Raw genomic sequence first — 287763 nt, forward strand, 5'->3', positions numbered from 1 at the left:
GGCAATAGGAAGGGAAGAAGGGAGCTGGGAGTTTGGCCTAGTGGTTGAGTGCTTACCTAGCATGCACGAAGTTCCGAGTTCAATTCATCAGTACCACATACATAGGAAAAGCCAGAAGTGGTGCTCAAGTGGTAGAGCTCTAGCCTTGAGAAAGCCCAAGGACAGTACCAGACCCTGAGTTCAAGCCCCAGGACAGCCTAGCAGCTGTGTGGCAGTGAACATCATAGGCTAGTAATGAAGGAAGGAAAAGTTAGTAGTAGGAGTATAAATGCAGCAAGAAAGCAGTTGAGTCACCATTTGGGGAAGCACTAGAGAAAGGAGCAACCTGCCTTCAGTTGAGGGTGACAAGATAAACCAAGCTCTAGAGTTGCTTTGAATCATGAACCATTTTTAAGTTCCTGTTCTTCCAGGAAGCTGCCTGGGTGCAACCATTCCTGTCTTATTTCCTCTTTTTTTTCTGATGTTTCGGGGGCTTGAACTCTGGGCCTGGGTTCTGTCCCTGAGCTCTTCAGCTCAAGGCTAGTTAGCACTCTACCACTTTGAGCCACAGCACCATTTACGGTTTTCTGGTGGTTAATTGGGGATGAGAGTTTCATGGATTTCATTGCCTGGGCTGGCTTTGAATCTTAATCCTCAGATCTCAACCTCCTAAGTAGCTACAATTACAGGCATGAGCCACCAGCATCCAGCTCTTATTTCTTTTTGAGTATGTTAATAAATCACCAACCTTAGTGTATCTTTGTTTCTTATAATCTGAAAGAGATTAGTACTGGTGTGTTATTCCAGTAAGGTAGGAATTTATTTTTTTTTCTCTCATGACTTCACTGGCACTTGTACCTTACATATAATTACTGGTTTATTTTCTTCATTTATCTAATCATTTATTCATGTACTAACTCATAACTCAGCGACTTGTTCACTTACACATTAATATCATCATTTACTTGATTGTTCATTTGTTCTTTCCTGTATTCACTGACATCATTTTTCCATCCATTTGTTCTACAAGCATATGTTGAATTCGTTCTGCATGTCAGTCCTCTTACTGGATTCCCAGGGAAAACACAGTCCCTGCCCTCAAAGAATTCAGTTTAATTAGGGACTCAAGTGCACTAAATGTGACAGCTGATAAAATAGAAGCCTAGATAAGGCAAAGTCAGCATTTGTGAGTTCTCCCTGGGATTGGGTGGGGTGGAGGAATTAGGAAAACCTTTACAGAAGAGGGAGTCCTTAAACAGAGTCTTGAAAAGAGTTGATGTTTACCACGTATTAAGGAAGGGAAGAATATATTTTTTGTCATTCCTAGGCCTGAGCACTCTCCTTGAGCTTTCACAAGGCTAGAACTCTACCACTTGAGCCACAGTACCACTTCTGGCTTTTTCTATGTGTGTGGTACCGAGGAATTGAACCCAGGTCTTCATGCATGCTAGGCAAGCACTCTACCACTAGGCCAAACTCCCGGCCTGGAAGGGAAGAACATTTTAGGAAAAGGAGCTACCTAAGCAAAGTTAAATTAAGAATGTGGAAGTATAAGGATTTCAGAGGGGATTTAGTATTAGTAAAGTACAACCAAGCCTATAGGAAGTTGTAGGAGGGTTTAAAGCAGGGGAATTGCAGGTTTATTAGCAATCTCACTTTGGTAATTAGTACAGAAGAAAGTTGGAGGCATTAAATATTGGCCTAAATATTTTTTTTTGTTGTTGGCCGTGGGGCTTTAACTCGGCCTGAGCTCTATCCCTGTCCCTGAGCTCTTCAGCTCTCTACCACATGGGCCACACCATCACTTCCAGTTTTGTGGTGGTTAATTGGAGTTAATAGTCTCAGGGGGGTTGGGGCAGGAGTTTGACCTAGTGGCTTGCCTAGCATGCACAAAGTCTGGGATTCGATTCCTTGGTACCACATATGTAGACAAAAGGCCAAAGTGTTGCTGTGGCTCAAGTGGTATAACTCTAGCATTGAGAAAGTCCAAGGACAGTGCTCAGGTCCTGAGTTCAAGACCCAGGACTGGCAAAGAGAAAAGTGTCTCAGGGACTTTTTAGCACCCAGGCTGGCTTTGAACTGTGAGCCTCAGATTTCAGCCTCCTGAGCAGCTAGGATTGCAGGTGTGAACCACCAGTGATCCCTGTGGGACAAGATATTTTTAAATTTAATTAATTAATTAATTAATTAATTAATTGCCATTCCTGGGTTTGAACTCAAGGCCTGAGCCCTGCCCTTGGACTTTACTCAAGGCTAGAGCTCTAGCTACCACTTGAGGCATAGCACCGCTTGCGGGAAAAGATTTTTGAACAGGTAGAATTACAACTAAGATAGGAAGATTAGAGAGGATTCAACTATGGAGAAGGGTTTTCCAAGCTTGGGAAACAATAAGAAGGTGGGAGTAAATATACTCTATTTGGATTCATGAGTATTTCAGTTTTTAGCAGGGAATACAATTAAAGGATTAGCAGGCTTGTAAGTCTCCCTAAAAGCTGTATTCTGATGACAGGTCTGGGCAAGGTGAGTTAGGGAGAAAAATGGCATAGGCATAAGTGTGCTTTTTAAATATTTTCTCAAATGTTCTTTTACAAAGAGAATGCATAGATATTATTAAAGAGACTCAGCATTACAGAAGTATTATGAAAACAGTTTATCATCCCTCACATCTACACTTCCACTCACTTTTGGCTTCCACATTCAGTTATGTCTTATAATTGTTAACCTCCATACTTATTATGTTATGTTATGTGGCCTCTTTTTTGTTGGCCAATCCTGAGGCTTGAACTCAGGGCCTGAACACTGCCCTTGAACTTTCTCAAGGCTAGTGCTCTACCACTTGAGCCACAGCACCACATAGCATCTAATTAGTGCTCCAGAATTACATTTCTTACAGTTTTATTTTGCTTGGAATTTCTAATTGCTTTTCTCCCCTCCCCCCCTTCACCTCACATTGTCTGACTTTAACCACTTAAATTATTCCAAATTCTCCTGGAAAGTATAAAATCTTTTGCATCCCCTTTCCCCTCCCCCCATAGCTTCCTCCTGGAGTACTCACATCTTCCTGCTCCAATTTGGGCTGATTGCTATATCATCCTGAAATATCCCTTCATTATTTTTCTGGGTTGGGCCCAATCTCTCTGATCCTACATCTTCTTTCTTAGTTTACTCTCTTGTGGTTGGTCTCCAACATCCATTCCACTACTTCTCTATTGTAATAACAACTTCAATGTGAGTGGGATTGACCTCATCGACAGCTCTCAGTTGTAGGCTTTTCTTGTGAACACATAGAAGGCTTACCTGAAGATGGCACTGACAACTGAAAGAGGCAGAGACAAGACAGTCACGGAAAGATGGAATCATATTCCAGATCATACCGTGCATGAAGTCTCCCTGAATATGGACTCCTCAGTTAAGTGAGCCAATAAATTGCTTTTACTATTTGTGCCAGTTTGAGGTGTTTTTTTTATTGTTTACACATGAAAGCATTATAATTTGTTTTTGCTTGTCTCTCTTTGGAAAGGAAGATGAGTGCATGCTTGGTGATAAGAAGTGTATTTTCACTTTGTTAAGTGTGGGTGCTTTTTTCCCCCAATATGTAAGTATGGGAGGATAAATATATGTGGAAATTGGATAACCAAAAACAATGAACTCTAGTGTCTGTCTAGCACCTCAGTCCCATATTGTTTTGAGGGATTCTCTACTAGTGGATGTGGTAGTTGAAACAGACACACACTTGATAATGTGGAAACTAATGGTGAATAGATTCCTCTCCCTATTCACCAGGCTGAATATTCTCTATGGCTTTGAAATTGGGAGTCAGCAACAAAACAATGCTAGGCATATTCACATTAGCAGAATAAGGCTGGACATCAGTGGCTCATGCCTGTAATCCTAGCTACTCAGAAGCTGAGATCTGAGGATTCAGGTTTGAAGCCAGCCCAGGCAGACAAATTTAAGAGACTCTTATTTCCACTTAACCATCAAAAAGCCACAAGTGGTGGCATAGTGCAAGGGGACACCAGCCTTGAGCCAAAAACCAAGTGAGACTATGAAGTTCTAAGTTCAAGCCCCAGTACTGGTATACAAAAAGGATACTACAATGGGGCCGGGAGTTTGGCCTAGTGGTTAAAGTGCTTGCCTAGCATGCATGAAGACCCGGGTTCGATTCCTCGGTACCACATATATAGAAAAAAGCCGGAAGTGGTGCTGAGGCTCAAGTGGTAGAGCTCTAGCCTTGAGAAAGTCCAAGGACAGTGCTCAAGCCCTGAGCTCAAGCCCAGGACTGGCAAAAAAAAAGGATACTACATTGGAAGACAGTAAACCCAATAGAAAATTGGCATATGATATGAAGTGTAATTTACATGAGGGGAAACTTGATTATATTAAGAGATCTTCAATTCGGCTAGCAATTAGATAAATGAAAACAGAAGCCACTACAAGAGTGGCACCATGTAAAAAGTTAAATGTCAAGTACTTACAAGGATATGATTTAAAAAATACACCCTGTAAACTGGTACAGATATTCTAGACTTCGGTGTATCAGTTCTTCATGAAATTAAGTATATATATATTCTATAACCTACCAACACTATTTTAATAACATTCCACAGAAATTCTCACACAGATGCTAAGGAAATGGAGATGATGTTGATTGTTTTGATCTTGTTTGTTGCAGTGAGGAATTGGAAGAAACTTTGGTGTCTCAGTAGGCAAATGAGTAAATTCATAGGATGGAAAGCTAAAAGCAATTTTAAAGCAATAAACTAGATTTACATATAGCCACATGAATAAATCCCACAAAACAGGCATCTAATGAAAAACTAACAAACAGAATGGGATTTGTATCACAATACCCCTGTTCTTTTTGTTTTTGATTTTGTTTGTCATGGGACTTGAACTCTGAGCCTGGGTACTGTCCCTGAGCTCTTCAGCTTAAGGCTACTGCCCTACCCCTAAAGCCACAGCACTACTTCCAGTTTTCTGGTGATTGATTGGAAATAAAGAGTCTCAGGCTGGAGATAAGAGTCTCACGCCTGCAATCCTAGCTACTCAGGAGGCTGAGATCTGAGAATCAAGGTTCAAAGCCAGTCCCAGCACAAAGAGACCTGAGACTCTTATCTCCAATTAACGTCTAGAAAACCCTGGAAGTGGGGCTAGGCTCAAGAGTAGGGCAGTAGCTTTGAGCTGAAGGGCTCAGGGACAGCCCCAGAGTTTAAGCCCCATGACCCACAAAAAACTGTCTCACAGACTCTTTAGTGCCCAGGCTGGCTTTGAACCATGATCCTCAGATCTCAGCCTCCTGAGTAGCTAGGATTACAGGCAAGAGCCCGACACCAGGTTACAATACCTCTTACGTAAATGTAAATTTCCTGAAGTATACATATATACAGCTACACAAAGGGAAGATGAAACCAAAGGATACGCATATTATTTTTGTTGTTGTTTTTGCCAATCCTGGGGACTGAACTCAGGGCCTGAAACTGTCCTTGGGCTTTCCTCAAGGCTAGAGCTCTACCACTTGAGCCACAGCACCACTTCAGGCTTTTCTATGCATGTGGTTCCGAGGAATCAAAGCTGGGTCTTCATGCATGCTAGGCAAGCACTCTACCACTAGACCAATCTCCCAGTCCATAGGCTATGCATGTTAATGAAAGTAAAGAAGTGTAAGGATAGGAACTAATGGAAGAAAATAATAAAGAATAATTTTTCAATGGATACTCTTATTATCAATGATAATAATGTACCATTCATTAAAGGTTGTAATTAAGTAAACGCTTAAATCCACAGCAAATAAGTCAAAGCCGCAGACAGAATGTAGAATTCATTTGCAAAAGTGCATGATTGTAGCATCATATACAATGGAAACAACTATGAGAAGCAGTATTAATGACTGCCTTGTAACCAGGCTGTTTTGCAGTGGGAGTTAATTCTGGGTTTTTTTTTTTTTACTATTCCTGGGGCTTGAACTCAGGGCCTGAGCACTGTGCTTGGGCTTTCGCAAAGCTAAAACTCTACCACTTGAGCCATAGCACCATTATTTCAGCCTTTTCTATGGATGTGGCACTAAGCAATCAAACCCGGGTCTTCGTGCATGCTAGGCAAACATTACCACTAGGCCACGCTCCTGACTCAGTTTTTGGTCTTTCTTGAGCTACTTGATAACCTCATAATAATTTTTTTTCTGCTTAAGTTTCCTAGAGGGTGTTTCTATTACTTGCTTTACAGAATCCTGACACACCATGTATTTTAGCATCCTCTTCTCTAGCATCCTCAAGTAACTTCTTAAGAAAGGTAATGCATGTCTGAAAATGTACATTTTTTGTCTTCATATTTTGGTGGTAATTGGGCTTTAGAATTCTGTTGGAGCCAGGTACTGTGGTTTAGACATACAATCCTACTACTTGGGAAGATTGAGGGAATTAAAGTTCAAGGCCAGCCTAGGAACAAATGTTTATGAGCCTCCATCTCAACTAATGTTAGGCTTCACAATATATGCCTGTCTTTCCAGTAACAAAGGGAAGCACAAATAGGAGGAATGCAGTCCTGGCTGGCCCAGGGTTGGACCAATATAGCCAGTACAGGACTGTGAATGTGGCTTAATGGTAAAGTGATTGCCTAAGCATAACGTGAAGCCCTGGGTTCACTTCCTCAGTACTACATACACAGAAAAAGCCAGAAGTGTTGCTGTGGTTCAAGTGGTAGAACACTAGCCTTGAGCCAAAGAAGTTCAGGGACAGTGCCCAGGCCCTGAGTTTATGTCCCAGGTCTGGCAGAAAAAAAAATACCCAATACAAAAAGGATCTGGCAGACTGGCTTGGCAAGTGAGGCCCTGAGAATTCTGTTAGAAATGTTTTTCCTCTGAAGTTTGAAGGTATTGTTTCTAACTTATAGTATTACTGATTGGCAGGCAGGTGCTAATATTATTCTCCTTCCTTTGCTAGTGACCTGTTTTTCTGACTTCTGGAAGGTTACGTGTTTTTTTTCCTCACTTTCGGTGTTTTGAAATGTCACAGTAATATACTCAGATGTTGGTTTCTTCATTCAGGCTAAAGACTCATGTCCCTCTGCTCTGAGAAATCACTGCTTTATTTCTGTGCTAATTTTCTCTTTTTTATTTTCTCTGTTCTTTCTAGAATTCCTATTAGTTGGTTGTCAGATCTTCTAGATGATTGCTTGACTTCATCTCTTTTTATCTTACACTATCTTCGCTACTTATCTGTCTAGATCTCTCTTATCTCGGGGTGAGCATGTATGTGTTTATTAGCATTCATTAGCTGTGCTAGAAGAGATTTCACTGTGATGTTTCCACGCATGTATAGAATGCATTCCAATCCTTCTTCCCCAATCACTCTCCCTTTTCACTTCTACCTTCCGAATAGAATTTTGAGAGGTTGTCATTAATTTGATTTTCATACTTGCCAATAATATATTTTGACAATATCAATCCTCTTTTTCCCTTCATTAGCACAACTTCCTCTTGCTAGCACCTCCTCCCAATGTATATGTGTGGAGATTTTTGTTGTTGTTGTTTTGTCAGGTGTGAAACTTGAACTCAGAACCTTGTTCTGTCACTGAGATCTTTTTGCAGACGGCTAGTGGCTCTACCATTATGAGCTGAAGTGCTGCTTCCAGTTTTCTGTTGGTTAATTGGAGATAAGAATCTTAAGGACTTGCCTGCCTGGGCTGTCTTTGAACCACCATCTTCAGATCTCAGCCTCTTGAATAGGATTATAAGTGGAAAACCACTAGTGCCCCACATATGTGTGGTTTTGTTTGTCCATTTCTTTCATAATGTCTTTTTATTCGATTGTGGCTTCTTTTTCATTTTATCTTCTATTGGACTTTTTGTGTGTAGTACTGGAAAATGAACTCAAGACCTTGAACATGCTATGCAGGGCTCTATCACTTTAACCATACAGTAAGTTCTGACTTTTAAATGTTTTGTCTTTTTAAAATTATTGTTATTAAGTAGTGGTAGACAATTGTATAAATTGGGTTATGAGTACAATGTTTCTTGGTCACTGTCATTCTTTCCTTCATTTGCCCTCATTTTCTCCCTTCCTGTCTTCAAGTGATATAGTTCATTTTTTAATATAATTGGAATTTTACATTTTAAGCAGGTTTTTTAGGCTGTGGTGTGAAATTTGACCTCAGGATCTCATGCTTGCTAGGCAGGCACTCTACTGCATGATCCATTCCTTCAGCCATTAACAGTCACTTTAAATTTCTAAGTACTCTTTCAAAGTTGCCTTAAAATTTATTTTGAGAGGGGGCCTCTCACTGTGTGTCCCAGGCAGCTCTACCTGCTGATCTGCCTGCCTTAGCCTCTCAGCTTCTGGAACTGCAGGTATATACCATCACATTCCAGCCTAAAACTTATTTGGAATTAACATATAATTATACAAATGCATTAAGTAAAGCATGACATTTAATAAATGTGTACAGTGTGTAATGATCAGAGCAGGGTAGTTGGCATATCTGTTCTCTCAAACATTCATCATTTCTTTGGGTTGGGAACATTCAAAATCCTTTCTACTAGCTATTTTTAAATATACAATTACGTATTGATCAGCAAAAGTTTTCCCTTGCATGTCCCCGTGTTCCTGTACCTGGTAACCATCCTTTCTGTGTACTTCCTTCACTTCCCTGCCTCTGGTAAGCAAAAGGTACCTTTGGGAGAATCATGGACTTTCCCGTCTGAGCTGGCTTTGAACCGGTCATCAGATCTCAGCCTACTGAGTTGCTAGGGTTACAGGTATGAGCCACTGGAGGCTGGCTCCTTTTCTTCTTTTTGCCAGTCCTGGGGCTTGAACTCAGGGCCTGAGCACTTTTCTTGGGCTTTTTCAAGGCTAAAGCTCTACCACTTGAGCTTCAGCACCACTTCTGGCTTTTTCTATGTATGTGGTACTGAGGAATTAAATCCCCGTTTTCGTGCATGTTAGGCAAGCACTCTACCACTAGGCCAAACTCCGGCTCCCCTCCCTTTTTTTTTTTAAATAGATGCATTATTTTCTTTGTTTGTGTGACTGGACTCTTGGGCATAACAGAAATTATCAGGCCAGAAAAAAATGTGACTATATGCTAATTCTATTACCTCTCCAAGTTATTGTCACTCTTACCTCTCTGATGAAGGCTGCCTTCTGGCTGTCCCTTTCCATGCTCTCTAACCTGATATCATATGTGGACAAGATTATCTTCTACAAATTGTATGCTTTTGGCTATGTGCTTCCTTCTACGGTGTAGAGCCCCAGCTGTTACCTTGGCATCAGAGACAGCAGTTCAGTTTTCTATTTCCCACTGAGTCATACTGCATTGCTTGCACCAGCATAACTACTCTGCATATTCTTTTCTTCTGTTTGTTTGTTGTTGTTGTTTAATGCTGATCCTAAGGCTTAACCTCAGAGCCTGGATTCTGTCCCCGAGCTTTTCTGCACAAGTCTAGCACTCTATCACATGAGCCACAGCGCCACTTTCAGCTTTTTGGTGGTGAGACAAGAGTCTCACAGACTTTCCTGTGAGCTGGCTCTGAACCATGGTTTTCAGTTCTCAGCCTCTTTAGTAACTAGGATTATAAGCTTGCTTGCTTGCTTGCTTGCTTGCTTTTCCTTTTTCTTTTTCTTTTCCTTTCTCTTCTTTTTTTTGTGGGTCATGGGGCTTGAACTAGGCCTGTGCCCTGTCCCTGAGCACTTCAGCTCAAGGCTACCACCCTACCCCCGGGTGTAAAGGTATCCCTGAGCTCTTCAGCTTAAAGCCACTGCCCTACCCTTGAACCAAGCCCCACTTCTCATTTTCTAGTGATTAACTGGAGATAAAGAGTCTCAGGTCCTTTTCTGCCTGGGCTGACTTTGAACCTTGGTCCTCAGATCTCAGCCTCCTGAGTAGCTAGGATTACAGGCGTGAGCCACCATGCTAGCTTCTTTTCTTTTTTTAATTGTTGTTTTTAAGGTAGAGTCTCAGGCCGGGAGCATTTGTCTAGCATGCACAAAGCCCTAGGTTCAATTCCTTTGTACCACATATACAGAAAAAGCAAGATGTGATGCTGTGGCTCAAGTGATAGAGCTCTAACCTTGGGAAAGCTCAAGGACAGTGCCCAGCCCTCAGTTCAAGCCCCAGGACTGGGAAAAAAAGACAGGGTCTCATTATGGAGCCCAAGCTGGCATGTAAATCACCATCCTCCTGCCTCTGTACCTCTTGAGTATACACCATACCAAGTGTTACTCATTTTCTTCCTAGGACATTCTCACACCTGTCTCACAGTTGTGCCCAGATCCCAGAGGTCGACCAGAGACAATCACATGCTCATGTGTACATTTCACAGAGTGGATTGTTTTGCAAGTTAAATTAATGATAATTGTTATGGAACCAACAGTCCAGTCTCATTCCACTTTACAGTATTTTCTCCAGGAGAAGTCAACAGCAGTTCAAATCTACATGTGTCCTAACATGGTCCCAACTGAGCATCTTCTAGCAAAAAAATATGTACATGTTTCTCTGAAAAACAATTTTCAATGACTGTCTAGTTCAAACCGATGTTTGGTGCAATCAAGTCGGTAGAAGCATGATGATAAATAAGCTACACTGAGTTGGTGTCCCTACACAAAACAGTTAACCATTGAATCATAGTGGATAACATTTGCTGCTCTGCAGCAGGCACTTGAATTACTTTCATTTCATGAAGAACGGAAGAGGTTCCCAAGTGTGTTTGCCCAGGGTCACAAAGCTAATAAATGGCAGACAGGAAATTGCAACAAGCCTGTCTAACCACAATCAACCCATGTAACTGCCTCACAGAGCCGTCCTGGTTTCCACCAGCCACATATGGGCCGACAGTGATAGCACAATTTCCTCTGTAGTTGGTGGCTGTACACCTGAGATTCCTTAGCCCATGTAAAGAGCCTATTCTGGTAAGTTTTCTTCTATGGTAATTGATGTCCATTGCTCTAGAGACAGAAAATGGCCAGCTTTTGCTTTTAATGTTTTTTCCATTAGCAACCATAGCACTTTACTTTCTTTCATTTATATGTTATTACCATAATACATATGTATGATTTTTAAAGCCAAACAGTGCTAAAGAATGCCTAATAAAATGCAACAATATCATGTCCCACTCAATTCCCACTGTTAGTCTGTGCTCCCTGGAGGCAACTCTTCTCCATTGTTTTAGTTGCTTTGGGCAGTTTCTCTCATTTACCACTCCCAGCCTCTCATTCTTCCTGGCTAGCTCCCACTCAGGAAGAAAGCAAGATACTTTCTTAGTCTCCCCTGTGGCTAAGGATGGTTCTATGATCTAGCTCTGGCCAATGAGATGTTTGCTGCAGAAGCTTTTTTTTTTTGGTTGTGGGGCTTGAACTCGGCCTGAGCATTGTCCCTGAGCTCTTTTTCAGCTCAAGGCTACCGCCCTACCCCTTGAGCTACAGTGCCACTTTCTGTTTTCTGGTGGTTAAGAGTCTCAAGTTCTTTAGTGCCTGGGCTGGCTTTGAACTATGATCAGCCTCTTGAGTAGCTAGGATTATAGGCGTGAGCCACTGTACCCACCTTTTTTTAAAAAATTTGTTTGTTTTGTTTTCTTTCCTGAGCAAAAAGCTAATTCTGTCCTCTTGTTTCTCCCGTGAGTACAGTCCTGTTGTCTAGAGCCATGACAGCATCTTCTGACCATGCGGAGATGAACTTGAGGATGAAGGTAACCACTGAGAAGTGTGAGTTGGATGTATGGGTGCACATCCTGTCAGTTAGGAGTCTGACTCAGAAAGATCCCTCAGTTCCAGGCCAGCCTTCGGTTACAAAGTAGGATCCTGTCTGGAAAAGAAGAGTGTGGTGCTGTGGCTCTGTGGCTCAACATGGGAGAACACTAGCCCTGACCTGAAGAGCTCAGGGAAAGCACTCAGGCCCAGAGTTCAAGTCCCACCAATGACCAAAAAAAAAAAGAAAAGATAAAAGAATGTGGAGAAAAACCCAAAATGGAATGGGTTTGCTTCCTCATCATTCAGTGGGACCCATGCCATAGTTCTAAATAGAAAAAAAATAAATAAATGAACTCACATGTGTTTAAGCCACCACTATCAGCTGGTTTTGTTTCTGTTCTCTTTTTTTTTCCTTTTTGTTACTGGCTGCTGAAAGGATTTTTTTTTTGCCAGTCCTGGGCTTGAGCTCAGGGCCTGAGCACTGTCCTTGGACTTTCTCAAGGCTAGAGCTCTACCACTTGAGCCTCAGCACCACTTCTGGCTTTTTTCTATGTATGTGGTACAGAGGAATCGAACCCGGGTCTTTGTGCATGCTAGGCAAGCACTCAACCACTAGGCCAAACTCCCGGCCCCTGAAAGGATTTTTAACTGATGGATCACAATGATTCTTCATCATATGCTTATACTAACTTAGCAGTTTGAAACATTATCTTTTGATATCTCAGTCAGCCCGAAGAGCATTTATTTAATTTTACTTTATTGTTTTCTTAGTTATGTGGATGGAACCTAGGGCCTCACACTTGCTAGGAGAGTCCTGTAACCCTTGCCTACACCACAAGTCCTTAAATAGAATAAAGTTTTTTTTTCTTTTCTTATCCTGAGGCTTGAACTCAGGGCCTGGGCACTCTCCCTGAGCTTTTTGTTCAAAGCTGATACTCTACCACTTTGAGTCACAGCATTACTTCAGCTTTTTTCTGTTTATGTGGTACTGAGGAATCTAACCCAGAACTTCACGCACGCTAGGCAAGCATTCTGCCACTGAGCCACATTCTCAGCCCTTGCTTCCTTTTTTTCTAATAAATTTACATTCCAGTTCCTCCAAGCTTCTAAAATCAGTAGAGACCCAAGGAATGTGCTAGAATTACCTGGGTTATTTTTTGCTTTCTTACATTTAATAGTTGCTTAGTAGTTTTCATTTGTACCACACCTAGTTTTAGTTTTCCCATTTGTTCCATCAGTGGGTTCATACAATTACTGCATATTTTTCACGAATGTTCAAATCTATTAGCTCAGGGAGTGAAGAAAAGAATCAATAAAAATAAGCCTTGATTTGGTGTTTTGTATAAGGGACAAGGGGTTTGTCAAGTCCGCTATTAGACCTCCCTTTAAGGTGACTGGAGGGTATCTGTGCCATCTGCCACACAACCTGTAGATATAGACAATAGAGGCCTTTGCTCTGCCTTGATTTCTTTGGAGATCCCTCTGATTGTCTTCTGGAAAAGTGATGCTTGGCTCCTTCCTGACTTTTCTACCCAGAGACAATTGAGAGGTCACGGATGCCAGCATGCTCTTTAAATGATCACATTTAGAGCTGTAAGTCTCCCTCCCACCACCAGCGTTTTGGAACCTCTCCAGCATTTTGCAGAGGAGATCAGCTCTTTCCTTTGGACTCTTTGCCCAGGTGTAGACTTCGTTTGTCTTTCCCTGACTGGATTCTGAGTAACCACTTCCCTGGCTTTTTGTACTCCCTGGAAGTTGTAAAAATTTCTTCTCCATTATTGAGAACTCATTTGGAGTAGTAGTTTTCTACTCTTAATTCATTTATTTTATGAAGTTTCCAGAATTAGAGGATATAAATGCACACTGCACCTTTTTATGATAGTATGTATTGAACTCAGGGCTTTTTCTTTTTTTGTCAGTCATGGGGCTTGAACTCTGGGTCTGGGTGCTGTGCCTGAGCTCTTCAGCTAGTACTCTACCATTTTGAGCCACAGTGCCACTTTCGGTTTCATGGACTTTCATGCCCAGGCTGTCTTTGAACCGTGATCCTCAGATCTCAGCCTCCTGAGTAGTTAGGATTACAGGCGTCAGCCACTGACACCCAGCCTCAGGGCTTTTTCTAGACTAGGCATGTGCTCTAGCACTGAGCTACATCCAGTTTTTTTTTCTTTGTGAGCAATGTCAGTTGCCCACTAACTTGTGATGTACCTGTCTCCACTTCTCAAATAGCTGGGATTATAGCATGTGTGCCATCATGCCTATCTTTATTCCATATTGTGTCTTTTTTTAAGCGAGCCTGTGTGTGTGTATGTGTGTGTGTGTGTGTGTGTGTGTGTGTGTGTGTGTGTGTGTTACTTATGATCGAAGCTAGGACCTTGCATATACTAAGCAGACCCTCTACCACCTGAGCCAAACTCTTACTTCATTCCATCTTCTTAAATAAAAGTTAATCTGAATTTGTAACTGCTCCCAGTTTATCTAGTTATACCAAAGTGTAGACAAACATTTGTGAAGCATTGCTAATGGAAAAAGCCTGGGTTGGGGAATCAGATTTGAGATTGAATTCCAACAGTCTGAGATCATTACATCCTCAGTATTCCCCTCTATAACATAGTGAGTCTCCTGGGTTAAAATACAATGCAGGGTAGAATAACAGTGTCTACCTGAAACAGTTTGGGGGCTAATTTTCTTCCTAAAGTGTCCAATATAGAGCTTGGCAGACAGTAGGTGTTAATGGGAACAAGTAGGCAATGTGATTGGAAATGTTTGGATCTGGTTTTTAGAGGGTCTATAATGCCAGCAATTATAACACCGAAGAACCTCAGCAAGCTTTATCAGTAGAGGACTGAATTAATACTAAAGAATTTTTCAAATTTTCCCTCAATCTGGTTTGGAAAGGGCACAAGAAGCCCTTAGCCCCAGCAGCTCTTGGGTTAAAAATCTTCGTCTGCATCTGAGTTATTTGTAACCCGTTGTCATGGCAACAAGTTTGGCAAGTGAACCAGTGCTGTAAGCTCCTGACAGTGGGGAGGGGAGGGCGGTGGGAGAAGATGAAAGATTTGGAAGGGGGTTTGTCTGTGACCAGTGCCTCAATTTCCTCTAATTTCTCTGAAGATTTGAGCTGGATATGAGGATGAACTTCCTCTAGGGAGAATCACTGCTGGAGACTTTCTAATCTGTTATTTCACATGTGAAAATAAGTTTAGAGAGGTCCAGTGGTTGACTGAAGGCCACATAGAAAGTCAGGGACAGAGACAGGACTAGATCTTTTGGGGGAAAAAAAGAACTTAGGACCATAGGACTTAAGCCCAACACACCTGCAGAAACCTCTGGAAACATCTCACTCTCTGTCTGGCCAACATACGCATCTTTTTTGTTGTTCTTGTTTATGTAGGACGCCTGGGATCTGGGGTAGTTTAGAAATGGCTCTCATCACACAGCAAGTCTGGTACTAACTTGAGATCAGAACCCAAAGACCCCTGGGTTCCAGGCCTGGGTATTTCCTAAGGAAGTGGCAATGTAGGATTCCTAATCCAGACAACACACACACACACCACCAGCAAGCTGACTGCCACGATAAGGCCTTCCAGGGTAAGACTGATTCAACTACTTTGGTCTTTGATTCCCCCAAATCCACCACAGACGTGTTATGGTCTCCTTTCTCCTCCACACACTTCCTTTATCGGGAGCTATAGGTGTCAGGACTGCAGCTAGAACAACACTGTTGCACAAGTGACAGCCCAGTTCCATCCTGCCCTAAGCCAAACACACCTGCCACTCACTTCCTCCTCCCAACCACCCACAGGCCTAGGCACTTCCTGAACACTCTCTGGGGAAATTCTGTCCTCACAATGATCATTCCCCAACTCACAGTTTAGCAGGTAGAAACCTAAAGGATTAGAGGAAGATAATATGACATGCCCAGAGTCACACAGTGAGATTTAGCCTCCTCCGGAAAAGGTGTTTCTGCCCGTTCTATCCCACACTTATTTCTCAGCCTTCAGTCACTCTGGCACTTACCTTTGTCTTACTCACCCTCTTAAACTCGTGAAGTATATTTCCTTTGTGTTCTGTATCTTATATGCAGATTAAACTCCTCTTGTCTACTTAGAGCTGATTCCCACCCCCCCCACTCTGACAAGTCCAGTTTTGCTTTCTCCTTTTTTCACCAGACCTGGGCTTGAACTCAGAACCTGAATGCTGTCCATGACCCTTTTTGTGATCAAGGCTAGCACTCTACCACTTGAGCCACAACACTACTTCCAGTTTTTTTCTGTGTATGTGGTACTGAGGAATTGAACCCAGGGCTTCATGCATGCTAGGCAAGCATTCTACCACTAAGCCATATTTCATGCCGTGTTTTCTCCTTTCTTTCTGGCTGTCCAGTCTATCTTCCCCTCACACACATATCTTGGTTAGATCCTCAGCACTCCAAAACAAACAAACAAAAAACAAATAAAAAACCGGGGTTAATGCTTACAGAATGTCATGTCTGTGATCCTAGCTATTCGGAAGGCTGAGATCTGAGGATCAGAGTTTTTTTTTTATTTTATTTATTTATTTTTTTTTATATTTTATTTTTTTATTGTAATTAGTAAAAGGGTTACATGATATTTGCCAGATAGAAGGTGCATTAATTCACATACATTGATACCCTTTCACATGTCTTGGTACCCGTTTCCCTCCCCCCCCACAACACCCACCGAGGATCAGAGTTTGAAGCCAGCTCAGGCAGAGAAGTCCCTATGAAACTCTTATCTACAATTAATCACTCAAAAACTGCAAATGGCACTATAGCTCAAGTGGTAGAATGCTAGCCTTGAGCACAAAAAGGCTCCGGGACAGCGCCCAGGACCTGAGTTCATGCACTAGGATAGGCACAAAAAATAAAGTCAATAAAAACCTGTCTTTGTGAAAAAGGGGAAGGGAGTGAGATGTGAGGAGAATAAAAACAAATGATCAAAGGAGCTGGGACAAAAGAGCCTGGAAGTGGTACATGACCAGCACTGTGGAGGCAGAGGCAGGAGGATAGCTAGTTGAAGTCCAACCTGGATTACACACCAACCATCCTGTCTCAAAGAAAGTATGGACAACTAAGATCTGAGAATTGTGGTTCAAAGCCAGCCCAGGCACTGAAGTCTGCGAGACTCTTATCTCCAATTAACCACTGGAAAACCAGAAGTGGCACTGTGGCTCAAGTGGTAGAGCACTACCCTTAAGCACAAAGAGCTCAGCGACAGCACCCAGACCTAGAGTTAAAGCCCTATGACTAACAGAAAAAAAGAAAAAGAAAGAGAAAAGCTATGGGGATTTACCTTTGGGGTAGAGCTCTTCCCTAGCATGCACATGGCTCTAAGTTTGATCTCCAGTACTGCCCTAAAATAAAAGATCAGACATAGCTTGAAAGAACTAATGAGAATATTGTGCCTAATTGAAGGAGCATATGTGCCTAGAAGTCCTAAATCTAAACCTATCTCTGGTGACAATAGCTTCCCATCAAAACATAATTAATCTTGGGGCTTGAACTCAGGGCCTGGACACTGCTTCTCAGCCTCTTTGTGTTCAAGGCTAGTGCTCCACCACTTGAGCCACAGCACCACTTCTGCATTTTTCTGAGTAGTTTATTGGAGATAAGCATCTCATGGACTTTCCTGCACAGACTGGTTTCAAACCACGATCCTCAGATCTCAGCCTCCAAAGTAATTAGGAATACAGGCGTGAACCACCAGTGCCCAGCTTAAAAAACAAAAAACAGACAAAAAAAAACATATTTGGTGGCAAAACTGGAATCAGCTCAAGTACCTGATAACAGATGAATAGATAAATAAAATGTGGTAAATAAATGCCATAGAATATTAAATACCTGAAAAAAATGAAAGATATCATTTTCAGGAAAATAGATGTAATTAAAGACATTGATATTGAGTGAGAAAACCAAATACTGTGTTTCACTTATATGTGAAATCTAATAAAAGATATACTTCTGGGGCCGGGAGTTTGGCCTAGTGGTAGAGTGCTTGCCTAGTATGTACAACGACCCAGGTTCAATTCCTCGGTATCACATACATAGAAAAAAGCCGGAAGTGGTGCTGAGGCTCAAGTGATAGAGCTCTAGCCTTGAGAAAGTCCAAGGACAGTGCTCAGGCCCTGAGCTCAAGCCCAGAACTGGCAAAAAAAGATATATTTCTATATGGATAAGTACATATATCTAAATACATAAATATATACCTAGAAGTACCTAGAACATGAGTCTAACTATGAGACTATGTAAGAGGATGAGGGGAAGAGCATGGGGGGAAAAAGATAGAAGTGAATAATTTAAAAATGCAGTGCAACTATATTTGGATACAGCATAAAGGAACCTCAATGAGAGGTATTGACTTATTTAAGCATAAAAAGTCCTATAAAATTTTATTGAGGAAATCAGAAAAAATGGTCTTGACTTTGTCAAGATCACAGATTTCTTTCAGCAGGACACAAATAGGACTAACCATAAAATAAAAAGTAAAAAATTGGACTTCACCAAAATTTAAAACTTCTGTTAACCAAAAGATACCATTAAGAAAATGAAAAGGCTGGGGGCCAGGAGTTTGGCCTAGTGGTAGAGTGCTTGCCTAGCATGCACAAAGACCCGGGTTCGATTCCTTGGTACCACATACATAGAAAAAAGCCAGAAGTGGTGCTGAGGCTCAAGTGGTAGAGCTCTAGCCTTGAGAAAGTCCAAGGACAGTGCTCAGGCCCTGAGCTCAAGCCCAGGACTGGCAAAAAAAAAAAAAAGAAAAAGAAAATGAAAAGGCAAGGCACAGACATGACAAAGTGCATAGAGAAAATTTCCACAAAATAATAAAAGAAAAACTACCCTATTTTATAAGTGAAACTCGAGAGAACATCACAAAAGATGATAAAGGTTAATGAGAAATGAAAAGACACTCCATATCATTAGTCATCAGGAAATGCAAATTAAAATTACAGAGATGCTGTTATAAACTTATTAAAATGGTTAAAATGAAAAGATGAACAATTTTTAGCTGCTGTGGAACAAATGGAATTCTCATACATGGCTAGTCAGAAGGGCTACCAGTGTTCCAGAAGTAATGTACCCACTACCTGACGATTGTAGCTGTAACCCCTCTTTATATCATCCCCACAACAAAATACAATTGGGAAAAAAAGAGTATAGAAACTTACTTTTAGAAAGTATCAACCTTTAGAAAAAGAGAGCTATTGATTTACAAAAGCAATAGTCACATGTTTTTAAAATTTTATTTATTTTATTTTATTTTTTGGTCATGGGGCTTCAACTTGGCCTGGTCGCTGTCCCTGAGCTCTTCAGCTCAAGGCTACCACCCTACCCTGGAGCCAAGCCCCACTTCCCATTTTCTAGAGGTTAATTGGAGATAAGAGTCTCAGGTCCTTTTGTGCCCAGGCTGGCTTTGAACCTTGATCCTCAGATCTCAGCCTCCAGAGTAGCTAGGATTATAGGCATGATCAACCACATCCAGCTTTAGAGAGGCACATCTTAAATAATTATGCTTGTAACAAGCATATTTGAGATCATGTTATAGGTTCAATTCTATACTGACTTTTTTGGTTTTTTGCCAGTCATGGGGCTTGAAATCAGGGCCTGGACACTTTTTGCTCCACTTGAGCCACAGCATCACTTCTGGCTTTTTCTTTTTCTTTTTTTTTTTTTTGCCAGTCCTGGGCTTGAGCTCAGGGCCTGAGCACTGTCCTTGGACTTTCTCAAGGCTAGCGCTCTACCACTTGAACCTCAGCACCACTTCCGGCTTTTTTCTATGCATGTGGTACTGAGGAATCGAACCCGGGTATTCATGCATGCTAGGCAAGCACTTTAACCACTAGGCCAAACTCCCGGCCCCACTTCTGGCTTTTTCTGCATGTATGTGGCACCAAGGAATTGAACTCAGGGCTTTGTGCATGGTAGGCAAGCACCCTACCACTAGGCCATACTCGCAGCCCAATGACATTTTAAAAAAATGTAATTTTATAGTGATTATTAAGGCGTTGTGCAGGAGGGTTCCTACTATACTGCCATTTTACATAAACATTTCTAACTAGTGTATGTGGGGGGAGTAGGGGTTGTGTGTGTGTGTGTGTGTGTGTGTGTGTGTGTGTTGTACCAGGGTTTGAACTCAGGGCCTTGCACTTTTGCTTAAATTTAAGACTGGCACTCTACAACTTGAGCCACAGCTCCACTTCCAGCTTTTTGTTGCTTAATTTAGATTTATCTACTTGGTCAAACTTCAAACTATAATCCTCACATTATAGCCTTCTGAGTAGCTAAGGTTACAGGCATGCCTGGCTTAAAATTCTTTTTTTTTCCCCTTGGTCGGTCATGGGAGTGAACTCTGGGCCTGAGCACTATTCCTGAGCTCTTCAGCTCAAGGCTATCACTCTACCACTTGAGCAACAGTGCCACTTCTGGTTTTCTGGTGCTTAATTGGAGATGAGAATCTCACAGACTTTAGTGCCCGGGCTGGCTTTGAACTGTCATCCTCATATCTCAACCTCTTGAGTAGCTAGGATTACAGGCATGAGCCATTGGCACGTGGCTTAAAATTCTTTATATACACTTAAATGGCCACGAAATATTTCATGGAACCAATATCCGTACAGAATTTCTTTCTGGGTGGGTTCTGACATTTATTTTATTCTCTTGTTTTCTTGATTTTTTTTTTGGTCAGGTTTTGAACATATTTTTCTCTATCTTATTGCATGTGCAGGAGAAAACCTTCAAATGACACAAGAAGACATACAGTTAAAAAAAAAGTAAGAGCCTCAGTCCCAGTGCTGGAGGCTCATGCCTGTAATCCTAGCTACTCAGGAGGCTGAGATCTGAGGATCCCGGTTCGAAGCCGGCCTGGGCATGGGCACGAAAGTCCATAAGACACTTATATCCAGTTAACCACTAGAAAACTGGAAGTGGTGCTGTGGTTCAAGTGGTATAGTGAAAGCATTGTGCTGAAGAGCACGGGGACAGTGCCCAGGCCCAGAGTTCAAGCCCTACACCGATAAGAAGAAGAAGAGCACCCCTGCAGCACCTGAGACGCTGGCTCAGGACCCACTGCACGTCAGCAGCGCTATTTGGCAGGCGGCGAACACGAGTGCCACACGGCCTGCCCTGGGCCCCGAGCCAGGAAGACCACGGGTTCAAGCCCCAGGACTGGCAAAAATAAATACATAAATAAATTAATTAACATAATATTTGCAATTCTTGATGAAACCAGTGGCTCACACCTAACTATTCAGTAGATGAAGAGCTAAGGATCCCTGTTTAAAGCCAGCTTAGATGGGATAAGGCAGTGGAGTTGTAGCACAAGTGGTAGAGCAATAGCTTGGAGCAAAAGAGCAAAGGAGTGGTTCCTCGTCACTGAGTTCAAACCCTAGCTCCCACACAAAAATATTTACAATTCTGAGCCAGGATATGGTGGCTCTTGCCTATAAGCCTAGCTACTCAGGAGGCTGAGATCTGAGGATCACAATTCAAAGCCAGCTCTGGCACAAAAGGACCTGAGACTCCAGTTAATCTCTAATTAACCTCTAAAAAACAGGAAGTGGGGCTTGGCTTAAGGGCAGGGTGGTAGCATTGAGTTGAAGAGCTCAGGGACAATGCCCAAGCCAAGTTCAAGCCCCACGACCCACAAAAAATTACAATTCTGGGTTGTCTGAAGATATGGAAACCATGGATATGAGGACTGATTGTGTTAACAAGTTGCGCAGATGAGGATGTGGATATATGTGTATATAAATGTATGTGTGTGTTCTAGAACTTGGGTTTGAACTCAGAGCTTTGCTCAGCTTCCTTGCTCACGACTGCTGCTCTACCACTTGGGCCATGCCTTCAATCCTCAATCCAGCATTTTGCTGATTAGTCTGGAGATGGTGTCACCAAGACATTTCTGATTGGGCTGGTTTCAAATTATGATCCTCCAGGTCTCAGCCTCCTGAATAGCTGGGATTACAGGCACATAAGCCACTAGTTCCCAGACACCCAGTCAGCTTGTGTGTGTGTATGTGTGTGTGTGTGTGTGTGTGTGTGTGTGTGTGTGTGTGTGTGTGTGCTGGTCCTCGGAGAGGCTTAAACTCAGGACCTGAGCTCTGACCCTGAGATTTTATGTTCAAGATCAGTACTCAACTATTTGAGTCACAGCTTCACTCCCGGCCTTTTAGTGGTTAATTGGAGATAAGAATCTCATAGTCTTTCCTGCCCAGACTGGCTTCAAATCATGCCAGGTGCCAGTGGCTCACACCTGTAATCCTAGTTATACAGGAAGCTGAGACATAAGGATTGTGGTTCAAATCCAGCCTAGGCAAGAAAGTCCATTAGAATCTTATGTCCAATTAACTACCAAAAAAGCCAAGGTGGCACTGTGGCTCAAGTGGTAGAGCACTAGAATTGAGCAAAAAAGAACAGTGGCCAAGTCCTGAATTCAAGCCACAGGACAGGCACAAAAAATATTTGAGACCCTCAGGTTTCAACCTCCTGACTATCTAGATTATAGCCCCAGCCAGCTTTTAAATAGGTTTACTGAGATACAATTCCGGTGCCATTAAATTACTCAGAGTACACAATACAGTGGATTCTACTATATCCATACAGTGGGCAACAGTCACTGCAATCAATTTTTAGAATATTTCTGTTGCTCCAGAATGGAATTCTATACCTCTCAGCTGTCACCCATCAGTATCTCCATGTCTGCATTCCTAGACAACCAGTAATCTACTTTCTGTATATCTGTATATTCTTAACAGTTCATATAAATGGACTCCTACAAAATGTGGCCATCACACCCCAGCAACCACTGGTATTTTTGCTATATTTGTAGTTTTGTCTTTTCCAGAAGAGTTGGAATCATGCAGTATCTTTTTTTTTAGATCGACTTCCTTCACTTAGCAATAAAAATGCATTTAAGGTTTATCCGTGCCTTTTCATGGCTTGATCACGCATTCTCTTCTACTGCTGAGTAATATTCCATTGTATGGATATACTAGTGTGTTTATTCACATGCTTACTGGAGTGCATCTTGGTTGTTTCCAACTTTGAGTAGTTATAATAAAATCTGCCAGCTGGGTGCTGGTGGCTCACACCTGTAATCCTAGCTACTCAAGGGGATGACATCTGAAGACTGCAGTTTGAAGGCAGCCTGGGCAGGAAAATCCATGAAACTCATCTGCAATTAACCACCAGAAAACCGGAAGTGGAGTTTTGGCTCAAAGTAGTACAGTACTAGCCTTGAGCATAAAAGCTCAGGCCCTGAGTTTGAGCCCCATAACCTGCCGGGGCCAACCAGCAGCAAACCAGGGTTCGCAGATTGGGGTTCCTGAAATAGGGGGCAAGGACTAGGAAAAAAATAGAAGAGAGACAGACACACCGGGTCCGGGATGTCCATAGTCCAGGTAAAGACTGCCCCGTTTATTTTCCACTCCAGCTTCTTCCCTTCTTGAGACCCAGGGAACCTCCAGGTGTTACATTCATATGGTAAATCTCAGGTCATTTAAACAGAATAAGGCCAGAAAACAATAAGACAATAAAGCCATTGTCTGATGCAAATCAAGGTACAGTTTGATTCCACTCTGGCTCTCAACAATAACCAACAGAAAAAGAAAGGAAGAAGGAAAGAGGGGGGAGGGAAAAAAAGAAAGAGAGAGAAAGAGAGGGAGAGAGAGAGAGAGAGAGAGAGAGAGAGAGAGAGAGAGAGAGAGAGAGAGAGAGAGAGAGAAAGAAAAGAAAAGAAAAGAAAAGAAAAGAAAAGAAAAGAAAAGAAAAGAAAAAAGAATCTTGGGCTGGGAATGTGGCTCAGTGTACCTACCTAGCATTCATGAAACCCGGGATTTGATTCCTTAGAGCTACAGAAAGAGATAAATCTGGAATTGGCACTGTGGCTCAAGTGGTCGAGTGCTAGCCTTGAGCAAAAGAAACTCAGGGACAGTGGCCAGTCCCTGAGTTCAAGCTCAGCAAAAAAAAAGTGTATTTTGCTTTAAACACTTATTTTCAGGATTTTGTGTGGAAATAAATTTTTGTGTATTGTCTGTGTGTGGGTGTATGCGTGTGTGTATGTGTGTGTGTGTGTGTGTGTGTGGCATGTGTGTGTGCACAGTGTGTGTATGTGTGTTTTAAACTCATGTGGTTAAGTACCAATTGTTGGATATGGTAAGAGGGTATTTATCTTTGTAAGAAAATGCCCAAGTGTATTCCAAAATGGTTGTTCCATTTTTGCATTGCCATGATCAGTTAATGAGAATTCCTGTAGATTCACATTCTCATTGGCATTTGGTGCTGTCAATGTTTGGAATGTCGCCATTCTAATAAGTGTGTGTTGGTATCTCATTTTAATTTGCAGTTGCTTAATGACACATGATGTTGACCATCTTTTAATATGCTTTTTTGCTGTCTGTGTGTGTTCTTTGATGAGGTGTCTGTTCAGATCTGTTGCCAATTTTGAAATTGGTCCATTGGCCTTCTTATTTTTGAATTGGTCTGTGTATGTGTGTGTGCGCATGCGTGCATGCATGTGTACTGGTCCTTTGGCTTGAACTTATCACTTTGGCTTAGCACTCTACCACTTCCACAGATTCACTTCAGCCTTTTTGGTGATTAGTTCAAGGTTAAGAATCTCATGTACTTTCCTGTCCCAGAAGAACCTCTGCCCTTAGAACTGAGCCTCCTGAGTGGCTAGAATTATACTCATAAGCCACTGGCACTAGGCTTACTGATGAGTTTTAAGAATTCTTATTTTGGGTGTTCTTGTTCCTGGGGCTTGAACTCAGGACCTGGGTGCTGCCCCTGAGCTTTGGCTCAAGGCTGGCACTCTACCACTTGAGCGACAGCATCATTTCTAGCTGTTTTTTTGGGGGGGTAGTTAATTGGAGATATGAGTCTCCTGGACTTTCCTATCTGTGCTGGCTTTGAGCCACAATCCTCAGATCTCATCTTCCTCCATAGCTAGATTTACAATTTTGAGTCACCAGTACTGGGATTACTAATAAAGTTTTCAGAGTTCTTTATTAGCTGAGGCTATAGGCCTGTGATAAAGCATGTACTTAGCATGTATGTACTCCTAGGTTTGATCTTTAGCTACAAAAATTAATGTTCTTTGTATTTCTGCCTTTGTTTTGCTTTGCCTTTGCTTTGTTTTTGAGACAGAGTGTTCCTATGTTAGACCAAATTGGATTAGTGCTTGCTATGTAGCCAGTCTGGCCTCCAATTCATCATCTTCCTCCTTTGACCTTCTAAATATGTTGTCTCAGTCTCTTTGTATATCATGAAAACCAGTTTTTGGTTTTTTTTTTCCGTAGATCATGGGGCTTGAACTTGACCTGGGCACTGTCCCTGAGCTCTTCACTCAAGGCCACCCCCTTACCCTTGAGCCAAGCCCCACTTCTCATTTTCTAGGGGTTAATTGGAGACAATAGTCTCATGTCCTTTTGTGCCCAAGCTGGTTTTGAACCTTGATTCTCAGATCTCAGCCTCCTGATTAGCTAGGATTACAGGTGTGAGCCACCATGTCCAGCTTAAACCAGTTCATTTTTGTGTCTTCCAGTACTGAGGTTTAAACTCAAGGCCTGGCACTGTCCCTAAGCTAGCACTCTACCACTTGAGCCATAGCTCTACGTCAGGCTTTTTGGTGGTTAATTGGAGATAAGAATCTCCTGGAGGGCCGGGAGTTTGGCCTAGTGGTTAAAGTGCTTGCCTAGCATGCATGAAGACCCGGGTTCGATTCCTCGGTACCACATACATAGAAAAAAGCCGGAAGTGGTGCTGAGGCTCAAGTGGTAGAGCTCTAGCCTTGAGAAAGTCCAAGGCCAGTGTTCAGGCCCTGAGCTCAAGCCCAGGACTGGCAAAAAAAAAAAAAAAAGAATCTCCTGGACTTTCCTGCACAGAGTGGCTTTCAACTGTGATCCGCAGATCTCAGCTTTTTGATTAGCTATGATTCCAGGCGTGAAACACAATTACACAGCTGGATGCCGGCTACTTTCAGATGTATGCTTTGCAGAGCTTCAAAATTGTGGCTTGTATTTTCTTTCTAGTAACTATCTTCGGCAGAATGGAGTTTTATTTTCTTTGTAATAAAAGCTTAGTGATTTTTTTTATACATTATGATTTGGGCATTTTATCTAAAAGTCATTGTCATAGCCAAGGTCACCTGGATTTTCAATTGTTATATTCTAGGAATTGTATAGTTTTGTATTCTACTCTTTTGAATTAATGTTTATGAAGAAGATAAAGGCTATGTCTAGACTAATATTTTTTTGTCACTCAGGGGGTTTAAACTCTAGGCCTGGGCACTGTTGCTGAGCTCTTCAGCTCAAGGCTAGCGCTCTACCACTTGAGTTACAGTGCTACTTCCTAGATTAATATTTTTGCATTAGATGCCCATTTGTTCCAGAAACATTTGTTAACAAAAGACCATCTTTTCCCATCAAATTGCCTTTGACTCTTTGATCTTATCAAAGATCAGTTGGTTGCATTTGTGCCTATTTCCGGACTTCCTATTCTGTTCCATCAATATATTGTGTATCCTTGTGCACTTCATTATTGTAGCTTTATATTATGTTTTGAAGTAAGATAGAATTAGTCTTCACTGCTTTTCTCCTACGTCCTTTATCTTTTGATAAACTTTCAAACCAGTTCACTAAATAATCGAGAGGGATTCGGTTTGAGTTGTATTCAGTTTCCCAATTGAGCCTGGACGAGTTGAGGGCCTGAGAACTGTCCCTGAGCTTTTTGCTAAAGCTTAGCGCTCTACCACATGAGCCACAGCTCCACTGTTGGCTTTTTCTGTGAGTAGAGGTAAGAGTCTCTTGGGCTTTCCTGCCTGGGCTGCTTTCAAGCCACAGTCCTTTGATCTCAGCCTCATGAGTAGCTAGGATTACAGGTGTGAGCCACGGGCACCAGGTGATTGGTTGATTTAATTAGATGCATTAATTATACACAGGTAGTTTATTTGTGACATTTCTGCCTACACACAAACACGCACACACACACACACACACACGCACGCACGCACGCACGCACGCACGCATATATATGTATATATGCAATGTCTCCCAACCAACATCTTCCTCAAGTCTTAAAACAAATTTAATACGTTTTGTTGTTCTTTTAAATACAGAGAACAAACCACTTCAACCCATATGCCTATTTGTTAACCCTCGCCGCTCCTGCTGGCACTACATTCCAACAGCATTTTGGCTTATTTTCCTGTCATTCATTTTAGTGTACATTAATTGCACAAAGGGTTTTCACTGGAGTGATTCAGATATACATATATTATTTTTGCTTTGAGTAACACTTTTTATTGCTTCTTTTCCCCTGTCTCCTCCAGCCCCCGCCTCCACTGCTCAAAAGCTTTCATTGAGATTTCTTAGTCTTCAATGTGAGGCACCATTAGCTCATGCCCATAATACTATGTACTCAGGTGACAGAGATCTGAATATCATAGTTCAAAGCCAAGGCAGACAGAAATATTCTCAAGACCCTTATCTCCACTTAACTATCAAAATGACAGAAGTGGAGATGTGGCTCAAGTAACAAATTGCTGGCCTTGAGAAAAAGCTAGAGGAGAACTTGAAGTCCTGAGTTCAAGCTCCAGTACTGGCAGCTAAATAAATAAATGCATACATAAATTCTTCACACATAGTTGAAATGCATTTTTAAATTATTTATCTTCCATCATTCTTGTTCCTTATTTTCTCACCCCTATGCCCCTAAATAGCCCCATTGTTCGAGAACTGACATATTAATATATATATATATATATATAATTTTTTTGTCAGTTGTGGGACTTGAACTCTGGGCCTGGGCATTGTCCCTGAACTCTTCAGCTCAAGGCTACTACCCTACCCCTTGAGCCACAGTACCACTTCTGGTTTTCTGGTAGTTAATTGGAGATAAGAATCTCATGGACTTTAGTGCCTGGGCTGGCTTTAAACCATGATCCTCAGATCTCAGTCTCCTAAGTAGCAAGGGTTACAGGAGTGAGTCACAGTGCCCGGTCATATTGTTCTTCTTTTCTTAATCTCACAGACTTCAGTGCCTGGGCTGGCTTTGAACTGTGGTCCTCAGATTTCAGCCTCCTGAGTAGGTAGGATTACAGGTGTGAGCCACTGGTGCCCAGCCTCATTTTTTTGCCAGACTTGGAGACTTGAACTCAGGACCTGAGCACTGTCCTTGAGCTTTCTCAAGGTCAAGGCTCTAACACTTTAGCTATAGCACTACTTCCGGCCTTTTCTGTGTATACAGTACCGAGGAATTGAGTCCAGTGCTTTGTGCATGCTAGGCAAGCACTCTGGCACTAGGCCACACTCCCAGTTCTACATATTCATATTCTTGAGTCTTTCTATTCAAATGTATGGGATATGTTAGTTGTTTACACTGTCCCTCCCTCCCTCCCTTCCTCCCTGTGTTCCTTCCTTCAATTCTCTCTTTCTCTCTTTCTTTCTTTTCCTTCTATTTGTCTTTCTCATTTCTTTCTTTTCTTTCTTGTTTCTTGTGCTGGTCTTGAAGCTTGAACTCAGGGTCTAGGCATTGTACTGCTCAAGGCTAGTGCTCTACCATTTGAGACACAGTTCCACTATGGCTTTTTTGGGGTGGTTATTTGGAGATAAGAGTCTTGGAAAATGAAGAAAAGGTGACACTGTTAAAAAGAGAAATGTAGGGGCTAGGAGTTTGGCCTAGTGGTAGAGTGCTTGCCTAATATACACAAAGACCCGGGCTCGATTCCTCAGTACCACATATACATAGAAAAAGCCAGAAATGATGCTGTGGCTCAAGGCTCTTGCCTTGAGAAAGCCCAAGGACAATGCTCAGGCCCTGCGTTCAAGCCCCAGGACTGGAAAGAGAGAGAGAGAGAGAGAGAGAGAGAGAGAGAGAGAGAGAGAGAGAGAGAGAGAGAGAGAGAGAGAGAGAGAGAGAGAGAAATGTACATATGACGAATTGTGAAATGGCCTTTTTACATCACCTTAATAACAACAATACACACACACACACACACACCTATTTATGGTTTTGGTGCTAATGAACATAATATTCTATTGTTTTTATTTCAAATTCTAGCTTGCTACTATGTAAGAAAGCACTTAGTGGAAATAAAAAACCTTGCCACAGTTGCTTCTCAGTTAAACAAGAGTTTTTATTTATTTTTTTGTGACAGTCCTACAGCTTGACCTCTGGACCTGAGCATTGTCCCTGAGCTTTTAGTGCTCAAGGCTAGTGCTCTATCACTTAAGTCAGAGGTCCACTTGTGGCTTTTTTGGTGCTTAATTGGCGATTAGATTCTCACAGACATTCTTGCCTGGGCTGACTTCAAACCGTGATCTTCAGATCTCAGCTTCCTGAGTAGCTACGATTGTAGGTCACCAACATCTGGCTAAGGGTTTGTTGTTGTTTAATTCTTAGGACTTTTTTTGTGGGTCATGGAGCTTGAATTCACCCTTGGGCTTTTCAACTCAAGGCTACCACCCTACCCTTGAGCCAAGTCCTACTTCCTGTTTTCTAGATGTTAACTGGAGGTTCTTTTGTGTCCAGGCTGGCCTTGAACTTTCATCCTGGAGTCTCAGCCTCCTGAGTAGCTAGGATTACAGGTGTGTGTCACCTTGCCCAGCAGGACTTTTTTTTTGCCAGTCCTGGGCTTGAGCTCCGTGCCTGAGCACTGTCCTTGGATTTTCTCAAGGCTAGAGCTCTACCACTTGAGCCTCAGCACCACTTCTGGCTTTTTTCTATGTATGTGGTACCAAGGAATCGAACCTGGGTCTTCATGCATGCTAGGCAAGCATTTTAACCACTAGGCCAAACTCCCAGCCCAAGGACTTTTTTTTTTTAAACTGGTCATGGGGCTTGAACTCAGTACTTGGGTACTGTACCTAAGCTATTTTAGAGGGCAGTATTGTGGCTTGAACACAAGGCCTAGGTGCTGTCTTTGAGCTTTTGTGCTCAAGGCTAACACTTTACCACTTGAGCCGAATCACCACTTCTGGTTCGTGAGTGGTTAATTAGAATAAGAGTCTCATAGGACTTTTCCGCCCATGCTGGCTTTGAACTGGGATCCTCATATCCCAGCCTCCTGAGGAGCTCGCCCCTAGCTTCTTTGTACTTCTTTTTCTTTTTGTCATTCCTGGGGCTTGCAGTCAGGGACTGGGCACTGTTTTTGAGCTTTCTCAAGGTTAGCACTCTACCACTTGAGCCACAGCACCACTTCTTTTTCTGTGAATGTGGCACTGAGGATTTGAGCCAAGGGCTTCGTGCATGCTAGGCAAACACTCTACCAACTAGGCCATGCTCCCAGCCCCAGTTCTTTGTACTTTTTGACACTGACATTTATGGAAAATCCAGCCCAGTTATTTTTATACTGTCCCTCAATTTTTCCGGTGACCCTCATGATTCAGTCTGAGTTATGCATGTGGTAGGAGTATGACCTTTTCAGCATCATATCTTCTCAACAGACCTATGATATTTATTTGTCCCTTTAATGATGACCACTTAGTCAAAATAATATCCACCAGGTTTCTCCATTATGAAGTTACTGTAATTAGTAAATATCTTGAGGCCCAACCGATTTCACATTCATTGATGATTATTACCGGAGGCAATTATTATTGATGAGGTTACCAAATGGTGATTTTCAGATACTATCATTCTTTCGATATGTATTCACTGTTTTTTGTCTTTTTCTTTCTTTTTTTTTTTTTGCCAGTTCTGGGGGCTTGAATTCAGGGCCTAGGCATTGTCCCTGAACTTCTTTTGCTTAAGGCTAGTGCTGTACTACTTGAGCCACAGCACCACTTCTGAGCTTCTTTTGCTCAAGACTAGCACTCCACCACTTGAGCCACAGCACCACTTCCAGCTTTTTTCTATGCACGTGGTGCTGAGAAATGGAACCTAGCCGCAGCACTAATCCTGCTTTTTCTGTGTATGTGGTACAGAGGAATTGAACCCAGGGCTTTGTGCATGCTAGGCAAGCACTCTACCACTAGGCTACTCTCTTGCTAAAGGAGCAGGCTCAGTACCGGAAATGATTGATAACAAGACTGGGTTGGAACTGTTGAAAAGATAATAACAACTTAGGAATTCCATTGAGCAAGGACTCATTGTCTATCAGAACTTTACATTTTCTCTCATTTCTAAAGTAATTTTTGAAGATGGCTAGTAATACCTGAGCTAGGAGATGAACCCAGAGAGGAGGAAGATGACGGGGGGGACAAATGTAACTTTTCTCTGGCTTTTGGAGGAGGCTCTCTGGTTTAATTTCCTAGGAGTTTGAAGAAGAGATTATTGTCCCAGATCTGCCAACAATGAGATCTGGGCTAGTCACATATTCTCTGGTTACCTCATAGAGTTGACATGAGAATCAAATTAAATAATACTAAAAGCAGATTGGTTAGCCCTGAAGTGCTACACAAGTGGAAATGATTACTATTTATTTACTTGACCATACAGAGCCTTCTCTTAGAAATGCAATTGACTGGGAGTGGGAGTTTGGCCTAGTGGTAGAGTGCTTACCTAGCATGCACGAAGCCCTGGGTTCAATTCCTCTGTACCACATACATAGAAAAAGCCAGGAGTGGTGCTGCAGCTCAAGTGGTAGAGCGCTAGCTTTGACTGAAAGTGCTCAAGGACAGTGCACAGGCCCTGAGTTCAAGCCCCAGGACTGGCAAAAAGAAAAAAAAAAGAAACGCAATTGACCAGGAGTAAGGGAAGGTGTCACACTGACATTGTGCAAAAGAAAATGTACTATTTACCTGACATATGCAACTATAACTCCACTGTACCTTATCTTTATAATAATAAATTAAAAAATAAAAAGAGATGCAATTGCTCTAAGTTACAGGAGATCTCAGAGTACCTATCTATCATCATGTATTAGAGCATTTCTAGAACATTTTTAGCAAATTGGATTTGTTTGGTTTTGTGTCAGTGGTAGAGTCTTGTGCAAAGCAAACAAGTGTTCTAACACTGTGTTACAGCCTGGAAATCACCTTTGTTAGCAGATGCATGAAATGTACGTGTGCCTCTCTGTGTGTGTGTGTGTGTGTGTGTGTGTGTGTGTGTGTGTGTGTGTGTGAAGCAAACTCAGAACCTTGCACATGCTAGGCATAGCTTTTACTCTGAATTACCCTCTCAACCTCCTTACTGACTTAGATGAAACAAAGAGCCACAGTGGAGAGGTCAATGTACCAGAAACTGAGGCTCTTTGTCTAACAGCCGTTGAGAAATGTAAACTCTGCCAATAACCAGATGATCTTGAATGTCAGGTAGCCAGGCAATGAAACTGGCTGTCAAGTCTTTTGACGAGACCTATGGCTGACACTTTGATTTAAGCCTTGTGAGATACCCTGAATCAGAGGACTGAGATAAATGTGCTTAGATTACTGGCCCATAGAAACTATGAGAGAAATAAATATTGGTTTAAGTCACTAAATTTGTGGTTGCTTGTTACTCAGCATTAGATAACAAATACAGTAATCATCCTTTTATGTAAGTCTCTCTAATCATCCATTCTCGCCTTTATTTCATACAACTGCATTTTCCCTTCCTTGAACCAATCTTATATTGGTTCCATTTCCTCCTAATTTCCCACTTCCTACTAATTGTTTTGGGAAGTGGCAAAGGGAGGAAGGGAGAATGACAGGGGAGGTGAGATGGATAGGACTATATTGTAGACATGTGTGGAAGGGTGACAATAGAATCTAGCCTCTGTATAACTAATATAAGTCAAGAAGAAAGAAGAAAGGAAGGAAGGAAGGAAGGAAGGAAGGAAGGAAGGAAGGAAGAAAGAAAGGGAGGGAGGGAGGAAGGGAGGGAGGAAGGGAGGGAGGAAGGGAGGGAGGAAGGGAGGGAGGCGGGGGTGAGAGTTTAGCCTAGTGGTAGAGTGCTTGCCTAGCATGCATGAACACTTGGGTTCGATTCCTCAGTACGACATACATAGAAAAAAGACAGAAATGGCCCGTGTCTCAAGTGGTAGAGCTCTAGCCTGGAGAAAGCTCAAGGACAGTGCCCAGGCCCTGAGTTCAAGGCCCAGGACTGGCAAAAAAAGAAAGTGAAAGTAAGGAAGCCGAGTCAATCAATCAACATAGAACCAGAAGTGGAAGTATGGCTCAAGTAGAAGCGTGCCAGCCTTGAGACAAAAAGCTAAGAAGAGGAAGTGGTGCTGTGGCTCAAGAGGTACAGTGGTAGCCTTGAGCTGAAGAGCTCAGGGACAGCGCCCAGGCCCAGACTTCAAGCCCCATGAACTACCAAAAAAAAAAAAAAGCTAAGGAGAGCACAGGGCCATGATTTCAAGTCCTAGTACTAGAAACAAACACACTTGCAAAACTAACAATAGAATTAAGGGAAAACCATAAACTATTCAGAAAAAAAACCTTAGGTCCACATAGAATTTAGTATATGGATGATTAGTGAAAAGATAGGCTGAACAAAAAAATATATTGAGATTCTTGGTTTATGATTGGCAAAAAATAAGTTGGATCTGTATCTCCATGTTTACATTTAAAAAGATTTGGGGGACTGGGAGTGTGGCCTATGGTAGAGTGCTTGCCTAGCATATACAAAGCCCTGGGTTTGATTCCTCAGTACCACATACACAGAAAAAGCTAGAAGTGGTGCTGTGGCTCAAATGGTAAAGCACTAGCCTTGAGAAAGCTCAAACCCGAGGACTGGCAAAAAAATAGATTCAGATGTTTCAAAAATATGTCATTCATATTTTCAGTCATAATCGCTTCAAAAAAGGAGGGAAATACAAATATTCATCCGCAGGTGAGTGGAGACATAAATGGTGGAACAGCCACACACAGGAGGGCTACTCAGAAATACAAGCAACAAGTGAGACGAATCTTGGAATCATTTCACCAAGGGAATAAAAGCAGACAAAAGCCAGCACACCCTGTATTGTTCCACTTTGATATTATCCCTGAACAGGTAAAGCCACAGAAAACTATAAAACTGCTAGAAGTCAGAGCAGTGGCACTTCTGGGAGAAAATTGATGTTGAAGGGTCATTATGATGATGGAAGTATTCTGTATCTTGATAGAAAGTAGGTGACATAGGTTCATGCTTTTGTCAAAACTGAACTTTTCACTTAACAGCTGAGAATTTCATTGTGTGTAAATTACACCTCAATACAAAACTACTATTACTATTATTAGTTACAATGTCACTGAAAGGTTTCAAAGAAAGTATGAATAGATATTTTTATGGTCTAAATTGGGGAAGACCTTTGTCCTGTAACTCTGAATTCAGAAACTATAAAGGATAAAATGGTATTTACAGCCCAGTGCTAGTGGCTCACATCTATCTGAGCTACACAGAAGGCTGAGATTTGAAGATCACATCTTCAAGACTGGACAGAAAAGTCCATAAGAATCTTATCTCCAAATGTAGAGGTATGGTTTTAAAAAAAACAAACTTGGAAAATGTTCATGTGAAACTCACATTAAAAATGAAAAGATGGGGAGGGGTGGGGGGAAGGAAATGTGGACAGAAACATGAGAAGGGGTGTCAATGTTTGTGAAGTAATACACCTTTTATCTGGCGAATATAATGTAACCCTTCTACTAATTACAATAAAAAAGAATATTAAAAAAATAAAAAGATGGAGCCGCGTGCAGTGGCTCACACCTGTAATCCTAGCTACTCAGGAGGCTGAGATCTGAGGATCAAAGTTCAAAGCCAGCCTGGCACAAAAGGACCTGAGACTCTTTTTTTTTTTTTTGCCAGTCCTGGGCTTGAGCTCAGGGCCTGAGCACTGTCCTTGGACTTTCTCAAGGCTAGAGCTCTACCACTTGAGCCTCAGCACCACTTCTGGCTTTTTTCAATGTATGTGGTACCGGGGAATCGAACCCGGGTCTTCATGCATGCTAGGCAAGCACTTTAACCACTAGGCCAAACTCCCGGTCCCAGGACCTGAGACTCTTATCTCCAATTAATCTCTAGAAAACAGGAAGTGGGGCTTGGCTCCAAGGAAAGGACAATAGCCTTGAGCTGAAGAGCTCAGGGACAGCGCCCAGGCTGAGTTCAAGCCCCATGATCCACACACACACACAAATGAAAAGATGGATTGAAGGTGGACTTCAAATGGTAGAATTCCTGCCTAGTAAGCACGGGGCTCTGAGTTCAATAACCGCCCCCTGCCCCACCCCACGCTAGCCTGGGCAGGAAAGCCTGTGAGACTCTTACTTCCAATTAACCAAACAAAAAAGCTAGAGTGGAGCTTTAGCTCAAATGCTATAGCAGTAACCTTGAGCAAAACAGCTCAAGGACAGGGCTCTGGCCCTGAGTTGAAGCCTAAGTCCAGCGAAAGAAAGAAAGAAAAAAGAAAGCAAGCAAGCAAGCAGGCAGGGAGGGAGGGAAGAGAGAAGGAAGGAGACAAAGAGAGAAAGAAAGAAAGAAAGAAAGAAAGAAAGAAAGAAAGAAAGAAAGAAAGAAAGAAAGAAAGAAAGAAAGGAAGGAAGGGAGAAAAAACAAAGAAAGAAAGAAAGAAAGAAAGAAAGAAAGAAAGAAAGAAAGGAAGGAAGGAAGAAAGAAAGAAAGAAAGAAAGAAAGAAAGAAAGAAAGAAAGAAAGAAAGAAAGAGAGGGAAAGGGAGAAATGAAAGAAAGAAAGAAAGCAACAAATGAAAGAAGAATGGAGAGAGAAAGAAGGAAAGAAGGAGGAAAGAAGGAAGGAATGAAGGAAAGAAGGAAGGAAGGAAAGAAAAGTTGTTAGTCATTGATAGAAAGTTGCTTAAGTAGCCAAGCACCGTGGCTCATGCCTGTAATCCTAGCTACTCAGGAGGCTGAGATGTGAAGATAGCCATTCAAAGAGAGCCCTGGCACTAATCTCCCTGGGACTCTTATCTCCGATTAACCACTGGAAAACTGAAAGTATTGCTGTGGTTCAGGGCTAGCCTTGAGCGGAAGAGCTCACAGACAGTGCCCAGATCCAGAGGTAGGGTGGTAGCCTTGAGCCAAAGAGCTCAGGGATAGTACTAAGGCCCAGATTTTAAGCCCCAGTACTGGCAAAATAAAAATAACCAGCAAAAGTGTTGAGGATTTAGCTCAGTGGAAAAAATGTTTGCCTGGACTACCCTGACTTTGGTAATCAGCTCTGAAAAGAAAAAAAGAAAGAAAAAAAAAACAGCAAAAACAGAGGTAGAAGCCAGGTGCTGGTGGCTTATGTCTGTAATCCTAGCTACTCAGGAGGATCACAGTTCCAAGAGCCTGTGCAGCAAAGATCATAAAATTCTTTAGAGGGGAGGGGATGGGGGGAGGGAAATGGGGACAAAAGCGTGAGGAAGGGTAACAATGTTAGTTAAGTAATGCTTCTTCTATCTGGCGACTATAATGTAACCCTTCTATTAATTACAATAAAAATATATTTAAATTTAAAAAACTCTTTAGTTAACCATCAAAAAGAGAGAAGTGGTGCAATGGCTCAAGTAGTAGAGCACCATCCTAGCCAGTTCCAAAGCCCAGTTCTGCCACACAAAAAGCATATGTAACAAACTACTGATTATCTTAGCAATAATTGTTTCATTCTCTTCATTAAATGTTTATGTAAAGTTCATTTTTAATATGTGTTACTTTCATCATCAGAAAACACGATGATATATATTCTAAATTTTTTTCATACCTATATCCATTACTGGTCATGGTTCATTTTTTTTAAACCAGTCCGGAGGTTAAACTCAGGGCCTACGTGCTGTCCCTAAGCTTCTTTTGCTCAAAGATAGCACTCTACCACTTGAACCACAGCTCCACATTTGGTTTGGGCTTTTGTTTTGGGGGTTTGTTTTTTGGTACTTTATTGGAGATGAGTCTTGTGGACTTTTCTTTTTTTTGCGTGGGGCGGGGGTCATGGGGCTTGAACTCAGCCTGGGTGCTGCCCCTGAGCTCTTCAGCTCAAGGCTACCACCCTACCCTTGGGCCTAGGCACTGTCCCTGAGTTCTTCAGCTCAAGGCCACTGCCCTGCCCTTGAGCCAAGCCCCACTTCTCATTTTCTAGACGTTAATTGGACATAAGAGTCTCAAGTCCTTTTGTGCCTAGGCTGGCTTTGAACCTTGATCCTCAAATCTCAGCCTCCTGAGTAGCTAGGATTGAAGGTATGAGACACTGCACCCGGCTCTCATGGACTTTTCTGCCTCAGGTAGCTTTGAACCCCAATCCTCAGATCTCAGTTATTTGAATAACTAAAATTAGAGGTGTGAGCCTCCGGTGCCCAGCTAGTCATACATAGTTCTTTTCTTTCTTTCTTTCTTTCTTTCTTTCTTTCTTTCTTTCTTTCTTTCTTTCTTTCTCTCTCTCTCTCTCTCTCTCTCTCTCTCTCTCTCTCTCTCTCTCTCTCTCTCTCTCTCTTTCTCTCTCCCCTCCCCCGCCCCTCTCTCTCTCTCTTTCTTTCTTTCCTTCTTTTTTGCCAGTCCTATAGCTTTGGATTCTGGGCCTGGACTTTGTTGCTGGGCTTCTGTGTTTAAGGCTAGTGCTATTCCATTTGATTCACAGTTTGATTTTCATCTTTTTGTGGTTAATTGAAGATAAGAATCTTATACACTTTCCTGCCCAGCCAATACTCAGCTCCCAGTCTACTGAGTAGATAATATTACAGGCATGAGCCAGTACCATCCAGCTTAGACATGGTTCTTGATTTCAAGTGGATCAACAAAGACGCTGGTTAACTGTAGCCGAAAATGCAATTATTGGGATTTCATTATTAGAAATTGGTATTGGTTGCAAGATATAGCATAATCATGTAGTATTTATTGAATACCTAATGCTTTCAAAGCAGTTAAGTGAAGACATTTGCCTGATTCATAATATCTCTTTCTATGGCAACCCACAAGATTATAGATCAGCCATAAGATGGTGGAGCCTCTATCAGTCTGGATCCCAGAATTACTATTTGGAATGGAATGATGCAGCAAAAACTGCAAGATCTGCAGTAGATATTTGCCAGTCCTAGGACTTTAACTCAAGGCCTGAGTTCTGTCCTTGGGCTATCTTAAGGCTAGCACTCTACTGCTGGAGCCACAGCACTACTTCTAGCTTTTTTTTTTCTATGGATGTGGTACCAAGGAATCGAATCCCGGTCTTTGTGCATGCTAGGCAACCACTCTACCACTAGGCCAAATTCCGATACCCTCATGCAGCTTTTTTTTTTGCCAATCTTGGGGACTGAACTCAGGGCCTGAGCACTGTCCTTGGGCTTTCCTCAAGGCTAGAGCTCTACCACTTGAGGCACAGCACCACTTGTGGCTTTTCTGTGTATGTGGTACTAAGGAATCGAACCCCAGTCTTCATACATGCTAGGCAAGCACTTTGACACTAGGCAAAACTCCTGGCCCAATGCATGCCGCTTTTTTTGTGTATCATTTACCCAACATTCAAAACTTCTAAGCAGGGTCATGTAATTGACCATGTTCAGTCTAAATGCCAATTCACCAGCCACTAGAAAAAAAAATCGCTTGTTTTTCCTTTTTGGAGTGGTACTGAGAATTGAACTTAGGGCCTCACCCTAAGCAGGCTCTGTACCACTGAGATACATCACTAACCCTAGGAAGAAGGAACAGGCATACATGCTTTCTCCCTAGTTTTGACCTTTAAACCTAACTTAGGATTCTTGACAAATAAAAAGAATTTCATGCTCTTTCTCCTCCATTCGGTGTGGCGAACTCCCTACCTCTACTCGGTTCAGGGCAATTCATTTCCCTGCAGTTCTCCAAGATTTCCAATAGGTTTCAGAACATTCCATTCCTTCAACTCTCCTATATTTTCCTTTATCTAGTAGTGCACCCAACATAGAAGACCATAGAACAACTGTCAACACTTAGCTGGGTGCTGGTGGCTCATGCCAGTAATCCCAGATATTCAGGAGGCTGAGATCTGAGGATCGTGGCTCAAAGCCAGTCCAGGCACAAAAGTCCGTGAGACTCTTATCGCCAATCAACCACCAGAAAACCGGAAGTGGTAGTGTGGCTAAAAATGGCAGAGAGGTAGCCTTGAGCTAAAGAGGTCAGGGACAGAGCTCAGGCCCAGAGTTCAAGCCCCATGACTGAGTTAAAAAATGTCTACACTTTCTTGCCATAAAGTGCCTACAGCCTCACAAACATCCCCACTTATTTCCTATTCATTCTTTTCACCTGGGCCCTTTTTCCTGCTGACTAATCTATCCACAGATGCTGTGTCCCATTCTCCATTACCTCCTTAGGAGCCCTGTTCTACCAATTTCCTCTCATGCTCCCGTAATCTCTCCCCCCACCATCTCTCTCCCTCCCTCCCTCCCCTCCCCTTACTGCCCCACCTCTCTCCCTCCCCCCTCTCTGTTTTTCTCCCTCTCTCTCCCCAAGTCTCTTTGTTTTTTTTTTTTGTCCAAGACTGAGGCTTAAACTCTCTATCTGATGTTTTTTTTTTTCACCTCATTATTTGGTACTTTACCACCTGAGCCATACCTCCAGACCCTCAAGTCTCTTTAAACAAAAACACTTTACAATGTTAATGATAACATAAAAAAGAATAAATTACTTCTTTCTTTTTTTGCCAGTCCTGGGGCTTGAACTCAGGGCCTGGGCACTGTCCTTGAGCTTTGTCAAGGCCAGCGCCCTATCACTTGAGCCATAGCAATACTTCTGGCTTTTTGTTTGTATGTGGTACCCAGGAATCGAACCCATGGCTTCAGGCATTGCTAGGCAAGCACTCTACCACTAGGCTACACTCCTGGTCCAAGAATAAATTACTTAGGAATACATTTTTATTTTACCAAGTAGATGCAACACTTATATACTAAAAATCATAAAGCATCCCAGGAAGAAATTAAAGAAGGCGTAAATAAATGGAAATGCATCCCATGTTCACAGATTGTAAGATACAACATTAAGATGGCAATACTACCTACAGTGATATACAGATTGAATGCAACCCATATAAAAATCCCAGTTATCCTTCTTTTCAATTACTGGAGAAGCTGAACCTAAAATTCATGGGAAATGCAAAAGACTCCTTGGCTAACCTAAGTAGACAAAATCAATCTCTTTTTGTGAGTCTTGTTTGACACATGCTCTACTACTTGAGACATGCTTCCAACCTGACTTTTGGCTAGTATTGTGGGTTTGTTTTTGAGGTTTTTCATTTTTTTATTGTTGAGATAATGTATAGAGGAGTTATAGTAATATTCGTCAGGTAATAAGTGCATTACTTCTTGCACATTGATACCTTTTCTCATGTTTGTGTCCTGGTTTTCCTTCCCCTAATCATCTTGTTTTCTCCCTTCCCTTCCCTATTTCAAATAAACCAATAAAATCTACACAACATACCAGGTAACAAAGTCAGTTACAGTAACAATATGAGATTAATCAAAGGGCAAAAGAGAAGAGAAAAAACATAGTACATTAAGAACAACAATCACACAAGATAAACCTTTTGTTTTAATATCCTAGAGTTCATTTAGTCTCATTCTATAACGCCTTATGTATGTAGTTTTTGAGCTATTGTAATCCTCTGCTAGGAGAGTCCAAGGTTTGTACTAATTATTACAAATGAGGGAAACCATTGCGCCTACGTTCCTTTGGGTCTGACTTATTTTCACTTAATAAGATTTTTTTCCCAAGTCTTCCCATTTCCTTATGAATGGAGCAATGTCATTCTTTCTGATGGCAACATAGAATTCCATTGTGTATAAATGAGGTTTTTCTTTTTCTTTTTTTTTTCTTGTGGGTCATGGGGCTTGAAACTGGGCCTGGGCACTGTCCCTGAGCTCTTCAGCTCAAGGTTACCACCCTACCCCTTGAGCAACAGCTCCACCTCCCTTTTTCTAGGGGTTAATTTGAGATAAGAGTCTCACAGACTTTGGTGCCCCAGCTGGCTCTGAACCTGGATCCTCAGATCTCAGCCCCTCCTGAATAGCTAGGATTATAGGCGGGAGCCACTGTGCCTGACTCTCATGGTTTTTCATTATTGATATGGATTCTTTCATACTTTTCTACCTTTTCTGACTTTAACTACAGTCTTCTGGGTCTCAAGCCTCCTGTGTAGCTAGGATTACAGGCATGAACAACTGCCACCTGGCTTCTAAAACAATTTTGTAAAGAAAAAAAATCCAACATAGCTGGAGAAAGCACATATCCCAGTTTCAAAACTTACTATATGGGCTGGGAGTTTGGCCTAGTGGTAGAGTGCTTGCCTAGCATGCATGAAGACCTGGGTTGGATTCCTCGGTACCACATACATAGAAAAAAGCCAGAAGTGGTGCTGAGGCTCAAGTGGTAGAGCTCTAAACTTGAGAAAGTCCAAGGACAGTGCTCAGGCCCTGAGCCCAAGCCCAGGACTGGCAAAAAGAAACCCTTACTCTATACTGACACTAATAAGAAATGTGTTGGAATGAGAATATAGCCTAGTGGTAGAGTGCTGGCCTAGCATGCACAAAACCCTGGGTTCGATTCTTCAGTACCACGTAGTCAGAAAAAGTGGAAGTGGCGATGTGGCTTAAGTGGCAGAGCACTAGCCTTGAGCAAAAATTGTCCAAGGGCAGTGCCCAGCCCCTGAGTTCAAGCCCCAATTACTGGCAAAAAAATGTGTTATTGGTATAAGGACAGACCTGTAAATCAATTGATGATTTTCTTTTTTTCTCTCTTTTTTTGTCAGTCCTGGGGCTTGAACTCAGGGTCTGGGCACTGTTCTTGGGCTTTCTCAAGGCTAGAGTTCTACCACTTGAGCCACAGCACCATGTATGTGGTACCGAGGAATCGAACCCAGGGCTTCATGCATGCTAGGCAAGCATTTTAACACTAGGACAAACTCCCGGCCCCTAGTTGTTTATTTTCAACCAGAATGTCAAGGCCATTTAATGGAGAAAGCATAGAGCAAGGAAAGAGGTGATATGGTCCAAAAAGAAATTTCCTCATTACCTGATTTGTGTAATTGTAACCCCTCTGTACATCACCTGTAAAATGATAATTTTTTTTAACAGAGAAAGCTTAGTCTCTTAAATAATGGAGCTAGAACAAGTAGATAATACACAAAAGAACAAATCTGGACCTCTAGCTCACATCACATACAAGCTTAATTAAAAATGGATCAAAGCTTAAATGAAAAAAAGTGAAGCAAAGATTTAGATGAAAACAGAGGGGTAAGTTTTCATGACCTTGAATTTGGTTCTTATTTAGGACACCAAAAACACAATCAACAAAATAATTGGATTTGAGGAAATATAGTTCATTAGTGCAACACTTGTCTGGTCTACAATTCTATCCCAGATTTGCAAAGAAGAGGTAATGGAATAGAATTGGAAGAGGGAGGGAGGGAGGGAGGGAGGAAGAAAGGAAGGAAGGAAGGAAGGAAGGAAGGAAGGAAGGAAGGAAGGAAGGAAGGAAGGAAGGGGGGAGGAAGGGAGGGAAACAAATCCAATTAGATTATTTTTTGCCAGCTCTGGGACTTGAACTCATGGCCTGGGCACTGTCCTTGAGCTTTCTTGAGGCTAGTTGTCTACCACTTGAGCCTCAGCATCACTGCCAGCTTTTCCTGTGTATGCAGTACTAAGGGATCGAACCCAGGGCGCTGTGCATGCTTGGCAAGCACTCTATCACTGGGCCACGATCCCAGATCTGGATTTTATTTTTAAGTTTTTTTCTCTTCTCTTGTGGTGCCCTTTGCTTAATCTCATATTGTTACTGTATCTGACTTTGTTACCTGGTATATTGTATATATGTTTATTTGTTTATTTGAAATAGAAGGGGAAAAAGATGAGGGGAGGGGGTGAGGAGAGGGAAATGGGGACAAAAACATGAGAAGGAGTATCAATGTGTGAGAAACAATGCACCTTCTATCTGGTGAATATAACTGTAATCCCTCTATACATTAAAATAAAATAAAAGGAGATAAATGAAAGGACCTCCAGGATATGGAAACAAGAAAAAAAATACAAAACAGGGCCAGGAGTTTAGCCTAGTGGTAGAGTGCTTGCCTAGCATGCTCGAAGACCAGGGTTTGATTCCTCAGTACCATATACATAGAAAAAAGCCAGAAATGGTGCGGTGGCTCAAGTGGTAGAGCTCTAGCCTTGAAAAAGCTCAAGGAGAGTGCTCAGGCCCTGAGTTCAAGGCACAGGACTGGCAAAAATTTACAAAACAAAACCTATGATTCAAAAGATAATTCAGGCAAGGTGGCTTACGCCTGTAATCCTTAGCTACTCAGGAGGCTGAGATCAGAGGATCATGGTTCAAAGCCAGCCTAGGCACAAAAGGACCTGAGACTCTTATCTCCAATTAACCTTTAGAAAACAGGAAGTGGGACTTGGCTCAAGTGTAGAGAGGTAGCCTTGAGCTGTAGAGCTCAGGGACATTGTGCAGGCTGAGTTTAAGCCCAATGATCCACAAAAAAAAAAAGATAATCTAGCTAGGTGTTGGTGGCTCATACTTGTAATCTTAGCTACTCAGGAGGCTGAGATTTGAGGAATACGATTCAAAACCAGCTCAGACAGGAAAATCTATGACATCTCAAAAACCACAAATGAAGCTATGTCTCAAGTGATAGAGCACCAGCCTTGAGTGGAAATAGCTAAGGGACAGCATCCAGTCCCTAAGTTCAAGCTCCAGTACAGACAAACAGACAGATACACACACACACACACACACACACACACACACACACACACAGCCTTAGTGGCTCTCTGCTCTCTAACATCTTCCCCATCTTTCTCCTCACTGTCTGCTTCCTCCTCTCTCCTTTCACATTCAGCCCCTTTCCCCCTCTCACCTCTTAACCCATTGCATTTTTGCCTTCCATTCCTTCTTTTTTGCCCCACTGTCATTTTCCATCCACTCCCATTACTCCATGGAAACTGCGGGGTGCAGACTGCCAGCGATCTTGTTTCTAAATCTGGTGGCTGCTTTTCAGACCTTGTTTTGCGTAACATTTGGTACCATGGACCACTCCCTCCATTTGGAAGCGGATCTGCACTTGGTTTGGATTTCCTCTCTACTTCTTTAGCCCCAGGTCTCAGTCATTGTACACCCCTCTTCCTCTACCCTTTTCTTAAATGTTTTTGTTAGATAATGCTATGTGTAACCCTCGCCTCCTCTCACTCGAATGGACATATGCAGGGACTAACCCAAATGAAAAAAAGCAAAGGCTATTTATTTAGAGCTTGCTATATAGCAAGGGAATTGGTCACTGTCACATTGCATGTGTTTTGGCAGAGACTCCGAAGGAGGCAGTGGAGGGGGGGGGGCGCTCCATGGCTGGTGGGAGGGATGGCTTCCGGTCTGCTCCAATTAGAGACCATTGAAAGCCATTGGCCTAGGGAGGCTGCAGACAGCTAACTAAAAGCAGGTATTTGTGTGTGCGTGTGTCCATCCACACTAGGACATGAGCTCAGAGCCTGAATGCTGCCCCACGCTTTTGTTGGTGGTGGTGGTGATGGTCATGGGGCTTGAACTCTGTGCTAGTGATCTACAACTTTGAGCCACAATGCCACTTTTGGTTTTCCTGTGGTTAATTGGAGAGAAGAGTCTCAAGAACTTTCATGCCTGGGTTGCCTTTGAACCATAATCCTCAGATCTCAGACTCCCTGAGTAGCCAGGATTACAGGCGTGAGCCACTGGAGCCCAGCTTTATTTTTTTCCCCTCAAGAGTCACCTCTACCTCCAGCATTTTAGTGGTTAAGTGGAAATGAGTTGCATGTAATTTCTTGCCTTGGCTTGCTTCAAACCAAGATTCTCAGATCTCAGTTTCCCAAGTAGGTAGCTAGGATTACACGTATGACCAGCAATGTCTGGCATAAAAGCAGGATATCTTTATGTCATTGATTAGAGGTGCATATTTGCTTTCCTGTGATTGGTTATAAGTTGGAAACAGGGACCAAAGTTTGTGAAGCTGTCTGTTCATCAAGCCCTGCTCATTGGGGGCTGGTTATTACAGAAGTTATTTAGCTTCTAGAATGGTCAGTAAAGATAACAATCTGGCTTCCTCCAAGTGTCACGTATAGCAGACTGGCTCCTTGGCAGTTTATTGTTGTTAAAAGATGCGTTTCCTGGCCAAGTTTCTGAAAATAGTGGTGGTAGTTGTGGTGGTTGTGGGGGGAAGTGGGGTGTGTGTGTGTGTGTTTGTGTGTGTGTGTGTGTTGATACTTATGTGAACTCAGGGCCTTGTGTTCTCCTTTAGTGTTTTTTGCTCCAGTGTTCTACCACTTGAGCCACAGCTTCACTTCTAGCATTTTGCTGCCTAATTGGAATATGAGTCTCAAGGATTTATCTTCCTGGGATGACTTTGAACTATGATCCTTAACTCTCAGCCTAATGAGTAGCTAAGATTACAGGTGTGAGCCACCAGCCTGGCACAATTCTATGTTTATATTATATATGGTCTGGTCACTGGCTGTTTGTGTATTCAGTATCTTACTGTATCCCCTTATAGCATGCTCTGTCCATTGCTATGGACTTACTAACTCTGGTAGATACCAACTATGGTTCCAGCTTACATTTCTTTCTTGAATCTCAGATCCTTGTGTCTGCCTGCCTCCTGGCTATTTCCCCTTAGGAGCTACTATTGGCACACAAAACTCAGTGTTCCCCGCCCCCCAAAAATCTATTTCTCTTTAGGTGTTCCCTCACTTAGTGAATGGTTCCAATTACCCATCCAGCTGTTAACTACTACAAACTACACTTGGTAGTTACTGGTCATACTTGTCTTTTGTGTATGCTGGTACTGGGACTTGAACTCAAAACCTTGTACTCTTGCTTGACTTTTTTGCCCAAGGTTGATTCTAAACTACTTGAGCTATACCATCACTTCCTGCTTTTTGCTGGTTAATTTGAGATAAGAGGTTCAGAGACTTTCTTACTCAGGGTGACTTTGGAGTGCAGTCCTCAGATTTCAGCCTCCTGAGGAGCTAGGATTATAATTATGAGACACTGACTCCTGGATGATTTAAAAAAAATACCCATCCTGGGGCTGGGAGTTTGGCTTAGTGGTAGAGTGCTTGTCTAGCATGCATGAAGGCTCGGCTTCAATTCCTCGGTACCACATACATAGAAAAAAGCTGGAAGTGGTGTTGTGGCTCAAGTGGTAGAGCTCTAGCCTTGAGAAAAGTCCAAGGACAGTGCTCAGGCCCTGAGTTCAAGTCCCATGGCAAAAAAATACCTATCCTGAGGCTTGAACTTAGGGCCCAGGTGCTCTTCCTAAGCTTTTGTGCTCAAAGCTAGTATTCTATCCCTTGAGCCACAGCACCACGTTAATTTTTTTTAATATTATTATTTTTTTTATTTTTGTAAGTCGTAGGGTTTGGACTCTGGGCCTGGACACTGTCTCTGAGCTCTTCAGATCAAGACTACCGCCTTACCCCTGGAGCCACAGCACCACTTCCTGTTTTCTACTGGTTAATTACATATAAGAGTCTCATGGCCGGGAGTTTGGCCTAGTGGTTAAAGTGCTTGCCTAGCATGCATGAAGACCCGGGTTCGATTCCTCGGTACCACATACGTAGAAAAAAGCCAGAAGTGGTGCTGAGGCTCAAGTGGTAGAGCTCTAACCTTGAGAAAGTCCAAGGACAGTGCTCAGGCCCTGAGCTCAAGCCCAGGACTGGCAAAAAAAAAAAAAAGAGTCTCATGGACTTCAGTGCCCGGACTGGCTTTGAACCGCGATCTTCAGATCTCAGCCTTCTGAGTTGCTAGGATTACAGGCATGAGCCACTGCTTATGATCTGGCTTTACTTGTGTGTGTGTGTGTGTGTGTGTGTGTGTGTGTGTGTGTGTGTGTGTGATTAATTGTAGATAAGTGTTCCTGGGAGCCAGGTGCTGGTGGTTCATGCCTGTAATTTTAGCTACTCAGGAGGCTCAGCTCTGAGGATTGAGGTTCAAAACCAGCCTGGGCATAAAAGTCCCTGTGAGACTCTTATCTCCAATTAACCACTCAAAAACTGGAAGTGCATCTCTGGCTCCAAGTGTTAAAGCAAAATAAATCAGGGACAGCACCCAGGCCCTGAGTTCAAGCCCCATAACCACCAAAACAAGTTTAAGGGACTTTCTTGCCTGAGCTAGCTTCAAACCTCTGCCTCCTGAATAGCTAGTATTATAGGCATGAGCTGCTGGAACTCAGCATGGCTTCTTTTTTTATTTGAAATGGTTTCTCACTATGCTTCTCAGACTAGCGTTAAACTCTTGGCACAAACCATCCTCTTGCCTCAACCTCCTAAGGAGCTAGGATTACAAGCATTTGCACTGTGCCCCAACTTAGGTTAATTTCAATTTCTTGAATATTCTTATTTTTTGCCCATCCTGGGCTTGAGCTCAGGGCCTGAGCACTGTCCCTTGGACTTTCTTGAGGCCAGAGCTCTGAGCCTCAGCACCACTTCCAGCTTTTTTCTATGTATGTGGGGTACTGAGGAATTGAACCTACGTCTTCGTGTATGGTAGGCAAGCACTCTACCACTAGGCCAAACTGCCAGCCCTGAATATTCTTTAATTAAGATATGTTTTTGCAAGTACTAGGGCTTGAACTAGGGCCTGGACACTGTCCCTGAGCTTTTTCTCAAGGCTAGAGCTCTACCACTTGAGTCACAGTGCCACTTCTGGTTTTTTCTTTGTATCTGGTACTGAGGAATGGAATCTGAGTCTTCATGCATGCTAGGCAAGCACTCTACTACTAAGCCATATTCCCAGCCCCCTAATTCCGATTCTATACAAGCAGTATTTATGGATCTAGGAAAGTTTCAGAGCATAGACCAATCTGATAACTTGTATGTAAACATTTGGTGTGACATGTGAGTAGCATTTTTCCGGGAGGGTGTGCAGGCCAGTGCCTTCATCAGTGTTCTCAGACATCACGATGACGCAGCAAAAAGTTAAGAAATATTTTTTTCTAAATCTATCCTCCTCCTCCTCCTCCTCCTCCTTCTCCTCCTGCTCCTCCTCCTCCTGCTCCTGCTTCTTCTTCTTCTACTTCTTTGCCTCTATCCACCCTCCCACTCTGACCAAATGTAACCACTACACAGACTATTTCTTCCTAGAACAGTCTCCCTGCTCTCCTTTGGTTGCAAATCAGAAGATCTTGCTGAACCCATGGACTAAAGCTACCATTGGCTGTGTGCACTCTGCTCCAAGGGATTCCTGAATTTAGGGAGCCTCTACCCCTTTCTGCCAACAGACCATTTCTTCTGTTCCCTTTTTCTTCACTCCCTCATCTTGTTGTGTGTGTGTGTGTGTGTGTGTGTGTGTGTGTGTGTGTGTGTGTGTGTCCTGCGACTTGAACTTAGGGCCTGGGCGCTGTCCCTTACCTTTTTTTTTTTTCAAACTCAATTTTAGCACTCTATCACTCGAGCCACATCTCCACTTCCGGTTTTATAGTGGTTAATTGGAGCTGAGTCTCAGGGACTTCCGTGTTGAGGCTGGCTTTGAATAGTGAGCCTCAGATCTCAGTCACCTGAGTAGCTAGGATTACAGGTGTGAGCCACTGGCACCTAGCCTCCCTCAACTTCTGTCTTATACTTCATGAATGCACTAATTATAGGGTTAGCAGATCTTTTGACACACAAAGCTTGAAGCCTCTTAAAACCAAGACAACATTTATCTTGCTTATTGGTACCACTGGCAGAATCCCAAGCACTGTTCCATAGAGGAGGAAAGAGTGATGGGGGCTCCAGCTTGGAAGTATGGTATTAGTAGGTAGAGAAACCCCAACGCCAAGAATAGCTGGAGTGTAAGAATTATGTGGAAGCAGATCAAAATATTATAGACCTTGTAATGTTTTATAAAAATGAAAAGTTTGGAAGAAATTTTAAGTTCTCAATCCTGATCCTTCTTCTTTTACAGATGGTCCTTGCTTCTTTCTTTTCCTCAACCCATATTTTTTTTCCAACAAGTTCTGCATCTCAAAATATATTCCAAGCCTGGCACAGATGGCTCATGCCTGTAATCCTAGCCACTCAGTAGGCTGAGCTCTGAGGATCGAGGTTCAATGTCAGCCTGGGAATAAAAGTCCACGAGAAACTTACTCCAATGAAACAGCAAAAAGTCAGAACTGGAGGCGTAGCTCAAGTGATAGAGTACTAGTTATGAGTGGAAAAGACCACAAGTTCAAGCCCCAGAACTGGCAGCAAAAATGTTTCATTCTGTTGTATTGATGTTTTTGTGCCATCTTTCTTTAATACCGCTCTCCCCTGTTTATTGTAGCTGTCTTAAAATCAAGTAGAGTGAGTCCTCAAATTTTGTTCGTCAGTATTGTTTTGGCTATGCCTTTGTTTTGCCTTTCCATAGAGACTTTAGAATTTTGTCATTGCCCACAATTATAGCTTAATGGGAATTTGACTAAACTGACATTGAATTGGAAAGAATTGACCTCTTTAACAATATCACATCTTCTTATATATAAACACTTAATACTTCTTCCTTTATATTTCTCTGATTTCTTTTATCAGTGTTCTGTTTTTTTTTCCACTCAGATCTGCCTGTTCATATAATTATACCTAAGTATTTCACTGCTGCTATTGACAATAGTAGTGTTCTTAAAATCTAAATTCTAATTATTTATTGCTGGTATACAGGAAAGCAACTAATTTTTTGTTTATTGACTTTTTATCCTATTGTCTTCCTTTTAAATGTGTTTGTTGGTATTGGTGCTTGAACTCAGGCCACTTGACAGGCACATGCCTGTGTGTGTGCATGTGCCTGTGTGTGTGTGTGTGTGTGTGTGTGTGTGTGTGTGTGTGTGTGTGTGTACCAGACCAGTCCTGGAGCTTGAACATGGGCCTAAGTGCAGTCCCTGAGGGCTTTTTTTTTCTTTGCGAAAGGCTAGCGCTTACCATTTGAGCCACAGATCCATTTTTGGCTAATTGGAGATAAGAGTCTTACAGACTATTCTTCCCCTGCTGTTTTGAATCAGGATCCTCAAATCGCAGCCTCCTAACTAGTTAACATTACAGGCATAGGCCATAGGTACCAGGCAAGTTGTTTTTTTTTAAGTGGTTATTTGGAGATAAGTGTCTCATGGGCTTTCCTGTCCCAGCTTGCTTTGCACAGTGATACTCAGATCTCAGCCTCCTAAATAGCTCAGATTATAGAAGTGAGCTATGGCGCACCTGGTACCTCTTGGCTTCTTTGCTTCTGGCTGGAAATTTGGAGCCATACCTCCAGTTCTTATAATAGTAATTATTGCTCTATTGTCCTATTGGTTCCTAGAGGTTTTGTTTAATTTTAATTCGACTTTTTAGTAGACTGAGATTTTTCTATCATTCCACAAAATTTTGATAAATTCTATTTTCATTTTCATTTAGTATCACATAATTTCTCTCAAGACATCTTTTTTGGCTCTGGTGTTCCTTAAAAGTGTGTTGTTTAATTTCAAGATATTTGGAGATTTCCCAGCAATCTTTCTGTTACAGATTTCTATTTTCTTTTATATATTTTGTTTTGAGGTAAGACTATGCTGTGTAGCCCATGCTGGCCTCAGACTCATTATTCTCTTGCTTTAGCTTCCTGAGTACTAAGATTTAAAAGGTGCAGCAGTTGGGTGCGGTGGCTCACACCTATAATCCTAGCTATTCAGGAGACTGGGATCAGAGGAGTGTGGTTCAAAGCCAGCCTGGGCACTAAAGAACGTGAGACTCTTATCTCTAATTAACCACTAGAAAATGTGAAGTGGGGTTGTGGCTCAGGGGTAGGGTGGTAGCCTTAAGCTAAATAGCTCAGGAACAGCACCCAAGGTCCAGAGTTCAAGCCCCATGACTGACCAAAAGAAAAAAGGTGCAGGATCGTGTTCAACTTTGATTTCTATCTTACTTCCATTGTGATGTGAAAAATATACATTGTAGCATTTTAAATTTAGTGTATTTTATGACCTAGCATGTGATTTTGCTAGGTTAATGTTTCATGCAAACTTGAAATATATATATATATATAATATATATATGTATATATATTCTGAGGTCATTGGATGGAATATTCTATAATATCAAGACTAGATCAAGCAAATTGATCACACTATTCAGGTAAAACTATATCCCAGAGCTGGGAGCATAGCCTAGTGGTAGAGTGCTCGCCTAGCATGCATGAACCCTTGGGTTTGATTCCTTAGTGTCCAAGGACAGTGCCCAGGCCCTAAGTTCATGCCCCAGGACTAGCAAAAAACAAACAATCAAACTATATCCCAAATCTGTCCACTCACCATTCTCCACCGTGACCATCCCTGCCCAACCTACCACTGTCTCTTTTCTGGACCACTAATGGGTTTCATATCTAGGCTCATAACTTGTCTCCCTGTTTCTAGTTTTGTCCCCTCTGTACTCCAGTCTCACTTATTAGATAGATAGTGTGGTCATATATAAGCTCATGTGCCTGGCACTAGTGGTTCCTGCACTAAGAGGAAACTTGCTGAACCTGGCAAAAAGTATCTTCCTTCCTTTTCTTTCTTTCTCTTTCTTCCTTCCTTCCTTCCTTTCTTCCTTCCTTCCTTTCTTCCTTTCTTCCAATTTGCCAGTCCTTGGCCTTGAAGTCATGGCCTGGGCACTGTCCTTGGACACTAAGAAATCAAACCGAAGGGTTCATGCATGCTAGGCGAGCAACCTACCACTAAGCTACATTCCCAGATGTCATCTTTCTTTTTAAAATTTGTTTTTATTATTATTTTTTGTGCTGATACTGGGGTTCGAATCAAACTGTCATGCTCTCACTTGGCTTTTCCCCTAAAGGATGGAGGTTTACTACTTGAACCACACCTCCACATTCCAGCTTTTTCCTAGTTAATTGGAGATAAGATAGATTTGTCTATCTAGGCTGGCTTTGAACTGGGATCCTCAGTTCTGAGCTTTTTAGTAGCATCTGTCTATTCTAGATGAGTGATCAGAGAGGATGCTCACTTTGTTTCTTTTTATTCACCATACCTAGAATAAAATTTGGGTCTATTTCCATTCAAATCTGCTGCATTTCATTGTTTCTTCTGTTTTCTGGAGGTCCCTAAAACAGAGCTGTACAATCTTCTGCATAATAATCCCTCTCTGGGTCCTTAGTCACCTCATTTGTAAGACAAAGTTATCTCCAAAAATTTGTGGTTCTGTCTTTCTGTGCTTCTCTGAGATTATAGCCTCTTTCTCACAAGTTAAATATTTCCATTTGCATCAATGATTCCTCTCTCTCTCCCCATCTCTCCCTCCCTCCCTCCCTCGCCGCTCTCTCCCCCTCTCTCTTTCTTTTGGTTTGTGTGTGAGAACTACTTGTGGGTCTTGAACTCAGGGCCTGTGCTGTCCCTGAGCTGTTTATGTTCAAGGCTAGCACTCTTATCACTTGAGCCACAGCTTTACTTCTAGCTTTTTGCTGGTTAATTGGAGGTAAAAGTCTTATGGACTTTTCTGCCCTGGCTTGCTTGAAACTGCAACCCTCAGATCTCAGCCTCCTGAGTAGCTAGAATTACAGGTGTGAGCCATCACCACTTGGCCCTCAATAGTTCCTAACACTGATACTTTCCAAATAACGCCTCTCCTAGCAACGTAGTCCATTTGCTTTGTTTGGTTTGTTCTCTTGATCTCGGCTCTCACTGTGGATCTTCAAACTCAGGAGACCCCTCTACTTCAGTTTCCTGAGTTCTGGGATTACACATATGCATCACTACACCTGACTCCATTTTGTTTTAGAATATATATATATATATATATGAACTCAATATATGTATATATGGAACATATATTATATATGGAATATATATCAAAATTGGGCAGACAGTAAAGAAAGGCAAGGACACATAAAAGCTGGAAGCAGAGAGGTTGGTTGAAAGGAGAGGTAGGAAAGGCTGGAGAGGAGGAGAATTTTGAGGAAGGGAGGAGAGAAAAGACTGGAAGCAGCCTCCAAGGGAGAAGTGGCCTGGCCAGGGAAAGCCTGTGAGAATTGTTCCATGTCTTTATTTCCCTGTGAGGATCCCATGCAATAGTATAGCGGGCACAGTGGTAGATAGACAGTCTGTGGTTAATCAGGATTTGTTGGCTCTGCCAGTCCTCCTCATTTCCCTGCACCTGGACTCCGGGACTACCCAGTAGTTCTGGGTAGCTGGAGTAGCGTGGATACAGAGGGTACTGACAAAAGCCAGCTGAGGATGGAAAGAAGAGCTGAACAGATGTAGGTCCCTGTCCAGGAGGCAGGAGCAGCCGCCGCAGTGGGAGGGAGCGGCAAGCCAACAGCTGAGTGAGACAAGGCCTGGGTTATTTTTTTTCCAGTTTGTTGGCATGTGGGTGGATTTTTCTTCTTCTTTTTTTTTTTCTTCTCTCCTGCTCTCTGCCGTTTCCACAGAGATGTGGGAGTTTGCAAATTTGTCTCAGTGGAGGGGAGCGGCAAGAGCTGATTTAGGGAGGGGGGTGGTCTTTTTCAGGGGACCAGAGGAACAGAGAAGGACACTGTACATGTAGGCATCAAGGAAAAGAGAATTCATTTCCTGACGTTCTCCTTGAGGTGAGGAAGTCTGGCAAGCTCCCTCCTTTCTTCCTGCTGCTACAGGGCTTACCTTCTCACCTCTCCTTGGCTCCACATTCTCAAATCTATCCCACCTGGTGATCACAGAAGCTTCTCAATCTTTGCTCTCCAGTGCCAGATGCCCTTCCTTTAGGGCCCTGAACAAATGAACACATCTGAGACTCTCCTAAGCAGAGGCTGGGCTCTTCCTTAGTATCTCTGGCCATGAGGGTTGAGAGACCAAAGAATATCTCTCCCCTCGCCCCTTTCCCATACATTTTAAGATTAAAAAAAAATCCTGTACCTGTAGCACACACTAAATGCCAAATGAATGTTTCAGGCTTGTGGAGGTGGGGGGGAGCTTTCTAAAAGGCTGAAGGGGGTAGGTGACTTAAGAAAGGCTTCCAGGAGGAAGCAAGAAGACTAAGTAGCTGAGGATGTACCAGGCAGGAACAAAGAACAAGAGGCTGGGACTCCGGATTACCTATGTGCTGTTCCTGGCTCTGCTGTCTATTTGTAATGTGATGTTGAACAAAGAAGTTATTTACCTTCTCTTTATTTCTTCCTCTGGAAAACAAATCGGTTGGATTTCTTAACAGCTCTGTCTATCGGTACAAACTGAATCCTGAGTCTCCATCTTGGGAACCATGAGCCATCTAGTGAAATCATGTGTTCACACAGTGGATCAAACACCATGCAGAAGTAGTCTGACCAAAGGTTTGCCTGGGACTCACAGGTTTCCTGGGATGTAAGGACTTTTGCTACTAACGTGAGCCTAGATAAACTGCAAAGGTTGCTCATCCTAACAAGGATTGTACCCACTAATGATCATTATCATCATCACCATTATTATTATTACCACTAGAGGGCAACACTCTCTTATACCTGAGAGTAGGGTCTACCCCGCCCCAATTATTTCAGGATTCCAGGATCAGTCATGGCTCTGTTTTCCTCCCAGAATGGAGAATATAGAGGAACAAAGACAACGGTGAATCCCAAGGCCCAGGAACTTTTCCTTGGTGCTGACCCAATCCCTTGTGATCTGACTCTGCATGGAATCTAAAACCCAAGAACCAGCACTCAAAGACCTAGTGGGCCCAATATAGTAGAACTACTTGTTTCACAAGGAACTGAGAAAATAGATATGGATTTGTCTGAGTACCAGAGGCACTATCCCAAAGCTGCACTGTTAGCCCCAGGCCTTGCTTGTCTAGTATTCCATAAGGCCAGCCAAAGCCAGCCCTACTGTTCTAAGAGGGGGCTTTCTCCTTCCTCAAGAAGTAATTTCCAGAGACTGGAGATGTGGTTTGGTTGGTAGAGTGCTAGTAATTGAGTGAGAGCAACAGGTACCAAGTTCAAGTCCCAGTCTCATACTACAAAAGAAAGAAAAAAGAAGTGATTCATTTGTGTGTGTGTGTGTGTGTGTGTGTGTGTGTGTGTGTGTGTGTGTGTGTGTGCCAGTACTGGAGCTTGAACGCAGGGCCTTAGTGCTCTCCCTTAGTGCTCTACGGAGCTAGGGCATTCTACCACTTGAATCACAGCTCTGCTTCTGCCTTTTGGTGTTTAATTGGACAAAAGATTCTCATGGACTTGGCTGGCTACGCTGGCTTTGAACTGTGATTCTTAGACACTGGAGGCATTATCACAATGCTGTGATGTTCTCTTCATGCCTTGATTGTCTACATTCCACACAGCCCGCTCTACCGGTTCAAAGCTGGCTTCCTCTGTTTTCAAGAAGTGATCTCTCTCTTTCTCTTTCTCTCTCTCTCCACACACACACACACACACACACACACACACACACACACACACACACACACACACACACACCAGTATTGGGGCTTGATCTCAGAGCCTAGATGCTGTCTTTTAGCCTTTTTCATTCCAGACTGGTGCTCTACCACTTGGGCCACACTTTCAAGAGGTGATTAAATGGAGGTAAGAGTCTCACAAACTTACCTCTACAGACTGGCTTAGATCTACAATCCTCCAATTTCATCCTCCTGAGTAGCTAGGATTATAGGCATGACTTCTTGACTCCAAGAAGTAATTTCTGTCCTACTCTATACCCCTATCACACTGAATCGTAGTTATGATTTATCTATCTCTATGCACCATTAGGTTGTTGATTCAGGCATTGGACAAACACAGATTCCTTAATTGCTCGTCTACCCTGTTCCAGGCTTTTTACCACACTTTTTGAGTGGGGGAGGAGTGTCTGCCCCTGGAGAGTTAACAGTCCAATGAGGGAGGCAGGTGGTAAGCAAACAAAGAATTGCATGAATCAATATGTAATTATAAACTTGCTAAGTTCAGGAAGGAAAAGGACTCACTGAGAGCATGTATCAAAGGATCTGTCTACTTCAGGAGTGAGAGGGGAGGGCTGCTGTTGGACTGATGATATCTGAAGGCTAAACCAGCAGCAATTCCCTAAGAACAGCAGATATCTGAGGAGTAGAGTGTTAGCTCCTTGAGGCCACAGCTCGCTGTTTTATTCTGTTCTAACCTGGAACTGAATGGCTTCCAGGCCTGTGACAAGAATGTTGCAAAAAGAATGTTGATAGCTACTTTGGAGGCTGAAATCTGAAGATCGAGGTTCAAAGCCAGCCCAGGCAGGAAAGTTCGTGAGAATCTTATCGCCAATAATCTACCAGTGGCACTATGCCTCAAAGTGGTAGGAGTGCTAGCCTTGAGCTGAAGAGTTCAGGGTCAGAGCCCAGGCCCAGATTTCAAGCCCCACATCTGACAAAAAAAAAGAATGTTGAATATTAATGTATGACATTTTTGTTGTCATAGGAAACATCACAGGTTGGGTATCTAAAGGCCTAGCTTTTGATGGTTCTTGGCAATTCAACCCAATTCAATTTCCCAGCTGTGCATTGTGCAACGACCATATACAAGGACACACATTGAAAGGTAAACAAAACTGTTTCTGTCCTAAAGAAGCTGGAAGTAAGGTGATATGAGTAGACCAGTACCTTTGATTCTCTAAGCCATTTTATCAGGTTATAGAACTGTCTGTGTCTATGATCTCGAAGCCCTCTGTTAGTTCTCACAGAGTCTGGACGAGCTCAAGGCTGGTATTCTACTACTTGAGCGCATAGGTCTGCTTAAGACTTTTTGCTGGTTAATTGGAGATAAGAGTCTCACAGACAGGGCTGGGAGTTTTGCCTAGTGGTTAGAGTGATTGCCTAGCATGCATGGAGACTCGGGTTCGATTCCTCGGTACCATACACATAGAAAAGCCAGAAGTGGTAGTGTGGCTCAAGTGGTAGAGCACTAGCCCTGGGGAAAAAAAGATGTCTGAGGACAGTGCTCAGGCCCTGAGTTCAGTTTCCTTCCTGGGCTAGCTTTTTGTAATTTTTTTGCCAGTGCTAGGTCTTGAACTCAGGACCTTGGCATTGTCCCCAAGCTTCTTTTTGCTCAAAGCTAGTACTCTACCACTGGAACCACAGCTCCACTTCTGGCTTTTTCTGTTCTTGTGTTACTGAGGAATGGAACCTAAAGCTTCATGCATGCTAGGCAAGCACTCTTCCACAAAGCCACATTCCCAATCCCCCCTCCAGGCTAACTTTGAAGTGGGATTCTCAGATCCCAGCCTCGTAAGTAGCTATGATTACAGACACAGGCAGCCTTGATCCGTTCTTTCTTGAAAGAACCCCACCGTTGTGGGGATCAACAGAATGAACCTTTTGACTAATCTTGTCCTATAGGAGCCACATAGCATAGGACTGAGATATTTTGGGATTGTGTTTTGTTTATGGGCCATTTAGGAGTATCTCTGAAATGGATAGCGTTCACTACTTTGTGCTTGAGTGTGCCAGCATTTGGTGAATCTTTCTTTCCTGTTTTCCTTCCACATCTTCTTCCTCCATTTCATGTCTTCTGATCTCCATTGAGGATTGTGTTGTACATAGATTAAGGATGTGAGGAGTCTTTAAAATCACTGTATCCTGTTTCCCATTCCCTATTGCAATAGAGCCCTTAAATGAAGCCATCTAGCCACTTGAAGACCTTCAGTGGCAGGCCTGTTGACTAAGCTTCCCTGTGAGATGTTTCTTCCCTCTGGGATCTGTCTCCCTGTAATTTTCACCCATTGCTTCTGGCTGTGCCCTTTGGAGCTAAGCAGAATAATTCCACTACATTGCCCCCCTGACAACCTATTGGATATTTGAAGACAGTAATCATGTCCTCATAAGCCTGCACTCCTCTAGGCCAAATATCATCTGTTCCTTCCAATGTTCTTCATGGTTTCACATCCCCTTAGCATCTGTAAATATAGTTTAGTTTATGTAAGATTTAGATCTCACCTACTTTAAAGAGGATATTAGGCGGCTCATCAGTTTATAACATGAAAGACAGACAATTAAGGATAAAAATGTGGAAGAAAACAGACCAGAGCCATGGAAAGGAAGTGTGAATAGATGTTGCCAGGTACCTAAAATGAACTGGATTATAATTGGACTCGGAATTTGGTTCCAAGTTTTATGGCAGCTAGGACAAAACTGGAAACACATTGGGTTATGAGTTTTATGTTCTGACAGGATCAAGCTTACAAATTACCTTTAGAGGGACAATTTCCCCTAAAACAAAACTCCCGACTAGCCTAGTTAGGGCTGTTCATGTGCCATACTTAGAGGCTGACAGGTACTTTGGTTACATCTCAACCCATCCCCCTCTAGAGAGTAGGGGCCTGGGAGGATAATTAATTCATTAATCAAGTGCTGTTCTTAGTTTTAAACACCGCTGTCTCTGTAAGGATCTTTTTGCTTTCCTTTCCTCTTTCTGTCTTTGTTTCTTAGAGACGGTCCCTTTCCTACCTTTCTGTCCTGAAAAGTGGGCAATCAACACAATTGGAAACACCAGACTCCAGAGAATAGCCCAGAATAGAATGATAGCCTGGTGGTCCCTGAACAAAGCAATTAGATATAGATAACATCTCTATGTTTTCAGGGTCATCATCTGAAAAATGAGTTCACTTCTAGGCTGGGTATGTGGCTTAGTGATAGAGTGCTTGCCTAGCTTGCCTGAAGCCCTGGATTTGAATCCTCAGTACCACATAAACAAAAAACCAGAAGTGGCCCTGTGGCTCAAGTGGTAGAATGCTAGCCTTGAGCAAAAATAAGCTCTGGGACAGTGCCCAGGATCTGAATTCAAGCCCTAGGACTGGCGAAAAAATGAGTTAACTTCTAAGGATGCCACAGCTCTAGATATTTCTGGATTGCTAAAGAATAAATCCGTGGTTTTTCCTTTTCCTTTCTCCTTGTTTTTTTTTCCTTGCTACAGTGCTAGGGATCAAACTCAGGGCCCTCACACCTGCTAAACACAGTCTCTGGTAGAGCTGAAAGACACCCCCAGATTCTGAATTTTTCATCTTGAGTTTTGTATCTCGTGCTTGGCAGCTTAGCAGGTATAGAAGAAGGTCTGCTCATCCATCGAGGTGTGAGAATCCAGTAGGCAAACCCCAACTGAACAGATGCCATTGCTGGATCTGAAGAAAATGTTTCATGCTCTCAGTGTCACGACAAAATTCATATTGATTGGATACTGGCAGTGCTGAAATGGGATTTAGGAGAGCTCTTTCCTATTGTAGCTCTAAATTCCTTGGCAAAGCTGGCCCTAGGAGCCAACAATCATGTCTGGCATCAAGGCTTCTGGGACAATGTACGTCTGGGAAGCAGCAGTCCTGTCAATTTCTCACTCCCCTGTTCACAAATCTTCTGTGCCTATAATAGAAGATGCAGGTTCTTTTTGTTTGAGGAGAATGGTTTGCTGTGGAACAAACCAAGAGCATTCTTTTTTTTGTCAGTCATGGGGCTTGAACTCAGGACTTGGGCACTGTCCCGGAGCTTTTCTGCTCAAGACTAGTGCTCTACCACTTTGAACCACAGTTCCATTTTCTGCCTTTCTGGAAGTTACTTGGAGATAAGCTTCTTGTGAACTTTCCTACCTGGCTGTCTTTGAACTTTGATCCTCAGATCTTAGCCTCCTGAGTAGCTAGGATTATAGGCATGATCCACCAGCATCCAGCCAAACCAAGAGCCTTCGATATGCCTAGGTAAGTGTTCTACCACTGAGCTATATCCCCAGCTCAAAGAAGAACAACTTTTCTTTAAAAGTTGGATCTATTATTTATTTACATTAAAACTGACATCTGAAAAACAAGAATAAAGGTTATATATTGCATTTAAAATCCATCCCAGTCAATACATTTTTGTTGAGTACTCATGTACAAAATACTAGTTTTAACTGACAAAGTGGTTACTCAATATTACAAATATAAATTCCTTTAAATATTATTATCAAAGTAATCATCCTTTTTGTGGTCCACCACCACCAAAAAAACCCCACTACTTTCAAATTAGGTCTTTTCAATTTCCAAATTCCTCCTTTAAAACAGAAGCGAAAAAAATTCCAATATTGCTATTTCATTGCCAACTTTTTTGTTAAAGGTCCAGATTCTTTAACTTGACAATAAAATCTCCAAGCTAAATCAAGTAATGCATTTCCATTTATTATTCACACACACACACACACACACACACACACACACACACACATGTACAGTGAATCATCTGTGTTTTCCTCAATCAAACTACTGTGGTTCTCTAAACACACACCATTTTCCTGTCTCTGTTCCTTTCCTCCCACAGTACTTGAGGTCTTGCTGAGCTCTGACAATTCCACCCACTGGAATCCTCAGCTTAGCTCAAATACCTTCATATCTATGAGGGCCTCTCAGCACCCTTGGTCCCTATGTCTCAACTCTATCTTGTTAGTCATATGGCTGTGGATATTGGACTAACCTGGGAGCTCTCTGAGGGTCTAGATTCTAATTTAACAAGGGTCTTCCATCTTCCTTTGCGGCCCCATCTTTCTCCCGTGTATTGTTAGCCTCCAAGAGCCACAAATTACATAGATGGACAACAACAGAAATGGATTTTCTCCTAATCCAAGGGATGGCAGTAGAATAAAAAAAATCAAAGTGTTCCAGAGTCATACTTCCTCTGAAGATGCTGGGGAAGAATCCTCCCTTGCTTATTCCAGCTTCTGGTGACTGTTGCAATCCTTGGCATTGCTCGGCTTGCAGATGCACCACCCCACTCGCTGCCTCTGTCTTCATATGGCATTCTCATATATATGTGTTTGTGTCCAATTTCCCCTCTTGTTTTGCAGTAATAGGAATGGAACCCAGAGCCTTGGACCTGCTAGTTAAGCATTCTGTTCCTGAGGTACATCCCCAACCCCGTTCCTTTTTCTTCAGCCCTATCCCTCTTCCTATAAAGATATCAATCACGGGGCCAGGAGTTTGGCCTAGTGGTAGAGTGCTTGCCTAGCATGCACGAAGACTCGGGTTCGATTCCTTGGTACCACCTACATAGAAAAAGCCGGAAGTGGTGCTATGGCTCAAGTGGTAGAGCTCTAGCCTTGAGAAAGCCCAAGGACAGTGCTCAGGCCCTGAGTACAAGCCCCAGGATATCAATCATTGTGTTAGAATCCATGATAATTCCATAAGACACCATGTACCCTTTTTTTGTGCCATTAGTGGAGTTGGAACTCAGGGTCCTAGGCACTGTCCCTTAGCTTTTTTTTTTATTCAAGGCTAGTGTTCTACCACTTGAGCTACAGCACCACATGTGGCTTTTTGCTGGTTGCTTTGAGATAAGAATCTTATAGTCTTTCCTTCCCAGGCTGGCTTCTAATCAGGATCATCAGATCTCAGCCTCTTGAGAAGCTAGGATTATAGATGTAAGCCATAGTGCCTCACTTAAATTGATTATACCTGCAGAGGCCCTTACTTTGAAATAAGATCACATAGTTTCAAGCTGGACCTGAACTTTGTTTCATTTCATTTTGTTTTGAGATAGCATTTAAAAAGGTAACCCTGGGCCAGGCACTGGTAGCAACAACCAGTAATCCCAGCTACTCAGGAGGCAGAGATGTAAGGACTACAGTTTGAAGCCAATCCAGCAGGAAAGTCCATGAGACTCTTATTTCTAATAGCCTACTCAAAAAAGCCAGCAGTGATGCTATGGCTCAAGTGATAAAGCCTTAGAAGCTCAGAGACAGCAGCCAAGCCCAGAGTTTAAGCCCCAGGATTGGCACCAAAAAAAAAAAAAAAGAGGTAGCACTCACTGATTAACCTAGAACTCTTCACCTTCCTGATTTGTTTTATTATCTCTCTTTCCCATTACAATATCAGTGCCATAGGTTAAGATTTGTTGTCTATCATATACATTGCTAGCTATATCCCTAGTATCTGCCTCCTAACCCAGAGAGAATCTGGAATAGAAGCAGGGATAAGGATCAGAGTACATGTGTTGCCTAGAACATGAATAACACTGTGCAAATAAAAAAATATGCTGTGGATATATTGCTTTGACATTTACAGAATACCTATTTTGAATAAGGAACCAGAAGCAGATACAAAAAGTGAAGGCAGCAGCTGAATGACCCTGAATAAGTTATTCAACCTCTCTATTTCAGTTTCCTTATATGTAACCAGGGAGGCAATCATAGATCTTTCCTTATAAGACTGTCCCGTGGATTAAGTGGGCTCGTATATGCCTGGCACATGATAGAACAATAGCAATCATGTGCAAAGTGGATTAAAAAAATAGTTTTCCACCAGGTGCGGTGGCTCATGCCTGTAATCCTAGCTAATTAGGAGGCTGAGATCTGGGGATCAAGGTTCAAAGCCAGCTGGGGCACAAACGGACCTGATGCTCTTATGTCCAATTAACCTCTAGAAAACGGAAATGGGGCTGTGGCTCAAGGGTAGGGTGGTAGCCTTGAGCTGAAGAGCTCAGGGACAATGCCCAGGCCAAGTTCAAGCACCATGACCCACAAAAAAAGAGATAGTTTTCATTAGCCTGGTGCTACTGGATTATGCTTGTAATCCTAGTTACTGAGCAAGCTGCCATCTGAGGATCATGGTTCAAAGCCAGCCTGGAAAGCAAAGTCTATATGGCTCTTATTTCCAATTAACCTCCAAAAAGGCAAAAAGTTCAGTTGTGACTCAGGTGTTAGCTGAGGATACTCCTTTATGCTAAAAGCTCTGGAGAATCTAGGACTCCATGGAACATTATTCAGTATAATAAAGGCTGTGTATGTAAACCTACAGCTAGCATTATACTTAATGGTGAAAAGCTAAAGCCACTTCCTCTAAAATCAGGAACAAGACAAGGATGCCCACTCTCTCCACTCCTCTTTAACATAGAAATCCTGGCCAGAGCAATAAGGCAAGAAGCAAACATAAAGGGGATTCAAATAGGGAAAGAAGAATTGAAACTCACTTTTTGCAGATGACATGCTTCTGTATTTAAAGACCCCTATCGACTCCCCTCTCAAGTTGCTTGAGCTGATTTGAAATTTTGGCAAAGTAGCAGGGTATAAAATTAACCCTCAAAAATCAACTGCTTTCCTGTATACCAACAATGAGAGGAGTGAAGCAGCAATTGAGAAAGCAACTCCTTTTGCAATAGCCTCAAAGAAAATTAAATACTTAGGTATTAGCTTAACTAGGAATGTAAAGGACATTCATGATGAAAACTTTAAAAACCTGAAAAAGGAAATTAAAGCAGAACTGAGGAAATAGAAAAACCTCCCATGCTCCTGGATTGGAAAAATTAACATCGTGAAAATGGCAATCCTGCCAAGGGCTATCTACAAATTTAATGCAATACTCATCAGTATCCCAATGTCATTCTTTAAGGAAATAGAAGAAGCAATCAAAAATTCATATGGAATAATAAAAGACCCTGTATAGCAAAAACAATCTTTAGCAGACTTAAAGCGAGACTTCTCTGAAGAAGAAATAAGAATGGCCTTAGACACATGAAGAAATGCTTGACATCTCTGGCCATAAAAGCAATGCAAATCAAAACAACTTTGAGATTCCACCTCACTCCAGATAGAATGGCCATGATCAAGAAATCTAATAACAACAGATGCTGGCGGGGATGTGGAATTCTATGCTGCCATCAGAAAGAATGACATGGCCCCAATCGTAAATAAATGGAAAGATACCGAAAAACTCATATTAAGTGAAGTAAGCCAGACCCAAAGAAACATAGGTTCCATGGTTTCCCTCATTTGTAATAATTAGTACACATCTAGGACTCTCCTAGCAGAGGATTACAATAACTCAAAATCTAGGTACATAAGGTCATATAGGGTGAAACTAAAAACGAACTCCAGGATACGGAAACAAGAGTGATTGTTGTGTGATTGTTGTTCTTAATGTACAATATTATTTCTGTTCTCGTTTATTTGCTCTTATGGTTAATCTCATGTTGTTACTGTATTTGACTTTGTTACCTAGTATATTGTATATACATTTATTTGTTTATTTGAAATAGGAAAGGGAAGGGGGAAAACAAGATGATGGGAGGGCCGGGAGTTTGGCCTAGTGGTTAAAGTGCTTGCCTAGCATGCATTAATACGCGGGTTCAATTCCTCGGTACCACATACATAGAAAAAAAGCCGGAAGTGGTGCTGAAGCTCAAGTGGTAGAGGTCTAGCCTTGAGAAAGTCCAAGGACAGTGCTCAGGCCCTGAGCTCAAGCCCAGGACTGGCAAAAAAAAAAAAAAAGATGATGGAAGGCGGTTGGGAGAGGAGAGAAATGGGGACAAAAACATGAGAACAGGTATCAATGTGTGTGAAGTAATGCACCTTCTATCTGGTGAATAAAACTGTGACCCCTCTATATATTATCCCGACAATAACATTTTTTTAAAAGAAAGAAATCTTGCTGAGGGACAGCGCCTAAGCCCTGAGTTCAAGCCCCAGTACATGCATTTACACGCACATAATTACTTCCAGTTTTATTAGCTAGGAGCTTCCAGCTGATAGCCTGTAATCCATGCTACACAGGAAGCTGAGATGTGAGGATTTGGGGTCAAAGCCAGCCCAGGCAGAAATGTTTGTGGGACGTTTTTTTTGCCAGTCCTGCAAAACTTGATCTCAGGGCCTGAGCATTGTCCTTGAGCACTTTTGCTCAGGGCTAGCATTCTGCCACTTGAGGTACAGCACCATTTCTGGCTTCTTTCTGTGTATGTGGTACCAAGGAATTGAACCCAGGGCTTCATGCATGCTAGGCACTCTATGACTAGGCCACACTCAATGCCTGTGGGATTCTTATCTTCAGGTAATAAGCAGAGAAAAGTGAAGTATGCCTCAAATGGTGGAACTCCAGCCTTAAGCCAAAAAGCTAAGAGGCAGAACCCAGGCCCTGAGTTCAAGTCTCAGTACCAGCACACATATGCGTGCATGCATGCGCACACGCACATATACACACATAGACACACACAGGGTTTTATCAGGATATGATTAACACATGATAAAATTCACTCTTGAAAGGCGCAATTCATTTTTAAAAACAAGGTTATACAATCATCGCCACAATTTAATTTTAGAATGTTTAATCCCCTTCTAAAGAGCCCCATACCAATTAATGGTCACTACCCATTTTCCCTCCCTCACCCCAATCTTTGACAATTCTACTACTCTAATATCCATATTTACAAGATTTGACTGTTCTGGAATTTCATATAAAAGGAAACTTTTCCTTTTTGGTTCATTTCTTTTACAATGATGTTTGCAAGGTTCATTCCCTTTTTTTTTCCTTTCTTATTCATTTTGACACAAAGTCTAAGTAGCCCAAGCAGGCCTGAAACTTTTTTTTTGTCATTCCTGGGGCTTGAGCTCAAGACCTGGGCATGGTCCTTACTTTTCTCAAGGCTAGAGCTCTATCACTTGAGCCACAGCACCATTTCTGGCTTTTTTCTATCTGTGTGGTGGTGCCGAGAAACCCCAGTCTTCATGCATGCTGAGCAAGTACTCTACCACTAGGCCAAACTCCTGGCCCCATGAAACTCTTAAATCTCTGCCTCCTGAATGTTAAGATTACAATATTCCCTACCGTGGCAGGCTCTTCATTTCTTTTGGTGAGAGGGAAAGTATGCATACTGGGGTTTGAATTCTCATGTTAGTTAGGCTTACTTACTCAGCTGCTGGCACTATGCTACTAGAACTATGCTTCCGTCTCTGCTTTTACTGGTTAGTTGGAGATGGGACCTCACAAAATTTCTTCTTGGACTGGCTTCTAATTTTGAACCTCTGATCTCAACCTTCTGAGTAACTAGGATTATAGGCATGAACCACTGGCATGCAATTATTCCTCTTTTTTGTTTTGTTTTGTTTTTGATTGTGGAGCTTGCCCAGGCTCTGAGTTCAAGTCCTAATACTGGGAGAAAAAAAGAGTCTATGGACTTTCTTCCCTAGCTAACTTCCAACCTTGATCTTCTAATCTCAGCCTCCTGAATAGCTAGAATTACAGGTGCCAGCCACTGGCACCAAGCTTCATTCCTTTTTAATAGCTGAACAATATTTCATTGTGTATTATACCACAATTTTTTTATCTGTTTATCAATTAAATGTTTGGTTGTTTCTACTTATTGGCTATGCTATACACATTTATGTACAAGTATATATATATATATATAATTTCTTATGGCTAGATAACTAAATATGGAATTATTGGGTCATACAGTAACTTTACTTTTAACCTTTTGAGGAATTGCTAGACTGTTTTATTACAAAGTGCTCCGGTTTTTTTCATCCTATTTGTGATGAATGAGGGTTGTAATTCTTCTACATATCTGCTAACACATCTCATTGACTTTCATCTTGATTTTAGCTATCATAATGGAAGTGAAATAGTTTCTCATTGTGTGTTTAAGACATGAATGTTCACTTTCCATTAATTTCCCTTCCATTTTCTATTTAGTGGACAACTTAAGACCACTGAGTAGAGTTAGAGATGTGGCTTAAGTGGTGGAGTACCTGCCTAGAAATTACAAGTCCTGACTTTATACTCATAACACACACACACACACACACACACACACACACACACACACACACACACACACACAAACGTGTCTAAGGGAAGGGAAGGGGTGGTTGGAATGGGGATGAATGAGGGAAGGAGTGGCTTTGCTTATGAAACACTAGACAGTTAAATGAAAATATTAAGTTGTAAACCCTTTGTATATCCTTTGAAGTTTAGAGAAAAGCAAAACAAAGTGAGCTGGCACTAGTGGTTTATTTAATCCTAGTTACTCAGGAGCCTGAGATCTGAGAATCCCTGTTCAAAGCAAGCCCAGACAAAAATTCTATGAGACTCTTATCTACAGTTAACCACCAAAAAGCCAGAAGTGGAGATATGGCTCAAGTGGTAGAGCACTAGACTTGAGCAAAAAAAGCCAAGGGATTGTTTAAGGTCCTGAGTTCATGTACTGGTACCAGAACCATTAAAAATGTGATAAAATAATAAAAATGATAAAAATAAATTTAAAAAGGAGCTCTGAGGATTATTGTTCGAAGCCAGCCCAGGCAGGAAAGTTCATAGGACCCTTACTTCCAGTTAACCAACAAAAAGCTGGAAGTGCAGCTGTGACTCAAGTGGTAAAGAGCTAGCCTTCAGCAACAAAGCTCAGGAACAATGCCCAAGCCCTGAGTTTAAAGCCCCAGGATTGACACACACAAGAAAATCTGTTAGTAATCCCCCCACATCCAGTCAATGGCCTGAGCAGTAGGAACTACAGTCTAATACTCAGTGAGTAGGTGAGTGTGCTGGACTGTAGTAAAGAATATCTAATAGGCACAGAGGGCACCAATAAGCCTCAGTCTGCATAGTCTGCATTCTCTGACTGAATAGCAGGAAATGCAAGAGCTGGGGCAATCTATTGACCTCCTAGGTAAGTCATAGCCTTTTCAACAGCTGCTTGCCTTTCCTTTTCAATCTCTATAGAAATAGCGATGGGGGGGGCAGCGAAGGGGGGAAAGAAGTAGCGATCAGGCAGGAATGGTCTCCCATGGATGTTTTCAGAAAATCAACCTCACTATGCACAGAACTTCCTGGGCCAGAATCTACCACACCAGACCCGCCAAATGGGCTCCCTTGTCACTGCACAGGCTGTAGAGGCTCACATAGCACAGAAGATTTGTGTTACACAGAACTATGGTTAGCATCTACCTACCATTAATTTGTGTGTGTGTGTGTGTGCATGTGTGTGCACACGTGCGCGTGTGCGCACATATGCACACACACATGTGGATACATGTTTACTGGTACTGGGGTTTGAAATCAGGGCCTGGATGCTCTCCCTTAGCTGATTTACTTAAGGCTGGTGCTCTAGCACTTGAACCATACCTCCACTTTGGGCTTTTTGCTGGTTAATTGGAGATAAGAGTTTCATAGAATTTTCTGTCTAGGCTGGCTTTGAACCATGATCCTCAAATCTAAGGCTCCTGTGTAGCTAGAATTACAGGTATGAGCCACCAGCACCTGTCTCTGACTACTGTTAACCTTAAAATAAGATGCCTCTGTGAGAGTCTGGTGATCAGCCTTGGGAATGGAAATCACCAGCTCATATAGTTCCTGGAAGGTTGAGTGGTTTGGTTATGGAAGGTTCTAGAACAGAAGTGCCAAGCAATAGGAATAGCCCCAATGAAAGTAACAAACTTCAATACAATTCCCTGGTCAATAACACACACACACACACACACACACACACACACACACACACACACACACACACTGACATTAACTGAGTTTTCAAAAGTAATAATGGCATACACTTTTTCCAGGTCCTTTTCAGATATCCATTTTTACCTTTCTTTATTAAAAACATAAACAAAAACAAAAAAACACTTTTTTTTCTGGTCTTGGTCCTGGGGATTGAATTTAAAGACTGGGCACTGTCCTTGAGCTTTTGTGCTTAAGGCTATTGCTCTGTCACCTGAGCCACAGCTCCAATTCTGGCTTTTTTGGTGGTTCATTGAAGGTAAGAGTCTCCTGGATTTTCCTGCACTGTCTGGCTTTGAACTGCAGTCATTAGTTCATAGTCACCTGTGTTTCTAAGATTACAGGTGTGAGCCACCAGCCTGTGTTCAGCACTAATTTTATTTCAGTTCTGAAGACTGAACCCAGAATTTTACATATGTATAGGTAAGAGTTCTACCACTTGAGCTATGTCTTCAGCATTTTTTCTTTTGTTTTTTGAAAGTGGTCTTGCCACTATCTCTGCCCAGTTGGCCTCAAACTAATAATTCTCTCGCTTCTGCTTCCCAAATAGCTGGGATTATAAATGTGAGCCTCGGGGCCAGGAGTTTAGCCTAGCGGTAGAGTGCTTGCCTAGCATGCACCAAGACCGGGGTACGATTCCTCGGTACCACAGACATAAGCAAAAAGCAAGAAATGGTGCTGTGCCTCAAGTGGTAGAGCTCTAGCCTTCAGAAAGTCCAGGGACAATGCTTAGGCCCTGAGTTCAAGCCCAGGACTGGTAAAAAAAAAATGTGAGCCTTCATTTCTGGCCTTGTCTTTTCTTTTGTAGATGTGCTATTCTATTTGGAAGTCAAAGTTGGTGCTAAATGGGTTCCTACTGCAAGGAATTTAGGGATAACTTCCTCCTTCATTTTCAGGACATCAAGGATTCCGGACATTATGAAAGTATCCCTTGATGACAAGAACATAGGACAGTGCCTTATCCTTAGTGTAGAAAGCTCTCTGCACTTTTGACTAGTATTTCCCTAATGACGAAGGATGCTGAGCATAGTTTCATGGGTTTATGTGCTTTCTTTGGAAAACTCTGTGTGTGTGTGTGTGTGTGTGTGTGTGTGTGTGTGTGTGTGTGTGTGCATGTGTGTGCGCGTGTGTGTGTTCCAGTCCTAGGCTTAAACTCAGAGCCTGGCACTCTTTTTGAGTTTTTGTGCTCAAGGTTTTGCACTCCATCACTTAAGCCACAGCTGTACTTACAGCATTTTTTGGTACTTAATTGCACTTAAGAATCTCATGAATTTGTCCTGCCTTGCTGACTTCAAAACTTGAACCTCAGATTCTTTTTGAATTCTTTAACAAAATTAGGTTGGTTAGGCCCTGGTTGCTCACAGTTATAATCCTAACTACTCAAGAGGCTGAGATCTGAGGACTACAATTCAAACCAACCTGGGCAGGAAACTCCATGTGACTCATCTCCAAGTAAACACCAAAAAGCTGGAAGTGAAGCGGTGGCTCAAGTGGTGGTACTCTAGCCTTGAGCAAAAACACTCAGGAATAACATTCAGGCCCTGAGTTCAAGCCTCAGGACCAGCATACACATACACAAAAACAGATTGTTTTTCTGCTGTTGAGATATGAACTGCTACATAATCTATATACAATCCCCTTAACAAACAGGTATTTTCTTCCATTCCATGGATTGCCTTTTCTCTGCAAGTTGTTTTGGTAAGTCCTCTCTTGTCAGCTAAGACTTCTTGATAGGAATGTGGATGCTCACAGAGAAGAAGATGAGATTTTAAACTCAGGTTTTTTTTTTAAAAAAAAAAAAACTCATACTTGAGTCTAGCGCAGTGGCTCACTCCTGTAATCCTAGCTATTAAGGAGGCTGAGATCTGAGGATTGTAGTTCAAAGCCAGCCCAGGCACTAAAGTCCATGAGACTCATCTCCAGTTAACCACTAGAAAACCAGAAGTGGCACTGTGGATTAAGGGGTAGGGTGGCAGCCTTGAGCGGAAGAGCTCAGAGACAGAGCCCAAGCCCAGAGTTCAAGCCCAAGAACTGGGAAAAAAAAACTCATGCTTCAATGTAACTTGAGGATAGATATAGGAGAGGAGAAATGAGGGAGAATGAGGGAAGGGTAATATTAATGAAGAAGCACTGTGATCATAACCTGACTTATGGGATTGGAATCCCTTTGTTCAACTACTTAATATAAATAATAAAAAAGAGAACTCACATTTTCCTCTCTCTTCCAATCTGTTCACAAATATGAATGGAGACATGTTTCTGGCTTAAAGGAGCTCGGTCTGGAAGAACATTTAATAGAAGAACATAAAGAAATGTGTCATAGAGCTGAGTTCCACTTGTCAAGTTCCACTTGTCTTACAAATACCCGAGAAAGTACAGTGGGAGGTCAAGAGGAAAATGAAGGAGGAGGGAGGAGAGGAAGGCGGAGGGGAGAGAGCATATGAACTCAGTAGAGAGAAAGCTGTAGTCTCAGTAAGGTGGCATTTGTGTTGTCTTTGAGAACTCAATGGGTACAGTTTCATTGGATGGCAATGATGGAATGAATGGGAGAGCATTTTCTCACAGTAGGGAAAAAATGAGGACTGATTGGAAAGGGTTTGACTTCATGTCTGGCGGTGATGGAGAGTCTCAAGGCTGGTTGGAATGGGAAGACCTAGGGCAGTCTTGGTGGGATCTTGGGTTGGCTGAGATTGATTGACTTGGACAGAGAGTTGGGGCTAGCTGGAGTAGGAGATGACTATCCTATGTGGACTTGGGAGTTCCAGGAACTGTCTTGGTTGGGGAGAACTTTAAACTGGCTGAGGTGGAGAGTCACATGGCTGTTTGGGATGAAGGGATGATTCAGGGACTGGTTAGGATGGGAGACTCAGAGATTCCTGATGATGAGGGCTGGGGGGGGGGGTTACCTGAGGTCGGCAGTCCAGGGGTTGGCCGAGATGAGGAATCCAATATTGGTTAGAGTTGGCAGACCGAGGACATGGGGAGTGTATGGGTTGCCTGAACCTGGAGGGTGACTGGGATGGGGTGTTCTGGGAATGGCTTGGTGAAGCATCCTTGGATCAGACTGAGTGATGTGGGAACAGAAGGTGTGTTTAGGTACTTAGGTGAAGACCCTGCTGGGACAGGATGAACTAGAAAGGATCCTGCAGTATTGGCTGGGGCCAACTAGTGGCTTGAGGCTAGTCCAGCTGCGGGTGCGGGTGGTGGCCGCAGGTGGGGCGTGCGGGGGCGGGCCAGGCGAGCAGGGTGGGGGCAGGGGTGGGGGGCGGGCCGGCGGCCGGGGCGGTCCCGCGCGGCCGCGCTGCGCAGTGACTCCGCAGCGGGCGGAGCGCCGTGGGCCGCGTCCTCCTGAGCCCGTGGCGGTGGCGGCGGCGGCGGCGGCGGCGGTGGCGGCAGCGGCAGCGGTAGCTTCCAGCTCCTGCTCCCCGTGCCGCCGTTTCCAGCGCTGTCTCCCGGGCCCCCCCGGGCCCCCGGGCCCTCAAGCCCGGTGCGCGCCCTTGCGTCCCGCCGGCCCCCTCCCCCGGCTGGGCCCGGGGGAGGGTGGCGCCGTGAGAGAGCGGGGACTGGGCTGTCTTGCCCCTTCCCTTGTCCCTGGGCTGCCAGGATGGAGGCGGGGTCGGGCCCTCCGGGTGGCCCGGGATCAGAAAGCCCCAACCGGGCGGTGGAGTATCTGTTGGAGCTGAACAACATCATCGAGAGCCAGCAGCAGCTGCTGGAAACCCAGCGGCGGCGCATCGAAGAGCTGGAGGGCCAGTTGGACCAGCTCACCCAGGAGAACCGGGACCTGCGGGAGGAGAGCCAGCTGCACCGTGGGGAGCTGCACCGGGACCCCCACGGCGCGCGGGATAGCCCCGGTCGTGAAAGCCAGTACCAGAATCTGCGAGAGACCCAGTTCCACCATCGTGAGCTGCGGGAGAGCCAGTTCCACCAGGCGGCCCGGGACGTGGCTTATCCGAACCGGGATGGCACCTACCAGAATCGGGAAGCTGTGTATCGGGACAAGGAGCGGGACGCTTCCTATCCGCTCCAGGACACAACCGGTTACACAGCCCGTGAGCGCGATGTGGCCCAATGCCACCTGCACCACGACAACCCAGCCCTGGGTCGCGATCGTGGCGGGCGGGAGACAGGGCCAGCGCACCCTGGGCGAGAGAAAGAAGCCAGCTATTCCGCCGCGGTGGGCGTGGGGCCGAGGCCACCACGGGAGCGTGGCCAGTTGAGCCGTGGCGCATCCAGGAGCTCCAGCCCCGGGGCTGGTGGAGGCCACAGCACGAGTACCAGCACCAGTCCGGCTACCACCCTCCAGAGAAAGTAAGCACTATGCTTCTGTCCTCCCCACTCCCCCCACCACCCCGCTTTTAGTTCCCTTTGCAACTTGTCCAGCTGATAAAGTAAGAAGCCAGTGCTTGATTTCCATGTCGTGTTCTCCTGTCCCAACCTGGAAAAAGCCACGTCCGCCTCTTCCTGCCGACACCCTTGCCCTAGGCACTCACTGCACACTAGGTTATCCAGATGAGTGCTGGCATCTCTTTTTCCCAGGACTGAGGCCAGGGAGGCACTCAAGCAATCCCGTCACCCGTCCGAGGCTCCACTTCTTCAAATCCCTGGCTGTATCTCTTTGGCTAGAGGAAGGCTTTTTTTCATTTATTTATTTATTTATTTATTTATTTAGGCTGTGCAGTTTGGGCTTTTTTTTTCTTTATTGTTAGTGATGGGATCAACTCAAGAGCCTCAAAGGAGAGAGCCCCCCCTTTCCGATTTTTTTTCCTTTCTATTTGTCTGATTTCCTCTCTCCTGGCTGCTTCTGCTCCAACCTCTCTTCCCAGAAAGGCCAGTGGGGAACAGAATGGCTGCTGGAGGCTGAGCCATCCCTCTGAGGGGGAACTGCGGTACATTCTGGCCAGAGGGGGAGCAAAGATGGAGGCCAGGCCCTTGGCTAGTTCCTCAAAGTCCATCCCCTCTCCACCCTTCAGGAAAAACAACACCCCATTTAAAGAAGCTTACTAAGGAAGGGAAGTCTATAGCTCTCCCTTCCAATAGATCAGCTCCAGTTCCTGTGTTGGGGGTCTTGTGTGTCTGTCAATTTGGGATACCTTGGCAGTATTTCCTGGGTTGGTGGGACATGGGCATGTGTCCACGCAGATTCCATCCTGAGCTGGTTGGGATAAATGTTATCAGGTGGAGGCAGTCAAGGGCGTGTAGGTTCACAGGGATGCTCCCTGACTGCTTTTCTGCTGTATTGGAAAACCCATTGAACTGGGAGTTCGAGGAACTGGGTTCCCCTTCTAGTTCTGCTGCAGATTGGCTTTGTGACCTTGACTGAATCCCTTCCTCTCCCAGTCATCAGTTCCCCTCTATCTTTTCAAAGACACGGCCTGCCTTCGATGCTCTTTAAGGACCCCTCCAGCTTTCATTCCATGGTTCTTTGACTAATCCAGCCACACTACAGAGCAAATCTGAAGTCCTCTAGCGAATGGACAGACTTCCCCCTCCTCTCACCACTCAGCTGGTCCTACCATGTGCCACAACCAGTGGAGTGTCTCTTGGAGGCTGGGCTGGGGGTGGGGAAGCCTTCTGCCTCAGGAAATCTGCTGGGAGACAGCTCTCTGCAACTCCCCCATGGTGAGGCAGCAGGCTGGGGTGCTGGGTTGAGATGGCTGGGCCCCAGAAGCAGCAGCTGAAGCTTTAGGGTTCGGCTAGGCTCCACTGCAGCACACCCTCAGTTGATTTGGGGGGTTACACTACCCCAGACTAGGCTGGGAGCCCAGGGGAAGGTCTCACTTGCCCCAGCAGGGGTGCTTGGAGCCTAGTCCCAGAGCACAGGCCATGTACACCTTGGGGGCACTGCACTGGAAGAAGAATGCAAGCGAGATCAAGGCCCATTCAAGAGAGGGCTGTGGTAGGGGTGGGTACAGAGAAAGACTGGATATAGCATGGTGATCCTCAAGGCTACTGCAGAACACTTTTCTAGAGGGGTCAGGCTTAAAATAAAAGAGAGCAGCTTCATCAGGTATGGCTCCGGAAAGCAAAAACAAGAACAGTGGGAACATTTTCGATAAAATCAAGAAGAACTTTCTAACCTGGCTAGTGGTGATGCAGTAGATTGATTGCCTCAAGGGATGGGGGAGGTGTTAGTGGCTAGCTGGACATGTCCACCAGCATAGGCCAAGTGGAGATCTGAGAGAACTAGAGAAGGCCTAATTCTGGAATCAGGTAGAAGACCCCGAGATAACCTGAGTCTTCCCTGATCTTAGGAATGCCACTGCCCTCAGATTCTCCATCTGATCCTGCAGACCCAGGTCTGAGTCTCTTGGCTGGCTGGAAGCCCATTTGCTTTGCTGCCATCGTTGCAGGCCTGCCTCTCGGCCCTTCTTTCTTTTTGTGAACCTTCCAGGTTGCTGGTTGAATTTCCTGGCTTCACATTTCCTACTGGATTAATAAAGGGGTTTAGGTAGTACTTTGGATTTCTCTGCTAACCATCTATTAACTGTTTGCACAACCCTGATTACCTCTTTGGGTCTCACCACAAGCCCTCGACAGTGAGTGTTAGCAACTCCATTTTAGATATGGGAAAACTGAGGCTCTGAGACTATGGGACCTTGTTTAAGAGTATACTACTAGTTGCTAATGGAACTGTAACTAGAACACACAGCCTGTTTGTTTCTGGGGCATTTGATTTATTTTTTCACTAGTGCTTTCCAGTTCCTAGGAGTGCCTCAGCCTTAGTACCTCAGTCTTAGATACCTAGGAAAGGCCCAGAAAGCCTTAGATATCTAGAGGATTTGAACAAGAAGAGACCAGTCCAGAAGCTTTGGGGAGGAGTCAGTGGGGGAGAAAAGAAAGCTGTTTTTCCTCATTTCCACTCTCCTCCTTGGCCAGGATGTCAAGAGATCCTGGCAATGCAGTTGCCATTGCTGCCAACCACTGCGATTGCTAGTGACTCCTCCTGCTAGGCCTGTTCTGGGTTTGTAAGGAGTGGGTGAGAAGGTTGCACTGGAAGCACAGGCAGGCAGGGTGGGAGTTCAGCAGCAGAGGCTGCAGCATTGGGGGAGGACAAGCAGAGCTGATACAGACTGGGCGCTCCTGGTCCCCAGGCTCCCTCTGGTGGTCAGAGAGGGGAGCCAGTGGGGCCAGGACTGAGCTACAGCTGGTGGGGAGACTATTCTACCTGGGGACTTTCTTTAGCCATCGCAACAACCCTATTCATATGTCTGTCACCACCACCCACATGTTATAAGAGATGAAAGTGAGAGCTTTGAGAAGCAGAGCCCACCAGAGGCTTCGTATGATAGATCTTGGAAACTTTCCCTTGCCTGTGTTGGACATCAGCTGTCATGACTGTTCCCTATCCACATCCATCACCCAGAACTCCCCAACCCTACTGCACCGTCTTTTCTGGATGGGTTCCAGGATGTCAGGTTCTCTTCTGCTGTGCTCTGGGTGTGGCTTTCCAGTGCTGCATAGAGTGAGCGGCGTGAGTCTTACCTCTTTTGGTCACTGGTCGTCTGTATGTAAGGGTCTTGTTGGTATATTTGTTTACTGATTGTTGGTCCAAACTAATGTTTAGATTCTTTTTACCAGAATTGTCACCCCCTTTTCCCCCTCACCCTGTCCACACACACACACACCATGATTAGGGAAGAACTCTGCTTTTGTTGTTGATCTTGGCCTGCTCCCTCCCGCTGCAGTTCTGAGCTTGGAATGATTTATAGGCTGCCAGAGGCCACTGGTGAGTGCCCCACACTGGAGAGAGCTGCATTCCCACATTTTTTTTGGCATGAGCCCACCTTTGGCATGGCTGTAGGTAGTGGTGGGCTTTAGCTAATAGGAGGGTAACTCTCTATTCTCTGCCGATTACATACCCTCACCCTAAATGGGCACAGGTTTGGAGACAGCAACTTGAAGTGCCAGCCCGGTGTTCTTGACAACAAGGACAATGCATGGCGCCTGCTGAGCTGTCCTCCGCAGGTGGTGGTGTGTCTGCTTGTTCCTCACAGCAGTTGAAGCCACCAAGAGGAAGTGAGTGAGCCCCAGGGAGATGTTGTGGGGGGAAGCCTGTCTCCTTTAAGGAGGTCTTGAGTCCTTTGCCTGGGGGGGTCTCTTCTTCCCCCATGAACACTTCTCCACTGTGTTGTGAGCATTATGCTTGTGTGGGAGGAAATGATAATGTTGGGTTTAATAAGAATTAGAGGAATCTTGCTTCTCTGTCTAGATCTGGGGCAAGAATGGGGTTGTTATCTATAAACATTTTTTGGCTGTGTGCACAAAATAGGAGGGGGCACCAGGCTGGGCAAATACCATGCTTTTGGCACTTCTATTACCACCCCTCCCCCTCCCCATTCCTTCCTACCAGCCAGGGATACAGGGTTGCAGGCCCAATCATGCCATAGAGATGACACTGAGAGTAGTGTCTCAGGGGACAGAGGGATCAAGCCAGGCCACTAGTTGAGGGTCTAGACAGTGGTGGGAGTGGACTTTGAAGGAGGGTGAGAGTGTTTTCCAGTGTCCAATGGAGGGGCTAGCGGGAGGAAGACACCGGATCGAGGCTTGCTACCTGCTTGCCTTTCTGTCTTTGTCTTCCCCTTGCCTACTCTGGTGTCTGAATTTGCTAGAAGCAGAGAAAAGAGGGCCTGCAGCATGATGAAGAGGCCACCGGTGCATGGACTGAGAGTGTCTTAGCCTTCTGTGTGTCAGGCACCACTCTGTGTGGTTTTCTATAATAATAGTTAACATTTTTCAAGCGCACTTTACTGTGTGCCAGGCACTGTTTGTTCTTAGCGCTTCACATGTAGTCATTCATTCTGTGTTCACAGGAATCTTTTATGTAGAGATTGCTAGTAACACCATTTTACAGATGAGAAAACTGAGGCTCTAATAAAGAAGGTTGGATCTCATAGCTAAGGTCACCCAACGAATAAGTGGCAGAACTCTGAAGGAGCTAGAAGGAACTGGGGGAGGGGTTCCAGGGTCTGCTGGTGTTCTTACTTGCTCAGTACAATATTGTTTCATACCTCATTTTCACACGATTCCTTCCAGGTGGGTGTTACTATTATCTTCCCCCTTTCAACTGAGAAGATAAGTAGAGAGGCTTGTCTGGAGTTATGTAGCTGAATGGGGCCCAGAAGTATATGACTCTCAAGCCTGTTGTACATCTCTTATTCCCACAGGTGGGATTTCAAGACATCGAGACTACTCTAGGCATGGTTCTGACTTTGCAGAGATCCTAGAACCGCTAATACAAGCTCCTTATAATCACCTGGATATTCCCACAGGCCTCTGATAGATCGCCCCTCCTATTATTCTGCTTAGTCTTGATGAGGCTGGGTCAAGTCATGTTATGTAGTCTAGCTCCTGATCTTTCAGTCTCTTGGACCTACAATCTTCGCCCTGCTGTGTAACTCTCCCATAAGGTCTGTCCTCCAATTTTCTTTCTCTCTTCTCTGCAGCCTCTCTCCCATCGATCATGCTCCAGCTACTCTAATATGTGTGCCCCAATTGTTAGCCCATCCAGGCCTTCTGCTAACCTCTAAGTCTGGCTCATGCTGTTCCCTTCTCCTGAATTTCTCCACCCAGTTTTCTGATCTGAACTCACCTGCTACCTCTTTAGGCTTTGTTTCACTGGTCCCTCTTGATGCTCTCAGTTCATCCCCACCTTTGACAATAAGCAATCTTTTATAACTTTGTCTCTCCTCTATTAGACCGAGAGCTCCTAAAGGGATTCAGATGTAGCTGGCACCCACGTGTTGAGGGCCAGAAGCTGTCTAGGTCCAGAGGGAATGATTAAAGGTAAGGAGCTTGGAAACACAAGGCATGGCACATAGTAGCTGCTCAGTACACAAATGGATGTCTGATTAAGTCCTGAGGAGCTGATAGCTGGGTACCTCAATTTCCTTTATTCTGGCACCCCTGTCGAGAGAAATGACAACTTCAGGATTCTCCTGGCTTTTTCTATTGCTTTTTCCTCATGCTCCCTGGAGCCTTTGGGGCTTTGTTCTCTGTTTCTCACACCCATCTATCTCTTAATTCATAGAGTGATGGAGAAGCAGAGTTGGATGAGTCTTTGCAGATATACAGGCCAGTCTGTTGTTATTTTTTTCCTTCGATCCCCAGTCCATGTCATGCTGTGATCTTGACCCTTGATGCATATTCTTCTGTTGTGAGTGGAGCTAAGACATAAACAGCACCTGTGTGTAGTCTTGCAAGATCAATGTGAAGCTGTCTATGTACTCATCATGTCTTTTTATTCTTGTTCTTCCTCTTTTTTTTTCTCTTGGTGTTAGTACTGGGACGAACTGCGCCTGGGAGTTATCCCTTAGTTTTCTTGTTTAAGGCTGACACTCTTATTATGTGAGCCACGGCCCATTTCCAGCTTTTTGATAGTTCATCATAGATAAGAATCTCACAGACTCAACTGCCTGAGCTGCCTTCGAACCATGGTCCTCAGATCTCAGCTTCCTTGAATAGTAGGATTACAGGTATACACAAGCAGTGCCCAATTTCTTCTTCCTTTTGAATTTTTCAAGTCTTTTTTGAGCATAGACTCAGTACTGGGCACAGGATTTTGGAGTGGGAATAAGACTTGGCCCCATTGGCTTGTCTCCTGCTGCATTCCCTGGCAGGATAATAAACATTGATCATGGGGAAGAATGATGAATAAGTGACTTATTTCCTCTTGGGGGGGCAGTTGTTTAAGGCAGGATGATTTGCTAGTTACTCAAGCTTCCTAATGCTGTTTGGTCTGTCAAACATCCGTGCCAAGAGCATTTACAAGGGGAAGCTCATTCCCAAGTGCTTGCTAGCCCTAGAACCTGGGAGCCCTAAGAGAAAGTGAGGTATAGAGGACTTCGTGTGATTCAAGGCAGCACTGCACTTTCAGAACCTCAATTTTCTCCAGTAGCACATGAGGATAAAATTGTATTTTCTGATACATTAGATTTATGAGTTTCCCTTCTCACCTTCCCTCCTAAATAAAAATGTATTAGGAAGCCGGATGCAGTGGCTCATGCCTGTAATCCTAGCTACTCAGGAGGCTGAGGGATCAAGGTTCAAAGCCAGCCCAGGCACAGAAGAAACTAAGACTCTTATCTCCAATTAACCTCTAGAATCTGGGAAGTGGGGCTTGGCTCAAGGGTAGGGCGGTAGCCTTGAGCTGAAGAGCTCAGGGACAGCGCCCAGGCTGAGTTCAAGCCCCATGACCCCCCCCCCCCCCGCCCCATGAAATGTATTAGGAAGCTGGCACCAGTGTCACATACTTGGCATCCTACCTAACGAGAAAACTGAGTTCTGAAGATCATAGTTCAAAGCTAGCCCAGGCAGGAAAGTCTCTGAGACTCTTATCTCCAAATAGGAGGTGTGGCTCAAGTGGTGGAATACCAGTCTTGCACAAAAAAAGAGAACTTGAGGCCCTGAGTTCAAGCCCCAGTTTCAACACACAGCAGTTACACACACACATACACACACACACACACACACACACACACACACACACACACTTCCCTAAATTTTCCTCATACTCATCAATGCCTTAATCAAGTTGGAAAGCTGAGGGCTGAGAATGGAAAATAATAGATGAGACTGCTCTGCCCCCTAGAGGCAGAATACAGAAAACAAAAGAACATCAAGACAGCTTCATTGAATCTTATTCCAAACGAAGAAGACATGCCAGAGCTCCACGACTGACCAGGACTGTTCCTCTAACATTCTAGATGCAAACTTATCACTGCTACCACCTGAGAGGTACCATTTCACTAACACAAGCTTCATTTCTTTGGAACCATGTGATTTAAAAAATATAAAAACCTATCTTATTTTTTTTTGTCAGTCATGGGACTTGAACTCTGGGCCTGTGCACTGTCCCTAAGCACTTGAGCTCAAGGCTGCCACCTTACCCCTTGAGCCACAGCACCACTTCAGGTCTTCTGGTGGTTAACTGGAGATAAGAGTCTCACGGACTTTAGTGACTGGGCTAGCTTTGGACCGAGGTCCTCAGATCTCAGCCTCCTGAATAGCTAGGATGTGAACCACTGTGCCCAGGTTCCTATTTTTTCTGTGGGTCATGGGGCCTGATCTCAGCCTGGCACTGTCCCTGAGCTCTTCAGCTCAAAGATATCACCCTACCCCTGGGCCTGGGTGTTGTCCCGGAGCTCAAAACTAACACCCTACCTGTGAGCTATACCCCACAGCCCCACTTCCCGTTTTCTAGAGATTAATTGGAGATAAGAGTCTCATGTCCTTTTGTGCCTGGACTGGCTTTGAACCTTGATCCTCAGATCTCAGACTCCTGTGAAACTAGGATTACAGGGGTGAGCCATCATGCCGGCTTCTATTTATTTTTAATTGACATATAGTAATTGAATCCCTTCCCAAGGGGTAATATGACTGCATATTCAGGTATTAAGGTTTCCATCTGGATCTAAGTATGGAACCATACTGAGTAAACCATTGTTTACTTCTGTGAAACTATTTTAAAATTGCTTATTGGGGGTGGAGATATAGCTCAGTGGAGGAGCATTTGCCTTGAATATGCAAGGCCTTGAATTGGATCCCCAGCACTATCAAAGATTACTGCCACCGAATCTGTGATGAAAACTAATTTTCCCCAAATATCCTTTTATTTATTTGTTTGTTTGTTTGTTGTGGCTGTGGAGCTTGAACTCGGGGCCTGGGGGCTATCCATGAGATTCTTTGTGCTCAAGGTTAGTGCTCTACCATTTGAGCTGCAGCACCACTTCTGATATTTGAGCAGTTAATTGGAAATAATAGTCTCATAGAGACTTTTCTGCCCGGACCAGCTTCGAACCCAATCCTCAGATCTCATCCTCCTGAGTAGCTAGGATTACAGCATGGACTACCAGCCCCTGCCCAAAATATCCTTTTAAAAGCAAGAGAGATCATACACAACTGTATAACCTGTGTGCATGCAGGCTGCTTCATGAACAACCTCTCTCATTGTGGTTGTTGTGAAAACTAAAAAAGATAACATAGTGCATGTGCAAAGCAGGCAGTATATGTTTCCTCAGCAATAGACACTATTAGTAATGATAACTGTAATGTTTCTGGCTGTGGGCTGCCAGGAGAAAAAGAGAGAGGTCATATGGGAATCTCCCACTATTCTGAGGGAGACATCAGCGTAGGGCATAATTATGTGCCACAGGCAGATTTTGGTGGCTTCAGGACACTCACAAGTAGAGAAAGGTGTTCCTAAAAGCAGATGATTGAAATTACATGTATAGTGTGTTATCTTAGGGGAGGAATCTGCTGAGACCTTCAGGGAGGGCTTCATGGAAGAGGTGGTCCCTAAAGTGAGACTCAGAAGATGAGTAAGCATAATAAGCTCAGTGAAAGAAGATAGAAGGTGAGTTGTTGGGAATTGGGGGCAGAAGGGAAGTTAAGGCCAAAATGTGAACATGAGTGAGTGTACAGGGTATATATGGGAAAAGGGAGCACATTTTAGTTCAGAACATACTAGACCAGCAAGAAGGAGACAGGGTCAGAGAGGAGAAGGAACCTGCAGAATTGACCCACTGGAATCATGAGGACATGTGACTAATCACATCAGGAGCTTCATGCTGTCTGTCAGAAACTGGCAGCCAACAGAGAGCTTTTGTTGTTGTTCATTTGTTTGTTTGTACTGGCATTAGGGCTTGAACTCAGGTTCTAGGCACTGACCCTTAGCTTTTTGACTCAAGGCTGATGCTCTACCACTTGAGTCACAGCTCTACCTTCTGGCTTTTTGGTGGTTCATTGAAGATAAGAGTCTCACTGACTTTGCTATTTGTGCTGACTTGGAACAGTGATCCTCAGATCTCAGCCTCTTGAGTAGCTAGGATTAGGGATGTGTGCCACCAGTGCCCAGCTGTTTGCTTTCCTAATTTATATTTTATTATCTTTACTGGTACAAAGGAGTTTCAATTCACTGTAGTTTATGGATACGATGTATCTTGTATCTTTTCCATCATCTTCCCCCCCTCCAATCTATCCAACAAAGGGTTTGAAGCTTGGAAGAGAATGATAATAACAATACCCTGACAAATGTCATGATAGCAGGAGTGTGACCCATTGCAGGAGCTCAGGGGAACAGCCAATAGTCATGACAAGTACAGTTATAATGATTCCAGCATTTAAAAAAAGCCAAGAAACTCTGAACTAGAAAGGCACAGAAAGTTATCCAATCTCTAGGTACTCATTTCATAGGTGGGAAAACTGAGGCCCAAAGAGAAAAAAGGCCTTGTACAAGACCACTCGAGGTATTAGCAGAAGAGTTTCCTGATTGGAAGGATCACTTTATATGTGCTGTTTCCAGCCCTGAAATTGTAGGAAGGTGGTTGTGAGCCTTTGTGTCAGACATGTGAAGACGCCCTCCAGGGAGCATAGAGGTTGGATGGCCTGCTGAGGACGAGACAATGAAAAGACATCACCTGAAGGGGCTGCTGCTTGGATGGTAGACAGGCCCTCTGCTCTGTTTCAGCTCCTCAGCAATCAAAGCTTCTAGATTCGTCGCTGAGAAGTAAACCCCCACTTCTCTTTCTCCACCCAGTCCAGGCCCAGCCTTCTTTTGGCTGTTTTTTTTTTGCCTTAGATGGACTTGTTTAAAGTAACTGAAGCAGCTCAGAGGCAATTTCTGGCCTGACAGCCAAGCCTGTCACACCTCCCTCCCCCCCCTCCTTCTTTTTCTTTCAAAAAGAGAAAAGAGGTCTGCATCTGCCATAAATATATCCTCATTTTCTTAGGCTAGACATTCTTTGGTCCAGGATTTTTGTTTTGGGACCCTGTGGGATGATGCATAAAGAATGAACTTTGGAGGCTCGGGGTGTGGTCTAGTGATAGAGTGCTTGCCTAGCATGCATGAAGCCCTGGGTTCAATTCCTCGGTACTACATACACAGAAGCCAGAAGTGGTGTGTGGGTCAAGTAATAGAGGACTAGCCTTGAGAAAGCCCAAGGACATTGTCCAGGCCCTGAGTTCCAGTCCCAGGACTGGCAACAAAAAATGAACCTTGAAGACAAATTTGAATTTGAACCCAGACTCTTTCCCCCACCTTCTAGATGACTCCAGTGAGGCCATTTTATGTTTGCCTAGCTTTCATTTCCCCCATTTATAAAATGGGGTAATAAACCCATCTCTCAGGCTTAACCAAGATAATTTGAAAGACATTTCCTGATGTATGTGCTCTTTTATGAAATCACCCATGAACAATGTTTGGAAGAACCCAGTGCTAGGCAGAGCTTGGCTTCTCTCAAGAGCTGATATATTCTCTCCTTGTTAGTAGGGGCTGTCACAGCTCATTCTGTCGTTATCATCGGCGGTGGCTTCTCCTCCTCCTCCTCCTCTTCCTCCTCTTCCTCCTCCTCCTCTTCCTCCTCTTCCTCCTCCTCCTCCTCCTCCTCCTCTTCCTCCTCTTCCTCCTCTTCCTCCTCTTCCTCCTCTTCCTCCTCCTCCTCCTTCTTTTGCCTCCACCACCAGTTAATTTGAAGTAAAGCCCTAGCATTTTTGTTGATCTCTCTCAGTTCTCATTTTTCTAGTTCAATTTCTGTTCTGTCTTTATCTGTATTCTTGGAGTAAGCAACCTCCAATCCTTTGTGACTCAGGCAGGTATAAATAACTAATGCGTGTAAATAGTTGAATGAATGAAAGGCTGGAGGGGCTGGACTGGTAATGGAGAGATTTGAAAAGGACAGGAAGGCAAAGGCAAGAGATGGAGAAGACAGTTTTGTGCATGGTTGGAGGAGCCAAAAGGTTGCTTAAGAGGAGCCACGCCTTCACCTACCCCTGTTGCTATTACTCCAAATGGAAGCCAATACTGGAGAATAGGGACTTTCTATTATCATTTCTCTCCATTTTATATGTATACAATGGGAAATAGGTCCAAAGATAAAGGGCTTGCTAAGCCAGGTGTGGTGGCTCACGTGTGTTATCCTAGCTACTCAGGAGCCTGAACAAAGTACTTATATATCTGGAGTATAGTGTAATATTCAAATGTATGTATATAAAATGTGTACTGATCAGATAAGAATGAGTAGCTGATCACCTCAAACATCTATTGTTTCCCTTTATTGATGATAGTCAAAATCTCTGTCCTACGTAATTTGAAATATTAATTAATTGTTGTCAAGCATAGTTATCCCACTGTACTATAGAACAGAAGTTATTTCTCCTATCTACCAGCACCACTACCTGCTAACCATCTTCTCTCCATCTTCCTCTATCTTCCTCTCTCCTGTGCCCTTTCCCAGCCTCTGTAAATGCTATCTTTTATTATATTTATGAGATCAACCCATACTAGCTTCCATATAGAAATGAGATCATATACCATATACACAATTTTTAAAAGGCTAACAGTGTACAAAGACATGTATAATAAAAAGCCAACATCTTGTGATGGGGGTGGTCCATCCCAGCACTTGCAGGACCAACTGGGCTATATAGTGACACCTTGTCTTAAAAATACCTAGGGGAGCTGGGAGCGTGGCCTAGTGGTAAGAGTGTTTGCCTAGCATGCACGAAGACCAGGGTTCGATTCCTTGGTACCACATAAATGCAAAAAGCTGGAAGTAGCATTGTGGCTCAAGTGATAGAGTGCTAGCCTAGAGAAAAAGAAGCTCAGGAACAGTGCCCATGCCTTGAGTTCAAGCCCCAGGACTGGCAAAAATAGAAGTTAGGGTGCAGTGGGGTAGCTGGAGGCATGGCTTAGCAGTAGCACCTGTGTAACAAACTTGAGATCCTGAGTTCAGTCATTAGTACTGCTGAAAAGTGGGGAATAAAAAAAGCTGGAATGGGGCCAGGAGTTTAGCCTAGTGGTAGAGTGCTTGCCTAGCATGCACGAAGACCTGGGTTCAATTCCTCGGTACCCCACATACATAGCAAAAAGCTGGAAGTGGTGCTGAGGCTCAAGTGGTAGAGCTCTAGCCTTGAGAAAAGTCCAAGGACAGTGCTCAAGCCCTGAGCCCAAGCCCAGGACTGGCAAAAAAAAAAAAAAAGAAAAAAAAAGCCAGAAGCCAGTAGCATGCTTGCAATTCTAGCTACTCAGGAAGCTGATATCTGAGGATCCTGATTCAAAGCCAGCCTGGGCAGAAAAGTCTATGATACTTTCTCCAATTAACCAACATAAGGCTTGAAATGGAAGTATGACTCAGTAGGAGAGCATCAGTGTTGAACAAGAAACCCAAGTGAGAATGTGAGGCCCTTAGTTCAAGCCCCAGTACTTGCACAAAAAGAAAAGGGAAAAAAGCCAACATCTTTCTGCTCCCACTTCCTAGCCAGCCCCTAGAGGAGGCCACTCTTTTGTGTTGGTCCTGGGACTTGAACTCAGGGCCTAGACAATGTGTCAGAGCTTTGGTACTCAAAACTAGCATTTTAAAACTTGAGCTCCAGCTCCACTTTGAATCCTTTTATTTTTATTTTTTGGTATTTAATTCGAGATTATGAGTGTTAGAGCTTTCTTACTCAGGCTGGCTTCAAACTGAGATCCTTCGATCTCAGCCTCATGAGTAGTTAAGATTGCAGGTGTGAGTCACCAGTGTCCAGCAAAAGGCCATTTTTAATAGTCAAAATACTTGTGTGAAAATGGGACAATAAAGCTTGATGACATTAGCTTGGGAAAGGAGGAAGGATGAAGGAGAGTGATGGAAGAATGTCTGATCATGGTACATTGTGTGCTTTTATAGGAAATATTGAGCTTGTATGTTATGAAAACATTATATTTCATCATATTCAGAGTGGTTTTGATAAATATAAGACAAATGTTAGTATATGTAAATACAAACCATTGCTTCTTTATTTCTCCCCTTTATGACAAATGAATTAAGCTTATTTATAATACTTGACTCTTTCCTTCATGCCAAAATTTGAAACTTGTATTACTCTTTATGTTTCTCTACTGGTTATATTTATAATTTTATTAGATACTATTTCATGCTGTGATTTCTTATTCTGTAGTGAGGTCCGTGCGTGTGTGTGTGTGTGTGTGTGATGTGCTGATATTGAACTTAGGGCCTCATTCTGTCTTGGCTTTCTTGCTCAAGACTAATGCACTGCCACACAGCCATACTTCTTTTTTTTTTTTTGCCAGTCCTGGGCTTGAGCTCAGGGCCTGAGCACTGTCCTTGGACTTTCTCAAGGCTAGAGCTCTACCACTTGAGCCTCAGCACCACTTCTGGCTTTTTTCTATGTATGTGGTACCGAGGAATCGAACCTGGGTCTTCAAGCATGCTAGGCAAGCACTTTAACCACTAGGCCAAACTCCCGGCTCCACACAGCCATACTTCTGCTTCCAGCCTTTTGCTGGTTAATTGGAGATAAGAGTCTCACAGAATTTTTTTTTGTTTGTCTCAACGCACTTTGAACTAGGATCATCAAATCTCAACCTCTGGAGTAGCTAGAATGACAGGAGCCACAAGTACATGGCTCCATAATATCTCACTTACTTTGAGACATCCTTTCCTCCATCCCTCCTCCTCTCTTTCCGCTTTTCAGTCTTTTTTTCCCTTCTTTTCTCTCTCTCTCTTTTTTTTTCTTTTGTGACAGTCCTGGGGATTGAACACAGTGCCTGGCAATGTCCCTGAGCCACAGCTCCACTTCTGTTTTTTTTTTAATGATTAATTGGAGATGATAAGAGTTTCATAGACTTGCCTGCCTGAGCTTCCTTTGAACCACAATCCTCAGATCTCAGCCTCCTGAGCTGCTAGAATTATAAGCATGAGCCACCAGCAGTCACTCAGGCTCTGTTTTCTGTATCTGTACATCCAGCAACGTTGATTTCACTTCACATGTGTTCTGTAAAAATAATCAATTCTTCAGTGCTTTATCTACAAAGACTACTTATGCAAGTTGATCACTAATACACTATTTATATGATTATGACAATGTCACTATTATTCACTGCAGAGCCAAACAGTCTACTATAATTGTACCTCATTTCCCACAGTGCCACTGTCACAATGTGTACACTCCTAGGAAAATATTCCTAGCATCAAGGGCAAGCAAACGTTTTTTCTTTCTTCCTTTTTTCCCCCCATACTGCTAGGGATAGAACCCAGGCCCTTACACAGGCTAGGCAAGCAATATTTCCATTGAACTAGCCAGCTTTACCTTTTCTCTCCTATTTTCTGTTTTGCAGTCTATTAATAAGTTCATAGGAAATCAGTCTTATATTAACAGGATGTATATTTAGGCTCACTTGGACTTTATTTGGTGACCCGGAAAGGAGCTTACCATTATACTGGGTACTCCTCAAATTCTAGAATGAAGAACATTTTTATTTGGAGGAGGTGTTCTAATTCCTCCCAGATTGTTTTAATTCCTTTGGCAAAGAGCCCTCGGATATTTCATCTAGGGGTGACTATTAGGCAGGCTATATTTGGGGTCTGCACATTGAGGGGTGGTAGAGAAAGAAGGATTTCTTTTTTTATATAATTTTTTTTGCCAGTCCTGGTCTTGGGCTCAGGGCCTGAGCACTGTCCCCGGACTTTCTTGAGGCTAGCACTCTACCACTTGAGCCTCAGCACCACTTCCGGCTTTTTTTTCTATGTGTGTGATACCAAGGAATCGAACCCAGGTCTTCATGCATGCTAGGCAAGCACTCTACCACTAGGTCAAACTCCCGGCCAAGAAGGATTTCTTACTGTCAGTTTCTCCCAACCATCAGCCTCCTGGTACTCAAGGGCCCCACCTCCCTACCTACCGTGGAGCCTCTCTGGGTGTCTCTTCCAGCTCACCTGGCGCCCTCCTGACTTCAGCTCCGTATATGGTGTTCCCTGGCTCTCCATCAACTATGGACATTCTTTTTTTGCTTCCAAAACATGGTTGAAATGTACTCCATGATGTCACTTTTCCCTGTGCTCTTCCCTGGTATGAGTTCGTATCTTCATTTATTCCTTCACTTTCATTTCAGTGAGGTCCTGGGAGAGACAGCTAAAGAGAAGCATTTCTGCTCTTGAGCTATATAGACTTAGGCCAAAGCTACTTCCCCCCCCAAAGGATTCTTTTGTGTATGGAAGCTGGGAACTATTAGTAAATCTCCCTCCCACCAGAGCTGAGCCCAGATGACCTTGATTTTTACCTTGTGTCACCACTGGCCACAGACCCTGTCATGTGCATCTCGCTAGCAGCCATGTGCCCCTTTCCCCCAGTCTGTTAGAGAGACTGTTCATTCTGGGAACACTCAGCTGAGGGACAGACACCTGGACTCCACCCTAAGCTCTGCTGTTGGCCTCCCCCCCCCCCCCGGAGCTTTAGGCCAGCTCCTCTGCCTTTCTGGGGGTGCACCTCTCTGTGAATCCAGAGGCTCTTGGTCTACAGTGAGCTGGGGTTTTTCCAGGATCGGGCATGTTCTAAAGACAGCAGCCCTGCTCTGTTGCTCAGGCAGTGGGAGCAGGTGGGCCTGTGATGGTCCCCCCATACACAAGAGGGGGGGCTTGGAGGCTGGGCTGAAGCTTCTGCAACAGCAGACTGCTCTAGCTGCTCCCCCTTCCACCCACTCTCTTTCCCATCATGGCTGAACCTCCATCCCTCTGCTAAAGGCAGAGGAGGAAAGAAGGGAGCCCTGGAGGGCCAGTTCCCTTTTCTTTTGTTCCTCTCTCTCTCTCTCTCTCTCTCTCTCTCTCTCTCTCTCTCTCTCTCTCTCTCTCTCTCTCTCTCTCTCTCCCTCTCTCCCTCTCCCTCTCCCTCTGCTCTCCCTCTCTCTTTCTCTCTCTCTCTCTCTCCCTATCCCTCCCTTCCCCTCCCCTCCCTTCCTCTTTCCTCTGCTTCTTTCTTTTTTCTTTCTTTCTTCTTCTTTCTTTCTTTCTTTCTTTCTTTCTTTCTTTCTTTCTTTCTTTCTGTCTCCTTTTTCCTCTCTCTCTCCTTTCTCCCCTCCCTTGCTTCTTCCATCCCTCCCTCATTTTTCTCTCTTTTCATCATTGTGCTGAGCTAATGGCCTATAGTATCTGTGCCTACTCACTCCTCCCCAAAGGGGAGCAGAAAGGTGCTCAGAAGCAAGCAGTAGCTATGGTGGTTAGAAGTATTGGTTTGGGAGTCTGACAAAGTCAGACTTGAATCTGTGCACTACTATTTCTAAGTTGTGTAATGCTGGGTAAATCACTTTGTTCCTCTGAGCTATAATTTCCACATTCATATAATAAGAACAGTTTCTGTGCATGACTGTTAAAAAGGTGACACAAGTCCTGGACTTTTGTAAGTACATATAGTAACTGTTATTATCTGGATTATTCATATAATGAATGAGGAGAACAATTTCCTTGCACAACTGTTAAAAAGGTGACACAAGTCCTGGACCTTTAGAAGTACATATAGTAACTATTATTATTTGGATTATTTATAGGGCAGAATATGCTAAAAATCATTCAAACCTGCTTAGTATATCTATTATGATTGTATAAATGCATAATACTTGAACAGGGGTGTGAGATTAGGAAAGGTGTTCTTAAAGAGGCTGCACATGACTTTATCCTCAGTAGTTATAGGATGAAGTCTACACTGCAGCCTCATGTCCAAGGCTCTCTTGGCAGTAGTCTTTTCCTACTTTTCCTCTCTTCAAAATATAAATATAAAAGATCCTTGCCTTTTTATTTCCTGAAAAAGACATGTAAAAAGTGATAACTATTTCATTTGAAGTATGAAGGAGTCTTAGCAGCAGCAGCAGCATCACCATCATCAGCATCATCAGCATCTTTATCATCACAGAACTTGTTCAGGAAGGGGCCGGGAGATTGGCCTAGTGGTAGAGTGCTTGCCTAGCATGCACAAAGACGCGGGTTCGATTCCTTGGTACCACATACTTAGAAAAAGCCGGAAGTGGTGCTGAGGCTCAAATGGTAGAGCTCTAGCCTTGAGAAAAATCCAAGGACAATGCTCAGGCCCTGAGCTCAAGCCCCAGACTGGCAAAAAAAGCACTTCTTCAGGAGGTACTGGTAACTCACTCCTATAATCCTTAGCTACTCAGGGGACTGTGATCTGAGGATTGAGGTTCAAAACAGCTGGGGCAGAAAAGCCCATGAACACTCTTATTTCCAATGAACTACTAAAAAGCCACAAGTAGAAGTATGGCTCAAGTGGTAGATTACTGACACTAGTCTGGCCCTGAGTTCAAGCCCAAGTGTTTGCTCACACACAAAAGAACAGGGTCAATAGGAAGAACAATAGTCAACAAAGGTTAACAAGTCATGGCCTTCTTTTAGTGTTCCTGCCACCATCTTTCCCTTGGATGTTGTTTGTATTTATGGCTGAAAGCAATATCCAACAAGCTTTTCAATGTGTCCTGTCGTTCATCTGATTATCCTTTACTGTTTGTTTGTTTGTTTATTTATTTATTTATTTATTGGGTCGTGGAGCTTGAACTCTGGGCCTGGGAGTCATCCCTGAGCTCTTCAGCTTAAGGCTACCACCCTACTCCTTGAGCCACAGTCCCACTTCTAGTTTTCTAGAGATTAATTGCTAGGATTACAGACGTGAGCCACCATGCCCAGCCCTTTACTATTTGTATTAATAATTTTAATTAATGATCTTCATGAGAGAGTTCTTTCATTCACCATTATCTCATCCACCAGTCTCCTGCACCTGATTTGTTTCATACTTAGCTCTTATTCTTGCTCAGATGGGCCCCTTGAAAAGGAGTCTTCGTCTCTTCATGAATCATCTTTCAAAAGGATTTTCTCTCACTTTTAACAATATCCTGCTTTAGGTGGCACTTGAACTTGGGAGGTGTATTTACCTCCCCCTAGTGCCTTTTCATTTTCTGGCTCTGACAAGTAGGACTTCATGCCACTTAGAGTCTAGAAAAGCTTTTGCGTGTTCCTTTGGGTAAGGCTGCCACATCAGCCACATTCACTTTTATTGGTTTTTTTTTATCTTGATTGTACTGAGTTTTTAACTCTGGGCCTTACATATTCGTTAGAAAATGACTCTACCACTTGAGACACACCTCCGCCCTTTTTGCTTTAATTTATTTTTCAGATAAGGTCTTATGCTTTTGCTCAGGCTGCCCATGGACCATAATTGTCTTTCTACTTTCTGAGTAGCTGGAACTATGTCACCATATCCAGCTTGTCTCTGAAGTACCTTGGCTTATAAGGGTGAACCAGCCTTCTTGGTCCTACTGATATTTCTAGTCACTCCCTTCTCACCCTTCCATTTGAGTTACACCAAATAATCTAGAGTCCCCTAAGCATTTTAGGCTTTATTTCTTTCATCTTGTTTTTTGTTTGTTTGTTTTTACTTTTTGGAGTTTGATATTTATTTTCTAAATCCTTGACAATACATGGGAAAGAAGAAAACTTTTCCTAGTTTTTCCTCTAAGGGTTTAATTTTCACCAGCACTGTGATAATCTTCAGGAACAGTACTTGTCTTTTGCTTCATCTTCTCTTTTTTTTTCCTTTATGTTGGTACTGGGGTTTGAACTCAGGGCCTGGGTGTAATCCATTAGCTTTTTGTTCTTTAGCTCTAGGCTAGTGGTCTACTTCTTGAGCCACAGTTCCATTTCTGGCTTTTTGGTAGTTGATTGGAGATTAGTCTCCTGAGCTTTTCTCCTTGGGCTGGCTCCAGCACACAATCCTCATTCAGATCTCAGCCTGTTTAGTAGCTAGCATTAAAGGCATGAGCCACTGGTATCTGACTTCATCTTCTCCTTAAGTCTCTTAGCTAATTCCCTTTGGTCTGTACATATGTTTTTCATTAGAAGATCAGCTTCTATAGTCTAACTTGATAGGCTTCTCTCTGTTCTGGCTGTTTCCATGACCAAATCCCCCCTCTTCTACATGACAGATGTTCGGCTGACTTTTTTTTTTTTTGTTTTTTTGCCAGTCCTGGGCTTGAGCTCAGGGCCTGAGCACTGTCCTTGGACTTTCTCAAGGCTAGAGCTCTACCCCTTGAGCCTCAGCACCACTTCTGGCTTTTTTCTATGTATGTGGTACCAAGGAATTGAACCCGGGTCTTCGTGCATGCTAGGCAGGCACTCTACCACTAGGCCAAACTCCTGGCCCTCAGCTGACTTTTGAAGAGCACATTTTGTCTACCTTGTATTATTGGTCCAGGCAAATGAAAACAATGAACAAAGTAGACAAAGCCTCTTTCCTGTAGAGCTGACTTCCTAGTGAGTATATATTGGGCCAGAAAAGAAAGTAAACAAGTAAGACAGTACATTTATCAAATAGTCCTTTGAAATGAAGTGTAATCAGGGGTCTGGGCATGCAGAAGGCCCAGTTAACTCAACCACAGCCAATATTTGCACAACCATTTCTTTTGCACTGGTTCTGGGACTCACACTCACTCCCTAGGAACTTTCCTTGAGCTTCTGTGGTCAAGGCTATTGCTTAACCAACTGAATCACAGCTCCACTTATGGATTTTGTTGCTTAATTGGAGATAAGCATCTCACAGACTTTCCTGCCTGGGCTAGTTTTGAACCATGATCCTCAGATCTCAGCCTCCAGAGTAGCTAGAATTATAGGCATGAGTCACCAGCGGTCTGGCTGGCTGTACAACCATTATTAAGCAGCCTTTTTCACTTAAGAGTTTTTCTGGTATATTCAGATATTCTTTATAACCATATTGTTCCCAACAACCCTAGGTTAATACTATTATTATCAACATTCTATTAATGAGAAAACTGAAACTTAGTGATGCACATCACCTAGCTATGGGGGGGAGGGACTTGGATTTAAACCCAGACCTATATGACCCCAAAGTCTGTGTTCATAATCACTGCTACTCTCCAAACCTCAACACAATTCTCTCAAGTCAGAATTATCCTTTGTGTGTGTGTGTGTGTGTGTGTGTGTGTGTGTGTGTGTGTGTGTATGTGTGTATGTGTGTGTGTGCGCGCCAGTCTTAGGGCTTGAATTCAGAGCCTGAGTGCTGTCTCTCATCTTCTTTTGCTCAAGGATAGCATGCTACCACTTGAGCCACAGCTCTACTTCTGACTTTTTAATAATTTATTAGAATTAAGAGCCTCATGGGCTTTCTTGCTGGGCTAGCTTCAAATCGCTATCCTTGGATCTCAGCCTCCTCAGTAGCTAGGATTACACGCATGAGTCACTGGTGGTTGCCAGGCTCATATCCATTTTATAACTTGGGAAACTGAATTAATAAAGGGAAATGGAGGGTCGGGAGTTTGGTATAGCGGTAGAGTGCTTGCCTAGCATGCACTATGTATGTACCACATACATAGAAAAGGCCGGAATTGGTGCTGAGGCTCAAGTGGTAGAGCTCTAGCCTTGAGAAAGCCCAAGGACAGTGCTCAGGCCCTGAGTTCCAGGACTGGCAAAAAAGAAAAAACGATGGGGCAGGAGTGTGACCTAGTGATAGAGTGCTTGCCTAGCATGCACAAAGACCCGGGTTCAATTCCTTGGTACCACATACATAGAAAAAACTAGAAGTGGTGATGTGGCTCAAGTGGTAGAGTGCTATTCTTGAGAAAGCCCAAGGACAGTGACCAGTTCCTGAGTTCAAGCTCCAGGACTGGCAAAAAACCACCACCACCACCAACAAAAAACAGGAAGCGAAATGAACTTACACCCTACAAATGGATGTGAACCCAGGTCTGTCCCACACTCAAAGCTACCTACCTTCTACAAACTCCGAAGCCTAGGAATCTTTTAAGAACTTGCTTGCCTCTGTGTTTGCAGAACCCAGACAAAGTTTCATTGAATTGAAGACCGTGGTCTTCCCCACTTCACTTCTCACCTGTAGTTTGTGTGGAACCTTACCTTGAGATATGTCCCTATATTCATACCCTATCTTCCCTTAGCCTTTGGACAGCCTTTAGGGCCTAGTAGATGTGCCTGGGTAATAAGACCACACAATCCTTGAATGTAAACTCAAGAAATTTGGGCAGGGAATCCTGGGGTCCTAGGTACCTGATTTGTGAGATAGGGCCAAAACACTTTAGGGACATGGTTCCTTAACCACACAGATACTTTGATTTATGGCGAGGAACCCCTGAAATGTAAGGTCCTGTATAACTGCCTTCTGATTCTTACTATAGCTAATGATTCTGTTGTGCTAGACTAGATTCCAAGATCCTCTTCCTTTAGCTTCTTGAGCTAATTCTTGCTTTGCACTGGGAGGAGGGTGACATTGCACAGACCTGGGCTTTCAAGATTCTTGTCCAGCCAGGCACCAGTGGCTCACATGAGTAATCTGAGGATCGTGATTCAAAGCCAGCCCAGGCACAAAAGTCCATAAGACTCTTATTTCCAATAAACCACCAGAAAAAACTGGAAGTGGCTCTGTGGCTCAAAGAAGTAGAACATTTGTCCAATGAAAAACAGAACCTTCACAGGAAAACCCTAGTGGACAGGCGTGCAGGCACTTAGCATATTCTTCATAGTATTTTGTTTATATCACTTTCAGGTTGCTAATCTTCATTTCTGAATAGCTTTAGAAAATGAATGTACCACGGATGCATGTCTTCCATTAGAAAATTTAGGAAATCTTGAACAAGTAGAGGAGAAAGACATTATAACACACAGAAGCAGCCATACCAAAGAGTTGAGCAATTTCCCTCATTCTCTGCATTTCCTTCATGTAGCTGAAATACTTTTGCATATACACATTTTCTTGCTTTTTCATTTGTACATTTCTCCCGTGTCACTGCACAGTCTTCATTGCCATCATTTTTAGTGGCAACTGATGTATTATGATGTACTTAATCATCCTCTGCATGGAAGGCATGGGAGCAGAACCCGCTCTTCTGCTCATCTTACAAAGGAGCAATTGTATGCAGCTTCTTTTTCTTTCTAGATGGTCTCTATGGCTGAGTCTGACTCATTTTTATAGTCAGTCATTTATTCATTCATTCATACCATGTGAACCAGACCATAGAAACTGGGGTCATAGCCAGAGATGAGACACAATCCAGGACTATCAGGAGCTAGCTCAGAGTCTGCTATAAACATCAGGAGTGTTTGATATGGATCATTTCAGAACATTTTGATCAGGGATGAACAGGAGGAAAGAAAAGGATATTGTGGGAGAGTAGAGGAAGGGCTCCTTACCCAGCCTAGGGATGTGAACATAAGCTTCCTGGAGGAGGTGATGCCCAAATGAATCATGAAAGATGAAAAGGAGTTGGCTGGAATGTTTTTAAAGGGAGCTTCCAGTTAATGAGTTGAATAAACTTAAGTGTCTTGGTTGTTTTCCCAAACCCTACTAAAGGATGAGATGGGGATCAGAAAGTTAGAAACACACTGGGCACTAGTGGCTCATGCCTGTAATCCCAGCTACTCAGGAGACTGAGATCTGAGGATCGCGGTTCAAAGCCAGCCTGGTCACAAACACCATGCACTAGAATTAACTCCAAATGGATCAAAGACCTGGAGGTAAAAGCTGACACACTGAAAACTTTACAAGAAGGAATAGGAGATACACTAGGCCTCCTTGGCACAGGTTGGAACTTTCTTAATAAGGACCAAGAATCACAACAAATCAGAGAAAGGCTGGATAAGTGGGACTGCATTAAACTGCGGAGCTTTTGTATGGCAAAGGACATAGCTAGCAAATTAACTATAAAGCCTACAGAGTGGGAAAAGATCTTCACCAACCAAACAACGGACAAAGGCCTCATATCTAAAATATATCAACCACTCAAAAAATTGAATCACTCCAAAACTAATCTCCAAAGTAACAACCATCCCATTAAAAAATGGACCAAAGACTTAAAGAGAGTCTTCTATGAAGAAGAAATAAAAATGGCCTATAGACACATGATTCCACCTCACTCCAGTTAGAATGGCCAGGATCAGGAAAACGAATAATAACAGATGCTGGAGGGGATGTGGCCAGGAGGGATCACTACTACAGTGTTGGTGGGAGTGCAAACTCATTCAACCACTATGGAAAGCAGTATAGCAGTGCCTCAAAAGGCTAAACATAGAGCTCCCCTATGACCCAGCAATTCCATTACTTGGCATTTACCCAACCATCCAGAATCTAGGGCATACTAAATCCACTAGCACAACAATGTTCATTGCAGCATTATTCACCATAGCAAAGATATGGAACCAACCTAGATGTCCCTCAGTTGATGAGTGGATCAACAAGTTGTGATATTTGTACACAATGGAATTCTATGCTGCTGTCAGAAAAAATGACATCGACCCATTTGTTAGGAAATGGAAAGTCTTAGAAAAAATCATATTAAGTGAAGTAAGCCAGACACAAAGGAACTTAGGCTCGATGGTTTCCCTCATTTGTCATAATCAGTAGAAACCTTGGGCTCTACAAACAGAGATCTGCAATAGAGCAAAATCTTGATACATAAGGCCATATAGTATGAAGCTAATTGAAAGGACCTCCAGGATATTGAAACAAAAGCCATATAAGGAATGATTGTTGTCCTCAATGTACTATGTTATCTCTCATCTCCTTTGCTGTCCCTTGGGTATCTCATATTGTTACAGTACCTCACTTTGTTATCTGATATATTGAATTTATTTGTATTTGGTTATTTGAAATTTGATAGGGAAGGGGGGAAAACCAAGATGGGGGGGGTGCTGGGGGGGAGGGTAAAGGGTACCAAGACATGTGAAAGGGTATCAATGTATGTGAATTAATGCACCTTCTATATGGCAAATATCATGTAACCCTTTTATTAATTACAATAAAAAATATTTAAAAAAAGAAAATTAAAAAAAAACTGGTAGAGCGCTAGCCTTAAGCTGAAGAGCTCAGGGACACTGAGTGTTCAGGCCTAGAGTTCAAGACCCTCAACTGACCCAAAAAAAAAAAAGAAAAGAAAAAAAACCCAAAAGTTAGAAACTGAAGGTTTGGGATGTTAACCCACAGTAAACTGTTCCACTGAGAGAACTCCATTGGTACTCTCAGCAAGTCCCTGTACACCCAGGAAAGGCAAAAGGAGGTAAATCCCAAAGCGGAGGAATGTTAACGGTTTTCTCCTTTTGGATCTTCTTCAAGTCCACCCAGTCAAGGATTCTCCCCACTGCCAGCCCTCCCCTGAAGATGAAGATTGCTTCTTTGGAGAAGGTTTAGATTTGAGAACACCAGGTACAGTGAAGACCAGGGCTTACACTCAAAAGGAACTAAAAGCAACCTAAAATGACTGACCCAGCATCCTTCCACTCTTCCATTTCCAGGATTCCCAAGTCAGGCAAACACAAGACCCAGGTGCCAGTGACTTATGCTTTGAATACTAACTTCCCAGGAGGCTGAGATCTGAGGATCATGGTTCAAAGCCAGACTGGGTATGAGACTCATATCTTCAGTTAACCACCCAGAAAACAGAAGTAGAAATAGAGCTCAAGTGATAGAGCACTAACCTTGAACAACAAAGCTCAGGGACAGCTTCCAGGCTCTGACTGGCACACACACAAAGAAGGTTCTTCTTGGGCTGGGAGCATGGCTTAGTGGTAGAATGCTTACCCAGCATGCAGGAAGCCCTGGGTTTAATTCCTCAGCACAACATACACAGAAAAAGCCAGAAGTGATGCTGAGGCTCAAGTGGTAGAGCGCCAGCCTTGAGAAAGCCCAAGGACCGTGCCCAGGCCCTGAGTTCAAGCCTCAGAACTGGTAAAAAAAAAAATACTCACAGATAAGGTTCTCCTGTGAACCAGGTAGGCTCTGGTGGCTCATGCCTCTGATCCTAGCTACTTAGGAGGATCTATGAGGATCACGATTTGAAGCTGGCCCAGCCTTTTGTCCATGAGACTCATCTCCACTTAACTGGCAAAAAGCCAGAAGTGGAGCTGTGTTTCAAATAGTAGAGTCCTAGCTTTGAACAGCAACAACAGAAAGCCTAGTAAGAATGAGAGGACATGACTTCAAGCCATAGTAAAGTGTCTGCGTGCACACATGTACACACACACACACACACACACACACACACACACACACACAGGATCTTCTCTGACGAAAGTGAGAGAACTCAGAAAACCTCAGAAGATGTGTGTGTGTGTGTGTGTGTGTGTGTGTGTGTGTGTGTGTGTGTCCCAAGAAAAGAACAAGCTTTCAATTTAGTAACTCCCTAGTGGAGTCTCTAGGGACTTTCTGAAACATTTCACCTGCCCTCAGGACTCCCATACAGCTTGGTGATGTTGTAGTAATCGATTGCTAAGGATCATCATCCAAAGGCCCTGAAGTTAGATATATTCTATTTTATGTAAACTAAATCTTTATACATTTGATTTGGAAAAGAAAAACCCAAGTTCGGGTGGCTGGATATTATCATATAGTCTGAAGCTGTGTGAGTAAGATCATTAACTAGAAAGACAGATGGAAAACAGCAAAATGACAGAAGAATGGAACTTAGAAGGCACAGATGTAATAAAGGGAGAAGAAATCTTGGGAAATGAAGAATAGGAAGAACCAAAGATATCAGAAGGATTAGAAAAAAAAGTGGGCTGGAAGTTTGGCCTAGTGGTAAAGCGCTTGCCTCACATGCATGGGTTCGATTCCTCGGTACCACATACACAGGAAAAAGCTGGAAGTGGTGCTGAGGCTCAGGTGGTAGAGCTCTAGCCTTGAAAAAATCCAAGGACAGTGCTCACGCCCTGAGCTCAAGCCCAGGACTGGCAAAAAAAACTGGTGAAGCCAAACATCAATGGCTCATGCCTGTTATCCTTACTACTAAGGAGGCCAAGATCTAAGGATCTAGGTTTGAAGCCAGCCCTACACAGCAAATCCTAGAGACTGTTACCTCTACTTAACCAGAAAAAAACATCTGAAAATGGGAGCATGACTCAAGTGGTAGCAAGCCAGCTGTGAGTGAAAAGCTCTGATTTCCAGCCACTAGCACATGCACATGCGTGTGTGTGTGCGCACACGCACACACACACACACACACACACACACACACACACATGCACCACTTATAAGGAGATATTATAGGAAGCAGAATGAAATGAAGAGGACAGCTGAAACATTGAGGAACTCTTCCCGTCTAACAATAGGAATTCCAAAAATAGAAAATAGGAAAAACAAATGAGAACCACATTTATCCACTTGGGAGGTGGGGGAAATAAATACAGAGAAGTAAATGGAAAAGCTAGAAAGAAAATAGAAAAAAACAACAGGAAGAAAATTCTCAACAACATAAGAATGTTTTGTAGAACTGAAAGAATGAGACCTCATACTAATTCCCCAGCAACATAAACAATACAAAGGCCCACACCAAGCTTTGCCATGATAATATTTCAGAATACCAGGGACTATAGAGATTCTAAAACGTTTTGGAGGAAAAAAAAGAGGACATCATGAACAAAGGATCAGGACAAAGAATGACAGTAGAGTTCCCAATAGTATCTCTGCAAGCTGGGAACTGATGGCATAGTATTCTCTATATCCTAAAGGGAAAGAATTTGCAGTCCAAAAGTCTGTACTTATCAATTATCCATCAATATTTGTACTTGAATAATCCATCAAGAGTTATGTATGATAAAGACATTTTCAGAAAAGGAAAATCTAGCCATTTTGTGTCTTATATCTCTTAGGAAACACTAAAAGATGTACTCAGGTGAAATGTGGACATAAACTTAAAAAGAAAACTACAGAATCAAGGAAACAGGAAATCCAGCACAGAGGGATTCCCTGGATGATAGAAAAGAGAAAAGGTCTTAGGGCACCACCTGGGCAGACTGGCAGTCTTGATTTCAGCAGGAGGACAGATGTCTCTAAAGGAAACAAAAATCATCTGATGAATTACCTTCTATGTCAAAACATGTTCAGAGGAGAATTGCGCTTCTGACAGTTTGGAGAGAAATTGATCGTTTCTCTAAAGAGAATTAAGTGAACCAAAAAAAAAAAAATAACGGTTGTCAATATTAGAGAAAAATAAAAAGTTCTAACCCTCAGCAGCACCGAAGGGAAAAATTTATACAGGAAAAGAAATTTATAGGAAAGTACAAATGTAATAATACCCAAACCAATTGGGATTTTGTTTGTTTGTTTGTTTGTTTTGTGCAGTGCTGGGGATTGAATCCATGGAAATGTAGTTATGTGTGATTTGACTCGTCCATTACTGATTGAGCATCCTTTGAGACTTTCACATGACTCAAATCTGAAATACTACCAAACTCAAAACTGAATGCTGGCCATGTGCCAGTGGCTCACACTTGTAATCCTAGTTACTCAGGAGGCTGAGATCCAAGGATTGCAGTTCAAGGCCATCCTGGACACCGAAGTTCATGAGACTTTTTTTTGCCAGTCCTGGGCCTTGAACTCAGGGCCTGGGCACTCTCCTTGGGCTATCTCAAGGCTAGAGCTCTACCACTTGAGCCACAGCCCCACTTCCTCCTTTTTCTATGTATGTGGTACCAAGGAATCCAACCTGGATCTTAATGCATGCTAGGCAAGCACTCTACCACTAGGCCAAACTCCTGGCCCATGAGACACTTATGTCTAATTAACCATCATAAAGGTGAAAGTAGTGCTGTGGCTCAAAGTGTTAGAGCACTAGCTTTGAGCTGAAGAGCTCTGGGACAGTGCCCAGGCCCAGAGTTCAAGCCCCATGACTGACAAAAATAAATAAATATTTAATAAATCCTGAATGCCTATACAGTGCTACAAAGGGATAAGTGCACCCTACAAAACTTTGTTTCATATACAAAATTATTCAAAAGATGATATAACATTGCCTTCAGGCTATGAGTATAAGGTATACATAAGCCATAAATTAGGTTCCTGTTTATACTTAGGAATCACTCTCAAGTTATCTCCTTGTGTATATGCAAATATTCTAAAATCTGAAAACCTCTGAAATCTAGAACACTTCTGGCCCAAAGCACTTCAGATAAGACTGGGTATACGAACATACTGACCTGTACTTGTATTCATGGGGTAATGTAATGTAAACCACTAACATTTATTTAATACAGTGTCTGATAGAACTCTAGTGGTGGAAGGAAAGAAGAATACACACCTCTGTGCCTCCTGGAATGAGAGGACATGGCCAGTGTGTAATTATGTGTATAAAACCCATGATTAAACACCTGTGGTGGTGGTAGTATACATAGTAAGAATTCAGGACATAATGGAGAAAACTGAAAAAAGCAAATCAAGAAATAGAAGCATACATGTGTTCTTTAGAAACAAGGAGATAAGCCAGGCAAGGTAGCTCACACCTGTAATCCTAACTACTCAGGAGGCTGAGTTCTGAGGATGGCAGTTCAAAGCCAGCCTGGGCACTAAAGTCTATGAGATTCTTTTTTTTTTATAAAAGTTTCCTAACTTTATTTTTTTTATTATATATATATAATATATTTGCCAGTCCTGGGCTTGAGCTCAGGGCCTGAGCACTGTCCTTGGACTTTCTCAAGGTTAGAGCTCTACCACTTGAGCTTCAGCACCACTTCCAGCTTTTTTTCTATGTATGTGGTACCAAGGAATTGAACCTGGGTCTTTGTGCGTGCTAGGCAAGCACTCTACCACTAGGCCAAACTCCTGGCCCCTCTATGAGATTCTTATATCTATTTAACCACTAGAAAACCTGAAGTAATGCTATGGCTCTAGGGGTAGGGAAGTAGCCTTGTTCTGAAGAGCTCAGGGACAGTGCCCAGGCCCAGAGTTCAAGTCCCATTAAACACAAAAAAATAGAATATTGTTATGAATGTTACTTTATAAGTTTAAAAAAGTTGTCCAGTTATGCCAGGTGCTAGTGCTTCATGCCTGCAATCCTGGCTATTCAGGAAGCTGAGATCTGAAAATCATGCTTCAAAACTAGTCTGAACAGGAAGGGCTGTAACACTCTTTTTTTGTTTGTTTGTTTTGCCAGTCCTGGGCCTTGAACTCAGGGCCTGAGCACTGTCCTTGGGCTTTCTCAAGACTAGAGCTCTACCACTTGAGCCACAGAACCATTTCTGGCTTTTTTCTATGTCTGTGTTACCAAGGAATTGAACCTGAGTCTTCGTGCATGCTAGGCAAGCACTCTACCACTAGGCTAAACTCCCGGCCACTTTTTTTTTTGTTTTTGGTGAGTCATGGGGTTTGAACTTTGGGCCTGGGTGCTGTCACTGAGCTCTTCAGCTCAAGACTTGTAACACTTTCTATTTATCATTATTGTTGTTGATGAGAGTTACATATATATATATGTATATATATATAAAATTCAAGACAAAAATACACAAAGAGTTTAAAAGAGACTTGTTTTTATTAAGTTCTTTTATAATTTGCCTTTTTAAACCACATTCATGGATTACTTCAATAAAAATTAAATATAATGGGCTGGGAATGTGGCTTAGTGGTAGAGTGCTCACCTAGCATGCACGAAGCCCAGGTTTGGTTCCTTGGTACCACATCAACAGAAAAAGCCAAAGTGGCACAGTGGCTCAAATGGCAGAGCCCTAGCCTTGAGCAAAACGTGTACATGGACAGTGTCCAGGCCCTGCGTTCAAGCCCCAGAACTGGCAAAATAAAATCATTTAAAAAACATAAACCAAGGCAAAACATGTTCTAGGTAGCAAAGACTAAATGTGCTCAAAAGGTGGCTGGGAGGGTTTGGTGAGATCTAGGATTTTAGAGGGGTGGGCTTTCATTGGTATGGAGATTCAGAGGGAAATTACTGAATATTCCAAACAGGAGAAATGTATCAACTGCTTTGAACTTTCAAATGTTCCTTTAGCAGACAATGTGACAAAGAATGGTCCATTGAAGATACTCATAGTTATGTGAGTTGATATCCAGAAGAGAAAGCACTTGGCTGACGCAAGACTGGTTCTCAGCATTCAGAGAGACCTGAATGATTCCTGGGCCAGAGTACCCATCTATGTACCATCTCCACACACTCCTAGGAGAAGCCTATTCACAGTTGCCCTTCAAGTCTTTTTTTTAAAAGTCAGAGGAAGGGCCAGGAGCGTGGCCTAGTGGTAGTGTGCTGGCCTAGCTTGCATGAAACCCTGTGTTCGATTCCCCGGAACCACATACATGGAAAAAAGCAGAAAGTGGCAGATTGCTAGCCTTAAGCAAAAGTGTCCAAGTACAGTGCCCAGGGCTTGAGTTCAAGCCCCACGACAGGCAAGAAAATAAAAATAAAAAAGTTGGAGGAAGCGGCACTGTGTCTTAAGTGGTAGAGCGCTAACCTTGGGCTGAAGAGCTCAGGAGCAGTACCAGAGTTCAGGTCCCACAACTGACCAAAAAAAAAAGTCTGAGCCAGGCACCAATAACTCACACCTGCAATCCTAGCTACTCAGGAGGCTGGGGTATGAGGATTGCAGGTCAAAGCCAGCTTGGGCACTCTAAGCACCACTTAACCATCAGAAAACCAGAAGTGGCACAATGGCTCAAAGTGGTAGACCACTAGCCTTGAGCTGAAGAGCTCAGGGACAATGTTCAGACCCAGAGTTCAAGCCCCAGGACCAAAAAAATTTTGAGCTAAGCACCAGTGACATGCCTATAATTCTAGCTACTCCAGAAACTGAGATCTGAGGTTCAAAGTTCCAAGTCAGACTGAACAGGAAAGTTCATAAGACTCTTATGTCCAATTATTTCTCCCAAAACTGGAAAGGGAGATGTGGCTCAAGAGGCAGAGCACCAGCTTTGAGTGAAAAAGCTAAAAGATAGTTCTCAGGCATTGAGTTCAAGCTTCAGTACTGGCACCAAAATACATACAGATTTGAAAAAAAAATCTACCTCCATTGGGGGGATCTCACCTTCTTTTTATGGTTGGGCACGTATTATTTTTCCCCTCTTTCTTTTGCAGTGCTGGAGATAGAAACCAGAGCCTGGCAACATGCTAACTAAATGCTATACCACTGAACTGCATTTCCAGACTGAGACCCATGATTTGTTGTTTCTTGGTGGTGGTGATGGTGGTCATAGGGCTTGAACCCTGGGGCTGGGCACTGTCCCTGAGCTCTTCAGCTCAAAGCTAGCACTCTACCACTTTGAGCCACTGTGCCATTTCCAGGTTTTCTGGTGGTTAATTGGAAATTAGAGTCTCACAGACTTTCCTGCTGAAGCTGGCTTTGAACCACCATCCTAAGATCTCAGACTCCTGAGTGGCTAGGATTACAGGCATGACCCACGGGTGCCCAGCCTAGACCCATGGTTTTTAAACACATTATTTAAATCTGGCTAGAGGATCAGTCTGTCTCCAATCAAGTGACTCAGCGTGTTTTGGATGCATTTTGTGTTTGTTTAATTACTGTAGCTTTCTGAACCAAACTTGTTGACAGAGGACAACCTTGTTGATGTAATTCCAGGTTCTTGGGGAGAGGCACCATATTGTTCCTAGTTACTGCTTATTATACTTGGCTTGGAAGATCAAAACCGGAAACAGGGAATCTATCCCAGAGTCAAGGACAGAAAGAAACTCCAATGCCGAAACTAGCGAGCTTCCATTGTTTTTCTTTTTTTTTGCCCAGCATACATTAATAGTACAAGGAGGTTTGGTTGTGATAATACCATTGGGGTGTACACACTGTGCTTTCAACAAGTTTACCTTTTCTATTATATTCCTCTTACCCACTCCCTTCTCTCTTTTTCAAACAAAATGTGGATTTGACCTCCATTTTTAAAAATCGTTTAATGTGTTCAGAGTGCCATTCTGATGTCCCCAGAAGTTCCCCCAAAATGTTCAGACACACTTCATAGACTGTCATTTACACCCCCCCATCTTCCACAATTCCTCCTGTACTTAGAAGCTTCAATATTGAAATACATAGAATTCTGTGTATTCTAAGGATAGATAAAATTCTATTTGATTGGTTAGGTTATATGCTCAAGTGTTGGTTCAGAAAGTGTGGTCACAGTGCTCATAGGTTTTAATTAGTTACTATTATGTATCACTACCGAGGATAGGATTTGACATACCCAAGTCTTTTGGGAATCTAGAGATACTGAGTAGCTTTTCACTAAGTGAAGGTCATAGGAGCCAGGCACCTGTGGCTCATGTTAATAATCCTAGCTACTTAGGAGGCTGATATCTAAGGATCACAGTACAAAGCAAGCTAGAACAGAAAGATCTAACTTCTAGAACTGTGCTTCCAAGTGGTAGAATGCTAGACCTGAGTGAAAAAGCTAAGGGACAGTATGTAGGCCCCAGGATACACACACACACACACACACACACACACACACGGCTCTGAGGAGTAGTAGAAAATATTGATTTCTTCCACAGACATGGATGATATAGATGGATATGGATGACAAGTGTGTATGTATGTGGTCCTTGAGTGTGTTTCTTCATGGAGACAGCTAAGTCTAATGGATAAAAGAAGTAAACCCCCAGGTTCTAGTTACTCACACCTGTAGTCTTAGCTACTCAGGAGCCTTAGCTACTCAAGAGTCTGAGTTCTGAGGGTCACAGTTCAAAGTTAGCCTGGGGATGAAACATCTGTATGACTCTCTTCTCCATTTAACCACCAAAAAAGCTGGAACTAGAGCTGTGGCTCAATTGGGAGAGTGTTATACTTGAGAAAAAATGCTCAGGGAGGGCCGGGAGTTTGGCCTAGTGGTTAAAGTGCTTACCTAGCATGCATGAAGACCCGGGTTCGATTCCTCGGTACCACATACATAGAAAAAAAAGCCAGAAGTGGTGCTGAGGCTCAAGTGGTAGAGCTCTAGCCTTGAGAAAGTCCAAGGACAGTGCTCAGGCCCTGAGCTCAAGCCCAGGACTGGCAAAAAAAAAATGCTCAGGGACAGTGCCCGTCCCTCACTTCAAACCCCAGGAGTGGTCCATAAAACAAAAACAAACAAAAGAACTAAACTTTGAAGTTAGAAAGAAATGAAGTCTTTTATAGCCTAAAGTTTACTAGGAACTCAACTGACATAGCTCCATCATTTATACATGAGAATGCAAGATGCAGAGTGACGTGACTTGTCTGAAATTCACAATGCCAGTTGGAAAAGGAAGTCATAATAGAATCCAGCATTTCCTTCTAGCAGTCTATGCTGCCTTCTACCAGAAAAGAGGTCCACCTTCACGAATTAGGAGGCGAGTCCACCCTAGGACAAGGGCACTGGCCATTGAGGAGCACTGAATTGTTTGGTTAGTACTTCATTGATGATTTTTGTTCCTATAAAATACTCTAAATTGCAAAAATAGTGATACATCCTCAAGGAGCTGTCTGCCTCAAGAATGGTCATATGATGCTATTGTCTCTCAAACTCATGAGTCATTCCACAATGAGGAATAACCAGTTCCATGTTCACATATATACATTGAGTATTATGACTGTGTTCATCCACCCTTCCTCTCTCCATTTGTCTATGACTTTTCCCTTGGCCTTACCCCTCCACACCAACACACGTTCCACCTTTCTGGTATTCATTTTGTTCAACTGTAAGTTAGTTGCTCAAAGGAGTTATACCATTGGAATTCTCAGCACATATACTAAACTTTAGGTAACGTGTTTGTGTATATGAGTATGGCTGTGTGTCTGTTTACATGCATCTTTATAATTTCTATCTAACTTGCATATATGAGACAAAATATGAGTTCTTTGTGTCTCTGAGTCTGACAATATAATTTTTCCAGGTCCATCCATTTCCCTGAAAATGTCATACCATTTTTCCTGTTGGATAATTTAAATTCCACTGTGTGTGTGTGTGTGTGTGTGTGTGTGTGTGTGTGTGTGTATACTATTGACATCTTAAGGACTGTAGCTCATCATGTGGAAGTGCTTTGGGAACAGAGGTACTATGATTGGTACATAGTAGATGCTCAGTTATAGTTCATGATGGCTACGATGATGTAGGTGATTATAAATGTTATCTAAAGCCTCATATAGATAAAGGCAAGTGGCCAGTTCACCAACTCCTTGACGGGTTGCCCTTCCAGGTCAACGCTTGCTGTACAGTCAGTTGAGGAAATGTTTGCTGAGTTTGGGGAGTGAGCGTGTGGTAAAGAGCCAGTCTCCCTACATCACACTGTTAGTGTTAGGGAGAGATAACTCAGAAACAATCTGGCTGTTACAAAATGAGATAAACGGTGTGTGTGCATGCATGTGTACGTGCATGTGTGTGTATGTGTGTCTGTGTATCTGTATCTGTATCTATGTCTGTGTATCTTGGGGCTTGAACACAAGTCCTGGATGCTGTACCTGAGCTTTTTTGCTCAAGGTTAGTGCTCTACCACTTGATTCACAGCTCCATCAAGCACTGGTGGTTCCTGCTCGCAATCATAGCTTCACAGGAAGCTGAGATCTGAGGATCATGCTTTGAAGCTAGCTTGAGCAGGAAGGTCTGTAACACTTTTTTAGTTGTTGTTGTTGTGGGGCTTAAACTCTGTGCCTGGGCCCTGTCCCTGAGCTCTACAGCTCAAGGCTAGTGCTCTACCACTTGAGCCACAACACAACTTCTGGCTTTTCTAGTGGGTAATTGGAGAAAAAAGAGTCCCATGGACTTGCCTGCCTGGACTGGCTTTGAACCCGTAATCAGATCTCAGCCTCCCAAGTAAGTAGGATTACAGGCATGAGCCACTAGTTTCTGGCTTGAGATTGAAGTTTTTAATAAATGCAACAAGAAGCTGGGCAAGGTGGCTCATGCCTGTAATCCTAGCTTCTCAGGAGGCTGAGATTAAAGTTCAAAGCCAGTCAGGTAATACAAAGCCCGAGAGACGCTTATGTCCAATTAATCATTAGAAAACAGGAAGTGGGGCTGTAGCTCAAGGGTATGGCTGTACCCTTGAGCTGAAGAGCTCAGGAACAGCACCCAGGCCCAGGGGTAGAGTGGTAGCCTTGAGCTGAAGAGCTCAGGAACAGAGCCCAAGCCGGAGTTCAAGCCCCGTGACCCCCCCCCCCAAATAAATAAATGCAACAAGGTGCCCCATGGTCCCTAGTCCCCTTTCCTTTAGGGGATGAAAAGATTAAACATTGGTAGTACTGTCATGAGCTAAGCCTGAGCCTGGTGTGCCAGACATTGTTGAGCCATGAAGCCACTTACTGCAGAAAGAGACAGGGATTCTCACCACAGCCCTCACACCACCTCTTTTATCGCGTGAAACAAAATGAGGATCCACCTAGTGAAGTGACATTGCCCAGATATGATATGGCTAGTCAGCAGTCAAGCTGGAGAATGGGGGCGGGAGTCAGAATGGGGCTTAGTGCTAGAGTGCTTGCCTAGTAGGTAGGAAGCCCTAGGTCCAATTTCTCAATACCATATACACAGAGAATGTCGGAAGTGGTGCTGTGGCTGAAGTGATAGAGTGCTAGCCTTGAACAAAAGAAGCTCAGGGGCAGTGCCCAGGCCCTGAGTTCAAGCCCCAGGACTGGTCAAAAAAAACAGTTAAACTGGAATCCCTGTACTCACCAATTCCCTAGTGTCCCGCTATCATGATGGGACATTCTTTCACCTAATGCTTTCTTTCCACATCCATACATTCTTTTTTTCTTTTGCCGTTCCTGGGGCTTGAACTCAGGGCCTGAGAACTATCCTTGGACTTTCCTCAAGGGCAGCTCTCTACCACATGAGCCATAACACCACTTCTGGCTTTTTTTTCTATGTATGTGGTACCGAGTAATCGAACCTGGGTCTTCATGAATGCTAGGCAAGCACTTTAACCACTAGGCCAAACTCCAGGGCCTCAAAATCCATACATTCTTTCAACTAATGCTCTCGCAAGTTCCTCCTCTCTTCCCTGAATATCCAGGTCAGTTGGTTCTCAGAGATATAGATGAATCCATCCCCAATTAGGGTTAGCATTTTGTTTCTCTCCCCTGAGGCCAGGGACTGTGATCAGTCCTGTTTCTTTCACAATGTAGCCAGGGAAGGAGGGAGTCCTGGGGTGAAGAGGGTAGAAGAAAATAACTAGAGAGTAAGGGAGGGCTGTCTTTCACACTCCTTTACTTCCAAGATCCCTGACTCTATTTCTTGTCTCCCTCCTCCCAACATGCCAACTCCTCTGGCCTAACTCGGGCACACACATAAACCCTTCTTCTCAGGGAGGAGGAGCAGAGGAGAGGACAGTGGTTTCAAATTCCCTCATTCCTTCTCTTCTCGGAGCTTTCTGCAACTCCACTCTCTTCTTTCATCCTTCCTTTCCCCCACCCCCAAAGAGGCCTCCCAATGAAGGCAGACTCATGTGGTAGAAAGAAGTCTGGCAGCTGAGCCATTTACCCTCTCAGCTTCATTCTCTTCATCTGGAAAATAAGCAGGTTGGACCAGGCAGTTGGCAAAGCTTCTATGTGGATAATAATACCTGGCATTTGTCTGCGGAGTTCCAAAGAACTTAATCATCCCTAAAGCTCTGTGACGATCAGCCTCACATTACAAATGGGGAGACTGAGGCTCAGACGCAGAGAAGTGACATGACTTACCCATGTCATGGGGCTGGGAAATGGCAGAGCCAATATCTGAGCTTAGGGCAGTCTTTTTTTTTAAAGCTCAAGACTTTTCCCCGCCCACAGCTGCTGGTTCCTTCTTAGGCCACTTTTAGGCCCCATGCTGCTGATTCCTGATACCTATTTGAGGTCATCTCTGATCACTCTTCAGTCATGGGGCTTGAACTCTTGGCTTGGGTGCTGTCCCTGAGCTCTTCAGCTCAAGACTAGAGCTGTACCATGTTGAGCTACAGTGCCACTCCCGGTTTTCTGGTAATTAATTGGAGATCAGAATCTCATGGACTTTTTTTTTTTGGCCAGGGCTGACTTTGAACTATGATCTTCAGATCTCAGCTTTCTGGGTAGCTAAGATTACAGGTGTAAGCCACCAGCATCTGGCTTCTGATTACTCTTAACCCTGCTCACTCTACCACAGCCAACCTGTCTGCCCCCTCCCCAATCCCTGCCCTGACTTACCATCTCATGGCCTGTGCATTTGCTAATTCTCCGTGCTTGAATGAAACTACCCTCTCCTTTTCATGATGTGCATTGCACTCAGGTCACTACATGGGGCGGGGAAACGAGTAGAGAGTCTATGCTAACTGTGTTGGTTTTTTTCTTCTGTTTACCTTTCAGATCTGATGGTGAGAATTCCAGAACTGTCAGGTCAGTACCTCGTTTCTTTTGTAGTCATTGGGAACTGAGGCAGGCCTGGGGTGGGGCAGGGCTCAATTTCGTTATTTTGGGATCTATGGGCAGGGGAATGGGTCAACTCCAGGGTTCTCCCCTTCTTGGTGATAGTGGTGGGTATGGAGTGGAATGGGAGTACAGGGTGAATGTGGCAGCTCTGAGGAGAGGGTTGAAGACTCTTCTTCAGTGTCTGTGACCTTAACTGACTTAGAAGTGTGGTTAAACACTGCAGGGGCTCCTAGGAGCAGGCCAGACATGAAAGCCAATCTACAGAGTGGCCAGTACTGGACCTGAAACCTTCTCCATCTTCTCCTACCGGCTGAAGAGGGCATGGTGGATGTTGGGCTTCCCTCATCTAGCGATATCATTTTACCCTGAGTAGTAGGATTTGAATGAACTTCAGATGTGATGCATTTTAGACAATATATATATATATATATATATATACATATGATGGTGACAAGGAAAGATGTGTGCATGTGTGTACGTGTGTGCGTGTGCTTAGTTAAAACTCAGTGAGTTTTAATGGCATATGCATTTGCTACCTGAGGAAGCAGAAGTAAAATTGGGATAGGAATCTTCCCCAGGCATTCACCCAGGAGAAGCTTCATGAAGGCAGAAGTGTCAAGTCTAGAGATAATGCGGGATGGATGGGGACTCAGGATGTGGCCCAGTCATTCTCAACATGTACACTGAGGATCTTGGGATTGCTGTCTGAGCTGAGATGAGCCAAGAGATATAGGACAGGGAATAGTCACAGCCAGGGGCAGCCACTGACATACATGGCACCTTTGTGATCAAGAGAAAAAGGTTCTCTTCTCAGTGCCCCTTCTGGATGGATTAGTTGGGGGACGGGGGGAAGGATCCCTTTTCTCCTCAACCATTCTTACAGGCTAAAAAGGTTTGGTGACCATAGCATAATTCCCCACTCGGGTCCTTTTGGTTGTAACTCCTTCTGTGGGCCACAACTTGGCCAACTATATGCAGCAGTACAGGTCCTGTCATCTATTCCGTGAATATGGGCTAGGGTTAGAGGATTCCAGCACATAGATGAGACACTTGTCCCTAAGGGTGACCATACTGATGCCCAGAACCAAAGTTGGGGCTGTGGGAGGTTTGCAGTCTGATGCGAGCATTAAAGCAGGGAAAATAGGGTGGACACAGTCAGCCTTAGTGTCCAGGCAAGGGGTTTATGATGGTGCACAATTAGTCCTGGCATGCTGCCAAGGAGTGTGGCACAGGCACAGCTTGTCCTAGCACTTAGGAAGGTACTTGTCTAACAGGGGAACATGGATCTCACTGTCACACTGTAGGTTTGGAGGAAGGTGACCTGAGCTGACCCTGAGCCTGGGGCTTTTGTAGCATTCTGATGATGTGCCTGCTACTTGTTGAGAGACCAGATGGAAATGATCTCCATAGTATATAGCTCTTCCCGGAAAGGGAATTCCTTGGACCTAGAGCTCAAGGTATTTGAATAGTGATAATAATCATAAATTATATGTATCTCAACCACAAGTCAGAAGCCAACATATGTTTGGCTTTTCTAATTTACACAAGTTGCCAGACTTTCTTTTGTTTGATCCTCCCCATGACATTGTCGGTGAAGCCAGGACTGGCCTTAGCATCATTGTTTTATAGTTGAGGAAACTGAAGCTCAGGGTAGTTGTAGGTTTTACCTACGGTCATATAACTAATATATGTCTAAGCTAGGATTCCATCCTTGGTCTTCCTGGCACCAAGCCTAGAGTCCTACCCACATGGTCACTGCTGGAACTTTCAACAGACATGCAGATAATAATAATCATCATCCGCATCCAAATATTAGTAATCATAGAAATTATCATTGATTCCTCATATGCTAAGAACTTGGAATATGATCTTATTTAATGCTCACAGCAGCTGTCTGAGGCATGGGTTATGATCTCTGCTTTACAGATCATGAAAAGAAGGTTCTGAGAGGATCAATGCCCTGTCCAGGGAAAAAAAAGCATATTGGGGCAGTGTGTAACCTCATCTCTATGATCCTTTCCCTGGGCCCTCTGGTGTAAAGGCAGTGTGTTTTACTTAGACTTACTTCCTGACATCTATCCTGGGGCCATGGTCTAGGAGCTCTAAGGGCCTTGAGGACTGCACAAGCAATGAAGTAATGGTCAAACTCAGGCAGGAGGAAAGGCCTGAAACATACCATGTTTGGGGCAAGATCTTGCAAAATGGTATGAAGATGCTTCTCATGAAATCAGGGCTAAATGGGGTCCTCTGAAGATGCTGTCAGGACCCACATATACACATACAAATTCTACAGCTCAATGTGAGCTCACACTACGGCTCACATCCGTAATCCTGGCTACTCAAGAGGCGGAGTTATGAGGATTCCAGTTGAAAGCCAGCTCCAGCAGATCAAGTCCATGAGACTTTTTTTAACATTCATGAGGCTTGAACTATTGGCCTGGTTAATAAATCTCATAGAGTTTCATGCCCAGGCTGGCTTTGAACCTTGGTCTTCAGATCTCAGCCTCCTGGGTATCTAGAATTACAGGTGTGAGCCACCAGCACCAGGCTTGAAGGAACTCTTTATCTCTAATTAAACAACAGAAAACTGGAAGTGGCTATGTGGCTTAAAGTGGTACAACCCTACCCTTGAGCAAAAATGTTCAGGGATAGTGCCCAGGCCTTGGTTCAAGCCCCACAAGTGACTGACTGACTTAATTAATTCCACAGTTCCCTTCAGTGAGGAGTCAAGGATAGCTTCCTGAGCAGGGCTGTGTAGGAGACTGACTTTTTGTATCAGCATTGTATAGGGAAGCCAGGGATATGTTTAAAGATAGACCAGTCAATTCAGCTAAAGCAGATCTAGCTCAAGTTCTGAACGCTTGTCAGGGACTGGCTCAGAGACACCTTCTGAGGAAAGTTGGAGAGAGGCTGGGGTCTGTAGTCTGAAAAGGAGCAAGAAGTTTGGATCCAAATTAAGGGCTCTATTTTTGGCCAAGTTTCTTTCGAATTCCCTGGTTGGGCAAGTCCATTTGTCTCTAAGAAATCTAGTTTCCTCATACAATAAATATATGTATATAAGTATGTACATATGTACATATGTACGTGTGTGTGTGTGTGCGTGTGTGTGTGTGTACAGAGAAGGGTTTAAGAGTATAAGGAGAGGCCTGGACTGCTGTGAAAAATGAACAGCAAGGACTAAGCAGGGTAAGTGGATTGCAGTCTACCCATGGCAGGGCTCAGACTTGAAGGCTTTTAAGTATTGGGTGGCAGAGGAAGCATAGAGTCTAATTGGAGCTGAACAGCTGGTGATGGGGGAGGGATGGGGGGCAGACGAAGGTGCCTGGGCTGCCCATAGAGCTGAGAGAACTTGTCACACCTAAAGGCACGTTAAGCCAAGGTCCAAAAAAGGACTGGCAATGGCTCAAGGTTGCAAAGCTAACTATCAGTAGAGCCTGCTACTGCATGCTCTTTACAGTCTCATTTAACTTCTCTGGTCCTTAATTTCTATTTGGCAAAACGAAAATGCTAATTCTGCTTCTCTGAGTGGATGAGAAAACTTCAAGTAAAGGAAGGCTCAACATAAAACAGTCAAACAGACTGTAGAGTCCGTCATCCTTGTCTAGTCTTCCTCTAACCCCAGTCATTGTTTTGTGCTATCGAGTCAAGCTGCAAAAATAAAAAATGCGGACAAGTATAGAACTTGAAAATGATAGGCAGGAGAAGCCTAGTGGATTTCCTCACCTGAATACAAAAGGAGCCAAGAACTCCAAGGCTCTGCTGGCAGAGGGGGATCAGACTGGAACTCTGGGGCCCTAGGGACCAGGCAGGGGTTGCTAGGCACGCAAGGATGAGAGCTGGAGGAGGTGGCCTGTTGCTAGGAAAGGAAGGAGGGGGTGGGGGAGCCACTGACACCCGCAGAGCCAGGGACGTCCCCATGGCAACGGGAGCCGCTGCAGTCTGGAGGAGAAGTGGGAGGAGGAGCCACTGCTGGCTCTGTTCCCAGAGGAGGCCTCCCACTCCGGGCCTCAGTGCCCCCATCTGTCCGGGAGTTAGGATTAGGTAATCTCAGAGATTCTTTCTTGCTTTTATCTTCTGGCAATCTCAGATGACAGAGATCTCCTTCACAGGACTAAGAAACCAGCAGGCCCTAAACTCACCCTGCACCTGTTTAGCTCAGCCCAGCTGCCCCACCTTTTCCAAATCTCTTGTTCCCCCTCTTTCCATTGCCTGGAGTCTTGTCCTTTACTGCCTGCTGAATTCTTTCTGGCTTTGGGGTTGCTGATCTGCCAGTCTTATAGCTTTATCCACTTTGATTGCTTCCTCCTTCACTAGTTTTTTTGGCTCCAAAAAACTCTGAGCCCCTTTTGCTGTCCTTAGGAATTGAGCCATTTCTAAGAGCTGGGTTCTATACAAGTTGTTTGTCCAAGCTTAGATCTCTTGCAGGACATGTGTGGTGTCGTATTGTACATCTGCTTTGACATATGAGACAATAAATACTCTAAGAATTCCAGGTTCTAAGGTCTAAGGTTCTTTGGGTATTATGTGGTGGCGGGCAGGGGGGGGGGAGCTGTGTTAAACTTGACTTTATATAATTGCTGCTACCCTAAGCTTAAGGTGGAGATATGATTTAGCATCATGAGCAACCTCAATAGCTACACTTGCCAAGTGATACATAAAGCTTGCCTATGCCAGGCATCATACTGGACACATACTTTCCCCCAAAGTCTCTCATTTCACCTTCACAATAATCTTATAGGGAAAATAGTCTTGTCATTTTACAGATACTCTTGTCTTTAAGGTAGAGACTAGGTAGATTTGTGATCACCATACTATCCTGTGGTTAACCTGATTGCATTCCTGAAGTGGGTACAGAGCATTCCCTAAGTTATTGTGTGTGTGCATGCGCACATGCATATGCAGGGATTGTGCTGGACAATCTGCGGGGTAACAGAAATAGGCAGTCAGGGTCCCAACCCATGGGAGCTTCCAGTCTGGGTTGACTACAGACACAGATGAGCCAGCTCTGCAGGCCCAGATGGGAGTGTGATAATGAGGTGGACAGCCAGTGTGTAAGGACAGTCGAGAGGGTTTGAGCTAGATTCTGATGAAATGGAGGAAGAAAGAGGAGAGGAAAGAGGATTGGGGGTACTTTTCCCGAAGGAAATCCCTTCCTAGGATGCTCCAGAGGGGTGAGGAGCAAAGGGCTCCTCTTCTCCCTTTCCTCTTTTGTGTGCTCTTGCCCCCGCCTGGCCCAGCCCCAGGAAGTGGGTGACCCCTATCCTGGCTGAGAGCCTGGTTGGCACCAAAATAAACTTGCCTTCCCTCTCTTCCCCTCCCCTTGCCTCTGTCCCCTCTGTCCTGGCTTTAATTAGCAGCCCCAGGGATGAGTCACTTGGCAGCTGGGGAGGGAGGCTGCGCAGAGCCCAGTTAAGCTTTGACTCCTGCCCTGAGCCTTGCGGGCAGCACCACTGTGTTCATGTGTGTGGGTGTGCATCACTGCATGTCAGGGAGGCTCCGTGTCAGTGTGGCTGAGAAGAGTGCAGGGGCAACATTGCATGCTGGCTCGTAGCCATATCCACAAGGGGGTTCTGCATAGAAACGTATCTGGTATTTGTGACATTTGTTTCTGAGTGTCACTGAATGTCAGGGTATGTACATGTGTGCATGTGTGAGCATGTGCGTGGTATCTATGTGCCAATGTATGTGTGCCTGTAGTGTGTGGTTGTGATAGTAAGTGTCAGGAAATGAGGGAACTCTGGGGTGAGCAAACACAAATGCCATATAATTGCATTCATCCCTCCTGACATAAGTGTTCTTTATGCGTTCCCACCACCACCACCTTATGCAAGCCCTGCACTTATATTCCCAATTTTCACTTGTCTTAATCTGGGTACATTTTGTTGCAGGGAACAGAAGCCCACTCAAACTACCTCAAGAATAAAGGGGGGGTGTTGTGAAGCCACATCTCACAGAATCTAAGAACAGTAAATGAAGTGTAGAGTCAGACCTCTCGCCAGCTGGATGCAGAACTGCAAAGTCAAGGACCTAGATTGCTCTCTTGGTTTCTGGATCTCACGGGCCCAAGGCTCTTCTCTTGCTGTCTCTGCATCTCTCCCAGATTGTCTTGTCCCTGCCATCTCTTTCTGTCTCTGTATCTCTCTGGATCAGCTTACTTTTCTGTCACACATTCTAACATATCCACTAACCTGGAAGCTCGGTGACCTTCCAGCTTCAGAGGCCACCTCCATCTGACAGCAGTGATTTCTGTCCAAGGCAGCAAGGGGCTGAAAGTCAGGAATAGTTTCTTTGAGAAGTGGGTAAGGATTGAACACTCAACACTGGGCTGGGAGTGTGGCCTAATGGCAGAGTGCTTGCCTAGCATGCATGAAGCCCTGGGTTCGATTCCTTGCTACCCACATACACAGAAAAAGCCAGAAGTGGTGCCGTGGCTCAAATGGTAGATCCTTGAGAAAACTCAAGGATAGTACCCAGGAGCAGAGTTCAAGCTCCAGGACTAGCAAAAACAAAAACAAACAAACAAACAAAAACAGTACTTGGCATTTGTTCTATAGTGAGCATAGGCTTTATGCACACAAAAGTGAGGCCAGAGCAAAGGGATGGAACACTAAGAACCCAATAATGGTGGCTAAGATTGCCTCATCACAACTTTTTGTTTCCTGGTTCATTGCAAGGTGACCTTTGCTAATGATGTTTTCGAGTTCCATGCTCTTGTATCAAAATACACTGGTTTCACTTGAAGGCAGAGCTCAGAAGTAAAGCGCCTGACTAGCACGCACAGGGCTCCAACTTCAAACATTAGCACTACCAAAAAAATATCTAAAGCACAATGAGCAGAACAAAACATTGTTTTATCTAAAACTGTCCCCCTTTTTGACTGATCTGTATACAATGTAGGTAGTTGACCCCCTTGCCTTGCACATACTAAGTATCTGCTTTATAAATGAGCTGCCTTGATCTCTTACCTTATGCCATTTTTTTTTGGTGTCAGGCCTGGGGCTTGAACTCATGGCCTGGGTACTGTCCCTGAGATTTTTGTGCTAAAGATCTTATGCTATTTTACACCTTCAGTGGATATTTTCATTGTTACCAATCTATGGTAGTTTTCATAGCCTCAGAACAACTGCACAATACATTGAGTATATAGCTGCTACAAAGTTTTGAATGCTTCAGGAATGTTTCTATGTTGTTAGTGTAGCTACTGAATTTATAGTTTTTATAGTATATAATTAGAAGCACACATTATCCATATTACCAGCTGGACGCTTGAGCTTACTTTTCCATTAACACAAACCCTGCAGTTTTTACATTAATTAAAGAGAGAATTAATAACCTCTTAGACAAGTTTTCACCTATGAGTGAAGAGTTAGGAACCAGCTATGCCAGTAATGACTGGTGTTCAGACCCAAGGAAGATGCTTACAGCTCTGGCCTGGCATCTTCCAATTCAGCCAGCTTCTTCATCACCTCCTGGGATCCTCTGGTTTCTGGCATGGCACATGATAGGTGTTGGATTTTTTTTAAAACAAAATTTGCCATTTTGCTTATTGTGTGTGTGCGTGTGTGTGTGTGTGTGTGTGTGTGTGTATGTGTTGGTACTAGAGCTTGAACTTAGGGCCATGACACTCTCCCTTGGCTTTACCACTCAGAGCTGGCACTTTACCACTTGAGCCACAGCTCCACTTCTACTTTTTTTTCTGGCTAGTTGAAGATAAAGAATCTTACATACTTTTCTTCCCAAGCTGGTTTTGAACTGATATCCTCGGATCTCAGGCTCCTGAGTAGCTGGGATTATAGGCAAGAAACACTGGCTCTAAAATGTCCACTTTTATTATTACTGTGAAAACCATTTTCTGTATACAAATGATAAGCCTAAGGGAGAGAGAGAGAGAGAATTTCAGGCTCAAGGAAACTTTCCTCCAGCCCCTCCTCTTACTTTGTTTTTATTGTTCAAAATATTAATCATTGCTTTGGTTCAGAAAATGTGTACTTGATTTCAAGTGGCATTAGGGAACACTTGAAACACTGTATCTTTTATTCTTGTGACCATCCTGCCAAGTCAGAATGATTTACAGATCAGGAAATAAACACCTGAAGAAGTAAAGTGACTTGTCCAAAGTTATCTTTCTATTTATTCTTTTATTATTTCATTCAAGGACAATTTTTTGGAGTACCTTACCAGTGGCTGTTGAGATAATGTGATTAATAGGATGGTGAATAAAGGCACTGGGAGTGTGGCCTAGTAGTAGAGTGCTTTCCTAGCATGCACAAAGCCCTGGGTTCCATTCCTTGGTACCACATGCTCAAGTGGTAGAGCTCTAGCCTTGAGGAAAGCCCAAGGACTGTGCTCAGGTCATGAGTTCAAGCCCCAGGACTGGCGAAACAAAAAAGGATTGTGAATGATAGAGTGATAGATCCTTCTCTGATCCACTGTATGGCCAGGAAACAGGCAATTACCCACAATTATAAGGGAAGTGTAGGGTGCCATGGGAGCACCACAGAGGTCTGCCCAACCCAGCCCCGAGGGCCAGAGAGGCTTCTCCAAGCTGGCATCCAAGCTGAAACCTAGAGGGTGAGCATAAGTTATCCAGAGGATAGTGAGTCAGGCTGGAGTGAAATGAGGTGAATAGTATTGAAGGCTAAAGCTGTGGGAGGGGTGTTTAACACCTGTATTTCTGAGGCACTTTTGCAGTAGGATGGGGCTATCATGAGACAGGGTCTGGAATGGTAAGAAGGTATATTAGGAGGCTGGGTCTGGAGCTTTGGTCGGTTAGACCCAGGACTGGGATGCTGCAGGACACAGCAGCAGTGGTTTTGTGTTTCCTGGGCTCCTAGATAACACCTGCAGGGACTATGCCCAGCATCTACACAGGATTCCATTGGCTGCAGTGCCCTCTAGTGTCCACTGGACCATCTTGCAGGTTCCATCTCTACATCTCAGCTCTTTTCCACCAAGACTAGAAAAGCCCAGTGCTGAATGGTAGGATCATTAGGATGAGCAACACAAGATACCCAGATCTCACAGAGCTTCCAGTCCAGAAGAGGCAATGAGCATGCGAACAGACAGTAAGGGAAGAAACTAGCTGAGATAAAAGCAGGGTGCAAGGACACCAAGTTGGTAACCCACGCTGCATCCTTCCCCGGGTAGAATCAGGACAGGTTCCCAGAGAGGACAATTTCGTATTGGCTTTTAAAGAACAATGGGGATACTGGCCAGGTGGAGAGGTGGCTGTGGGGACCCAGAGGGACAACACAGGTGAAGATGAGGCACAAAGAAGCAGTGTGGAGCCAAGAATTACAATTACTTTTGCTTGGGTGAGGTGCAGGTTGAAGATGGAAGCATACAAGCATGATGGTACATATTTACAATCCTAGCATTGGGAAGATGAGATAGGATGATCACAAGTTGAAGGCCAGTCTGAGATATACAGCAAGACTTTCTCAAAACAAAATGGGGGGAGGGTTGAGCTTTGCTGGAGTCAGAAGATGGATACTTAAACACAAAAGATTCTAAAATGCCTGCTACTAGCATACTTACTATGTATTTAGTATATGGGGTCATATAGGAAGCTTCCTGCTGGGTGCAGTGGCTCATGCCTGTAATCCTAGCTACTCAAGAGGCTGATATCTGAGGATTGCAGTTCAAAGCCAGCCCGAGCACTAAAATCCGTGAGACTCTTATCTCCAGTTAACCACCAGAAAACCAGAAGTGGCACTGTGGCTCAAGGGGTAGGGCGGTAGCCTTGAGCTGAAGAGCTTAGGGACAGCACCCAGGCCCACAGTCCAAGCCTCATCACACACACACACACACACACACACACACACACACACACACACACACACACACACACACACAAGCTTCCCTACCACTTGGAATTGAATTGCAACCTGAAGATCTGATGAAAACTAGAAGTTCACATTTCCCCACTAGAAATCAATGTTGTTCTTATAACCCTAGGAGTTTCAGAGAAACTTTTTCTAATACCTGTCTGAAACACAGACTTCCAAAATGCTTTTCGTAATGAGGAAAAATACTCTTATTGTGGTCTCTAAGGCTCTGTAAGATAGATTCTGCCTGCATCTCCAGTCTCACATTTGTCCTCTTCGCATTTTTCCCTCACTCATATTGGCCTTTTTGCTCAGGTCCTCTCCACTTCCTAGAATACCACCCCCTACTGTCCTCACTGAAAGGACATGTTTCTGTCCTCTCACTTGGATAGGCTCTCCCTAAGAGTAGGGCATTGTCTACCCTTAGTCACTACTGTATTACACCGGGCCGAGGGCCTGGCCCACATCATCTGTTAAATGAAGTAAACAAAGTCTCACTAGTTCCCTGTGACTGGATCAATCTCCTTACCCTTAATTCTTTCCACTCTTCTTCCCTTGGTGGTCCATGAACATGACTCTATATAATGTGCTTTAAAATGTCTAAAGTCCAAAAGTGGCCCCAGAATAAAGTATATTTTCCTAGAAATCTTCTATCTCTGAAAGCAAACCAGACTTTCCACAGGCCTCCCCACACTTGTTTGGGAGAAGAGTAAGATTCTTGGGCTTAAACTGAAACTCAATTTTATTTTTTTTTTGCCTGTACTAGCAACTTGCCTCCACGTTGGCTTTTTGCTGGTTAATTGGCTATAAGAGTTTCTGCTACAGCTGAGTACTGGTGGCTCACACCAGTAATCCTAGCTACATAGGAAGCTGAGATGTGAGGATCATGGTTCAAACCACCCCTGGGCAGGAAAATATGTGAAGATTCTCCAATTAACTGCCAGAAAACCAGAAATGGAGCTGTGACTCAAAGTGGTAGAGCCTACAGTGAAAAAGCTCAGGGACAGTTCCCAGCCCCTGATTTCAAGCCCTGAGAGAAAGAAAGAAAGAAAGAAAGAAAGAAAGAAAGAAAGAAAGAAAGAAAGAAAGAAAGAAAGAAAGAAAGAAAGGGAGGGAGGGAAAAGTTTCTCCTTAAGCTGGCTCCGAACCATAATCCTTAGGTCTCAGCTTCCTGAGTAGCCATGATGGAAGGCATGACCTACTGACAACTACTGAGACTCATCCCATCCACACTTGGTTTCACTGAATCCTACCAAGAGTCTACAAGATGGCAGCTGCCACTCTCCATTTAGAGATGAACAAATTGTTTCAGAGGGGCTGCACACCTACAAAGTTGTATCCAGCTTTTCTAGGCACCAAAATGGAGGTGCTTGACATTAGCTATTGGTGGAGTTGTTGTGTGATGTCCCACAACCTCACCATGATAGCCAGGCCTAGAATTTTTCTCTCTAAGCTCCAGCCAAGCAAAGAGGAAGATCTAGGCCAGAGGTGCCACTCTTATGAAATGCCTACCTATGGGCTGAAGGTGAAGCTGTGTAATAGAGCTTGGTTAGGGAGACCTAAGACCTGGTTTCAGGAATAAACAAAGCAGGGGCTAAGGCCAGAGCCCTGAGGGCTGGGTATTAGGAAATGGGCAGAGGGAGAAGAGACCACAAAGGACCCACAGATGCCAACGTTGCGGTGGTCCGGAGGGCCTCTCTTGCTCCACAGCTTTGGCTTACTTCTGCGGAACCAGCTGCCCCCAGCGGGGAGGCAGGAAGGCTGGCTTGTAGCCTGTCAGCTCCTATTCCTTCTAGATCACTGCCCGCGTGGCCCCTCCCAGGGCCGCCTTCTGCTCAAAACAGCCAGGGGCCTAGATTCTAGAGAAATAAAAAGATAGGATTGCTTGAGATGGATCAGTGGTCCTCTTCAGGAGACCCCGCATCCATCAGACTCTTAACAATTCTCTCCTTTCTCCAGTGCCACCCATAGGGAGGACACAAAGTACTGGGGGAGGTAGGTAAACAGAGAGCCAGGGCACCTGGATCTGCCAGGCTGTATGGATGTTGGTGACACTCTGCACCTTTCCAAGCCTCAGTTGCCCTCAGCTGCAGAACCAGACCTTGCTTGATTATAAATGACCTGTCTTTTGATTTGTCCTCTTCAAGGATCATTTCTGTTAGCTATTTTAGAACAACAACCCAGAAAAAGGGAGTGAGAGCTGCTTGCAGAGATAAGGAATATTGGCCAAGGCTCCATTTTAATAATCTCCAAATGGATTCTTTGAATTTTATTTGATATTGAGTATCCCAGGACACCATCAAAAGATATTCTCTAATCGACCTGGAAAGATGTTTGTGAAAAGCAAGAGGGATGATTTCATTTGGGAATAGCCACATTAGATCTTCATCTTGGGGTTCTGCCACTAGTATTAAACCTCTCCATCCCCTCCCTCCCACACACACACAGGAGAATAGATATAGTGACACACACTTGTCAGGCCGGGACAAGTTGCTTGGGAAGTTCCCATAGAGGTGCACCTAAGTTTAGCCCTGAGGAGTGACTGTGAGCTTCCCTTCCTCTAGAGAGAAGTTCCAGGCTCTCCTGGGGGAATGGGGAAGGAACAAAGTTTGCCGTTGCCGCCTGGCCTGCAGCCCAGCAGTCTTGGCCCCGCCTCCTTGGTTCCTCCTTCTAGGGAAGGGCTGGGGAGGAGGGGGTGGTGACACCGGCGGTGGAGACTCCAGCAGGCCTGGGGGGCCTGCCCCTGGGACAGGTCCACACCCATGGAACCCCCTGGGAGGAGCAGCAGGTAGGAACCTGGGCCCTGGCTGCCTGATCCCCTCCCTTCCTGCCCAGGCCTGGCTCTAGTGCCCAGGCATGCTGATTCAGCACCCTCCTGGCTTCCTGGTTCCTGTCTCCCTTCTTCCACTCTTGGAGGCCCTTTGGCTTAGTAGGAGAGGGAGCTGACTCCATGGGTGAGCCTGTGGGTATCTGGGAGCCCAGATCTGTAAGGACATTGGAGCCCTGAGCAGCTCAGTCTGTGACCTGTGAGGGTTGAGCTTGGCAACTGCCCCTGGCATGCTAGTCTGGCAGGCACAGCAGGCACTGCGGGGCTTCAGCTGCTGAGATTCTCTGGATACCAACGTTCCTTCAGCCTAAGGGTTTTTAGGGGCTCTGATTCGATGAGATTTCAAGACAGGGACTTGGTCTGGTGACTGGCTCAGTGTTGCTACTTGAAACAGTCACTCTAATGATGATGATGATGATGATGATGATAATTAATAATAACAATGAGGAGGAGGAGGAGGAGGAGGAGGAGGAGGATATGCCAGTGCTTTGGACAAGAATTCTCAGATTCAAAGATTGTCTGTTGAGAGTCTAAGATTTGGGCATCTTCAAATTGGCAGCAAGTGAAAAAGTTAGAGAAGCAGCCTGACCTACAGCCCATTTCCTGACATTTACTCAGGCTCTTGGATGGTCAGGTTCTGACCACAGCCTGCCTTTTCAGGGGCTTTGTGGAAGATGGGCTGGCTGGACTAGAATGTGCTACATCTCCACTGCCAGCTTGTTCTTGTGCTGTGGTCAACTGGTATAACCTGAAAGCCAGTCCCCGGCAGCTGCACTGTGCTGGGTAGGGCAGGACCAACCCCCTTAGCTTATTCCTTGTCCCTCCTCCTTCCCCTTGCCATTCTCTGGACTTTAATCATGGGAGAAAGCAGGAGGTGGGAAAGGAGTTGGGGGGGTGGGCCTTTGGACCCTGTACTAGGGGTGGGTGGGAGCCCAGCAAAGGGTGGGGGGAGTGGAGGAATGTGGGACTCAGTCTTGGGGTGGGGCTCGGGTGGGGGGGCGGCAACACTTGCCTTGGAAGCAAAAGACTCCTGCTTGGAACAACCCCATCCTCTGCCTTGCCTGGGTACCACCCACCCGCTCAGCCCCGAGTCCCATCCTGTCACCTAGACCTCTGAGACCTTGTCAGCCTCCTCCGCCCTTGCCCCTCCTTTGCTCTGGCTTTCTCTGCCTCTCCCTGTCTTCTCTCTATGTCTTTTGTCTTTCCCTTCCTCTGTCTTCCTTTTCCTCTGTCTCTCCACCCTCTGCCCTGTCACTTTCCCTTTCTCTCTGTCTCTCTCTCGCCCTCCGCTCCTTCAGTGTCTCCTGCCTTCCACCCACCCGGTTCCTCCCCCTCTCTTCTTCGTGGGCCAGAGCCTCTTCCCTCCTGGCCACCCTCCCTTCCTGTGAGGGGCCCTTTGGAAGCTGAGTCCCCCTCCCCCCACCCCCCATCCATCTTTCCCTTCACTTTCATCCCCTTTCCTCCTCCCCTCCTCCCTACCCCTGTGGCGTCTGGTGTGAGGAGGGCTCCCTCCCCCGTTCCCTGCTGTGATGTCCCAGCGTCTCTCTCAGTGGCCCCAGGGCCCCATGGAGTCACCTGAAACACAGGAGGCCCAGCCTGGCTCTTGTCTCTACTGCCCCCTGTTGTCATTGTGTTCTGTTTGTGGTTCGAGTGCCGTCCTCTCTTTCTTGACTTTGTGGTTTTTTTCTTTTTTTCTTCCTTCTTCCTTCCTTCCTTCCTTCCTTCCTTCTCCCCCTTTTCTTCCCTCCTTCCTTCCCTTCCTCTTTCTCTTCATTTCTCTCCCTCCTTCCTTTCCTATCTCACCTTCCCCATCGCTCTCCCTGTATCCTACCTCTCCTCTTCCATCCCCTATCTTCGATTCCTCTCAGCCTTCCCTCTTCCCCTTCCCTACTCACTCTTACCTCCTGGTCCCCATTGCCCACCCTCTCTTTCCCTTCCCTCCCGTCTCTCTCTGTCTCTTTCTCTCTCTGTCTCTTACTGTCTCTCAGGTCCACAGCGTCTCATACTCTACACCAGTATTGCTGTCCTACTCAGGTCCTTGACTCCATGAAGCTTACCCCCTCAGGCAGGCTGGCAGAGAGCAGGTAAGAGCTAGACCCATCCTTCTCCCTCCCAGGCCCACCCCCTACAAGATGAATATGCAAATATCTTTGCCAGACCCCTCCCCCTCATCCCTTAGCCCCTGCTGTGACTGTGGAGTGGCTGTCTGAATGTCTGAGTGGAGTGCCTGTGAGATTAGGTAGGTCAGGAGATCAAAGAAGACATTCCAAATCTATTTGTAGTTTACCCTTCCTTGAAGAAATCCTCTGTGAGAGACCCCCCCCCAAGTCTGGAGCTGTTGGTTCAAGACTGTGTGACATTTGAGCTGTGCTGAGGGATGAATAGGAGTTTGCCAGTGGTGTATAGACTGGGAAAGGGTGTTTAGGCTGAGGGAAGAATCTGTCCACACCTTCTGAGAACAGTATTTCCAAGTTAATTGGAAAACTTATTTTATGTTTTCTAATTAGTTCCAACGAAAGGAACTATTAACACCCATATCAAAGGGGCTAGGCCCTCCCCTCTCCCCATTTGCAAGTTTAAAAATACTCGTGTTGAGAAAGAAATAACAATGAAATTCATGGACTGTGTAGAGTGGCTGACCTCAATGAGAGTATTACTATAAGGGTTCTAGAAGAAAATATATGATTATCAGTGCTTTTATCAGACAAGTCTAGTTACATTAAGTGAGTTGATTATTCCACTTATAAAACTAAAAAATAAACAAAAAGAAAATAGCATAAACCAATTACTATCGATAAACCTAGAAATTAGTGAAATAGAAAATGAAAGTTTTGATAAATACATACCTTTTGAAGAGATCAGCCACACCATCATCTGGCAGATATGGCTGAGACAAGGTGAGAAAATGCTAAGTAAACAATTGATTGTGAGGACATGAAAAAAGAGATAAAGCCAGGCATGGTGGCTCATGCCTGTAATCCTAGCCACTCAGGAGGCTGAGATCTAAGGATCATGGTTCAAAGCTAGCCCAGGAACTAAAGTCCGTGATACTCTTCTCCAATTAACCACTAGAAAACGGGAAGTGGTGCTGTGGCTCCAGGGGCAGGGCGGTAGCCTTGAGCTGAAGAGCTCAGGGACAGTGCACAGGCATGATGGCTCATGCCTGTTATTCTATCTACTCAGGAGGGCTGAGATATGAGGATCATGGTTTGAAGCTAGCACGGACAGGAACATCCATGAGACTCTTATCTCTAGTAAAGTACTCAGAAAAAGCCCCAAATGGCACTGTTGCTCAAATAATAGAGTGCTAGTCTTGAGCAAAAGGATCTCAGAGACAGCACCCAGGCCCAGAGTTCAAGCTCCAGCACCAGCAAAAAGAAAAAGAAAATGACCTAGAGATGGGGCAGAAACCTGAATGATGGAGAAATAGGGGGAAAATGGAAAACATGATTTTAAAAATGTTCTCAGAAATAATGCCAGGTCCAACTGATATTCTGGAACTCCTGGTATGACAAAGAGTTCTATCAAGGCTGGAAAGATCAGATCATAGGAGAATGTGGATATCTTCTCAGTTCATTGTATAAAAGCTATAACTAGTGATATAGTGGTGCACACATGTAGTCCAAGCTATTTGGGAAGTTGAAGTGGAGAGTTCACTTGACTCTAGGAGCACCAGACTAGCCTGTAAAGCAACAAGTCAGGGCAAAAGATCTAACTCAGTGTTAAAAGTGCTTTCCTTCTATGTACAAGGCTCTGGATTTGATTTCCAGCACCATCAAAAAATTTTAAAAAATTAAAACCAAGTAATAACATTGATCAAGATGAATTGTAATCATAAACTGGCATGTTAGATTGGAAACTGTCTTTACAACTACTTAATGAAAAGAGAAATGAAGCCAGGCAACAATGGCTCATGCCTGAAATTTACTCAGGATATCTGAGGATAATGGTTCAAATCTATCCTGGGCAGGAAAGTCTGTGACACTCATCTCCAATTAACTACAAAAAAAAAAGCAGAAGTGCAGATGTGACTGAAACGGTAGATCTTCAGCCTTGAGGGGGAAAAATTATAAGGGACAGCACCCTGGCCCTGAGTTCAAGCCCCATACTACACACACACACACACACCTCAAAAAAAAACAAACTAAAAAAAGACTAACTATAGCAACATCTCGTATGTTAATAAAGCAAGAAATATGCATTCATTTCTTTGTTCTAGAAATTGAACTGAGGACCTCATGCATGCTTAGCTTAGCTAATTCCTCACCCCCTTTCTTTTAATTTATATTAAATAAGATTTTGCTAACTTGCCCAGGCTAGCCTACAACTTATCATCTCCCTGCTTTAGTCTCTTGAGCATGTGGAATTATTGGTGCATGCCACCATGCTCAGTATAGAAAGTTTTTTTTTTCAGTATTGAGAATTGAACTCACGTGCTCTACTACATGAGCCACACTTCAATCTGTAATAACGATTTTTTATATATTTTTTATTGTAATTAATAGAAGGGTTACATGATATTTGCCAGATAGAAGGTGCATTAATTCACATACATTGATACCCTTCCACATATCTCGCTCCCAATTACCCTCCCCCCACCCCCCTGTAATAATGATTTTAAATAGCATTGTCAAATGGAATCCCTGAAAGTGCTGAAAGAACTCAGCATCAGTGGCTCAGGTCTGTAATCCTTAGGAGGCTGAAATCTGAGAATTATGGTTCAAAGCCAGCCCAGGTAGGAAAGCCCGAGAGGCTTATCTCCAATTAAGTACCCAAAAAAAGCCAGAAGCAGAGCTGTGACTCAAGTGGTAGAGTGCTAGCCTTCAGCAGAAAAAAATAGTTCAAGGATAGCACACAAGGCCTGAGTTCAAGCCCCGGAAGTAGCACGTGTGTGCACACACACACACATACACACACAGTCTGTTTTTGTAATTTATTTTTTAGTTAAGATTATAAGGGAAAAGTACACTGAAAGTGAGTCATCTCTAGGTTAGAATGACCTGTTATTATTTATTACACTAAGAGATTACAGAGAAAAGATTATGTAATCATCTCAAAAAACACTGGAAAATGATCCAATAAGTTGCAAGCCTGTTCTCTTGCTATAATGGAGTAATTATACAGCAACAGATAACTAATACAGTAAGCTAGGAATCACCAAAACCACCTTAACATAGTAAGGAGGTTTTTTTTTATCAGAAACTAAGATAGTCATCAAGTATAACAGTGAAGTACTCAATACATTTTTTATTACATTTCAAGAATGAAATAAGAACTGTTGCTATCACTGTTACTTAACCAGTAATTTTCTGGAGGTTTTAACCAGTGGGACTTCAAATAGTAGCATAAATATTTAAAGAGCCAGAATTAGCATTATTTGAAGATGATATGATTCTCTACTTAGATAAACATTATTACAACTAATAAGAAAATCCAGTGGGTAGGTACAAGGTAAATATATACCCCAACCGTTAGCTTCTCTGAATACTAATAGTAACTAATTATAGATCAATATAATAACAAAGATTAATATTATATAGATTATAATAGATTAATGTTATAACAATAATAATAAATTAATATCCCATTCACAGTAGGAAAAATTTCTAGGCTGGAAATGGTAGCCCGATCTGTGATCCCAGCCACCCTTAAGACAGAGATAAGAGGGTCAGCAGAAGGGAAGGAGGGAGGGAGGGAGAGAGAGGACAAGGCTCTAGTGACTCATGTTTATAATCTTAGCTACTCAGGAGGATGAGATCTGAGGATTAAGGTTCAAAGCCAGCTCAGGCAGGAAAGTCTGTGACATTCTTAACCCAATTACCACCCACCTCTAAAGTGGAGGTGTGGTTCAAATGGTAGGGCACCAGCCTTGAGTGAAAAAGCTAAGGGACAGTTTCCTGGAAGAAGGAAAGAGAAAGAGAAGGGGGTGGCAGGGAGGGAGGGAGGGAGAGAGAGAGAGAGAGAGAGAGAGAGAGAGAGAGAGAGAGAGAGAGAGAGAGAGAGAGAGAGAGAGAGAGAGAGAATTTATAAGGAATGCCAAATATTTATTTGTAGAACTCTAACATTTCATTAAAGCCTCAAAGAAGATTTGAGTACATTGTCAATTAGATTCTTTTTCTAGTCAGAGAAGCCCAAGAGATTTTAAAAAGTTAACATTTTAGACAGGCACTTGTGGCTCATGCCTGTAATCCTAGTTACTCAGAAAGCTGAGATCGGAGGGTCATGGTTCAAAGCCAGCCTGAGCAGGAAAGTCTGTGAGACTTATTTCCAGTTAATTATGAAGAAGGCGGAAGTGGAGGAATGACTGGTAGATCATCTGCCTTGAGGTAAAAAAACTAAGGGACAGCACCCTGGCCCCATGTTCAAGCCCCATACTACACAGGGGGGGAGGGAGTGAGGGGGGAGAGAGAGGGGGGGATAGAGAGAGGGAGAGAGAGAAATTATTTCCCCCAATTTATCATGAAAATTTTAACATCGTTTTATTTGGAAATTGAGCAGTTGCCTTTTAAAGTTCATTTGGAAAAGTAAATGTCTATTAATTACTAAAACATATTTGGAAAAGAAAAATAATGAGATTGGCCTTTTAGATATACAAACTTACCGACAAGCCACAATATTTACAAATGTCATGTCTTCATAGAGATAGGGGAACGAATAACTGAAACATAATAGACAAGTTTAGAAACAAATTCAAAATGTTGAAATGGCAAGTTAGTTTATGATAAAAAAAGACATTTCAAATCAATGGGGCACCAGGAATTGGGAGATTGAGATGCCACTATTGGCTACCTATTTGAGAAAAATTAAGTTGAATCCCTACCTTATGCAAAAATCAAATTAAATATTACAACTGTAAAAGTACCAAAAGAGAATATGGAATATATATTGGCCAGTATTGGGGTTTGAAATACTGTGCTTGCTGAGCTTGCTTGATTAGCCTGTACCACTTGATCCACATCTCCAGCTCAGCTTTTAGCTGGTTATTTGGAGAGAGAGTCTCACAGACTTTTCTTCTTGATCTGGTTTTGAAACATGATTCTTCAGATCGTAGCCCATTGAATAGCTAGAAACACAGGCATAAGCCTCCAGAACCCAAGTGGAATATTTTTATAGTAGGATGGAAAAGGCTTTTCCAAAGCATTACTTTAAAACCTAGAACAGAAGCCAGACACAGGGGCTAGGAGTTTGGCCTAGTGTTAGAGTGCTTGCCTAGCATGCACGAAGACCTGGGTTCGATTCCTCAGTAGCACATACATAGCAAAAAGCCAGAAGTGGTGCTGTGGCTCAAGTGGTAGAACCCTAGCCTTGAGAAAATCCAGGGACAGTGCTCAGGCCCTGAGCCCAAGCCCAGGACTGGAGAAAAAAAAAACAAAAAACAAAAAACAAACAAACAAAAAAACAGAAGCCAGACACAGTGCTATATGCCTGTAGTCTCAGCTACTCAGGCAGCTAAGGCATGAGGACTTTTTTAGCCCAGAAATTTCAGTCCAATATGAGTAACATAGTGAGACCCCCCCCCCATCTTGAGACAACAACAAAACAACCCCAAAGTCATAAAATAGAATCATAATTTTGTCGACAGTGCAAATGAAAATTTCTGTGGGGAGAAAAACACCAACTTTGTAGTATCAATAACCTTGCACATAGTTTAAAACATAAATAACAGCCCAAGGGAAAGTACCTTTGCTATACAAAAATCAGGTGGAATGTTGCTATCTCTGTCTTGTTTGTCTTGTCTTCTGGGAAGCAATAAGGAAAAGACAAACAATCCATTTAACATAACATGGTAACTTAAGAAGAAATAAAACAAAAAAGGGTGTACAAGCTTACTACTACTGAAGGAAATGTAACTAAAAGAATAACGAAGTCTCAATTTAGATATTAAAATTAAAAAGACTGGAAATCTTTGGAGAAAGAACCTCTGGAGTACAAATTGGTACAATTGTTTTTGTATATGTGTGTCTGCTGGTCTTGAGTCTTGAACTCAAAGCTTGAGTGCTGTCCCTGAGCTGTTTTGCCCAAGGGTAGCATTTGAATCACAGCTCCACTTCCAGCTTTTTGGTGATTAGCTGAGTCTCGGGTTGGTCTCCTTGTGCTGGCTTTAAACTGTGATCTTCAGATCTCAGCCTCTTGAGTAAACTAAAATTATAGGTGTGAGGACTGGCACCTGGCTTGGTACCATTTTTTATTTTGTCAGTTACAATGAGAATCTTTTTTTTTTGATATTCAACCCAGGCTTTATGCATTCTGTTCTACTTCTTCTTTTTTTTTTTTTTTTGCCAGTCCTGGGCTTGAGCTCAGGGCCTGAGCACTGTCCTTGGACTTTCTCAAGGCTAGAGCTCTACCACTTGAGCCTCAGCACCACTTCTGGCTTTTTGCTATGTATGTGGTACCGAGGAATTGAACCCGGGTCTTCGTGCATGCTAGGCAAGCACTTTAACCACTAGGCCAAACTCCCGGCCCCTCTGTTCTACTTCTTGAGCTAATATTTAGCTCTTTTTATTTTCCAGATAGGCTCTTGAGTTTTTGCAAGAAAGTCCTTGAAACTATTACCTTTATTAAAAAGCTAGAAGTAGTCAGGAGTTTGGCCTAGTGGTAGAGTGCTTGCCTAGCATGCACGAAGCCCTGGGTTCGATTCCTTGGTACCACATACACAGAAAAAGCTGAAAGTGGTGCTGTGGCTCAAGTGGTAGAGCCTTGAGCTGAAGAGCTCAGGAACATCATCCAGGCCCAGAGTTCAAGCCCCCCCCCCCCCCCCCCCCCCGCCAAAAGAAAGGCTTAAAAAGCTAGAAGTAGCTAAGTGCTGGTGGCTCCTGCCTATAATCCCAGCTATTCAGGAGGCCGAGATCTGAGGCTCATGGTTCAATGCTAACCCAGGCAGGAAAGTCTGTGGCACTCTTATTTCCCATGAACCACCAGAAAACCAGAAGTGGCAAGTGGTGCTGTGGCTCCAGTGGTAGAACACTAGCCTTGAGCTTAGGGACAGTGCCCAGGCCCAGAGTTCAAGCCTCTAAAAATGGAACTGTGACCCAAATGACAGAATGCTAGCCTTGAGCAAAAAAGCTCATAACAGAGCAGGTCCTGAGCTCAAGTACTAGGACTTCCATACACACAAAAAGAATGTTAAAAAGGGCTGAGAGTTTGGCCTAGTGGTAGATTGCTTGCCTAGCATGCACAAAGACCAAGGGATAGTGCTCAGGCTCTGAGGCCAAGCCCAGGACTAGCAAAAAATAAATAAATAAAAAGAATGTTAAACATGTGTATGCTTCTAAGTTGAGAACAATGCCTTGGAACTAGATTTCTCTAAGCTTCACTACTACAGAAAGCCCAACTTGTCTAGCCAGAGGCTTTTCCTGAATCCCCCTAATTCAATTGTAAATGTAAAGTTGGAGACATGGTTCAAATCATAGAGCATCAGCCTTGAGCAAGTAGACTGAGCAAGAGTATAAGGCATTAAGTTCAAGCTTCAATACCACAAGAAGAAAAACAGAAATCTGGGCCATTATGTTCTACAAAAACATACTTGAGGGCTGTGATTGTGGCTTAGAGGTAGAGTGCTTGCCTAGCATGGATGAAGCCCCAGGTTCAGTTCCTCAGTACCACACAAACAGAAAAAGCCTGTAGTAGCACCGTGGCTCAAGGAGTAGAGCATTAATCTTGAGCAAAAGATCAGGGACAGTGCCCAGACCCCAAGTTTAAGCCTAGAACTGGCAAGCATAAAGCAACAACAACAAAATACCCCATTCAATATTATAATAATCACGAATTAAATTATAAATATAAGCCTTGTTATACATTTTTGTATCACATACCCTTGCATAATATCACTAAAAATGTAACTCAAAAGTTGCATGTTATATGTTTCTCTAAATAAAGACAGGACTCTATAAGTAGGAATAATCTTTCTTTATTTTTAGCCAGTCTACACACAGTTAAAGCAGTAGACATAACTCTTATGTGTACTTTAAATTGAATGTTCATCCTTTGGCTCTGAATTTTAACTTGCAGGAATACATACTTCAACAATGCTTCTAGGTATATGTATAGCAGTTTAATGCAGCGTGCTTATGAATTGTAAACAAATATCCATCAGAAGAGACATGTGTATTTATGATATACCTCATCTGTAGATTATCCGGTAGCAAATGAAAAGTAAAAGATACATATCAATCCACTATTATGATAACATCTCAAAGACTTATTGTATTTAAAAAGTAAATTGTAAGTCAGCATTATGACTCAACCCTGTAATCCTAGGTACTTTGGAGGCAGGTATCAGGAGTTGCAGGCCAGCCTAGGATATAAAAGTTCATGAGAGCTATTGCCAGTGGTTCATGCCTGTGATCCTAGGTTCTCAGGAGGCTGAGACCCGAGGTCACGGTTCAAAGCCAGCCCAGGCACAAAAGTCTATGAGACTCTTATCTCCAATTAACCACTAGAAAAACAGAAATGGCACTGGTGGCTCAAAGTGATAGAGCACTAGTTTTGAGCTAAGAGAATAGGGACAGCGCCCAGGCCCAGAGTTCAAGCCCCATGGCTGACAGAAAAAAAAAAATACTTCATGAGAGTCCATCTTAACTGATAGCTAGGCCCAGTGGTGAGCATGCTTATCATCCCTAGCAACACAAGATAGCATAAGGAGGAGGATCAGTGCAAGCTGGCAAGGGTATAGGCAAAACCCTATGTGGAAAATAGACCATGGAGGGCCGGGAGTTTGGCCTAGTGGTAGAGTGCTTGCCTAGCATGCATGAAGACCCGGGTTCGATTCCTTGGTATCACATACATAGAAAAAAGCTGGAAGTGGTGCTGAGGCTCAAGTGGTAGAGCTCTAGCCTTGAGAAAGTCCAAGGACAGTCTATGGCCATACCACCCTGAACGGGCCCCATCTCATCTAATTTCAGAAGCTAAGCAGCGTCAGGCCTGGTTAGTATTTGGATGGGAGAAAGTCCAAGAACAGTGCTAAGGCCCTGAGCTCAAGCCCAGGACTGGCAAAAAAAAGAAAAGAAAAGAAAAGAAAAGAAGGAAAAGGAAAAGGAAATAGCCAATGGAAAGGGGGTCTAGAGGTGTGGCTCACTCAAGCATCCACCTAGCAAGCATAAAACCTTGAATTCAAAACCCAATACTGCTAAATGAAATTTTTAAAAATGTGTAAGAATAGGGTTGCTGGCCATGGTAGCTCATGCCTGTAATCCTAGCTACTCGGGAGGCTGAGATCTGAGGATCGAGGTTGAAAGCTAGCCAGGGCACTTGAGACTTATCTTCACTTAATCACTAGAAAATGGGAAATGGTGAGGTGGCTCAGGGGTAGGGTGGTAGCCTTGAGCTGAAGAGCTCAGGGACAGGGCCCAGGCCCAGAGTTCAAACCCCATGACCCACCAAAGAAAAAAAAAAAGGCTGTTCACTCCCGAGTTGAGTTATCCCAGTTCAGTCAGCACAATAAACTTCAGATTTTTACCATCAAAAACAAATAGGGTTGACAATGTGACCCCATATTTACAAGGAAAAGAATCTTCCCTTAACAACTGTGAAAAATGTGTTAAATAAATACTGTCATGATTTCAAAATTACTGGTCCTTTTCCTTGGTCTTAATCCCTTGCTTTGTTAATCCATTTTCTCTTTTATACCTTTCCCCTCTGTACTTTGCTATTCTGATTGCACATTTCCTTTTAACTAGCTCAGGTAATACCTCATTTACTCAGCAAGTATTTTTGTCTTTCTTACTTTAGATTAGGCTTTATGCCGAACTTTTGTAGGATATTGGAATTAATTGTATTTGATCTTAATGTGAGGGAGCTCAAGTCTGGAAGGAAGACATAGGCCACAGATAGAATAATTTAGTATGGGCTGGGAGCCTGTGGCTCATACCTTGCTACTCAGGAGGCTAAGATCTGAGGATCATGATTCAAAGCCAGCCCAGCTAGGAACATCTGTCAGACTCTTATCTCCAATTAAATTACAGAAAAGGCCAGAAGTGGCACTGTGTCTTAAGTGGTAGAGTGCTGGCCTTGAGCAAACAGAGCTCAGGGATAGTGCCCATGCCTAGAGTTTAAGTCTCAGGACCACCAAAAAGAAAAAGAAAAAAGAAGAGAAAAGAAAAAGAATAATTTGGAATGGGACACAGCAAGACTGAGATGGTGGCCAAAAAAGGTACATTTTCTCTCAGTAGGAGCTTGACTAAAGCTATCTGTAGAGGGGATATTTATAATGAGTCTTGAAGGAGTAATAGATTTCCTTCAGATCTCAACCGCATCAGAAATGATCTTGACTATTCTTTGTGTCTTCTAAGCACATGAGGAAAAAGGCTGAGTTAGTACCAGGTTCTTCACTTACTACCCATGTGACTTTGGGCCTCTTCTCAGCCTCTGTTTTCCTCATCTGTGTAATGGGACTAATGCCTACTTTCCTCTCAGGGCTGCTTTTAGAATTGGAGAAGATATATGTAAAATTCAGGGTGAGTGTCAAATCTGTAAGATTAGAACCTGCTCATGATTCATCTTCCTCCTAGCCAATGTATATTACTGGATTAGATCTAAAAGCTGTGTCTGTGGATGAGTCTGAAAGAAAGGATAGGCCTGGCCATAGCAGGGCTTTATGTGGAGGCTGGCAGTCGGACTTGGGTTGGAAGAGATTGCATTTTAAGGAGAAAGCCAGGTATTTGGTCTTGGCATGAATAATTAAGAGTGCAAGGTTTGGGGAAAGGAAGCCTAGGTCATAAGTTCTGGTCCTGGTACCTGGTCCTGTTCGGCTGATGCCATCTCTTGATGTCACATTCAGCACCGTGAGATATAATGAACCAGCACTTGCTATGGTATCCATAACAGCTTTCATGCTAGCTCTGTTACTCACTGGTTGGGTGACATTAAACAACTCACATCACACATATGTGTACCTACTTGAAGCTCTGTTAGGGACAGAATAAGCTAGGCATGGTAGCTCACACCTGTAGTCCTTGCTATTCAGAATACTGTGAGAAAGAGGATTACCAGCTCAGGCAAAATGTAAGACTCCATCTCAATCAACCTGGGCATGATTCCCTACACTTGCTGTCTCACCTATGCAGGAACATAAATAGAAAGATCATGGTCCAGGTATAAATGGGAAACACTAATTTTAAAAATACCTAAAGCATGGCTGGGATGTACTTCATTGCCTAAGAGTTTGTCTAGCAAGTACAAATCCTAGGTTCGATCCCCAGCACTAAAACAATACGAGACAAGCCGGGCACGGTGCCTCATGCCTACAATCCTAGCTACTCAGGAGGCTGAGATCTGAGGATCGTGGTTCAAAGCCTGCCCAGGCACTGAAGTCCCGTGAGATTCTTATCTCCAATTAACCACCAGAAAACCGGAAGTGGTGCTATGGGTCATGGGGTAGGGTGGTAGCCTTGAGCTGAAGAGCTCAGGGACAATGCCCAGGTCCAGAGTTCAAGTCCCACAACCAACAGAGAGGGGAGCGGGCAACAAAATACAGTTTTTAAAAACCCAAACAACAACAACAAAAAATACCTAGAGCAGCCAGCCCCAGAGGTTCACGCCTATAATCCTAGTTGCTCAAGAGGCTAAGATCTAAGAATCACCATTTGAAGCCAGCCAGGGCAGGGAAGGCCATAAGACTCTTATCTAATCCACCAGCAAAAAGCTAGAAGTGGAGCTGTGGCTCAAGTGGTAGAGTGCTTGCCTTGAACAAAAAACAATTTCAGCACCCAGGTCCTGAGTTCAGTCCTCAGGACTTACACACACACACACACACACACACACACACCCCAAAAGCAAAAATGTCTGTGGGAGAGGAGCAAATGATAGAACACCTGCCTGGAAAGTGCAAGGCCCTAAGTTCAAACCCTAGTACCACCACACACAAAAAACGGGACAAAATATTAACAACATATGAGATTCATTGAGGAGTAGATGGCAGGTGAGGTCATTCAGATGAATCCACTCACAGCGTACTCCACAAAGTGCCTAGAATATAATTGGCACTCAACAGTTGGCATTAGCAGTATTCATTTCATCAGAAACTTAGGGAGTTTTTCTGTGATCAAGGCCTGTGCAGGTTAATGGTTCTTGTCCTCTATGAGCTCTTAGTTGGAGTGACTGAGAAGATGTATGACACACGAGAGCGTGGTGTTAGAGGAATGGGTAGGATCCCATAGGAAGGAATGGGAACCCATCCAGAGGTTAGTGCAGTAGTACAGGTAAAGTCATCCTGAGAGCTGAGTCTCTAAGGTTAAATAAGCTGTAAATAGACTTCGAAGGGTGAAGTGTCAAATGGTATTCTAGGCAGAAGGAATAGCATATGCAAGGCAAGAATGTAGATGGTACTGGGTAGAGCTCACAGGTTCTTAACCTGGAGTTCGTGGTTTCAGAAGGCCCATTAACTTCCAGAAATTGGATGCAAAGTGTTGCATATGAGTAGCTGTGTGCATATACATGTAATATCTATGTATATATATGTATACATATTGTGGTATATGTATATAGTATGTGTTAGATATTTATACACACATATATGTATATACACATATATGTATACACACATATTGTGGTGGGGAGATAATTCATGGCTTATATTAAATACATAAAGGACTGTAATCCTAGCCACTCAGGAGGCTGAGATCTGAGAATCACAGCAGTTCAAAGCCAGCCCAGGCAGAAAAGTCCTCATGAGACTCTTATCTCCAATTAACCATTCAAAAAAAAAAATGGAAGTGGAGCTGTAGCTCAAAGTGGTAAAGCACTAGCCTTGAGCAAAAGAGTTGAGGGAAAGTGCCCAAGCTCTGAGTTCAATCCTCATAACTGCTCCCCTCAAAATGCATAAAGGGATTTAGATCTCCTCCGAGAAGGTTCAGAACCAAAGTTGTTGGTGACAAAGGATCACGTCAGAATATTTTAAATAGGGTAATTCGGTAAAAATTTGTTTCAGCACCATCACATTAGCAGTCAGTCTGAAGAATGGACTGCATTGAAGATACAGCCTGGAAGGCCTGATGTGGAGTATTGTCATAGGAGAGCTGGAATTGAGCAGGGCTCCCTGCTACATGATTCCAGGGACCATCATTTCCATCAAGGCATTTTAATTTCAAATGATGGAATCAATCCACTGAGAGTTGTTACTAAGATAGCGACAATAGAACTGTTGGGTAGGAAGCTGGGAATTTGGCCTAGCATGCACAAACAGCCGGGTTCCATTCCTTGGAACTATATGCATTAGAAAAAACCTGGAAGTGGTGCTAGAAGTGGTAGAGCTCTAGGCCTTGAGAAAGCCCAAGGACTGTGCTTGGGCCCTGAGTTCAAGCTCTGGGACTGTAAAAATAAAGAACTATTGAGTAGTATAAACTCTTTTAAATTTAGAAGAAGGTGAGGTGAAGAGAGGTGGCAAGGATATGACATTAATAATAGGCCAGAGGACTGGGAGTTCAGTGTACAAGTGCAAAAGGAATGAAGAACTCTCTGTTAAGGCTCATTCAGCATCCAGAGTCTCAGACTTCATTACTGTCTTCAGTCTCACTGTTTCAGAGATCCTGGGTAGCCCTGGAGATGTTTCTTTTCTCTGGGATTTGGAGTGGGATTACTTCTCTGTTGAGAGTAAGGCAAAGTTTCCCAAAGAAAGTAGTGTTTGAACTAAGTCATTCAGAGCTCCATAAAGATTTCAAGAGCTATCAATTGAGGATGGAGGATGATAGGAGGGTCTGCACAAAGCTTGGAGATGAGTAAATGTGAATGGAGACATTAGAGGCATGCAGAGTTTAGGCATGCCTGGAGTAGTTGTCTGGTGACAACAGGGCTTGTTATTTTTTCCCCCTTTGGATAGACAGCTGGGAAGCCACGAGAAGTTCTTGAGTAGGAAAAGTGGTGTGATTCAATTAACATTTTAGGAGGAAAGGAGATTAGGGAGGAGGCTGATGCAATAGAGAGAAAGAAAGAGATGAGACAGAAAAGTAAGACAGACTGACAAATGGAATGGCAGTGCGGGTAGAGCAGAAAGAAGGACTAAGGAGTGATTGTACAGAAGACAGAACCAAATCTGAGAGTAAAGACATAATAGGAGATGGGCAAGATTACCAAGAGTGGAACTGACAGTAAGTTGAAATGCTTAGGCATTTCATGAAGTCATTCAATAAATATTTATTAAAGGAAAGGCAGGTACCAGCACTTGAAATAGAGCATTGAGCCAGGCACCGGGTAGCTCGCTCATGCCTGTATTCCTAGCTACTCATGAGTAGCTGAGATCTGAGGATCGTGGTTCAAAGCCAGCCCAGGCACAAAAGTCCATGTGATACTTATCTCCAATTAACTACCAGAAAACCAGAAGTGGCGGTAGAGCACTATTTGAAGAACACTAGCTGAAGAGTTCAGGGACAGCGCCAAGGCCCAGAGTTCAAACCTCATGACTGACAAAAAAAAAATTAAAGAAAAGAAAAGAAATACAGCATTATATAAAACATATGCCTATCTTGATGGATCTTACAGTAGGTGAAACAAATAAATATATAGAATATATCTGATGTCTTATGAGTGCTCTGACGAAAACTAGCCAGGAGGAAGAGAATATTGGGATACCTGTCTGATAATGTAGAATTTGAGCAGAGACTTGAAGAAAGAAGGGAGTGCGCCATGCACCTGCCTGAAAAATGATGTTCCAGATAGAAGCAGCTCAAATTACCAAAACTCTAGGACAAGAATATGCTCGCCGTGGAACAGCTAGGAGGCCAGTGTGGTTGGAGAAAGATTGAACGAGGGGCCAGGAGTAGATGATAATCTGCCCAAAGCCAATAATATATAGACTTGTAGAGGTTTCTAGGGGGCAGAATCAATAGGAGTTAGTGATTGACTGGCTAAGGAAGTAGGAATCATAGGGTACCTCCCAGTTATGTTTTTTGGCACAGGTGATACCTTTCACTAAAATGGGAAATATAGAGTACTAGATTTGCGGTGGTTAAGAATGAGGGAAAGCTGGGCTCACTCCTGTTATCCTAGCTATTGAGGAGTCTGAGATCTGAGAATTTCAATTCAAAGCCATCCCAGGCAGGAAAGTCTGTGAGACTCTTATCCCCAAGTAATTACCGAAAAAAAGCCAGAAGTAGGCTGTGACTCAAATGGTATAGCACAAGCCTTGAGTCATAAAGCTCAGGGACAATGCCAGGCCCAGAGTTAAAGCCCAAGGACCAGCAAAACAACAACACAGAGCTAGAGCTGAGTGTCAGTGGTTCCTACCTGTAATCCTAGCTACTCAACAGGCTGATATCTGAGAATTATGGTTCCAAGCCAGCCCAGATAGAAAAGTCTGTGAGACTCTTATCTCCAGTTCAGCACAAAAAAAAGGCTAGAAGTACAGCTGTTGGTAGAGTGCCAGCCATGACCGGAGCAAAGCTAAGAGACAACATCCAGGTCCTGAGTTGAAGCTCCAGTGCTAGCCCTTAAAAAAAATAGATGAAGTATCCCTCTGACTCTAAAGGCCCTAAAGCTGTATGAGTCTGGGACCCAGGTGAGAGATTCCCAGCTAGAGAGAGCCACACCTCAAGTTAGGAAATAGAATGATATTGCTGAAAAGACAGTGTGGAACAAAAGTGAAGAAAGCAGAATAAAGAGGGCCAGAGTGGACCTGGGGAAGGGAGGGATGGGCAGAGGAAGAGAGTGGGAAGGGAGTCGGAGAAGCAGGTAGACGATCAGCTAGGGGAGAGAGCTGAAAGAGCAAGGAATCAGCTCTACAGAGGAGGCTCTCGTTAAGGACTATGACATGTGAAGAGCAAAAGAAAGTCTATTGACTTCAATCATCAGGAGGGCCTGGGCGACCTCCTTAAGAACAGCTTCCCTGCAGTGGTGGGCGCATGAGGCAGATTGCAGTGGGTTGAAGAGCTCGTGGGAGGTACTGAAGTGGAGATGGCCAGTGTAGACGAATTTCTCAAGAAGTTGAGTTGTGAAGAGGAGAGAAGGACAGAGGGAGGGTGTGGGGGCAGATAGAGGGTTTTTAGTCCCAGATGGAAGAGACTTGAAGCTTCTATAAATGAGGACAGGAAGGAGGCAACAGAGGAGAGGTTGAGAATATGGGAAGGAGAAGGGATGGTTGATGTGGAGGAGGAAACAGGGATGGGCTCAGGAAGCCCAGGTGGAGACTGGTCTTAAATAGTTCAGACCCCCCTCCCCCACCTTTCCCACAGAGAGGAGAAGCAGTGGTGAGCATGTTAGACCGTTTGGAGGATTGGTGACAGAAATATGTCAAAACATTCAAAGCAGCCAACAGAGATCCCTGCCCCACACTTGGATGCTGGAGCGTAGAGACAGCTGAAAATACTTGTGGTTAAGAATCAGGGCTGGGAGTTTGGCCTAGTGGTAGGGTGCTTCCCTAGCATGCACGAAAACCTGGGTTCGATTCCTTGGTACCACATACATGGTAAAAGCTGGAAGTGGTTCTGTGGTTCAAGCAATAGAGCTCTAGCCTTGAGAAACTCCAAGGACAATGGTCAGGCCCTAAATTGAAGCCCTGGGATTGGCAAAGAGACAGAGACAGCAACAGAGAGATATCAGGGAGGAGTTCCTGAAGGAATCTGCATTCGAGCAGAATTATGAAATCCAGGAAACAGACTTATTATAGGTGTGAAAAGACTGGGCACACTGATGGAGTAAGGAGCCACCAAGTAAGTAGAATACAGTGATGCTGATTCCACAATAATGATAGTCATAGCCAGGCATGGTGGCTCACGTCTGTAATGTTAGCTGTTCAGGAGGCTGAGATCTCTGGGTTGCAGTTCAAAGCCAGCTCAGGCACTAAAGGTGGTGAGACTTTTATCTCCAGTTAATCTCTAGAAAAGGGGAAGTGGGGCTGTGGTTCTAGTGGTAGGGGGTAGCCTTGAGCTGAAGAGCTCAGAGACAACTTCCAGGCCCAGGGTTAAGGCGGTATCTTTGAGCTGAAGAGCTCAGGGGCAGTGAGCAGGCTGAGTACAAGCCCCATGACCCATCAAAAAAAAAAGAGTCATAATACTTATGTGTTAGGTGCCATGCCTCCCCTGTATCAGGTGCTTTAGCATACTTGAGATCATTTAATCCTACCACACCGTGCAGCATAAATGTTTCCTCATTTGGCACATAAGGAAAATGAGTCCCAGATTGGTGAAGAAATGGACCCCAGGCCACCCAGCTAATAGGTGATGGAGCTTCCGTCAAAACCCAGGCCTGACTGACTCCATCAGACTAGGAAGGGCCAGGTGAGACTGTAGGATGAAGGACTCTTGTATGCCAGCCTGAGGGGTCTGAACTTTACCCAGAATGCAATGGGATACTAAGATGAATGTGTCTGAGCAAAAGAGATTGGTGCTTGAAGGCAGACTTTAGGAAGGCTATTGTGGTCCACAAAGGTAGGGAGAAGAAAACAGGAAGTGACTGTGGACAAGAGGGAAATAAGCAGTGGGACTGGACTATCATTTGTTCCTCATGACAACCTTGGGAGGTGTGGAATTATCTTCTTGTTTTAGAGATGAGGAATGGGAGACTCAGATGCCCTGGACTTGAGCCCTGATTCATGTGATTTTGTTGACTCAGTGAGTGTGTGGAACAATGTGTCATTAGGGAGCTCTGAGTCTGAAGGCTGTGTGTGTGTGTGTGTGTGTGTGTGTGTGTGTGTGTGTGTACTGTGCCCACATGTGCTTTTCTCCCTGTACAATGAACAATGGTGCTTCCCCTTGCCTGTCCACTATCCTTCCCATCTCTTCCAAATATAACTTTGTTCCTGGATTCCATACTTAACTACATCTGAGCTGAGGAATCTAGGAATGGAGTGTTCCTGTCTGCTTAGCTATTCCCAGAAGATCTCCTTTTCCACTTCCAAAGGCACCTAGCCATTTCAAGCTCCACTGTCTGTCCATCTGCCCCATGAAATTGTGGCCCAGTCCGACTGACTGGCATATGAAGTCTGACCCTTGGTACTGCTCAGCAGTACCCTGGGGACAGGTTTCTTCAAATGACTCTTCCCTCCCACAGTGGCTGCTTCCATGTGGGCAGGGAGCCACTGTGGGAATTAGATTCAGTTTAGGAGCAGTTAACCATAGCTCCACCATGTTTCTTTTGCTATTGGTTCAAGTGCTTGATGTATGTTCTGAATCTTGCAACAGCCCTGGGGGCTTGGCATCATGGGTCCCATTTTACAGATGAGAAAATGGAGGTTCTGCGTGGGGCAATCCAATGCATAAGGGGACATAATCTAGAGACACTTGGAGAGCTGGGATTTGAACCCAGAACTTTTTTTTTTGCTTCCAAAGCTGTGGGCTTTCCATATTCTTATTTCTAAGTGGCTCCTATTTTCTGACTTTGAGCCTTCAGGAAATGCAAATCTTTGTCCTTTAAGTTCAGGGTAGACTTTTTTTTAACCCAGAATGCAAAGTTTACTCAGAGAACCTAGTAGGATTTAGTCTGAGACCTGAAGCTCCAAGAACTCTGGGTTCAAATCCTGTCTCTATCACTTGCCCAAGTTTGTGACCTTGGTCAGGTTAGATCTAACCTCTCTGAGCTTCAGTTCCCTCATCTCTAAAATGCTGCTTGTAACAATACAAAGCAGGTTGCTACTCTTTATATTAAAATGAAGATTAAGCACCCTGTCAAAGTTAGAACTGGAGTGTATGTACTCTGGGGTGACTCTTAAGACTGAATCCAAGCTGGGCATGGGGGAGGGCTGTCCCACAAGGGAACAGGCTCCTTGAAGATGGAGATGGATATGTGGCCCTGGGTAATCTGCCACACTGGCCTCTCTATTTGGACCCAATCCTAGCCATCCCCCCCACACACCTTCTGGTTCTGGCCCTTCATGTATCTCCCCTGCTCTGCAAACTAATGCCTCTGCCTCTCTCTGTCACCTGCCGCCTGTGGCCTCTACCCTGCCCTTCCTGGCCCCAGGGAAGAGGAGGAGGAGGAGGAGACTGAGGAAGAGGAAGAGGAAGACGCTCACCAGTTCTGCTGTCCGGCCTCCGAGTGCAGTAGTCCCTCCTCTCGGTAACTGAGAGGACAAGGGCCATTTTCTATGCAGAAGCAAAAGCCTTAACCAGCCCCCCCCCCCCCGCCCCACCCCACCCCCATACCCCAGCCCGTGCAGATTCCCCTTGGGACCCTGTACCCCTGCTTCAGGAACCCAATGGGCAAGCATCGTGCCCCTTCCTTCCCTGATCTTGGAATTGCCACTCCCCACTGCTGTCTCCCATAGGCTCCAGCCCCTACATTAAAGAGAGAGAGATAGAGAGAGAGAGATAGAGAGAGAGAGAGAGAGAGAGAGAGAGAGAGCATGAGCGCTGGAGCCTTAAGTCTAATCAAACTGTGGGAGAAGCAGAGCTTGGAGCTTGGAGCTTGAAGCTTTGAAACCCAGACCCTCCTGCACCCGCACTCCCGCTTCCCAGCCACCCTGGAGCCCTGCTACTCCTGGAGAGGTCTTCAAATGACTTCCCAAGGACCTACCTCTGGTCTCTGTGAGCACAAACAGAGATGCAGGGTGCCTAGGGCTCAGAGGACCAGACAGGGCAGGATCCAGCCTGCCTAGTTCCCCGTTGCTGTTTCCTTGCTATGGCCATCGCTGCCATTTCCTCCACTGCTTGAAGGCCTGGCCCCATCCCCCACTCCCCAATCCCCTGGCCGCTCCCATAGTGCTCTGTAAATACAATCAGGAGGAAAAGGGCTTTCAGTGTGTGTGTTGCTGTGTATAAAGGAATTTCCATCAATAAAAGCTGATCTCTTCACTCTGACTGATGTATGTTCCACCCCACTCCACTTCCTTGTCCTAATCCCCACCCAGCCTTGCCTTTTTTCTATCCAGGGCTTGGGAATAGAGCCTGGGAGACAGAGTAAGGTTTGATTTATGGTATTAATCAACACCCAAGAGGATGTGTGAATGGCTTCCAATATGAGCATGCCTTCTGGCCTTTTGGGGGCTCACATTAGCCCAAGACAGCTAGAGCTGGCAAATATTGGGCATGTCCCTTAACCTCCGATATATAGTCTCCCCATCTGGAACGTGCAGAAGGAGGTTGGTTGGATAGGAAGGCCCCCAACAGCCCTTTCAGTTCCAACATTCTTAGAAGCTGAGATGCTTCCATTTTAAGAAGCTATGATTATAGGCAGTTAAGAGACAAGGATTCTGGGACACATTCCATGCAATTCTGTGATTTCTATTTCTACAATGTTGTGATCTTCAAATTCTTCCATCCTGTGATTTTAAGATTTCATGATACTGTCATTTTTTTTTAAAGAAGAAAAATTCCGACAGTGTGATTTTTTAATAGTCTGTGATGGATTCCTTGTTCCTGTATTTTTACAGCTCGGATTCTACAACTGGAGGAGGAATCTCTGGATCTGAGAGGAAACCATTTCCCTTAGTCAATAAATGACAATAAATATTCCCTCCACCTGGCCTGAAGTTAACACTCCTTGAAGGATGCCAGGAGAGTGGATGGTAGAGTTGGAGTTACTCCCCCACCCCCTCCCCAACTCTACCTTCCATGATGTCTCTGTGGGAGCCTAAAGTGGGCTCATGTCCTGACTTTCCTTCTCAGAGCCCTTAGCATTAGACAAATCTGAATTTACCTTCTGGTTCTGCCACTGATGGTCTGTGTAACCATGAGCAAGTCTTTCTTTCTTTTTCTTTTTCCTCCTTGATAATCTGCCTCTTTGGCTTCTCATGAAGATTAGCAGGAAAGACCAGGACATAGGGTCAGAGGCAGGCTTGGGCAAGTGTGCTGTAATTGGTTGTTCTTGTTTTGATAAGGCCCAGTGAGAGTCCCTCCCCTCCTCTTTCCTCCTCCCTTCAACATTCCATTGCGTTACATCTGTAGTTTTCCTAGAACATCACTTCATCCCCTCACTCATTGTTTCACGCCATCATTTCACTCATCTACTCATTCACATTCTTATTTATTTTTTCTCTCCTCCCTCTCTTCTCTTCCCCTCCTTACTCCCTTATTTACTCTTCCAGACAGCATTGCTTGAGAGCCTACTGGGTACAAAGCCTCAATCTGAATACTGTGAGATCAAAGTAAGGCAGTGGCTTGTGTTCCCCATTTCTCAGGGGACATGAGAGATCCTGAGGAAATAAGGCAGGGTGCAAAGGACAAACATGATTGAGTAAACAGTGGCTTTTAGGAATGAATACAATATCATCCAGGTTCAAAGAGAAGGGCAACGTGGGCAGGGAAGAATGGTTTCCAAGATGGCTTGCTGGGGGAAGGAGGGCATGAATTGGATGGTGAAGATTAGGAAAGGTTTGATTAGGTGGCAAAGTGTGACTGGAAATATATGGCAATAAATACATGGATGAAATACATGGATGAAACCCTGGTGGTAGGCTCCAGGGCCTGATTGGGAAATGGTAAGTGGGTTACTCTGCCCTTCATTTCAGTGGAGCTAGAGGAAATGGGGAAGGGGACCCATTAAAAACAATCAAGGTTAGATGCTCATCTTGAGAGCTGTGTGAGAGTGGAAACTCTTGTGTTGGCAACTAAACTGAATGAATTGTGCTGAGGGGCTGTGCTGTGGGAAGGGAGCAGGTTTGTATTTATATCCATATGCGAGAGAAACATGTCTCCTTGTGTCCTTGCATGGGAGTCTTTGAAGGCTGTCTGAGCTGGTGTATGTCTGAGGGAATGTGATGATGTGAAATGGGGTGTGAGGAATTTGGAGAATGTGCGATTGCCGTGTGAGGTGGTGACTTTCTGGGCTTGGCTTTCCACGTGTGTATCGCGTGAAGAGAATTACAAAGCTAGGTATGCGTGGCTTTTTCACATATGGGACTGTGGCTTTTAGAGTGCCAACTCACACACATGCTGACCTCTACCTGTGGTTTTAGGGAACTGAGGCACCTGCTGAGGAACAGATGCATGCTGGGCCCTGGCCTGGACATGGCAGATTCATGGAAATGAATTATACCTGACTACTGCCTCTGAAACACAGAAGTGGAGGCAGACAATGGATAGACACTTCAAGAGAGAACCATAGCCAGGTGCTGATGGTGTATGCCTGTAATTCCAGGTACTCAGGAGGCTGAGCTCTGAGGATCACAGTCTGATGCCAGCCGAGGCAGAAAAGTCCTCAAGACCTTTATCTCCAGTAACTACCAAAAAGCCAGAAGTGGGGCCGGGAGTGGGGCCTAGTGGTAGAGTGCTTGTCTAGCATGCATGAAACCCTGGTTCCTTTCCTCAGTACCACATACACAGAAAAAGCCAGAAGTGGTACTGTGGCTCAAGTGGTAGAGCCTGACAAAAGCTGAAGGACAGTGCCCAGGTCCTGAGTTCAAGCCCCAGGACTGTCAAAAAGCCAGAAGTGAAGTAATATCTCAAGTGTTAGAATGATAGCCTTGAGCAGAAAAGGCTAAGGGATAGTGCCCAGGCCCTGAGTTCAAGCCTCAAGGCTGATATAAGAGAGGGAGATAAGGAGAAGGGGGGAAGGAAGAGAGACAGAGACAGAGAATAACAAATTAGTTGATGTGCATGAGACACAGAGAAGGAGATTGGGTTCTGTGAGGGCAAGTGTGAGTCAGAACTGCCTACAAAGGAGAATATGCCTGCTTGGGGTACTGCAAGCTGAATAGGAGCTCATGCAGGTTGGCCAAACCCCAGGGTGAAGGAGAGAGTGAATATTCTGGACAGAAAGCACAAAAAAGCAAGTATATGAATGTAAGTCATAGTCTAGGAATTGAAAGTTGCCTATTGTTGGAGGTTTTAGAACTTAAGAGACAGGGTAAGTGGCACAGAGGGCACAATTCTGTGTCTCAAAGTGAGCCCTGGCCTAGAAAGTAGGGGCTTTGTACCCTGGGCTAAGGGAAAATCACTTTGAGCCTCAATTTGGAGTTGTGGGGTTAGATGGTTCAGAAAGCCTCATTTGTGAAGTTCATCCTAATTTGGTTGGTCTTTATCTGTCCTTGGTCAGCCAAACCCATGAGTCACTCTTGAAGTCAGGCGTTTCTCCCATCTAACTTCAGTCTTTCTTGCTTCCTCCTGGGTGGTTTCTTCACTCACTTACTCACTCCCTCCATGAATATTTATCCAATGTCTGTCTACTCTGGGAAGGAACCAGGAGACAGAGAATGAAAGGATTCTACCCCCTAAAGGAATGGCAAGAACATACATTTAACTCGTGTTCAGATAAACTTCCTTTTTGTCTGATACTGAGGATAAAACTGAGACCCTCACTTATGCTAGGCAAATGTATTACTACTGAGCAACACGTCTAGCTTTGTGTGTCCAGGGGCACATTTATTTGAATCCTGGTTCTGCCACCTCTGTGCTCTGTACTTCAGTTTTCTCATCTGTCTCATATCCTTCCTGGAAAACAACCTAGACCTTTCATGATTGTTCGGCCTAGCATAAGGGACAGTCCTAAGGCATTCAGTAAATGACAACTACTATTTTTAGAGCTGCAAAGAAACAATACCAAGGCCGGACGCTGGTGGCTCACGCCTATAAACTTAGCTACTCTGGGGTAGCTGAGATCTGAGGATTGCGGTTCAAAGCCAGCCCAGGAAGGAAAGTCTGTGAGACTCTTATCTCAAATTAACCACCAGAAAACCGGAAGTGGCTCTGTGGCTCAAGTGGTAGAGCACTAGCCTTGAGATGATGAGCTCAGGGGTAGTGCGTGGGCCCAGAGTTCAAGCCCCAGGTCAATGGGCTTCCAGAGCCTATGTTTACCTACTGTTTATGCAGTCTTCCCCTTAGCCTGCTCTCCTGTCAGTTCCTATGCTAAGCCAACATGGGTTTCCAATTAGAATCTGTGTGGCCCTGGAATTGACTAGAAAAACAGCTTGCAAAAGAGCTATGAGAGGAGGGAAAGGTAACTGCTCTCCTGCACTTCTGTAACTCTCCACCAGCTTTGATTTTCCTGTCTTCTTCCAGAGCCCAAAGTCCCAGGCCCTCATCTAGGTAGGTGTGTCTTGTTGTGTTTTGTTTTTCTCTCACTTCCGGTCTCCTCCTCTAGTCTAAGTTGTCATGGGGATAGCCCTCAACATTCCTTGTTTCTTCTTGCCCTCATCTTATGGTATCCATGGCAACAGCCCCCATTCATTTCCATGGTAACTGCATCCCAATCCCATCCCCTGCTGATTGCCCGGCTCTAGGCAGTACCAGTAAAGGGAAGGAGGAAAAGACCTCCCTCCCATCAGGAGCAGCATCTAGGGAGGGTCATTGCTCCCCCACCATGAGCAGCCCAGCCCCAAATCCACAGGGATTGGCCTGTCCCACATCCTACCATCTTAGAGACTTGGCTCACATGATCCTTTCATTGCTTGTTCCCTAAGCAAGATGTAGCCCAAAAGTCCCTTCCCCCCACCACACTCCTCACGCCCCGGGAAGTCTTCAAGGCTGCAGGAAGACCAACACAGCTCTGGGATATGCATCCCCAACTCTGTCACTTGTTAGTACTGAGACCTTTAGCAGTAATTTTCCCTCTCAGAGTCTTCTTCTTCTTCTTCTTCTTCTGTAAAATTGGAATCCTAATTCTTTTCTTCACATTTGCCATGCAGATAAAATAATGTGTGGAAAATGCCTGCCACACGGAAGGTGCGCAGTAAGTGCGAGTTTATTTTTACTCTGCTCAGCCACCCCCAAGCAGAAGGGATCTCTCTCCGCACCCTCCCCCAGTACTTCCTCTGTTCTCCACCCCTGATAACTTTCCGCTTTGGACTGTGGTTATTTGTGTAACATGGCTTGTTTCCCCCTCTATAAAGGATGCTCTCATTTCCCCCACAGACAAGTCCAGCAGACTGTGCACATGAGCATGTGTGTGTGTGCAGCAAGCACACGTGCGGGCATGTATTCATGTGTCGATCCAGGTTATGTGCTAGGGTTTTGTGCTTTTGTTTCTTGGTTTGATGCATGTATGTATATGTGTGTGCATGTGCACATACATTGCTCTTGAGAAGTTCAGAGAAAGAAGGATCTTCTGAAAGAAGGCCCTATCTGAAGTGCAGAAACCCAAAAAAGAAATTGTCATTTGTTCAGCCCCTGCACACATGTAAAACTGAGGTACAAAAAGGGAACATAATATTCCAAGGATCACACAACTGTCAATGACAGCCAGGACTGAAACCCAGGCCCATTTAATTCTTAGTCTACAGGGGGTATATGTGTGTGTGTGTGTGTGTGTGTGTGTGTGTGAGAGAGAGAGAGAGAGAGAGAGAGAGAGAGAGAGAGAGAGAGAGACACGGAGGGGGGGAGAGAAACTGATTTCTACATGATCAGCACATTCCCAAATGTTTTGAGAGACTCTATACCCCCTACCTCCTGTTTCTTCAGCAGTATAATATCAGAAGCAATCCCTTGGGCACACCCCTGTTTTTGTCAGGCATTTCCCTAGAAGGCTGTCCCAACAGGGTACATCCTTACCATTGTTCCCTTTGCAACCAAAATAAGATAGAATTGCCAAAGGGTAGAGAGCCAGGGGCAGGAATGAGAGAGGGAATATGAAATAGCATGAAGAGACAGCCAAGGCTCTCTGCTTGCATCCTGGTTTCATCACTAGGTAGCAATGTGATAACTTTATGTAAGTTGACATCACTTTGCAATGCCTCAGTGTTCCCATCTGTAAAATGGGATTGATGGTGCCTGCCTCAATGAGTTGCAAGAAGTCAATGAGCTTGTGGATGCTCTTGCTTGAGGGACAGAAGTGACTGCAGAGTTCTACAATAGCACAGAAGGACTGTAAGCTAGCCTGGGTGGCGGAATAAGAGGGTATGGAAGGGCACACCAGAGCTTGATGCTGAAGGGCAGACAGGAGGTAGCCAGACTGAGATAATGGGGCTGTCAGGTCAGAAGAGCCCCTTGAGGCTTTGTAGACTATCCTACTGATATAGATTCCTATGTAACACGTTAAGTCATTTTCTTCCTATTCATCGCTAACAGCAAAAGTCAAAGTCTTTATCAGAGGCTCAATGACCTTTACAACTTTTCCCCCATTACCATTGATCTTACAACCTATCAGTCTCCCTTGTTAATTTTGTTGTGGCTACACTGGCCTCCTCACCTTTCTTCAAACATGGCAGGCACAATTCTCTCTCAGGGCCTTTGCACTAGTCGTATCTTCTGGACTGCTCTTGCTTTAGAGAACCACCCAACTCACTCCTTCACTTCCATCAGTGCTTTGCTTCTGTGTCATTTTCTCTAAAAGGCCTTCCCTGACCACCCCCATTGAAAACAGCACCTTTTTTATTTTTAACACTTTTATTTTCCTTCCTGGCATTTACCCTCTATCAGAAATGATAGCTATGTTTTCTTGCTTTATTGTCTGCTTTCCTCAGAGCCCTGAGGGAACCTGCTCATCCATCTTGTTTATTGTTGACTCTCTAGTGCCTAGCCCTGTGCCTGGTTCACAGAAAGTATGGAAGTTATTGTTTGTCAAGTGGATTACTGGCAGCGGTGGAAAGATTTTTCAGGGAGACAGTGAGATGGTTAGGTTTGTATTTTTTGAATGCTCTCTCTCGTCACAAGATGGAGAACAGATTGAAAGAGGAGACTGGAAGCTGTGGCACAAGTTTGGGTGAGAGTTTTATTAGAGCAGCCAACCCAAGAACATTCACACACTTGCTCACACCAGACGTTTTTGTTGAGTACCTACTCTGGTCCGCACCCCAAGTTCTTGAGTAGCTAGAAGATTCTCAAATTCTGTGCCTGGGCTGGGATTCTAGAAGTCATGCCCACAAAATAACTGGCATGCTTTGCCAAGGCTAATGTATGCCATAAAAAAAGGACAGCCATGTGCCAAGTGTGGGAGCTCTGAATGGGTTCCGAAGTAATTTCTAGCTAGTGGAAGAATTCAGGAGGGCTCCTTAATAGTGGTGTTATGACGTAAATTTTAACGGAACTAGGATGTGGGGGGGGTCCCATCAGATTGCGCATGACAGTGATGGGGAATGCATTGCAGGTGGGCGGTAGTATATGAGCAGTTTTGGAGGTGGAAAGCTGAGAACATTTGGGAAAAACAGAGTACATGGGATAGGGAGCTGGTGGCTTAGTGTTGGAAAAAATATGGGCTTTGGAATCAGACTGCCTAGATTGGAATCCGGGTTGGACCATTGATAGTTGTGTGACCACTGATATGTTACTTAACCTGCCTGGGCCTTGTAAAGATCAAATAAAAAAAGCTACCTCATAGAGTTGTTTGGAAGAGCACCCACATTATGAGGTATGAAGTGGTAAGCATGGTACCTAACTATGCTAAGTATTCTGGAAGAATTGTTCATGTTATCTTGGTGGTGGACTCCCATACCAGAGTGAGGATTCCAGGTTATCTCTAGTGGGCAGAGGGAGCTCTGAATGGTTCATGAGTTCGAGGAGACCACTGATCAAAGCTGGGCTTGAGGGGTTTTTTGTTGTTTGTTTCTAGAAGGGGCTGGATTTGACAGGTTGATGAGCAGGATCCTGCAATCCTGAGGGAAAGAAGAAGGATGTCTGCCATTTAGGGGTGGGATGGACTGGGTGTGACCAGTGGATGGGAGAGAATGTGGAGTATATTTCTGCTTTGTTCAGGGCAGTGTTGCAAACTAGCATGTGGGAGGGTGGAGGAGGAGCAATGGGTGGGCGTTCCTGCCGAAAAGGAGCTCAGCTCCCCTTCAGCCCAGGCCTACCTCATGGCTGCAGTTTCCTCCCCCACCACTCAGGGCCACTAGCACAGAGGATTTTTGCTGCCAGGCTGGCAGTCCCCATACCATGCAAGCTCCTATGTGAATAGGGAGCCCACCTCCATTGCCCCAATTTGCATCTGCCCTATGTCCTGGCTCATGCCAACCAGGGGTTGATGAGTGGCCCCTTCTACCTTTTCACCAGCCAAGAGTTCTCAACTTTGTGTCCCCTCAAGCTCAGGCCAGTTTTTGAGTCTCAGCCCCACTCATTTCCCCCTGCCGACCCGCCTCAATGCCCCCACCTGTCTGCTCCTCCTCTCCTGGATTTCCCCTACCTCTGCAGCTCCTCACCATGTTTGATCTGCCCAAGGCTCCTGGGCTCTGTCGCCACCTGGGTTCCCTGGCAGCATGGTTGCCATGGCACCGTGGGAGCAGGTCTGGCAGAACAACAGCTCTGGGTAACCAGGGCAGGCAAGACCCAGGGCCCAGCTCCTGCCACCCTTCGGTTCGAGACCCCCCTGCCCTCCTCCCTCAGCTGAGCAGAGGAGGCCATGAGGAGGAAAAGGAAGCTGCCCCGCAGGGCAGCTCTTTACCTGTGAGGATGCTGGATGGGAGGCGCCTCCCACTGTCTCTCGCTGAGCCTGCGCCCTCGCCCTGCCCTCACAGCAGCAGCAGCAGCAACAGCAACAGCAGCAGCAGCAGCAGCAGAGGCGGCAGCAGCAGCAGCAGCCTGGGAACTCTGGGAACTGGCCAGGCCCGGACTCCAGGCTGCTAAGGGCAGGGGCGGGCTGCAGGGGCAGGGCCGGGTGGAAGGAGGGAAAGTTGGGTGGGCAGGGTGCAGAGGTGCAGGCACCAGGAGACAGGGCTGGGAGGAGGGTGGCATTTCACGAGGGTTTTCCTGGGCTGGTGCTGGGACTGACACTGGAAGGGAAATCACTGCGCACAGCATTGGAGACAGGGCTGGAGGGGAGCGTGGGTAATCTTGTGGGGAGGGGGGGTTACAACCAGCCCCCATGGGGGCAAGGTTTGAAGCTGGAGCTGTTAGGGGGGAAGGACTTGGAGGCGATTGGGCTGGGGGTAAGGCTGGGAACAATACTGAGTAGACAGCCTTGAGAGCAGGGTACCTGGGGATGACGCTCTAAGAGAGGGGCTGGGAGGGAATGAAGAGAGGGCTGTGGAAGCAGAGGAGCATGAAGGGAAGCGATGGTGTGGGCCATAAGGAGACGGTTCAAGGGCCTCTAAGTGTAGGGATCTCTAGATCTATGAGGAAGCATGCAAGGCTGGGATGGAGGTCAGGGGTCTGGTCCATTCCCTCTCATTCAGGCCCAGCAGGCCTCTCTCCTGTTGCCACATCCTGGTTCATCTTATCTCATCCCCACAGTGTGGAGGGTGATGCCCCAGGCAGTGACCTGAGCACAGCGGTTGATAGCCCTGGGAGCCACCCCCCCTACCGACTGAGCCAGCTGCCCCCCACCAGCAGCCACATGGGGGGCCCCCCTGCCGGGGTGGGCCTTCCCTGGGCTCAGCGAGCACGCCTTCAGCCTGCCAGTGTGGCCCTGAGGAAGCAGGAGGAGGAGGAGATAAAGCGTTCCAAGGCCTTGTCGGACAGCTATGAACTCTCCACGGACCTGCAGGACAAGAAGGTGCTGGGAGCCACAACTCTCTGATTGGGAATGGGGGAGGTTCACAAGGCAGAGCGGAGGGAGGGATTAGGATAGTTTTCGGGTGGTATCCAGGGAAGGAGAGTAAAGCAGAAATGGACTAAGATTGGGCCAAGGACCCTGGTTCTCACCCTACAAGGACGCATTTATCACTTAGTAGGCACTAAATTTTGGATTCACTCAGGAAACATTCTTGAGCTCCTTGTCTTAGATGTGGATCCTAGATATAGAAAGAGAAGTGAAACCTGCACCCAGTTTTCAAGATGTGCAATGTAACGGGGAAGCACACACATCAGTAGACAACTTCACAATGATGATGCAAGGTCACGATTTAGCTAAAAAAAGTGGGGAGGGGGAAGGACAGAATACCACATTCCGGAGACAAGAGACTATTAAGATAGAATACCAAAATGTTAATTATGATCATGCCTAGGTATTTGGACTTCTTCCCTTCCTTCTTCCTTCCTTCTTTCTTCCTTCCTCTCCTCTTCCTCCCTCCCTTTCTTCTTTCCTCCCTTCCCCTGTTCTTTCCCTCCTTCTGTTTATCTTTCTACTTCCCTTTCTCTCTCCCACTCTCCCACTTGTTTTTCTCTTTTCTTTTCTGCAACTTCTTGCTCTCTATTTTATTTCTGTCTGTCCTGATATTTGGGGGGGGCTCTGTCTTTCTTCTTTCTATTTCTGAATAACCAATATATACTTTTTTGGTGGTGGTGGGGGTGGTCATGGGGCTTGAACTCTGGGGCCTGAGCACTGTCCCTAAGCTCTTCAGCTCAGGCTAGCACTCTACCCCTTGAGCTACAGTGCCACTTCCTGTTTTCTGGTGGTTAATTGGAATTCAGTGCTGGGATAGCTTTGAACCATGATCCTCAGATATCAGCTTCCTGAGTAGCTCCTGGAAGAGAAGGTTACAGCAAGCCAGGTGCTAGGCTTACACACAAGAGCCACCAGCGCACAACTAACATATACCTAAAACCAAACAAACAAACAAAAAACAGAAAATCAAATTCAAACTCATGGAGCCAGCATCATCTGAACATCCTGGCTCTTTGGGGGTCAACAGTTAAGTATAACTCTGAGTGAGGGTGTGGATGAGGGTCTAGGACAATGACACTCCGGCAACTTCCTGATCTTTTCCCTTCCACCATCCCCTGACAGGTAGAAATGCTGGAGAGGAAGTATGGGGGCTCTTTTCTCAGCCGCAGGGCTGCCAGGACCATCCAGACAGCCTTCCGCCAGTACCGCATGAATAAGAACTTTGAGCGGCTGCGCAGTTCAGCTTCTGAGAGCCGCATGTCCCGTCGCATCATCCTGTCCAACATGCGAATGCAGTTCTCCTTTGAGGAGTATGAGAAGGCACAGAACCCTGCGTACTTCGAGGGCAAGCCTGCCTCGCTGGACGAGGGTGCCATGGCTGGGGCCCGGAGTCACCGGCTTGAACGGGGACTCCCCTATGGAGGCTCCTGTGGTGGGGGCATCGATGGAGGTGGAAGCTCTGTCACTACATCTGGAGAGTTTTCTAATGACATTACAGAGCTTGAGGACTCCTTCTCCAAACAGGTCAGGAGCCCTGAAAAGGGTCTTTCTTCTCCATTCCCAGCTTCTGTCTGCTCTTACTGTTTTTTTACCTATATTGCAAGCTGGGAAAAAAAATTACTGTGAGCATTTAATAGCAACAAATAGCTATGATCTAAGTTGAGGTGGTGATAATGATGAGAGAGAATTGGCAAGACAGACAGACACACAGAGAGAGAGACAGAGACAGAGAGAGGGACAGAGAGAGACACAGAGAGACAGAGAGAGAGAGACAGAGAGAGACAGAGAGAGACAGAGAGAGACAGAGAGAGAGAGAGAGAGAGAGAGAGAGAGAGAACCTGGACGAGGTGGCTCATGCCTATAATCCTAGCTACTCAGGAGGCTGAGATCTGAGGATTGCAGATCTCAGTTCAAAGCCACCCTGGGTACTAAACACCATGAGACTCTGATCTCCCAGGAAGTGGAGCTGTGGATGTAGGGGTAGGGGGGTAGCCTTGAGCTAAAGAGCTCAGGAACAGCACCCAGGCCCAGAGTTCAAGCTCCATGACAGAGAGAGAGAGAGAGAAAGAGAGAGAGGGGGGGGGGAGGGAGGGAGAGGAGAGTGTAGCTTACGCCTACGCCTATAATCCTAGCAACTTGGCAGGCTGAGTTCTATAAATCTCGGTTCAAAGCCAGCCCAGGCAGGAAAGTCCATGAGATTCTTATCTCCAACTAACCGCAAAAAAAAAAATCAGAAGGGAAGCATGCTAACCACATGGAACAGCACCCAGATCCTGAACACAAACCCCAGGACCAGGATATAAACAAGATGTTACAGTGAGGCATGATGGTACATACCTATAATCCAAGCACTTGGGATGCTGAGGCATGAGGATTGCAAGTTCAAGGCAAGTCTAGACTACAAAGAGAAATCCTATCTCAAGCCAGATGCCAGTAGCTCATAACTATAGTTCTAGTCAAGAGGCTAAGACCTAAGGATCCCAGTTTCAAGCCAGCACAGGCAAAAATGTCAGGGAGATTTTGATTTTCCGTTAACCAGCACAGAGCCAAAAGTAGGGCTGTGGCCCAAGTGGCAGAATGCCACCTGAGTGAAAAAAATAAGGGAAAGTGCCCAGCTTCGTGTTCAAGTCCCATTACAAGCACGTGTGCGCCTGTACCCACATGCGTGTGCGCACGCGCGCGCACATACACACACACACACACACACACACACACACACACACACACACCACGCACAAATCCTGTCTCAAAAACAAAGGGTTATGGCCAAGAGTGTGGCCACTAGTAAATCGGAAGTGGTGCTGTGGCTCAAGTGGTAGAGTGGTAGTTTTGACCAGAAGAGCTCAGGTCCACGACACCCCCCCCCAAAAAAAAAGAGCCTAAGTAAAAAAGATTAAAAACAAACGAATAAGTACTAAAAAAAAAATAGTAGTTGCCAGGTACTATACATGCTTTATAATAGGCCTAGGAGGGGTTATAGGAGGGGTTCAAATGGTAAAATACATGCCTTTCAAGCACAAGGTTCTGAGTTCAAGTCCTGACAAAAGGTACTGCCAAAAACAAAAACAAAACACAGTTTTGAGGTGTAGAGATTAGTATCTCCATTTCCAGAGGCGGAAACTGAGTCTAAGGTAGTGTCTCTGGTCTGTGTTCTAGAATCTCTCAGTCTAGTAATAAACCATATATGTGTGCATTACTACCCCTAAAATAGTCTGTGCTCAGAGTCATGAGAAAGGACTATGGGAAGATGTGAGAAGGTTCTTGGAAAAAACATCATTGTAACTGGACCTTACAAGACTGAGAAGATTAAGAAGTAGTAGGGAGGGTATCGCTTGCATAATCATCAGCAAAAAATGGAATGATGAGAATGTAACTGACAGTGAGGGAGTAGGATGAAAATCCCCATTCTGCCATTTTCCCAGCTGTGTGACCTTGTGTTGTACCTCAGTAACACATCATCAGCAAAATGAAGAGAAAGCCTTATTTTAAGAGTTTTTTTATGCCAGTACTAGAGCCTAAACTCAGCACTGTATTTGAGCTTCTATTTGCTCAAGGGTAGAGCTCTAACACTGGAGCCATAGCTCCAGTTCCAGCTTTTTAGTCATTTATTGGAGATAGGAGTCTCATATACTTTCTTCCTGGGCCGGCTTCAAACCAGGATCCCTAGATCTCAGCCTTCTGAGTAGCTAAGATTATAGACGTATGCCACTGACTCCCAGCTTTTAGAGGTGTTTTGAAGATTCAGCTCAATAATGTACTATTTACAAAAATACCTGTTACCTGGTAGCTGCTAAGTACATGTTTTCTTCCTAAAACCAAGGAGGTTCTTGGTAGATATTGATGAAGTATAAAATGATGAATATAACTTTACAAGAGGAAAAAATAACTGGGTTCTGAACCCTGTGATCTGGCCAAAGCCAGCCTGGACATGCTGCCTTATCACTGTTCAAAGATGGAGAGTCAGACATAGGTGGCTCACACCTCTAATCCTAGCTACTCAGGAAGATGAGACCTGAGGATCACCGTTCAAAGCCTGCCAGGGATAAAAAGTCTGTGAGACTCTTATCTCCAAATAATTACCAGAAAGCTGAAAGTGGAACTATGGTCAAAGTGTTAGAGTGTGGGGCTGGGAGTTTGGCCTAGTGCCCAGCATGCACAAGACCCCGGTTCAATTCCTTGGTACCACGTACATAGAAAAAGCTGAAATGGGACCGGAAGTTTGGCCTAGTGGTAGAGTGCTTGCCTTGCATGCATGAAGACCCGGGTTCGATTCCTAGGTACCACATACATAGAAAAAAAAGCTGGAAGTGGTGCTGAGGCTCAAGTGGTAGAGTTCTATCCTTGAGAAAGTCCAAGGACAGTGCTCAGGCCCTGAGCTGAACTCCAGGACTGGCAAAAAAATAAATAAATAAAATTAAATTAAAAAAAAAGAAAAAGCTGAAATGGTGCTGTGGCTCAAATGGTAGAGCTCTATCCTTGAGAAAACCCAAGGACAGTGCCCAGGCCCTGAGCTCAAGCCAGAACTGGAGGGGGGAAGGAGAGAGGGAGGGAGGAAGGAAGGGAGAAAGGAAAGAGATTAAAGAACAAATATATTACTTCCTGTAGTTTTTGATGGCTAAGAATCTGGGAGGGGCCTGGTTGAATGGTTCTGTTCTAAGTTCTCTCCAGATGCAATGATGAAGCTGTAGGACTACGGTCTCTAAAGACTGAGCTGGGGCTGGTTTGTTCCCAAGTTTATTCACTCAGCTAATGTTATGATTTAGTATCTCTGTATGTAGATCCCTCCCTAGAACTGCTCACAGCATGCTTTCCACCAGAAGAAGGATCTGAGGAAGTACAAATCTCACAGAACACTCAAGACACAAGCTGTAGTATTTGCTAGTCTAATCCCAGAAGTGACATAGCTTCACCTCTACCTGTGTGCTTTTTACATAAAGTCAGATATGATGTGCCATCCAAGAGTATGAATACAGATAGGCAGGATCATTAAGTACCAGTTTGGAAGCTAAATACTACAAGGAGGTAGAGTTTTCCTAGGCATGGGCCACATTCACAGAGCTAAATATGATGCATTTTCTAAGATGTAAACAGAGAGGGAGGGAGGGAGGGAGGGAGGGAGAGAGAGAGAGAGAGAGAGAGAGAGAGAGAGAGAGAGAGAGAGAGAGAGAGAGAGAGAGAGAGAGAGAGAGAGAGAGAGAGAAAGAGAGATAGCTGGGAGCCCAGACATTTGGGATTTCCCAGGTGGGGGGAGGGCATGGCAGATGCAGCAAAAAATGTGAGTGAAATCAGGGAGGAGATAGTATGTAGATTTTCCTCCCAGTTGCTGTGAGCTCACGATGGTTACCTAGGAGCTATGTGCTCAATCATAAAGGACCTTGGAGGGGTGGGGGGAAGAGTATCTTGGCTGACCCACCAGGAAGATTCCCTACTTTACTTCCCTCCTTCCCACCCTTCCACCATCCTTCCCTTCCTCCTTCCTCCCTTTTTCCCCTTCCCTCTCCCCCCTTCCCTTCTATGTAGGTAAAGTCATTGGCTGAATCCATCGACGAGGCCCTGAACTGCCACCCGTCAGGGTCAATGTCTGAGGAAGCAGGCTCATCTCAACTGGAGAAGCGGGAATCAAAGGAACAGCAAGAAGACAGCTCAGCCACATCTTTCAGTGATCTGCCCCTCTACCTGGATGACCCAGTTCCCCCACCATCCCCTGAGCGACTTCCTAGTGCAGAACCTCCACCCCAGAGCCGACCTGAGTTCTGGGCACCAGCCCCGCTCCCACCAGTTCCTCCATCAGTGCCATCAGGGACTCGGGAAGATGGTGGCCGAGAGGAAGGCACTCGTAGGGGTCCTGGGTGCTTGGAGTGCCGAGATTTCCGGCTGCGAGCCGCCCACCTTCCCCTCCTTACCATTGAGCCTCCTAGTGACAGCTCCGTGGACCTGAGTGACCGCTCAGATCGCGGCTCTGTCCACCGCCAGCTAGTATATGAGGCTGACGGCTGCAGCCCCCATGGGACCCTAAAGCACAAGGGGCCACCAGGCAGGGCCCCAATCCCACATCGCCACTACCCAGCCCCTGAGGGCCCAGCTCCAGCCCCACCAGGACCCTTGCCACCAGCCCCCAACAGTGGCACTGGGCCCAGTGGTGTGGCTGGGGGTCGAAGGCTGGGGAAGTGCGAGGCAGCAGGCGAAAACTCTGATGGTGGAGATAATGAGAGCCTGGAGAGTTCTAGCAATTCCAATGAGACCATCAACTGCAGCTCTGGCTCCTCTTCCCGGGACAGCCTGAGGGAGCCTCCAGCCACTGGCCTGTGCAAACAGACCTACCAGCGGGAGACCAGGCATAGCTGGGATTCACCAGCCTTCAACAACGATGTGGTACAGAGACGGCATTACAGAATTGGCTTGAACCTCTTCAATAAGTATGTGTTTCCCATTCTAGTTTCCTCCCTCATCCCTTCCTGGTCTGCACGGGTATTTTGTCCTTAGTGACTCTGGTTCTGCCATCCTCTCATTGGTGGAATGGTGTTTCTTCTCCAGCTGCTCAAGGTGGTACAAGTGGGGCATGGTAGTGCATACTTGTAATCCCAACACTTGGGAGGCAGCGGTAGGCTTGGGCTATACAGTGAGGCTCTGTCTCCAAAGCAAAACAAAACAGGATGGCAGAATTAGAGTCCTCAGAACACACCTGGGTTAGGGTCCTATCCTAGGTTAGGACTGCTGTTAGTTCCAACTAACTGCTGCTGTCTGGACAAGGTATTCCCATTGTGTTCTGAGCCTTGTCTCCTCTACCTCCCATCTTCAGAGAGGAGATGATCTGTGAGTATACAGAGCCTTAGTCTAAGAAGCCAGAGACCAAAAACTTTTGTTCCCTTTGTGGCCATTCACTGCCTACCTAGCCTTGAGCATGTACTCCTTAAACGGCAACATTTTCATCTTGGGGTGTGTTTGAGATGTTAAGGGGCAGGGCGGTGTGTTGAACTACTCAGCGACTGCCATTGAGCTCTTTCTAGGTGTCTGGTCTTTTGCCAGGTACTTAGGAGTTGTGTGAGAGTGCAGCATTTGATTAGAAAATAATTAGAAAACATTAGATGGAATTAGATAGAATGGAAGGCATTAGATGGAATGCCTTACATCTCCATAGTTGATTAAATACTGCCACCTACCTATATTCAGTTCCTCACTTATTACTTGGCAAATTGGTAGTCATGTCTCAATTTTGTAAATAAGGAACTGAGACCAGAGAAGTAAAGGGATTGCTCAAAAATCATAGAGTTAAGGATCTGACACTTCTAGAACACCAATATCTCTACTAAATTAGCTTCAAGTGGTCTGAAGGTTCTGGTGCTCTAAATACAGGATAGCTGCCATGGAGATTTTGGCTTAAGGAGTCTCTTGTATGTAGATCTATGCACAGAGACTGAGCAGGACATGGAATAAAATAACCTCTTCACAGCCAGGGGCTAGTGGTTCAAGCCTGTCATCTTAGCTAACCAGAAGGCTGAGATCTGTGGTTTGAAGCCAACCTAGGCAGAAAAACCAAAGAGACTTTTTTCTCCAATGAGCCAGCAACATGCAGAAAGTGGAGACGTGTCTCAAATGGTAGAGCCCCAGCCTTGACTGAAAAAGCTAAGCAAGGAGTTGAGGATATGGCTCAGATTGTACAGCACCAGCCAATGAGCAAAAGTAGGCATCAGATACTGAGTTCAAGTCCCAGTCTTGGACCAAAAAAAAAGCTAAGCAAGAACCTAAGTTCAAGCCCCAGTACCAGTACATACACACACACACACACACACACACACACACACACACACACACACACACACACACACACACACACACACACACACACAACCTCTTCACTTCTACCCTGAAGGTTGAGGGCTCAGAAAGGTAAACTTGGTGTCTGGGAATAACCAAAGTCCTGGCAGAGAGTTGGCACTAATCAGATAGTGATGTTTTGTGGCTCCAGTGAAAGAGAAAATTGCAATGAAGATACCTTGGAATTTTGAATCTCTGTGAAATGAGCCAGTAGCTTCTCCCTGAGTCTTAGTTTTCTCATATATCAGTAAAGACCATATAGATCCAAGATCCTTGCTTCTCTGAAACCAGGAGTAGGAGGGCCTAAAATTAATTCTAGAAATGGGACAGAGGGCACAGTTCCAGGAAGACAGTCATCTCATCTACCTCCTCTCTTTCTGCAGGAAGCCAGAGAAGGGTATCCAGTATTTGATCGAACGCGGTTTCCTGTCAGACACACCAGTGGGAGTGGCTCACTTCATCCTGGAGCGGAAAGGCCTGAGCCGACAGATGATAGGGGAATTCCTAGGGAACCGGCAGAAGCAGTTCAACAGAGATGTATTAGAGTGAGAACTCCAGCACTGGGCACGCAGACCAGGGATTTCTGAAGGAAAGCAGGAGGGAAGAGGGGGCAGTCTGTCCTTTCTGCTCAGATAAAAGGACAGGATGAACAGAATTTCCTGCCTCCGTACCCTTCTGTCCCAAAACAGTCTGATCTCTCCTGATTCGATTTCTAAAGTCTTCTGGCTGTCCCTGGGCATTCTAGAACCTGTTTTAGGGCTTCAGTATTCCCATCTCGGTAATGAATGGACTGCTGGAAAGGATCCTATATGACCACACATCTTGATGCATTTTGAGGGATAGTTCTAACACTCTGTCCTCATATGTGCTTGTGTGAGCCACAGGTCCTGGTTTTGAAAATCTTACCAGTGGGAGGGTCAGGACATTTGAGCAGATCAGGGTGGGTCAGAGGTTTCTACAGAGGAATTGAGTGTCATGCCTCCTTTTTTGCTCTTCAGTTGTGTAGTAGATGAGATGGATTTTTCTTCTATGGATTTGGATGATGCACTCCGGAAATTCCAATCCCATATCCGGGTACAGGGTGAGGCTCAGAAAGTGGAACGGCTCATCGAAGCTTTCAGGTGTGCCAGCTTCTCTATTCCTAATTATTCCTATTATTTTGGGAGCCCATATCATAAATGTCTACAGGTCACTTCTTTGTACTTCATACTGTTTCATTTTTTTTTGGTCAGTCCTAGGGCTTGAACTCAGGGCCTGGCCACTGTCCTTGGGCTTTCTCAAGGCTAGTACTCTCTACTTGAACTACAACACCACTTCTGGCTTTTTCTGTGTTTGTGGTACCAAGGAATCGAACCCAGGGTTTTGTGCATACTAGGCAAGCACTCTCACTAGGCCATGCTTTCAGCCCCTACTTCATACTTTTCTTACCATAAATTAGAAGTGATACATCCTGTCTTGCAAGGCAGATTGTGAGGATCAGAGGTAGTGAATATAAAGTAGCTAGGTCAGGCATCTGGGCTGGAGATTTAACAACTGACAACAATATCAGCAATGAAAGCTAACATCCACAGGGCTGGGGGTATAACTGAGGTCCTGGGTTCAATACAGAAGGGGAAAAACGGCTAACATTCATGGAACATTCATTAAATACTAAGTGCCTAACTAGGTATCTTAAGCCAGGCACAGTGGCTCATGCCTACCATCCTAGCTACTCAGAACTTTGAGATCTGAGGATTGCGGTTCAAAGCCAGCCTGGGGTACTAAAAAGTCCATGAAACTCTTATCTCCAATTAACCACCAGAAAACCGGAAATGGTGCTGTGGCTAAAGGGATCGGGTGGTAGCCTTGACCTGGAGAGCACAGGGACAATGCCCAGTCCCAGAGTTCAAGTCCCACAGCTGACAAAACAAAACAATAGCAGCAACAACAACAACAACAAAAAAACCCAGGTGCTTCTATTATTCCCACTTTTCGGTGACAGAACTGAAGTTCAGAGATATTAGGTAACTTTCCCAAGGTCACAATGACTAAGCAGTAGAACCAGTATTTGCACTTAAGTATATGTGACTCCATGGTCCATCCTAATCATTATACTCTAGAGCAAATGCTTTAAGGATCAAAGAGACCTGAGTCTAGATCCTCCTTTATCTCTGAATATTTAGAGGAGAAACAAGGAAGTTGCTGAGACTACCCCACCTTCTACCCCAACCCCCATGACAATAGAAGTATTTATTTGCAGTAAGAAATTTTTGGGTTTTCATCCTGGCTTCACCACTCACCAGCTCCATTACCTTGGGCAAGTTATCTTACTATTTTGAACCTTAGTGACTACATCTGTAAAATGGAACTGCCGGTAGCTACCTTGAGAAGTAAAGATGTGACTCAGTAGTAGAGCATATGCTAGGTTCAGTTTTCAACATCACAAAAGAGAAGGAAAAAGTAAATACCTTGCAGCATTATAATAGGATCCCATGAGACACTGTACACAATTCTACTGGGAAAGCTCTAAAATGATAATGATTGTGATTTTTACCTGTGAATCTTGGGGAAACTGAAGAAAACAGACACAGAAGGTCATGGGAGTATTTCCCAAAAGAAAAGGTTAGTTGCACTACATTGGATGATGGACAAATAGAAATTGCTGGTACTTGAATCTGTATTTGACCCCTCTTCTCCTGCAGCCAGCGGTACTGTGTCTGTAACCCAGCCCTCGTGCGTCAGTTCCGGAACCCGGACACAATCTTCATCCTGGCTTTTGCCATCATTCTCCTCAACACTGACATGTACAGCCCCAGCGTCAAGGCTGAACGCAAGATGAAATTAGATGACTTCATCAAGAACTTAAGAGGTGATTCAAAATTCCTATTGGCTTACCTGCCCATCACCTTGTGGTGGGTGGAGTTTAAATGAGGGAAGGATGAAGGAGAGCACAGCTCTTCTTGGAAATTAATGTTGGGTGCTATCATGTCCTCCCAAAGCTGGATATTTCCCAAGACATTCAGTTATAAATTCACTTAGTTATTTGTGGGACTGGGGGTATCACTCACAGACAGAGCACTGACCTACCACATGCAAGGCCCTGGGTTTGGTCACCATCACTTTAAAAAAAAAAAAAAAGGCATTTTGGCCGGGACTTTGGCCTAGTGGTTAAAGTGCTTGCCTAGCATGTATGAAGACACGGGTTCGATTCCTCGGTACCACATACATAGAAAAAAGCCGGAAGTGGTGCTGAGGCTCAAGTGGTAGAGCTCCTGCCATGAGAAAGCCCAAGGACAGTGCTCGGGCCCTGAGCTCAAGCCCAGGTATTTTCTCATCCATACACTGAGTATTTACCAAATATCTAACATATATCAGTCACTAAGTCCTAAAACTATGGCAACAAACTTGATAGGTAACAGTCCTAAGTCCTCTTGTATCTCTTTACTAAGTCATGCCCTCAACAATTCCTCACCCCTTCTTTCCTTTTCTTTTGTATGTGTGCCCATTAATACTCCTTGAATCATTTCATTCATGTATTCATTTCTTTGCTTAGCCAACCAACAACCCAGCCTGTAGACACTTACTAGATACTTAATGTATGCCATCTCCTATGATAGGGTGCTATGGACAATGGGGACAATTCTGCCATAGTCCCTGCTCTAAGAGAGCTTCCAGTTTGTGGGAGAGTCTAACTTGTAGTTGTAGAATAGCCAGAATGGGGCTTGGAGTTATGGCCTAGTGGTAGACTGCTTGCCTGCCATGCACAAAGCCCTGAGTTCAATTCCTCATTATCATATACACAGAAAAAGCTGGAAATGTTACTGTGATTCAAGTGGTACAGCACTAGCCTTGAGAAGGCTGTAGGACAATGTCCAGACCCTGAGTTCAAGCCCCAGGGCTGAAAAAAAGCCAGAATAGCCAGAATGTTAGAGGGAAGTATAAGTACAGTCAAACATTCAAGGAGGGAGAGCCCACTCTGGCTTCCTGGAGGAATAGTATTTTATTTATTTATTTATTTATTGACAGTCGTGGGGCTTGAACTCAGGGCATGAACACTATCCTTGGGCTTTCTCAAGGCTAGTACTCCACCACTAGAATCACAGCACCACTTCCATTTTTTTCTATGTATGTGGTACTGAGGAATTGAACCCCAGTCTTCGTGCATGGTAGGCAAGCACTCTACCACTAGGCTGAACTCCAGCCAGGAATTTTATTTTTAAGGTGAGCCCTGAGGGCTAGTAAGTTAACTAGATAATGCTTTCCTAGCTGGAAAAAATAGCAACAAAAGCCCAAAGAGAAGGTAATGTGAAGTTGTTTAGGGGACAATTGGGCAGGGGTTAGAAGATTGGTTGGGAAGGTCAAATAGAACCACTCGATGAGGGCCTCAAGGCCAGATGAAAAGGGTCACTTTGATTTTTTTTCCTCTTAGCTTATTGTATTGATGTCAAGCTCTGCCTATCACCAGAGAGCACCCTACTAAAAATGGCACAGATGTTGAGAATATTTCAACAGAAATTAAAGAGAGAAAAAGAATTGAGAGAAAAGAAGAGAGGGAAAAAAAAGACAAAATTGCTGACCATCAGGATTTCCAGTTGGAGGCTTTAAGCTCTCTGGCGGCTAAGATAAAAAGGACATTGTAGGGGAAAATGTTCCTTAGCACCTGTCTAAGGAGGAGGTGGGTGAGGTATTTCTGAAGGAGAAATCATTTTCTCTAGCAGAAGGTCTAGAAAGAAGAGTGAGTGGGTTTCACTCAGTAGACAGACAGGAGTGGAGGATGATAGACTTGGGAGGAGGGAGTTAGATCAGTGGCCCATCTGGAGCTGTCTCTAAAATTTTGCTGTTATTCATTCATTTCATTTCCTCTCCCCCCACCCCTCTATTTATTTGTGTGTGTATGTGTGTTTACAATTAGCACTCCCTATATGTGGGATCTCTTCAACCCATACATATACACACACACACACACATATTTGAGTGTGTCTGTGTGTGTATTTGAATAAGCTGAGTGCTGGTACTTATATCTGTAATCCTAGCAACTCATGAGGCTGAAACCTAAGGATCAAGTTTCAAAGCCAGCCTGGGCAGCCCATGGGACTCTTATCTTAATCACCAAAACCAAAACGCCAGAAGCAGAGCTGTGCTCAAGTGGTATATGTAGTCTCCATCTAGTGTTTGAGGACAGTGCCCAGACCCTGAGGTCATATCCAGGACTGGCAAAAATAAATAAATAAATAACAAAGGTCTGTCTGTACTGAATATGTACAAACTTTTTCTTGTCGTGATGCCCTAAATAATATAGGATAAAAACAATTTAAATAGCATTAAGATTATCATAGATATGATTTAAAGTATACAGAACGATATCTGTAGGTTATATGCCAGCGTTGCTTCATTTTATGTAAGGGTTTGAGCATCCTCAAATTTTGGTATCGATGGGAGATTAACCAATCTCCCATTGATTCAGAAATATAAGTGTGTGTGTGTGTGTGTGTGTGTGTGTGTGTGTGTGTGTGTGTGTGTGTGTGAGAGAGAGAGAGACAGAGACAGAGACAGAGACAGGAGAAACAGACAGATTCTTTGGACTTATATATTTTTCCTCTCTCCAGCTACTGAAGAAATTAGTAATAAATGAATGAAAGTAATACATACTTAGTACAGAAATTTGGGGCAACAGGGATTTAAGTGTGATTTTACATACATGTACTTGCATGCCTGCTCGTCCTGGGATTGAACTAAGAGACTAGATGCCCTGAGTTTTGTTTTAGTTTTCTTTTTTTGTTTAACTCTAGCACTTGGGCCACAGCCACTTTTGGCTTTTTAGTGGTTAATTGGAAATAAAAGAGTCTTAAAACTTTACTACCCAGGCTAACTATGAAGCATGATCCTTAGATCTTAGCTTTCTAAGTAGCTAGGATTACAGATGTGAGTCACTGGCACCCAACTGAGTATGTTTTTAATATGCATATGAGACCCTGTATTCAATGCTCAGCCCTGCCCCTCCCCCAATTTTAATATAGAAATTTACGGCTGAGGGCATAGTTCAAGTAGTAGAGTGCTTGCCTAGGAAATGTGAGACCCAGTGTTCAAACCCCAATGTAGCTCCCTCAAAATATAAAATATGGAAAGTTACTAAATATCTTCCATCACTCCTTTTTTTTTTTTGCCAGTACTAGGTTTGAACTGTTGCGGGGCTTGTTGGATTTGCTTATGCTCCTCTACTTCTGATTTTTTTTGCTGGTTATTTTTTTTGCCAGTCCTGGGCTTAAGCTCAGGGCCTGAGCACTGTCCTTGGACTTTATCAAGGCTAGAGCTCTACCACTTGAGCCTCAGCACCACTTTCAGCTTCTTTTCTATGTATGTGGTACCGAGGAATCAAACCCGGGTCTTTGTGCATGCTAGGCAAGCCACTAGGCCAAACTCCCGGCCCCTTGCTGGTTATTTTAAAGATAGGTTTGCTGACTTTGAACCAGGATCCTCAAGTTTCAGCCTCCTTACTAGCTAGGATTATAAACATGAGTCACTGTTTTCCGTAAATTTCTTCTAATGATCCCAAATTCTTCTCTAAGAGGCAACCATGCTTAACATGTTGGTGTGTCCTATTTTTTTCTCCGTGCATATATAGCTTTTCATACAATTAAGATCACAATAAGCTGGGTACTGGTTGTAATCTTAGTTATTCAGGAGGCTGAGATCTAAGGACCCTGGTGTGAATCCAGACTAAGCAGCTTAGATTAACTAAAAAAATACTGGAAGTGGAGGTGTGTCTTAAGTGGCAGAGAGCCAGCCTTGAGTACAAAAGTTACGCAAGAATATGAGGACCTGAATTCAAACCCCATGAACAGCACAAACTATTATTTTTGTTAAATCTGAAGGCAAAAAGAGTACCTGATTGTCCTAACTATAGTGGGTTCTAAGTTGTTTAGATACAATCTCCACCTTGGAAAAGAAAGTGATTGGTTATCTTATTGAAGGGCCAGTTCTGATTGAAGGGACCAAGAACACCCACTCACTACCCCTTGGTCATGACTGTGATCAGGGTCCACAGCTGGGTGTGTGGTATTGGGGAGAACCCCTCGACCCATTCTCCATGCTTATGTGACGTATCGCTGTATTATTTCCTCAACACAGGGGTTGACAATGGTGAAGATATCCCCCGTGACCTCCTGGTGGGGATCTACCAGCGCATCCAGGGGCGTGAATTGAGGACCAATGATGACCACGTGTCCCAAGTGCAGGCTGTGGAGCGCATGATTGTTGGCAAGAAACCGGTAAGTGCCCTAGGAGGCTGGAGAGGGCCCAGGGTTCTAGTATGCCCTTCATCACTTTGTGGTAAATCACTGCTGCTCTCTTAACTTAGGGTCCTTCTACCTGAAAAATGGCGTGAGTGATGAATGCATTGCTTCTCTTAGCAATCATGGTACACATTATGGGAGATGCTTTGTGCAAAGGCATCTTCATATTGCAGATGCTATATTAATATTAACAGTCTTCTCATCATTTCTGGTTTTGCCTCCCCAACCCAAGTGAGGAAGCAAGCTGGTGTTAGCTGAGAAGCAAAGCAAGAGTACATTTTGGTCAACAAACATTTATAGTTGCTTTCCCATAGAGCCCAGAATTTTACTGGGCCCCAGAGATAAAAAGATATGATATGAATCACTGTCCGTCCTTAGAAGCACCTAAGGACAGACAAAACACAAATAATACTTCTTCCTGCTAGTCTAGTTGAAGAGAACAGAAAGCGGGAGGTTGGGGGAGACTATTTTCAACCTTGAGAATTCAGGGAAGGCTTCTTGGAAGAGATAACTTTGGAATTGGCACTTGGCAGAGGAGGGGTGTATACAGCCATGCAGAGCTAGGCAGGAAAGACACTGCAGGCGCTAGAGGTACAGAGGTCAGGAAGCAGAAGAAAAAAGAAAGAAAGAAATATAGGCCTTAGTTGCTTATACTTTTGGTGTGAGAGTAACATTATTTGACATATATGCACTTTGCCTTGAGGTCAAATGTTAAGCTGATGAATTGGTCCTACCAATCCCTATTCCTCCATGCCTGTCCAGGTCCTCTCTCTTCCTCACCGAAGACTGGTTTGCTGCTGCCAGCTCTATGAAGTGCCAGATCCAAACCGCCCCCAGAGGCTAGGGTTGCATCAGCGGGAGGTCTTCCTCTTCAATGATCTTCTTGTGGTATGAACAGTGTCTGGGAAAGAGATGGGAGGGAGAAGGGTGAGCACTGCTGCTAGGTGTGGGTGAGAACTATGTTGATTGACATTTGGCTTGGAGTATGATTGGTGCCATCTGCTGGATCTCCAGCAAGGCATAGGTCTCCTTTGCTCTTCCTTTTCCTCACAGGTCTATTTGGAGGTAATGACAGGTATGGGGCGGGGGGCAGGGAACAGAAACAAAAATGTGAGGGTGGCAGTGTTTACAGACTTGGAATGTGGGAAGTGATAGGTCATACCATTGTTCACCTCAATAGCCCAAAGGGTTACAAGTGAAGATGTAGCCCTGAGGTCCATCTGCAATCTTTGAGGGGTCTGATTCTGGAAGTCATTCTCAAAACTGAGCTCATGCAAGGTACTTGTGGTTCCTGCCTGTCATTCTCTAGCAGCTCAGGAGGCTCAGATCCAAGGCTTGTGATTGAATCCAACTCAGGCAGAAAATGCTGTGAGACTCTTAGCCCCAGTTAAACCAGTAAGAAGCTAGAAATGGAAGTATGGCTGAGTGGTAGAGCATTGGCCTTGAGTGAAAAAGCCAAACAAGAGCTCAAGGCCAGGACTGAGAATGTGGCTTAGTGGTAGAATGCTTGCTTAGCATTCATGAAGCCCTAGGTTCGATTCCTCAGTACAACATAAACAGAAAAAGCTGGAAGTGGCGCTGTGGCTCAAGTGGTAGAGCACTAGCCTTGATTTAGGCTTCAGTATCAGCACATATACATACACCACTGCCGCCAACAATTGTACTCATCACTAGTACAGATGTGTTGAGCTTTTAGGGATGGAATGTGTAGGATTTTACAGATAAGAGTCTCTGAAAGACCCTGAAGGTCTCCTGCACAGCTTCCTAGATGGCTTATGTGACAGGACAGACAGAAAGCTGCTCTCCTCCATGGCAGCCTGTTTCCTTATCAGGTAACTTCAACTGCTGCAATCTATCTTCCCTAAGGTTTCCTCCAATGAGCCTCACTTGACCCTTGAGAACACAAAACACAAGTGCTCTCCCTTGGCTCCCAGACAGCTCTTTAGGGACTTGAGGACAGCAATCCTGTTCCTGCTGTAGTCTTCTCTCCTTCAAGTCAGGGTGTCTTAGTTTCAGCACTGTTAACATTTTGTAGACAGACCATTCTCTCTTGCAGGACGCTATCTTAGGCTTGGCAGAATGTTTAGTATCACCCTCATTTTTACCTAATAGATGCTAGTAGCAGTGCTTCAACCCAAAAATGTGTTGAGAAGGATATGGACAGATTTTTCAGAGAAAAAAAAAGCAGGGAGGGCTGGAAGTTAGGCCAAGTGTGTAGAGTACTTGCCTAGCATAACCGAAGATCCAGGTTTGATTCCTCAGTACCACGTACATAGAAAAGCTGGAAGTAATGCTGTTGCTCAGGTGGTAGAGTGCTAGCTTTGAGGAAAGCCCAGGGCCAGTATTCAGGCCCTGAGTTCAAGCCCCAGGAATGGAAAAAAGAAGTAGGAAAAAAATACCTTTTCTAAACATTGCTCAGTGTCTTGCATAGTCCTAGTTGTGAATCACTGTTTTAGACAAAGCACTCCTAATGTACTCTCTCTCCCTCCCTCCCCCCCTCTCTGCCTTAGTTGTCTGCTGATTGATTGATTGATTGATTGATCACCCGTCCTGAAGTTTGAACTGAGAGCCTGAGCACTGTCCTTGGGCTTTCTCAATGCTAGCACTCTACCGTTGAGCCACAGCACCAATTCCAGCTATTTCTGTGTATGTGGTATGGAGGAATCAAACTCGTGGCTTTGTGCACGCTAAGCAAGCATTCTACCACTAGGCCACACTCCCAGCCCATTGCCTACTCGGTTAAATGGAGCTAAGCTCAAGCTCAGAGAAACAAGTAACACATGTTTTATCTCATATGTGGAGGCTAGACCAAAAATATAACAGAATGTGATAAATGAAGACTCTAGGCATTCACACACAGTGGGACCAAAGGAGGATCCTGTCAGGGGGAAGAACACAAGGTGCAATGGTTATGTGCCTCTGATCGTAAAATAGAATTTTGTTTTTAATCAGTCGTGGGGCTTGAACTCTGGGCCTGGTTGCTGTCCCTGAGCTCTTCACCTCAAGCCTTACCACTCTACCCCTTGAGCCACAGCACCACTTCTGGTTTTCTGATCATTAATTGGAGATAAGAGTCTCACAGACTTTAGTTCCCAGGGTGGCATTGAAACGCAATCCTCAGATCTCAGCCTCCTGAGTAGCTGGGATTACAGGCATGAGCTATCACACCCAGCTGATAAAATAGTACTTATGCTGGGAGTTTGGCCTAGTGGTAGAGTGCTTGCCTAGCATGCACGAATGACCAGGTTTGATTCCTCGGTACCACATACATAGAAAAAAGCTCAAGGTGATGCTGTTGCTCAAGGGGTAGAGCTCTAACCTTGAGAAAGCCCAAGAACAGTGCCCAAGCCCTGAGTTCAAGCCCCACGACTGTCAAAAAAATAGTATTTATGAGGGGCCAGGAGCTTAGCCTAGTGACAGAGTGTTTGCCTAGCATGCATAAAGCCCTGGGTTCGATTCCTCTGTACCACATACACAAAAAAGCCCGAAGTGATGCTGTGGGAAGGTAAGCATGAGGGCACAGAAATAGAAGAACAAAGAATAATAGTCACCTCTGTAATCCTAGCTATTCAGGAGGCTGAGATCTGAGGATAGAGGTTCAAAGTCAGCCCAGGCACAAAAGGATTTGGGACACTTATCTCCAATTAACCTCCAGAAAATGGGAAGTGGGGTTTAGCTCAAGGGAAGGGTGGTAGCCTTGAGCAGAAGAGCTCAGGGACAGCGCCCAGGGCCCAGGCCAAGTTCAAGCCCCATGACCCACCAAAAAAAGAACAAAGAACAAAGAATGAAAAAATGTAGAGCTGGGCAAGGTGACTCACAACTATAATCCTAGCTACTCAGGAGGCTGAGATCTGAGGATTATGGTTCAAAGCCAGCCAAGGCACTAAAGACCTAGAGATTCTTATCTCCGATTAACCACTGGAAAACAAGAAGTGGGACTATAGCTCTAAGGGTAGGGAAGTAGCCTTCAGCTGCAGAGCTCAGGGACAGTGCCCAGGCCCAGAGTTCAAGCCCCAAGACAGACAGAAAAAAAAAGAATGAACAAATGCAGGGGCCAGGAGTTTGGCCTAGTGGTAGAGTGCTTGCTTAATATACAAGAAGAACTGGGTTCGACTACTCAGTACCACATACACAGGAAAAAAAAGCCAGACATGGTGCTGTGGCTCAAGTGGTAGAGCTCTTGCCTTGAGACTGTCCAAGGACAATGCTTAGTCCCTGAGTTCAGTACCCAGGAATGGCAAAAAAAAATTGAGAATGAACAAATGCAGCCATGGTACTCACTAGACACTATGTTGAGAAAGAACTCTACAACTGATGGGTGGGGATGGGAGGGCAAAACAGCAAAGGAAGGGATGCCATTGTCCAAAAAGAAAAATACTTATTACCTAACTTATGAAACTGTAACTCTTCTGTACATTACCTTTCTAAAAAACAGTGTGTGTGTGTGTGTGTGTGTGTGTGTGTGTGTGTGTGTTGTTTTGTTTTGTTTGCCAGTCCTGGGTCTTAAACTCAGGGTCTGAGAACTGTCCTTGGGCTTTCTCAAGACTAGCACTCTGCCACTTGAGCCACAGCACCACTTCTGGCTTTTTCTGTGTATGTAGTATTGAGGAATCAAACCCAGGGCTTCGTACATGCTATGCAAGCACTCTACTACTAGGCCACATGCCTGGCCCTAAAAATGGGAAGGGAAGGGGAAGGGAAGGGAAGGGAAGGGAAGGAAAGGGGAGGGGAGGGGACAAGACTAACCTGTAACTCCTTTAGTGGTCCAGTTGAAATCAGAGTTCATATGTGGAGTAGCCTTATACCTTAAGGTGCATCTGGTCTCCACAGATGATGAAACAATGTTAGATATCTCTCATAGACTAACACTTCTGTGTGTCCAGATCTATGTTGGACATTGGGTATAATGAGATGAATCACTTTGTTAAACAGAAATTCCTTATAAATAAATAAATAAGTTCTACGTCAAAATTGAAAAAAAAAAGGTGTGGGCCGGGAGTTTGGCCTACTGGTAGAGTGCTTGCCTAGCATGCAAGTTCAAAGCCAGCCCAGGAGTGAAAGTCTGAGAGACTCTTTACTGGAAGTGGTGCTGTGGCTCAAGGGGTAGAGCAATAGCCTTGAGATGAAGAGCTCAGGAACAGTCCCCAGGCCCACATTTCAAGCCCCACAACAGACAAAAAGGAACCAATCCATATTCTCAGGGAATTCATAGATCAAAAAACCTAAAAAAGTGTATTGTGGAGGACCAGAGGTGTGGCCTAGGAGAGGAGTGCTTGCTTACCATGCACAAAGCCCTGAGTTCCATTCCCCGGTACCACATACACGGAAAAAGCCAGAAATAGTGCAATGGCTCATGTGGTAGAGCACTAGCCTTGAGAAAGCTCAGGGACAGTGCCCAGGCCCTAAGTTCAAGCCCCAGGACTGGCAAAAAAGTGTGTTGTGCCAGGTGCTAGTAGCTCACACCTGTAATCCCAGTTACTCAGGAGGCTGAGAATCAGAGTGTGAAGCCAGTTTTAGCTGACAAGTCCACAAGATTTCATCTCCAATTAACCAGAAAATGTTAGACTAGAAAAAGTAGAGGTATGGATCAAATGGTCAGTAGAACAATGGAAGAAGCTGAGTAAGCGAGAGAGGCCCTAAGTTTAAAGCTCCAGTACTTCCAAGCAGTGGTGGCTCACACTTATAACCCTAACTACTCAGGAGGCTGAAATCTGAGGATTGAGATTTGAAAGCAGCCCAGATGGGAAAAGTTCATGAGACTATTATCTTCAATAAAGCACCAGAAAGCTAGAAGTTGTGGTTCAAGTGGCAGACTGCTAGCCTTAAGCAAAAGAGCTCAGGGACAGTATCCAGACCATGAGTTCAAGCCCCAGTACCAATACACACACACAAAAACGTCCAATACTGGCGCACACACACACACACACACACACACACACACACACACACGGAGAGAGAGAAACAGTAAGAGATGAAGGTATGGCTCAATTGGTAGAGTGCTTTCCTTGCAAGCACTAGGCCCTGAGTTCACACATCAGTACCTTAAAAAATGCCCCCTGTCCATTCAGCAGTTTAATCTTTATCTTTGCAATACATTGCTCTTCTGCACAATTTTTTTTAAAAGCTGGACTAGTAGTATGGCTCAGGGCACAGTTGTCAGTGAAAACACAAGGCCCCAAGTTCAAGCCCCCGTACCAACTAACATTAAAGCAAAACAAAACATGTGTTACATTACTGTGTACCATAACCATTCTGAAATCAAACGATTTGCTTGTGTGTGTGTGTGTGTGTGTGTGTGTGTGTGTGTGTGTGTGTGTGTGTGTGTATGCATGCAGACACATTCACTATTCTGGAGACTTGAACTCAGGGCCTGGGTACTGTCCTTGAGTTGCTTTTTGTTGTTGTTTATTTGTTTTCCAGGCTAAGGAGAGAACTCAGGGCCTTGTACTTGCCAGGCAAGTGCTCTTTAGTTGAACTAAATCTTCAACCCTGTGTCCTTTTGCTTCTTTTTGCTTAAGACTAGTGCTCTACCTTTAGCCACAGCTTCATTTCCAGCTTTGTGCTAGAGATAAGAGTTTCACAGACTTTCCTGCCTAGGCTGGCTTTGAACCGTGATCCCCAGATCAAAACCTCCCGAATAGCTGGGAATATAGGCATAAGCTACCAGCTCCTATGCTTTTGAGAGTCATTCACTGGGACTGGAATTGTAGCTCAATGGTAGAGTGCTTGCCTGGCATGTGCGAGGGAGGCCCTGAGTTTTGTCCCCAGCACCATAATTTCTTCTTTTCCTTTTTTCTTTTTTTGCCAGTCCTGGCTTGAGCTCAGGGCCTGAGCACTGTCCTTGGGCTTTCTCAAGGCTAGGGCTCTACCACTTGAGCCACAGCACCATTTCAGCCTTTTTCTATGTATGTGATACCCAGGAGTCTAACTCGGGTCTTTGTGCATGCTAGGCAAGCACTCTACCACTAGACCAAAGTCCCAACCCCACTATAATTTCTTAAAATGTTGCTTACAGATTGTCTGTACCTAGTTTAATGAGAGTCCAGAATGCCCACTTGCTTTTTTTTTTCTTTTGTTGGTTGTGGGACCTGAACTCAGGGTCTGGACACTATACCTGAGCAAAAGCTAGTGCTCTACCAGTTTGAGCCACATCACCATTTCTGGTTTTCTGGTGGTTAACTGGAGGTAAGAGTGTCATGGACTTTCATGCCTGGGCTAGCTTTGAACTGTGATCCCCAGATCTCAGCCTACTGCTTAGCTAGGATTACAAGTGTGAGCCTCCAGTGCCAAGCTGCCCAAATGCCTTATAGAGACTTTGGATTGTTGGCAGAAAGAATTGTTCAACTTATACATAGACTAGGCAGAAATTGTTATTTTATATTGGCTCTGAATGAGCAAGAGAACCTGAAAAATAGAGGCCTACTGTTGATGCCATCAGGAAGCGATCACATACTCAAGACTACCATGGAGCCAGGCAAAGGGGAAAGTGCTGGCACTCTAGAAACTGAGAAAGTGGAAACAAAACTCTGTGTGAGGTGGTGGAGAAGCAGCGTTCAGATGGTGGAGGGAGCAGTATTCCGTTAATTCCTGTAAATATTACAAAGGCCTTTGTATCATTTATGACATCTGGCATGGTGATAGCAGGAATATACATTTTCTTCTGTTTCTCTTGTTCTGTTTTTCAAGCTTCAGTTCTCCCCAACTTGTGGGAATGTGTGTTTGTATGTATGTGCATAGAGGGGGAGAGTGATTATGAGAAATTGTATCATATGGAAATTCCCTTCCCCTTTTTGTTCCCCCTACCCTTGCAAAGGTCACCAAAATTTTCCAGAAGAAGAAAATCTTGGTAACGTACAGCTTCCGTCAGTCCTTTCCCCTGGTGGAAATGCATATGCAGCTCTTCCAGAATTCATGTAAGTCCTTTCTCAGCATCCCAGAATTCTATCTATCTGTCTCTATCTATTGTTGTGGGACCCGAACTCTAGGCCTGGGTGCAGTCTCAGCAATTCAGCTCAAGGCTTGTGCTCTACCATTTTGAGTCACAGTTGTCACTTCTGGTTTTCTGGTGGTCAGAGTTGAGAGTTTCATGGACTTTTGTGCCCAGGCTGGCTTTGAACCATGATTCTCAGATCTCAGCCTCCTGAGTAGCTAGGATTACAGTTGTGAGCCACTGGTACTCACCACCAGGCATCCTCTCCATGGTCCTAACTGGGTACTAAGGACTAGGCACCAGAGAGTCTACTTGGTCTCAGGATGCAGGTCAGGCTAAGATGGACTGAGACTGGGGTGTCTGGCCCTGAGGAGCAGGAACCACAGTTCTTGTGATTTCCCTGGTGGGCCAAAGAGATGGTTATCACATTGTGTACTAAACTATGGAGCCCAGAGGGATACGAATGGGTGGCATTTGGGACAAAGAATCATTATGAGCAAAGACAGAGGGACAAAGGTAAGTTTCTAAAAAGCAGTGAATAATTTGGTTTGCTTTTACATCCTGGAGTATAAAGAGTAAGAGGGCTGTGACTGCCAAGATTTGAGGGCCAAAGGGAAACCATTCATAGGCTCATACCTATCATCCTAGCTATGCAGGAGGCTGAGATCTGAGAATCATTGTTCCAAGCCAACCTGGGCAGCAGAATTCATGGGACTCTCATCTCCAATTAATGAGCAAAAACTAGAAATGGAGCTGTGACTCAAGTGGTAGAATACCACTCTTAAGTGAAAAAGGAATAGGACCTAGGCCCTGAGTTCAAGCCCCAAGTACTGGTATGAGCGAGCATGCATGCATGCATGCATGCTCGCAAATGCACACGTACACACACACACACACACACACACACACACACACACACACACACACACACACACACAGAGAGTAATGTTGGATATTTGAGAGATTATTTATAGTCCCAGCTCTTGGAAGATGGAAGTGGGAACATAGTCCAGGGATTCAAGGCCTGCCTAGGTATCATGGGTAAGACCCCTGGATGGGGGGAAGGAAAGAGAGAGGGAGGAGAGGAGAGAGAGAGAGCGACAGAGAGGGGGGGAGGGATTGAAAGCTGATGGCTATAAAGCCAGCTGCTCAGGAGACTAAAATCTGAAGACTGAGGTTTGAAGCTAGCCTGGATAACAACATCCATGAGACTTTTATCTCCATTTAGCTACCAGAAAGCCAGAAGTGGAGCTGTATCTCAAATGGTAGTGTCAGCTTTGAGCAAAAACATTAACAGAGGGGCCTGGAGCATGGTCTAGTGGTAGAGTTCTTGCCTAGTATGCACAAAGACCCGGGTTTGATTCCTTGGCACCACATGTACAGAAAAAGCCAGAAGTGGTGCTGTGGCTCAAATGGTAGAGCTCTAGCCTTGAGAAAGCCCAAGGAATAGTGCTCAGGTCCTGAGCTCAAGCCCCAGTACTAGCAGAGAGTGAGATTGAAAGAGACAGACAGGCACACAGACACACACACACAATGTCCCATCTAAGCTGCTTGCTTCAGTCCTGACAGAGGCACACAACATGTCCTGTCCCTTCCCTTTGTCCACAGATTACCAGTTTGGAATAAAGTTACTGTCGGCAGTACCTGGTGGGGAACGCAAAGTCCTCATCATTTTCAATGCCCCCAGCCTCCAGGACCGGCTACGCTTCACTTCTGACTTGCGCGAATCCATTGCTGAGGTGCAAGAGATGGAGAAATATCGTGTGGAGTGTGAGTAGCCCAGCCACATCTTCCTCCTGCCACATTACAAGTGCCCTATAGACACAAAGAATTTGATCTTCTGAGTATATCAAGAGTTGAGGCGTAACTTGTCCGACCATCCTACCTACCCTCTTTCCAGAAGCCCTTCTGTTTGAATACCTTCAATGATAACATTACTTTTCCACCTCAGATTATTATTCCAAGCATTAAGAGTCTGTGCTGTGGCCTCTATACCCAGCCTCCAATCGTGAGCCATCTCGTCCTTCTATTGAAAGGCATCAATAAGGGAGAAGAATCAGGGTGTAGGAGGTAGGACTGTAGTTTCAGACCTCAAGTATGCTCCTTATTATCTGGGTAAACTGGGGTGAGTTGCCTAGCCCTCCATGCCCCAGTTTCGCCCTGCATGCAATTGGAATAATGAAATCTCCTTCATAGAGTTATAAAGAGGAAATGAGACCAAGGTAGCCAAGATATCCTAATATATCCCTAACGTTCAATGAGTACCATTCTTTGTCTTACCCTCCTTTCTTCACTCCCCACATATCAGTTCCTTAACTGATTCCCATTAACATATCTTCCCAACCCCTAGGGGCTACACTAAGTCATGTTGATTGTATACATTAGAAAATAGTGATTACTTTTCATTTCCAGGCAACGACATCTCTGTTTAAGTAAGTTGACATTAAAGAGAAAAAGACAGGCAGAGGCAGTGGGACAGTTTCTTGGAGGAGACCTTTATGGTTCCAGGGGTTTTACTAATAGACAAAAGAATTTCCAGGCCAGGTGTGGTGGCTCATGCCTGTAACCCTAGCTAATTAGGAGGCTGAGATCTGAGGATCACAGTTCAAAGCCAGCTCAGGCACTGAAGTCTGTGAGACTCTTATCTCCAATTAACCACTGAAAACCGGAAGTGGTGGAGTATTGTGGGTATAAAGGAGGCTGGAAGAGTCCCACGCGCTAAAATCAGGCCAACTTGCTTCCACAAGGTCAGCCTCAACTCTACGACTTTGGGCAAGCCCTATGACTTTTCAGATTCTCATTGTGAATGATGCTAATATTGTGGACTGAGAGAGTTCAAGTATATGTAGCATCCAGGTCTTTTGCCTGGTGACATAATAGAGGCTTTGATTTGTGTCCGTTATATGCTCTTGCCCTTCCATCCAGGAAGGGATCTGAGAACTCAGTGAACTCTGCAAAAAAAAAAAGTCTTGCCTTTCTCCAACGGCTGGATGAACTTTCCTATCCTCCCTATGAACCATCCAAACTCTTGTTGGAAGGGCAGCAATGTTTGGGCGGGGGAGGGGACTATAATAGGATAAGAGAGGGGAGGACTATGAGGGTTGAAAGGAAGGGGAAGGAAGAAGGGAAGAGCAAATTGGAGGGGAAGACAGAGTGAAGGGACCCTCGGGTAGGTGTCATTCGAAGGAAAGCAATGGCTGATAGTTGAGGGGCAAAATGGGACTTTTGAAGGAGGAAAGAAGACCCATGGAGGGCTATGGTCAATCAGGTGAGCTCTCACTCCTGTTCCTGACTTGTTTTCCCCCTGTCTCCCTCACTGCCACCCAGCGGAGTTGGAGAAGCAGAAAGGTATGATACGGCCTAACGCCTCGCAGCCGGGAGGAGCCAAGGACTCAGTGAATGGGACACTGGCCCGCAGTAGCCTGGAGGATACTTACGGGGCAGGCGACGGACTCAAACGGGGGGCACTCAGCAGTTCCCTGCGAGATCTGTCTGATGCAGGTAGGTCTCCATGGGCCCCGACCCTAGCTGGGGAGACGTGGGACCAGGTGTCCTCTCTGCCTCCTATCACTGGCTGCCAGCCTTCCTCCACTGGCCACACACGCATGCACACACGCACGCACCCTACCTTCACCTGGAGCCCTGGGCACTGTGCCACAGGGGGGGCCTGGTAGCCAGGTCGGAACACGTGGAGCCCAGGGTTTGTTTGGGCCAGGGAATGTGAAGTGGGGCCACAGTCTCAGCCCCCTCTTTTTCCCTCTTCTGTCTCTCCTTTACCGCCTCTCCTCCTTCTCCATCTTTTTCCTCCTCTCTCTCCTCCTTCTCCACCTCTCCTCCCCACCTCCCCCTCTTCAACGGGGGAAAGGGATAATGGGGTGTCTTTCCCCGGGAGGGGCCCAGGCCTGGTGCCCAGCTCTGGAGCCTAGCAGGGTGGGGAGGGGGGGTTGCTGCTCTGACGCTGGGCTCCTTGCTTGTGGGTGCAGGGAAGCGGGGGCGGCGTAACAGCGTGGGATCGCTGGACAGCACCATCGAAGTAAGTGCCAGCTCCTGCCCCACTCATCCTCTGCATGAGCCCTGACCCCGGCCATGGAGCCCCAGAGGAGGAGGGGGCCTGTTGCTTCCCCCTCTTCCCTACTGGGAACCGTGCAGCTGCCTCTCCCAGCCACACCCCGCTCTCTCCATCTGTCCTCAACTCTTGTCTGTCCTCACTCTGCCTGTCTTTCCGTCTGTCTTCCACTCTCCCATGCCCCTTCTCAGCCCGGAGTAGGGATGCCTTTGGAATTTGGGGATGTGAGACGCTCTTGTCTCTTAAGTCCTGCTCTTTTGATCCTAAGCAAGCCACTCTGCCTCCTTGGGCCCAAGGTGTTCCTAAGCCTGCAGCACTGAGGCATGAGGAGGCATGAGCTCCTATTGGGTTTTCCTCGGCCTGCTGAGGCTCTCGGCTGAGGTAGTGGACGTGACCGGAGAATGTTCCAGCTGGGGAGCTCCATGTACCAAGGACAGGACTGCTGTTTGCTTTCCATTCTCACCTGGGGATCCCTGTCTCCCCAGCTCCAGCCCTCAGGGACAGGGGTGGAGCTTTAGGGTTGGGGGTTTAGGATGTCTAGACTGGCCTGACTTCCACCCTCCCCCTTTCCAGGGGTCTGTTATTAGCAGTCCACGCCCTCACCAGAGGATGCCACCTCCGCCCCCACCCCCGCCGCCAGAGGAATACAAGAGCCAGAGGCCGGTCTCCAATTCCTCATCCTTCCTGGGCTCCCTATTTGGAAGCAAGCGGGGCAAGGGGCCCTTCCAGATGCCACCACCGCCAACAGGCCAGGCCTCTGCCTCTTCTTCATCTGCTTCCTCTACCCACCATCACCACCACCACCACCACCATGGTCACAGCCACGGTGGCCTGGGGGTGCTACCTGATGGGCAATCCAAACTCCAAGCCCTGCATGCCCAGTATTGCCAAGGACCCGGACCTGCCCCACCACCCTACCTTCCACCCCAGCAACCCCCTCTCCCTCCTCCTCCTCAGCAGCCTCCACCCCTTCCCCAGCTGAGCTCCATTCCACCACCACCAGCTTCTGCCCCTCCTGTAGGACCCCATCGCCACTTCCATGCCCATGGCCCTGTCCCAGGTCCTCAGCACTATACCTTAGGCCGGCCGGGCAGGGCCCCGAGGCGAGGGGCTGGAGGCCACCCTCAGTTTGCTCCACATGGCCGCCATCCTTTGCACCAGCCCACATCCCCATTACCTCTATACAGTCCTGCCCCCCAACATCCTCCTGCTCACAAACAAGGCCCCAAGCATTTCATCTTTAGTCACCACCCACAGATGATGCCAGCAGCAGGTGCAGCTGGAGGCCCTGGGACCCGGCCACCAGGAGGCTCCTATTCCCATCCTCACCATCCCCAGTCACCATTGTCACCACACTCACCCATCCCACCCCATCCCTCCTACCCACCCCTGCCCCCACCCTCACCTCATACCCCGCACTCACCCCTGCCTCCCACCTCCCCCCATGGCCCACTGCACGCCTCTGGGCCCTCTGGCACGGCCAACCCACCCAATGCAAACCCCAAATCCAAACCAAGCCGGATTAGTACCGTGGTGTGATCAATGGAATGAGCAAGCTGGAAATCAGGAAGGTCTGAGGAATCCACGGGAGAGAGATCTTGCCCCTCTTCCCTCTGTTTTTCTCAAAATATATATACACATAGCAATGTCCTCCTCTCCACTTTCTCTCTGCCTTCAGACCCCCCCCCCAGCCCTTAGCAGTTGCCACGGGGTTTCCTTTCAGATTGGAGGGACCTTGCCATTTACAGCCTGGACTTAGGGTGTTCTTTAATGCTGGAGAGTGGTGAGGGTCTTTGAAAGATCCTCATCCTCTTTACTTTTCTTTCCCTGTCTTCCTCTCCCCCTACTTGTCGTGGAGATCTAGCTCTGTGGCCTCAGCCCTCCCGGCCAGTGTGAGCTCCCTTGCAGCTCTGGCTGGTGGAGATGGGCGGACGTCCAGAGCTGTAGAGGTGAAGGCTTCCTCAGAGCTCCTCTGGCCCGCATGAGCCTAGGAGAAGAGAGCTCTGTAGAGCTGTGGCCAAGCCTAAGCAGGCTCAGCCCTCTCTCTGACCTCAGGGCCCGGCCACACACCTCCATGTGTCTTTCGGCCTGCCTGCTGGAAGACACAGACTCTCAATGCACTCAGTGGGTGGGACCCCCTCCCCCAGCTTGGGCTGGCCCCCCCCCCCACAGGGCAGTGCTTCCTCTCTCTCTCTCTCTCTCTCTCTCTCTCTCTCTCTCTCTCTCTCTCTCTCTCTCTCTCTCTCTCTCTCTCTCTCTCTCTCTCTCTCTCTCTCCTCTCTCTCTTTCACGAGCCAGTTAATGCCCTCTCTCCAGTAGGCCCTAGCCCAGACCCCCTTCGGCTTCAGGAACTTGGCCTCACCCTGCAAATGGTCTTCTCCTGATCCAAGTCAAGACAGGTTTTCTTTGAGGGGGGGCTCAGGTCTGGGATGAGAAGGGCACTGCCCTCCCTCACCCATATTGCATGCCCCCCCATTCCCTTTCACCTCTCCCACCTCCGACTGAAGACAATGCACTTTATAGATGATTGCCCCCCCACCACACACACATCTCTCTGGGCAGAGCACCTAACATCAGCCCTGGGGAGAGGCTCCCAGAGGGCCACCCTGAGCCCAAGATGTCCTTCCTGAGGCAGAGTAGAAGCCATCAGAGCTAGGGGCTGGGAGCCAGAATGCCTAAGTCCTTTTCTGTCCGTCAAAATTTCCGCTGCCTCTCCAGCCCTTTTGCAGCCCTGTTTATTTATTATAAATATATTTTTTACAAGTCCCAGCTCCTCTTGCCCCGCAATCCAGCTCCATTCTCGGCTCCTACATTCCTCTCGCCCTCTCCACTGTGGGTTGCAGTAGAGATAGATTGATAGGTATATAGACCCTGGCTATTGAAAAGCCAGGGACCCTGGGGCTCAGGGGTATGTGGTGGTGGGAGGGGCTGTATGGAGAGGAGCTGGGGTTCAGGCATTGTCTTTTTTTCCTCCTTGTATATAAGAATGTATATTTGATGCCTCATAAAAGACCTTGTGCTCACCTCCTGCCTGTGCCTCCTCCTTGTCTTCCCCACCTCTAGCCACATTCCCTACTGTGGAGACTCTGGAGGGAGAGGTCTTAGCCCTGGGAGGTGTTATACTGACAACTAGGTGGGGTGAGATGCTTTGGTGGGTGAGAAGTGTGGTAAAGGTCTTCCTATCTCATTTCATACATAGTCTGACTGACTGAACAGCAACAATGTGACCTTTGGAGTGGGTCTGATTAATTTCCTAGTCATATGAACCTCAGGGATTCACCTGCCTCTACCTTCAAAGTAGGTAGGATTACAGATTGGGGCCACCATGCCCGATCCTCATCTCCAGCAACTAGAGCCACCTTAACATGTGATGCCTTCTCACAGACAAGACCTAAGTGTTTGAAAATCTAAGTATTTGGTCCTGAATCAAATCCAATCAACAGTATTTGATTTGTCCTTTATTGGAACAAACTGGATTACCTGTGGGCACTACCTTTCTCCTACCTCTTACCTCTCAGTTCATGGCCCAGTGACTTGACCATGCTGCTTTTGGCAAGCCATGTCACTCAGCCTCTCAGAGCACTATTAGTTTTTTGTTTTGTTCTGTTTTTCACTTTAAGGCTGAGGATAACAATACTGCAGGACAGTTGTTACCAGATGCACATGAAGAACCTACCTCCTGCCAGACACACAGTCAAGTGTTCTGGGCCACCTGTGGAAACAAGTACAAGCTGCCTATCTCCATGGGGTGACTCAATACCTGTTCAGTCCCTTTGTTCCTCATTCATGCTTAGCCATCTGCTCTCTGTTCTCTCAGAGTGCCTGTGTACTTTTTAACTTATTCTACTTGTGCCTTCTCCCTACTGACATCACAGACAGAGGTTTTCCTGCTTTTGTAAGACGGACTTAAAGGACCCACCATTGACAATCACTGCGCTGTCTCTCTCTCCCTCTCTCTCTCCCTCCCTCTGTCTCTGTCTCTGTCTCTCTCTGTCTCTCTCTGTCTCTCTGTCTCTGTCTCTGTCTCTCTCTCTCTGTATATATGTGCACATGGGCACACATGCTGGAACTGGGGATTGAACACAGGGCTTGGGTACTGTCACAGCTTTTTTGCTCAAGGCTGGCATCTACCACTTGAGCCACAGCTTCATTTTTAGCCTTTCGGTGATTCATTGGAGAGGAAAGTCTCAAGGTCTTTCTGACCTGGGTTGACTTGGAACAGTGATTCTCAGATCTGTCTCCCAAGTAGTGGGATTATAGATAGGAGCCACTGGTATCTGGCCCAATCTGTACTCTTTTTCATATTCTCTGAGATCTCTCAACCCAGTGTCTTTCCCATCAGGCCACAGGTAGCTTGAGAGTGACTCTGGTATCATTTTCTAGACAATCAGCACACATGTCACTTAAGATCTCCCCTGTCTCCTTACAGTTTAGCTCTTTTCATAGTCATACTCCATGAGTAGAGCATGGTACCACTGCCTAGTTCTGCAAGCTGGGGCTTTTTAGAAACATGTCCCCTCTCCTCTCCTCCCCCCTCTCCTTCCCTCCCCTCTCCTTCCCTCCCCTCTCCTCCCTCTCCTCTCTCCTCTCTCCTCCCTCCCTCCTCCCTCTCTGTCTCTCTCTGTCTCTCTGTCTCTCTGTCTGCCTCTGTCTCTCTCTCTCTCTCTCTCTCTCTCTCTCTCTCTCTCTCTCTCTCTCTCTCTCTCTCTCTTTCTATCTGCCAGTCCTGGGGCTTAAATTCAGAGTCTGGGCACTGTCATTGATCTTTTCTCAAAGCTAGCACTCTATCACTTGAACCACAGCACTACTTACGTTTTTTTTTTCTATGTGTATGATATGGAAGAATCAAACCCAGGGCTTCATGCATTGTAGGAAAGCACTCTTATTACTAGACCACACTGCCAGCCCCTAGAAATAACATTCTATGAACTTCAGTGTTCACTTTGGACTAAGGAGTTTGGAGATTTTGTCATCATACCAGGGTTTGAACTCAGGGCCATGTACTTGTTGCACAAGTTCTGTAATTTAATTCCTACCCCAACCCTTTAGCTTTAGGCTATTTTTCAGGTAGGGCATGGCTTTTTGCCCAGGGCTAGCCTCAAACCAACATCCTCCTACCTACAGTACTAGCCACTATGTCTGGTTTTTGTCAGATAGGATCTCACTAACTTTCCCCCCAAGGGCTAGCCTCGAACCATCAGTACTCCAGACCTCTGCCTCCCACATAGCTGGTGTGATTACAGATGTGAGTCACTACCTAGCCTCAGATGTCATTCAAGTTCACTCTTGCTGAGTTTTTTCACTCACAGCTGCTGCTTAGCCACTCGAGGCAGACCTTCCCTTCACTTCACTTCGTCAGCTTACTTTGTTAATTAAGCAGATGTGAGTCACAGACTTTTCTACCAGGCTGGCTCTGAACCAAAATTCTCAGATCTCTGCTCTTGAGTAGCTCAAATTACAGGTGTGAGCTACAGGCACCAATGGTCCCTCAAGGGTTTTTTGAAAATAATTATATGGATCCAGGAGTTTGGCCTAGTGGTAGAGTACTTACCTAGAATGCACAAAGACCCAGGTTTGATTCCTTGGTACCACATATGTAGAAAAAAAAAAGCAAGAAGGGGTGCTGTGGCTCAAGTGGTAGAGCTCTAGCCTTGAGAAAGCCCAAGGACAGTGCTCAGGCTCTGAGTTCAAGCCCCATGACTGGCAAAAAATAATAATTTTGTTGTTATTAAGGTGTTATACAACAGAGAGCTTTACTGTAATATCCCAGTCATTTTGGGGGTCCCGAACCCCCCAACAATAGTCACCAGCACTCAGTAAACAGAGCTAGGAGTCAATTTAATAGCAGCGCAGTGGCTACTCTCCACCTTCGGGCTGATAGAAAGCAGCCCTGACCTTCATTGGGGCTGAGCTCTTAAGGGTAAACACCACACGCAGGTGGTAGTCACCATATGTTACCTTAAGATACCCACAGTCAATAACCACAAGGATGAAATCACACGTAGGTGGTCAAGCAGGTTAAGCATTTTTTTACAAACACAAAAACAATTTGGCAGCTAAGCCTGCAGGTTATTTCAGTTACCATTTCCTAAATCCAGTAATGAGTATATTTGTTTTTTTGGACAATATCACCCCTCTTTTCTCCCCAGTTCTCCCCTCCCATCCCTGCCCACAAGTTACATAGTTTATTTTCCACATAGTGTATACTGAATAGCATCACATTTATTAAAATGTCATCCCTCCCTTTCTGTTCCCCTTTTGCCTCTTCCCCCAAAAGAAAACTCAAAGCAAAACCAAATACCATCACCACTACCAACAACATAACAAACAATCCACATTTCCATTTCTGGAATTCATTTTAACAAATAGTATTTAAAATATTAAGAGAAACTACATCTCTGCGGTTTCTACCCTAAGGGTGTTCTCCCTTATCAAGAATTTTTTTTGATGTGTGCTGGTCCTGGGACTTAAACTCAGGGCCCAGGCATTGTCCAAGAGCTCAGAGACAGTGCTCTACCACATGAGCCATAGTTCCTTTTGTTTCTTGGGAGATAGTTAATTGAGAAAGGTTCTCTTGGATTTCCTGCCCAGACGGCTTCCAACAGCAATCCTCAGATCTCAGCCTTTAACTAGGATTACAAGCATGAGCCTCTAGTGCCTGGCTCATCACTCAAGTTTTGATAATCCTTCTAAGCTAATCGAGTTAGTATTGTATTGATTGATATGTTGATTGATATGAACTCTATGCCAAGTGTTGGGCCCCTCTAGGATATTCTCATGCTGCCTTCAGCTCTTTTCTTTCTCTTTTTTTTTGGGGGGGTGGGGGGGTGAGAGGTCAGTCGTGGGACTTGAACTCTGGGCCTGGGTGCTCTTCCTGAGCTCTTCAGCTCAAGGCTACCACCCTACCCCTGGAGCCACAGTGCCACTTCCCGTTCAGCCCTTTTTGAAGTTCATAGCCTTCCCAGAACTGGGCCATCCCTGCCTCCCTCTGGCTCTCAGCAGAGTCTCGGAATGTGAGGGGTAGTTCATCTCACTTCCCCATTTCTTTGAGAACCTAAAGATAAAAGGCCAATTTACCTTACTCCTATCAAAGGCGCTACTGCCAATCTCTTAGAGTATTTGGTTGGGAAGGAACCACAGATTAAAAAACAAAAAAACCCCAAAGGTTTACAATTTGGCTTACTGCTTGCCTAGCATGTATGAAGCTTTGGGTTTCACATCTCATACCACATAGACAGAAAACAGTGGATGTGAAGCTGTGGTTTAAGTGATAGAGTGCTAGCCTTGAGCAAAAAGAAGCTCAGGGATAGTGCTCAGGCCCTGAGTTCAAGCCCTAGGACTGGCAAAAACAAAAGGTTCTAGGACCTCACAGAGTTGTTTTTTTTTCTTCTTCTGGTACCAGGGTTTGAACTTGTGCTTGATCGGCTAGCACTCTACCACATGAGCCATGGATCAAGCTCAGTTGTTTTTTTTTTTTGCTGTTTATTTTGGAGCTGGAGTCTATCAGACTTTCCTGCCCAGACTGGCTTTGAACCTCAATCCTCCAGATATCACCCAACTCCCTCTCCCTTTCCCCCTTCCCCCTTCCCCCCCTGTGGTAGATAAAATTACAAGCCTACTGCCACCGATGCCAGTTATCTTTGTTCTAGACCAGTGCTGGCAAATAGTTCTTTCTGGCTGTCACCATTCAAGATAGTAACCCTTGGGAGGGGATGGGGGAGGGAAATGGGGACAAAAACATGAAAAGTGGTAACAAAGTATGTGATGTAATGCACCTTCTATCTGGCAAATATAACTGTAACCCCTCTATTAATTATAATAAAACTACATGAAAAAGGTAGTAACCATTAAATACATGTGGCTACTGAATACTTGCAATGAAGTTAATGTGACTAAAGAGCTGAATTTGAAATTCTTCCTTAAATTTAAATAGCCACATGTGGGAAGTGGCAACCATATTGAACAGTGTAGGACAAAACTCTCAGGAGTGGGAAGCCTGGATAAAGATAATGTCAAGGCAAATTGAATGTGTGGGAGCACAGGAGGCGGGGACTGAAATCAAGGAAGGTTTTCGGGAACTGCCTCTTTAGCTGAGTTGAAAGGCTAGGAGGAACTGGCCTAATAAAGAAACATTTGTTGGAAGAGACAACAAAGGCTTAAGAGGTCTGAGAGAATTCCACACAAGAGAGAAAGGGCTGTCTGGAGGTGTGGCTTTAGTGAGGCTTGGTGTTGCTAGGCAAAGAGGGGAGAGAGGGAGGAGGGGAGAGGAGGAAAGGAGGGGGGAGAAGAGTGCAACTCTGGCCCTGAAGTGGGGATGCAGTCTGCTTCTGTGGATCTTGTTGCTATGTAACCAACAGGTTTTTCTCACGTCGGCTTCAGCAGCAGCTAAAGTAAGACCAGGCTCAAGTGGTAGAACTCTAGCCTTGAGAAAGCCCAAGGACAGTGTTCAGGCCCTGAGTTCAAGACCCAGGACTGGCAAAAAAAAAGAATTGTAGGGGTGTGGAGGCTTCTACTAGCATTTCAAAGGAAGACCTCTGAGGCCAAGCAATGTGTGGAAAGCTTAGAATCCCTTTAGGCAGTCCCTGCCAGGGCATTGCATGAAGTTGTGAGGAGAAAGGCAAAGATGCAATCAACCAACCAGGTACCAGTGGCTGAGGTCTGTAATCCTAACTATTCAGGGGGCTGAGATCTAAGGATCTCAGATCTAAGATCTAGGCCACAACACACACATCATATTCCAACAACAACTTTCTACAGCTGTCCCCCAAAGTCTTTTTTGTATCATTACATCACATAAGGCAAGGTGCAGTCAATCTATCTCTGAGTAAACAAGACCATTTGAAAAGGAAAAAGAAAAATAAGTCCAAACCCAACACTTAAGTAATCCCAGCTATTCAGGAAGCTGAGATCTGAAAATTGAGGGGAAAAAAAGCCACAAGTGGAAGTGTGGCTCAGATAATGAAAACATCAACTATGAGCAGAAAAGGTGGAGTGAGAGCACAAGGCCCAAAGTTCAAGCTGAAGTACTGGCACAATACAAAAAAGGGAAAGAATAGGGATCCAGAAAGGAAGAATGGGACTGAAAGCAAGGCTGAAACTCAAGGCTAACATTAAACCTTGTAGTTTCTATCCAGCATCTGGGATGTCATGATAATATCTCAAAGGGTTTTTGCCTTGTGAGTTACAGCCCACATGGCCTCTCTTGGACTGGTTCTGTTCATTCAGTGAAATTTTCTGGGCAGATATTTCATATTTTTGGAATTTCTAACTTACCTGAGTTCATTGCCTTGTGTGTGTGAGTGTGTGTGTGTGTGTGTGTGTGTGTGTGTTTGTGCATGTGCACTAGAACTCAAGATATATATAGGTGCTGTTTCTTAGCTTTTGTGCTCAAGGCTATAACTCTACCACTTCAACTACACCTTCATTTCTTGTTTTGTTGTTGTTGTTGTTTTGGTGGTTAACTGGAAATAAGAGTCTCTGGGATTTAAGCCAGGCATGGAGGCTCACACCTGTAATCCTGGCTACTCAGGAGGCTGAGATCTGAGGATCAAGGTTCAAAGCTAGCCCTGGCACAAAAAGTCCTAGATACTCTTATCCCCAGTTAATTACTAGAAAATGGGAAGTGGGGCTGTGGCTCCAGGGATAGGGCAGTAGCTTTGAGCTGAAGAGCTCAGGGACAGCGCTCAGGCCCAGAGTTCAAGCCCCATGACCCCCCCCACACACACACATAAAAAAAGCATCTCTACAATTTTTCTGTCCTGGCTGGCTTAGAACTATGATCCTTAGATCTCAGCCCCCTGAATAGTTAGGATTACAGACCTCAGCCACTGGCACCTGGTTAGTTGATTGCACCTTTGCCTTTCCCCTCACAACTTCATGCAATCCCCTCGCAGGGACTGCCTATAGGGATTCTAAGCCTGCCACACATTGCTTGGCTTCAGAGGTCATCCTTTGAAATTTTAGTAGAAGCCTCCATGCCCCTACAATTCTTGTATTCTGCATGCCTACAAAATCAGCATCATGTGGACAATGGGGCCAGATCAATCAGGCCCCATTGTCCCAGTATGTGGGAAAATACTTCCCTAGGCAGTACAGTAGCATATTATAGAACTTTATTTTCAAAGCTATGCTCTTTGTTAAAATCTCTAACTCAGGAGGCTGAGATCTAAGGGTTGCAGTTCAAAGCCAGCCTGGGCTGAAAAATCCATGAAACTCTTATCTCCAATAAAGATGGATGTGGATGTGTGGTGCAAGAGTTAGAGTGCTAGCCTTGAGAAAAAGAAGATCAGGGACAATGCCTAGGCACCAAGTTCAAGCCCCAAAACTGGGGTGGGGGGGAAGTACTATACTCTTGATACTGGGATGGATAGGGTCCAGCTAATTTCTGAGATGCTCTCAAGGCATCTTTTCTAAAGTCATGTTGTGAAGTTCAGGCTTCTTTTAAATGACCCTAATGCCCATCCCCTTTCTCTCTGTCTCCCTCTCCTCTCCCTCCCTCCCTCCCTCCCTCCCTCCCTCCCTCCTTCCTTCCTTTCTTCCTTCCCTCTTTCCCTCTCTGTCTCTCTTTTGATTTTTTTTTGCCAGTCCTGGGGCCTGAACTCAGGGCCTGAGCACTATTCTTGGACTTTCCTCAAGGTTAGTGTTTTACCGTGAGCCATAGCAGCAGTTCTGGCTTTTCTATATATGTTGTACTGAGGAATCGAACCCAGGGCTTGGTGCATGCTAGGCAAGCACTCTACCATTAGGTCAATCTCCCAGCCTTGATTTTTTTTTGAGACAGGGTATCCCTGTAGAAATGGTTCATGAACTCTTACCCCAGTGCTGGGATTACCTGCAAGTATCACATCCAACTCTGTTAACGTCATTCTTACTTTGACAACCAAAATGCCCCCAGTTTTGGCCAGCAGGGAACATCTAAGCTGGTTCCTGTGTCCTTTGGCTTAGTTTCATCTTTCTTTGAGTACTTCATTTTTGGGGGGGCACCCCAAGATACCTCAGATCAAGCTTATAGTGTCCCTGCTTCAGCCTTAGAATCAGTCATGTTTTCCAAAGAGTTTTGATTCTTTCTAGTAGAGAATGCTATTTAGAAGATTTGAGGACTAAGTGTTGTAGTTATATTTTAAGAGCTTTCCCCTTTTATTTGGAGAACATTTGAGCACCCATTGATGATTTACTATCTCTATTATTCATTTTATATTTATGTATTATTTATTTAAGGAACTGTGTTCCCTTTTCCATTATTATATCACTGTGAAGATATAGAATTTTATTTTAACCTATGAGTTATAATATACTGCTGTCATAATTTACTTTGAGTTATTATTTTGTCAGTCCTGGAGGTTGAACTCACGGCCTGGACACTGTCCCTGGGCTTCTTTTACTTATCACTTGAGCCACAACACCACTTCCAGTTTGTTCTGGTTATGTGGTACTGAGAAATGGAACCCAGGGCTTTGTGCATGCTAGACAAGCACTCCACCACTAAGCCACATTCCCAGCCCTATTTTGAGTTATTATTTTGATGATATTATTGTATTAAGCACATACTGTACACTTCATACTTCTCTCTTGCCTATTCTAACACAGCTAGTAGGTCACACAGACAGATACCTTGAAGGAGGCTATTTTAATAGTCTAGGCTAGAAGCTGGTGGTGTTTACAGTACTTGAGGGATTAGGGCAGGAGGACCACTGAATACACAAGTTGGAGACTATCCTGGGCAACATAGCAAGACCACTATCTTGAATAAGCAAAAATAGCCCAGGCTAGAGATAGTAAATAGCTCACAAGAGGAATAGGAGATGGTAAAAACGGTGGAGATGGATTCAAGTGCTATTTAGGAATTAAAATAGACACAGCTCATACCTACTTTTGAGCTGAAAGACACTAATTTACAAAAAAAAATATAAGACATGAGGACTGGAGGTGTAGCTTAATGGTAGAATGTATGTTTGGCAGTTTCAAAGGCTGAAGTTCAATCCCCAGTGCCAAAAGTTTTGTGTGTGTGTGTGTGTGTGTGTGTGTGTGTGTGTGTAGTTATTCTCACCTAATTCATACATAAGACAAAGAAGAGGTGAGTGTGATCATTGTCCTTCAACAACTCCATGCCAGACCCTTTCTTCTAGGCGAGTGGGTGAATCCCCCAACCAGGGTAAGCTCCCTGATGCTTCCCAATTTAAAGTCATAAGTACACAGACTCTAATTAATCCCCTGAAAGCTTGGAAAGGAATGACTTAGGTAAAGTTTATATTTCTCTGAGTTTCCTGTAAAACAGGAATAACAATATGTGTTGAGATAGCACCTGGTCCATGATGAATGGCAGTTATTATTATATCTAATCTTTTCAGTAACTTGTTGAGTGAGAGATTACTTACCTTCAGTTTTTTGTCGGTCCTGGGGCTTGAACTCTGGGCCGAGGCGCTGTCTCTGAGTTCTTCAGCTCAAGGCTACTGCCCTACCCCTTGAGCCACAGCTCCACTTCTTGTTTTCTGTTATTAATTGGAGTCTCATGTTCTTTAGTGCCCTGGCTGGCTTTGAACCGAAATCCTCAAATCTCAGCCTCCTAAGTAGTTAGCTTCACTTTATAAAGATGAAAATTCAAAGATTAGGGAGGTCAGGCACTTGGAAAATGTCAGCAAGTGAATGTGTGCTCCAGGAAATCAGAGACTTTCAGTTACTATTGTTATCCGAGTGCACATTAAAGTGCCTGGCACACAGTAGGAATTTAATAAGTACTTGTGAATGAATGGAATCAACCTAACTGACATGAAAGACTATGTGATTTTCTTTTTTCTTCTTTCTTTTTCTTTTTTTTTGCCAGTCCTGGGGCTTGAACACAGGGCCTGGGCACTGTCCCTAAGCTTCTTTTCTTTCAGGCTAATGCTTTACCACATGAGCTACAGCCCCACTTACAGCTCTTTCTGTGTATGTGCTACTGAGGAATTGAACCCAGGGCTTTTTGCATGCTAAGCAACACTCTTATCTCTAATCCATATTCCGAGCCCCAACTATGCAATTTTCATTTGCCCTGGAGTATGTCTGGACTAAAGACCTCCAAGAAGGCTGAAGGATGCCTGAAAAGAGCTGAGATTCAGAACTTCGTTTCCTCATTTCTAATTCCTTTTCTTTGCCATTCACTAAGCTCCCTCCAGGGTCAAAGGCTGAACTTTCTTCAGCCTAAGATTGATATATCAAACCTTGTTTGTTTGGGGCTACCATATTAGGGCTTAAGATCAGGTCCTAATGTTCTTGCTTAGTTTTTGCCACTGGAGCAGATGCTTCAGTACTATTTGAACTATGTATCCACTTCCCTTTTTTTTCTGATTAGACATAAGAGTATCAGGAACTTTTCTGCACTATCCAGCTTTGCACTAGGATCCTCAAATCTCAGCCTCCTGAGTAGCTAAGATTTCAGCTGTGAGCCCCTGGCACCGACCTCTCCAACCTTTGTTATTCTTCTAACCTTTTTGGTACTTAGTTTGATTCCTGGGAAAGACAAGAGTATCTGACCTGGAGTTGGCAAATTGCTGTGGCCAACTTCATTGGGCAAGTTGTTGAATCTTTCTGGAACTTGATTCCTCATCTACAGGATGGATAAAGTGGCCTGTATTTTCCCAAAACTTGTGAGAAAAATCAGTAATATGCTTATCTACATGAGATGACTGGTTAGTATTACCTTGCCTAGCTTGCTTTTTGTGTCCTGTCCAGATAGTTGTTCAGATGGGTACTTTACCTATGTTTTTGTCAGTGAGGGGCTGAGGTTTTCCTTGGGCAAAAACTAGAAAGGTAAAAGCCAGGTGCAGCTGGCTCACGCCTGTAATCCTAGCTACTCAGAAGGCTGAGAGCTTTGGATCAAGATTCAAAGCTAACCCGGACACTAAAGTCCTTGAGACTTTTATCTACAATTAACCACCAGAAAACTAGAAGTGGTGCTATGGCTCAAGGTGTAGGGCGGTAGCCTTGATCTGAAGAGCTCAGAAACAGCACCCAGGCCCAGAGTTCAATCCCCACGACTGATCAAAAAAAAAAACCAAAAAACTAGAAATGGATGACATTTACTGTCTGCATTCATTTGGGAAAAGATTCCTCGTGAGTTAGTGATAAACCTTCAAAGTAAATGTTAGAATTCAGAGGATTTGAAAAGTGTTGAGTATGGTACTACACACCTGTAATCCTGGCACTGGAGAGGCTGAAGGAAGAGGAAAGTTTGTTTCTTGTCTCAAAAAAACAAAAACAATTAAAGAAAGTGAAAACAATAGCATGAAAGAGATTCTTCATTGTTCGTGTTGCTTTGTTACTCTTTTGTGGGGAGGGGGACTGGGATATGGATTCGGGTCTTTGTGCTTTATGGGCAGGCACCCTACCATTTGATTTATATTTCAGCTCTATGTCTTGTAACATTTTTTCTTTTCTATTATTATTATAAAGGTACATAAGTCAGGTACAGTTACAGTTATAGAAGTCAGGTAATGAGTACATTTGCATTTGGCCAATGTCATCACTTCCCTAGCTCGCTCCCAGTTTTTCCCTCCTGTCCCCTCCCTCAAGTTGTATAGTTCATTTTCAACATAGTCTAGTGAGTAACATCACTATATTTGTTCATCCTTTGTCCTTCCATTTCTGTGCTAATGTTTTTTATCTTCAAATGATTAAACAAAGGAGAACAGGTTTGTTACTTTTACTTTTTCTTTTTTTTCAAGTCTTGGGGATTGAACTCAGGGCCTGAGCACTGTCCTTAGGCTCTCTCAAGACTAGAGCTCTATCACTTGAGTCACAGCACCACTTCTGGCTTTTTCTATGTATGCGGTACCAAGGAATAGAACCTAGATCTTTGTGCATGCTAAGCAAACACTCTGCCACTGGGCCAAACTCCCAACCCTGTCTGTCTGTCTGTCTTTCTTCTGTCTGTCTGTCTTTCTTTCTTTATTTCTTTCTTTCTTTCTTTATTTCTGTGTGTGTGGGTGGGGGGAGTCCTGGGACTTGAACTCTGGGCCTGAGCGCTGTCCCTGAACTCTTCAGCTCAAGGCTACCACACTACCCTTGAGCCACAGCCCCACTTCCCATTATTTTAGTGATTAATTGGAGATAAGAGTCTCACAGACTTTAGTGCTGGCTTTGAACTGCAATGCCCAGATCTCAGCCTCCTGAGTAGTTAGAATTACAGGCGTGAGCCACCACGCCCAGCTCCAGCCTTGTTACTTTTTCTTTAAATGATGTCAGCATTTGTAGCTTAGCCTCCTTCCTCAGGCTTCCCAAGGCTTGGATTCCCAGAATGCCATATTCTGCTGGAAAAAAGGAGATGTTTTTGTTTTGTCTTGTTCTGATTTTTGGAGTACTGGTATTGAACCCAGAGCCTTGTACATCATAGGCAAGTGTTCTACCATTTGAACTATGCCTCCAGCCCTTTGTTTTTTATTTTGAGACAGGATATCACTGTTACCTTTGCCAGGTGTAGCCTTAAATTTAAGATCTTTCTGTTTCCTGTGTTGGTGGGATTCCAGGTATACACTACCACATCCAGTTACAAAGATTGTGTGTGTGTGTGTGTGTGTGTGTGTGTGTGTGTGTGTGTGTGTCTGTCTGTCTGTCTGTCTGTCTGTCTGTCTGTCTGTCTATTATGTGTGTGCATGTACCCCAGCACTGGAACTTGAAAGCATCATATTCTTGTTTAGTTTTTTTTTTTAACTCAAGGCTGCTGCTCTACCTCTTGAACCACAGCTCCACTTTGGGCTTTTTAGTGGTTAGTTGGAAATAAGGGTTTTATGGACTTTTCTGCCTGGGCTGTTTTAAACAGGATCCTCAAATCTCACCCTCCTGAATATTAGTATTATTGGTGTAAGCCACAGGCACCCAGCTACAAAGAAGACACCCGAGTTTTCACATGTTGGTTGTTCACTCTTTGAAACAAAAATAACAGCTACCAGATAACCCAGGGCCTATTATGTGCCAGCTACTGTACACCTATTCTGCAAGTTGTATATTATTCTCATTTCCATTTAAGAAGTTAGGATTTGTCCAAAGTCACCTAACTAGAAAATAAGAGAGCTGGTAGGACAGGAAGGCCAGCTTGTCTGACTCCAGGGTGTGTGAATTTCTACCTGTGTGTCCTGGTCTCTCAGAATGTCCTAACCTCTATCCTGAAGAAGAATTATCTAATTATAAGTATAAACATTAAAATATAACTAGAAAAAGTAACTAGATACAGGAGCAACATGATTTTGCTTTTGCCCAACACATTCAAGCTTTTGATGAGGCATTCTTTGGGGGTGGCTTATTGGACATAAGCATCTAATGGATTTTCATGTTGGGCTGGCTTTGAATTATGATCAGATCTCAGCCATCTGAGTAGCTAGGATTTTAGGTATAAGCCACCAACCAGTATCATTGGTGTGCTTGTTCTCCCTTCCCCCCTTCTCGATATCTGTCTATACACCACACACATACACACAGGTATATATGGTATATACTTTTTTTTTGCCAGTCGTGGGGCTTGAACTCAGGGTCTGAGCACTGTCCTTGGGGTTTCTCGAGGCCGGCGCTCTACCACTTGAGCCTCAGCAACACTTCTGGCTTTTTTCTGTGTATGTGGTACTGAGGAATTCAACCAGGGTCTTCATGCATGCTGTGCAAGTACTCTAACACTAGGGAGAACTCCTGGCCCCCCTAGGTATATATTCTTTTCAGACAATTTATATTGTCTGCTCCAAAATACCTTTCAGTTTTCTTTATTTCATCTGCAAACCATGCAAGGTGCTAAGTATGTACAGGTCACACAGTGTCTATCTTTAACTCATAGTCTGGTGGGAGAACACACAAAATAAACACAAAATCAGCACATACACAAGTACTAAAATATGTAAACAATGAGTGTTCAAAATATAAGCAGTAGGCCCACATATGATAAATACAGATGGTGCTCAAATTCCATAGATGCCTGATGTATGTGAACAAAACACTGTTTTTGTTTTGTTTTCTAATGTTGGGGATAAACCCAGAACCTTAGTATAAATGCTATGCAATCAATCTACCACTGGGGATTGAGGGATATATATGCAGGTATGTATACACACATGTATATATTGTGTTTACACAAACATACATTTTCAAGCTGTAGCAGTAAAAATCACAAATGTATACACAGTGCATACAGAACGATTGAAAATATTAAAATGTGGACAACCATTGTTGGGGGCAAGAAGATAAACTCCATAGCTGAGAGGGCTATGAAATAGATACTTCCCCTACTCAGGAGTCCAAGAATCTACACTCCCATGGGAGTGAGCAACTTCCGGTCTCCTTTTTTCAAAGCCGGAGGTGTCAGCGCGCAGCGCTGGGAACCCAGTATATTTTTTCCCACCCTTGGGAAACCAGAGGAGGTCCCATGAAATCAGCAACTAGAAGTTATCTTCCTTGCTCCAAACTGAAAAGACCAAGGACAAAAGGACCGCGAACCCTGGGGCGGGGCTGGCGGCCAGGTCGAGGTCTGGCAGTCTCCTAAGTGTTTGTTTGCGTGTGTGCCAGTTTGGGCCCACCACCCCCAGACGCTAGCTCCTCTTCCGGTCTGTCTGTAGAATGCGCATGCGCATCACAGGCCTTTAAACGTGCACCGCCGGTCCATCCGGAAAGAGGATCCGGCGGACACATTACAGTCTTGCTCCTCCGCCGCTGAGGTGAACTATTTTCTCAGTCGTGAGTACTTTTAAGTAATCGCTCCCCAGTAGAAATTTCATAGCAGCTGATTTAGCTCAGACTCCACAGGATGAAGGTTTATTTGGGCTTAGCCTGACGCAAGGTATGCAAGGCTCAGAAGACCACTCCGCGGAGGGATCCGATTTGTTGTGGTGAGGGGAGGGGGGGGAGACGCTGACAAACCAAGATGGCGGCTGTGGAGTCCGCGGTTGTTGGGACTTAGCTGTAGTGGTGAAGCTTGCGGTAGTTGGGTGGCGGTGGTAGAGTTTGGGAGGAACAGAGTAGGAGGAAGAGGTGATAACAGTAGTATCAGCCTGAGACATTCAGATCGCGGCAGCCACACGCCCCCGTAGGCCCTCGGCGGGCGGAGGCTGTCCCGCTTAGGGCCTAGTCTCTGAGAAGTGCCTCGGTTTCAAAAAGCGGCGGCGCCATGAGGCCTTAGGGGTGATCTGAGCCCTACTGATCCCTGGCCCAATCCCCGGGCCCACCATGGAGCCGGGATCCGACGATTTCCTACCGCCGCCGGAATGCCCGGTGTTTGAGCCTAGCTGGGCCGAGTTCCGAGACCCTTTGGGCTACATCGCGAAAATCAGGCCCATCGCCGAGAAGTCGGGCATTTGCAAGATCCGCCCACCTGCGGTAAGGCTCCGGGGCTGGCCGTCGCCGGGGGAGAGGCTTGGGATGGAGAACTAGAGTAACTGGCGGTGAAGTCTGGGGTGGAGGGGAGCTCGTGGTGTGGGCAGATGGGGTAGCTGAGACCATTGTGGATGCTGCTTGGGTCTGAGAAAAGGTACTGGAGCCAGGGGTTCTCGTGTGAGGTGTACAAGTGCCCCCGGGTCTGAGACCCACCCTCATCCTTGTTCTTCAGAACCACTCTAGGTTCAAAACAAGATGCCTAGTTCGCCAGGAGAAGCTCTTAGAGAGCCCCCCGCCCCACGAACATCTCTAGTTACTTCGCACTAAATAAAGCCTTTTTAATATCTACTGGCAACACTTTAAGGCCGGCTGTGTAGTATAGTGGAAAGATCACAACTGTGTAGGGAGGCTGATGTGGGTTCTAAATTCCACTTTGAAGCTTAGCAGCTGTGTGACCTTGGACAAGTAATGTAACCTCTCTAAGCCTGTGAAGTGGGTCCCAGGGATAGTTTTTCTAGGATTGGATTAAAGTAGGTAGCATCTGTGCATAGTACGCACTTGCTAAGTGGTAATTATAGAGACTGGGAAGGTGTTTGATGTGATCATCGGTTTGCTCCTACGTGGGTTGACTCATACTTACTCACACCTTGTCAGGCCAATTTGTCTATGATAATGTACTGGCATGTTGGATCAGTCAGGAAATCAACTCACTGGGAACGCAGTATCTGTTTTCCCCGAGAGGGTTCAGGGGATTGTCCTATATTCCAAGTTGATGGCCTTTCTTGCTTATCACACAACCCTCTGCCCACCCAGGCTTTACTTTCTATGAAGAGGTTTGGAATAGTCTGCTTGCTAATGGTGTGTGAGCTTCTTCAGGTTTCTACTTTTGTTCTGGACCTGATTATATAGATGCTTTCCCAGAGCTTTCTAGGACCCCCAGAAGCAGAGGAGCTACCAAATTCTGTCCATTTTGGAACACGATTCACAGATAATCAGCCAGCAACAAAGAGCATATCTTTCTTTCTAGGCCTGGCTAGGCCAGAAGAAGTAGTCCTCCAAAGACCAGGACAGTCTGTTGCTTTGCTGACATAGGGGAGAAATGATACCTGTTGTTTATTGAGCACTTGTCTCCTTCAGGCTGGGATAATGTTTTTGAGTGCGTGTTTTAGAATGATGAGTCTCATTCCCACCTGAGGAGGGCAATACACATCTCTTTATCCAACATGGGCACTTTTGGTGCTCAGCCACAGATCTGGACTGATCCTCTGGGAGGTGGTGGATAAACTAATTTTTTCCTTGTTGGAGCCTGGCCACAGGTCTCTGAGGTTATCCTTATCCGTGGTGAAGGAGTGGCAGTGAGCAATGAGAGGTCAGGAAGACCATGAGAAGGGAGAGGCTGGAGTCTTGGGTGGCCTTTAAGGAGACACTCCCTGAAGTGATGAAGCAGGCTTATAGGAAATAAGCCTAGCTGACATCAGGGGGAGTTGAGGTCAAAATTACTGACTTAATCTGACCAGGCTGGCTTTGTGCAGGTGCTGGTTTCCCTGCCTTGGGTGACCAGGAAGGGGAAAAGAGACAAGTTCCTCATGTCATGTTTATGGCCAGCAAGGGACTGGGACAGTCCTTTGATAGTCTTTTCTACCTCAACTGTAGGCCTCTGTCCAATTCCAGAAACCTTGCTCTGGGCATTTTTGTTCTTTTTGTTTTGGTTTGTTTTCTGTTTTGTTTTTCATTTTCAATAAGTTGCCTCTAAACCATCTTTAGGCATCTGACTACCTTCTGCTTGGAACTTAAAATACCCAAGTGATGCTTGGGCCTAGTGTAGAAACCTATGTATGGGTTTCTATGTATGCCTAGGAATTGGAGGTTTTTCTGGAATTTGGAGTGTGTATTGCTGGGTAAAGGACTGCTATACTTGGATAGGTGGGGTGGAAGGACAGTTGTTAGTACCCTGCAGTAGATCCAGGGGAACCTTGGAAGATTGTACTTCCTATATCAGGTTGCCAACCTCACTGTCACCACATCTGAATGCTGTCCAACTGAACATTAGCACATAGTATAGGACTGAAGACAGGAACTTTGCTGGACCTTCCCCAGCTATCTGTTGCGCCCAGAGCTCTTGCTCTAGTATTCCAATTCCGCAATTTCCTGTCAGGTGCTTAATGTTGCACTGGTACTTGTCTAGAACGTAATTTATCGGTGAAGAAGAATGCTGGGAGTTTTGGATTGAAATGCCTTTCCACCTGAGTTATCTGCATTGAGGGGATTAACTCTACTCTGCTGCAGAGGCAAGAAAATATAAGGAGTTTGAGCCATAGCATTTTAGCTTACTTTTTTTTTTCATATGGCTTCTCTGAGCCTCAGGTGTTTTTGTTCTGCTTTCTGTTGCATTTGGGGGTGATAAAGAATATGTGTACATGCAATTTTGAATTCTCTGGTCCTTTTTCTGCATGTGTGTGTTAAGGAGGTCAACAGCTTATTATTTTCCTCTTATTCTTCCTCTCCTTCCATAAACACGCATATATTTATGAATGCTGGTAGCTTAGTATGGTGCAAAGAACCTTGGTAGTGATCAGAAGGCATGGAATCTAGTGTTGTTGACTATACCCCTATCACAGCATGTGGTTTTGGAGACATCCCAGTTTACTAGGTCTCACTTCCCCCATTTGTAAAATACAGGCGCTGATCTGGGTTATTGTAGGATCTTTTTGGCATCCCAGTTGGGGTTCTTGGGAGAAGTGCTCAGGAAGTGGTAATAGTGAGGGCTGGGAAGGTGATTCTTCACAGCCATCCTTGGGGAAAAGGCAGAAAAGGTACCCTCTTGGCAGATACTTTCATCATCTTTCTGTAATTTCCCCCTTCCCAACTCCTATTTCCCACACAGTGGGGCACCCTAGTTCTTAGCCATCACCAGGCTTCCTCCTATGCCTTTCTTTTCACCAGGCGTGTATATGAGAGAGGATTCACAGGAAGCTTTCCAGACCTGCTGAGTGAAGTATTTATGCCAGCCCCTTTAACTGCTGGAATAGACATTGAAAGCACAAACCTTTAAATCCTGTCAGGACCAGAGCTGAACAACTCTGTGACTATAATTGAGTGGCATGGGTCAGCTTAGCTATCAAGTCTTAATGATGACTCCTTTAAATAACGTTTTCATTTGAAAACTAGTTCAATTTCCCCTATTCCTCTTGTGTGAGGAAGCCAGGGTAAGAGTTCATTTGCCTGTCTTATCAGATGAGAAAATAGATTCAGAAATGTGAGCTCTTAAAGCTAGTAAGTAGTGGAGCTACAATGTGAAGCCACATCTTCTAGTTGCAGATCCTAAGTGTTTTCAGTACCCCAGATTGTGTTCTGCCTAAGTGATGAGGCGGATCAACAGGTTCCATTTCTATTGTTTCTTAAAATCCAGGCACTACTGTTGGGAGTAATTTAGAAGTTTAATAACCTGTACATGGGGACTTAGATGGCCCTCTTGTGAGTTCTGGGGATTGGTGGGAATGGCTGAGATAGAGTGAGTGGATGCTGAGGATCTCTTGGTGCTCTTTCTTTACACCATACTGGGATAACTCAAATTCCTTTCCACCTTATGTTCTCTTAGGACTGGCAGCCACCATTTGCTGTGGAAGTGGACAACTTCAGATTTACTCCCCGAATCCAGAGGCTCAATGAGCTAGAGGTGAGGAGATTGGTGGTAGGGTTGAGAATAGATCCTGGAGGTCTGATCCCACTTCCTTCTTACCTTCTCTGGATAAGGTACTTTATCTTAAGTGTGCTTAGGTCTCAGAGGAAGCATTAGCATTCCAGATAAAAGTAAAATGCTGGGGCATTTATCTGATTTGATAGTCCTTTCTTAGGAAATTTTGCTATTTTTAAAGCTTCTCTATCAATACTCATTCTGCCTTGGTCAACAAAGTTCCTTCTTCTCTTCCTTTCCAACCCTTACCCCTTTTCCTCCCTTTCCCCTTTTGACTATGGCCTTATAATAACTAATTTATTTATAGCCATATGTACTTCCTACTTCCCTTCCAAGATGCTTGGTAAGTTGGGGGATAAAGAAAAAGGGTAAAAACCCTGGAACTGGTCTGTGTAGAAGCTGGAATGGGGACTTTGCAGCTAGATTCTTCTTTTGTTCTGTGCAGAAAGTCTGAGCTCAGGAGCCTGGGCGCAGTGGCTCACACCTGTAATCCTAGCTACTCAGGAGGCTGAGATCTGAGGATCAAGGTTCAAAGCCAGCCCAGGCACAAAAAGACCTGAAACTCTTATCTCCAATTAACCTCTAGAAAATGGGAAGTGGGGCTTGGCTCCAGGGTAGGGTGGTAGGTTTGAGCTGAAGAGCTCAGGGGCAGTGCCCAGGCCTAGTTCGAGCCCCATGACCCACCAAAAAAAAAACCTTCAAAATAAAATCCATGCTCGGGGCCTGGAGTGTTGCCTAGTAAGTAGAGTGAGTAGAGTTCTTGCCTACCATGTGTAAAGCCCTGGGTTTGATTCCTTGGTACCACATACACAGAAAAAGCCACAAGTAGTGCTGTGTCTCGAGTGGTAGAGCACTAGCTTTGAGAAAGCTCAAGCACAGTGCCCAGGCCCTGAGTTCAAGCCTCAGGACTTGCAAAAAAATAGTCCAGGATTTAGTGTATGGACAGTTAGGGTTCTTCACTAGGGGCTTGAGAATGCCCTGGGGCAATGAGAGTGTATGCCCTGAAACCAGTTCTAGGTAAGGCTTAGGAAATTTCTATGGAAGATAGAGGTTAGACCAAGGCTTCATGGCACCTTCCTTTTTGTTTTTATCAGTCGTGGGGCTTGAACTCTGGGCCTGGGCACTGTCCCCGAGCTCTTCAACTCAAGGCTAGTGCTCTACCACTTGAGCCATTGCGCCACTTCCGGTTTTATAGTGGTTAATTGGAGATAAGAGTCTCATGGTCTTTAGTGCCTGGGCTGGCTTTGAACCGACATCCTCAGATCCCAGCCTCCTGGGTAACTAGGATTAGAGGCATGAGCCAACATACCCAGTTTTTGTTGTTATTGTTGTTTTGTTCTGTTTTTGTTTTTATTTTTGTTTTGAAAAAGGATAGCTTTTTTGGTGCCAGGTGGCTCCAGCCTGTAATCCTAGCTATTAATGGGGCTGAGATCTGGGGATCAGTTCAAAGCCAGCCTAGGCACAACCATTCAAGAGACTCTTCAATTAATCACCAGAAAACTGGAAGTGACACTGTGGCTCAAGTGGTAGAGCACTAGCCTTGAGCTGAAGAGCTTCAGGCTCAGAGTTCAAACACCACGACCCACCAAAACAAAAACAAAAAAACCAGAGTTCCTTATCTTTGACATTTTGGGCCAGGTGATTTTTTTTGTGTATTCCTGTGCTACATCCCAACCCTTTATAAGAAGTTAAATGTATTCTTTTGGAGTCCTCATTCCCCAAGAACTTGTCTAGGGCTTAGATATAATTCTAAAGTATCCAGAGGACCTTCACTGGTCCGCTCTTTAAGTTCATCTCTCTGAGATAAGATGAATAGGCAGTTACTTTATCTTCCTTTTCCAATAAAACACAGGGGTCCCAAGAGTGGAACTGATTTGTTCAAGGCTATACATCAAATCAGTAGCAGAGGAAAGCTAAATTTATTTGATACCCAGGTATCTTGGTGCTTGCGGTGTGGCTTAATTTCTCTGAGCCTTTCTGTTTCCTATCTGTATGAGAGATGATAGTATACTCACACAACCCTGTCAGGGAGATTGGGAGAGAATGTACATAAAGCTTGGGCTGTTGTGACACCCTCTCTTGGGAGTTGAGGGAGAAGTGGGGCTAAGCACTAAAACCTGGGATCAAGTTCATGGGGAGCAGCGCTGGGCAGTGTACATAGGCTGCTGCTTTGTTCCCTTTTCTCTTGAGATTGGGCCAGAAGATGGATCGGGGTGAGGGTGGCCAGCCTCTTTGAGATATTTCTTCTTCAGGCCCAGACAAGAGTAAAACTGAACTACTTGGACCAGATTGCCAAATTCTGGGAAATCCAGGGCTCTTCCTTGAAGATTCCCAATGTGGAACGGCGAATCTTGGACCTCTATAGCCTCAGCAAAGTAAGAAGATGTTTTTCCTCCAATAAACCTACCCTAGTTAGTAGCTTTACCACTCTTGGGGGAGGGATCCCCATTGGTGCAGATATTGGGTATCTAGGCTATAATGGAAGGGGCACAAACCTGGTAGCACACAAGTTGTCATCAGAATGACTTAGCATATCTTATTGCAATTCAAGGCTTGTAAAAGGATCCATTGAAGTGAGGGGCTACAGTTGTCCTCACTGTCCTTTTTACAGACCTGCTCCCTCATGTGCATATAAACAACATATTCATGTCTGTTCTTGCTTGTTCTTTTAGATTGTGGTGGAGGAAGGTGGTTATGAAGCTATCTGCAAAGACCGTCGGTGGGCCCGGGTGGCCCAGCGGCTCAACTACCCACCAGGCAAAAACATTGGTTCACTATTGCGCTCCCACTATGAACGCATCGTTTATCCCTATGAGATGTATCAGTCCGGAGCCAATCTTGTGGTAAGAATGCCATACTAGGGTGGAGTAAGGCTCAACCCCAGCTTGCCATACTTGATCTTCCCTTCCTAATACTGAGGTTTGAGTTCAGACTCATACTTGCTAGGCAAGTGCTCTACCCAAGATAGCCCTTTTTGCTTTTAGGTTATTTTCAAATAGGGTCTTGCTCTTTTTTTGTGGGTCATAGGGCTTGAACTTGGCTTAGGGGCTATCCCTGAGCTCTTCAGTTCAAGGCTACCACCCTACCCTTGAGCCAGGCCCCACTTCCCATTTTCTAGAGGTTAATTGGCGATAAGAGTCCCTGCTCCTTTTGTGCCTGGGCTGGCTTTGAACCTTGATCCTTAGATCTCAGCCTCCTGAGTAGCTAGGATTACAGGTGTGAGCCACTGCACCTGGCTTGCTCTTTTTAACTTGAAATCAGCTTCAGAACTCCAATTTCCCACGTATGTCTCCCATACAGCTAGGATTATAGGCATAAATCACTGTGTCTGGCTTGCTTGGTGAGGTGTGGTATCTTGCTAACTTTTTTCTTTTTCTTTTTGCTTTGGTTTGCTTTGAACTGAGATACTCTCATTCTCTACATACCAAGTAGCTGGGAATGTAAGCATGTGTTATTATGCCTGGCCAAATTTATGCTCTTAATAGAACTGGTTCCATGGACTGAATACCTCAGAGCTAGACTTTACCCACGTCTAGTGTGCTTTGGTCACTCTCCATGCTGCCCAGGATTAGAGGTCTTAGAATTTACTGTAGACCTAGCCAACTGTTACTTGACAAGGTCTTTCCTGACAGGAATCAGAGAAGGGAGAAGTCTTTTGGATTAGTTAGATCTGTGAAGAGGTGGAGTTGGTCTTACTTTGGGAGATGGCTGAGTAAGTAGGAATGACATAAGCAAAGTCACTGAGAATTCTCAGAGTGTTTGGTGCCAGTGCTAAAGAATAAACAGGGCCAGGCGCATGGTGACTCATACCTGTAATCCTAGCTACTTTGGAGGCTGAGATCTGAGAATCAAGGTTCAAAGCCAATTAACTTCTAACCTCTAAAAAATGGGAAGTGGGGCTTGGCTCAAGGGTAGGGCTGTAGTCTTGAGCTGAAGAGCTCAGGATCAGTGCCCAGGCCAAGTTCAAGCCCCATGACCCCCCCACACACACAAAAGAAGAAACAGGGCTAGGAGTGTGGCCTACTGGCTAGTGGTAGAGTAATCCCCTAGCATGCATGAAGCCCTGGGTTCAATTCTTCTATATCACACACACATAAAAAATACTGCAAGTGTTGCTGTGACTCAGGTGGTAAAGCACTAGACTTGAGTAGGCCCAAGGACAGTGCCCAGGCCCTGAGTTCAATCTCCACAATTGACAAAAAAATAGAATAATTAAACTGGGTTACTGGTAGGTCACAAGGATAGATCACAACTTTCGTGGCCATTGGATGAGACTGAAGTCCTTGGTTTCTAGAGCTGCAGTCCCATGCTAACTCCTACCCTTCACCTTTCCTCAGCAGTGTAACACACGCCCATTTGATAATGAAGAGAAGGACAAAGAATACAAACCCCACAGCATTCCCCTTCGACAATCTGTGCAGCCTTCCAAATTCAACAGCTATGGCCGGCGGGCCAAGAGACTGCAGCCTGATGTGAGTGCTTCCAACATGGAGCTGCTTTGAGGGTAGAGGGGGTCCCTCTTGTTGACTGTAAATGTACTCTCTTCTCTCATTCTTTTGAGGTCTTAAGCATTAATGTGTCTTTGAATTCATTCTTGCTTGTTTTTACCTTCTCAGTAAAGTTGGATCTTGAACTGTTTGTACAATGTCATCTTTTGTTATGTTTGCTCTTACATGTCTTCTTCCTTTCTTCACTTAGTGTGCTCTGAGAGGTGGAAATCTTCCTTTCTTCCTTTCTGAATCCTACCCTGTAGGCAGAATGTTACATGCTGTGGTATTTTTCTTGGCACAGGGATACAGTAGAGAACAAGATAAACATTGTCCTTGGGCTATTGACAAATGACATTTACCAAATCTTACACTTACTGCCATTAACCAGAAATACCCCCAGCCCCCTCCGTGGTGAGACTTGGAGTCTGGGCCTTGAGCTCTTCAGCTCACAGCTACCATCCTACCCATGGAGCTACAGCACAACTTCTGGTTTTCTAGTGGTTAATTGGAGATAAGAATCTTCTCACAGTCTTTAGTGCCCAGGCTGGCTTTGAACTGCAATCCTCAGATCTAAGCCTCCTGAGTAGCTAGGATTACAAGTGTGAGCTGCTGCTTGGAAATGTCTTTTATTGATTTGTTTTGTGTTATGAGGTTTAGAACTCAGGGCCTGGTGCTTCCTGGGCAAGAACTCTTCTGATTCACACCTATCTCCAGCCCTCCCCATGGTAGAGCTTGTGACATATTTTATCTTATCATTGTAAGATAAGAGTTAATATTCTTATTTAGCGTTGGGAAAGCTGAGATCCTATCTTTTTAAAAAAATGTATTATTAAGGAAGTGGTATATATATACACATACATATATATACGGGTTACATTTATATGCATTAGATATTAACTACATTTCCTTTCCTACAATGTCATCTGTTCCCTCATTCTCTCCCAGTCCCTCCCTCCCATCTCTACCTACAAGCTGTATCGGTCACTTTCATCGATGTTCCGTTCATTCTACAGCTATACTTTTTTTTTACCCTTTCTCTCAGATTCTGTGCCTTCCCCCCACCCTCCCACAGATAAGCATGCAAATACACCATATATAAGATGAAGATTACAGAATCTTCAGGAAAAGAATAAAAACTTAAAATTAAGTCTTGTTTCCATATCTTTGGAATTTCAGTATGTATATTATTTTCCATAAATATGAAGAAGCACTTAGGCATTGTGCCTTTTTGATTCTCTCCTAAGACTATCCTGTTTTGGTCTCACTGTATGTCAATACCTTGACTCTTGTATAATTTGTCATATCCCAGTAGGTTTTAGTTTTAACTTCCACGTATCAGGGAGAACATGTGCAGTTTGTCTCTCTGATCTTGGTTTACCTCACTTAACATCTGTTCTATTTCCATCCATTTCCCTGCAAATGACATTATTTTATTCTTTCTCATGTCTTTGTAAAATTCCATTGTGTATAGGTACTACAGTTATTAGAATGAGATCCTATCTTTAATTCCTTTCTGAGAGAATTTACATATACCTATTCTCCACAAAGCACCTCTGAATTCTTTTTTGTGTTTGTTTGTTGTGTTTTTTTTTTGTCGGTTGTTGGACTTGAACTCTGGGCTTGGGTGTTGTCCCTGAGCTCTTCAGCTCAAGGCTAGTGATCTGCCACTTGAGCCACTTCTGGCTTTCTGGTGGTTAATTGGAGATAAGAGTCTCACTTTTGTGCCAGGGCTGACTTTGAACCACAATCCTCAGGTCTCAGCCTCCTGAGTAGCTAGGATTACAGGTATGAGTCACTGCACCTGGCTCACATCTCTGACTTCTTGTTCTGGTCTCTATGCCTGAGGCTCTGGCATGAATTTGAATGAGCAATTCTTTTAAGATAAGACAGTTTGCTCCATATAATAGCTTGTATTTTTCATACAAGTACTGGCGTTTGAATGCAAGAATTTTCTCTCTTGCTTAGCATTTTCCACTTGAGGTTGGCACTCTACCACTTAAGCCACATATACTTTGCTGGTTTATTGGAGATAAACCAGCTGGCTTGAGCTGGCTTCTAACCTCAATCCTTTGATCTTATCCTCCAGAGTACCTCGAATTACATGCTTGAGCCATTAATGCTCAGCAGCCATATAATAACCTTGATTTATTTCCTTCTTTCTTCCTAGCCGGAACCCACTGAGGAAGACATTGAAAAGAATCCAGAGCTCAAGAAGCTACAGATCTATGGGGCAGGCCCCAAGATGATGGGCCTAGGCCTGATGGCCAAGGATAAGACTCTGCGTAAAAAAGGTGAGTCTTGGGCTGGGAGTTTGGCCTAGTGGTTAAAGTGCTTGCCTAGCATGCATGAAGACCCGGGTTCGATTCCTTGGTACCACATACATAGAAAAAAGCCGGAAGTGGTGCTAAGGCTCAAGTGGTAGAGCTCTAGCCTTGAGAAAGTCCAAGGACAGTGCTCAGGCCCTGAGCTCAAGCCCAGGACTGGCAAAAAAAAAAAAAAGGTGAGTCTTCATATACTGGGGTTGGCCCCAACTATAAGTGCCCCAGATCTGTTTAGAGCCACTTTTTTCTCTTCTAGATAAGGATGGGCCTGAGTGTCCCCCCACTGTAGTGGTGAAGGAGGAATCAGGTGTGGATGTGAAGGTGGAGTCAGCCTCACCCAAGACCTTCCTGGAAAGCAAAGAGGAAGTGAGTCACAGCCCAGAGCCCTGCACCAAGATGACAATGAGGCTGCGGAGGAACCACAGCAATGCCCAGTTTGTAAGGACTGAGCCCTAACTTCTAATGCTCTCTTCTTATCCCTTCAATGTACTAGGCCAGTTTACATTAGCAGAGAATGGGCCTGGTAGATCTTGCTCTCTGGTAGTTCACTTGATTGAGGAAACAAAGCCAACTCATTTGAAACAAAAAATAAAAAAGTGAATAAGTACTATTAACACTGAGTGCTAAAGGGTTCCAGAGGAAGGAGAGACAGTGTTCATTGATTCAGGATAGAGCTGAGCTCTTCATTCTGTAGCCTCATTCCCCATCCCTGCTTACCTAGGTTCTCTGAGGCAGCCTCGCTGAATTACTTATAAATATGTTTTAAGGTTTTTTTTCCCAATATGCCTCATGCTCTTTCATTCCTTTATCCTTTGCACATGTTCTTTTTTTCTGCCTGAGAAAATTGCCTTCATGCTCTCTTCCATTGTCAGTCTTCACATTGCCTTCAGATTTTAGCCAGTTTCAAGTGTTAAATGATTTCCTTAAGTCAATCTCTCTTCATCTACAGGTGATATGAATACTTCCTTCTCTAGGCTCCCATTGTACTACTAGTTAGGGGCCACTTTTGACAGATTCTAATTTCTGTGAATATGCACCTCTAGAATACTGGGTGCCCTTGGAAAACATATACCATGTCTTCCTCATTTTTGTACAGTAGAGGTTCAGCATAGTAAGTAAATGCAGGTTCAGTAAGTGTTTTTTGCATTAATAAATCTAGGAAGATTAATGTCAATGGTAATGTTCTTAGAGCTCTGCCCACTTATTTTGGAGGAAATGATAGCTTTTAATTCCAGACCTCTCAAGACTACCTTGTACAGGGCTGTGAAGGGTCTAGTTGGCAAGCACAGCAGATTCCCAATGGAGAACTCTGGACAGGGCTTATGTTGATAAACTTTTGCCTCCTTCCTTCGTTAGATTGAGTCATATGTATGCCGGATGTGTTCCCGAGGGGATGAGGATGACAAGCTCCTACTCTGTGATGGCTGTGATGATAATTACCACATCTTTTGCCTTCTCCCTCCTCTGCCTGAGATTCCAAAAGGTGTTTGGCGGTGCCCAAAGTGTGTCATGGCGGTAAGACCTCCCCAGCCCCAGTTCAACTGAGGATTTCTTTCTTCCTTCATCTGACTTCATTGAGGGCAGCTTCTGAGCTTAGCTGCAGTCTTATGTTTTGTTGTATATGTAATGTGGTACCGAGGAATTAAACCCAGGTCTTTGTGCAGGCTAGGCAAGCCCTCTATCACTAGGCCAAACTCCTGGCCCCAGTCTTATGTTTGGGTTCCCTGGGTATAGCTAATCTGGGCAGAGTTGTGGGGAAAAGAGGAAAAGGACACTGTTCTTTGGAAGCTTCCAGACTGTCTAGATGCTCAAAGTCTCATGATTAGACAAACTTTTTGGTGATATAACCAAATGCTAAGGAGATACTAAATTATTAAAAACTCTTAAGGTGAAATGAATGAGCAGAAAGGAAAATCATTTAAAAGTAATTAGGAAGATGTCAGGAATGTTGAAGGACAAGATTTAATTTTTTTTTCCTTTCTCCACCTCAATTTCTTTTTTTTAAAAATATTTTTATTATAATTAATAAAAGGATTACATGACATTTGCAAGATAGAAGGTGCAATAATTCACATACATTGATACCATTTCACATGTCTTGGTACCCATTACCCTCCCCCCCACCCACCACCCACCCCCCAAGATTTAATATTTTTGAGGTGGAAGTAGAAGCATGACTCCAAGAGTAGAGTAAAATTGAGAACGTGAGTCCCTAAGTTCAAGCCCTACAACTGGCGTGAAAATAAAGTTTGTAAAAGAAGAAAAACCAGGCCTAGAGTTCAAGCCCTGCAACCGACCAAAAAAGAAAGAAAGAAAAAGAATAACATTTAAGTGCTAAGTAGTCTATAAAGATTTTTTTTTGCCAGTCCTGGGCTTGAGCTCAAGGCCTGAGCACTGTCCTTGAACTTTCTCAAGGCTAGAGCTCTACCACTTGAGCCTCAGCACCACTTCCAACTTTTTTCCCCCTATGTATGTGGTACTGAGGAATCCAACCCAGGTCTTCGTGCACTCTACCACTAGGTCAAACTCCCGGCCCAAGAGATTTTTTCTTTTAAGACAAGACCTCACTATGCAACTCTGGCTGGTCTTGAATCTTCTGCCTCAGACTCTTGAGTGTGGTGATTACAGGTGTGTACTACCATGCGCAACTAGAAATTAAAAAAAAATGTTCTCTTAGTTCTCAAGGTTTACTTTCTGTGTGTGTATGTTGTTTTTTTTGTTTTGTTTTGTTTTTTCTCCCAGTCTTGGTACTTGAACTCAGGGCCTAGGCACTGTCCTTGGACACATTTTGCCCAAAGCTAGTGCTCTGCCACTTGAACCACAGTGCCACTTCCGGCTTTCTCTGAGTATGTGGTACTGAGGAATCAAACCCAGGACTTTATGCATGCTACGTGAGCACTGTACCACGAGGCTACACTCTCGGCCCTGCATGTGTGTTTTATTTACTACTATTACTTGAGCCATGTCTCTGGCCTTAGAATTTTTTTTAAGTGATGAGATCTTTAGAAGATGTGGGCAGGTATTCTAGAGGGGGAACAGGAAAATTGGCAAGAGTAGAGTATTTTTTTGAGAGAATGTTCCTAGATATATATAGAGAGAGTGAGGAGAACAACCAAAGCAGTAGTGAGGACCAAACAATTGGAAAGTCTGGCAGGTCTTGTTTCATGTGAGTTTGCTGCCTTCATCTATACTTCATATGCTCACCTTATTTCCTTCTGGGTTTATGAAGATAAGACTTTTATGTTCTCACCTTGTTAGTGAGTCACCATGCTTGAGAGAGCTGTGTGCATGTATATACACATGCGCAGATGGGCAAAAACCAGGGCAGTGCATAATGATTTGGATGGTGCTGGAGATTCTAGTGGGGGAAATGTTTAAATGCCAATAGAGTCATAGACGCGAAAGTCTGTCATCTACCTTTCTTTGCTAAATGATAAGAGCCAGTGGACCAGACTGACAATTTTTTTTCCAGAAATGAGCAGGGTGTGTGTGTGTGTGTGTGTGTGTGTGTGTGTGTGTGTGTGTTTATCTAGTTCTGGGGTAAATATACTTCTTAGGGGTGTGTGTGTGTGTGTGTGGGTGGGTGTGTGGGTGGGTGTGTGTTTGCGTATGTTTGCGTTTGCCAGTCCTGGGGCTTGAACTCAGGACCTGAGCACCATTCCCGAGCTTCTTTTTTTTTTGCCAGTCCTGGGCTTGAGTTCAGGGCTTGAGCATTGTCCTTGGACTTTCTCAAGTCTAGCACTCTACCACTTGAGCCTCAGCACCACTGCCGGCTTTTTGCTATGTATGTGGGGTACCGAGGAATTGAACCCTGGTCTTGGTGCATGCTAGGCAAGCACTCTACCACTAGGCCAAACTCCTGGTTCCCTTGAGCTTCTTTTTGCTTAAGACTAGCGCTCTACTGCTTGAGCCCCAGTGCCATTTTAGCATTTTCTGTCCATATGGTGTTGAGGAATCGAATCTAGGCTTTGTGCATGTGGGGCAAGTGCTCTATCACATTTCCAGACCTGAACTTCTTAGTTACAACTGTGAACATGGCTACAAGTGAGGAAGACACACATTATGTCTCCTGAGATAGTGAAGAACAGAAATAATACAGGGTTTGACACTATGGAAGTTGATACCTCCATTTTCTATCCAACAATGCCATTTTTCTGGGCTCATTTGTTAGCCAGAATGGGAGATAAAAACTGAGAGAAAGCAAAGGAAAGGGTGACATTTTCCAGAAGGAAATGTACTTATGGTCCGGGAGCAAGTGGCAGAGTGCTAGCCTTGAGCAAAATGTGTCCAAGGAAAGTGCCCAGTACTCATTACCTGGCTTCAGAGACAGTAACCCCTTTGTATATCACCTTTATAAAACAATCTAAATTTTAAAAAAAAAGCCTCCCTAAGAACGAAGAATGCTGTGTGAACTTTTTTTTTTTAAATTAGGGAAATATTTGTAGAAAAGAGTAGAATAGGGTATTGATGTCAAAAGTCATGGTTTACATAGTAAAGGTGGGGTTTTATTTCGGTACTAGGGCATTGTAATTGCTAGATGGGCACTGTACCACTTGAAACCTCACTGATAGCCTGGGTCTCACATTTTGTTCCTCTTGGGCAGTTCTCACATAGCAATCTTCATGCCTGTGCCACCTACCTAGCTGGGATGATGGGTGCCATATGCTTATTTGTTGAGCGGAGTCTCCCTAAAATTTTGTTTAGACAGTCCTTGAACCACAATCCTTTTGGTCTTTTCCTTCTGGGTAGCCAAGTTTACAGGCATGAGCCACTGCTTCTGGTTGTCTTAAAGGAAGAAAGGAGCATGGGCACTACAGTGATAATGGAGCACTTTCTGGAGGTTATATGGGACTGAAGGACTGAAATTGGTTGGTTTGTTTTGGTTTTGGTTGTGCTAAAAATAGAACCTAGGACCTCATATATGCCAGGCAAGTTTACCATTGAGCTAACATCTTCACCCCTTGATTATTTGAGGTAGTATCTGGCTATATAGTCCAAGTTTTCACTTGTGTTACTTCTCTCTCCAAGTACTGAGATTATAGGTGTATACTAACATGTCCTAAGATTATTATTTTTCCCTTGTACTGGGGCTTAAACTAGGGCCTGCATGCTATTCAGGAGTTTTTTCCACTCAAGCCTGGAGCTCTACCATTTGAATCACAGCCCCATTTCAGCTTTTTGATGATCACTTGGAGATAAAGAGTCTTTTTTTTTTTGAGATAAAGAGTCTTATAGCCTTTCCTGCCCAGGTTGGCTTTGAATCATGATCCTCAGATCTCAACTTCCTGAGTAGCTAGTATAAGCCAGTGGTTGGTATTAGTCAGTGGTATTGACTTGGGCTTTGTGTTCTTACATTTATTTTTTGTTTTAGTGTTGCTACTGGTACTTGAACTCAAGGCCTTGAACTTTTGTTTAGCTCTTTTTTCACTCCGGTCTGGAGAACCATGACTTAAGCTATACGTTCGCTCCTTGCATTTTGCTTCTTAATTGGAGTTTTGTTTTGTTTTTGTCTGAATTGACTTCCAACTAGGATGCTCAGATCTCTTACTCTTGAGTAACTGAGATTGACATGCAGCATCAATACTTGGTTTGTTTTTGTTGTTGTTTTGTTGTTTGGAGACAGGGTCTTTATTATTTTGTCCAATCTTGAATTTGTAGGCTTATGTGATCTCCTATATCAGCCCTGCAAGGAGCTGGGATCACTGGAATTTGCCACTGTACTTGGTTTGAAGTTGTTCTTGCTTTTTTAGTGTTGGCAATTGAACCCAGGGCATCATGCATTCTGAGGCAAGCATTCTATAGCATTCTATTTTTTAGTAGCCTTGAGAGGGTGGGGGATTTGTTTGTTTTTGTTTATTTTGGGGGGATAGTACTGAGTTTACACTCAGGACTTTGTGTTTGCTAGGCTGATGTTCTACCACTAGAGCCATGCTTCCACCCTACCTTTTTTTGTTCATTTTGGAAATGGAGTCTAGCAAAGTTTTCTGTCCAGAATGGCCCCAAACCATGATCCTTTTCATCTCAGTCAGCCTCCTTAGTAGTAGCTAGGATAATAGAAGGGAGCCACTGATGCCTAGCTAAAGTTGAGTTTGGAAGAGTCAGTGAAAGTGAGAGAGAGCTTGCTAAGCATGTATAAAGTCCTAGGTTTACTCTCTAGCATAAAAAAGGAGGGGGTGGAGTGCATTCCAGTAAAGGAATGAACTCTGAGGGAGGAACTCAGAGTATGCTAGTCATTTTCCTGTTGCTATGATAGACTCTTAGAAAGATGATTTAAAGGAGGAAAGATTTTGACTCATAGTTTCAGCTATTTCAATGGCTGGGTGTGTGGGGGGGATGCCACAGAGCAGCACACATCATGTTGTCTAAGAAGTAGAAGGAGAAAGACAAAATGACTACAGACAATATACAGTCCCCCAGGAGGAACCTGCTGTTGGCCTACTTCCTCTAGCTTGGTCCTGTCTCCTAAAGTTTTCAGAACTTCCCAAAATAGTGCCACCACAGCTGTGGTGCTCTTAGCATATGAGCTTTCGGGGGACACTTGATATCTAAACTATAAAAATGCACTTGAAAGCATGGGTGAAACACATGTGGGGATGAAAAGATAAAATAAGTGCTGGCAGTAAGAGAAAAAGGTAGTAAGTCAGGCTTGCCTCTGGGATGTTGAATGTAGACTTAGGCCTGTCCTTTCTTCCCTATATTCTATTATTCCATTTCCACTTTTGAAAATTACCCTTGTTAGGGGGAGGCGTAAATTACCCTTGTTAGGGGGAGGCTTAAACTCAGGGCCTGGATACTGTCCCTGAGTTTTTTCACTCAGTGCTAGCACTCTACCAGTTTTTTTTTCTTGTTAAATATTTTTTTTATTGTAATTAGTAAAAGGGTTACATGATATTTGCCAGATAGAAGGTGCATTAATTCACATACATTGATACCTTTCACATGTCTTGGTACCCATTTCCGCCCCCCCCCCCCCCCGCACTCTACCAGTTTGAGCCATAGTGCCACTTCTGGTTTTCTGGGGGTTAATTGGAGATAAGAGACTCATGGGATTTCCTGCCTGGGCTAGCTTCCAACTGCCATCTCTCAGATCTCAGCCTCCAAAGTAGCTAGGATTACAGGCATAAGCCACTTGCCCCTGGCTTCATGTGTTTTTATAACCTGTTCTCTTTGTATTTCAGGAGTGCAAGCGGCCCCCTGAAGCCTTTGGCTTTGAGCAGGCCACCCGGGAATACACTCTGCAGAGTTTTGGTGAGATGGCTGACTCCTTTAAAGCTGACTACTTCAACATGCCTGTGCATGTAAGTGATGGAGTGCTGGGGCTCAGCTCATAGGTATTAGGACCTAATGGTCTCACCTCCCTTGGCTCAGTGGGACAGGATAAACTTGGCCATGGTCATCTACTACCCCTCTTCCTCCAGATGGTGCCCACAGAACTTGTAGAGAAGGAGTTCTGGCGACTGGTGAATAGCATTGAGGAAGATGTGACTGTGGAGTATGGGGCTGACATCCATTCCAAAGAATTTGGCAGCGGTTTCCCTGTCAGTGACAGTAAGCGGCACCTTACCCCTGAGGAGGAGGTGAGTGGGTGATTAACATAGTTATATGTCAGCTGTATGAGCTTAGGCATGTTATTTAATATCTGACTCAGTATCTCTATGATGGGGATGATGATGCCTGCCTTATGCAGTGTCAATGCAAATTACATAAAATGCTGCAGGTAAAGAATATAGCCTAAAGCCAAGCTGGTGGCTCATTCCTGTAATCCTAGCTACTCAGAAGGCTGAGATTTGAGAATCATAATTTGAAGCCAGCCTGGGCACCTAGGCTGTGAGTTCAAGCCACAGGGCCAGCACCTCACCTCCCCATCCATCCAATACTGCAGACTCAGTGTGAGGTGGAGAAGAAGGGTGGATTATAAAGTTAAAGGCAAAACTGGGCTATACAGTGAGAAATATGAGTAAGAACTTTGTGCATGCTAGGTAAACACTCCTAGGCCACACTCCTGGTCCATCCATCCATCCATTCATTCATTCATTTTTACTTTTTCTGTTGGTCATGGGGCTTGAAATCAGCCTGGGCACTGTCCCTGAGCTCTTTAGCTCAAGGCTGCCACCCTACCCTTGGGCCTGGGTGATGTTTCTGAGCTCTTCAGCTCAAGGCTACCACCCTAACCACGAGCCAAGATAAGAGTCTCATGAGCCATGAGATAAGAGTCTCAGGTCCTTTTGTGCCCAGGCTGGCTTTGAACCTTGATCCTCAGATCTCAGCCTAAGTAGGCATGAGCCACGGCACCCGACTCCTTTATTTTTTTTAGATTTTATTAACATTGAGTTTTTACATATTTCAAATGTCACCTTTAACAAATAAATATTCAAGAATGGGATCTCTATATGCAATCACTGGCACATAAATTTAAGAACAAAATTAAAATGAAGCTGAGAGTTTGTATGTCATATATACATATCTATCTATGTAATATAATATGTCTATAGAGTATTGTCCCATCATAGATTTTTGTCTATGTAGTTATATTTATATCTCTAAGATTGTATCAATGTCCTTTAGTACCCAAATATTGAGTCATTGCTCTTGTACTATTTATATCCACATATTAAGGATACCATATGCCTTTTGTTCCTTTGGTCTTGGCCTACTTGACTCAACATGATTTGTTCTAGTTTCATTCAGTTCTCAGCTCAGGGACAGTGCCCAGGGCCAGAGTTCTAACCCCATGACTGACAAAAAAGAAGAAGGAAAAAAAAAAGAAATATTATGGTTACATGATGCCATGGGTAGGGGGTGGAGTCTTGTATGACTTAGGTGTGACCCTCAAATTAATATTTCTTAGGCCAGTAACTTAAGATATCAGTTCCTCTCCATAACACTCATCTCTTCTGTACAAATACCTAACCTGACAGGAGTATGCGACAAGTGGTTGGAACCTGAATGTGATGCCTGTGTTGGAACAGTCTGTACTGTGCCACATCAATGCGGATATATCAGGAATGAAAGTACCCTGGCTATATGTCGGCATGGTCTTCTCAGCCTTTTGCTGGCATATTGAGGATCACTGGAGTTACTCCATTAACTACCTCCATTGGTGAGTGAATCATTGGGTTGCTGGAGGGGAAGGTGGGCTTCTTGCATAACCATGGATTTGATCACTGTATGTATTTTCTTCCCACTTGAACAGGGGTGAGCCGAAGACCTGGTATGGGGTACCTTCTCTGGCAGCAGAACATTTGGAAGAAGTAATGAAAAAGCTAACACCTGAGCTCTTTGATAGCCAGCCTGACCTCCTACACCAACTTGTCACCCTGATGAATCCTAATACCCTTATGTCACATGGTGTACCGGTGAGTGACCAAGAACCATAAACAAGGGGCAGGAATGATTTTGTGATGCCCTTTTTGTTGTTGTTGGTGGTGGTAGTTTTCACCTGAAATTTACCCTCTGCTCTTTTCTTTTTTCTGTTATATCTCAATTGGGCTGTAGGTATGACTACTCTAAGAGAGACTCATGATCATAGACACCCATGATCATAGTGGTAAGAAACACAGTGTGATAGCCCACTGGGCCATATGTTTAACATGTCAAGGATTGAACTCAGTTGGGCAAGGTGGTGCATACTTTTGTAATCCCAACACTTGGGAAGTAGAGACAGAAGGTTTCCAAGGTCAGAGACAAGAGCTACATAGTGATTATCCAGTCTCAAAAAAAAACAAAACAAAACAAATTTGGGTGCCGGTGGCTCATACTAGCTACTCGAGACTTGGACTGAGATCTCTAGATCATGATTCAAAGATAGCAGGAAAGGCATTGAGATTCCTACCTATCTCCAGTTTACCAGTAAAAAGCTGAAAATGGAGCTGTGGTTTAGGTGTATAGCACTTGAATGAAAAAGCTACATGGCACAGGTGGTAGAGCACTAGCTTGTGTATGAAAGCATCAAATCCTGAGTTCAGATATGGGCTTGGGGAAACCCCAAAATCCAAAAATTATTGAACCCAGAATCCTAACCTGTCTGTCTTCTTCCTTCTCTCAGTAAATCTTTCTCATCATACAAAATGTTTCTCTGGGTATACAATTTGACTTATTTGTGGAGGATGTTACATTCCTGGGGATTTTTTAACATTTATTAATGTCAGACAGTTTTCTAATTTGAATCTTAAAACAGCCTAATCGCTTGTCCTGTGAAAGTAAGTATCTCTGCTTTTGTTCTGTGACACTTACTCTTTTTTTGGCCACACTACTATGTATTCTTATTGTTTCATTTTGCTCTCTCTTGTCTTTCTTGTCTAATCTCATTTTCCTTTGAGATAGGGATAGGATCTCACTATATAGACCAGACTGGCCTTTTACTCCCAATCTTCCAGACCCAGGTTCATGTATTATAGATATGTGTCACCATGCTCAGCCATACTGCCAGTTATTCTAATGCATAGGCCATGGTAGGTAGTGGATAAATCAGATAGTTTTGTAGTTTGTTAGTATTCTCATCTGAATTTCTTCTTTACTTCATTTTGATATATTGGTATCCCTTGTAAATATTTTTATCATACATTTCAATGATATTTAATCAGGGATTGGGATATCTAACAATTTGTACAAGGGAAGAGTCATACAATGCTCAGATAACCTTCCTCCACTCAAAGAGTGCTCCCTTTTCCTCCCTCCATCTCACTCTAAGAATTACTAGACTCTAGATGATCAAGGAGATCTGGGAAATATAGTGGTAAATTGTATACTTAGAATGCATGAGTGTCTGGGCTTGATCTCAACACACACAGGCATACACACAAATGTACCCACGCGCGCACCTGCACACACAAACACACACACACACACACAATAACAGGCAACTTCAAGTTCTGCTGATTTCCAAGTAGACATTTGGCCTAACCTTTCCCATCAGTAGAATAGGATTCTCTTAAGTATTTGAGTAACTAGGATGAAAAGAGAAGGTCTTGGATCTATTTAATCTTTCCCTCTTTCAAAACTATGACTATCACTGAAATTTAAAACATGTACTGTTTCCACCAGTTGCTCTGGCTAGGTTCTGCTTCACCTACCTTCCCCCTTGATCTGCCCTGCTTTTTCCTGTAGATAGCTGCCAATATTTCTAGGCCCTTCAGACTTGGCAGAGGTCCTCTTCACCACTACCACCACCACTACCTCCATTCTGAGTCATCTGTGATTTTCATGTTCTCTTACTGAGAGCCTGCAGTTTTAGTCAGCTAGACCTCCCCACTGCTACTCCCCCACTGCTATCTTTTTTTTTGTGGGTCATGGGATTTGAACTCCACCTGGGCGCTGTCCCTGAGCTCTTCAGCTCAAGGCTACTGCCCTACCCTTGAGCCAAGCCCCACTTCCCATTTTCTAGAGATTAACTGGAGATAAAGAGTCTCTGGTCCTTTTGTGCCCAGGCTGACTTTGAACCTTGATCCTCAGATCTCAGCCTCCTGAGTAGCTAGGATTACAGGCATGAGACACCGGGCCTGGCCCCTCACTACTGTCTTTGGTTCCTTGCATTCACCTTTGGTGGAAGACCATTTCTTTTTATAGATATGTAGTATAAGTATTATTTTCATTAGAAAAGACACATGCCTCCTTTTGAAACAAAAAGATACAGATCAGCTCTGTTCTTTTAGCCTAAACACTTGGTTGTTTCTGTGTTGTCTTTCTGTGTCTTTTTCCTTTTTTGAGTCATGGGGCTTGAAATTGGCCTGGGCATTGTCCCAGAACTCTTCAGCTCAAGGCTACCACCCTACCCCCGGGCCTGGGCCTTGTCCCTGAGCTCTTCAGCTCAAGGCTATCGCCCTACCCTTTAGCCACCGAGCCCAGCATTCTGTATAGTTTTTATATAGTAAAAGTGAATTTTGTAATTTCTTCTAACTTCGATGATACACAAATGCACTGTCCAGTTTGTTATCCACTAGCATTGAGCTTTTAAAATGGCTAGTCCCAGCTAAAATATGCTGAAAGTGGAAAATACATATTGGATTTAAAGACTTAGTATGAAACAAAGAATGTAAAGTATCCTACAAGTACCTTTGTATGCCATTTAGAATGGCTTGGTTAAATTGATACAAAGTTAGGGGCGGGGACCATGGCCTAGTGGTAGCATGTTGGCCTAGCATGCACAAAGTCCTGGGTTCAATTCCCCGAAACCACATACACAGAAAAAGCTGGAAGTGTTGCTGTGGCTCCAGTAGCAGAACACTAACCTTGAGCAAAAAGTGTCCAAGGACAATGTCCAGGCCCTGAGTTCAAGCCCCAGGACTGGAAAAAAATATACAAAATTATAATGGCTTCATTAAATATATTGAAATTAATTTTACCTTTTTTTTACTTTTTTTTTCTTGTTGCTTGTGGAACTTGAACTCTGGGTCTGGGCACTGTCCCTGAGCTCTTCAGTTCAAGACTACTGTCCTACCCCTTGAGACACAGTGCCACTTTCGGTTTTCTGGTGATTAATTGGCGGTAAGACCCTCAGGAACTTTTAAAGCCCACAAACTGGCTCACACCTGTAATCCTAGGTACTCAGGAGGTTGAGATCTGAGAATCTAGGTTTAAAGACATCTAATCTCCAGAATACTAGAAGTGGGGTTTATCTCAAGGGTAGGGTAGTAGCCTTGACCAGAAGAGCTTAGAGAAAATGCCCAGGCCCAGGGGTAGGATGGTAGCCTTGAGCTGAAGAGTTCAAGGACAGCACCCAGGCCAAGCTCAAGCCCCATGACCCACCAAAAAAAAGAGCCTCAGGAACTTTTTAGTGCCCAGACTGGATTTGAATGGTGATCCTCAGATCTCAGCCTCCTAAGTAGTTAGGATTACAGGTGTGAGCCACCACACTGGACCTTGTTTTTACTTTTTTAATGTGGCTATTAAAGAATCTGAAATTACAGAGGCTGGGAGAATTGCCTTGTGGTAGAATGTTTAGCATACACAAAGCCCTGGGTTCCATTCCTTAGTACCAGATACACCAAACAAGCCAAAAGTGGTACTGTGGCTCAAGTGGTAGAGCACCAGCCTGGAGAAGAAAGCTCAAGGATAGTGCCCAGTTTAAGCCCTAGCACTGATGAAAAAAGAATCTGAAATTACATATGAGCTGAGCATAATTTTCTTGAACAGTGCTGATCTACACTATTTTATAGCTGCCCCTGTTTGTTTCTGTTAACAGCTTTATTGCAAAATGTTTTGCATACTGTAACATTTATCTATAATAAATGTACAAGTCAGTAAATTTACAGATAAGGATGCTGCCATCTTTGCAATCTAGTTTTAACTTATTCCTGTCCTCCTAGGAATCTCTCTGTCATTTGTAGCCACTTTCCATTCTAGGCATCCACTCATCTGTTTTCTGTTTCTAGATTTTTCTTTGCTCCCCAGTACATATAAATAGAGCAACATGTATTTTGTGAAGGGCTTTTCTCAATTAGTGTGTTTTCAAGATTCATCCACAATGTAGCAATGTGTGAGAATTCATTCCATTTATGGCTCAATAATATTTATTTTACCTATTGATAGATATATGCCTTATTCTTAGTTTTTGGTTGCTCACTTTTGCTGTGTTCAACATTGGAAGAAAGTGAGGAATGCTATATTTATTTGCCTTTTGTGGTAGGTTCTTGCTATGTAGCCTAATTCAGTCTGGAACTTGTGGCCTCCCAAGTGATTCAGTTACAAGTATGCATCACCACGACTAGCTGTGAGTCCTCTTTTAAAGCACCAAATAGGAAACAATAAAGTTAAAATTGCCCAAATGTAACTTTAGCTTTATAGAAAGGCAACAATACTGTGTTCTACTCCTAATTATGCTACCTGAGGTTTTTCTGAGAGTTAATTTTTTTAATCTGTAAATTATATGAGACTACATTGTTCAGCAGATTCTGTTGCTAGAATATTATCTTAGTACAAGAGTACTGGACATTATCTTGTAGGTAAACCAGTTCCTGCTTTGGGTATACATTGTCCAGTTGAGTACAGTGAGCAGAAACAAGTGGAGTAAGGTATAAGAAGTGCTGCAGAAAAGCAATAGATTGTGTCATTTAGGAATGGGGTATCAGGAAATGGTTTGTGGAACTTGTGATGCTTAAGCCAGGCACTGGTAGCTCACGCCTGTAATCCTAGCTATGCAGGATACTGAGATCTGAAGATTGCGGTTCAAAGCTAGCCTGGCAATAAAGTCTCTTATCTCCAATTAACCACTAGAAAACTGGAAGTAGCACTGTGGCTTAAGGGGTAGAGCGATAGCCTTGAGCTGAAGAGCTCAGGGATAGCGCCCAGGCCCAGAGTTCAAGTCCCACCCCCTCCTCAAGAAAAAAAAAAGAACTACTTGTGATCCTGGACAGGAGAGTAAGAATTTGCCTCCCAGAGTATGGCTTTATAAGGTGTATATGGGTATTCAAGAGGGCCTTAGCAGAGGCATTCCATGGTCAAATTTGCATTTTTCTGTAACAATTGTTTTGGTGATCTGGTTATAAAAGCTAGCACAATAATACAGGTTAGAAATACTAGAGGCAAGGAAAATGAATGTGGCTTAGTGGTAGATTGCTCACCTAGCATGCATGAAGCCATGGGTTCTATTCCTCAGTACCACATACACAGAAAAAGCCAGAAGTGGTGCTGTGGCTCAACTGGTAGAGTGCTAGCATTAAGCAAAAAGAAGCTCAGGGACAGTGCCAGGCCCTGAGTTCAAGCCCCAGGACTGCCAATAAAATATAAGTAGAGGCAGTGTTGCTTCTAAGTAGAGATCTATTTAAGAATAAGAAAATATAAGAGAAGAAGTGTGAATATATATTTATGAACAGGAACATTTAATATGGCTAAGATGTTAATTTCCCCCCATATTGTTCTAGAATCCTAGCAGAGGAATTGTTTGAATTATATACACATTTTAGCATACATATGCACAATATATATTCAGGTATATATGTTTCACTCAGTTAAATTCCTAGCACCCCAAAAAATTTCATTTTGTTTTTCAGAGTAGGATTTATTGATTGTGTTACCAGGACTATACCTTTCCTAAACCCATTGCATATTCATCTTAGAGACAGTAAAATGACACAAAAGGGTTTGTTTTTAAGAAAAATCAGAAAGATGGACAGCTAGAAAAGGGAGGTAAGAAAACAGTCTTAAGCTAATATTGTGAGCCTTTTAGAACAAACCTAATTTATACCTTAGAATCCCCTAACGGTTTATAGTCAGTGGGATTGGACAATCTGAGGGTAAAGAAGAAGGTATGTATGTTGGGAGTTAAGATTAGCGTATGTCTGTGTTAAAAAATAAGATTTACTGGGTGTACATAGCTCACACATGTAATCCTAGCTATTCAGGATGCTGAGGATTGTGGTTTGAACTAATCTTGAGCAAAATAACTCCGAGACAGCTCCCAGGCCCTGATTTTACCCCCAAGATGGGAGAAGAGAAAAACCTTTTCCATATTATAATATATTGCAGATATTTATATAAAGAGAGAAAAAGAAATCTCACTGAATCTGTTAAACAGTATATAGGTAAGAAGACAGAAAAAACCACAGAGGGGACTGTTCTGATTGACATACAGTATGCACACGTCAATACCATGGTAAAACCCCTTCAGCCAACTAATAGGCACTAAAAAAGGTAGAAAAATAAAATAGTGGCAGAGTGAGTAGGAATGAAAAAAGAATTATGAAATCAGCTGAAATTATTTTAAGAAGAAGGGGATAAGAGAGACTGATAGAGAAGATGAGGTTGTTGGGATATATTATATGTATGTGGGAATATCACAATGAAACCCACCTTATACAACTAACTATGCTAATTAAACATCTTAAAAATAAATACTTCAAGAAAAACATTTCTGGAGAAGTTAAAAGAGAAGTCTGGTCTCCCTAGGTATAGTTGAGGGTGGAACTAAAGTGACAAAATATAGTAGGATTTATCATTGTGTACATACTGGATGCTGAGGCTTCTAGTTATCTTCCTTGGTTGTTAGAACATGGGCAGGCAGGCCTTTTTTCTTACAGGCAAAAAAACTATATATACATATATGTATATATATGTATATACCTATGTGTGTGTGTGAATTTTAGCCGGGCAGTGATGGCTCACGCCCATAATGCTAACTACTCAGGAGGCTGAGAACTGAGAATTGAGGTTCAAAGCCAGCCCGGGTAGGAAAGTCTGAGATTTTTATCTCCTATAAATTACTCAGAAAAAGCTGAAAATGGTGCTGTCACTCAAGTGGTAGAGCACTAGCCTTGAGCACAAAGGAGCTCAGGAACAGTGCCCGGGCCCTGAGTTCAAGCCCCAGGATCAGCAGTAAATTAATTGATTAAAATTTAAAAATGTGAATTTTCTTTGGAGAATCTAACTGGTGTGAAAGAAAAATTACAGTTTCCCAAACTAAATGGTGAAGCTGATAAGCATCACCTATGTACTTAGAGCATCCATTCAGTTTTTTTGTCTCTTCCTCTTAAATATAAGTAGGTAGCCACAGATTAACAGATAACCAATGAAAATAAAATAGAACCAGAAAAACAGGGAGAAAGCAACTTGGAGAAACAGAGGCCCAGCAGGGAGAAATACTTCAAAAGGAAAAGAAACCTCATTATTATCTTCAGAGGTAAGCATATGTAGTCTCCCTTCTCCATTATTTTGCTTTCTGTGGTTTCAGTTACCCATGGTCAGCTGCAGTCCAAAAATGTTAAATGGAAAATTCCAAAACATAAATAGGTCATCACTTTTCAATTACATTCTATTCTGAATAGCTTGGTGAAATCTTGTACCATCCTGGTATAGCCTGTCTGGAGTATGAAGTATCCTTTTGTACAGTGTATCCATGCGGTATATATTAAATGCCTTGTTAATCACTCAGTGGTTATCTTGGTCATCAAATTGACTGTGGAGTTATGATAAAGCTTATTTTCAAGTAACGCTTATTGTACTTAGGAATGGCCCCAAAGTACAATTGTAGTGATGGAAGGAATTCAAGCATGCCAAACGCCAGGTGCCAGTGACTCAGTCCTGTAATTCTAGTTACTTAGGAGGCTGAGGGGAAGTTGGAAGATTTCAGTTCCAGCTCAAAAGTGCAAGGCTATCTACAATTAACTACTAAGATGCTGAACTGGAGGTATGACTTAAGTAGTAGAATGCAAGCCATGAATGAAAAGGCAAAGCACAAGCTCAAGGTCCTGAGTTGAAGCCCCAATAACTGCAAAGAAAGAAGGAAAAGCGAAACATCAGATACAAGCTGTTTTCTTTAAATGAAAAAAGAAGCCAAGTGGCCGGGAGTTTGGCCTAGTGTTTGAGTGCTTGTCTAGCATGCACGAAGGCTTGGGTTCAATTCCTCGGTACCACATACATAGAAAAAAGCTGGAATTGGTGCTGAGGCTCCAGTGGTAGAGCTCTGGCCTTGAGAAAGTCCAAGGACAGGGCTCAGGCCCTGAGCTCAAGCTCAGAACTGGCCAAATAATAATAATAAGCCAAGCACCAGTGGCTCACCTCTGTAACCCTAGTTACTCAGGAGGCTGAGATCTGAGGATCATGGTTTGTGGTTTGAAGTCAGCCTGGACAGAGAAGGTTATGAGACTGCTATTTCCAATTAACCACCAAAAAGCCAGAAGTGGAGCTGTCACTCAAGTGGTAGAGCACTATCCTTGAGCAAAACAGCTCAAGGACAGAGTCCAGACCCTGAAATCAAGTCCCAGGACCTGGGTATACATACACATGCGCACCCACAAGCACACATCCTCTTGTGCACACAAATTTAGATGGAAAGATAAAAAAGTTTTTGAGTAAGGAAAGAAAATTTTATGCTGAGGTTGCTAAGATCTACAGTACATTAACCTATCCATGAAATTATAAAGGAAAAGAATTGTGGTGATTAAGTTGTGCTAGTTTAAATGTCATGTGAAACTGCTAAAGCAATGGCCACATTGCTTAATTTGTGTATGCATCTAGGAAAAAAGTGACAGGAGTTAAGTACTATCTGAAGTTACCACTTTGTCTTGGAAGTAATCTTTGGATAAAATGAGACTATCATACTGTAAACGCAGGAGAAGACTTTGAGAGAATGGAATGAAAAGATGGGAAAAGGGCCAGCTGCAGGTGGCTCACGCTGTTCAGGGCGCTGAGATCTCAGGATTGTAACTCAGAGCCATCCTGGACTGGAAATTCTGTGAGACTCTTAGCTTCATTTAACCACCGCCGCTCAAAAAAGCCACATATGGAGTCATGGTTTTAAGTGATATAGCCCCTAGTCCAGGCTTTGATTCCAAGATCCAGGACCACTACAGAGAGGGGGGGGCACGGGGGGGAGAGAGAGCATGTGAACATAGAGAAAATGAAAGAATTTAGATATAAATTCTAGGAAGCTCAAAATTCAAATAAGAAGTTGGCTGGGAGTTTGGTCTAGTGGTAGAGTGCTTACTCAGCATGCACGAAGCCCTGTGGTTTGATTCCTCAGTACTACATACACAGAAAAAGCCTGAAGTGGTACTGTGGTCCAAGTGGTAGAGCTCTAGCCTTGAGAAAGCACAAGGACAGTGCCCAGGTCCTGAACTTAAGCCCCAGGACTAGCAAAAAAAAAACAAAAAACAAAAAAAAACACCTCAAATAAGAAGTATGAAAGTACACTAAAACAGAGATGAAGTTTGGGTGCCAGTGACTCATACCTATAATCAATGTGATGATCAAGATTTGGAGCCAGCATGTGCTGAAAAATCTATGAGACTTTTATCTCAAAGTAACCAACAAACAGCCAGAGGTAAAGCTGTAGCTCAAGTAGTGGATTGTTCGCCCTGAGTAGTAAGCTCAGGATCAGCATCCAGGTCCCATGTTCAAGCCCTAGGACCGGCACAAAAAAAATAACAAAACCCTGAGGGCAGGAAGGTTGGCATAGTGGTAGACTGCTTGCCTAGCATGCATGAAGACCTGGGTTCAATTCCTCAGTACCAAAAACATAGAAAAAGTTGGAAGTGGTGCAGTGGCTCAAGTGGTAGAATGCTAGCTTTGAGAAAGCCCCAGGACTTGGCAAAAAAAAAAAAAAAAAAAAAAACCGAAAAACCCTTAAGATGACCAAGTCACTAATGAAACTGTTCAAGAAAATTTCTTTGAACATAAGAGTTGCCATGATCATGGTAACATGAATAAAAAAATAAATACATTCCAGGATATATTTTGTGAAATTTCTTATCCAGCACTCGGACCAAAAGAATCCTCTAAACTTCTTGAGAAAGAAATAGGTTTACCATTCAGAGATCAAAAAATAGAATGGCTTTTGATTTTTCAACAGCAACACTGGACTAGACCAGAACAAAATTCTCAATTTTCATCTTATAATTCTATATGCTGTCAAATATGAGAGCTAAGAATAGAAACTGCCTCCTCCTCCCCAAAAGAAAAACTTCCCACCATTTTCCAGGAAGACATTGAAATAAATGTTGAAATACAGCAAAGGAATGAACTCAAAAAGAGTACATATAGGAGCTAGGAAACAGGTCTGTTGCAGGATTGCAAGCTTCCTGGGCCGACAGCTGGTCCACATCTGAACAGATCAGATGGCTGCACAAAGATGCATGCTTATAATTCAAACACTTTGGAAATTGGCACAGAGGAGGTTTGTGAGTTACAGGCCAGCCTAATCTACATGTGGGATCTTGTCTCAGGAAAATAAAACAACAAAAGCTCAGAAGGCTTCATGAAAGTGCTACAGTAAGGTAAAATGTCTAGAATAGGAAAATGGGAACTTGTCAGCAAGGTAGGGTTTAAATTACTAATTGTATACACGGAAAACCAAGCAAATTGAGAAGTCTGAAGCTGTTTTTAACTTAGTCTACAGTGTGTAGCACATTATGTAGGGTTGTTATAATCAATGCCAAAATAATGAGGTACAGTTGATTGGTCTGGGGAGGGGAGTTTGACAGGATCTGCTGGTTTTATAGCTAATCCCACAGAAACATTTGATACTTCAAACATCATTTCTGACCACTGATGAATATAAAGGCTTGGGCCGGGAGTTTGGCCTAGTGGTAGAGTGCTTGCCTAGCATGCATGAAGACCTGGGTTCAATTCCTCAGTACCACATACATAGAAAAAATTGGAAGCATTGCTGTGGCTCCAGTGGTAGAGCTCTAGCACTGAGAAAGCCCAAGGACAGTGCTCGGACCCTGAGTTCAAGCCCCAGGACTGGCAAAAAAAAAGAAAAAAGAAAAAAATATGAGTAGTATAACCTAATGAAAAGTAACATAACTTTCATGAAAAAATAAACTGGGGAACCACCTGCCAGTTACTGACACCTAAAATTCTAGCTACTCCAGAGGCTGAGATCTGAGGATCACATTTCGAAACCAGCAAGGGCAGGAAAATCTGGGATACTCCAATTAACCACCACCAAGAAAGGACAAAACAAGTTGGAGCTGTGGCTAAAGTGTTAGAGTGCTAGCCTTGAGCACAAAAGCCAGGGTAGGAGCACTACCCAATCACCAAAAAAAAAAAAAAAAAGGAAATTACTGGGAAGTTAAAATCGGCTTCATTTCTAATTTGAACTCAAAGCAGGATGTTGTCTGTTATCACAGATTAAAATGTTGATAGTAAGGTCTAAGTGAGGGTCTTTTTGAGAGCTGGAGGGTGTGGAATTCTGTTGTCCTACTGTGTTCCCTGAGCCTTTATCTTCTTAAGCACCCTACTCTTAGATCACATTTCTGGAGACAAGAAAATGTTTATCTTACTGGGTAGCCTGTCTTGTTCCTTAGGTTGTTCGCACAAACCAGTGTGCAGGAGAATTCGTCATCACCTTTCCCCGTGCTTACCACAGTGGCTTCAACCAAGGCTACAATTTTGCTGAGGCTGTCAACTTTTGTACTGCTGACTGGGTAAGTCAAGTGTGATGGACTAGGAGGGAGAAGCAGAATGGTTGTGGGAAAGCTGAGGTGCCACTTACTTTCTACTTGGCCCCAAACTTGAAACCTGTCCACAGCTGCCAGCTGGGCGTCAGTGCATTGAGCACTATCGCCGGCTCCGAAGATACTGCGTCTTCTCCCATGAAGAGCTCATCTGCAAGATGGCTGCCTGCCCTGAGAAGCTTGACCTGAACTTAGCAGCAGCTGTACATAAAGAGATGTTCATAATGGTACAGGAGGAGCGGCGCCTTCGAAAGGCTCTGCTAGAGAAAGTGAGTGGTGGGATATTGCTTTGGACGAGGTACCCTTACCTGAGGGAGGTTGGGGAAGACAAATGTGATGCCAAGGAAAAAAAGAGAACCTTTATTTTGTTTGGTGAAATGGACTAGGCGCACCCTAGTTGAAAACTATATTTCATTTTGAACTCTCCCTTTGACTGGCAAACTTGGACAAGTCAGAAGTGTGATTTCCCCACCTGAAAAATAGGAATTAGGCTTATCTTTTGGGATAGTAGAATGGATCATAGATAATTTTATAGTAACTGACTCTTAGCAGGTGTTGCTATAGCAGCTATTATTTCACTCTATAAAATGGAATAAATACTTAAGTACAAGGAAGTCTTAAAGCTTGAACGAGGTGATCTGCCTAAAAGACTGCCCTTTCCTGACAGCAGCTGCTATTATTGGTACAGAAAGAAAATAAATATGGAACATTTTTTTAAGGAAAGGCCATTTTCTTACATTCACATGGTTCTAGGTCAATAATGTTAATGAATTGAAAGAAGTCTTTATTTATTTTTTGGTCTGTCATGGGACTTGAACTCTAGGCCTGGGTATTGTTCCTGAGCTCTTCAGCTCAAGGCTACCCCTTGAGCCACAGCGCCATTTCCAGGTTTTTTTGGTGGTTAATTGGAGAAGGACTTTATTGCCTGGCTGGCTTTGAACCTTGATCCTCTAATCTCAGCCTCCTGAGTAGCTAGGATAACAGGCATGAGGCACCATGCCTGGCGAAAGCAATCTTTCTTTAAAATATTTCTCATGAACAGGTCTGTTGTGTATGTAGTTGAGTGGCAGCTATTGCAGAGCTATAAAGTTGACTTATGTAGATTCAGCTGCTCTGTATTTGCTTAGCAAACAGACTTAATGAGAGCCCTTCAGAAGATTACAAAGAAGGGCTATGGGTATAGAACAGTGGGAAAACAGTCACCTAGCATGTACAAAGCTCTGGCTTTGATCCCCAGAATACGAGAAAAAGAATTAACAAAGGAATACTGGTGCTATGTTTTGGGTAATAGTTTCTGATTTAAAATTCTGATTTAAAGACTTTGCTGTGAGTGTGGGTCCATAAGGAGTGTTTAAGCTATAATAGTGTTAGAAGTTAAAGCCTTCTCAGTTGTGGGTTAGTTTTGAGGGTTTTCCATGCATCATTTTCTTTGTTGTTTGCCAGTCCTTTGGCTTGGACTCAGCCTGGGCACTGTCTTTGAGCCACAGCACCACTCCTTCCTTTTTCTGTGTATATGGTTACTGAGGAATCAAATCCAGGGCTTCATGCAAGCACTCTACCACTAGGCTACACTCTTGGACCTACATCATTTTCTTTGTTATTAAATAGTGGTTCCTGTGGCAATGCCATACAGTGTGACAGAGCCAAAACAAGGTAGGAAGAATAAATATAAAGCTTCCATCCTGACATAACAATTCTATAAATGTGACCTTTCCATTGAAGATCCAAAGACATCCAGAGGCTTCAGTCTTATAGCATTTTCTCACTTTGGATTCAAATTTGACTTTAGTCAAATCTTCAGTAACTCTGTGACTTAGGACCTTCCTTTTGTGCAGTGTGTGTGTGTGTGTGTAGATAGGCGAGGTGGTTCACACCTGTAATCCTAGTACTCAGGAGACTGAGATCTGACAATTACAGATTGCAGTTCAAAGCCAGCTCGGACACACTAAAGTCTATGAGACTGTTATCTTCAATTATCCACTACAAAACAGGAAGTGGCCTTGTGGCTCAACGGGTAGGGTGGTAGCCTTGAGCTGAAGAGTTCAAGGACAGTGCCCAGGCCCAAAGTTCAAGCCCCACAACCTACAAAAATAAAAATGAGATAATGCATGGTGAGATGCATATTCTTACTTGAAAATTTATAAACAAATAATAAATATTTGTTGGGCAATTAATTCAAAGTACTAATATACTTACCATCTTTGCTTTATTAACCATTGTAAAAATGCAGTGATAATGGTACTGTTACCTCTAACTTTTTTTTTTTTGGCCAGTCCTGAGGCTTTAGCTCAGGGCCTGGGCTCTGTTCCTGAGACTCTCTATGTTCAAGGCTAGCTTTGTACCATTTAACACACAGTGCCACTTCAGGCTTTTTCTGTTTATGTGGTACTGAGGAATTAAAACGTAGGGCTCATGCTAGGCAAGCACTGTACCACTAAGCTACATCCCAGCCTATTACCTCTATTTTCTAATGACACAGACAGAGTTTTATACAGGGTTGCACAGGTAAGTGGCAGGGCAGAATTTCTCAATTTGCATTTGACTCATAGCAGAGGTTAGTTGTTAAAGTTGGAATATAAGGTAAAACAGTTGACATTTCCCTTTCACATTCCAAAAACTGTTATTAATTGCATTATCTTTTTTTAGTTTGAATATTATCTTGTTTATTTATGGATTTCATGGTGGGAAAATGTCAAAATATTCTCTTTCAATAACAGAAAATTTGTAATTACTTACAATATATCACCTAGAGATTAAACATCTAACCTCTCGTCTATACTATTAATATCCCTTTTGATTATTTAGAAATATGTAGTTTAACTTCCAAATATTGTATGCTTTCCAAATCTCTTCCTTTCTTCATTTTCCTCTTCTCTTCTTCTTTATGATGGCACCAAGGGTTAAACTCAAGGCCTCTTCCTCATGATAGTTGCTCTACCACTTGAGCCACACCTCCAGCCCAACATTTTGCTGGTTAATTGGAGATGGAGTCCTGGAGTGGCTTTGACCCTCAGTCCTCCAGGTTGCAGCTTTCTAAGTAGCTAGGATTACAGGTGTGAGCCACTGGCACTCTGAGTGTTACTGACTTATAATTTCATTTTACAGTGAGAAGAGAACATAATTGCATTATCTTCGTTAGTACAACAGCTAGTTTGTTTGCTTTCTTGCTCTTTTTCATTTATTTTTATTTTTGGGGGGATGTCGTGGGGCTTAAACTCAGCCTGGGCGCTGTCCCTGAGCTCTTCAGCTCAAGGCTACCACCCTAACCTTGAGCCAAGCCCCACTTCCGTTTTCTAGAGGTTAATTGGAGATAAGAGATTTAGGTCCTTTTGTGCCGGGGCTGGCTTTGAACCTTGATCCTCAGATCTCAGCCTCAGTAGCTAAGATTACAGACGTGAGCCACCACACCCCGAATTCTTTTCTTTTTTGCCAGTCCTGGGACTTGAACTCAGGGCCTGAGTACTGTCCTTGGACTTTGTCAAGGCTTGGGCCCTGCCACTTGAGCCACAATACCACTTCTGGCTTTTTCTGTGTATGTGATTTATTTGGAAATCTTATTGCATTTCTGTAAGCTTTGAATACATAGTGTTTTCTGTCTGCTAAATAGCGGTGCCTAGACATGGTGAATGCTGAGTAAATGAAAACCAGCCTTACTCCATAGTTCATACCCTACATTCCCTTTGGTGCCTTGTTTTACTATTTTTCTCCACATCTTTTCACACCCGAAAGATGGTTTTACTGAGCTGAGTCTTACCTGACTTTTCTTCCTCCATAAAACTCTGCCTCAACCCACACTCACCTGATCTTGTCTTAATCTGATATCCCCACTTTGAACATCTGGACTAGACAGAGGACAGGTATTGATCTTTGTCCTCATAGATTTGAGTTCACCATAGGGCTCTGGTGGCTGAGATGGGGGTTGATGCTACCTTGCTGTGGTTCTATATGATGTATGCATTGACTACCCCAGGGTATCACTGAGGCCGAGCGAGAGGCTTTTGAGCTACTCCCAGATGATGAGCGCCAGTGCATCAAATGCAAGACCACGTGCTTCCTGTCTGCCCTAGCCTGCTATGACTGCCCAGATGGTCTTGTCTGCCTTTCCCACATTAATGACCTCTGCAAGTGCTCCAGTAGCCGGCAGTATCTGCGGTGAGCTTGGGACCTGCCTGGAGGAAATTGGACAAGGAAGAGGATGTAGAGCTGGGCCAAATGTGCTCTTCTCTGTTCTCTTCCCCCAGCTATCGGTACACCTTGGATGAGCTCCCAGCTATGCTGCATAAGCTGAAGGTTCGAGCTGAGTCCTTTGACACTTGGGCCAACAAAGTGCGAGTAGCACTGGAGGTGGAAGATGGACGGAAACGCAGTGAGTGATTAGATGGGGAGTGGGAAAGACGGGACAAGAGGGGGCAGAAGGATTCCACAGGCAAGTTCCATTCCCTTTTTTTTTTGGTGCCCCTGTCCCCCCTTCCTCCACCTTTACTAAACACTACTATTCTCATTCTGCCTCCAGGCCTTGAAGAACTAAGAGCACTAGAATCTGAGGCCCGTGAGCGAAGGTTTCCTAACAGTGAGCTACTGCAGCAATTGAAGAACTGCTTGAGTGAGGCTGAGGCTTGTGTGTCCCGAGCTCTGGGATTGGTCAGCGGCCAGGAAGCTGGGTATGATGGCTTGAGCTATTGGGGCATAGGTAGCTTGCTGAGTACCCAGTAACCTTGGAAAAGTACAAGGGGGTAGACGTTGAATACCACTGGGTACCTAGGACATTAGCAAAACATCGCAAATCTTAGATTGCCTAGGAAGTGTTGAAGAATGCAGTGAGATGAGACAATTTAGCATGGAGAGGAGAGCCTGAACAATAAAGCCAAAAGTGTTTTTTTTTTGTTTTTGTTGTTGTTTTCCAATACCAATAGGGAATTTGAGAGGTAGGCTGAGAGATTTTGTGGGCAGAGAGAATTAGAGAGGTTTAGGGGAAAGAACAGGACATAGACATGAAAGCTTGAATCTGCTTACATACCTTTAGGTTGGCAGTAGTGGATGGATTGAAAAGTCTAGGTCCCAGGGGAGTATTGCTCAGTGGTATGAAACTTGCTTAGCATGTGAAAAGGCTGTGGGTTTCAGTCCCAGTACCATTTTTTTTTTGCCAGTCCTGGGCTTGAGCTCAGGGCCTAAGCACTGCCCTTGGATTTTCCTCAAGGCTAGAACTCTACCACTTGAGCCTCAGCACCACTTCTGGCTTTTTCTAAGTATGTGGTACCGAGGAATCGAACCCGGGTCTTCGTGCATGCTAGGCAAGCACTCTACCACTGGGCCAAACTCCTGACCTCCCAGTACCATTTTAATAAAAAAAAATTGAGTTTTGTTACCATCAGTGAGTTTTAATGCTTCCTCTGCATCTTGAAAAATATTTCCTTCTCCTAATTTCCTTCATCATCTGGGGGAAAAAAAGCTTTTATTTTAAAACCCTCCTTGCAATATGGGAAATTGGGGGAACCCTAAGATGCAACATCAAGGTGGACAAATAAGGCAAGGAAAGCTATTGTCCATTAGCACAGAAATCAGGAGAGGGGTCTGGGTTTTTATGTGAACCTCTACATGTGAAACTCCATAGCCCCCACAGGGTCGCTGGTCTACAGATGACCCTGGCTGAACTTCGGGCTTTTCTGGATCAGATGAATAATCTTCCTTGTGCCATGCACCAGATTGGGGATGTTAAGGTAAGGAGGGATCAGGGAGGTTGGGACACCTGAGTGGGCTATGCTGGATTCTTTGGGGATACTTAAAATATTGGGTGAGACAGGGTGTACATAGATGAAGAAACAATGGAAAGTGTGAGGCAAGAGTCCAGTAACTCCTTTTAGATATGGAAATTGAGGGACAGGAGTATGAGTAAAGAGAAGATTTCTTGGTGGAAGGGTAGTAACATTAGTGCTCCTTAGGCCTGGAAAGTTTGAAAAGTTGAGCAAACTTCATGACAGGCGAGGAGAAATGGACTGGATGGAGAACGCAAAAGATGGCAGTGTCAACATGAGGGTTTGTCCAAGGTCTAAGCACAGCATAAGATTTATTATGGCATAGGGTCTCTCAGTGTCCTGAGAACAGAGTCCTTATAGAAATACGGCACAAATTCATAAGCAGCTTTTATTAACAATCTCTAGTAGGGGCTAGAGTGTGGCCTAATGGTAGAGTGCTTGCCTAGAATACACGAAGCCATAGTTCCAATTCCTTGATACCACGTACACAGAATAAGCCGGAAGTGGTGCTATGACTCAAGCGGTAGAGTGCTAACCGTGAGAAAGTTTGACAGTGCCCAGCTCCTGAGTTCAAGACTCAGGACTGGCAAAAAAAAGAATCTCTAGGACCCAGGAACGTGCATTTTAACGAATTTCCTAGAGAATCCTAATGGGCGTACTGCCTATGTCAGATTTCTTGTTTCCACAAGCTTGGGGAAGAATCGTAGTGGGGCTAGGATATGTAGTGATGGGATCTCTAGTTGGGCTCAACTTAGTAGTTTGTTCTTCATCTTGTACTCTGGTAGGGCATCCTGGAACAGGTGGAGGCCTACCAGGCTGAAGCATGTGAGGCCTTGGCCTCCCTGCCCTCCAATCCTGGGCTACTGCAATCCCTGCTGGAAAGAGGGCAGCAGCTGGGGGTGGACGTGCCTGAGGCCCAGCAGCTCCAGCGGCAAGTGGAACAGGCACGGTGGCTGGATGAGGTAAAACGCACACTGGCCCCCTCTGCCCGAAGGGGCACCCTGGCTGTCATGCGGGGACTGTTGGTTGCGGGTGCCAGTGTAGCCCCTAGCTCTGCTGTGGATAAGGCCCGGGCTGAGCTTCAGGAGCTGTTGACCATTGCTGAACGCTGGGAGGAGAAAGCCCACCTCTGCCTGGAGGCCAGGTAGGTCCAGCTCTAACCCTCCCTTCCCTACTATGCCTTTTCAAGTTTAGTGGAGAACTTGAAGATGACTGAAATGGGTAGCTGTGGGTATGACACACATTCTATGTGTGTATTTGACTCATCTCACCTTTTTGGGGGAAAGCTTTGGAGCTGTCTTGTCAAACTTTTATTTTTTCAATCTATGTATACAGAGCATAGAGGTAGGCTCATGGAGAGCAGAAGCAAAAAAAAATGCATAGAAGGCCAGGAATTTGGCCTAGTGCTTGCCTGGCATGCATGAAAAGACCTGGGTTTGATTCCTCGGTACGACATACATAGAAAACCCGGAAGTGGTGCTGTGGCTCAAGTGGTAGAGCTCTAGTCTTGAGAAAGCCCAAGGACAGTGCTCAGGGCCTGAGATCAGGACTGGCAAAAAAAAATGCATAGAGGACTAGCCCTGTAGGCTGGCCTGCACATGTGCACAGATAGCAAGCAGGTGGGAAGATGATAATAGGGACCACACATGGCAGACTGCAGCCACAGGTTATGTACATAAGTGGTGTGTGCAGATGCTTCCACTGGGCCAACACACTGGCAGACAAGTAGAGGTGCATATGGTCGGGAGGATTCAGGGCCTGGTACCTCCCCTGGCAAACTAAGGCTAAGTAGGTCCAAATAGCAGCAGAAATAACAAGTACTCTATGGGCCTATTTAGACCTTTCTGATAGTCAGGCTTGGCTTTTGCTCAGTAGACCATGCCAAACTGGGTTCTCTTTTTCTTTGTTGCTACCTTTAGGCAGAAGCATCCACCAGCCACACTTGAGGCTATAATCCGTGAAGCAGAAAACATCCCTGTTCACCTGCCTAACATTCAGGCTCTCAAGGAGGCTCTTGCTAAGGCCCGGGCATGGATTGCTGATGTGGATGAGATCCAGGTGAGAACCTTACCTTGACTCTAACCTCAGATTTTTTTTGTCTAGCCAGGAAGCGATGACACCTGCTCTGAGTTGGGCTACAGAGAAAAAGGGTGTACAGCACATTGGGAAGAGGTACCATGTGCCTGTTAGAAAACCAGATGAGAGAATCGCTTGTGAGGCTGGCTTCGCAGAAATGAGGTTGCTGGTTGGGGATGAGGGTAGTGGGGTAAGAGAGACAGGTAGGATGGGAGTGGAGAAGCATAGGTACCTGCTGGAGGGTGGAAGAAGCAGGCCTTGGCAGAACAGCGAGTCTGCTGTCCTCCACTGAACCAGTCAGTAGTTGGAGATGGTAGGGTGTTGTTGAAGACATGGCCTGCTGTTGCCGCCTTAGGACTGTTGAGTTCCGTCCATCGTCCCCACTCAGAGCTTACTTAGCCTGGAGTAAGTATCGATGGATATTGGCATATTGAGCACTCAGCTTGCATTTCCGGTCCTCTTATTCAGAATGGTGACCACTACCCCTGCCTGGATGACTTGGAGGGCCTGGTGGCCGTGGGCCGGGACCTCCCTGTGGGACTAGAAGAGCTAAGACAACTGGAGCTGCAGGTACTGACGGCGCACTCTTGGAGGGAGAAGGCTTCCAAGACCTTCCTCAAGAAGAATTCTTGCTACACGCTGCTGGAGGTGAGGCCTGGCACTTTGATCTCCAGCTTCCCCTTGCCTAGAGTGGCTGTTGTGAGATGGCTCCTATGACAACATGGGGTTTGAAAAAAAAAAGGGGGTACGGGGAGGGGAGGAGAGAGTATGGGACATAGAGAAGCCTGGTCATCCCCCCTCTGTCTGCCTGCCTCAGGTGCTCTGCCCGTGTGCAGACGCCGGCTCAGACAGCACCAAGCGCAGCCGGTGGATGGAGAAGGAGCTGGGGTTATACAAATCTGACACAGAGCTGCTGGGGCTGTCTGCGCAGGACCTCAGGGACCCAGGCTCTGTGGTAAGATGCTTAAGACACAGATGGGTGAAGAGCCTGGCAATGATAAGAGTGTCTGAGCCGGGTGACCATGGGCAGACCGCTTGCTCCTGAGCCTCAGTTCTCTTGCTTTTGGAGTGGGATGTTTGAGGGGGCCAGAGAAGGGAGGGGACAGGCAACTAACCTACTCTCCCCCTATCCTGGGCACGGCAGATCGTGGCCTTCAAGGAGGGGGAGCAGAAGGAGAAGGAGGGTATCCTGCAGCTGCGTCGCACCAACTCAGCCAAGCCCAGTCCCCTGGCATCATCAACCACAGCCACCTCTGCGACCTCCATCTGCGTGTGTGGGCAAGTGCCAGCCGGGGCGGGAGCTCTGCAGTGTGACCTGTGTCAGGACTGGTTCCATGGGCGCTGTGTGACAGTGCCCCGCCTCCTCAGCTACCCAAGGCCCAGTCCCACCTCATCCCCACTGCTGGCTTGGTGGGAATGGGACACCAAATTCCTGTGCCCACTGTGCATGCGCTCACGGCGCCCACGCCTGGAGACCATCCTGGCACTGCTGGTAGCCCTGCAGAGACTGCCTGTGCGGCTGCCTGAGGGTGAGGCCCTTCAGTGCCTCACAGAGAGGGCCATCAGCTGGCAAGGCCGTGCCAGACAGGCCCTGGCCTCTGAGGATGTGACTGCTCTGTTGGGACGGCTGGCTGAGCTCCGCCAACAGCTCCAGGCTGAACCCAGTCCCGAGGAGCCCCCTACTTACCCTGCAGACCTTGCCTCTGACTCTCTGAGAGAGAGCAGTGGCAAGGATGCACCTAAGGTAAGCGACTCAGCCCAGCTCTCCCTCTCCCATTCCTGTCTCCCGGCCCCTACAGCTGTTTAGGCTCCAGCTTCGCTTCCGTTTTCCAATGTTCCATGTCTTTAGGCTTTGCCTCCCTGCGTCATCCTGCGTCCGTCCACATCCCTAGATTCTCTCTGTTGGCAAGCCTGTGTCTCCCTCTCCTCTAGAAGAGTGGAAGCTCTCCGAATGTGGGTTGGGGGAGAAAGCACAGTTCCTGGTTCTTGTGTTCAAGTTTCCCATGCCCATTCCTGCTCTCCTTGGCATGTCCAGGGCTTGTTGGAGAATGGAGACAGCGTGACCAGTCCCGAGAAGGTAGCCACAGAGGAGGGCTCAGGTAAGAGAGGTAGGTGTGGGTAGGATATTGACTCACGATCACCAGAGTTTGACCCCTTGTGGTCCTTTGCTCTGTAATGGTAGGGGAGAGCAGTGAAGGGCCACCTCTAACCCACACCTGTTCCCATCTTCCATCCTCAGATCTGGAGCTGCTAACCTCACTGTTGCCACAGTTGACTGGCCCTGTGCTGGAATTGCCTGAGGCAACTCGAGCCCCTCTGGAGGAGCTCATGATGGAGGGAGACCTGCTTGAGGTGACCCTGGATGAGAACCACAGCATCTGGCAGCTGCTGCAGGCTGGGCGGCCTCCAAACCTGGATCGGATCCACACACTTCTGGAGGTGAGGAAGGGCCTGGTCAGGCCAAAGATGCCCAGGCCTGACTTAACTACTACTAGCTTACACACTCCTGTCTTTCTGCCTACCTGTGATCACAGCTGGAGAAGGCAGAACGTCATGGGAGTCGGGCTCGGGGTCGGGCTCTGGAAAGGCGGCGGCGACGGAAGGTGGATCGGGGTGGGGAGGCCGATGACCCAGCCCGAGAGGAGCTAGAGCCAAAGAGGGTACGAAGCTCAGGGCCAGAGGCCGAGGAAGCCCAAGAGGAGGACGAGCTGGAGGAGGAAACTGGGGGTGAGGCCCCTCCTGCACCCCTCCCCACCACTGGCAGTCCCAACACCCAGGAGAACCAGGATGGTTTGGAACCAGCACTAGGGGCCTCTGTAGATCCCTCGGCCCCCTTCTCTACTCTGACTTCCCGGCTGCATATGTCCTGCCCACAGCAGCCTCCTCAGCAACAGTTGTGACAGTGGCTGAGCCTAGCACAGACCCTAACAACAGACCCTTCCCCCACTCCCGGCCTCAAGGATCCTCTCTCTGACCATCAAGCCTGCTTCTTGGAGGTGGGTGGGTTGGGGGAGGCTCCTCCTTTTCCCTCAGTCCCTTGACTTTTATATTCTGACTCCAAGGTATTGTTCAGACCTCAGCTCCTGGGGGCCGGCCCCTGGAGTCCTGCCCCCATCCCGGTAACCTCTAACCAGCATTCCCAGACACCTGAGGCAGTTAGACAGATGGGAAGGGGGGGCAGGGGAGGGGAAGTAATTGGGGCTGAGCCAGCACCATTCCAGAGACAAAGCCAGTGCGTATACAACTGGGGAAAATCTCCACTCCCTTCTCCCCAGTTCTAGCCCTGGCCAGGCTGTGCTACACTAACCTCTCCACCCCCTCTCACTCATTTGCCTCCTCCCTTTTGCCCTTCCTCCCTCTACCCTCTTCCTTTCCCCCCCTCCCTGATTTTTCCACCCAGGAGGAGGAAACTTCACATAGCTGTGCTGTTTTTTTTTTTCTATGAATTTGTTTGGGGGTGGGGTGGGGGCTCAACAGGGCTCCCTGTGGTCTGAAGAAGGCTTTTGGTGCTTGTCCTCACACCTGCCTCAACCCTTCCCTCCCTGTCCTTCCCATCTCCTTTCCTCCTCCTGGGTTCATGTTGTAATAAAAGAAGATTGTTGGTGTGTAATTAATTTGTTCCGAAGGAAAACAAAAAAAGAAAAGAAAAAAAAGAAACTTGGTTCCAACTGAAGCCTATTTTAATTTTATTTTATTATTTTCCTCTTGTTAGAAATAAAACCCTTAGCAACATTTTTTTGGAAACCTGTTTCTGAAGTGCATTTCTCTTCTAAAGGGAGAGTGGAGCCTCCCTCACCTACCTGTCCATGGAGCAGCTGTAGTGTTAGCAGGAGCACTAAGGCTGAGGCTAGGGGCCGAGGGGTTCTGAAAGGGAATCCAACCTACTAGCTTCTCCTTAAACTTGGGCAAGACATCCTAGGCCTCCCCGAGCCAGTCCCCTGTCTCCAGATAGGTGTGCTTTGGCCCTGCTCACCTGACCTGCACAACAGCTTCCCCAAACTTTGTGCCCTGCAGTCTATATCCTCTTGTTCCCAGAGAGATTCCCCCCTCCATGGCTTTATTAAGGTATAGTTCCCATGGCCATAACGTTCATCTTGTTAAATGTGTAGTTGATAGTGTTTTCTAAAGAGTAGATCTGATCGTGTTACTCCTGCTTCGTTACTCTTTAAGATCAAGAATATATATATATATATATATATATATATATATATATTTATATCTCCTCGTTCTTTCTAGAATGCTTTCCTGACTAACCCGTATAGGTCCCATCTCTTGATGTTTCTCCACTGGTTGTTTTCTGCCCTTAATGAACGGGGACTAAGGTTCAGATGTGTGCTTATTTGTAATTCCGGAGTTCTCTTTTTCAATACTTGTTTTATTGAGCTGAAATTCACATACCATATAGTTCCCTCTCTTTAAGTGTACAATTCAGCAACTTTTAGTATATTTCACAGAGTTGTGCAAAAACATCACTGCAAAAAAATTTAGAACATTTTTATCATCTCCAAAAAAACCACACCCCTTAGGTGTTCCTTCCCACTTCCCCTATTTACCTACTCTGGATGTTTTATATAAATGAAATTATACAATATGTGGTCCTTTGTGTCTGGCTTCTTTCACTTACCATAGAGGTTTCAAACCTGTTAATGGTCACCACAATAGTTGGACAGATTTTCTCCCTTTTGAGCCACAAAAGATGAGGCAGCTGTACTGGATCAGTCACGGACCCTAGAGATTTGTCCATGTTTTTGTGTTTACGTGCATGTGCTTTATAGGCAAGACTAGCCAGCTTCTGTCAGATTTATAAAGGGATCCTTGGTCCTGTCCAGGATATAAATAGAGGAGACAAAAACCTAGAGAACTTGCTATGGCAGGCAGCTAGCTTTCCATCAATTCAGGCTCCTCAAGGACTTCCTTTCCTAGTGGCTGCTCAGGTGCGTTGAAGGTCTGGTCTTTTGACCAGGTCACCATTCCTAATTCAGAAGCTCAGCCCATTGCCCCCTTTTTTGCGGGGTGGGAGGGTCGGTTGTGTGGCTTGACCTCAGAGCATGGGTGCCGTCCCTGAGCTCTTTTGCTCAAGGCTAGAACTCTACCACTTTTCCATAGTTTCTCTCCCAGTTTTTTGGCGATTCATTGGAAGAGTTTCACAGACTTTCCTGTCTGGGCTGACTTGGAATTGAAATTCTCATGTCTCAGCCTCCTGAATAGAATTCATGGGCATGAGTCACCAACACCCAGCAATTACCCCTGTTACTTTTCTCCTTCCTGATTTGTATAGAGAGGATCCGTTTTACTAATTTCTCCCCTTTCCCAGGATTTCCAATAGAAACCTACTGGTGAACCAAAAAGCTACTCTTGGCAACTTTGAGAGGTGGAAAGGTGGTTCAACCCTGCCTCATCCAACCTTTCTTTTAGTCTTGGCACTGGACTAAAAGACAACCTTGCTCTGGGCTCAGTTTGACCCAGACAAAGGGGAAATGCTAGCCTTTTGTCTAGCTATCAGGAACTGATCATAAAAACAGGGTATGAAGGGGTGACACAAGAAGTGGGATGGGCACAAAAGAGGGACATCTTAACACCCCTGCCACACTCTTCTACAAGGTAGCCAGCTGAGTAGGAGAGATACTGTCTTTAACCCACAGTAACTCTCTGTCTAGAGAAATGTTCAGCCTGAGAGTTCATCCTAGGTGCGTGTGTGCGCACATGTGCGCATACCTGTGCCAGCCAGTCCTGGGGCTTGAATGCAGGGCCTAGGCCCTGTCCCTTAGCTTTCTCAAGGCTAGCTCTACCATTTCAGCCACGGCAATACTGCTGGCTCATCCTCCCAGTTTTTAAGCATGCCATTCCCATCTTGGCATTTTTTCCTACCATCCTTCTCACACTTTCTGCCTTCACAATGTACACATATTTTGTGAGCTTGTCGGGAGAGGCTAAAGCTATCATTGTGCAAGACTCATGCAATCTCTTCCATTTTTCTAATCTTTCCCAGGCACTGCCCAGGGAAAGAAGGAGTGATTTCCTAAGGGGAGGCTCTAATGAGTGGGACATGGAAGATGAAGCAAGGGAAGTAGTATCTTCTCACCTCCAAAATAATTGTCTACTTTTGAGAGCCCACCCAGGGGCTGCGCGTGTGGCTTAGCGGTAGAGTGCTTGCCTAGCACACAAAGCCCTGGGTTAAATTCGTCAGTACCGTATATACAGTAAAAGCCAGAAGTGGTGTTTTGCTCAAGTGGTAGAGTGCTAGCCTTGCCCCAGCCCCAAGATCAAGCCCCAGGACTAGCCAAAAAAAAAAAAGCGCACATTGTTCCATTCTCCCAGACTGTTAACACTTGTCAGGGTGGCTTCTTAATTCTGCTGACAAGGGGACGGGGAGACATTACTAAAGACTCCCCAAACTTAAGTACACTTAATGATTTCACTGTGCTTCAGTGGCTGAAACAGAACTAATGATCTCTTCCCATCCTCAAAAAAGTATACTGAAGTTCCTGGAGGCACGGCCCAAGTCCTCTGCTTTCACTTGCAGGCCAGGAGCCTATATAGTTTACTCACAGATATGCACAGAAGCCGTAGAGCCCCGCTTCCTGTGACCTCACAAAAAATTTATTGGTACAGGCTGCCACTATCTGGGGTGAGGCCATGTGTCAGGATGATGATCAGTCAATTGCTCTGAAAGAAAAACAGTAGCCATGCTTTGCAGAAGACCCAGGATTGTGATGATCAGAGAAAAGGGTTTGAGAGCGAGGGTCCTGCCTCTGAGGAGCTTATATTTCAGATAAAGGAGGTCACTCCTTGTGAGCAGCTTCTTGACTACAAAGCTCTATATGAGGTACTTTGCAAAGTCCTCAATAGATTCATGACACAAAAATATACTTTAGGGGCCGGGAGTTTGGCCTAGTGGTAGAGTGCTTGCCCAGCATGCGCAAAGACCTAGGTTCGATTTTTCGGTGCCACATACATAGAAAAAGCCAGAAGTGGTGCTGTGGCTCAAGGGTCAGAGCACCAACCCTGAGTAAAAAGCCCAAGGACAGTGCCCAGGCCCTGAGATCGAGCTCCATAACTGGCAAAAAATAAGATACGTGTTAGTAGGCAGGTACAGACAGCTTGAAATTTTCCTACCTCGGTGAATTTCTGCATGTCAGAAGGAGGACCAAAATAGTCTCTTTACCAGGACCCTAATGGGAACTTGGTGTTGATATTTACTGTTGGTAGGTTGGAATGTCAGCAGTACTAGAGCCAGACAGGCTTGGTCATGTTCTGTAAAACCTCCATGATTGTGTTACATAGTGCTGCATCACAAATTACCTCAAAAACAGTGGTTTAAAATAACATTTTCATGGTTTTAACATTTCTCACCGTCTTCTGTGGATTTGATGTCTGGGCACAACTTAACGGAGTTTCTATTTCAAGCTACAGTCAGGCTGTAATCTAGGTGACCGCTGAGGTTGCAATCATCTCAAGGCTTGAGTGAAGGAGCTCCTTGTGAGCTCCCTCTTGTGGCCACAGGCAGGATAGCATCCTGCTGGCAAGTTGTTGGACAGGTTGTTACTCAGTTCCTTGCCATGTGGATCTTTTCGTAAGGCAGCACACAAATGGCAGCTTGCTTCATTGGGGAAAGCAAGTCTGATAAGCAAGAGACAGAATGAGACAGGGCCACATTTGAGACAAAAGTCATAGTCTTGATAACCAAATATTGGAAGTGACATCTCATCACAAGTCTGTTCTTAGAAGTTAAGTCTAGCATGCACGAAGACCTGGGTTTGATTCCTCAGTACCACATACATACAAAAAAGCCGAAGTGTGCTAAGACTCAAGTGGTAGAGCTTTAGCCTTGAGAAAGTCCAAGGACAGTGCCTATGCCCTGAGCTCAAGCCGAGGACTGGCAAAAAAAGAGGCTGAGGCCTGGAGGATAGAGATTGGAAGCCAGCCAAGGAAGAAAAGTCTACAAGACTTTATCTCCAATTACCAAGCAAAATGCCAGACAGGAGGTGTAACTGAAGTGGCAGGAAATCAGCTATGATCATGCAAGAATACTGAATGAGGGCAGGGAGTTTGGCCTAGTGGTAGAGTGCCTAGTGTGCACAGACTAGTCTTGAGGAAAGCCCAAGGACAGTGCTCAGGAGCCTGAGTTCTATCCCCGGGACTGGCAAACAAACAAAAAGGGAGGTGGAATAGGAGATAAGAGTTGCTGTATGTTACAATGGAAGTTTCTTGATTGGATTTTAAGGCCTGAGAATTGGCCAGGAACTCTTGAACCCTTGAAGGACTAACTTTTGTCCTTCCTGTTTTAAATGTTTGTAGTTGAACTGTTTATCCACTCTTTCTGCCAGGGAAAAAAAAACTAGAGGTCTAATGGCTGTTTTTCAGCTTGTATTCTCTAATCAGCTGCCATTAATTAGTCAAACCAGGCATGGTAGTACATTTAGGAGGCTGAGGTGGGAGGACTGCAAGTTCTAAGCCAGTACGTGTCTGAGGAAAAAAGGTCTGGGGATGTTGTTTAGTGGTAGAGTGCTTGCCTAGTATGCATGAAGTCCTGGGTTTGATTCCTCAGTACCATATACGCAGAAAAGGCTGGAAGTAGCGCTGTAGCTCACGTGGTAGTGTGCTCTCTTTGAACAAAAGAAGCTCAGGAACAGCGTCCAGGCCCCAATTTCAAGCTAGGTCTGGCAAATTTAAAAAAAAGCCAGAGCTGGGTGCTCACGCCTATAATCCTAGCTACTCAAAAGGCTGAGATCTGAGGATAGTGGTTCAAAGCCAGCCGGAGCACTGAAGTCCACTAGAAAACCAGAATTGGCACTGTGGCTCAAGGAGTGGGGTGGTAGCCTTGAGCTGAAGAGCTCAGGGACAATGCCCAGGCCCAGAGTTCAAGCTCCACGACTGACCAAAAAAAAAAGGCTAGCCACCAGTGGCTCATGCTTATACTATAATCTTAGCTACTCAGGAAACTAGACGTCTGAGAATCTTTTCAACTCAGCGTCAGTCTGGGCAAACAAATCCTAGACTCTTATCTCCCATTAACCAGCAAAAAAGCTGAAGGTAGAGATGTGGCACAAGTGGTAGAGTGTCAGCTGTGAGTGAAAAAGCTGAGTGAAAGCCTTGAGTTCAAGCTCTAGTGCTGGCTCAAAAGAAGAAGAAAAACCTATCCAGAAAAGAATGTGACGTTTCTCTTTTGATGGAAGGTTGACTAAATTGAGCAGTGGCATATAGCCACATTGCCCTTCATGGAAGGAAGTATGTGGAGTCCAGGACTGCCACTGTGGTCGTTTGGGCAGGAGTCTGTTGGGCAAGGCAAAGACTGAACAGATAAAGGTTGACTTGCATGTTTGATTGCTACACTCCTCCATGACAGATTCTTTTTGGTGCCTGTTTATTTGGGACACGAATCCCTAGTGTTACAGTGTGTGCACGTTCCAATAGAGACATCCATATACCCATTCCTTAAACCATTTTAGCAGCATGTCATTCATGCTCTCCCCAGATCCTTAACCAGGTAACCAAGTCATTGGCCACTACTCAGTGGGTAGCTATGTATATTTCTGACCTTAAGTGGAGCTCTGCACTCAGCTATTTCTGCGTAATGTGTAGGACTATCTATAACATCCACATCTATAACCAAGTGTTAATGTAGCCTTAGCTCATCACAGTGAACTCCCCATGAAACTGGTGGAGGTGACAGGGATAGCAGTACAGCCTGCTGATACCACCGTTGACCCAGCTTACATGCCTCTTATAGAGCTTGGAGGGGGAGTGTTGCTGCATATAGATAACGTCATGAATCAGACGTGGACAGCACAGCTTGCTCAGATCATTTGGTGTCCTGTGTTCAGATGATCATGCACAACATAGATCCGGATTTCCTTTCCATTTTATTCCAATACAGGGGCTTGAACTAAGGACCTTGTACTCTCACTTGGCTTTCCCACTCAAGGCTTACCACTTGAGACATACCTCTGCTTCTGGCTTTTTGCTGGTTAATTGGTGATAAGGGTCTGAGAGATTTTTTTTCTGGGCTGACTTCAAACCCGTCCTCTTAAGTAGGTAGTAGTACTCTTCTCTAGAAGCATGCCACAAGGCTGTATGAATACTGACAACAAACTGATGAAATTAGTGGGTAGGGCCAGGAGTGTGGCCTAATTGTAGAGTGCACACCGCCCTGGGTTCAATTCCTTGGTACCATATACACAGAAAAAGCCAGAAGAGGTGCTGTGGCTCAAGTCATAAAGAATAAGCCTTGAGAAAGCTATAGGACAGTTCCCAGGCCCTGAGTTCATGCCCCGGGACTGGGGGAAAAAAAAACAATTAGTGGGTGGTCAAAAAGGAAGGAGTAGGCCACACATTAGATAACATAATAATCCAAAGAAGTACACACAGATGAAAACACTGCAACCACGCTGGTCCTCAAAAGGCATAGGGGTAAAGTTAAAATGAAAATCTCACGGCCTGTTGCTAACTTACAAACGAAAAAAAGTAGCCAGATGTTGGTTATTCACACCTATAATATTAGCTACTGAAGGCTGAGTGAGATCTGAGGAACATGGTTCCAGCTTGGTTGTGGGGCTTGAAGTCTGGGCCTGGGTGCTGTCCCTGAGCTTAACTCAAGGCTACTGCTCTACCCCTTGAGCCACAGCGCCACTTCTAGTTTTCTGGTGGTTAATTGGTGGTAAGAGTCTCACAGACTTCAGTGCCCGGACTGGCTTTGAACTGCAATCCTCAGATCTCAGCCTCCTGAGTAGCTAGGATTACAGGTGTGAGCCACCAGCAACTGGCCAAATGACTTGTATCTTCAGTTAACCACAAAGAAGCTTGAAGTGGAGCTGTGACTCAAGTGGTAGAATACTAGCCTTCAGTGAAAAGCCAAAGGACAGAGCCCAGGTACTGAGTTCAAGTCTTAGTACAAGCATGAATACACATACAACCCAGAAGTTGTCTTCACTACTTCTTCCCAGTCCTTACTCTTCACCCTTCTGTAAGATGACATACAAGCTCCTATCCATGGCATTGAATGCCTTCATTCTTACCCTACTCTTCTCAGTAATGAAGTCACTCATTCACTCATTTTATTCCACAAATATTTATTGAATGCTTACTGACCACTACTATGCACTGTTCTTCTTGGCACTGAGAATACAGTAACAAAACAGAAGGCCCTGCTTTTTGAAGCTTACAATCTACTGGGGAAGAGACAAACACTAACCACAATAAATAACTAAATAAACACATAAGCATCCGGGAGTGATCAGTGCCATGTAGAAAGACATAAACACCTAAAGAGCATACAAACTACCTATTGAACAAAAAATTGTAGGAATGTATTTATAGAAGTAATAGATGAAATAATCACCAAGATGAGCAAGAGAGTATTATGGATGAAAAGACAGATTAGAAAATAAAACATCAAGTTGTATAAGTGAAAACACATTTTAAAAGAAAGTTCAAAGGAAAGATTAAATAGCACATTTGGATATAGCTGAAAGGGGAATCAATAGGCTCTACGACATATCTGAAGAAATTGCCCAAAATGAAGTACAAAGCAAGAGAAAACATCAGAGATATACTGAAATATGCATAGAAGGTGAAGCCAAATATGAGTAACTGGATTCAAAAACAAAGTGAAAGGTAATACTTGAGATCATAGTTGAAAATGCCCCGAAATCAGAAAAAAATGAAACTTTTGAGCCATGAAATGCATTTCCAAAAAGAAAAAAGTGCCTAAATGTTAGACTGAAACAGCAAAACACCCAAACAAATGCTTAGTAATTAGACTAAGTATTCTCTCTTGTCAGTACTGGGGCTTGAACTAAGGTCCCTGGCACTCTTGCTTGGCTTTTTCACTCCTACCACTTGAAAGCAGCTCTCACCTTGAAAGTATTTTTGTGTGTGTGTGTGTTGGTCTTGGAGCTTGAACTCTTGGCCTGAACGCTGTCCTTAGCTTTTTTTTCTCAAGGCTAGCACACTGCCTCTTGAGCCATAGCTCCATTTCTGGCTTTTTGGTGGTTAATGGCAGACTTGAAGCCATGATCCTCAGATCTTAGCCTCCTGAATAGTTAGGATTACAGGCATGAGCCACTGGCCCCTGGCTGAAAACATTTCTTTCTTTTTTTTTTTTTGGTGGGTTGTGGGACTTGAACTCTGGGCCTGGGCATTGTTCCTGAGCTCTTCAATTCAAGACCACCCTACCCCTTGAGCAACAGCACCACTTCCTGAAAACATTTCTTAATGGAGACTTCTTAAAGCCCAAAGAGATTTGGATCATTTTTTTTTGCCAGTCCTGGGCTTGAGCTCAGGGCCTGAGCACTGTCCTTGGACTTTCTCAAGGCTAGAGCTCTACCACTTGAGCCTCAGCACCACTTCCAGCTTTTTTCTATGTATGTGGTACCGAGGAATGGAACCCGGGTCTTCATGCATGCTAGGCAAGCACTTTAACCACTAGGCCAAACTCCCAGCCCTGGATCATATATTTTAAACACAGAGGGAAAATACATAACACACTATCTTTTAAGAACAAGGGAAAAATAAAGACATTTGCAAAGAATAAAAATGTGGAGCATTTAACACTTAAGAGATCTGTTCTAAAAGAATATTTAAAGTTTTCATAATGGAAAAAATTATCCCTGAAGGTTTATATGTCAAAATGTATGCATGGAAATCCAGTCTATATAAATGATACTGATGAAGACAATAAATGTGAGGTTATAAAAAGGAACTAACAGGCCCGGCACTGGTGGTTCATGCCTGTAATCCTAGCTACTCTGGAGGCTGAGATCTGAAGATCACAGTTCAAAGCCAGCCCAGCACAAAAGTCTGTGAGACTTTTTTTTTCATATATTTTTATTGTAATTAATAGAAGGGTTACATTATATTCACCAGATGGTACATTACTTCTCATGTCTTAAAGTCTGTGAGACTCTTATCTCCAATTAACCACCAAAAAAACTAGAAGTGGCACTGTGGTTCAAAATGGTAGAGCAGTAGCCTTAAGCTGAAAAGCTCAGGGACATTGTGCAGGTCCAGAGTTCAAGACTCACACTGGACCACAAAAAAAAAGATGAATTAACATTTGAAAACAAAAGTATGTGGCTATGAGAGGAATAACCAAAACTGACATTTTCCAAGCTTCCCATATTCTTCACAAGGGGATTAAAACATGGCTTAACTTTAAACCTTTCTGGATATGTATGTATATATGTATGTGTGTGTGTATGTAATGTATATATATTTTGTATATATGGTAGAATTTCTAGGATAACCACAGAAAGAATAGCAAGAAACATAGAATAAGAAAATAAATCTTGGGGCTGGGAGTTTGGCCTAGTGGTAGAATGCCTGCCTAGCATGTAGCACAAAGACCCGGGTTCGATTCCTCAGTACCACATACATAGAAAAAGCCAGAAATGGTGCGGTGGCTCAGGGTAGAATACTAGCCTTGAGGAAAGCCCAAGGGACAGTGCTCAGGCCCTGAGCTCAAGCCCACGACTGGCAAAAAATAAATAAATCAATAAAAAGAAAATTTTAAAAAAGAAAATAAATCTTAAACAGCCAAGTGAAAAAGGAGAAAATGAAGCCTTCAAAAGGTGGGCAGTAGAAAACAGAAAGAAGAAAGTGTGATGGTAGAAAGAGGTTCCAAACATACTGCAATGTAAATGTAAACTTGGCAATTTAAAGACAGAGGTAAATAGATTTGTTAAAGATCCAACTGTATGCTCTTTCCAAGAGACATATTAAAGCTTAAAGGCATAAAATGCTTAAAAGTAAAAGATAGAAAAGTATATATCAAGAAGAAACGCTTGTGCTACTACATTAATACAAGATTAAATAGACTTTAAGAAAAAAGCATCATCAAGAAGAGAGGGGTAATACAATTACCAGGAATATATAACAATTTTTTCATTTCATTATTTTAACAAAATACTCTCAAAATATGTAAGGCAAAAAAGAGATAGAACAACAAGGAAAAAACTGACAAATTGACCATCAATAGCTGAATGTTAACATAGCTTTCCAATTACTGGTCAATCATGACCAGAAGAATGAGTTTAGATAAATATAATTTGAATAAGTTAACAAACTTGATAACACACATATGTATAACTGTATTCAACAATTAGAGAACACACATTCTTATAAAGCACATAGAAAACATTAAAAAATATTAGTCACATATTAAGCCATAAACAAGTCTCAATAAATTTCAAAAGAGTTCATCATACAGACCACATCATGTGACAATACTGCAATTAAGATAGGTTTCAATAACAAAGGTAGAAAATTTTAAATCGTCAACCATTTTGGAAATTCAAAAGCACATTACTGCATAACTCATGGATCAATGAAATAACTACATTGGCACTAATGAAGTACTTGGAAATGAACAGTAATAAAACCACTACATATCTGAATTTGTTGGAAAGGAATATTGAGAGGGTATCCTGTAAATGAGCAAACTAAATAAAGAAGAATTGAAAAATGCATGAGCTCGAAATCCAGTGTAAGAAGTCAGAAGAAAAACAACAGGATAAACCCAAAAAATGTGGATGGAAGGAGGTCAAAAAAAATAAGAGCCGAAATTAAAGAAATAGAGAACAAAGACACAATGGAGAGGAGGAGCAAAGCTAAAAGTTGGTTCTTAGAAAAGACTAATAAGATAGACAAGCCTCTGGTGAGATTGATCAAGAAAAAAAGGGAGAAGGCACAAATCACCAGAATGAGCAATGAGAAAGGAGACATAGTTACAGATTATGTAGACTGCAGATGAAAAATAAAAGGAACTGTGTGTCAGTGTCTACAGACAAAAATGGACCAGTTCCTAGAAACTATAACTTAACAAATTGACACAAGAATCAACACAATTCTGAATAGTACTATAAGGACTCAAAGGGTTGAAGCAGTAGCTAAACTCTTCTTCACTCCAAAAGAATAATACAAAATAATAGCAAGGAAAACCTGCCAGGGGCTCACCTGTAATCCTAGCTACTCAGGAAGCTGTGAGTTGAAGATCAAGGTTCAAAGCCAGCCCAGGCAAGAAAGTTCAAGAGACCCTTGCCTCCAATTCACTACCCCCCACACACAAAAAATATAGCTAGAAGTGGAGCTTCTTTCCTGGACAGGAAACTCTGAAAGACACTGGTTATCAATTAACTACCCCCCCAAAAAGCTGAAAGTGGAGTTAAATGGTAGAGCACTAGGCTTGAGCACAGAAGCTGCAGGAGAGTACCCAGGCTTGGGTTCCAAGCCCCCAGGTCCAGCACAAAAACAACCCAAAGAAATGCCAAGCAGAATTTCTCAGGTGGTATATGGATTGCAGAAAGCTAGAGAGAGAAATGATCTCAGCCTGAACAGTGTTTATTAAAGTAGGAACTGAGGCAGTAGAAGCCCTAGGATGATAGCCTCCAATCTCTCTCTCTCTCTCTCTCTCTCTCTCTCTCTCTCTCTCTCTCTCTCTCTCTCTCTCTCTCTCTCTCTCTCTCTCTCTCTCTCTGTCTCTCTCTGTCTCTCGTCTCTCTCTCTCTCTCTCTCTCTCTCTCTCTCTCTCCTCTCTCTCTCTCTCTCTCTCTCTCTCTCTCTCTCTCTCTCTCTCTCTCTCTCTCCCCGTCTCCCTCTCTCTCCCTCTCCTCTCCCTCTCCCTCTCCCTCTCCCTCTCCCTCTCCCTCTCCCTCTCCCTCTCCTCTCCCTCTCCCTCTCCCTCTCCCTCTCCCTCTCTCTCTCTCTCTCTCTCTCTCTCTCTCTCTCTCTCTCTCCTTTTCTGGAGATCCTTACAAGTTTGTTCTTACTAAAGTGGGATCTGAAAAATTCCTCAGTAGCCTCTGTGGTAAGGAATACAAATTAAATAATATCCAACACAGGGACTGTTTTGTAGTAAATGTGCTAAACAGGCCAATGAAGTTCTCTAGCACCTGAGATGCCTCTTCAGTTGTCAGCTTCTGTAGTCTTCTGCTCACTGAGGTTCTGTGTTCCAGTCTCCAGGAAACACCATCCACAGCTCAAGTTGTGACTGGATGAGATGGGGATGATTGTGGAGAGGGCCAGTAAGGACTTTCTGGAAGGGGGTAGCTCCAGGCAGAAGTTCTGAAATTCTGTCTTCTCAGATTCTCAGATACTTCTATTCATTTGTAGTTGATGAGCCCTTTTAATGATGGCCAAGCTAGCTGCAGGGTGATGGTTCTAAATATGGTGTATGTTCTGCAAATAAGAGCTTCATTATTATCTTGAAATAGTTCATGAGAAAGATATCAACTGGCTTTGAAATCTACTTAATTAGCCTAAGAAATTTATTTTTTTATTGTAATTAATAAAAGGTTACATGATATTTGCCAGATAGAAGGTGCATTAATTCACATACATTGATACCCTTTCACATGTCTTAGCCTAAGAAATTTAACACTATTGTTGTCAGTGGAAAGGAAAAGCCATTGCACATGACATCAGCGAAATATTTTTGAACAACTTAAATATTGGACCACCTGGCAGAGATTGTGGCCTAGTGGTAGAGTGCTTATCTAGCATGCACAAAGCCCTGGATTTGATTCCTCCATATCACATACACAGAAAAAGCTGGAAGTGCTACTGTGGCTCAAGTCATAGAGCGCTAGCCTTAAGAAAGCTCTAGGACAGTGCCCAGGCACTGAGTTCAAGCTCCAGGACTGGCAAAAAATGTTTTATCATCTATTTGGCTTAAAGAAAGATTATATTTGGTGATGGTGGCTATTAGGGATTTGAAGAAAATACTATTACAAAGAATTGGTTAGGACTTGTTTGTAGCCATTTCTACCATAAAACCATATATAAAACAAACATGGAAGCAACTTCAAGTCTCTGATTTCAAAATATGATAAGATATTTTTTGGTTGGTCATGGGACTTGAACTCTGTGCCTGGGCACTGTTCTGAACTCTTCAGCTCAAGGCTACTACCCTACCCCTTGAAGCACAACCCAACTTCCAATTTTCTAGTGGTTAATTGGAAATAAGAGTCTCATGGACTAGAGTGCCCTGGCTGGCTTTGAACCATGATCCTCAGATTTCAGCCTTCTGGGGAGCTAGAATTACAGGCATGAGCCACCAAGCCCAGCAAAAAGATTTTAGTTTAGAAGTTTAACAGTAGCCCGGCACTGGTGGCTCATGCCTGCAGCTACTCAGGAGGCTGAGATCTGAGGATTATAGTTCGAAGCCCACCCACAGAAGGAAAGTCTGTGACACTGTCATTTGCAATAAACTAATCAGAAAAGGCCAGAAGTAGCACTGTGGCTCAAGCGATAGAGCACTAGTTTTGAGCACAGAGAAGGTCAGAGACAGCGCCCATACCCTGAGTTCAATCCCCAGGACCAACCCCCCCCCCCAAAAGCTTACTACTAACTCAAAATACTCTTGGAATGTGGCTTAGTGGTAGAGTGCTTGCCTAGCATGCATGAAGCCCTGAGTTTGATTTCTCAGCACCACATAAATAGAAAAAGCCTGAAGTCCCACTATGGCTCAAGTAGTAGCAAAAAGAAGTTCAGAGACAGTGCTTAGGTTCCAAATTCAAGCCGCAGGAATAGCAAAAAAAATTGAAATGAAAAAGGAAAACACAACAAAATGGTTTTAAAGCATAGTTTCTGAAGTTGTAGCGTCGTCCAGAATATTGTAAAGGAAAGCCCACATAATCTGATTTATTCTTTTCTTTTGGGGTGGAAGGGCCTTGAACTCAGGGCCTACGCACTGTCCTTGGACTAGCGCTCTGCAACTTGAGCCACAATTCCACTTGCAGCTTTTTCTGTGTATGTGGTATGAAGAAATTGAACCCAGGGCTTTGTGCATGCTAGGCAAGCACTATACCACTAGGCCATGCTCCTGGCCCCAAGAATTTATTTTAAATACAAAGGTATATTGTGATTAGAGTTAGAAAGATTCTACATCATAAAGTATTTTCAAACTACTCTACCAATAGGCTACGCTCCTGGCATAATCTGATTCATTCTGTGGCAACAGCAGAACCTTTAAGGTCAAACGCAAATGAGGACCGCATGAGAAAAGAAAAATTAAAGGTCAGTCTTGCTTATGGATACAAATACAAAATTCTAAACCACAAATAAACCCAATTCAGTGCTATACGAAAAGATAAAGGTCATAGCCAAGTTATGTTTACACCAGAAATGTAAAGTTGTTCTATTATGAAGGAAAATCTTAATTAATATTTACCATGCTAAGAAATTATTGGAGAAAAAACTTTCCACAATCATCCTAGGAAATAGAAAATCAGGGGCCGGGAGTTTGGCCTAATGGTTAAAGTGCTTGCCTAGCATGCACAAAGACCCGGGTCGATTCCTTGGTACCACATATATAGAAAAAGCCTGAAGTGGTGTTGAGGCTCAAGTGGTAGAGCTCTAGCCTTGAGAAAATCCAAGGACAGTGCTCAGGCCCTGAGCTCAAGCCCAGGACTGGCACATTATGAAAAATAATAAAAAAGTTCTTACACAGAAATAAGACAAAGTAAGAAAACTAGATAAAACCTTTAGAAACTGAAGCCGGGCACGGGGGCTCATGCCTGTAATCCTAGCTGCTCAGGAGGCTGAGATCTGAGGATCGTGGTTCAAAGCCAGCCTGGGCACTAAAGACCCTAAGACTCTTATCTCCAATTAACCTCTAGAAAATGGGAAGTGGGGCTGTGGATCAAGGGAAGGGGGTTAACCTTGAGCTGCAGAGCTCAGGGAAAATGCTCAGGCCCAGGGGAAGGGAGGTAGCCTTGAGCCGAAGAGCTCAGGGACAGCGCCCAGGCCAAAGTTTAAGCCCCAGGAATCCTCCCCCCCAAAAAAGTATACAAAATGACATCAAATACTATTTGTAGCCAAGCGCAGTAGCTCACGCCTGTAATCCTATCTACTCAGAAGGCTGAGATCTGAGAATCGCGGTTCAAAGCCAGCCTGGGCACAAAAGGAACTGAGACTTTTTTTTTGCCAGTCCTGGGCAATGAACTCAGGGCCTGAGCACTGTCCTTGTTCTTTCTCAAGGCTAGAGCTCTACCACTTGAGCCTCAGCACCATTTCTGGCTTTTTTCTATGTATGTGGTACCAAGGAATTAAACCCGGGTCCTCGTGCATGCTAGGCAAGCACTCTACCACTAGGCTAAACTCCAGGTCCAGGAACTGAGACTTTTATCTCCAATTAACCTCTAGGAAATGAGAAGTGAGGCTTAGATCAAGGGTAGGGAGGTAGCATTGAGCTGAAGAGCTCAGGGACAGTGCCAAGGCCCAGAGTTCAAGCCCCATGACCCCCCCTAAAAATACACCATTTGTGTGGGGGGTGCACGTTCGTGCACACCCATACCCCCACACATAGGTGCATGAAACTTGACTACAGGGCTTTGCTTCCTTCTTTAGCTTTTTCTGTTCAAGGCTGGAGCTCTCCCACACCTCCCCTTCCAGTTTTTACTGGTTAGTTGGAGGTGAGAGTCTCAAGTACTTTCCTCACTACCACATGAGCCATAGCTCTACTGGCTTTTTTTTAATTTTTCTTTTTCTGTTTTGGCCAGTCCTTGGGTTGAACTCAAGGCCTGAGCACTGTCCTTGGACTTTCTCAAGGCTAGAGCTCTACCACTTGAGCCACAGCACCACTTCTGGCTGTTTCTGTGTATTTGGTACTGAGGAATCAAACCTGGGCAAAAAACTAAAGTACTGTACCCAGGTCTTAAGTACCACTTAAGCCATACCTCCACTTCTAGTTTTTGGTGGTTAACTGGAGGTGAGAGTCTCATGGATTTCCTTGCCTGGGCTGGCTTTGAACCCCTATCATCAAATCTTAGCCTCGTGAGTGTCTACGATTAAAGACTTGAGTCTACCAAAGCAAAGATATGGAACCAACTCAGATGCCCCTCAGCTGATGAATGGATCAACAAGATGTGGTATTTATACACAATGGAATTCTATGCTGCCATCAGAAAGAATGACATCACCCCATTTGTAAGGAAATGGAAAGACTTAGAAAAATCATATGAAGTGAAGTAAGCCAGACACAAAGGAACATAGGCTCAATGGTTTCCCTCATTTGTCATAATCAGTATAAACGTTGGAATCTTCTAGCAGAGGATTACAATAGGGCAAAACCTAGATACATAAGGGCATATAAGATAAGGCTAAATGTAAGGATGTCCAGGATATGGAAACAAGAGCCATATAATGTGTGATTGTTGTTCTTAATGTACTATGTTATTTCCCATCTCTTTTGTTGTCCCTTGGTTATTCTCATATTATTATAGTATCTTACCTTTTTTCTGGTATATTGTATATATGTTTTTTTTATTTATTTGAAATAGGATAGGGAAGGGGGGAAAACCAAATGAGGAGAGGGGGTGGAGGGAGGGAAATGGGGACAAAAATATGAGAAGGGATATCAATGTTTGTAAAGAAATGCACCTTCTATTTGGCGAATATAATGTAATCCTTCTATTAATTACAATAAAAATTAAGAAAAAAAGGCTTGAATTACTAGTATCAGGCTAGTTTTGATAAATACACCAGACTGAGGAATACATAGGAACTCTGTAAGCTATTTTTACTAGCTTTTCTGTAAATCTAAAATTAGTCCAAAATGAAAAAAAAAACTGCAAACAATAGTTTATGTGAAAGGGGAGGATCATGATTCCAATCCAGTCATGGCAGTAAAGTCCATGAGACTCAGTCTTAATGGGGGTAAGCTGATCCAGGGCCTGTCATCTCATCAATAACATGAAGCTTAAAATAGGTGGCTCATAGTCCAGGCACATAACTGGGCAGGAAGTAACACTCTATCTCAAAAGTAACAACTGCAAGCTGGGTGCCAGGGGCTCACATCTGTACTCCTCGCTACTTAGGAGGGTGAGATCTGAGGATCAAATCTTGAAAGCCAGCATAAACAGAAAAGTCTGTGAGACTACTATCTCAAAAAGAAGCAATAACAACAACAAAACCACTCACGGGTCAGGAGTTTGGCCTAGTGGTAGAGTGTTTGCCTAGCATGCATGAAGACCTGGGTTTGATTTCTATGTATGTACCACATACATAGAAAAAGCCATAATTGGTGCTATGGCTCAAGGGGTAGGGCTCTAGCCTTGAGAAAGCCCAAGGATAGTGTATAGGCCTTGAGTTCAAGCTCTGGGATTGCAAAAAAAAAAAAACACTCAGAAAAAGCTGGAAGTGGCACTGTGGCTCAAGTGGTAGAGCACTAGCCTTTAACACAAAGAGGCTTGGGGACAGTGCCCAGGCCCTAATTTCAAGCCACAGGACCAGAACAAACAGTGCAAATAGGCACTGGTGACACACCTTTAATCCTCGCTACTCAAAGGGGATGAGATCTAGGGATCAGCACATGAAGCCAGCCCAGGCAGGAAAGTCAGCGAGACTCCAATTAAACACCACACAACCAGAAGCAGAGCTGTAGCTAAAATGATGGAGTGCTAGCCTTGAGCAATAAAGCTCAGGGACAGTTCCCAGGCTCTGAGTCCAAGCCCTGTGACCGACAGAAACAAAAAACAAAATACTGAAAACAAGGCTAGTAGCATGACCACCAAACACGAAACTCTGAGTGTAAATCCCAACTCAATAAAATTCGATAAAAATTATATGTGGCCAGGTGCAGTGGCTCATGCCTGTAATGCTAGCTACTCAGGAGGCTGAGATCTGAGGATCTTGGTTCAAAGCCATTCTGGGCACTAAAGACCATGAGATTCTTATCTTCAATTAATCATTTGAAAACCGGAAGTGGCACTGTGGCTCAAGGGTTAGGGTGATAGCCTTGAGCTGAAAAACCTCAGGGACAACTCTCAGGCTCAGAGTTCAAGTCCCATGGCTGACCAAAAAAAAATGTGCAGAAAGGGATCTGTGGCTTAAATGGTAGAGTGCTAGCCTTGAGCACAAAAACTCAGGGACAACACCCAGGCCCACTACTGGCAAAATAAAAGACTTAAATGTGCAAAACATAACAACAGTTCTGTAATAGAAGAGGAAATGTGTGGTTCTGTGACAGAAGAAGAAATGTGTGGCCATAAGTTATGAAAATGATTCTGATAACCACATTTTTAACTGGAAAAATGCTAATTAAGTCTATTGTATAAAATAATGTCACACTCACTATGATGACAAAAAATGAGTGACTGCCAAATACCAGTTGCTCACACTTATAATTTTGGCTACTCAGTAGGCTGAGATCTGAAGATACTGGTTCAAACATAGCCTAGGCAAACATTTCTGTGAGACTCTTTACCTCTAGCCAGCAAAAACCTGTAAGTGGAAATGTAACTCAAATGGTAGAGCAACAGCCTTGAATAAAAACAAACCAGGAAGAGGCCCGGTGCTTAAGCCTCAGTACAGGCACATATAGACACACACACAAAAAAAATTACTGAGAGGGGCCGGGAGTTTGGCCTAGTGATAGAGTGCTTGCCTAGCATGCACGAAGACCCGGGTTCGATTCCTCGGTACCACATACTTAGAAAAAGCCAGAAGTGGTGCTGAGGCTCAAGTGGTAGACTTCTAGCCTTGAGAAAAATCCAAGGACAGTGCTCAGGCCCTGAGCTTAAGCCCAGGACTGGCAAAAAATAAAAATAAAAATAAATTACTGAGAGCCAGGTACTGTGGCTCACATCTGTAATCCTAGCTACTCAGTAGGCTAGATCTGAGGCTCATGGTTCAAAGCCAACCCTGGCAAGAAAATCTGTGAGACTCTTATCTCCACTAAACCACCAGAAGTACAGGAATTGGTGCTGTGGCTCAAAGTGGTAGAGTGCTGGCCTTGAGAAAAAAGCTCATGGCCGGGCCCTGAGTTCAAGCCCCACGACTGACAAAAAAAATGTGAGGCAATATTGAGTATAAGGGTGCAAATCACTAGATTCTCTTATTTATTGCTAAAAGCAGTTTAATTTGGGATCTTTTTGAATACTTGGGCAGAATCCTGGCAAGATGAACTTTTTATATGTCCTATTATGCAGCAACTCCATTTCTAGTTATATAATTAGAACAATGGCTCATGTGTGGGTAGCAGGAGATGTACAAGAATATTCATTGTTCATAAGAACAAAAAGATGGAAAAGACTCAAATGTCCATCAACAGATAGAGGGATAATGTATTTTATGGTCATCCCAAAAATATTATACACCATTGATAAGAAACAACTACATAATGGGCTGGGAGTTTGGCCTAGTGGTAGATTGTTTGCCTAGCATGCACGAAGACCCGGGTTCAATTCCTTGATACCACATACATAGAAGAAACAACCACCTGCAACACCAGAAGTAAATCCTAGAAATAGACTATTTAGTGAAAAGGAAATTACAGAAGACCACAAACCAAATGATAACATATTGTGGGTATGTGTGCTGGTTTTGGGGCTTGAACTCAGGTCCTAGATGCTGTCCCTGAGTATTTTCACTCAAGGTTAGGAGAGACACTTGATCTCAGTGCCACTTCTGGAATTTTGGTTGTTAATTGAAGATAAGAGTCACATGAACTATTCTGCTTGGGCTTGCTTTGAACCATGATCCTCAGAGTTCAATTTCCTGAGTAGCTAGGATTACAAGCATGAGCCATCAATTTTTGGCTAGAAGGATGCTATTTTTAGAAAGCTCACAACCACAGCAAATACATGATACATTTGGTAAACATTCCCATGAACATGAAAAAATATCCTATACAAATGGAATCATGCTATTCAGTATACACTATGTGGAAAATGACCTATGTGAATTGTGAATCAGATGGGAAGGGACAACTGGGGGAAAGTGAAAGAAGGGGTAAAATTGTCCAAAAAAGAAATGTATTCATTATATGACTAATGAAATGGTAACCCCTCTGTGTAACATAATAACAATAAAATTATATTTATACATATATATATGACACCAATAAAATTATATTTTAAAAACAAGAGCAGGGCGCGTCGCATGCACAAAGCCCTGGGTTCGATTCCTCAGCACCACATACACAGAAAACGCCAGAAGTGGTGCTGTGGCTCAAGTGGCAGAGCACTAGACTCGAGCAAAAAGTGTCCAAGGACAGTGCCCAAGCCCTGAGTTCAAGCCCCAAGACTGGCCAAAAAAAAAAAAATCCAACCTATTTTTACAGTACTGTAATGAAACAAATGTCAAGTTGCTTTGATGTCTAGATAAATAAAATACTTGATTTATCTTCTTAACCCCCCCAAAAAAAGAGCAGGGGCTGGTTATATTTTAAAAACAAGAGCAGAGGCCAGGAGTATGGCCTAGTGTAGAGTGCTTGCCTAGAATACACAAAGCCCTAGGTTCGGTTCCTCGATACCACATACACAGGAAAAAACCAGAAGTGGTACTGTGGCTCCAGTGGCAGAGCGCTAGCCTTGAGCAAAAAGTGTCCAAGGACAGTGCTCAGGTCGGAGCTCAAGCCTCAGACTGGCAAAAAACAAATAAGCAAACAAACAAACAAAACACCACCACTACAACAAGCAAGAACAAAAGGTGTAATTACTTCCTCCTATAATCCTAACTAATGAGGAAGCTAAGAACTGCAATTTGAAGCCAGGCTAGGCAGGCAAGTTCATGAGACAAATCCTAAACTATCATGTCCAATTAACCAGCAAGAAGCCAGAAGTGGAGGTGTGGCTTAAGTAGTAGAGTACCTGCTTTGAGCAAAAGAGCTAAGGGACAGCACCTAATCCCTGAGTTCAAGTTCCTGTGCCAGCTCATATATACACAAAAAAGAAAAGGACAATGTTAAGCAAAAGACTTAAGAGTGAGGCTAAGCCAGGCACTGGTGGCTCATGCCTGGAATCCTACCTACTAAGGAGGCTGAGATCTCAAGAGCAAGGTTCAAAGAGCAGGAAAGTTCAAGAGACTCTTATCTTACACTAACCGCCAGAAAACTGGAAGTAGTGTTGTGGCTCAAAGTGAAAGACTGCTAGCCTTGAGTTAAAGTAGCTCAGGGACAGTGCCTAGGTCCTGAATTCAAGCCTTATGGCCAACAATAACAACAAAAAAAAGAGTTAGCCTGGCACTGATGGCACATACCTGTAACCCTAGCTAGTGAGGGGACTGAGATATGAGAATCACTGTTCAAAGCCCAAGCAAAAACCATTTGGAAGTAGGGCTCAAGTGCCAGTGTACTGGCCTTAAGTGGAAGTAAAAGACTATGAGTTCAAGCCTCAGTACCAGCAAACAAAAACAAAATCTTAAAAAAAAACTCTGATGATTAACCAAAGACAAAGGATGAGCTGAAAAAAAAATCGCATGCTCAATACACTACTGAATTTTATTAAGGCAGTGGTGTTTGTGGTATTTTACTTGTAGGTAGTCCCTTTCTGAACTTCCTTCCCTCTAGCTCAGAGGTACAGTAGCAAAGAGTTAATCAAGTTTCAAACAACAGATGAAGTGTGAAAAGGATCAATTGATCAGTAGAGTTATAACTACAAACATTTGTATACCTGACATTGGCACACTTAAATATAAAAAGCAAATCTATCAACAGACCTGAAGCAAGATATATTGTAATCATAATAATACAGGATTTGAGTACCTCAATTGCAGCAATGGAAGATCAGCCAGACAGAAAAATCAATAAGGAAACAGCAGACTTAAACTATACTTTAGACCTAATAGATCTATGTATTTACACCCCAGCCCCAAGAGAAAAGATCTTAAGCATTTATTTTAATCTCTCCCAAATGAAAAGTATGTGAAATAAAGCAGATACTAAATAGCTTCATACTGTTTATACTAAAATATGTTATCAAATGAAAATAAATATACACTGGCTCATGTCTGTAACACTAGCTAGTGGAATGAAGAAAATCAGTAAGGAAAATTGCAGCTTGAGATTAGCCTTAACCAAAGGAAAAAATTCACCAGACGCCCATCTCAATCAATGACAGTTTGGCATGCTGGTGTATGTATGCCTGTTCATCTCAGATACATGAGAAACCTAAATAGGGGGATCACTGTCCAGGTCAACTTGAAGATTTGTGCAAGATACTACTAAAAAAATGAATGGGAGCCATGAGTTTGGCCTAGTGGTAGAGTGCTTGCCTAGCATGCATGAAGACCGGAGTTCAATTCCTCGGTACCACGTACATAGAAAAAAGCCAGAAGTGGTGCTGAGGCTCAAGTGGTAGAGCTCTAGCCTTGAGAAAGTCCAAGGACAGTGCTCAGGCCCTGAGCTCAAGCCCAGGACTGGCAAAAAACAAACAAACAAACAAAAACACCAAAAACTAAAAAAAAAAAAAAAAGAACGAATGCAGCTGTGTGTCCATGGCTTGTTCCTGTAATCCTAGCTTCTTAGGAGGCTAGGATCTAAGGATCACAGTTAGAAGCCAGTCTGGACAGCAAAGTCCATGAGACTCTTATCTCCAATTATCCACTCAAAAGAGAGCCAAAAGTAGAGATATGGCTCAAGTAATAGAGTGATAACCTTGAGACTCAGTGCCACTTCTGGTTTTCTGGTGATTAATTGGAGATAAGATCTTTTTTTTTTGCCAGTCCTGGGCTTGAGCTCAGGGCCTGAGCACTGTCCTTGGATTTTCTCAAGTCTAGAGCTCTACCACTTGAACCTCAGCACCACTTCCGGCTTTTTTCTATGTATGTGGTGCCGAGGAATTGAACCCGGGTCCTCGTGCATGCTAGGCAAGCACTCTACCACTAGGCCAAACTCCCAGCCCCTGGAGATAAGATCTTACAGACTTTTTAGTGCCCGGGCTGGATTTGAATCACGATCCTCAGATCTCAGCCTCTAGAGTAGCTAAGATTACAGGCTTGAGCCACCACACCCAGATCGCCTCCGGCTTTTTCTTTTGCATGTGGTACCGAGGAATCAAACCCACAGCTTTGTGCATGCTAAGCAAACACTCTACCAATAGTCCATGCTCCTGGCCCCAAAATGGTGTTCCCCTAACATTTTTTGGGGGGGGGTGTCAGTTATGGTGCTTGAACTTTGCCTGGATGCTGTCTTCAGCTCAAGGATAGTGCTCCTCCACTTTCAGCCACAGGGCTACTTAATTTTTTTAAAGAATGAATAGACATCCACAGACTAAAGGAGGCACATTGGGTCATAAGCAGCTGAGCACCAGTGGCTCGTGTCTCATCCAAGCTACTCAGGATGCTGAGACCCTGAGGATTAGGATTCAAAGCCAGCTTAGACAGAGAAGTCTGCAAGATTTCATCTCCAATTAACCAAAAAAAATGCTGAACTGTGTCCCAACTCAAATGGTAGAGTGTCAGTTGTAAGGAAGAGAGCCAAATGAGCACAAGGCCCTAAGTTCAAGTCCAAGATGGGAAAGAAGGAAGGAAGGAAGGAAGGATTGGTTCTATTTCTATACATTAGCAAGAATGAGAAAATCAAATCAAGAAAAAAAATCCATCAAAAATTTAATGCGCCTGGAGTGTGGCCTAATGGTAGAGTGCTTGTCTAGCATGCACAAAACCCCAGGCTCAATTGCTTGGTACCACATATACAGAAAAAGCCAGAAGTGGTGTTGTGGTTCAAAGGTTAGAGCTCTAGCCCTGAGAAAGCCCAAGGACAGTACTCAGGCCCTGAGTTCAAGCTCCAGGGCTGGAAAAAATATATAATGCCTAAGAATGGTATTAAAGATGTGCAAGACTTGTCGAAAACTACATGACTCAAAATACAAAAATTTAAATAAACAGAGAGACAGTTCATGTTCATGGACTGGAAGACAACATTGTTAAATGACAAATTCTCTTTACATTAATTCAATACAATTCCTACAAAGATTCCAGCTAAGAAGAAATGGCCAGCCGGGAGTTTGGCCTAGTGGTACAGTGCTTACCTAGCATGCATGAAGACCCGGGTTGATTCCTCGGTACCACATACATAGCAAAAAGCCGGAAGTGGTGCTGAGGCTCAAGTGGTAGAGTGCTAGCCTTGAGAAAATCCAAGGACAGTGCTCAAGCCCTGAGCTCAAGCCTAAGACTGGCAAAAAAAAAAAAAGAAATGGCCAAACGGAACATAAAATCCATATAGACATTCCAGGGCCTCACCGTAGCCTAAATAATCTTTACAAAGGAAAACAAAATTGGAAAAGTCATCTTCCCTAATTTTAGCTACTCAGAAGACTGCGCTCTGAGGATCAAGGTTTGAAGTCAGCCTAGTTTGTCTCTTTGCTCCAGTTAACCAGCAAAAATCCAGGGTGGAAGTATGGTTCAAGTGGTAGAGTGCCAACCTTGAGCAAAAAAGCCAGGTAAGAAAGCTAGGCTCTGAGTTCAAGCCCCAGTATAGACACACAAGAAATGAAATGAAACAGAGATAAGGGAGGGGAAGAGGAAGGAGAAGGAGGAGAGGGGAGGGAAGAGAAGGGAGCAGGGAGGGAAAAGGAGAGGAGAGGAGGTTAAGCAGTGATGGGCAGATATCATGGAGTTTACTTATACAAATTAGGATAGCTGTGATAGCACTAGGTGATATAATCTTATGGGACCACTGTTATATTTCTGGTCCATTGTTGGCCAAAACATTATTATGCTCACAAGACTGTAAGAAAAGTGGAGAAGCCTGCTAGGCATCCCTCTGAACAAGTAGGCAAAGTAAACAAAATTAGTATTGGGACAGAATGACATCACAATATGTCCTTTGTGTGACAATCCTTCTGTGGCATTCTTGCCAAAATTACATTAAGTTGAATCAAGTCACAGTGAAGCTTCAGACAAACCTAAAATCTACAAATAATGGTTCAGGATTCTATAAAAGAATCAAAATCAAGGGGCCGGGAGTTTGGCCTCGTGGTTAAAGTGCTTGCCTAGCATGCACGAAGGCCCGGGTTCGATTCCTTGGTACCACATACATAGAAAAAAGCCGGAAGTGGTGCTGAGGCTCAAGTGGTAGAGCTCTAACCTTGAGAAAGTCCAAGGACAGTGCTCAGGCCCTGAGCTCAAGCCCAGGACTGGGAAAAAAAAAAGAAAAAGAATCAAAATCAAGTAAGAAAAACAACAACCCAAAGCCAAGCACTGGTGGCTCACACCTATAATTCTAGCTATTCAAGAAGCTGAGATCTGAGGATCCTAGTTCAAAGCCAGTCTGAGCAGGAAAGCCCATGAGACTCTTATCTCAAATTAACCACCAGAAATTGGAAGTGACACTATGGCACAAAGTGGTGAGTGCTAGCCTTGAGAAATAAAGTTCAGGGACAGTGCCTAGGCCCTGAATTCAAGCCCCATGACTGACAAAAAACAAACAAACAAAGAAAAACCCTAGGAAAAGTTCCAGATTGAAAGTGACTAAGGTGATGTGACTAAAGGCAATTTACAACTCTGAATTAGATCGTAAAAAAAAATAGTGGGGCCTGGAGTTTGGCATAGTGGTAGAATGCTTGCCTAGCATTCATGAAGACCCAGGTTCAAATCCTGGGAACTACATACATAGAAAAAATGCCGGAAGTGGTGCTGAGACTGAGTTGGCAGAGCTCTGGCCTTGAGAAAGTCCAAGGGCAGTGCTCAGGCCCTGAGCCCAAGCCCAGGACTGGCAAAAAATATAGTACTGGAAAAACAGATGAGGGGCTGGGACTGTGGCTTGGTGGTAGAGTGCTTGCCTATTATGCACAAAGCCCTAGATTTGATTCCTCAGCACCACATACACAGAAAAAGGCAGATATGGCTCAAGGGGTAGACTGTTAGCCTTGAGCAAAAAGAGACAATGCTCAGGTCCCGGCTTCAAGTGCCAAGACTGGTTAAAAAAATAGATGAAGCATAAGTAAAAGCTATACTTTTGCTATTGATATTGTACTAATGTTAATTTTGTATTGTTTTTCTGCCTTGTGCTTGTTGGTCAATGCTCTGTCACTTATAACATGACCCCAAAAATCTTTTTGCTATTTGGAGTTTGTTTTTCAGATAGGGTCTCCCAATTTTGCCTGAAAGACTTGGCTTCTACCTCCATTTCCCATAAATGGGATGCTGGGATTCTAGACATGTACCGCAACACCAGCACACCTAGCTTGTTTTCCTTTTTGTTGTTGTTTGATTTGGTGCCAGTACTGGGGCTTGCACTCAGGGTGTGACATTCGGCGTTTGTGTTCTTTACTCAAGGCTGGTGTTTTACCAACTGATGCCACAGCTCCAATTCTAGCTTTTTGCTGGTCAACTGGAAATAAAAGTCTTACAAGCTTTTCTGCCTGGGCTGACTTTGAAAGTGAATCTCAAATCTCAGTCACTTGAGCAACTGGGATAACAGAAATGAGCCACTAGTGCCAGGCTAATTTTTGAGACGGGTGGGGAGGGGGAAGAGAGTCACTAAAAGACTCTCACAGACTTTCCTGCCTGGGTTGGTTTTAAACCAGGATCTTCAAATCTCAGCCTCCTGACTATTGTTTACTTCCTTCATTTTTTCTTCATACTTTGGGCATTTGAACACCTGTTGTACCCAACACCTTGTTTTTATAATATACATACATACATACAGACAGACAGACATATATACATGTTTGTTGTTGTTGGTCTTAGGGCTTGAACTCAGGGCCTGGGTGCTGTCCCTGAGCTTCTTTGTCTCACTGGTAATGCTGTACCACTTGAGCCACAGTACCACTTCTGGCCTTTTCTGAGTAGTTTATCAGAGATAAGAATCTCACAGACTTTCCTGCCCGGGGTGGCTTCAAACAGCAATCCTCTGATCTTAGCCTCTTGAGTAACTAGGATTAAGGCATGAGCCACCAGCACCTGGTTTCATATATTAGTTTATTCATTTGAAAAGCATTTCTTGGGAAGGTGCATGTACTAAGCACTGTTTTAGGTAATACAGAGCCATTGAGTAACAATTGATTGGGGAGTTAGACAATAAACAACAACCCTAACAAAGTAAATCATGTAATCGTGCATTGCATCATAATGTTGCAGTTAACTGTGATCTACAAATGAGACAGGGGCTCTATAAATTTATATCACCTACTGCCTAAATAGCAACTAATGCTTGTAATCTCAGTTACTTAGGAGTTGGAGATTGAGAAAAATTGAGATTCAAGGTCAACCAAGGAAGGAAGTTATGAATAAAGCCAAGTGCTGGTAACTGTAATCTTAGCTACTCAGGAGGCTGAGATCTGAGGATCATGGTTTGAAGCCAGCTCAGACAGGAAAACCTGTGAGATAACCACTAAAAGGCCAGAAGTAGAACTGTGACTCAAGTGGTAGAGTGCTAGCATTGAGCAAAATAAGCTAAAGGACAAGGCCAGGAGTGTGGCCTAGTGGTAGTGTGCTTGCCTAGCATATATGAAGCTCTAGGTTCCATTCCTTCGCACCACATACACAGAGAAAGTGGAAGTGGTACTGTGGCTCAAGTGGTAGAGCGCTAGCCTTGAGAAAGCTCAAATCCTGAGTTCAAGTCCTAGGACTGGCAAAAAAAGAAGCTAAAATCTAGTGCCCAGGCCTTGAGTTCAGGCCCCACAGGGCATACACACAGAAAAAGTTAATGAGAACCCATCTCAACAAATAAGCTGGGAAGTGCCTGTGACTGCCTGTAATTAATTGCAGAAGGCAGAGGTAGGAGGTTCACAGACCAAGACCAATCATGGGCAAAAACATAGGAAAGATTTTTGGATAAATAAAACTCTATACAAAACATAATTCAGGGCCGGGAGTTTGGCCTAGTGGTTAAAGTGCTTGCCTAGCATGCACAAGGACCCGGGTTCAATTCCTCCGTACCACATACATAGAAAAAAGCCAGAAATGGTGCTGGGGCTCAAACAGTAGAGCTCTAGCCTTGAGAAAGTCCAAGGACAGTGCTCAGGCCCTGAGCTCAAGCCCAGGACTGGCAAAAAAAACCATAATTCAAACAAAAAGGAGGGGATGGGTAGAGCACCTGCCTATCAAATGTGAGGTCAGGAATTAAAAACCCAATACTACAAAATTGTATAATATTATACACCTGTTACATATAATATATATATATATAAAATCACCTAGTGATGTTGTAGCTATCTTTAAGTAACACTCTATGATATTTGCATGATGATCAAACTGCCTAATTATGTATTATGCAAAACAGATTCCCATTGCCAAATAACATCTAACTGTGTTATATAAAAAGGTGATCACTTCTAGGAAAAATGAAAGCAGGTTTAAGGTTAGGGGAGACCTGCAATTTTTATTTTGTTTGTTGGTCGTGGGGCTTGAATTCTGGGCCTGGCTGCTGTCTCTGAGCTCTTCAGCGCAAGGCTACCGCCCTACGCCTTGAGCCACAGCACCACTGAGACCTGCAATTTTAAAGAGGATGGTCAAGGTAGACGGGGAAAAGTCTAGTACGAGGGTCCCTAAATGGAAGTGTGCCCTACTATGTTTGGGCAACATGAGGAGGCCATTATGGATGGAACAGGGAAAGGGAGACTGGGGGACAGGTGATCAAGGATTTTATACTGACTTTTCCAGAAATTCACCAAACATATAAACTGAGGGAAGATGATACATATTCTGTTTTTAGAATTTTATGGAAAATTGCCCATTACTTAGAAAAGCTGATTCATCCAACCTGTGGTTTGAGTCACCACTAAACACACATGGAACTGCTACAGTCACAGGGTCAAAGTATGTGCAGGCACGTGCAGGTATGTGCAAGAACATTTCATTATATCTTTAAGTGAAGTCACATCCTAGCCTATACATATTGAAATGTATACTGATTTGATACAAATTTTTCTTCCCTTATTTCTTCCTTATATTAAAATTAAGGCATTATATTGGTTCAAAGTCATAGATATACTTAATTTTCTATATACTTTATTTGAAAATAATGAAGGGGACATTCCAAGATGTATTATAAGCTGGGCACCAGTGGCTCACACCTGTAATTCTAGCTACTCAGGGGCTGAGATCTGAGGATCATGGTTGGAAGCCATCTCTGGCAGGAAAATCTTTGAGACTCTTCATTAACCACCAGAAAACCAGAAGTGGCTCTGTGGCTCAAGTGGCAGAGAGCTAGCCTTGAGCTGAAAAGCCCAGGTACAGTACCCAGGCCCAGAATTCAAGCCCCAAGACTACCACCAACAAATATACATATATATAATATATATGTATATATATACATAATATGTATTGTAAAAACGGGGTGTTGGCTACAACAGGTGTGTGAATATCCAAAGTATGGAGAAAAAAAGTGAACCCAGTAAGCAAAAGCCAGGATTTCAGGAGGCTGAGATTTGAAGATCCTGATTTGAAACCAGCCAAGCAGGAAAGTCTGTGAGAGTCTTTTCTCCAATTAACCACCAAAAAAGTAAGAAGCAGAGGTTGGGCTCAAGTAGTAGAGCAGCAGCCTTAAGAACGAAAGCTAAGGGATGGTACCCAGGCTGAGTTCAAACCCCAGTATTGTTGTACACACACACACACACACACACACACACACACACACACACGCACACACACACACATCAGGATGGGATGGGTATGGGAGGTTACTGATGGCTGAACACAAGTTTCAGGAGGGCTGAATGCAACAAGAAGACAAGAATGTGGGGATTCATATTATATAGGAAGACGAGCTATTTTTTTTAAGTGGCTTTTAGGAGCCAGGAGTTTGGCCTAGTAGTAGAGTGCTTGCCTAACATGCATGAAGACCTGGGTTTGATTCCTCAGTACCACCTACTGGAAAAGCCAGAAGTGGTGCTGTGGCTCAAGTGGTAGAGTACCAGCCTTAAGAAAGCTCAAGGACAGAGCTCAGGACCTGAGTTCAAGCCCCTGTATTAGCAAAAAAAAAGTGGTTTTAATTTAGGCTGGTCTGGTCCTCATCCTGGCTGTCTCTACAAGCTTATATGAGTGGACTGGGGAAGGTTTCCCTTCTCAATGGGAACAGAAGTAGCCAAAGGCTAGGTTCCATGATTTTAATTTTTATTTTTTGGCCAGTCCTGGGCTTGAGCTCAGGGCCTGAGCCCTGTCCTTGGACTTTCTCAAGGCCAGAGCTCCACCACTTGAGCCTCAACACCACTTCCAGCTTTTTTTTTCTATGTATGTGGTACCAAGGAATCAACCCAGGGTCTTCATGCGTGCTAGGCAAGCACTCTACCACTAGGCCAAACTCCCATTCTGGTTCCATGATTTTTTAACCCTGCTTTAATATCAGTTTTGTTATAGTGTCTGCCTAACCTCTTTAGGAATGGAAAAGACACAGATTTAAAACAGAATATCAAAGAAAGCCAAACATTGAGAAAGATTCAATTGGGGGTGGGGGTGTCAGACACAGACAAGTGGAAAACAAAGACAGAGACCAATAGAGACAACATTCTTTTCAATCAGGACAGTGAATATTTATTGAAAATTTTCTAGGGGCCCGGGGGCTGGGCAAAATAATGCACATGCATTATCTCAGGCAGAGATTATTACACCCCCATTTGGCAGATGATGAAACTGAGGCCCGGGTGCTCAAGGTTTCATGGCTACTTTCAACAAATCGAGTCAGGTTTTATTCAGCATCCTAGATCTGGGCTGTCTAGTATGTCTCGAGAGAAGGAGACAGACACTGGGGTGGGGTGGGGAGACATGGAGACAGAGGCACACAGACGATCACGTGAGCAGCAGACCTGCACAGAATTGTTTCCTAAGAGACTGCGCTGCGGGGGGAGCGCTGTGAAGAGGGGGGCGTTGCGGGGGGGAGGGCGCTGTGGACGGTGGACATGGGCAGTGGGTTCCGCAGGGTACTCACCTGGTTGCCTCTGGGGACCACAGAAACACTTGCCTTCCCTTTGCTACCTGAAGAGTCCTCAGCCATCCGCAGACCTAAGGTTGAGAGGCCGCCCAGGTAAAAGCGCGCCAGGCCCCACCCCTCACGCGTTCCAGACAGACCTCTACCCCCCTCCAATCCCCCCTCCTGCCAACTCCCCCCTTCATCCTGTCTTTAAGGTTTCTCACCAGATAGGTCCAGTAGTCGGCGCCGCCGCTCCGGTGCCAGAGACCTGCAGCTGGATCTCTCGAACCCACTAGATGCCTTCCTCCCGCTCGCTGAAGCGCGAGCGGGGTCAGGGGCCTCCAGCGCTAGCTAAGACTCCGCAGCTCCCATTGGAGGATACCCTGCTGCCTTCCCAGAGATTGGCTGGAAATTGAACATTTTCTTTTTACCCCTCCCCCTGCCCCCCCTCCCATTGGGATCCAAGCGGAAGAAAACTCCGCCCCCTCAGGGGTCTTTGATTGGTTTACTAGTCAAGCCCACCCGTTAATGGGATTGGTCAGGAAATAAGCCAATCCACATTGCTAGTCTATTGGACAGGTGGAGAGTGTGAGGGCAGGGGGCAGGATGGGAACACGCAGTCGCGAAGTCTGAAGCCAGGCCAGGTGCAAATCACCGAACCATCCCCTTCTTTGTCCCACACCTTGCCCTTCCATGGCTCTACTAAGACTCTGGCCCCAATTTCCTGTACTTTCACAGCCGCCTGCAGGGATTTCTGTGTCTGGTGACTCTTAATTTCCCTCCTCTTTTCTCCTTTCATCTCTCTTTGAGCCAATACTGGGGCTTTAACTCAAGGTTTCAAGTTCTTGACTGGATTTTTTTCACACTAGTGCTCTATCACTTGAGCCACACCTCCACTTCTGTCTTTTTGCTGGTTAATTGGACTTTAGAGTCTCATGAACTTTACTGCTCTGGCTGGCTTTGAACCACCATCTTCAGATTTCAGCTTCCCTAGTATTAGGATCACAGGAGAGAGACACCAGTGGTCAGGTTCACGTTTCTCTCTTGAGATGAGAATTACTCCAACCATAGAAGATGAAATATGGTGTATCACCCAGAAGCTCTTCTGCTACTTACTAAGATATTGGTCAAGTCCAACCTCATGAGGACCTTCAGTTTAACTGTATGAAATGGAGCCAGGGCATCAGTGGCTCATGCCTGTAATCCTAGCAACACAGGGAGCTAACTTCTGAGGAGTGCAGTTCGAACATAAAAGCCCATGAGATTCTTATCTCCAATTAGTCAGCAAAGAACCCAGAAGTGGAACTGTGGCTCACGGTGGTAGAGTGCTAGCCTTGAGCACAAAAACTTAGGACAGCACCCCAGGATCATCATACACCCCCACACACACACACAACCAGTGTGTGAAATGGCACTTTAACTCAGAGCCTGGGCACTATGTCTGACCTTTTGCTGCTGAAGACTAGTCTTTACCACTTGTGCCATAACTTCACTTCCAGCATTTTGGTGGTTAATTGAAGATAAGAGTCTCATGGAATTTTCTACCTGGGTTTTTTTTTGCCAGTCCAGGGGCTTGAACGTAAGGCCTGAGCACTGTCCTTGGACTTTCTCAAGGCTAAAGATCTACCACTTGAGCCTCAGCACCACTTCTGGCTTTTTCTATGTATGTGATACCCAGTACTCGAACCCAGGTCTTTGTGCATGCTAGGCAACACTCTACCACTAGGCCAAACTCCCAGCTTGTCTTTGAACCTTAATACTCAGATCTCAGGCTCAGTTCCAAGGATTGCAGTTTGAAGCCAGCTGGGGAGGAAAACTCCCTGTGAGACTCATCTCCAATTAACCACTCATAAACCAGAAGTGGAACTGTGGCTCAAGCGGTAGACCCTTAGCCTTGAGAACGAAGAGGCTCAAGTACAGAGTTCAAGCCCCACAACTGACCTAAAAGAAAAGGTCTCTCAAGATCTTAGCCTTCTGAGTAGCTAGGATTACAGTCCTGAGCCACAAGCACCCTGTTGGGAAGATACAATTTATTTTTGCCAGTCCTGGGCTCGAACTCAGGGCCTAGGCACTGTCCCTGAGCTTCCTGGGCTTAAGGCTCATACTCTACCACTTGAGTCACAGCACCACTTCTGGCTTTTTCTATTTATGTGATATTGAGAAATCAAACCCATAATTCATGCATGCTAGGCAAGCATTCTACCACCAAGCCACATTCCCAGGCCCAAATACTTTTTTTTTGACAAATGTGGGGTTTGAACTCTGGGCCTGGGTGCTGTCCCTGAGCTTTCAGCTCAAGATTAGTGCTACCACTTGGGCCACAGCACCACTTCTGGTTATCTGGTGAGTAATTGGAAATAAGGGTCTCACAGACTTTTGTACCTGGGCTGGCTTTGAACTGCAGATCTCAGCCTCCTGAGTAGCTAGGATTACAGGTGTGAGCCACCAATGCCTGGCCCGCCAGCAATGCCTGGCCCACCAGCGATGCCTGGCACAGATATATTTTTTTAACTAAAACATAAAACAAACATGAAGTTTAAATTCAAAAATGTAAATTAATTGCCTGGGGACATAAATAATTATGGTCTCCTCTACCAAATTCTTGCCTTTTGGATAGGAAACTATTACTGAGAGAAGGCAAAGGGATTAACGTGAAATCACACAGCACTTCCCTAGAAGAAAGCCCAGGTTTTGTTATTCTGGGGGAGGTTATGGGGCTTGAACTCTGAGCCTGGGCATTGTCCCTGAGCTCTTCAGCTCAAGGCTACCGCCCTACCCTTGAGCCACAGCCCCACTTCCAGTTTTCTAGAGGTTAATTGGAGATTACAGGCAGAGCCATTGTGCCTGGCTTTGTGCCCAGTTTTTTGTCTTCCAGTAGAAAACTGTTTAAGTAGGAAGGAAAGACAGGAAGATCTATCTATTAGGAAGTTTGGGGTTTTTTGTTTGCTTGTTTTTTTTTTTTTGCCAGTCCTGGGCTTGAGCTCAGGGTCTGAGCCCTGTCCTTGGACTTTCTCAAGGCTAGAGCTCTACCACTTGAGCCTCAGCACCACTCCGGCTTTGTTCTGTGTATGTGGTACCTAGGAATTGAATCGGGGCCTTCGTGCATGCTAGGCAAGCACTCTACCACTAGGCCAAACTCCTGGCCCTGAGGTTTGGGTTTTGTTGTTAATTTTGCTGCTGGACCTAGGGCTTGAACTCAGGGCCTGCTCTACCACTTGAGCCACAGCTCCCCTTTTGTCTTTTTTGGTGGTTAACTGGAGATAAGCAACTCACAGATTTTCCTGCTGTGATCCTCAGATCTCATCCTCCTGAGTAGGTCGGATTGCAGGTGTGTGCCGCGAGTACCCACCTAACAAGTTGTTTTTTTTTTTAATTTTGAGTTCCACAAACTTCAAATGGAGTCTAGGAACAGCATTTGGAAGGGTCCAGAAATTTGGATGGCAATAATTTTGCATCTTTATTTCCTTTCTCTGCTAGGTAAAATTTAGCATTTTTCCTGAAAGGAATGTAACTGGTTCCTTTGCTGTATTCCTAATTCTCAGTTCAGATGAATTACACAGAAGACAATCAATGACTATTTATTGGTTGAATGATAGGCTTCCTTCCATGCTATCTTGCACACATCCATAGCTATATCTGTGCTGGCCTTTTTACCACCTAAGAAGCAGAGACATTCCTGAATCTGATTTGTCCACATAAGTATGTGATACTTTAAAGCTCTGGCTCCAGGATATCTTGGGAAGCATACAGAAACCAATCATTTCGGGGTGGGATCAAGCTGTTGGGCACATAGTGTACATGATGACACATCCTCTTCATTTCTGTTTATATTCCCAGCAAATGGGGTCCATCTTCTCTGATTTTCAGTGAATAATAGATATATTTTTTTTGCAGTTAGATGTGACCTAAAAGACAGGCTAGAACAAGCCCTTCTCTTAAGAGGCCCAGACGGAGGGAGTTAGGGCACAGAGAACATGATGTTGCTCTAGCAAGGAATTTTCTCTCTTCTCATTATAGTTCAGCCCAGGACATAAGTTGCCTGGCCAACTATATTTGAATCCCATAATTGGCTCTTAAAACTGTCCCTAAAGACCAAAGGTGAAAGGTTGATGATGTGGGCTTTTTCTTTCCCTCCCTCCCTCCCTTCCTTCCTTTCTTCCTTCCTTCCTTCCTTCACTCTCTCCTTCCTTCATTCCTTCTTTCCTTTCTCCCTCCCTACCTCCCTCCCACCCTCTCCCAACTCTCTCTCATTCTCATGCTTCCCTCACTCTTTCTCTCCCTCTCCCTCCTTTTGTTGTTTTGGGGCTTGAATTTGGGGCGTCACTCTTTCTAAGCAGGTTCTTTACCACTTGAACCTCAACCCCATCCCATGGTCTGAAGATTTCAAAGTGGATGGAGAAGAATCAGGGAAGAACATTATGAAGGTCAGACTTCTGTGACTGGCTTTCAGACTAGACTACATTTGAGATCTTAGGCAAGTTGCTTTTCATGGGCTCATGCCAGCACAATTAGCCTAAAATTATATATGGGGAAACAGCGGTCCTCTAGAATGAATGAGCATGTCATGTTGCAAATTAGAAAAGATAGAAGCAAGGACAAAGCTGGCTATCTGTTGGATTAGCTAGGATTCTCTGGTCAGCCTTACCTTTTCCTGACCCACTTCCTGTCTCTGCTCCCTTCCTTTTCAAGCATGCTCATTGGGAGGGGCTTTGGCTAGTGCAGGGACCCGTCACTTCTCTCTTTCCTTAGATGCCATGAATGATCTGACCTCTTACCTCTAGCCTGAGGTATCATATGACCTTGGGCAAGATGTTCCTCTTTCTTTTTTTCCTTTTATTTTGAGATAAACTTTTGCTATGTTGCTCAGGTTGGTCTTGAACTCCTGAGTTCAAGAAATCCTCCTGTCTCGACTTCCTAAGCTGCTGAGACAAGAGGTATGTGCCACTACATCTGGATGAAATCCTACTCTTTTGTAGACATCCGTTCTGTCTACCATCTCCGATAAAGTGAACCAGAGTCATCAAAGCCTCCAGAGTCATCAAAGCTATTCAAGAGGCTGAGATCTGAAGATCGTGATTCAAAGCAGGAAAGTCCATGAGGCTTATCTCTAATTATCCCCAAACCGGAAGTGGAGCAGCGGCTCAAGCAGTAGAGGGCTAGTCTTGCGCAAAAATCTCTGGGACAGCACCCAGGCCATGAGTTCAGACCCCAGGGCTGACAAAACAACAACGACACCTCAATCCTATTCCAAAAACATTTATTGGAAGAACAGAGTGTTATATCCAAGATCTGGTATTCAGACCCTATCAAAAAAAGAGACCAAGAAAGAGAAATAGGCTTTGCCAAAGGTGTCACAGTCAACTGGCAGTAATCCCACATCCCCTTAATTGCTCTACTCCCACATCTCAACCCTGCCAATTCCAGTATCTTGAAAGCTGCCATGGGCTGAGTGCTTGTGGCTTACTTGCACCTGGAACCTTAGCAACTTAGGAGCGACCTGAGGATCAGCTCTTGAAGCCAACCAGGGCAGAAAAGACCCTGTGAATATCTTATCTAAAATTAACCAGAAAAAAAGCCAAAAATGAAGGTGTGACTCAAATAGTAGAGCACCAGCCTTGACTAGAAAAAGCTAAGGGAAAGCGTTTAAGCCAAGAGTTTAATGCCCAGTTCTAGTAAAGTAGCGTTCATGGAATTTACACATCTCTCACTCAAAAAAAATTCCAATTATTTTTGTAGTTATTTCCATACTCCTTAACTGCACACATAAACATGGACTGCAGTTAGTGGCTTATTTCCAAATAGCACAGCATGGAAAGGAGAGAAATAGAGTAATTTTGAGTGGAGAAACCTCATGGATTACTAGTTACATCAGCTAAAATTAACATCAACAATAAGGTCATATTGATATTATATACCTTTGACATGTCATGGCATTTACTTCTATGATCTTCCTCTCTTAAACACATAACCCTATTCAACTAAAAGAAAAAAAAATCAGTCAATTCCCAGTCAAGGAACAGTCTAAAAATTAACTGATCCGTACTAATCAAACGTTGATAATTCTAGGTCATTAAAAACAAAGTCAGAGATACAAGGAGAGCCTAAGAAAATATGATAATTAAATGGAGTGAGTATTCTGAATGAAATATCAGCAGTAAACCTAAATGAAATATGGACTTTTGTAAATCATAATGTGTTGATCCTGGTTTATTAACTGCAACTGATATAAAATATTACATTCAAACCTATTCTATCCACTTAAGATTTCTTTATATCATCTATGAAATATTTTAAATCTAAAAGTTTGGGGGGGAGATTGTTTTGGTACAGGTCCTGGGGCTTGAACCCAAGACTTGGGTGCTGTTCCTGAGTTGTGCTCAAGGCTAACATTCTGTTATTTGAACCACAGCTCCACTTCTGACTTTTTTGATGCTTAATTGGAGATGACAGTCTCATGAACTTACCTGCCCTAGTTGGATTTGAACTATGATTCTCAGAGCTCTGATTCCTTAGTAGGTAATATTACAGACACCAGCCACCAGGACCCAGCATTAACTTTTAAACTTTTGAAATTAGAAAAAAAAGTTAAAAATTTTTGAATAGTCTCATTATGCCACTCACCTCAGGTGTAAAAGTCAACTTGCTCATTTTTCTCCCCCCCCCCAATTCATTCTCCTGACAGCCAGCAGAGGGCGTTCAGTAAAACCGCAAATCAGACAGTAAAATAAATGCGTTGATGGAAAGTTCGGGAGAGTATTAAAAAAAGACCCATCTAATGTCTGTATAAATGAATCTTATTTATAAACATCACAACAGTGCGTGCCATTGTAATGACCTAGATTGAATCCGGTTAATCTCTGATATCCGTTGAAATGTAACATTGTTTAGTCTTTTCCTCATCAAAGTCGCCTTTAAGATGCCCACCTCTCGACCTATCCAGCTAGAATAAATTCCCTTTGTTTTCCTTTATCTCTACGTGAATACCTGATGCAGTCTTTCCCCTTGCTTAGCTCCTCTGCCAACCCAGCTGGGAGGGACGCAGCACCTACTCCCTGAGAGCTATCTAGCGCGAGATTAGGTGGTGCAGTCCAGACCAGCGTCCTGAATTTTTTTTAACTACATACGAAGAAGAAAAATGGATGCCTCTGGCTCTCCCACGCCCAGCCTGCACTAGGCCCGAAGAAAGGTTTGACGCACTACATAAATGAAAAGATGAATCACCGAGTAAATTGATGTTCTAGGGCGTAGGGTATGTCTGTGCGCATGCGCCACTGGGAAAGGCGTGGGAAGCTCTTTGCTACCTGCCTGGGTGGATTGCGTCGGTGGAGGAGGGAGGGGCTTCTTCGGCCTCGCTCTTCGATTGGCCAGGACGGTCCGCATTGGTCTGACGCAACGCCTCTGCGGTCTGGCAGAGCAGGCCCCTAGTGTGCGGACCCCTCCATCCCCCGCCCCCCCCCACAGCTACCATCTTGCAGGTCATTGCGTAGGCTAGGACGCTTCGTGCTGGCTGGTGGGGGAACTAGCTGCTAGGAATGGCGCAGTGAAGCAGACAAAAGTCAGAAGCGACACTGAATTTGCTTAGTTTTATTAGGGTTCACAAGGAAAGAGGTGGGACTTCTGGGGGGAGGGGGGCAGGAATACCGCAATGGCAAAGCGGCCTTGCATAGACACCGAGGCGGGCTAGTGGGCACGGCGAGAAAGAGGGTTCAAGGGAAAAAGAGAGACTGGGGGAGAACAGGGGGGCAGCAAAGCCACAGTGGGGCCGCGATCAAGGCCACAGCTGTCCTCCTGGCTTCGGCCTCAGGGTGTCCACTTCACACAGCACGAGGAGAGGGGTTGGGGCTAACACTGACGAGGAGAAAGGGGCTAGAGGGGCCCTGACCAAGGCATCACAATAAATACATTTAGCAGCACACAGAAGCCTGCAGGGGAGGAGGGTCCAAAAAAGGAGGAATTCTCCTTTCCCTCCCTCCCAAAATAAGAACTCTGCAATTAAACCATAAAAATAAACTTTAAACCCGTGTACGACGTCGGTCACCCCCCCAGAAGTGCAATGTGGGGCCGCGTAGCCCTAGCTGAGGGGGAGGGAAAAGGGGGAAGGGGGCAGGAGGTACAGAGACCAGTCCTCCCAAGGGTAAGATGTTTAATCAGTTTTCCCCCACTTCTCCGGGTCGTCCCAATCGTTTGGGACCTGGACAACCTCGATATCAGAATCTTCGGAATCCACTTCCCTTCCTTCGTCTTCATAGCTATCTGGCTCACTGCCTGTGAAAGAAACAGAGGCAAGAAGAGGGAAATGGGAGAAAATTATTTGGGCAACTTCATGCTATTAGAAAAAAAGGGGGGAAGGGAACTGAATATACTGGGCAAGGTTTTTGAGGCCTGAGACTAATTGCAATTGCCAAGGGTCTCTGCTTGGAACAAGCAATCAGTAGTGTGTTTGTGTGCTTGTACTCAAGTCCATAGTTGAGGAGGGTGGAGGAGCAGAGCAGGAAGGCAGCGTGAGAGCCTTGCCTCTGTGCAAATAGAGTCTCTGAAAGTAACCTTTTCTGTCTCCCCCTGTCCCATTCCCAATTCCACAATCTGTGCGTCTTCCTGACCTCAGAATTCAGCTGAATAAACCTATTCATCCACAAGCAACTCCCTCACTCTTTCCCTCCCAGTGATCCAAACAGGCTCCAGCCTTGTCTTGGTTAGCCCAGTTCCCCACTTCCCTCTTACCCCAGGCCTAGGCAGCCAGCTCTGCCTCCCATTCATGGAGAGAAGATATGCCACCAGATGGGAGAATAGGACTGACAGTTCCTTCCGTTTCTCTACCCACCTGAACTATGACAAGTTTGAAGCTGTTCACTTATTTTAATGCCTTCTTCATCTTGGGGCTCTTCTCCTATTTTTTCAATGGAAATTTGCCAGGGACCCTATAGTCAAACCTCCAGGAATTGTTGATCTTCCTATCCCTTCTACCTACCCCAGGAGCTCATGCCTGTCTCTTATCGGCCTACAACCCATCTTACATACCTTTCATTAGTCTGCCAGAGCAGAACAATCCGAGGATCCACCTAAAATACTGTTTGTTCCCTCAACCCCACATATACAACATTTCCGAATTATTTGGTAGACATAGAACAATTGTCTTCTATACTCAAGAAGGATGGGAAATGCTGGGATCTGCAAAGTAGAATACGATCCCCCCCCCCAGGATTGTCAGAACTTTTAAGATAATAATATTGTAATATTTCCTAATACAGTTGACCATCAAACTTGTCTGTGAGAAGCAGCCTTCAGAACTGAAAAGGAACCTGTGGAAACTGACAAACAAACCATGTTATATCCCCCCTTTTAAGGTCTTTATTCACATTATTCACTCCATATAGAAGGCGCCACATGTTCCTCAGGGGGATATAAAGCTTCTGATTGGAAGATCAGCTTTCTTTGGCTCTCTCTAAACCTTCCCCACTCCTTGAGGTAGATTTAGTTGCTCTATCCTCTGGGCTCTTAGCACACACTGCACAGGTCCCCAAGAACTCTGGGAGTTCCCAAGAAGGTGGTGTGTGTGTGTGTGTGTGTGTGTGTGTGTGTGTGTGTGTGTGTGTGTGTGTGTGTGTTAAGAAATACTTGTTCTTTTTCAGTTTTCCACTCACAATTTCCCTAATGTCTATTTCTTTTGGAGTGTCATCCATTATGACCTATCTGGAAATGAATGATTTCTTTGGTATTGGTACATTTGTAAGTGAAATGTGTTCTGATCTTCCCTTACTTAAAAAGTTGCAGAGAATACTATTTTTTTCTTTTCTGTGCAAGAATAGATTATGTTCATACCTGGAACTCTGTACCAGGTTTTCTGTGGGAAAGGAGAAAGGAAGGAAGAGAGAAGGAGGGAAAGAAGAGAAGAGAGAGAAGAGAGTATAGCTCACCTTCTTCACTGCCCTCTTCCTCCTCTGATTCGTCAGAGATGATCTCTACTTCATCTTCATAGACACCAGGGTGGATGCTGTTTTCCAGATCTTTGTCAAAGACTTCAAAGTGGTTCTTGTAGTATTCAATGTCTCTGTCATCATCATCACTGCCTTCGTTGTCACCTTCATTGCCATCATCATCTTCATCACTGCGCTCATCTCCATTGTCACTGTCACTGCTGTCTTGGCTGGTGCTGGGGCTGCTCTGGTGGCCATGTTCCAGGTTCTTTTGGTCGCCGTACATATTCTCATAGTTGAGATTCACATTGGCGTAGATATTTTCTTCCTGGTTCTCTCTATTGTCATCAGGACTCTCATCGGCACTCTCATTGTTGTCAATGGTCTCGTGGAGATTCACATGGTGATGTAGGTTCTCACTGTCATACAGGCTCTCGTTGATGTCGGTTATCTCGTTGTCGGTGGTCTCGAAGTAGTCGGTGGTCTCCATGAAGTCAGAGATCTTGACGTTGTGGATGGCCTCGTTGTCAGTCTCATCGATGTCTGAAATCTCGCTGAGAATATGTTCCATTCCATAATACTCAGGGGCATCATCCATGATCACCATTTCATATTGCTCTCTGGATTTACTGTTGGAAAAGTTTGGGGCTGAGTATGAGATTAGTGAGAAAGGATGGACTCAGGGTAGACACTGAAAGGCGCTAAGTAAACTGAGGAGGCTAGGGTGGGGACTGTCTCATTTGAGCGCCTGACTGTGTGACCCAGGCCATTTGTGGACATCATTCTTTCTTTGTAAAGCACCGCACTGTATTATCTTAGATGTCTGTTGTATATCTATAAATCTTGTGTGACACTAGCCCAGTCTCTGGGCTCTATTTTCCAATAAACCAACTCTCAGTCTTCAATACCCCCATTACCTCTCCCTGTCTTCTCGCTTCTTTCTGTTGGTCCGATTGCCACGTTCTCTCATGTAGTAGCGTAGAGGGTTAACCCACAGGTCATTCTTGATAATCTGTCAAAAGAAAAGGGAGAACAAAGCTGTGAGTATAAGCCCCTAGTCCCTTCCTACTCCTAATCCACCAGGAACCCAGAGGTAAATGTAGAAAAACCCATGTCTGGCAATGCCAGAATGGGCCTCACTTCAGCAATCCTGTCAGCCTCTGGAAGGCTGTGGTTTGAGAACCAGTTGAAGAAGCTGTCACAGGTATCCTGGTTCCTACGATTGTGAGCCTGAGGTTCCTGGCCACGGTGCCAGCGGATTGGGGTGGAGTGAGACACCAGTCGGCCTATGGGGAAATAAGACAGTGAAGAAGGGAGTGGAAAAGAATAGATGAGGGAAAAGGTAAACTTCTGCCCCTCCCCCCTCTCCAACCCCTCCCCCCCCATCCCTGCCTCAGGGAACTGCCGCTTACCCGAGCGGTTACGTTGGAATTCCTTGACAATAACCATGTTTGTAAAGTAGGGGTTTGTCTGGAAGTACAGCTTCATTTTGTAGCCCATGGAGATATGTCTGAGATCCTGTACCTGCTCAGGATGGGGGTAATGGTGGCATTTGTCCCCTCCATGGCCTCTCCCACCCCCCCCTCACCTCTAAGGACCAGATTCCTTGGCTGTCTTCTTTCATCTGACCTGGAGATTGGTCAAGTAGCGGAAAATGTCTTCATCACGTTGGTTGATCAAGATTGAAATTCTGGGGTGGTTGAGGAACTAATGAGTGGAGCAGTTTAGGTCAAGGATTAACTATTCACTGAGAGGGAGGGAGAGAAGGGTAGGGAGGGCAGAGCTAGAGAGGCTGGACCTGGAGAATTCCTTCATGTGTTTTGTATGTGGACCAATTGGGTCACGGGGAAGGACCTATACTGCATTCCCATGCTACCATCTATGTAGTGAGAGCATATGTTTATATAAGCCTCAGTGTTAGATGGCTGACATGGTTCATATATGATGTGTGTTTAGGTGCTGAGGATCTATGCCCATATGAATTGTCTTCAGGTGCTGTGCACTTGTGTTCACAAAACAGGCTGTGTTTCATGGCTGAAGGTCTGTGTGCAACTGTGTTTGGTTGCTGGCCCTGTGGTCACATGATGTTGTGTGGCTGGCTCTGAGCATCTATGTGCTGAGAATCTGTGGCCGTGTATAGTGCTGTGTCTGGCTATGGAAGTCATATGTTTACATGATACTGTAAGAGGGTAGTAGTGATTATGTGACATATTCTATCGGTGCCAAAGTTTGAGAAGCATGGAATTCTGTTAAGATGCTAAACTCATGTGCTTCTATCTTGTTACATGTATCTCTCTACGTATATTCCCCAGTGATAAGTTAACAGTAAATAGGATTCCTCCTCTTCTCTTTCCTATATTTAACCCCTTGTTCTCCATATCCAGGTGCTGTCTCCTGACCCTTCAGGGGCTCTAGACCCTCTCTAGTCCCCTCCTCTCTAATGCAAGCCATTCCAATCAGGATTGGGATCTTCAGGCATCTATGTAAAAAACCTAGGTTTGCAGAGCCCTATGTGGCTTAAGCACCCCTTTTTCTGGGCAGTTTCTCTGCTATTGTGCCTTTCTCCTCCTCCACTGTCTGAGTCAGTCCCTCATTTGAATGCCAGCCCCTCCTTCCTCTCCTTTCCAGTCCAGGGTCCTTTTTTAAATGTTTGGTTTTTTTTTGCTGTTCCCCCCCCCTTTCACCGTATGAGACTCATTTTTATTTTTATTTGTTATTGTTGTTATGTTCCCCCCACTTTTTCCCATCAGATTGTTTTTTAATGCTGGGTCGTTTTTTGTTTTTGTTTTTTTTTAAATGCTGTGTGCTCCCCTTTCCCCTTCCTCATCTCCAGTCCAGATTCTCTGCTGGTTTGCCCTCCTCCTTCCATCCCTCTTCCACCCAATCTGGTGAGTCTTCTGATAAGGGACTCGTCCCTCCCCAATTTCGCCCCCACCCAACCCCCATTGCGTCCCTCCCTCTCCCCATTCCCTTTCAGTCATGGGCTTTTGGTACATGAGTATCAATGAGAAGGATACTGCTTTGACCCAGAAGCCTGGGATATGCTGGATGATGACGTCTCTGCGCTCCAGAAAAGGTCTTCGCATTTGGATGAACTTACGCTTGAGACGCAGGAAGGCCTTTCCTGCCTTGATGTTCACAGCCTCCAGGTCCATTTGAATGCTCTCTAGTGCCTCCAGGATGCTTTCTATCCTCTGGGCATTCCTCTCTTTGCTCTCCTTCTTGGCCTTCCTCTGCTTCCTCCTCCTCCGCCTCCTCCTCCTCCTCAGACTTTCTTTCTCATCCTCATCCTCATCCTCCACTAAGATGACAGCCTCTTCCTTCCTCTTTGGACCGACTAACACCTGGGGCTCCCATCCCCCTGAGCTACAGGTTTCTAGGGCCTTCCCTACAGCAAGACCGCTGGACTCTGCAACCTGAAAGTCAATTTCCAGGGTACCTCCAGAGGCTTCAGAAGCCGGGAGTGCTTCCAGGCTTCCTGCGGGTGGGGGTAGTTCCCCATACCCTGCATCAATGGCAGGATCCCAGCCGGGTCCCCCAGAACCCAGGGTGAAGTACGCACGGATTCCCCCCTCCTCGAGAATGACATAGGGTGGAGGTGGGGGCAGTGTGGGGCCCAGTCCCACCCCCCTCATGTCAGCCAGCACCTGTGCAGCCTCGGTTTCCTCTCGGAGCCTCGGGCGCTGCTGGGGCGGAGGCAGCGGCAGTCGCAGGAGCGGTGGAGGTGGCGGAGGAGGTGGGTCGCGCTGAGGGGTCTCAGAGCTGCTTAGGCGGCGGGTCTTGGCCGGAGGCCCCTCATCGGGACGATCCATGATGACTGCGCTCAAAGCTCAGAGGGAATAGCTCTGGCTCTTTGGCTCTCGGGCCTGGGGCCTCCGCTACCAGTCGCACCTGAAGAGGAGCCGCCGCACCTCACGCGACCAGCTCCGCTCACCGCCTCGCACTGACGCTCCCTCCCACAGCGCCTACCCTACTCCCTCCGCGCCAGCCTCCGAGGCCTCGCCCACTCCTTGATGCAAGGGGCCTATCCGGCCTCGCCATTGGCTGCGGGCCTTCGCGGCGGTGCTCACGCTCCTCCGACCCCTGCCCGCTCACACGCAATCTGCTTGCCAACACTACACATCATCACTTTCCGATTGGCTCCCCCTCGAACCGCCAATCATTGGGCTATTCCCCACCCCATCGATGACAAGAAAACTTCAGTGCGATTGGCTACTTGGAGAGCTGGGGGAAGAAGCCCCTCTCCCTTACTCTTGTAACATTTTATCCAATGGGAAAAGTACCAGTGGTTCTGAAGACCAAAAAACAAGGCGAAAAACAAACGCAGACACTAAGCAGGATGTGCTAACAACAACAACAAAAAAAAAATCGAAGAGCCTCGCTATCATTCTCCCCACCCCCAGCTTTTCTGTGCAACTACGCACTTCTTAAATCTATCTGCCTTTGCTCCCCATTCCCTCTCATTGTCGCCGGGGGAGACTCTGCAGCCCCTCAAGGCAATAGTTGCCTTAGTGAGCCCTGAAATTTAGATGTCCAAAGGTCTTCGGTTTGCGGATCAGTTTTTCACATTTTTTTTGTTTTTTTTTTCGCATCTCTGCAAAATGGCTCTAGAAATAATCACACGAAAAAGTAACTTCCACTGCGTCATAAAAATGACTATGATTCAGCTCATCTACTAGATTTTTTTCTCGAACTTTCTCTTCACCTACGAATTCTCCTCTCTCCAAATCTTTCTTCTGTGTATGCTGCTATTAATCATATACTAACATTTTATTATTTTTTTGTAATGAGCAGACATGGATGGTCTTTGGTAAAGCATGATGATGGAGTTTTGTTTTTGGTTCTACAATTTATGTCATGGGTCCACTAGAGCCCTAACTAAATTTCTACCCCACTCTACTTCCTCTAAACCAGTCATTCCCCCAAAGGGATAACTGCCTATTGCATTCTTGTTCTGGTAGAGCAGTAGAGGATACCTCGGGATCCATCACCAGTGGAATGGATAAGAAAATGTGATACATGTTTTAGATGGACCACCAGAATGGATTAGATTTATGTACAGCAACATGGCTGAATCTCTCAAAAACAGAATGTTGAGTGAAAAAAGAAACAAACAAGATTTATAGTACAATAACTTTTATGTAAATTAAAACACACAACAATACCATATATTTTC

The 287763-nt window shown here is 44.4% G+C and overlaps 4 protein-coding genes and 2 long non-coding RNA genes across 11 annotated transcripts; 3 read left to right on the plus strand and 3 right to left on the minus strand.

The window, feature by feature from the left end:
- Positions 1-71105: 71105 nt before the first annotated feature.
- LOC150040861 (IQ motif and SEC7 domain-containing protein 2) lies at positions 71106-182205 on the plus strand. Of its 3 annotated transcripts, XM_090326010.1 has the most exons (15): positions 71106-71966; positions 109490-109519; positions 153163-153424; positions 154598-154999; positions 158996-159891; positions 161674-161835; positions 162289-162411; positions 163972-164138; positions 168398-168537; positions 169324-169449; positions 176375-176474; positions 178100-178261; positions 179819-179992; positions 180475-180524; positions 181131-182205. In XM_090326010.1, exons 1-15 carry the CDS (start codon positions 71260-71262, stop codon positions 182094-182096), a joined length of 4467 nt encoding a protein of 1488 aa, XP_090182136.1. In that variant the 5' UTR covers positions 71106-71259; the 3' UTR covers positions 182097-182205. The 3 variants fall into 3 exon arrangements, with proteins under 3 accessions (XP_090182136.1, XP_090182138.1, XP_090182139.1); XM_090326012.1 differs by lacking the exon at positions 154598-154999 and having other exon boundaries at positions 71108-71966; XM_090326013.1 differs by lacking the exons at positions 71106-71966; positions 109490-109519 and adding an exon at positions 122098-122167.
- On the plus strand, positions 122088-143904 carry LOC150040862 (uncharacterized). The gene is made up of 3 exons (XR_016533751.1): positions 122088-122167; positions 124195-124290; positions 143090-143904. It is a non-coding gene; the product is annotated as an uncharacterized LOC150040862 (long non-coding RNA).
- A 16192-nt stretch (positions 182206-198397) lies between the features above and the next one.
- On the plus strand, positions 198398-241137 carry Kdm5c (lysine demethylase 5C). 4 transcript variants are annotated; one of them, XM_090325854.1, is made up of 26 exons: positions 198398-198884; positions 202480-202557; positions 204828-204950; positions 205248-205418; positions 206913-207047; positions 209233-209356; positions 209643-209824; positions 210743-210901; positions 216565-216684; positions 216805-216963; positions 218305-218486; positions 218580-218742; positions 230128-230247; positions 230352-230546; positions 234248-234429; positions 234519-234643; positions 234791-234938; positions 235889-235994; positions 236816-237174; positions 237950-238088; positions 238575-238754; positions 238924-239061; positions 239251-239850; positions 240142-240214; positions 240346-240545; positions 240641-241137. In XM_090325854.1, the coding sequence occupies exons 1-26, from the start codon at positions 198735-198737 to the stop codon at positions 241004-241006; spliced, it is 4677 nt and encodes a 1558-aa protein (XP_090181980.1). In that variant the 5' UTR covers positions 198398-198734; the 3' UTR covers positions 241007-241137. The 4 variants fall into 4 exon arrangements, with proteins under 4 accessions (XP_090181980.1, XP_090181982.1, XP_090181983.1 ...); XM_090325855.1 differs by having other exon boundaries at positions 198399-198884; positions 240142-240205; XM_090325856.1 differs by lacking the exon at positions 238924-239061.
- A 10412-nt stretch (positions 241138-251549) lies between these two features.
- Positions 251550-253480, minus strand: Kantr (KANTR integral membrane protein). The gene has a single exon (XM_090326261.1). The coding sequence runs from the start codon at positions 252825-252827 to the stop codon at positions 252597-252599; it is 231 nt and encodes a 76-aa protein (XP_090182387.1). The 5' UTR covers positions 252828-253480; the 3' UTR covers positions 251550-252596.
- A 334-nt stretch (positions 253481-253814) lies between these two features.
- Positions 253815-272978, minus strand: LOC150040865 (uncharacterized). The gene is made up of 3 exons (XR_016533875.1): positions 272898-272978; positions 272692-272765; positions 253815-254279 (listed from the first exon to the last, which is right to left on the minus strand). It is a non-coding gene; the product is annotated as an uncharacterized LOC150040865 (long non-coding RNA).
- Positions 272979-280237: 7259 nt separating this feature from the next.
- Tspyl2 (TSPY like 2) lies at positions 280238-286522 on the minus strand. The gene is made up of 7 exons (XM_090327187.1): positions 285605-286522; positions 284217-284294; positions 284000-284111; positions 283728-283873; positions 283505-283599; positions 282588-283216; positions 280238-280938 (listed from the first exon to the last, which is right to left on the minus strand). The coding sequence occupies exons 1-7, from the start codon at positions 286397-286399 to the stop codon at positions 280817-280819; spliced, it is 1977 nt and encodes a 658-aa protein (XP_090183313.1). The 5' UTR covers positions 286400-286522; the 3' UTR covers positions 280238-280816.
- Between the last annotated feature and the right edge of the window lie 1241 nt (positions 286523-287763).

The sequence above is a fragment of the Megascapheus bottae genome, chromosome X (genome assembly GCF_031878675.1).
Source record: "Megascapheus bottae isolate mThoBot1 chromosome X, mThoBot2.hap1, whole genome shotgun sequence".
Taxonomy (NCBI): Eukaryota; Metazoa; Chordata; class Mammalia; order Rodentia; family Geomyidae; genus Megascapheus; species Megascapheus bottae.

Excerpts from the sequence above, each read along its gene's own strand:
- LOC150040861 (XM_090326010.1), top strand. The coding sequence starts at position 71,260 with ATGGAGGCGGGGTCGGGCCCTCCGGGTGGCCCGGGATCAGAAAGCCCC. Across the intron at positions 155,000-158,995 it reads AGGACTCCTTCTCCAAACAG|GTAAAGTCATTGGCTGAATC; the intron begins GTCAGGAGCCCT and ends CCTTCTATGTAG. Across the intron at positions 159,892-161,673 it reads GGCTTGAACCTCTTCAATAA|GAAGCCAGAGAAGGGTATCC; the intron begins GTATGTGTTTCC and ends CTCTTTCTGCAG.
- Kdm5c (XM_090325854.1), top strand. The coding sequence starts at position 198,735 with ATGGAGCCGGGATCCGACGATTTCCTACCGCCGCCGGAATGCCCGGTG. Across the intron at positions 207,048-209,232 it reads CCAAGAGACTGCAGCCTGAT|CCGGAACCCACTGAGGAAGA; the intron begins GTGAGTGCTTCC and ends CTTTCTTCCTAG. Across the intron at positions 234,939-235,888 it reads GTCAGCGGCCAGGAAGCTGG|CCCCCACAGGGTCGCTGGTC; the intron begins GTATGATGGCTT and ends GAAACTCCATAG.
- Kantr (XM_090326261.1), bottom strand. The coding sequence starts at position 252,827 with ATGTCTCCTTTCTCATTGCTCATTCTGGTGATTTGTGCCTTCTCCCTT.
- Tspyl2 (XM_090327187.1), bottom strand. The coding sequence starts at position 286,399 with ATGGATCGTCCCGATGAGGGGCCTCCGGCCAAGACCCGCCGCCTAAGC. Across the intron at positions 284,295-285,604 it reads CAGGCTTCTGGGTCAAAGCA|TTCCTCAACCACCCCAGAAT; the intron begins GTATCCTTCTCA and ends TCCACTCATTAG. Across the intron at positions 284,112-284,216 it reads GCTACTTGACCAATCTCCAG|GTACAGGATCTCAGACATAT; the intron begins GTCAGATGAAAG and ends CATCCTGAGCAG.